The following is a 288,358-nucleotide window of genomic DNA, read 5'->3' on the forward strand; positions in this document are numbered from 1 at the left end:
CAGATTCCACCTTTTGGGTCCCCTTCTTCTTCGGGGAGAAGTCTTTTCTCCTGTCCTTTAATAAAGCTTCTACTTTCCACTCTAAAAAAAAAAATAACACATGATATTTTTTATAGCTGAAACTAATTGAGGTGGGTGAACATTTCAGGTTTTACTATTTCAGTAATTGTTTTCCTAATAAATCACTACCACTTTTGAGTTTACTTTTTTTCTTTACAAATGTCAGAGTGGATCTTCAAAACCAGAAAGTCCCTGACTATTGAACCCTTGTTCTTCCCTGGTAGGTGGTTCTTGCCACTGAATAGGCCTTTTGTGGGAGGTGCATTTCTATAATATTAAGTTGAATATTCATATTGATGGAACCAGTTCTTATGAATTCAAACCTGCCAGTGAATAAAATGCTAAGCTCTATTCTCGCCAAATATTATTGGTTATTAGGATTAATTTATTAATGTTATATGAGTGGTCAATCTCCTTACATAATTAGCAAATCTTTCTTGTAGATGTTACTATATATAAAATACAGGTTATTTCAAATTGTTTGCAGAATTTTAGGAAAAAATTCTACCCTAGTACTAGAGTACTAAAGCATTAAGATGTAATCCTTGCTCTGATGTATCAGCCACTTCAAAGTGAAATTTTTTCCTTAGTAAGAATTCATTTAATATTCGGTTGCTTTGTTTGCTTCAGTAGTTGAACTTGTAAAAAAAAAAATTCCATTCATTTAGCTCTGCTGATATAACCTCAAGTATTCAAAAAGTTTTCCTCTTCCTGATTTTTTCAAAACATGGCATGGATTTGGCTTTTGTTACTTAGTTCTTTTTCTTTACTCACTGCTTATTTTTTTTTCCAACATTATTATGGAAAAAATTTTAAACATCCAGAAAAGTTGGAAGACTTTTGCAATAAACATACATATATCTACCACCTACATTCTACAATTAACATTTTACTATTCTTTTTTTATATATCCATAAATTCTTATTCTTGAATTTTAAAATTGCAGACTATGTACATTTCACTTCTAAATTTTTCATCATGCATATTGTTAACTAGAGTTTGGTGTTTGTTAAAGACTTTTTTTTTGCACAAATCTTCAGTGTTGAATGCATGTGTTGTGACAGAGCATACACCTATGAGTATAAGTCCTTACCAAGATAACATCATCATCCCCCACATCCCTTCATGGCTCCTTTCCATTTACTTCCTGCTTCTACACCCTAACCCAAGGAACCACTATTTTTTTTCTCATTTTCCCCAGAATAGATTTCTGCTTTTTTTTTTTTTTTTAAAGAGAGAGGGAGAGAGAGAGAGAGAGAGAGGAGAGAGAATTTTTAATATTTATTTTTCAGTATTCGGCGGACACAACATCTTTGTTTGTATGTGGTGTTGAGGATCGAACCCGGGCCGCACGCATGCCAGGCGAGCGCGCTACCACTTGAGCCACATCCCCAGCCCCTAGATTTCTGCTTTTTAAATATTTATAAATACCTATCTTAATGCCTTTAATTTCTTTTGTCTGTCTAATTGCTCTGGCCAGTATTTCGAGAACTATATTGAATAGAAGTGGTGAGAGAGGGCATCCCTGTCTTGTTCCAGATTTTAGAGGGAATGCCTTCAGTTTTTCTCCTTTTAGAATGATGCTAGCCTGAGGCTTAGCATAGATAGCTTTTACAATGTTGAGGTAAGTTCCTGTTATCCCTAGTTTTTCTAGTGTTTTGAACATAAAGGGATGCTGTACTTTTTTGAATGCTTTTTCTGCCTCTATTGAGATGATCATATGGTTCTTATCTTTAAGTCTATTGATGTGGTGAATAACGTTTATTGATTTCCGTATATTGAACCAGCCTTGCATCCCAGGGATGAATCCTACTTGATCATGTTGTACAATTTTTTTGATATGCTTTTGTATCCGATTCGCCAGAATTTTATTGAGGATTTTTGCATCTAGGTTCATTAGAGATATTGGTCTGTAGTTTTCTTTCTTTGAAGTGTCTTTGTCTGGTTTCGGGATCAGGGTGATGTTGGCCTCATAGAATGAATTTGGAAGAGCTCCTTCTTTTTCTATTTCCTGAAATAACTTGAAAAGTATTGGTATTAACTCTTTAAAGTTTTTGTAAAACTCCGCTGTATACCCATCTGGTCCTTGGCTTTTCTTGGTTGGAAGCCTTTTGTGGATGACATGATCTTATACCTAGAAGACCCAAAAGGGTCTACAAAGAAACTACTAGAGCTAATAAATGAATTCAGCAAAGTGGCAGGATATAAAATCAACACACATAAATCAAAGGCATTCCTGTATATCAGCGACAAACCTTCTGAAATGGAAATGAGGAAAACCACCCCATTCACAATATCCTCAAAAAAAATACTTGGGAATCAACCTAACAAAAGAGGTGAAAGATTTATACAATGAAAACTACAGAACCCTAAAGAGAGAAATAGAAGAAGATCTTAGAAGATGGAAAAATATACCCTGTTCATGGATAGGCAGAACTAACATCAAAATGGCGATATTACCAAAAGTTCTCTATAGGTTCAATGCAATGCCAATCAAAATCCCAACAGCATTTCTTGTATAAATAGATACAGCAATCATGAAATTCATATGGAAAAATAAAAGACCCAGAATAGCAAAAGCAATTCTAAGCAGGAAGTGTGAATCAGGAGGAATAGCGATACCAGATTTCAAACTATACTACAGAGCAATAGCAACAAAAACAGCATGGTACTGGTACCAAAACAGGCGGGTGGACCAATGGTACAGAATAGAGGACACAGAGACCAATCCACAAAATTACAACTATCTTATATTTGATAAAGGGGCTAAAAGTATGCAATGGAGGAAGGATAGCCTCTTCAACAAATGGTGTTGGGAAAACTGGAAATCCATATGCAACAAAATAAAACTGAATCCCCTTCTCTCGCCATGCACAAAAGTTAACTCAAAATGGATCAAGGAGCTTGATATCAAATCAGAGACTCTGCATCTGATAGAAGAAAAAGTCGGCTCCGATCTACATATTGTGGGGTTGGGCTCCAAATTTCTTAATAGGACACCCATAGCACAAGAGTTAAAAACAAGAATCAACAAGTGGGACTTAAACTAAAAAGTTGTTTCTCAGCTAGAGAAACAATAAGAGAGGTAAATAGGGAGCCTACATCCTGGGAACAAATATTTACTCCTCACACTTCAGATAGAGCCCTAATATCCAGAGTATACAAAGAACTCAAAAAATTAGACAATAAGAAAACAAATAACCCAATCAACAAATGGGCCAAGGACCTGAACAGACACTTCTCAGAGGAGGACATACAATCAGTCAACAAGTACATGAAAAAATGCTCACCATCTCTAGCAGTCAGAGAAATGAAAATCAAACCACCCTAAGATACCATCTCACTCCAGTAAGATTGGCAGCCATTAGAAAGTCAAACAACAAGTGCTGGCGAGGATGTGGGGAAAAGGGTACTCTTGTACATTGCTGGTGGGACTGCAAATTGGTGCGGCCAATTTGGAAAGCAGTATGGAGATTCCTGAGAAAGCTGGGAATGGAACCACCATTTGACCCAGCTATTGCCCTTCTCGGACTATTCCCTGAAGACCTTAAAAGAGGGTACTATAGGGATACTGCTACATCGATGTTCATAGCAGCACAATTCACAATAGCTAGACTGTGGAACCATCCTAGATGCCCTTCAATAGATGAATGGATAAAAAAAATTTGGCATTTATACACAATGGAGTATTACTCAGCACTAAAAAATGACAAAATCATGGTATTTGCAGGGAAATGGATGGCATTAGAGCAGATTATGCTAAGTGAAGCTAGCCAATCCCTAAGAAACAAATGCCAAATGTCTTCTTTGATATAAGGAGAGCAACTAAGAACAGAGCAGGAAGGAAGAGCATGAGAAAAAGATTAACATTAAACAGGGACGAGAGGTGGGAGGGACAGGGAGAGAGAAGGGAAATTGCATGGAAATGGAAGGAGACCCTCATTGTTATACAAAATTACATATAAGAGGATGTGAGGGGAAAGGGAAAAAAACAAGGGAGAGAAATGAATTACAGTAGATGGGGTAGAGAGAGAAGATGGGAGGGGAGGGGAGGGGGGATAGTAGAGGATAGGAAAGATAGCAGAATACAACAGTCGCTAGTATGGCAATATGTAAAAACGTGGATGTGTCACCGATGTGATTCTGCAATCTGTATACGGAGTAAAAATGGGAGTTCATAACCCACTTGAATCAAATGTATGAAATATGATATGTCAAGAGCTTTGTAATGTTTTGAACAACCAATAATAAAAAAATTTATAAATAATGTGCTCTTTTGGATAAGGATTCTTTCAGCACAGCACATGTGCGTTTCATCCATTTGCATGCCAATAGTATGTTTTTTTTTTCGTTACTTAGTATGGATATGCCTGTAGTTTGCTTATCCTTTATTATATTGAGGGACCCAGAGTTTTGATATAAACAAAGCTGCTATGAACCTTTCTTTGTGCCGTACTACGGATTGAACTCAGTAGTGCTTTACCACTAAGATAGACCCCTACTCCCACCCACCCCCCTTTTTTGAGACTGATCTTGCTAAATTGTCTAGGCTGGACACAAATTTGGAATCCTCCTGCCTTAGCCTCCCCAGTTGTTTGGATTGCAGGCATGTGCCACCATACCTGGCCTATGAACATTTTTTCTAGAATTTTTTTCTTTTCATTCTTCTTGGAATAGAATTATTTCAGTCATTCTAGTGGGTTTATAGTAAATGTTATCACAGTGTGGTTTTAACTTGCATTTCCCTGCTTATATTTTTTAATACCAAGCATTTTTTCGTGTACTTCTTTATTATATATATTCATTTTTTGGGTATGTTCAGATCAATTGCATTATTGCATTTTAGAGTGCTTTTGTACATACTGAAGCTAAAACTACACAAAATTATTGTACAAAATTGTTTTTGACACATGCTGGTTGCAAATCTTTGTCAGATATACACCTGCATTTTAAATTGTCCTTAACTACTATGTAAATATTATTCACTCATTTATACTTAAAGTAATTATGCCAGGATCAGCAGGTGAGTTATTTATCTGAAAGTGAACTGTTTTGATATGCTAACTGGGTCTCTGGTAAGGTAAAGGTTTTGTTGTTGTTTTGTGGTGCTGGTGATTAAACCCGGGGCCCTGTGCTTTCTATGCAAGTACTCTACCAATTGAGCTATAATATCCCCAGCCTTCTGGTAAGGTAAAAATTTAATTAGTAAAATATAAGACACTAAAATTCAGGAATGTGAATTAATTGGGGGAAAGGATTTGCTAAATAAAGTCTATTACAAAAAAATCTCAAGTAATGGCAGCTAATAATTGAAGTATTGCTCACATCTACTCAGTTTACATTAGTTTAATCATGACCAGATTAACTTTGGTTTATGTTTTCTGATTTGTAGATCTGACCTCTTTCATACAATGTGTTAAGTCAATAAAGAAAAATTACAGGATCAGGCCTGTAAGATTACCTAATATCACTCTCTATAGCTTTAAGTATTTTGTGTGTGTGTGTGTGTGTGTGTGTGTGTGTGTGTTTTGCTGGGAATAAGCTTACACATGCCAGGCAAGTACTCTCTCATGGAATTACAACCTCAGCCCTTAAGTTATAGCTTTATAGCTGTATGGGTCCTTTTACTTAATTGTTTCATAGTTCCTTGTGAATATTTAAGTTGTTGTTTAGTAGTCATATCTTTGATGGGGAAATATAAAAATTAGAGTGATAACATTTGTTCAGTCATACACTTTACAAAATATTTTAGACTAGAATTCTCCCATTAGTGTTTTTGCTGGTTAAATTACAGTGGGAAGTCCAGTGTTGTTCATAAATGTTTATTAATAGCCATAAATGATTACATTGGAAAAGAGAAGAACAAAACACCTTAAATCTAAGTAGCCATACATTTGGGGGGAGTAAATGCTTTATTTCTGTTTTTACTGAAGCTAAAAATACACAAAATTATTATACAAGATTGTTTTTGACACAGTTGACACTAACTTTGCACTTCTTACAGAAAGTATTTAAATAAAAGTAATAGTTACTCAAAGAAGTTTTAGTTTTTAAAATAGTCTGCAAAGTCAAAATGCCATTTGCACAAACACATTTTGGAAATTTATCTTTTTATGAATTAAGCTTGGGAGATTCCATTTTAACCTTAAATTTGATACAAACATTTTCAGTATGGTTGGTTATGTGTGATGGGTTACCAGTTAGACTGAGAAAGTGAATTAAGCATAGCCTGTCTTTTCTACCATTTCTTTTCCTAGTATCAATTCATCCTGTAGCATTGAAGTGTATTCACTGTTTTGGCTAGGAAGAAACTCTCCATCTTCAATTTGAACTTCAATTTTGAGAAATCTTATAGAAATAGAATCATGTGAAGAGTTCAGATGTTGCTGTCTTCTTGAATACTCTCTCTAGTGTACATTCTTATATTAGAAGAAATGAATACAAATTTACATATTTTCCCTTGAGAAGGATGGATGTATATATCCTCAACTGAATTGTCCTGGAGAAGGCCCATATCTTTACAGGATTTCCTTTAACATTAATTTAACAGACTAATGTGTTAAGAAGACCTCTTCTTATGAACTCAAAACATTCATGTTTAATGCCACTGGTTCCACTGATTTCCAGTGATTCTGTACACTTGAACATTGTGACTGCTTCCCCTGTCCAAATATACCAAGTAGGGTTATCACTGTGCTTTTTGGACTGCAGGCTTCATTGTCTTGGTTACTGAAACAGATTGTTTAATACATATTGTAAGAGGAAGCCCTATAAAGTGTGACCACGAAGTGGTAAAAGTGTGTTTTAAATAATAGGAATAGATCTTGTACAGGAAACATCTAGCCTGAACATGTGATGTTTAAATGACCTAACTACTGCCATCCTCCCACTGAAGCTGCCTCCTACTGTTTTCTGTTACCATGGTGTCTTGAGTCCACAACCCTCACCTCTGTTTTTCTATGGAGGATAAAGGTTTTTCTTTACTGTTCTCTCTTTCTGTTAAGGGCTTAGTAGTCAATCTCTACATTTTAAAAACGTCATTTCTTGTAGATAAATAAGATTTGGAGAGCTAATTCTTAGTTCGTTCACAACATAAGTCACTGGAATTCCCAATGTATTTCCTATTTAAACACAGTTGTTTTAAGAGTTACATCATTGTGATTCCAAATCTGGAAGTTCTGAATCTGAATATTGTTGCTCTTTAAAGTATCTTTGAGGAGGGACTGTATGCTAATTTCAGTAGGGCTGCCTCTGCTCCACACACCTTTTGAGACTAGAGTCTAGATTGCAAAGGGGAGTAAGGAATTTTTAGGGGATAATACAGATATTGTCTATCTTGACTTTGAGTAATGGTTCCAGGGGAATATACAATTGTGAAAATTCAACAAGGTGCCAATTGTATAATACCACTTAAAGTATTTTTTAAACCATAAAAGAACTCAGCTTGATCACTCAGCATTTTACTAAAATTTATCTAAAATTACATTGACTTTCTAAAAATATACTCTTAAAGGGTCGTGATTCCTACTAGTTAATATTCAGAGATTATACTTTGAATTTTGAAAGCCCTCAAAAAGTAGAAGTCCAAAATAGGGTGAGTAATGGCAGCATCATTAGAATATAGGTACAGCTTCTTAAGGGGACTACTTGGAAGGACAACATTCATTTAAGTGTATATATATTCTGATAATTTTATGAAAATGCCATTACTTTATAAACCTACTTTATATGCTTATTCTAAGTTTATGAGGATAAAACCTGACACCAGATTTATAATCTAGCATTTCTTCCATATTGCCTTCCCCCAATTTTAGCTTTTATTTCTCTTTCAGAGTTTTAGCAAAACCATTTTATTTTTTAGGTAAGATTTGGAAAAATCAATCCTCCCAATAGTTGGTTAAAATGTACATTATTTATGAAAGCCAGTCTGTGATATTGCACAATTCAAGATATAATCCTATGTATCTGTTTTGAATTTATGAATATAGTGCCCCCAGGTGAGAACTTGCTGCCTTCTGAAATTCAACTCAAATATAGCTCAAAATTTGAAAAATGATTTATAGGTTATTCTGAGCTAGTTTTTACATACTGTTGATTTCTGGATTTTGTTAAAGGAGAAAATGGTGATGTTAATATTTTAATCCTGAAACATTTGTTGGGTGGGGGTGCTAGGGATTGAACTCAGAGCCTTGCATATGCTAGGCAAGTTCTCTTTCTGAGCCACACATCCCATTCCTTAGAAACCACATATTTCAATCGAGCAACTCCATCTTAATTTGGTTATTTGAAGTTTAACATATTTGTGGTTTAGTCCTATGTTTTAAAGTGTTTATCCACACTGGTCCTTACTTAGAAAGATTTTGACACTTCACTATCACCATTTAAGTCCCCCAAGAACCTAGCAAAAATCCAAAGTATCCTTTTTGTCTTGTGTTTCAAGGGTTGTGAAAGACTGGAAATTATCAAGAGGATTTCTAGATTGTAAGACAGTGGTAATAAACATTTTGGGGATATATTGAGCTTTGTGGGAAAAGACAAGATAACCAAGCCCAGTTTAGCTACTTGCAAGTAGTTGGCTAATTTAGGTTTAAATAAAAGGGACACTGCCACCTATTCATTCATGTGCCACTGAGGACAATGCTTTGAGGGGGGGAGTGCATGCATTTTACAGCTCCTTGGACAAAGGACAATATGTACTGCAAATTGGTAGGATGACCACCAAACTTTAGGCTGTTTTTACTTCTTCAGTTAGTCCTTTTGGGTTCTATCGAGTCACTTTTGAGTTTTAAAGAAGGCTTTACAGAGGGAGGACAGATACACAGAGGTTGCTTACAATGATCAAAAGCAGTGGGCTATCTTTTGCTTGCTATTAATTTATACTGTAATAGGAAGCCTCTATAGAGCTTTCACAACATGACGAGAAAAGAAGCTTTTGACATAAGGGCATTCTGCTTAATTTTGTATTATAATTCTTAATGTGTATAGGTTTCTTACGTATCACAAACAATGACAGTATATCTTTAGAAAAATAGCAGATCTAATAAATTAACAGGTACAAGACAAATCCACTCTAGAATGAGAGAACACAAATATTGAGCTTAAAGATGGTATTGTACTCTAGCTTGCTGCCTGCATCGTTCCTGCAATTAACTTCTCTGTTTAGTAGGCATTCCATTTTCTAAATGTAAAAGCACTCAAAAGCCACCAACCTTCTCTGGAACATCAAGTAGCATACTAAGGAAAATCATAGGCCACATTATCAGCATTATGAATACTAATATCTCAAATATGTAGTAAATCTGAAGTATGCAGACTTTATTTGGTCAAAAATGTATATTTTTACAGGTAAGTTCTTTTTTATTCTGACTTAAATGCTTAATTATTTTCCCTTAAAACCAGAAACTGCAAATCCTGAAAACTCTGGATATAACAGTTGTCCTATAGAGGATGTTAGCATGGTAGTTCATTTTAGTACTTCACCATATCTTAGGAAGTGTCTTTCCATTGAAAAGTTATCCCTGCTTCTCCTCCCTTTCAAAATGATTTAGTGATCACCAAAAGGGATGAAAGGTCAGGGCCAGATGTATCAAATTCTGTTAAGGATTCAATGTGTATGGACATACATACACAGACCAGGCTCTCACTTTGGGGAACATCTGAAAAAGTAAAGAAAGCCAAAACCTTCATCTATTCAGGAAAGGTGATTGAGAAAGGGTCATTGTCAGTATAGTTGAATTAGAATTTTTGTGTACTAAAGTAAGGCTCACATAGAATTTGAGGGCACTCAGGTTAGTTGTACACAAACAAAGTGGGTATTTGGAGCACTTAAGCCAAAGAAACAATCTAAAATAACCATGGGCAAAGCTGCAGGAGTTGGGAGTGGGTATGAAGAGGTATTTAAATGGTTTAAACCATTTAATTAACTTTTTTCTACAAATGATCTGTTAGCACTGTTTTAAAAACTTGATTACCAAAATAATATGCTCGGGTTTTCTTTTGTAGTGTTAAACAGAAAGGAATTTCAGCCTAACTTCAAATACCTTTTTGCCTGATGATTTAACAAATCAAGGTCTGGGCCACTAAAACTGTCAAAACACCACTTTGAATCTTCCCCACAATGCAGTTTGAATGCCAAACAGTTGTTTTTATATTTTCTGGCTAAGACATTACTTCACATTTTTCTCTAAAATACCTTTTTCATTGTTCAGAGGAGGTTTGCACTACTGTTAGAACTATAAAGTTCTTTTTTAAAAAAGGTATTAAGTCATTAAAAAGATGGAGGTCCTATTTTTTTAAGTTCTTTAGTCAAATTATAGGCAGGTATTTTGGACTTAGCTGAATAATTAAAGCCTAAATTAGGTCAAAGTAAAATAAGTGATTATGGGAGGCAGAAAGAACTGGAAAGTATTCCATAGTCCCATTAAGTACAAAGATATAACTTGGGGAATTTACGTTCTCTTTAAAATTTGTCATTGAAAAACAGTGATTTTGAATTTAGAATCTTTCCTACATCTTTGTACTTCACTGGAGTTAAAGTTAGAAGTAAAGGATATACTTAAGCATTGGTCACTTTCTATACAGTTTGGACTATATAATATATTTACCTTAATATCAAGGAGACTGACTCAAATGAATCCAAGGTTTTTAAAAGTTAAAGGCAGCTATAATGGAAACAAACCACAGAATACTTTTTAAAAATCAATTAGTACATGATTCTTATATATTTTTTACTTTGTGGTACGTTCCTTACTTTACATTTAAATATGCCAGTGAAAATTTTGGAGTTTACAGCATGTTAGGCAAATGGAAAAAAATAGGTATCTGTGATGGCAATTTCATTTATACGTCTACGATTATATATATAATACATATTTTTGTAATGTCTTGTTTCTATTATTTAGAAGATTTGAGTTTATTAACTAGCTCTGTCTTTGATCAAATCCTCTGGACACATTTTCCCTTTTATAAGGTTTGAATATAATTGCTCTTCTCTAAGGTTCTATTTTAGCTTTTAAGCTTGTAAATGTACTCTCAAGTTGGCTTATACCTTCTCTGGGGTTAGAGGACATACTTAAGTATTTTGATATTAAATACATTTTTTGGTATTGCTGGGGGTGGAGCTCAGAGCCTTAAACATGGTAGGTAAGCAAGCACTCTACCACTGGCCATATCCCCAGCCCCAAATATGTTTTTTTTTGTTTGTTTGTTTGTTTTGTTTTTTAGCTGATCCAGAAAGTTAAGAAGTGAATACAAAACTCTTTCCCCTTCTACTTTCTACAAGTTAGAGTTAATAAAAATGTTGTCACCAAGATGGAAGTTAGGGCAATAGCTGTTTAGTCTAACTCCCATCATAAATGAGGTTTCAAGGTAACTAGTGAAGTCCTAAGCCTGTCACAAGGACAATAAGAAGATTTGGAAAGGCATATACTCCCATGAAATATGACACTCGTTTCAATAGTCAAGGTTGGTTACTGTGATTATATTTATTCTCTCTCTAGAATATAAACTGAGAAAAGTCATATTTTAGTGCATGACTCCATGTTTGGCTACTCTGTTTTCTGATGATAAAATAACCGCTAGAATGATTATGCCTCGTTTATCAGACATTCATATATTTGTGAAATAGACATGTTTTTCTTTGATGAAATTGGGTTATATATTGTTTTTGGTTTTGTTCTTTAGTGCCATCAGTATGAGTTAGGAATGTAGTCTGGGTTCTGTTGTTATTCAAATGAATTTGACTGGAAAGTTGAAGCTTTGAGGAGGGGCATGCTGGGAATTGACCTCAGGACACTCAGCCACTGAGCCACACCCCCAGCCCTATTTTGTATTTTATTCAGAGACAGGGTCTCACTCAGTTGCTTAGGGCCTCACTGTTGTTGAGGCTGGCTTTGAACTTGTGATCCTCCTGCTTCAGCCTCCTGAGCCACTAGGATTTGCAGGTGTGTACCACTGTGCCTCACTAGGAAAGTTGAATCTTTAACTTTAGAAACCTTTCTTTTGGAAATTAACCTGTTTTGTTTTTCTTTTTGAAAGTAGCCTGTTTTAAAACATGTCAGAGCCATTTATGATAATCCTATTTAGTGAAGCAGGGGAGAAGTTAGATTTGAATAAATGACCACTTCAGATATGATCAAGAAATTATTTTGAGACAACCCTTTGCCAATGGGTCTTGACACAGCTTGATCTCATTTCCTTGGATCTGAGTTTTACTCTTCAACATCTCCTCTTGCTGCCCTAGCTCCCTAATTTAACTCTTTTCCATGTGAAACAGTTTAACCATCACTCCCAATGCTTGGGAAAGCAAGGGAAATCAATTTGAACAACAGAAACAATACTGTTAAAAGCTAGTTTGGAGAAATATTTTCATTATTTGAAAATTCCTTATTTAATTACTTTAACCAGAAGTTACAGGAATTTAGATGGATTCCTGTTGGCATTGACATTTAAAAGCATAGGGTGACAACTAACCTGTCTTTTCTAGGCTATGCATTCTTAATTTAATCTCCAGGAGCACTTTTTTGAAGACAGTAGATTTGGTTCATGTTCACAGGTCCATGGATCTGCTAGTTGTTATGTTTTATATCTAACATAAGTTTACACATGCACTTCTGCTGCCCCCAATGAATATTAAAACTGCAACCTGAATTAGATTACCTAGATGTGAAATTGTTTTGTTGATTTTTTCCCCAGAAAGCAATTAATTAACATGAAGATAGGTTTTTTTTTTCAGATTTCAATACTTCAGCAAGATGTCATTGTTCTGATAAAAAATATTTTAACTCCAGGCTTTTATCTTAGAAATGCCTTGATAGCAATGATAATTAAAACTATCAACAGTAGATAGGACCCTATAAATATACCAGCTAATTATTTTTTTCTTGCCAATGTATGAGATGTAATGATAATTGATTAGAGTGCAGTAGAAGTTTTTAAAAAACAGTATACATCCTAAATACTAATTTCAATACTATCAAATTTTAAAATGTAGTAAGTTAACTGAAATACACAAACACAGGAATTTGCCTAACTTATTAGATATGACATATACTATAGGGTAAATATCTCATTGGCACACATTAAGAAACTAACACATCTTTAAGAAACAAAAACTCAACAGCCCCCATAATTGAGAAGTTGTGTTTCAAAACAAAACAAAAAGGCCAGTTATACCTAGAAACCACAAGCTGACAATTCTTTGGAGTCTGTTCAGCCTCCCTTTGATGCTGTTCATTGAACCAGCATGGGCAGCGTGTAGCACTGAAGGGTAACAAAGATAGGCAGGTTGGTTTGCCATATCTGATAGCTGGTGGGGACTGCTGACCACATCCCTCAGCCCTGTGGGGAGATGGCATGAAATCCTGAGGAAGGTCAGGAATCTGTGCGGCAGCAACAGTAGCAAAGTGGCACCTGTAGCTTCAAGGAAGCAAGGGTAAGAAAACGAAAGCAAAGCAAAAGGGTTAAGCACCCGACTGCACCTCTGCTGATTAGGGGCAACACCCCTTCAGATGGTTGTGAGATGGACTTAGTGTTAATAGGTATAAAAAGGCAAATAATAGTAATAATAAAACAAGAACAAAAATTGGGGAATGTGGCTATGAAAAGTGAGAATAATAGGAGTTTCACTCTCCTTTCTAGGGGGGCAGTGAGGGAGTCATATTCTATGTCACCTCTGAGAATAAGGAAATTACAAATTTCGTTTTGAGTTCCAGAACAGGTGATAGGGACTTGACTTAGAGCCGAGTTGTAACTTGTTCTTCCTGTCCATCACCCCATTTGTGCATGAGCAAGTCACAGGCCTCTCCCCAAGTTTCAAATACATCCTCAGAGGAGTCTAAAAGTTTAGAATTTGAGGAGCAGATGCTGGATGCACAGTGAAGAGAGCTGGAACAGGCTAGAGGACATTCACTGCTCTGAGCAGCACCCCGGACTTCACCTAATTCTACCTCACTGAGGTTAATTTCACTTTGAGAACAGGCTTCTGCTTTCCCTTTCTCCATCTGAGAATATCTGATGTCCTGCCACATATAATGCTGCTGGACGATTCCATCAGAAATTGTGTACATTGGCTCTGAACTGGGTTCAGACATATGACCATTAAACTTTGAGAAAAGAAGACCCAGTTTCTTGAGAGAAGGACCCATGAAGGAGCGTTTGCTTGATGACTCAGCTTTTGACTTCCCCTGGGAACCACTGGCTCTTGGCATGGTTCTGATGAGAGGTGGCCCATGGCAGGCCTTTTTCTTGCAGCCTAAATTGAATGAGACACTCTTGGATTTGGCCCGAGCCCCACCACAGCCATCATTGGTGTCATCCCTCTGAGAGAATTCAGTGCTGCTTGTGGAAAAACTTCTCCTTGGGTGTTTTCTGTTTCCTAAGAGGTCAAGCACTTCATATCTGAAGCTGGAGATGTCCTGCTTTAATTCCTAGGGAAAGAGGGGAGACATGTATGTCAAAAAGCTTGAACTTTAGTTCAAAATGGGCACACTGAATACCCTTTGGAATGTTCTAGGTCTTGCCTAGTAGCAAACCACAAAGTACACATAATACCAGAAAAAATTTATATTATTCAAGCCCCCAAAAAACCAAATTAGTTTGAAAGATTGTATAGTGAGTAAAGTTGATTTCAGAACCTCCCCATCAGGTGCACATCAACAGACTAATAGTGTTAACTAACAAGGTATTAGATTAGGGCACTGGCTTTCACAGGTTATTGCATAGAAAAGGACCATTGGAGAAGAAAAAGCTATTATGATTCCAAGGAATGAAATCAGAGAAGTGAAATATCAGGTGATAGGACTGCTGTTTTGAGATAGGGATCCCTGTTCATTCAAGTCCTGTCCTTAACTGGCTGCTTAGATGTTAGGTTGTTTCTTTAAAAGCCATCTTTGAAAGCTTAAATCTGATCATGTTATCCTGCTGCTTAAAAAGTGTGAGTAACTTACCACTGACCGTAGGAAAAAGTAGAAATGCCATTTCATGCCTACAGGATTTTTCAAGTCCTAGTACCTGTCAATCTTTGCATTCTCATTTCTTCTTCCCCAAGCTTTCTACTGTTCACCCATATGAACATATTCTCTCCTGCCTCTGGGCCGTTATCTATGCCATTCTGTCTTGAACACTTTTCTCAGCTCCCCTTTATCTAGTTCTTCCTGCAACACTCAACTTAAACATCATTTGCTCTGGAAAACCTATCCTGACTCCCAAAGTCCAATTGAGTATCCCTCCTCTCTGTTTCTACAGTGCCCTGTGTTTACCTGTTAGAACCCTCAATCTTTTATCACTTTACATTATTATTGTTTGTCACTCCATGAAACTAGGTATGAGTTAGATCTTGCTCACCAGTGTACCCCAGCACTTAGTAGAGTGCTTGGCACATAGTGGGCCCTCAACAGATGACTTATGTCTATGGATTATGATAATAGCCTTTCTGTGTGACCTAGGAAAAATTATATAACATATATATGTGTGTATAACGTATATATGTTTTAGGATACAGTTTCTCAACCTTGGCTCTATTGACATGTTGGGCAGGATAATTCTTTGTTGTGGCAGGCTATCTTGTTTATGGTAGGATGTTTAGTAGCAACCTTATCTCTATCCACTAGATGTCAGTATGACAACGAAAAATATCTACAGACTGCAACATGTGCCCTGGGGGACAAAAGAGGATCACTGTTTTAGGCTAGTTCTGATAGGAAAATTTTTGTGCTTAATGGTAGAGTTTCTTAAGGCTTTAGATTTCATAATAGAGTTTTTGACCTTTATATGTATTTGGCAAAGAAGGCCTTTTAAGTCTCCTGGTATTTTGCCACATCATTTGAAGTAATGCAATTGCCATACCAAGAAACACCCAGATTATTAAAAGAATGCATAGAACAGATTTCTTTTGTTCATAAAACTGACTGGTGTGAGAGACATTGTTAAAATCTCTCAATACTTATTCTCTTAGAATAAGAACTGTAGCTATTTTTGCTGTGTTGTAGGCAGGGGAAATTCCACCACCAGAATCTTAAAGACTGGAGATTAAATGATACTTAAGAAATGAGAAATTAAACCACTTCATGATTAAATTACCTTAAAATTTTCTTCTGTTAGCCCCTCATTTGTTTTGGAATTTCTTATCATAGCAGCCACATATCTTTTGACTAAATTCCTGATAACTTCCTGGAATTAAAAAAAAAAATGAGGCATTCAGTTTCTTTCTCAGGCTCTCAGAAATAAAATAAGAAACCTACATAGAAAATAGAACATTCTTAGACCATCTTTACAAACAAAATCCTCACAGGACCCAGGCATTTTCTGCAAGAAAAAAAAATGAATTAAGTCTATTGGCTAAATTAATTATTGAATATCTGAATTTGATAGCAGATTGTGCAAGTAAAGTCAAATTCACCTCCAAAGGAAGAATTTCTACTCAAGTGTTAGGTAAACATGTATTTATATTTATACAATAATGAGAGTAGAATAATCCTCGAGTGCTTACAGTCAGTATCTTTTCCCTTCAGGAGGATTAAACTTTAACACTCCTAGTAACACGTACTTTTTTTTTTTTTTTCCCTCTCTCTCTATAAAGTTGAGAGTCACTAAGTCTGTTACACAGGCAACATATTTTTCTTAGAGCCAGCCAATACTTCTTTACAGGGATGGCCTCTTTTTAGCCTCCAGGGGAATGGTACACACATAGTATGGCTTATATGAGTGATGGTGACAAGGATAGGCCACTTATTGCAATGTATCAGACACTATGCCAACCAACACCCCCCCCACACACCACTAAACATTCACAACACAATTTTTATAATTATTCCCATTTTACATAAGGAAACTGAGGCTCAGTGACATTAACTGATGCCTCCAAGAACACACAACTAGTGAATGTCAAAATAAGAATTCAATTCTACTTCAAACTGATTTCAAGGCCTATAGTAATGCTACACTTACTACTTCTGCTACTCTGAGAACTTAAATAACTCATTGAGAAACCCAGCAACTGATTCTTTTTTTGGTGAGAACTATGAAACATAAAATGAAGGCAATGAATCTTGCCTAAGACTCATTATTGTGAAAATAATAAGGGCTCGAGGCAGGATTAGTGAGAGAAAGGTTACCTACCATATTCTGTATCTTCTATTTCTCTTAGTTTTGCTTAAAGGGAACAAAGTTAGGGAATTGACTTTCTAGAATAAGACTGAATTTGCTTTAAGCCTGGCAGAACATTTTTCTACTTGGGGTTTCTGTTAATTAGGAAGGCGAGAGAGCGTTCTCTTTCTTGTGATCGGTAATAACTACTCTCAAGGGATATCTCACATATTTGGATGCTTGTTTATCTTCTGGCTGCTGAGATAGAAGTGTTTCTATGTTTCTTTCATTAAAATTGTATTGGAATTTAGAAAGACCTAAGTTCCTGACATGCACATAAGCTTTTACTTTATTGAGGTTAGTTTTGTCCTGTACTATCTTCCTTATTTATTATATATTCCCATTACTCTGTGCCTTTTGTTCACATAATGATTTATTTAATGTATTTAATTCTGGCTAGATAAGAGTAGAAAGCTTATGTCCACAGTGGTATCTCCAGTGTCTAGCTTAATGTCTGATGTATAGTAGGTCTCAGATGTTTGTTGACTGACCGAACAGCCACATATCCTATTTTACTTAATTTCAAGGATAGCTTTCTTTTTTTAATTAATTAATTAATATGTTTGTTCTAATTTGTTATACATGACAGCAGAATGCATTTTGATTAAGGATAGCTTTCTATACTATGGACCTTGCTGATCCAGCTGTTAAAGGGCTTGGAATCCACTCCAAAGAATGACTTCACCTTTTCCAAGCCTCCTACTCTCATCAAATCCAGTCATAGCCGGAGTGAAGTTTGCTTTTAGTCCACAGAACTGGCCAGGAACTATTGTGTTTAGTCCCCATGAAGAAGCATTACCTGGTAGTGTTGATTTTGTATCAGGCTGTCAGCATGGCGTTCCTGTAATTGAAAATGGACAGAGAAGTTACATCAACAGTCTCCCAGCACCTAATCCACCCGCCCATCTGAATATGTTTCTATATATTAGATCTGGAGAATGACATGGCATCACTTGCCTGACAAATCTCCAAAAGATAAGTAGGTTGAAGTGATTTTATGATGTTTAAGATGGAGAGTATCACACAGGAGGAAAGGGAGAAAATAGTTTTGTTTAAAAAGAAATAGATTTTAAAAGTCTTACTGTGAAGCTTCTCAAGTTGTGTCTTCTTCGTCTACCATCAGGGTCTCTTTTGGGGCAGAAGGTATTGTTGAACCAGTTACCAAGATAGAGAAATGATTTGGGGCTGGGGATGATGTTAAAAGGAGGTGGTAAGGTGCCACCTTCATCAAAGTAACTCATCCAGAGCTTTGTCCTTGCAAACTTCCACTCAATATCAGCATGATCCTATGAAAGACAGAAGGTCAAGGTTTTGAGATGGGAAACTGCAAAATGCGCCCATGTCTTATCCTACACATTTTACTTGCTTCTATAAAGGGCAATCTGTCAGTAACTATATAATTAAAATTGCATATACCCTGTAAATCCAAATTACAGATATTTAGTAATCTAACACTCAAAGATATATCTTACCACAACTGGGAGCAGTGGTGCACACCTACAATACCAGTGATTTAGGAGGATGAGGCAGAAGTATCACAAGTTTGAGGTCAGCCTCGGCAACTTAGTGAGACCGTGTCTTAAAAAATGAAAAAGAACTGGGGATATAGCTCAGTGGTAAAGCACCCCTGGCTTCAATCCCCAGCGTTCTTCTACTACTACTACTACTACTACTACTACTACTACTACTACTAGAAATTAAGTCCTACATTATTTAGATTATCCTACATTATCTAGATGGGCCTTATATAACAGAAGTGAAAGAGGGAGACAAGAGAGTCAGTGTCCAGAGTAATACAATATAAGAAAGACATAGCCATTACTGGCTTTAAGATGAAAACAGACCATAGTCCAAGGAATGTAGGTAGCCTCTAGAGAGTGAAAAAGACATGAAAATGGATTCTCTGCTACAGCTTTTGGAAAGTTCAACCAATACCCTGATTTTAGTCCATTGAGACCCATTTCAGACATCTGACACCAAAAACTATGAAGTAATAAATTTGCATTGTTTCAAACCCACCACATTCATGGGAATTTATTACAACACTAATAGGGAACTAATAGTTGTGTATAAAATAACAGAGATCATCTTTTTTTTTTTTGGTGGTGCTGGGGATTGAACCCAGGACCTTGTATATATGAGGAAAGCACTCTACCAGCTGAGCTATATCCCCAGCCCAGAGAGATCAGAGATCATCTTTTGAAGGCAGAGAGAATATACTTTATCAGATACTAAATTGGACCCACTGTTTCTTGTTAGTTAAATAAAGGAGGAAAGCAGCCTGAATTAGTTATCATATTTTGGTTGTTCTGACAAAATAAATTAAATATATCTGCAGAGACAACCACCACCCCCCAACAATTGTTACAGATATTCTGGAGAGAAAGATGGGTTCTGGAATATGGAAACAATATCACCTTTTCAGTTAAAACCTTGCAGTGTGAAGATAAAGATAGAAATTTCTTTACTAGCAAATGAGATCTTTAAAAAGGAAAGCAATGTAGCCCAGTGTTGACTTAGAGTGGTTTTTGAGTTAACATTCAGTCTGCCAGAGAGTCTTAGAATTTGCTCCTTGGACTTTTAGATCTTCCATAAAAGTTTTCATTTTGCTCTCCAAGACAGCAGTGCTTAGCTATCATATTAAAGAATTAGCTAGGCTGGGGTTGTGGCTCAGTGGTAGAGTGCTTGCCTAGCACGTGTGAGGCACTGGGTTTGATTCTCAGCACTACATAAAAATAAATTAATTAAATAAAGGTATAAAAAAGAAAGAATTAGCAGATTGAGTTCAAGGGTGACATTCAGAAGAATAAGACTTTTTAAAACTGATTCCATGGATAAAGTTAATGAAATCAATGTATCTATTAAAATTGTATATAAAATATTGGGTGTTTTTCATTTTTTCTGGGTTTTCATAATATTATCAAATATTACTCATATAAATGGTTAAGAATCTAGGTTAATCCAACTGTTAATAGACAAATTGGAGATATCTCTTTTCTTTTTTTTTAGGGCGGGTGAACCGGGGATTGAACTCAGGGGTACTTGACCACTGGCCACATCCCCAGCCCTATTTTGTATTATATTTAGACAAAGGGTCTCACTAAGTTGCTTAGCACCTCACTTTTGCTGAGGCTGGCTTTGAACTCCTGATCCTCCTGCCTCAGCATCCTGAGCCACTGGGATTATTAAGAGGGACTAAATGGCTTTAGGTCAAATGAACAGTTAGCTTCAAAATAAAAATAAATCTTTTAGATTGAAATTAGGTATTTAGACCCATTGCTAGATTTTATCATCCAGTAAGGTAATAAAGAAGCATATATATTACCATATCATGAATTTGTATTTTAAAAATATTTTGGTAAATATTTTAGTAAAATTTTATAATTCTATATATTTTATTTTGATGTAGCTCTGTCATTTTATCTTTTGCCACTTGTGCTTTTGCTATCATGCTCTAAGAAACCATTGCCTAACAAAAATCCATGAAGATTTACTCCTATATTTCTTCTCTTTAAATGTTTGATATAATTTTATTAAAATAGTGCATACATGCAAACAGATACATATATACATATAGGAAGAAAACAGTAGGATATTAGGGGAGGTTGTCTCTTGGTTGTGACTTGCAAATGACTGTTATTTTTTCTTTCATTCATTTCTACATTTTCCAAAATTTGCCCAATAACATGTATTCATTTATTTGTATCAGTTTAAAATTATTTTAAAATATAAGTTCCCATTTTTAATTAATTGTTGAAGGATCCTAAATAGTTTCTTAAATTTGCCTGGAACTGATTTGTTTCAGAAACCAGAATTCATCTTCAAAACAATCATTTCTAAATTCTTTGCTGCAGTTCTAGACCATTGATAGATTATCTTTTTGACTTGTCCAAATTAAGAGTGAAGTCGTTACCAAGAAATCCTGTAATCCCAGCAACTCGGGAGGCTGAGGCAGGAGGATCTTGAGCTCAAAGTCAGTCTCAGCAATTTAGTAAGACCCTAAGTAACTCATTGAGACCTTACATCTGAATAAAATATTAGAAGGGCTGGGGATGTGGCTCAGTGGTTAAGTGCCGTTGAGTTCAATCCCCAGTACCAAAAAAAAAAAAAAAAAAAAAAAAAAAAGGAGGGGGGATTTTAAGATGCTAATTGAAACACTTTGAAAAAGCTGAATTTTAACTGATGAATTCCAAACAGGGAAAAATGGCACCAGTTGAGGCATGAATGTAGATCAAGGACAGCTGGCGCAGAGACACAATGCTCATCAAAATCCCTGTGCTCTTCTCAGGTACTGGGTCAGAGTTGTACTCCTCAAGTATTCCCTCCCTTTTTTCCATGTTTTTATTGGTACATTATAATTGTATATCATAGTGGGATTCATTGTTACATATTTGTAAATGCACACAATATTTCTGAGTTTGGCTTATTTTGCTTAGCATAATGATCTCCAGTTCCTTCCATTTTCCTGCAAATGGTATAATTTCACTTTCTTTATGGCAGAATAGAAATCCATTATATATATATATATATATATATATATATATATATATATATATATATATATATATATATAAAATATACACACACACCATAATTTCTTTATCTATTCATCCATCAATGGACACTTCGGCTGGTTCCACAGCTTGGCTACTGCAAATTGTGCTGCTATTAGACATGGGTATGCATGTATTGCTATAGTATACTGACTTTATTTCTTTTTGATAAATACTGAGAAGTGATGTAGCTGGGTCATTTGGTAGTTCCATTCCTAGTCTTGGCGGGGGCTGCTGGGGTTTGAACCCAGGGCCTTGTTCATGCAAGACAAGCATTCTACCAATGGAGCTATATCCCCAGGCCTCATTCCTAGTCTTTTTTTAAAGTATTTATTTTTTAGTTGTAGTTGGACATAATACCTTTATTTTATTTACTTATTTTTTTGTGGTGCTGAGGATCAAACCCAGGGCCTCACGTGTGCTAGGCAAGTGCTCTACCACTGAGCCACAACCCCAGCCCTCATCATTTTTAGTCTTTTGAGGAACCTCCATAGTGACTTCTACAGTAATTGCACTAATTTACAATCCCACCACCAGTGTAAAAGTGTTCCTTTTTCTCCACATCCTTCCAGCATTTTTATTGTTTGCATTCTTGATGACTGCCATTCTGACTGGAGTGAGATGAAATCTCTGTGTAGTTTTGATTTTAATTTTTCTCATTGCTAAAGATGTCAAACATTTTTTCATATATTTGTTGGCCATTTCTATTTATTCTTTTGAGAAATGTCTGTTTTGTTAATTTGCCCATTTATTAATTGGGTTATTGGTTTTTTGATGTTGAGTTTTATGAGTTCTTTATATATTCTGAATATGCGTGTGTATGTGTGTCTGCATTTAAATTTTTATTTATTTGTTTATTTTTTTGTTACCAGGGATTGAACTCAGGGATACCTAAACACTGAGCCACATGCTCATCCCTTTTTATTTTTTCTTTGAGACAGGGTCTTACTAAATTGCTTAGTGCTGTGCTAAGTTGCTAAAGCGGGCCTCAAAGTTGCCATCCTCCTGCTGGGATTACAGGTGTACACCACCTCACCCAGCTATATTCTGGATATTAATCTCTTTCAGAAAGGTAGCTAGTAAAGATTTTTCTCCATTCTTGTAGGTTGTCTCTTCACATTCCTAATTTTTTCCTTTGCTGTGTAGAAGCTTTTTAATTTGATGCCATTCCCCCCACCTTTTTTTTTGGATCCTTGGCATTATTTCCTGAGCTTTAGGGGTCCTATTGAGAAATTCATTGTCTGTGCCTATATGTTGGAGTGTTGACCCTATGTTTTCTTCAATGACTTGCATAGTTTCTATTCTAATTCCCAGGTCTTTGATCTATTTCAAGTTGACTTTTGTTCAGGGTGAGAGATAAGAATCTAGTCTCATTCCTCTACACCAGTTTTCCCAGCATCTCCTGTATTTTCTCCTAAGAGTTTAATTTTAGCAGTACCTTTAGTTTTTACACATGAATATCAAATTGTCCCAGCACAATTTGCTGAAACAATGTATTTCTCATTTAATTCTCTTGGCACCATTGACCAAAAGTCAATCAACATAAAAAAAGAAATTTCCTTTCAACCTTTAGTTTTAATGCATTGATTTGCATGTGTAGCATTATCCCAGTCCCGCATTGTTTTAATTATTATAGCTTTATATAAAGTTTTTAAATTGAGACATATAAGTTCCAAATTTGTTCATCTTCCTCAAGATTATTTTTTCCTATTCAGAGTTCCTTATATTTCCATATGAATTTTAGGATTGGCTTGTCAATTTCTGCAAAAGCAAATAATAGTTTTGATATATTTAAAAGTATCTTTCTAAGTAAGAAATCCAAAGGCTATGCAAGGCAGTCAGAAAGGTCCATACCACTAAGATATTAAGAAGACACTTTTAATTGACATATCACATACCCATGGTAGGTTTTACTATTACTGTGCTTTACATGTATTTCTATTAAGAGTGAAGCTTGGCATTAGAGACAGGATGGTTTGGCTGATATTGGATTATTGAAATAATTTATAGTGGGCTGGCAAGAATGGTAACAATTGTCTTTTAATGACCTCACTTCTCCATTTCCCAACATTCCTCCTGAGGAAGAATTAATTCTGTGAAAGAAAAGCGAAGATAGCACTGCATTCTATTTTACCTTATTTCATTTTGGTGACAAACTTATAACAAGCCTGCATGCTCTTTCGACTTTTCTGTATGTCTATTAATCCTAGAGTTTGAATTTACAAGTGAGATGGTCATTATAGGGATAAGTATTGACACATTTAATGAGTTGAAAAATGAAGTCATCCTTTTGAGATAGAAAATAAATCTGATGTAGTCATTTGGTTTCAAAATGATGATTGGTTTTACTAGTCAGGCTACACGACAGATATTTTCTATAAATTGCTAAATCTGCAGCTCTAAAGTTTTGGTAAAATTGTATTTAATGTAGATGATGAGAGCCGGGCCTGGTGGTGCACACCTATAATCTCAGCAGCTTGGGAGGCTGAGGCAGGAGGATAGCAAGTTCAAAACCAGCCTCAGCAAAAGCAAGGTGCTAAGCAACTCATTGAGACCCTGTTTCTAAATAAAATACAAAATAGGGCTGCAGATGTGGCTCAGTGGTTGAGTGCCCCTGAGTTCAATCCCTGGTACCAAAAAAAATTATTAAGATTTCTATTTGTCACCTATTTGTCACATCTCATCTTTTTTGTTGTTGTTCTTCTCTTGCTGGCTATTGGCCACCAGGCTTCCTAAGTTCCTTGCCATGTGGGCTTCTACATAGAAAAGCTTATAACATGGTGGTGGTAGTAGCCTTCCCTCCAAGTGAGAGAGGGAGAGAAAAGCCAGTCTTTTTGCAACATAATCTGGGAAGACATCACTTTTGTTTTTCCCAGCTTTTTAAATGTATAATTGACAAAAGTTCTATTTGTTTATGTACAATATGATGTTTATATACATATATACAAGATATATATATATATATATATATATACACACATATATATAATACAAGAAAATATACATAATAAGATATATATATACATATATACACATATATATTTAAATTAAGCTGACATTCATTGTGTCACCTGGTTACATTTTTGTGATGAGAACATTTAAGATCTACTGTCTTAACAATTTCTAGTATATAGTACATTATTATTAATTGTAGTTACCATGCTGTACAATACATCTCTATACTTTTGCTGTGGTCTCTTTGTTAGAAGTGAGTCCTTAGGTCTAATCCACACTCAAGGGGAAAGCACTGCATAAGGGCTCAAGTACCAGGAGGTAGATATCATGTGAGTCTATCTCAGAGGTCACCTACCTCAGAAGTATTTCCTACAAATTGAGAAATTACATGACTCTAATCTTGGATAACAAATTTTTTACTAATTCAGGTGGTTTATAATTCCTTGCATTCAATAACATTTAAGGAGAACCTAATCAAGTTGGCAGATGATAGATTGTTAAAATATTATTTCATGAAAAACATTATATGACTATTTAACATGTAACTCTGGGTTCCAAAATTTGAATGACATTGGCATTATAAAAGCCTATCCATTCACATATATTTATTGATAGAGAAATGTTTCTTAGCACTTAGTTTAAAAAATGCAAAGTAAGAATAAAATTGATGCTGAATCCTATTCCTGAATATTACTCCATATTCATCCATGAATATAACAACCAGTTGGGAGAAAAGCCCTATTTGCTTCTTTAAAAAATACAATTGAAATCCAAACATAATTTTTTGAGAGACAGAGACAGAGAGAGAGAGAGAGAGAGAGAGAGAGAGAGAGAGAGATAATTTTTTAATATTTATTTTTTAGTTTTCGGTAGACACAACATCTTTATTTTTATGTGGTGCTGAGGATCGAACCCAGCACCCCACGCATGCCAGGCGAGCGTGCTACCGCTTGAGCCACATCCCCAGCCCAAAACATAATTTTTAATCTAGTGATTATCAAGATTTATAAAGGAATTGTGTTCATTTGAGCAGCTTTGTACTACTAATAATTGGATGATAACTAAATTCAGAAGAATGGTTTTAACATTTATAACCTCATGACTACAAGAGATAAAAATTAAATTTCAATTCATACTTTTAATATAAAGAAATATGAAAATGCAATAAAAAATAACAAAAAGACCTTAAATGTAAAAATTATATAACATTAGAATTAAAGCCCATGGAATTAATTCTAGTGGAATTAATTCTAATGGAATTAATATATGATGGAAATAAGAATTTTAGAAGAAGATAGAATGATGGAAAGTTTCTACCTTTAAGAAGAATTTAGCCTTTTATTGTTTAAACATATGCTTGATTTTGAGGAACAAATTACTGTGGTATTCAGATTGTATTAGATACATTTGAATGAATAATTGGATAGTTCTATTTTAAATGTCAGTCTACCATATTCCAAAATTACATCCTTTGCAACTGTTTAAACTTATGATGAAAAATGTAGCTGTTAACTCCCAAATATATAAGGAGATACATAGATTATGTTTTCCAAATTTATCAGAGAGTATGCCAGCAAACTGTTTGAATGCCCTTGAACTGAGATGGCTTCAATCTATAAATTACATATGTACACACATATACAATTATATCTGAAATAACTATCACTGGCCTGAAATCCTGCTATGGGAAATTGGGTTGGTTTAGACAATTTAGAATGCAGAGGATAGGAGGTAACAGCAGGATGAAACAGTGAGAGGCAGCATGCCATTGTGATGATTGTGGAATGAACAAGGGTTTCTGGAATCTAATAAACCAGGTTTTGGAATACTGCCCTGCTACTTATTATCTGTGTGACCTCAGATCAATTATTAAAGTTTCTGAGTTATGGTTTTCTCAACTGTAAAAATGGTGGGAAATATCTACTAAACAGAATTGTTGTAGAAGTCAATGTCAAATTCTTAAGGTCCTGCCTGGAATGTAGAAAGAGCTATATAATTGTAGGTTCCTTCTCCTGCATGTCTGAGCCGATAGTACCAGGAACAAACCTTGAATTCTTGTTTTGACCTTTGATGCCCCATAATAGCCCATCTTCCATTCTTAGAAATACATTTATGTTTCTCCAGCACAGTTCTTGAAATGAAATAGGTATTCAATAAGCATTTCTTAAAATGAACTGAGTTACATTTTTAAACATGTAATTCTACCTCTAGACATGTTTGGAAAGGGAGACTGAGGATAAAACTCCTGTGCATATTCAGCTATTTTCTAACATACGTGGCTAGATGTTCTGGCATCTGAAAATGATCCATTTGAAAAAATTCCTGTGTGAGTTTAGCTTTTTGTTCGTATGTGTTTTAAACAATAAGCAGGGCCAGGCATGGTGGTGCCCATCTGTCACCCCAGCAACTCAGGAGGCCAAGGTAGAGGAATTACAAGTTCAAGGCCAGCCTCAGCAACTTAGTTACATCCCCTCTCCTTTTTTGCTGTCTCAAAATAAAAAAAAATAAATAAATAAAAGGAGAGGGGAATGTAACTCAGTGGTAAAACATTCCTGGGTTCAATCTCTACTACTGCAATTAAAAAAAGTAAGCAGCTCTATCCTTTTAAAAATGATTTTCTAAAAGTCTGTAGGAACATGGATTTGACTTTTTTTGTTTATTGAGTACCAGGAATTGAACTTAGGGTCACTTGACTACTGGGCCACATCTCTAGCCCTCCTTTGTATTTTATTTGGAGACAGAGTCTCACTGAGTTGCTTAGTGTCTCGCTTTTGCTGAGGCTGGCTTTGAATTTGAGGTCCTCCTGCCTCAGCCTCCCAAGCCACTGGGATTACAGGCGTGTACAACCATGCCTGGCTCCCTTATAATTTTAACTGAACTTTTAAAAAACAGCTCAATTGCTACTACTCCATTCTCCTGGTGCTCGGGTAATCTCAGATTGGGAATTACTATGAAATATAATCGTCTCAACAGCATTCTTCCATTAATTTATGATGCATCAGTTAATTAGTCACCCACCCATTCAGTGTTTGATTTCTGTCTTGAGCAACCTACTATGTACGTGCCAGGCATTCTGTTAGGTGTTGAGTACATAAAGATGACTGTCCAGTGATGATGGTGGGAATACCATGATGTACACAATGAGAGTACAAAGGTAGCACCTGAGTCTGAAAGAGCATAAATAATAGGCCACCTGACAGGTTTGGTTGAACAGGATGAACTATTAATTGAAGAATAAGGCAGGTATTCGTTTATACATTTGTTCACTCAACAAATATGTGTTGATTGCTTGCTGAACGCTAAATGTTGGGATTACAGCAGTGAACAATATGGGCAGCAAGATCACCTGGTATATAGAAATCTGTTTTATTCCCAACCCTTGGTCTAAATTGAATTGTAAGATTATGGTGTGACTTTTGTAATTATATTTATTTAAAACTTCCCTAAGTATCTGATACCCAGGAGGTTTATTCATCTGCATTGGAATAGCCTTTTCCCTTTTGTGATAGACCAATCAGACACTGTATCTTCTTCCATTGCTTACTTTCAGTGTCTGGTGGTGATGCTCTTTCCTACTCTCTGTCCTAACCTCTCTACTTAAGTATGACATTGGAACATTTTCCTAGATCAGCATCCTTACAGGGTGCTTTTGTGTAAGATATAACCCATATGAACACAGATATAGTGGTTCTGCTTCTTCCCAACTTTCCAAAACTTTTAGGACTTTTGTGGTACCATAATATACACTTTAAAAGCGCATACCCTTGCAATGTGTTCAAATCATCTGTGTGCCCTGTATCGCCTTTGTGACTGTCAGCTCCTGTAGAGAAGGCCAGGATTTGTTTTAGCTCCTTTCACAGTGCCAGTGTAATGTACTTTGATTGTACAGCACACCCTCAAATGCTGTTGAGTTGCTCAGATTCTGAGCACATGGCCATAGCTAGGTCAAATGGACATGTCTGTTCAATTTCACATTTCTCAACAAATCCAAGCTCAAGGTTATTTTCCTTGCAATCAAACTACAAGGCCAATTTCTTACCAGCTTTTGACAGTCTTGTGCACTCTCTCAGATCTCCTGCCAGCAACCATCTTGCTTAGCAAATTGGAAAACTTTATAACATAATGCAAAGGGAGAGTGGCAGGCTCAAAGTCAGCAAGAGCAGAGCTAATAATAACCCTTAAGGAAAAAGGCTACTCCTAGGAATTTTCAGCCCCAGGGAAGGCTGATTGGAGGGATATTTTGGGCAGGGGGGCATTTTGGCATCCTTCATATCAATTAGCAGTTGTGTATTTCATTTGCATATAAAACCAACTCTATTTCCCTTTGATGGGAAAGCAAGAAAAAATATTGTGACATGCATACTCCAAAGAGAAGCAAGAAAATTCATATTTCCTGACATCTCAAGGGAAGTCTACATCACTTGGAATGCTTTCTTCTCCTGGCAGAATTCAGGGTGTGCTTCTCAAATGTTAGTGTGTATCAGAATCATATAGGGCAACTGTTAAAAAAAAACACATTTCTGGGGTTCACCAGAAGTTCTGCACTGCAATATAGTTTTGCCTCAGTTCTAAAAATACAATTTTAAAAATATATAAGTATTTTAAAGATATTATAATTCTAACTCCATTTTTGTTTCCATTTATTTAAAAAATACACAAGAATTTCCAAAATATGATGTTCAACCTCTTAGTGTACTCCCATACCCATTATTGCCCTTGCCTCTAACTTGCCTCTAACTTATCACATGCATGTTCAGGGAGAAGTCAAATCCCTGTCACAAAATAGCAATCTCCTCCCTATTTCTAGGTGATTAGAAATTGCCATTCTAATCATTCTGGGGCTTGCTGGGAATTACTTTGATACTATTGTAGAGAACTGGCAATGACCTCAATTGAAATCCACAAACATGGCTGGAAAAAAAATAACTTTGGTGGTGCTGGGGACCCAACCCAGGGCCTTGTGCATTCTAGGCAAGCATAAGTACCACTGAACCACATCTCCAGCCCCAATAGCTGAAAAATATTAGGGCCCCAAAGAGAGCTCTCTTTCCAACTCTAATTCATGGCTCATCTTTTACCCCCAACACTCCTTTGCACGTTAGTAGTGATATTTCCCATGAGCCCATTTAACCCTTCCCAAACTACAAGAGCCATTTTAGTGGGTGTTACAAGCTGATTCTCCTCCATCCTGAACATGTGAAGTGGTTTAGTAGGTGGCCATTATGTCTCTTTTCCCTCAGCCCATCCTCAGACATGATATGACTATTGATCTCCCTCCATGATTTTATTTGCTATATGGTTGAAATTGCTGCTCTGCCCATTTGAGGACTGGGTGTGATGAACTTGATTACCATTTACCCAGCTCTCAGCCCTTGTAACAGTCTCAGTTCCAGTGCATATACTCAGGTGCCAAATCTCAGGGCAAACCTTAGGCCCCACTCTCTAGTTCCATTCCAGCTCTCCCATCCTCAGGCTCCACCATCCAATATCCTGTCTCATTGCTTCAAGGGCACTCTCAGTTGTTGGCAGATAGGGACCAGAAAGCATTACAGAATAGATTATATTTTAGCTAGGCCTTGAGAGATCAGAAAGGCATATCTAGGCAGAGATGGAGGGAAAGAACTTTCCCAAAAAAGGCAACAGTATGCAAAATCAGCAAGAATAGAAAGATTGAGCATGACCTTTGAAGCCAAATGAACTAATCAGGATTTGTTTATATCCAGGATTCTCAGACTTCAGTGGTATCAGACATGCCCAAGATGCATGCTGAAATGTGGATTTCTGGATCTCAATGCAGATCTCTGAGAATGGGTGTTCTAGGGGTGAGAGGCCCAAGAACCTACATAGTGTAACAAGCTTCTTTGGATTATTTGGATGCAGGTGGTTGTCAGCCACACTTCCAGAAACACTAATTCAAGGATGCTTCCTGCTGGTCTAGATATATTCAGCAGTGAGCCTATTTCCCTACTCATTAAATGGAAATAGTAATACAATCTGTTTCATGAGCAGTTCTGAAAATTAGGATGATATGCTTGAAAAGTACTAGGTAATATTATTGATGTTCCTTTTACTTACATATCTGCCTTTAGATCTTCAACTAATTCTTTCTACAAAATTGATTGTACACTTTCTTTGTGCTAAACTCTAGGACTGGGTTCTAGGATTACAATAGTGAAAGACAAAGTGTATATCCTCATTGAGCTTTCCTACTGGCAAGGAAACCTAAGAATAAGCAATTAGAAATAATCTATTAAAATTATTTACTTTTAATAGTAAGAATGTACAACTAGAACAAACAGCTAGAAATTGGTAGGCCACAATTCAAATCTGGATTGGGCTGACTCTAGAGCCCAGTTTTTTTGGTATCGGGATTGAACTCAGGGGTGCTTAGCCACTGAGCCACACCCCAGCCCCTTTGAATATTTATATTTAAATATTTAATATTTATTAGAGACAAGGTCTCACTGAGTTGCTTAAGGCCTTGTTAAGTTGTTGAGGCTGGCTTTGAACTTGCAATCAGGTGTGCACCATTGTGCCCGCCTACAGCCCAGTTATTTTTTTTTTCTTTTTAGTTGTGGGTGGACATAATACCTTTATTTTATTTATTTTTATGTGGTGATGAGGATTGAACCCAGTGCTTCACACATGCTAGGCTATAGCTGTACCATTGAGCTGCAGCCCCAGATTATAGAGCTCAGTTCTTAAGCACTAAAATATACTATCTTTTGGAGAAGTGCACCAGGTGTCAGGAAGGTACCTGCAAAAGTTGTGAAAATAGAGTCTGATCAGGGCTCTGAATTTTTTTTTTTTTTTTTTTTTTTTTTTTTTTGTGCGAGGGATTGAACCTTGGGGCACTTAGTCACATCCCCAGCCCTTTTTGTATGCTTTTTTAAATTTTAATTTTTTTTTTTAAATTTAGAGACAGGGTCTCATTGAGTTGCTTTAGAGCCCCTCTAAGTTGCTGAGGCTGTCTTTGAACTTGCGATCCCTCTGCCTCAGCCTCCTGAACTGCTGGGATTACAGGTGTACCCCACCACACCTGGCCCATCTTTGAGATTTTGATGTACAGATTCCTCTAGACATTCAGCTGAACTTGAATGACTGTCCAGGTTTTTCTTCTGCTTATGTTTTCTGCAGAAAAGTCAGCTTTTTCCACCTCAAAAGTGACCTTTGCAGGGATATTGCTTTCAGCTGTGCAGGTTGTACTCTGGACAATTTTGAGAACACCTGTGGCTGTGGTAGTCCTGAAACTCAGTGAACTGCTTGTCACCATTTCCGGGGGATCTCACAGGATGTAAGTTGAACCCTTGAGTTCACAGATCATTCTGCTTGCCTGTATCTTCCATTTGGGGAGTGGGGAACATTTTTCTTTAGGAGGACAGAAGCAACACTAAAGTAATAAGAGTGGTAGTTTACTGAGCTCAGAAATAACTGGCACTAAACCAATCAGGGACTCATTTCTGAGCCTGGGCAGAAGAGAGAGATGTCTTTATCACTTGGGATATGGGAAAATCATATAGGTCTGTCCCCAGTGGATCTGTCACTGGTCTCATAACTCAGTCATAACATATGTATTCTAACTTTGTGTCTCATTTATCAGGAGCTTACTTTTAACTTCCCAAGCCATACTTCCCTCTTCTATAAACCACCTTAGATATCACTAGACCTGGGTTTGCCCTGAGCTAATTCCTTGCATGTAGTAGACTCCCAAGTTCTTGTAGAAAGAAGGAATGAACAAATGAATATACTTACCAGGCAAGTCTCAATGCTGAGAAGCCAATTTCCTCATCTGTAATTGCAGATAATAATATCTACTTTCACAGAGTTATTGTGAGGATCAAATAAGACATATGCAAGTGTGTCTTAGAAAGCTTAAAGCACTGTATTAAAGTAATATATATGTATAAATACCTACAGATGATAGATAGACGATATATAGAGAGATAGGTCCTGAGGATCAAACCCAGGGACAGTATTAACTATAAATATGATATCCATCATCTAGGCATATTTTCTTTCAGTTAGATAATTCCTCTGCCCATTGCCATAGAAATTTATTGATTTCCAAACACTTAACACTTGCAATGGACACAAATCCACACAAGTATTTCTTAACACATTTGGCAAACTAAAGAGTAGACATTTCCCCCAACTTCTTATCAATTAACAAAAAAGTATTTATTGAGTACCTACTAGGTATCCTATTTTTCCAGGCACCAGGGAATATAAAGAAAACCTAAAGGAGAGCCCTTGTTTTCATGGTGCCTCAGTCTACAAAGGTTGAACAATATATATTTTGAAATAACTAGAGTAGTTGGCAAACTGTGGCCTGCGGGCCATTTATGGGCTGCTACTTGGTTTGTATAGTCCACAAGCTAAGAATGTGTTACAATTTTAAATACTTGAAAAAATAAAAATAAATATATTTTGTCACTCGAAAATATATGAATTACAAATCTCAGAGCCTATAAATAAAGTTTATTGGCATACAGCCAAGTCAATTTGTTTATGGCTACTTTTGTGTTTCAATAGAATAATTGGGTAGTTTAGACAGTTCTTACAGTCCACAAGTCCCATGATATTCACTCTCTGGCCCCTGTAGGAAAAATTGCTAATCCCTGTTCAAGAGGGCACTAAGCTTAGGTTTGTCTGCTTTTGTCAGTTGCTGTCTTCATACTATAAAATATTCTGAAAAGTCATATGCATTAAAAATTCATTAATTTGATCATTTACCAATGAATATTAAGTGATAGTATAGGAAGTGTATCCTTGTTAAGGATGGATGAAATTCAGCATAAAATATCCTGTGTGAAATTATGAAATAAGGTATTACGTGAAAAACCCCATGCATAACCTCCTAAAAGATCCATTAGGTAATAGAAACTCTATCTCCAGGAATCTTTAGGGTGGGTGAGGCCAATGGGAATGTGAATGGAGTCATTTGAGAGAGTTCTAATCCTATTAGTTCCAAACTTCTTTAATAATTGGTGTTGATTTCCTAATGAATGAAGAAGCCTATAATACTTTTTGGTTTTTACTCTGGGAGATTTCTGATATGTTATATTTGTTAGGAGGGGCTTTGAGATAAATATATTTCTCATCAGATCCTTGTGATTAACTAAAAATTTTATATATCCAGAAACTCTAGAAGTTCAATTACCCAGGAAAAATTGGGAAAGAGAGCAGAGAAAAAGCAAAATCCTGTGAGGAAAGAAAAGGGCAAAAGAAAGAAATAAATACAATTACTTTCCTCCTGATTTTTACTCTTAGATTTTCTCTATTTCCTCTTTTAAACAATAGCAGATTTACCTTGACAGCTGCGATAATGTGATTCTGCTGTCAGATCTCAAGTAAAAGGCAGGTAATGCTATGGGGTTATAACCTATGATACTCCTCTGTGTATTCTGACTTTTGTGTTCAAGCTAAAAGATACCCCTTAGCCCATTCTGTTTGTTACACAGAGCAGGGCTATGGCACCAGGCTCCAGTGACCATAGGAAGGGAGAGAGGCCTCCTTAATATTAGGTTTATAAACCTCAAGCTTCTCAGAGATTAAAAAAAAAAACATTTGTATCATTTTGCTTTCTAATCAACTGATGCCTGGCATTCATAACAAGGACTGCAGGAGTAAGGCAGAAACCAAGAGGAATCACTCCCCAACAATGACCTTTGGGCCCTGTTCATCTGACTCATCTGCCAAAGTTGTTGGTAGCTTATAAAAAGAACAGAGACCATCTTTAGAAAGGTCAGGTCTTAGGCTCCCTATTTACCTCTCTTATTGTTTCTTTTGCTGAGAAAAAACTTTTTAGTTTGAGTAAGTCCCATTTGTTGATTCTAGTTATTAACACTTGTGCTATGGGTGTCCTATTGAGGAATTTGGAGCCCGACCCCACAGAATGTAGATCATAGCCAACTTTTTCTTCTATCAGACGCCATGTCTCTGATTTGATATCAAGTTCCTTGATCCACTTTGAGTTAACTTTTGTGCATGGCGAGAGAAAGGGATTCAGTTTCATTTTGTTGCATATGGATTTCCAGTTTTCCCAACACCATTTGTTGATTTGCTATCCTTCCTCCATTGCATGCTTTTAGCCCCTTTATCAAACATAAGATAGTTGTAATTTTGTGGATTGGTTTCTGTGTCCTCTATTCTGTACCATTGGTCCACCCACCTGTTTTGGTACCAGTACCATGCTGTTTTTGTTACTATTGCTCTGTAGTATAGTTTGAAGTCTGGTATCGCTATACCGCCTGATTCACACTTCCTGCTTAGCATTGTTTTTGCTATTCTGGGTCTTTTATTTTTCCATATGAATTTCATGATTGCTTTCTCTATTTCTACAAGAAATGCCGTTGGGATTTTGATTGGCATTGCATTAAACCTATAGAGAACTTTTGGTAATATCGCCATTTTCATGATGTTAGTTCTGCCTGTCAATGAACAGGGTATATTTTTCCATCTTCTAAGATCTTCTTCTATTTCTCTCTTTAGGGTTCTGTAGTTTTCATTGTATAAGTCTTTCACCTCTTTTGTTAGGTTGATTCCCAAGTATTTTATTTTTTTTTTCTACGTCCTGGGAACAAATCTTTACTCCTCATACTTCAGACAGAGCCCTAATATCCAGAATATACAAAGAACTAAAAAAAATTAGACAATAAGATAACAAATAACCCAATCAACAAATGGGCCAAGGACCTGAACAGACATTTCTCAGAGGAGGACATACAATCAATCAACAAGTACATGAAAAAATGCTCACCATCTCTAGCAGTCAGAGAAATGCAAATCAAAACCACCCTAAGATACCATCTCACTCCAGTAAGATTGGCAGCCATTAGGAAGTCAAACAACAATAAGTGCTGGCGAGGATGTGGGGAAAAGGGTACTCTTGTACATTGCTGGTGGGACTGCAAATTGGTGCGGCCAATTTGGAAAGCAGTATGGAGATTTCTTGGAAAGCTGGGAATGGAACCACCATTTGATCCAGCTATTCCCCTACTCGGTCTATTCCCTAAAGACCTAAAAAGAGCACACTATAGGGACACTGCTACATCCATGTTCATAGCAGCACAATTCACAATAGCAAGACTGTGGAACCAACCTAGATGCCCTTCAATAGACGAATGGATAAAAAAATGTGGCATTTATACACAACGGAGTATTACTCTGCATTAAAAAATGACAAAATCATAGAATTTGGAGGGAAATGGATGTCATTAGAGAAGATTATGCTAAGTGAAGCTAGCCAATCCCTTAAAAACAAATGCCAAATGTCTTCTTTGATATAAGGAGAGTAACTAAGAACAGAGTAGGGACGAAGAGCATGAGAAGAAGATTAACATTAAACAGGGATGAGAGGTGGGAGGGAAAGGGAGAGAGAAGGGAAATTGCATGTAAATGGAAGGAGTCCCTCAGGGGTATACAAAATTACATACAAGAGGAAGTGAGGGGAAAGGGGGAAAATATAAGGGGGAGAAATGAATTACAGTAGAGGGGGTAGAGAGAGAAGAGGGGAGGGGAGGGGAGGGGGGAGGGGGGATAGTAGAGGATAGGAAAGGCAGCAGAATACAACAGACACCAGAATGGCAATATGTAAATCAATGGTTGTGCAACTGATGTGATTCTGCAATCTGTATACGGGGTAAAAATGGGAGTTCATATCCCACTTGAATCAAAGTGTGAAATATGATATATCAAGAACTATGTAATGTTTTGAACAACCAACAATAAAAATTAATTAAAAAAGAAAGAAAGGTCAGGTCTTCTACAAGGAGTGATTTTTTGGGAATCTCAGTTCTGAAATCTTTTGAAATACATTTGTATCTCTAGAATGTCTATTGGTAATTGTTATTTTATAGAAAGGCTGAAGTTATATTTGGGTTGGGGACTGTGGCACAGACCTGATTCTTTGCAAAACTATGATGCTGGTGAAATTTTCTTTCGCTGCCCACAATCTTTTTTTCTTGTTGGTGTCCCCTCCCCAGTCTTCCTCAGGTGTATTTCCCTCGATACCTCTATTGCTTGGCCCCATATGAAAACCTGATCTCAGTAAGGGATTGGAAACATTCATTTACACTGTCACAAGTGAACTATTAGCAGTTCAAATCATATTTGTGTTATATCTGGGAACAAAATTTTAAAGTGAGAAATTTTGGGATGACAGTGGGAGAATGTCTGTGAACCCTCTGAGACTTTGGTAAACTTATGTATGTTTGCTCATATGTTCATTTTTCTTGTCCATATTCAGATTGTCAAAGAACTCTGGGATTCCCAAAAAAGGTTAAATGCAGTCTTAAGGCAAAGAAACAAATGCAAAAGTGAAGTTTGTAACTGTAGTTCCATAATTGTAGACTCCATGAGAATGGAGTATGTCTTGTTCATTTATCACCTATTATTTCCCCAGTCAAGAATACAGTGTGGTTCATAGTAGTCTTTCAATAAATATTTGTTAAATTCATTCATTTATTCATCCAAGTAGTATTTATCATTATGCGAATGAATGAAAGAATAAAGGCCATCAGCCAGAAGATGAGGAGAGACTTTGGTGTTGTACTGTCATTTTCATAGTTGGTGATGTTTCCTTTTCAGTTAGCCAAGATAATGTCTCCATGACAACTACATATGTTCCTGATGAACACTAAGACATGGAATCAGGGATACAGAGCAGCACATCAGGCACCTGCCCTTTGGTTGCCCGTTAGCACAGGGAAAGAAAATCCACTCCCTTTCATTTGTCTCCTTCACATTCCCACTTGAATCTTTGTCAGTCACCCAAATCATCAACAGGCAGCAGCAGGCATTACAGGCTGTTGCTGCTATTGGAAGCAGAGGCTGTTGTTCAGCTGAGATGTGCCAAAGTATCCTGGGAGAACCCTGAGGGGAAGAACTCTGGTCACCAGCTCACTCCCAATCTAAGCTCACTGGCAAAACCAAGATCAAGTATGGATGCAGAATGAAAAAGAAATCTATTTCTCTGTTCAACCACCAGGGGGAGGGCCAGGCCAGGCCCAAAAGCAATGTGGAGTTCTGGAAAAAAAACAAAAACAAACAAACAAACAAACAAAAAAACAGTCTTTAGCACTCCCAGAATCATTTGCAGAGAGAATGCTCCATTCTCCTCATTTGCAAATGGTGGACCTTCAACTTGCAGTTGTGCATATAATGTCAAGGGAGGCTCTAGGCATGCAAAAGCTATTTGGGAAAGAAAAGGGCTGAGATGTCCCAAGGCAGGACATATAAGTTGAAATAAGGAGTTCTTGTCATACACATTAATTTAGTAGCTGATCTGTTTACCCTCCACGGGTGTGGTGGTCTTAGGTAGGTTACCTGACTGTTTCTTTGCAGAGGCTTGGGGTATTAGGGACAGAGTTGAGGTGCAACCAGGTGTTTAAAGTCTGGTAGACACACAAAAGAAGAAAAAGAGAGCTACTGTGTGTGTGTGTGGTGGGGGGCGTCGGGTCATGTTAGTGGGGAAATATCAGCCCTGGAAATAAGGCATTTAGTTTGAAGAACTCAGGGGAAAGTTCATTAGAGGATCCCTTTGGTTAGAACACAGGGGACAGTCTACTGACTGTCAACCAAATGCAAGGGTGAAGTCAGGGAAGTCTGAGATTGGGTGGGGAATGTGTACAGTGCATGCATCACAGCCTAGAGATTTGGGCTGTGTTATGGTTTAGATATGGCATTCTCAAAAAGCTCACGTGTGAGACAATGCAAGAAGGTCCAGAGGAGAAATAATTCGGTCATAACTTAACCCAATCAGTGAATTGATCCCTGATGTGGGATTAACTGAGTGGTAACTGGAGGCAGGTGGGGTGTGGCTATGGGGTATATATTTTTTATCTAGAGAGTGGAGTCAGTCTCTCTCTCTCTCTCTCTCTCTCTCTCTCTCTCTCTCTCTCTCTCTCTCTCTCTCTCTCTTCCTGATCACTCTGTGAGCTGCTTCCTTCCACCACACTCTCCTGCCATGATGTTCTGCCTCACCTGGAGCCCTGGGGAATGGAGCCAGACTTCTATAGACTAAGACCTCTGAAACCGCAAGCCCTCACATAAACTTTTCCTCCCCGAAAATTTTTCTGGTCAGATCTTTTAGTCACAACAGCTAAAAAGCTAGCTAAAACACAAGCTAAGTGAAATAAGCCAATCCCCAAAAACAAAGGTCAAACGTTCTCTCTGATATGGAGACACTAACACATCTCCATGGGGGTGGGATAGAATTTCAGTGGAATAAACAAAGGGGAATGAAGGGATGGGAAGAATATGGGAATAGGAAAGACAGTAGAATGAATCAGACATAACTTTCTTATGTTCATAAATGAATACATGACCAGTGAAGCACCACATCATGTACATCCAGAAGAATGGGATCCTATTTAGAATAAGTTTTACTCCATGTATGTACAATATGTCAAAATACACTCTACTGTCATGTATATCTAAAAAGAACAAATTTTAAAAAATTGAAAAAAAATAAAAAAGAGAAGAATGAAATCCTGTCATTTGCGGCAAAATTGGTAGAACTAGAGGATGATACATTAGGTAAAATAAACCAGACAAATACTGCATGTTCTGTGTCATATGAAGAAGCTAAAAAAATTGACTTGAATTTAGAATAGTAATTACTAGAGATTGGGAAGGGAGGGTGAATAAAGGGAAGCTGAATTTGACTAGTGCACACTGTATGCACGTGTTGAAATGTCACACTGAACCCCATTAATATGTACACTTTATATATGTTAATTGAAAATAAAATATGAAAAAAGAGTGTGCCCTGGGCAAGTCAATTTTATCTCTGTGCCTCAGTTTCCTCATCCATAAAACAGAATTAATATTAGTTATGTGAAGATATCTGAGCTAATCTTTTTTATAGTATGTGGCACATAGGTGCTCAAGAGATGATAGATATTAATGGCAGCTATAATAATAAGAAGAAGCACTTGGTTGAATGACTGGCATTTCATAAAGGCTTGTCTATATGCCAAATATTCTTATTTATTCCATTCTTATGACTGATTTCTCTATGTATTAGAGATGCTCTAAGCTCTTAAGTTGGGCCTAAAGATGGAGACACGGGGCTTGTCCAGGTCCGGCAGTTGGCCAGGGTTGCTGGGCCAACCCAGGTAGACAGCCAGCATGAGGGACCAGAATGGAGATGTGAGAAGCTATAAAAATAGACTTTATCTCCTTTTATTATTTTTCTAATAGCAAGAGCTGAACCTCGTTATCTAGCTCCTAGGGACACAAGTCCTTTACATGTCTCTACACTGCTAAGCATATTTGCTGTTGGGACAAAGAGGATTTCATGGCCATTTTAAAAGATGGTTTCATGGGGAATGAAAGGATGGGAGGCAAAAAGGAGTGAAGCCGACCCCTATAGTCTTACTGCCCCAGTAAACACCAGGCCAATCTCTGCTATTATACAAACTATTTATTTGCCAGAAACGAGAGCTAATCACAGTGCCCACTTGTCTGTCTTTCCAAATTTGACTCATCCTTAAGGCTCAGTTCAACTTGGACTTCATAAATCTACCTCACAACAATCCAGTGACATAGGTACTGGTTGGGGTGCAGCAGGGATAACAAAAATTACTCTATATCTTTCAAATCTGTATAAAAATTTATATATATATATATATATATATATATATATATATATATATATATATAACAGTAGAGTAATATTATATATACATGGAGTATAACTTACTCTAATCAGGATTCTATTCTTGTGGTTGTGCCTGATGTGGAGTATCACTGGTCATGTATTCATATATGAACATAGGAAAGTTACATCCAGTTCATTCTACTGTCTTTCCTATTCCTATCCCCTTCTTCCCTTCATTCCCTTTTGTCTGATCCAATGAACTTCTATTCTTCCTTCACTCCCCTACTTATTGTGTGTTAGCATCTGCATATCAGAGAGAACATTCAACCTTTGGGTTTTGGGGACTGGCTTATTTCACTTAGCACGATAGTCTCCAGTACTATTCATTTACCTGCAAATGCCATAATTTCATTCTTCTTTTATGTGTCTTTCAAATCTTGAAGATATAATACAAAAATTAGTTTCATAGATGATGGAAAATCTGGGAAACTAAACAGGAGTCAGTGAAGCAACTCAGAGTTAGCAAGAACAGGAAGCCCCTCTTCTCCCTAGAATTTGAAGGACAAGAAACAGGAAGAGGTACAGTCAACGGACCCCAGAGACTGGGGCTCTCTGGCAGAAGCTAGAGACAAAGTGAGGCTGCCCTGCAAATGCTATGGCAATTGAGGGAGGGGATGCCTACTGGTTGCTGGAGGTGAGTCCCAGAGAAAATATAGTTGCTGCTAGAGGCACCACAAAAAGTGAGGGTGGGGAGAGGAAAAAAATGTTCTTGCTTCTCCCCTCCTCCCACCTTCTGGTTTACTCAGAAGCCAAAGGGCAAGGGATTGTGGGGAATATCGTTCCCTTGATACAGGAAATGGGCAGAAAATGGATCCGAGTACGCAACAGGCAAAAAGTCTAATTATAATCCCTATTTTACACAGAAGTCAAATGAGGCAGAAAGAGGTCAGATCACCCAAAACCATATTAAGTAACAGTCCAGGTTTCAATGCAGGCAGCCTGACTACTCTTGGGCCCATGCTTTCAGTAATCACTGCTAATTATACTCACAGTAATAAAACTATTTTTAGTTTACTCATGTCAGACTTTTTCCTCTACAATTTAATCTCCCTAATGGCATCAACTGTGTCTTTCCCTTTATGTCATTTACCTTACCCTTGTGTCTCTCATAGAACCTACCAGAAGATGTAAGTTGTCAATGGAAATGGGATTCTCAGTAGGTATTCACAGGTTCTACATTACCCAAGGGGGGGGGGCACTTTTAAAATGTCCTTGGTGGTTCTGAATGTTTGCTTTCTCCTTAGTGAAAAGTCACAGTCCCTGATCAGATTCCAGAGAATGGTTTGGCGACAGGGAAAAGCACAAACTGAGATGAAGGAAATCAATATCTAGATTGCTTGAGGGCATCCCAAAGGGAAGAGACACTTATTAAAATCTGAAATGGCTCCACTCCAACGTCATAAAATTCTTACAGCTTAAATTGAGCAACTCCTTCATCTGGAAAGAGGTTATACTATTCCTTAGACTTATTATAGCTTTCATGATTTACTGCTCAGTGGAATTGAAAGCTGGCAGGGTTGATACTGTCTTCTGTTTTTTTAAGAAACAGCTCTTGGGAGCTGAGATAGACATGGGTATGCTGGGTACAGCATCAGTGTTTTCTGTCTTGGAAGAAATTAGGTCAGATAGTGGACCCTTTGTCTCTTGGGATTAGAACAAAATCTTCATTGCTGAAACTGTTAAGACAAGGAGCCTGGACAATTTAGAATTGTGATGTAACTAGGGGGAAAATGGTACTCAGATGCTTCTTACCCTCAAGGTCAGGGTCAATATGACAGTGTAATAGTTCTATATGTGGCTCTTGGGGTTAGTCTACCTCAATTCAAAGCTAGATTGTCTCATTTACTAGTATACTGAAAAGAATACAGTATTACAATATAGTACATTATCCTGCTTTTTGTCCTCTCTCTGGGTATTCTTTCTCAGTCTCTGAGTGATCTATCCTCATTTTCTAACCTGTAGATATCAGTGTCTCTTGGGCCTTATTCTCCCATCTCTTCACTTTTTTCTTTTTGTTGCTGCATTATGATTATACCTAATAGTGGAATTCACTGCCTCATATTCATATATTGACATAGCATAATTTGGTCAATTTCATTTCCCATTACTTCCCAATTCCCTCCCCTCTATCCTTTCCATGTTCCCATTCCTCAACTCTACTGGTCTCCCTTCTATCTTTACTTATCTAGCCACACTTACTTCCTTAGTGATCTCATCCATGTCTATACTGGTGACTCCTAAATCTTTGATTCCAGTCTGGATTGCTCCTCTAGGCTTGTAGACCACTATCTATTCAACATCTTCCTTCTGATGGCTAATGGGCATTTCTAACTTCATTAGTCTAAAACTCAATTCTGGATCTCTGCCCTTATTCCCCTGCACTGAGCCTACTCCTTTCCCATCTCAGTAATGTGCAACTCCATCCTTCCAGTTGGCCAAAAAAACTTGGTCTCATCCTTGACTCCTGTATTTCACTCACACCTTACAACTAATCTAGCAGCATATCTAAGAGCTGATCACTTCTCATAGCTGCCATAACAACCACCGGGTCTAACCCACCACCAGCTCTTCTTTGGGTCAATTCAATGATCTCACAATTGATTTCTCTGTCTTTGTCCCTACCCTGCTTCAGTCTACCCTCTTTTCAACACAGAAATCTTATTAACATGCAAGCTAGATCATATATGTTTTCTGCTCAAAATCCTCCCAGGGCACCTTATACCTCACAAGAGTAGAAGCTGGAGTCCTTACAATGGTCTATAATGGCCTACATGATCTGTCCCTTACTCCCATTACCTTCTTGACTTCCTCTTCTATTTCTCTCCCTTTGTTTACTCTGTTCCAGTCACACTGGTTTTCACAAGGCTAAAACCAAGGTATCAGGGTGGTTGTACTCTGATCTGAAGGCTCTAGAGAAGAAACTGCTTCCAAGTTCATTTATGATGTTTACAGAATTCATTTCTGTGCAGCTGTAGGACTAAGGTCTCTACTTTTTTTGCAGTCTGTCAGATTGGGGTCACTCACATCTTCTAAAGGCACCTGAATTTCTTACCACATGGACCCTTCCATGGTCAAGACAGCAATGGCAGATCAACTCTTCCTTGTGCCCCAGATCCCTAATATCCTTCTTGGCTGTCAGTTACAGAAAACCATTCTTAAAGGACTCATGTGATTTGATTATACCCACCTGGATAATCTCCCTGATTAGTAACAATACATCTGCAAAATTCCTTTGGCCATGTCATGAAACATAATTGCAAGTGTGATATTTCATCATATTCATAGTCCTGACTATTAGGTGAGAAATGGAAGGGGAGTGATTGAAGTTTCTGCTTACTACAGTGATATTCAGACTAAGAAACCAATCAATTTGAATGTATGCCAGCTGCAGTACTGGAGCAGGGTCCTGCATATTATCTGCTGTTCCAGACATTACCTTTTACTTGCTGGATAGTGGAGAGGTCTGGGGGTGTCCTATAGGGAGCAGCTGGAATGGCAGCTATTTACCAACTAGGACAGAAATATTTCTAATATCTTAACATCTGGTTAGTCATATCAATGCATAGAAATTGGTCATCAGATCTACTTAGAGGGTTAAAATTCATAGTGTATTATGTGAAGTACTGTCTTTTTCTCTGTGCTTTGAGAATTGGAGGTTGGTCCCAGGTGACTGGGGGTGGGCAGGGAGACCACCTGCCCTCTTTGGCAGTTTGATGATGGGCAACAGCCCTCTCTAACCTTGCCTGCTATTTTTTCAATGCTAGATTTACTTGAATGACTGTCTTCATTTGCAAGGCTGTCTTCTGCCGCAGAGAAGTCCATTCATCTGAGATGATGACTCCAGATGCTGCCACCCTACTGGAGATGACCAAATCAATCCTATGTATTTGGGCTCTCCTGAAGCCACTCAGCAGCTGGAGCTCAGTGAGGCACATGCTGTTCACTTTTTGTCAGCATTAGAGTGAGTGCTGCACAGCAGCCAATGAAACTGAAGGCTCTTTTTCTTTCTTCCTTTTGGCATGGGGATTGAACCCACATCCCCAGCCCTTTTTAGTTTTTATTTTAAGACAGGTCTCACTAAGTTGCTTAGGGCCTCAAACTTGCATTTCTCCTGCCTCAGCCTCCTGAGTTTCTGGGAGTTGCTGGGATTACAGGCATGCACCATTGTGCCCAGCTCTGAAGGTTCTTATTAACTTACTGAATAAGTCTTGATCACGGACTTGATCATATTTTGTAATGACCAATCTCAGGCAACAGAGATGTCTCTTGTGGTTGGGACAGGGGATACCTAAGATAAACGAGCTGTTTATCTGTCTCACCTAATATTTTGTAATGGGTGAATCTGGTTAAAATAGCATCAAGAGCAGCTTTGTTTGATGTAATTTATGCATGTACATAAATAACATTAGTGACAAGATGGTTGTGCTGAAAGAAGTGTCACAGAGGGTAATAAGTAGCTTAAGGGAGATATGAAGAGAAAAGTAAAACACTGCTAATTGCAAATAACTAATAATATATACTATGGCCAGATTCACCTACTGAAGTTGGCTGGGAACATGGAGCACAGGCCTGGAGTGATTTCCTGCTTCACTGTATCTTGAGGATAATACTACACATCATAGAAGAGGAGTCTTCTTTGGCATAGAAATACCAATTGCTACAGAGCCCTATATCATCAGCATCTCTGAATCCTGGGAACATTGATAAGGAGGTCAACTCTTCAAGGGACTGATCTCACCTGGTGTTCTTGAACTGTGGACTAGAAAGTGCAATGAACAGATTGACAGTAAGGCATGGTCTCTACCTACACTGAGTCAGCCTGTGATACCTTTAGAGGCAGAAGAAATTTGTCTTTGGTGATTTCCCTTTTTTGTAGCCTATTCCCTCATGTAAAGGCCCTTCTAAAGATTATATTCACTACTGAAGTAGAGATATAGCAAATGAAATTAAAATCTACTTGCTGGTCTTTGCCGCTTAAGCAGTTCCAGATACTTTTGCAATCAGGTTGCTGAATATTGGCAATCTGCTTGTTCCATTTCCAAATGGTTAAAAAAAAATTGCTAGAAAATCCCAAAGCAGAAGGTAGTATTCAGAATGGTTGGCCATGACCTCAGATGTGTGAGATGGTATAAACATAGAAAATAATTCATGTCATCTACTCCAGGCACCCTCCCTGGGGAGGGGAGTCAAGGAGTTTTCTTGAAGTACAACTGTAGGTAGTATTAAAACAAAACCTACTACCAGCTGGTGGTGACAGGAAAGCTGGAGTTGATGATTTCCACCCTTCCTAGAAAATGTCACTGAGCTCAGAGTGAAATGCCACTGCCCTATACGAGGTGACAAGAAAAATCTCTTCCTTTCTTACTGTCACAAAGAAAGATTCGCTGCCAAACATGTAGTGATAAAACTACAAATGTCTTTCCATGAATATTGTCATCTTTGTTCAAGGGTGGAGGGTAGGATATCAGGCATAGGAAGTGGAAAAATCAAGCCCTAAGATTGCATGCCTGCCCTCATCCCCTTCTAGAGACAGGCTAGGAGTAAGTGTAGATCATATCAGAGGCTTTGGTTTATTTAGGTTAGAATGAAAGAGAGAGGAAGTAAGCAAGTGAGGGAATGAAGCAAAACCATATTCCACTTCAAACACAACAGAATTTCAGAGCTAAAAAGGACCTTACTGAGCCTATTTTGTTCATCTACAGACACACAGACTCACAGAACTGGCAAGAACGTTAAAGACCATTGATTGCAACTCCCTCACTGTTTTTGGATGAAAAAAGAAACCCAAGAAGAGAAAATAAATTACCCAAGGTCACTTTATTATACATGGCAGAATCAGGATTAAAGTCCCTGGTTTCTAAACTTCTAATTTTTTCCCATTATATAGCCCTTCTTTTTCGATTACCTAAGCACTTAGGATCTAAAGCATACCAGTAGACAATCTTATGCACTAATGTTTTTTGGTACTGGGGATCAAACTTGGGGCACTTTACCACTAAGATAGGAGACAGGAGATAGCGCTGTCCAACTTAGAGAACTAGATTGGCTGAATTGACCCTGGAGGTGAGGTGCCCAATGGGGATGCCAGTTGTGCTCATACCATCAATTTTCCTTACTGAGGCAAGAAAACAAATTTTAAAAAATAAAATATTTTTAACAGCAAGAAAATTCTATTAACTAAAACAACCTAGTATAGATTACCAAAATTCAATATATTGAGTCCAAACAGAATTACCTTAGAAAGAATAAAATCAACTTAACAATTGAGAAAGCTAATGTAAGTTCATTGAAGCAGACAGACTCCCCCCCCCGCCCAGGACTGGGGATTGAGCTCAGGCCTTCACACATGCTAGACAAGTGCTCTACCACTAAGCTACATCCCAGCCCATTTTAGTTTTTATTTTAAGACATGGTCTCACTAAGTTGCTGAGGCTGACCTTGAACTTGCAATCCTCCTGCCTCAGTCTCTGGAGTAGCTGGGATTACAGGTATGCACCACTATACACAGCCAGACTGTCATTGAGCTTGTAGTGGGCTCCATACCAATGTCACACACTCCTGAAACCAAAGTAAGACCCTTATAAAGCAAAGCTACTTACGGCAATAAGCTGGTAGGAGTTGTTCATCATGGCAATCAGCATGTTCAGCAGCACTACCAGGGAGATGACATTGTATGTTCCAAACATGGTAGCTCCTACAAACTCGGTGAACTCATGTCTGGCTTTCACATTGGTGACATAGAGATTTAAAAGGCCAAATACAGACCAGAAGAGTGACTGAAGTGTTTCAAAGAGCCTAAAAGAGATTTTTTAAAAGCAGGTTAGTTAATTCTCAAGAGTAAGAAAAGAGAGAAAATGTGAGTTGATCTCTAACAGGACTGTCAGATCTGCAATAGGCAGACAGATGATCTCACATATTTTGGTCTCTTCTCTAACACAGCTACGTCACTTTATTTGTTCCTACTTCTATGTTCTGTACTTTGCTTTTCTACCTGGAATACCATCTCCCTTCCCTCAATCTCCACAGAACACTAAGCATGTTCAAGGCATATTTCAAGGACTACTTCTACCAAACTCTTTCTTTCATCTTCAGACTATGTGATCTACTATAGAGGCAGTAAATGCAATGGTTAAGAATATGTTGCATCATTATACAAAATACATGTATAAAGATGTGAATTTGGTGTCAACATATCTTATATACAGAGATGATAAATTGTGATACAAAGGTGTATTAAGAATTGTAATGCAAAAAAACTAATAAGAGAGCTCAGGTATAATGGCATAATTTGGTATGAACATACTTTATATATAGAGTTATGAAAAATTGTGCTGTGAATGGATAATTACAATTGTAATGTACTCCACTATTGTCATGTATGTAAGAAATTAAAAAAAAAGAATATGTTGCTTGGGCCTGATGCAGTGGTGCACATGCCTGTAATCCCAGCAGCTTTGGAGGCTGAGGCAGGAGGATCATGAGTTCAAAGCCAGCCTCAGCAAAAGCAAGGTGCTAAGCAACTCAGTGTGTCCCTGTCTCTAAATAAAATATAAAATAGGGCTGGGATGTGGCTCAGTGGTCGAATGCCCCTGAGTTCAATCCCTGGTACCAAAAAAAAAAAAAAAAAAAAAAAAAAATCAAGATTATTAAATTATTAAGCCCAATGTACTTTGAGAGGCATTGGGATTTTTTCTTGGGTTTATTTGGTGGGAGGGAGTGAGTAGAAATCGTTTTTAAAAATCCCTCTCTCTGGGAAAGGACTTTCTGCAGATCTTTGCATGGCTGTCTTCTTAATAGATCTCAGCTCAAATGACACTTCCTCAGAGAGGCTTTCCTTGGTTGCTCTTCTTTAAGTAGCTCCATTAAGTATTCTCTATCTTACTGTTTTGTTTAATTTTCTTTGTAGTATCTAAAATTCCCTAAAATTATTATTTACTACTAATAATATTAAATATTATAATAATATTAATAATAAATATACTATTAAGAATTTTTGCGTTTTAATGTTTATTTTCTATCCTTTCTACTAGAATGTGAATTCTTTTTTTTTTTTAAAGAGAGAGTGAGAGAGGAGAGAGAGAGAGAGAGAGAGAATTTTTTGATATCTATTTTTTAGTTTTCGGCGGACACAACATCTTTGTTTGTATGTGGTGCTGAGAATCGAACCCGGGCCGCACGCATGCCAGGCAAGCGCGCTACCACTTGAGCCACATCCCCAGCCCCTAGAATGTGAATTCTTATGAGGGTAGAGACATAGATTTATTATATACCTGCTACATAGTAGGCACTCAATAATAGTTATTGAATAGATGAAAGAATACATGTTAATTATTACTATTATTATTTCATCAGATTCAAGTAGAGAAAATTCTAATCCCATCAACAACTGTATCACAGGCTACATAGTGAGGGGTAGTTCACTTGAATGAAGGCTGTGCTCTGCACTGGCTTGATGCTGGGGGGGCGCTCTTTCAAGGTCATGCACGTGACCTTTCTCTTTCTATTTTTTATTCGTTACTGGGGATTGAAACCAGGGGCCCTTAAACAGCCCTTTTTAAATATTTTTATTGGGAGACAGAGTTTTTCTAAGTTTCATAGGCCCTTGCTAATTTTCTGAGGCTGGCTTTGAGCTCAAGATCCTCCTGCCTAAGCCTCTGGAGCCACTTAGATCACAGGTACGATCAACCTCACCTGGCTGGAAGATTTGATACATGTGTACATTGTGTAATGATCAAATCAGGGTAATGATTATCTTCCACCACCTCAAACACTTATCATTTCTTTGTGGTAAAATATTCACAATCCCTTCTTCTAGCTAGTTTGCAATATACTGTACATTATTGCTATCTATAGCCATCGTTCTGTGCAATAGTACACCAGAACATCTTGCTCCTACCTAACTGTACCATTGTACCACTGACCAATCTCTCACCCTCACCCCTCCTCCCTACTCGCTTCAGTCTCTGACAACCACTGTTATACTCTCTCTACTTTTAGAAATTTGCTTTTTGTTTGATTCAAGTAAGTTTTCCAATTGATGAAGTAATTGAAAATCAATAGTAAGTCACAGCAGGGTAGATACAAGAACCAGAACATGTGGCAAGTCAGACCTATCACAGGATCTGAATTTCTGGAAGACACAAACAGTCTAGGATAGGCTATGCAAAGTATCACCAAGCCTGACAGAGGGTTGAAAAATGGGGGGATGTGGGGTTCAGCAATCTGGCCATTTCAAGAGGCCACAGCTAGAAATCAGGCAGGCAGGAGGCCAGTAATGGCACACACAGCTAACAGCAGCTGAATGACAGCAGCTGGAGCAGCTGTGGTTCAGTAAAACAAAAAGCAGCTGTGACAAATATACATAGCATGCTGAAGCACCAGAATTCCTGGGAATTGAATGTACTCAAACACAGAAAGCCTTCAAAACGTGTCGATTACATGACAGACAGCAAGACCAGAAAAAGAACAAGTCCATGGTCAGTATGTTGGTATTGTCTTCCTGAATTGGTTGCTTCTCCTGAATGGATAATGCTATGTTCCTTCAGCACCCTTCTCTACAACAATTAAAACTGCAATCGTTAATGCCTGAATGTGTGCTAGGTGTTTCATTGACAGAGTCCTTAAAAGTGAAAGACTGGGCATTTAAAATTTGTCCTCAACTTGGTGAAGTTATAGTTAGGGAGATTCAATGGATTATATAAGAGGGGGGAATGAAGGGTGGTAGGAAAGATCATTCCTCAGTTTTGGTGGTTGGTAGTAAGAATGCCCTTACCATCATGCACAAAATGTCACACTGTGATCTGGTCACCAGGAGAAGCTGGTCTACTGAAAGGCCTGCCCAAGTAAAATAAAGCACTGACCTGTGAGATGGATAAGAATATTCTTGGGGGAATATCTATAGGATGCTCTGTGGCTGGACTCAGTTGAATTCATAGGGAAAAGACCTCCACCTGGAGGGGGGGTGGAATTATTTGGTGTCTGGGTCCATAATAAAATCATCACAGAGATGGAAAGATTTGTTGATCAAATCCTAGAACTCTAATACCAAATGAATGTCATTTAAATTTTAAAGGAAATTATTTTAGAGAAAACAACCAACCCATTTTTACTTAGTAGATAGTAAACAAACATATGGAACTTGCTAGTTCAAGAAGGGGCACAGATTGGAGATACAAAAATTCGAGAAGAATTGGTATTAAATACATAGAAGTCAAATGCATAGCAGGTGGTTAAGAAGGAACTTCTGCATGGTGGGTGCCATCCATAAATAGATCACAGACTAAGAGGGGGACAAGAGAACGGAGATAGAAACTGCAGTTCCCTGGACATGTATTGAAAATTTCATCTTTGTGATAAGGAATTAGAAGAAGTACAGAGAGAATTAACCCCTCTGGACCTAATTCAGACCTACAAGGAAAACTGGAGGGTGAACTGAAAGAGAAAAGCTTCCAGCAGTCCCATCAACCCAGATGGAGCAAGGCATGACTAGTCCTTTGTCTTCATCCTTATCCATTCTGCAGTTCCCTGATCCAGCTATTTCTCATTTCACTGTACCTTTGACAAGCTTCTAACTCTGGATAAAATGGCCCTTCCCTGCTCTTACCTCTAGCTTCTATTTCTCTCCTGTCTTCCATTCAGCCCAACCCTTGTTTGACCTTCCCGTCTTAACTGAAGCTCCACATACTCTAGAAGGCTGCCTTAACTCCTTTCCTACAAAGTTGGGTTAGATGCTCCTCATCTCTGCTCCAATACTACACTAGTCCTATTTTATAAAGGCATGTATCTATCCAACCATAAAGGCAATAGATAGAGGGGAGTAGCTAACAGAAAACTTTAAACCTCTCCACCTTAGTAACAATATGCCTATGAGAAAGTTATAGAACCTTTTTAAAGTTCAAATTTCCTTATCCCCAAAAATGGGTACTGGTAGAAAAAAATATTAATCACTAATATTTATTTTACTTTTAATATGCTAAGCATTATATTAAGAACTTTACATATATTATAATATCTGATTATAACCCACCATTATTTATCCACTTTTAAATAAGAAACTGAGGGATAGAGTGCTCATACAGGCAGGAAATTGTAGAGGTAGGATCTGTACCAAGCTCTTTTGACTCTGAAGTCCACACACTTGACCACACACTTGAGCCTGGTTTCCTCTATCCCATAAGATAGAGATGGTGCATGTAAAACACTAAGCATGGTGTTTGCCATATGGCAAACTGGAAAGATGGCAGCTTGTTCATTTGTGTTCTACATTAGACTCTGAACTTCTTTTTTTTAAATATTTTTTTTTGTTGTAGATGGATATCTTTATTTTATTTTGTATTTATTTTTAAGTGGTGCTGAGGATAGTGCCTCACACGCGTGAACCAAGCACTCTAAACTGAGCCACAACCCCAGCCCCAGACTCTGAACTTCTTAAGAATAAGGATATTATCTTATTCAGTATCCTCCTTCTCTGGTACATAAGAGTTGCCAAATAAATGTTTTTAATAAATCTATCAAAGATGACAGGAGAAATATAAACAAGGAAAGGAAAAAATGAGTGGTAACATCAGCTGATAGCAGTAGCTGGAAGGATATGAACTAAAATGTGTGGGTCTGGAGACAATAAGAACCTTCAAAATCTGACCAGAACAAAGAGAAGAGCCTGTGTTGGGGAGTTTGTATCCATGTGAATAAGATGCAAAAATACAGATTGAATGATGGATGGAGAAATCACCACTGATTAAGTAGGAGTAGCTGCAAATGAATGATAACAGTTGGGGAGGAAGTAGCAGGGGCCTGCTAGGTCATGGCTCTGTTCTCTTCAGATTTATGTGTATTTGTGACTATTGCAATAAATCTTATATATCTTTACAAAACTGATATTTACACCTTCCTGGGTAAGAGTGCAGACTGGAGCCTGTGTGTCTGGATTGCCATTCTAACTCTGCTACTTATTGTCTATGCTATTGGGGACCTCCTGCTTAACTGCTTTGGACCCTGGTTTCCTCATCTGTAAAATGGTTTAATAATATTAGTGTCTACCTCATCGCATGGTAGTGAGATTTAAATGTGTTAATTCATGTAAACCTGATTTGCAACAGTGGCTGAGCACTCATAAATGTTAGTTAATTTATCCCTCTGTTAAACTTTTCACCTTGATGTTGTTTGGCATTCCTTGTATTTATAGATTGTAATTCACTTTCCTATTTAGTTGTACATAGCTGCAGTCATAGTACATACAATTTTTGTGATTTTAAAAATTATACATTTTATACATAGACCTTTTGTGTATTATATAGAGTCCTCATATATACCATTTTAATAGTTGCCTAATATCCCAACCAGTGAAGACCAAGCCTATCTGACAGTTTTATCAACACTTTGATTGAGAATCAATGACATGCTTCTTAGATTTTCAGATGACACAAGATTGGGAGAGATAGCTAATAAATTGGATGACAGGGTCAAAAGATTCAGAAAGATTTCAACAGCTTGGAGCACTGGGCTGGAACTAACGAGATGAAATACAATAGGGATCAATGTAGTGCTTTGCTCCTGGGCCAAGTGCCCAAGTACAAGATGAGAGAGGTAGGAGAAAGGCCAAGGGTTTTTGCTGAAAGCAAGCTCAAAGTGAATCAGCAGAGTGACAGAGTTGGGCAGATGACATCAGGCATCCTAGAGGGACAGAAGCATACGTAGATCATGTACAATTAAAGATAGGATTTGTAAGGCCCATCCATGTTGTTGCAAATGGCTTGCATATAAAACTGCTAAAATCTGAATTAAGTCACTGGATTTATCATTGTTTATTTCCTGGTTGTGATGTTGTACTATACTAATGCAAAATGTCGCCACTGGGGAACATCAGGTAATTATTTCTTACAATTGCATGTAAATTGATAATTGTCTCCAAATAAAAAGCTGTAAAAAGATAGGCTCTTTAGTAACTTCATTTTTCCATTCAACTGTTTGATAGGCATTTTGAATATCTTTATGTCTAGGGCCCTTTATGGCAGATGTGAAGTTGACTCAAATAGGAGTATCAGTCTAGTGGGAATCAAGAGACACAACTGACTAAAATATAACAGGTTTTGTACTTTAATGGATATGTGCTTAAGATGCTATGGTGGACACAGAAGAAGCCTACAGCTGAGAGTGGTTCAGAAAAGTCTTTAGAGCATTTGATACTTTGACAGAATTGGAAAGTTGTGTAAAAGTTTTCTAGGTGGGCTAGGTGAGGATTGGCTTTCCAGGCAGAGGGAATGGCATGTGATATACAAAGGCCTATAGGGCTGACATGCTTTCTTGTAGCTGGGAAATAGCAAGATGTTGACTATGGAGGAGAGGAGTGGAAGGCTGAAGAGGCATGGTCTAGACTTCTAAGATTCTGGGTCTTATGGTAAAGATGCTGTATTTATGAAGAAGATTCAGATACACTGGTGGGCATGGAGCCAGGGGTTGACAGAATGAGACTGGTATTTAGGAAGAGCCTTCCACATAGCAAGTGGGAGATTGTTTGGAAGGGAGACAAGACTAGAGGCAGGGAGACTAGTTAAAGAGGCTATTGTAGTAGTCTTTGAGAGAGATGATTTAGGCCTGAACCGAGACAGTGTATGTGTGTACATATGGATTCAAAAGTGTATATGTGTGCGTATGAATTAAAAAGTGTAGGCGTGTGCGTATGGATTCAAAAGTGTAGGTTTGTGCATATGGATTCAAAGCTATTTAAGAAGTAAATTGAAAGGGCTGAGTGAGACACTAGATTTGTTTCATGAGGGAAAGGGTAAGAGTCCCATATAACTCCTAGGATTCAGGCTGGGGCCTTTTAATGAGAAGGGGAGCTAAAGGGGAAATTGGTTAGGGTGATATGCAGACAAGGAATTTAATTGTGGACATTTTGTGTCTTGGGGGCCTGTGGAACAGGCAAGTGGGCAGAGATGCTCAGTAGGCATCTGGAGATGAGGGCCTGGACTGGAGAGTTAGTGTCTTACCACTCTGACCCCTTTTTTCTCTCAAGTTCTGTATCCTAAGAATGATGATGCCTTCTTTTTAAAATTTTGATTTATTTTTTATTTGTGTTCTTAGGTATTTTGACATATTATACATATATGGAAGGCAACCCATTCCAATTTTGATCCATTCTTATGGTTGTACATGATGTAGAGTTATACTGGTCATGTATTCAATATACCTTCTTTTTTAAAACATTTTTTTTGGTACATGGACAGCATGCCTTTATTTTCTTTGTTTATTTTTATGTAGTGCAGAGGATTGAACCCAGTGCCTCACGTGCTCTGTCACTGAGGTACAGCCCCAGCCCTCATGATGCCTTCTTAATTGCTTCTCTCAGCAGCAGATGAAGGCCAGGTACTCCCAGTATGAAATACTGAACTCCAGTCACCAACAATATTGTCACATGTTTGTCAGCAAGGACAATGAGTTCCCCTTAAATTGTATGCCTAGGGAAAAAAAAGGGCTTTCTCTACTTTTAAAGCAGAAGAATAACAATGGCATCTCTGGAGAATCATAAGGAAAAAGATGACAATAAGCAGGTACCAAACTTTTCACCAGATATATAAATAAACTTATTTTCCCCTTCTCTAAAAGCTGAGTCTTTCTGATGCTCTGACCAAATAATAAGTATTTTAATAGGCATTACAATGCCTGAGTTGAAGCATTTAAAAGAAAACAAATTGGAATCAGGCCTCAATGGAGGAGAAAAACATCAACAGATAGAGGGAAAGTTGAGGTAATGCTACTGCTGATTTGGTCCCAGCAGGATAATGCTTCTTCCTATCTGACACCCCAAGATACAATTTCGTGTATGACAGTGTCCATTCTTGTCAATTTTCCCTGCTGGGCAAGTGATGGAAGCAAAATGTCAGTTGGCAACAGGGGTGTTAATAATCACTACAAACTTGCAAGGAGGCATTTTATAAACTTCCTTGGCAGAGTTCACATGAAAGGGTAATTGGCCAGGACCCAGTCCTCCCATTGAATACTTTGATGGGAACAAATGCACAAACCACTACAAAGTTGCTCTTTATATTAAAAATAGGTTGAAGTGGGTTCTGTCTCTAGAGTACCGCAAGAAAAGAAGCAGTTCCTAGTCAGGAAGCACTAGTAAAGGGATCAGTTGCCATTATACACTTCTGGTTGGCTTAATAAAATTGGATTATTTCTTGGCCTCCTTTTCTTTTCACATAAGTCTGGTTGTCACATTCAAGATTTTTCCAGAGTTCTGGCAAGAGAGATAGGAGTATTGCCTATGGGAAGGGAATGAGTGTGGTGATGGGTAATGGAGTGAGCCCGCATTTTTCAAATTCATTTCTCTGAAGCATCATCCTGGAGAGATCATTTAAAAATTAATAATTGGGAGAAGAGTGCTTTCTTTTTGTAGTCAATATATCTGAGAAGATTTCTCCCTCCATGGTAAATTCATGGTGGAAGGACTCTGAGAAGTCCTGCAATAACAAAACCTTTTAAACTTTGTCCCAGAATTTCCAAAACTCATTTCATCTCAAACTCCATGTCTATCAATATGCCACTGACCTGTCCTTTTCTTTTTTATTTTTACAACCAATTTTAGGAAATGCTGCTAGAAGCAAACAGGGATAGGGTAGATAAGGTTGTTTTGTTTTGTTTACTCTGAATTAGTACAACTTTTGGTCAGGTAGAAATCCTTCACTCCAAGCCTTTGTTACTGAACACATTTATAGAATGTCTGAATTCAATGAACTGACTTTACAGAGTTAAAGGAAAAGAATTAATGGAATACTATTTAGCCATAAAAATATGGAATCCTATCATTTGTGGTAATGTGAATGAACTCAAAGAACATTATGTTGAGTGAAATAAACCAGAAGGACAAATACTGCGAGGTCTCACCCATATATGATAGGAATATAAAAAATGTCAATCTCATAGAAGTAGAGAATAGAATGCTGGCTACTACAGCCTGGGGAGGATATATTGGAAGAGGAATGGGTGAGGAAAAGTTGATGAAGGAATACAAAGTTACAGTTAGATAGGAGTGAGAAGTTCTGGTATGTTATTGAGCAGTAGGGCAACTATAAATATAGGTGATATGCTGTACTTTTTCAAGATAGCTAGAAGAGAAGACTTTTAAAAATATTTTTTAGTTTTCAATGGACCTTTATTTTATTTATTTTTATGTGGTGCTGAGAATTGAACCTAGTGCCTCACACAAGCACTCTTCCACTGAGCTAAAACCCTAACCCCATAGAAGAGAAGATTTTAAAATATTGCAACACAACGAAATGCTCAAGGTATGAGGTGATGGATATGCTAAATACCTGATTTGATTAGTTTTTTTTCAAGTAGATGCTTTTTTTTTGAGAGAATTTTAATATTTATTTTTTAGTATTTGGCGGACACAACATCTTTGTCTGTATGTGGTGCTGAGGATCCAACCTGGGCCGCACGCATGCCAGGCGAGCATGCTACTGCTTGAGCCACATCCCCAGCCCTGATTTGATTATTAATGCATTCATGTAAGGAATCACACTATGCCCCATAAGCATGTACAATGATTACATGTCATTAAAAACAAAACACATTAGGAAAAAATTGTATTTTAGTTTAATAACTAAGAACCTATCATGACCTTGGGGTCATTATTATGAATACCAGTGATGATCCAACACTCCTCAAAAGGGGTGGAGACAGACAAGGTGGGGGACACCAATCCAGGGTCAGCCCAGGGCAGCACCTAGCCTAACAAATTGTCTAACTTGTGCTTATTTTCTCTCATATCTATTTCCCCTAATGCCAACTTTTCAGAAATTAAAAGCCATTCTAAAGTCTTGAAGGTGCCCACAAAGTAGATCTTGAGAGTAGGACCCAAAGGCATAAGAATTCTATGTGTCCAGAGGTACCAAACTCCTGGACAATGAGTCATGAGCTGTCTCTTGGATCCCAAGTGAGAATGGAAGACATTTCCAGTCAGTGCTTGGTGCCCCTTCATCCACTTAAATCCTTAAGTTAAGCTAGTTGGTAAGCTAACTCTAATTTTGCCACAACCCGTTCTCTTTCTAGCTTACTTCTGTGAAAGGGGGTACATTAAGATGTACATATATGATGACACCACAGAGAATTTAACATCTGTAAGAATGGAGTCTTAATTAGAATGGGACATACTCCATGCTCGTATAATTATATCCAAATGGATTCTACTGTCATGTATAACTAAAAAGAACCAATAAAAGAAAAAAGATACACTTACATCCTTTCTTGCTTTGGGCATGATTCAGAATAGTTAAATTAGCTTTGGTGGTTACTTGCTAAGAAGAATAGCCTTTCTGTTTCATTTCCTAGGTGGAGGCTTTTTTTTTTTTTTTGCTACTAGGATGGAACCTAGGGTCATTTAACCACTGAGCTATATCCCCAGCCCTTTTTTGTGTTTTATTAAGAGACAAGGTCTCTCTGAGTTGCTTAGGGTCTCACTAACTTGATGAGGTTGGTTTTGAACTTGTGATCCTCCTGCCTCAGCCTCCTGAGCCACTGGGATTACAGGCAAATACCACTGTGCCTGCAAGCCACTTTTTTGAGTGAGGTATTATGTATTCCACCCCCATCAAATCTTTAAAAATATAGAATGCTACTAACATAGTTCAGAACTAACTCTGAAGTCTAGTTCCTGGCAACCCATATATGTGTTTTTCTTTATTCCTTCTCCTAACTCCACTCTCCCTGTCGCCTGTACAGAGAGGCGGATTTCCCTCCACCTCAGACCATTTGGATGAATCCACAGTAAGCTTTGTTCGCACTATTGAGAGGCAATGATGAAACTGTTGGCTGAAAATAAGACAAAAAAGGAGAAGGCAGAAAAAAAGGCAAAAGAGGAGAGAAGGGTGTCTTACGTGGAGAAGGCGTTGTTCTGCTTTTCACATCGGATTCCCTTGCAGTTGTTAGGCTCATCAATAGCTCTGGTCTCGTAATAAAAGTAAAGCTGATTCAGTCCATTGGCAAAAGCCAGCAATACCAGGCAGTAGATAAAGAGGAATTTGAGGATATCAAGCAGCATGCGTCCCAAAGAGATCTGCAGAGGCCCTAAGTGGGAGTTGGCTGTGAACAGGGATATGAGACGCAAGGAACTTAAAATGTTGGATATTGCGAAGAGCGCCTCTGCAATCAGAGTCGGGTGCCACATTTCCCATTCCTCCCTTGGACGAGAACCATTATACTAAAAAAAAAAAAAAAAAAAAAAAAAAAAGTGCAGAACGTGAGAAATACATTGAGCATTTAGAAAACTTTCCCCTTTCCACTCTTTCACACCCAAATAAAGCCACCAAAATATGCATTAAGCATCATTTATCCAATAATCCCCATGCATGCAACTATTTGTCTTTTGGCTCCATTCAATTAGTACACGACTCTCTTTCCCATCCAAATATACACCCAGCATATACACAAAGCTGAATGAATTTCAAAGCAATCCTCTGGAGCAACCACCTGTGGTTTATCAACAGACATTTTCTAACTGAGATTAACAGATTGTTGCAGAGTATCACTGAAACTGAGCCACAGGTATGCTTAGGGCAGTAAGGATAAATCACCTTGCTTCCTAATGAAATTTTGAATCAGACCTAATTCCTTAATCCCCCACTGGGTTCTGAGCACCACTGACAACTTGCAGTTATTAAAGGACAGGAGGTACATGGAACCTTCTCAGCATACAGTGTTTAGCCTCACTTCCCCACTGACTGCAGTTCAGGGCTGATGGACCATTCTTAAGGAGTCTTCATCAGAGCTTTCTGCTGAATTTTGAGCAGTTTTTGATGTATTCCACACTATTGCAAATGGCATGCCATCCTATCAGGTAGCGAATCCAGTACTTCTCTGCACAGTGGCATATGAATGTATTTTGCTGTTCCTTTGACAACCCTACAAGCTAGAACATCCCTCTAGCACAAATGAAGAACCAGGGGATTAAAGGGAAGGAATAACCAGTATCTGTAGGATTGGTTGCCCATTTTCAGCCTTATTCCATGCTTCCAGCTTCTAGAACACAAGGAGTAGTCTTGAAGAAAATCAACTTCATTATGAGATCTGAGCCTCAATTTGGGCATTGTCACCTAAAACTGCCTCTATCTTTCACCTTTGCCATAAAAAAAGATAATGCCTACTCCCAGCCTGTGTACATGTTTGTGATTCTATATCTACATGCAAAAATATATGTACTCCAGAGGGGAGATGTTATGGAAATACAAGGAACTAGTTATTACCTTCCTCAGGATAGAAGTAGATTTTGCCTGGGATTCCATTTGAAGCGTGTTGCCTTGAGCTCTCATCTAAATATCAAAATTTCTCAGGACTACATGTAAAAAGCTTTCCTGAGAAAATGTATTGGGGGCCAAATTATATTGTTAGCATTTCTAAAATGTGTTTCAATTACAACAACTGAGGAAACTGGTGTTTTTAAAACCATTTGTGTATATCCAATATTCTTCACTGTCAAAAGAACTGAAGAAACCAAAGCATATTTTTGCTTCTGTTTCAGATAAACTTTTAGGCAACCAATCAGTTTTATGTACTCTTGGCCAAATCTTGTATTTCTATATATTTCCTTCCAAAAAAACACTCGCTGCATTGCTATGAGGGGTAGGCGTTATTATGCCTGTTTTACAAATGGAGGTATTGAAATCCAGAGAGGCAGAGTCATTTGCTAAAGATTTCACAGCAAAGTTGGTGGCAGAGCCAGCACTAAATCCCAGGTCTCCAGATACTCAGTCTAGCACTATTTCTATTAAATGTACTTACATGATAGTTAATTTCACGGCACAGATGTTAGATAGGCCTTTAAAGGTTTTGAGGTATATGTGAGAGATGAAGACTCTTTGCTGACAATAAAACAGACCTATGTTTTAAAACTAGAAATAATGAACTAGAAGATGTATAGCTTATAATTTGAGGTATTTTTTTTCTCTCTCTATGCCCAGAACTGTAACCACAGGGAAATCTGCTGCCCATGGGGTGATGAATCTGGATTTGCAGAACACTCAAAAGTATGAAAAAGGGTATCTTGGCAAATCTGTACTTTGCATATATACCTTTTGAGAAAGATACCTTACCATGTGAGTCCAGGGAATAAACCCAGAATTCATCTAACACAGAGGGCAGCAACCGTTTTCTGTCAAGGGCCAGATACTACAAATGTTTGGCTTTATGGGCTTTATAGTCCCTGTCACAACTACTTAATACTTATAGTGCTAAAGTGACCATAGACAGTATGTAAACAAATGGACATAACAGCTGGCCACATTTAGCCCACACACCATAGTTTGATGCCTCATGATCTTACAGTAGTTTTCAAACTGTATTCTTTAGAGCCTCAGGGTTCTCCATAGTTCACTATAGAACCTCAGGGTTCTCCATAGTTCACCACAGAACTTCAGGGTTCATGATCTTCATGGGAGTTACAGAAGATTCATTTCTCAAGCCAAACTTAGTTTTGTGTAAATTTTTGCTTGAAGACATGATTCCATAGAAAAATTATCAGGTTGAAAACCATTGGTCTAATACTATTTGTGTTTTTTGTTTTTTTTTTTTGGAAGGGGTACCAGGGATTGATCCCAGGAGTGCTTAACCACTGAGCCACATCCCCAGCCCTTTTTTTATATATTTTATTTAGAGAAAGCATCTCACTGAATTGCTTAGGCCTCACTAAGTTGCTGGCTTTGAACTCTTGATCCTCCTGCTTCAGCCTCTCAAGCCGCGGGATTATAGGCATGCACCACCATGCCTGAACCTATTTGATTTTATATATGAGGCAGATTCTGAGGCTCAGAGAGGTAGAGGGATTGCCTATGATAATCTAGCTCTAGCTCATGGGTATGAGACTGACATTTACCAGTTTAGTAGATTGGATTTACTCTTTTTTTTTTTTTGTGGTGCTGGGGATTGAACCCAGGGCCTTGTGCATGTGAGGGAAGCACTCTACCAAATGAGCTACATCCCAAGCCCCTGGATTTACTGTTATACTTTGTGGTAGGGAAGCATCTAGCTCTTTGGAAACCTCACTCGTGAAGGTGGATAAGTTATGTGATTAGTTAATGTTGAGCATCTATAGACACATTTTCAGATCCCCAATGTTAATCCTTTTCTTCATTATTTATTCTAAACTTTTTTGTTTAAACAAAACCTAGCAATTGCTAGATTGATAATTTATGGTTTCTCATGTGTATAAATACTACTTCTAAAGGAAGAATTTTTTTTATTTATTTTTTTAGGGAAACTGTGTTACTTAGTCAGCAGAGTGCCAGAATGACATGGAGTTCACCCAGGCACATTAACCAGAGATTCATTTTCCTCACCAGCCTTTTCTTTTAAGGAAGTTGTAAGTATGTGTTAAATGATCACCACATGTATAAGGCATACTCTTGGGCTCCTTTCAAAAATATTTCACGGCTGCATTCAATATTCATGCTCTGCATAGCTTCCAAGGTCTTAAAATTTATGCAATATGCATATTAGGGATATAAAAATAAACTAAGCTGTTGCAGATTTGGGGGACAGCCATATTCTCATTCTAAAACTTCTTAATGTGAAATTTAGTGCCAAAAGCATGACTGACTACACAAACTTAGAGACTAAATTGTCAGCATCTCCTCCTGGTGGAAAAGTTCAACTAAATGCGGAAGGATCATAGTTATCCCATTATTTAGTAAACATCAAACTTGAACTCAGAGCCTGTGATTTCCCAAAGTGAGGCATAAGATATGAATTTATTTCCAGGATAATTCAAGCTGCACCTTGGGTAGGGAAAGCAACATGGTGGTGGTGGTTTGTATACATTATCTGAATTGGCAAAGAGGCACAGTTTGGGTGATATTAAAAAAGCTAGATTCATAACTGCTTGAATGATTATCCTGGTGGTGGAAGTGATGAGGGAGGCAGAGACTATTAAAGGTCTATGTCTCTTGTGATGATGTTTCTGTAATATTGATACTTGTCATGTGAAGAACAGTTGAGGGAAGTGGGAATGTTTAGATTTAGCAAGCAATGACTCAGTGGGTAAGGGAGAGATGACTTCATACCGGAAGTACTATTATAGAGAAGCAACAGCTTTTTTCTATATGACCCCATAGGGAAGGATTACCCATGGATGTGGCATGGGAGAATAGTATTAGACAAATATAACTCTTTTTATTGAAGTGACAAGGGTTAAGAGAGGCTTTTGGAAACAGTGAATTCAGTAAATTTCCCTGCACTATGCAAGCATCAGTGGGCCATTCTCTTAGCAAGAACATTGTGGAGAAGATTTCAGCATTCAGAACTAAAGTCCCCTTTACCTTGAGAGTCTAAGAAGCTAATGATTCATTTGATTCATTCTCCACTTTCTTTGCTTAAGCAGACACTGTTTATAAACTATGGAAAGAATGTTTGTTTATATGGGACTTTCCCACAATGGATTGGAGTGGCATCATTACTTTCCCCATAAACACTTCATGCTCCCAGAATAAAAGCTTATTGATGTAACCAAAATCATTGTTTAAGAACAATGACAGACATTCAATTTTACCTTGACATAGGCCACAATCTTCAAAGAAATAGTTGCCAAGTAGAGGGAGTTCATTGCAAAATCCATCAGGTTCCACCAATCATGGATGTATTCAGTAAATCCACCATCCCACATTTCCTTAATCTCCCCCCAAATGAAACCTAAAGAATAGAGGCAAAAAGTTTATTTCCACATCAGGGAAGTCCTGGTCATCATAGCAGGACCACCCCCAAATGAATAAGGATGAAATCAATGAACAAATTGGGGTAGGTGGAGCAGTAGTCACTTACCTCTTTGTTTCCTACTCTACCTCCCAGTCATAGACTTGTTAAACATGGTGGCAGTCTCCTGAGATGCCCATAAATCATACTTTTCTGGGCACTACCCTGACTCACTTTTAGCATTCTTACTATAGTTACTGGAATTCTGTCATTTTCTTTATTTCTTTCTTTTGCTGTTGCAATTTTGGGCTCCGAATTCTATCTTCTTCCCATATTGGAGTGGGAGCAATCTTATTAATAAATTGATTAAATCAATATTACTTCATAGTCCCTGATTTCTACTAGGCACTGAAGAGAAAACTTCTTCATGAGTTTTGAGGTGAGCAAGCTGATCATGAACCAAATTACCAGATGCTGGGGCTGAAACTAGGCACTGGGGCCTCAAATAATTTAGCATGCATCCTCTTTTCTCCTTTCTCCTCTCACTGTACAAGGGTTTTGTGGAGTTTTGCCTACTGACACAGATGTTTCATCAGCCTTGGAATATAGAAAAAAGTAAAAGGTGCAGCTGTAGTCTAAGGCAGTACTTTTTAGACATTAAAGTGCATGTAAATTACCTGGGAATCATGTTAACATGCAGATATTTTGATGTCTAACAAGCTCCCAGGTGATCCCCATATTACTGGTTTGGGAGACCAGTTTTATGGACAAGGGCTTAGAAGATGGCCTTGTGCTGGAGAGTCCAGTGTCATTTAATTATACCTGGAGACTACTGACAGAGCTGCTTTTACCATGATGTGTGTGTATTTCCAGGTTTTTCTCCTGACTGTGGAAGTAGTATCTTAATAGAATGCAGACCCTGAACAAGTTCTAGGATTATATGGAGTGGCCGTGATAAAGCATTAGAATCCATGTACCTCTTGGTAATGGGAAGAGAGCTTTGAATATTCTGATCAATACTTGCCCTGCTTAGCTTTCCTGACTGATACTTGGCTTTCCCCTCTAAACTAACTGACAGCCACTTCTCTGTCCTTGAAGACATTAGGTTAGCAGAGGCAACCCCTGGGCACACTGATAATCTTGTGGCGGACCATACAGTATTGAGTGACCAGGGCCTGGTACAGAAGGAATCACGTTTCTCAGACTTCCAACAATGCAGAGGCAAGGTACCCTAGTTCAGAGGTAGTTTGACTACCTGTTCGAGTATATTTTTTTAGACAGGATCAGAAGACAGTCTAGCCATTGCTCATCTGTTCCCTTTAACTCACCTAGAACCCAAGGTAATATCATCCATTCCACAACAGTTGGAGGAGGCCCCTGTACATGGAGGTCTGTCCGAACAATGTGCTGAGAAGCCAGGAGAAGCATGAAGAGGAAGGTCAAATAGGACGCTGTGTGGCAGATGAACTTGATAAAGGGTTTCTTGATGAACAACCCAAGGTTGCTCCTAGGTGAGATCAGATAGGCTATAGACAGCATGGGAAACAGGAACCCAATGGTCATGCAGGTCAGGAGCTTGACTACCCAGTGTTTCCGCCGCCATCCAGGGAAACCATCATACCACAGGGTGGCAAGCAACTGTTGGCAGTTGGGCTGAGCAACAAACTGGGAAAAGAGGAAAACAAGTTAGGCATTTGGGACATCCAGGAGGAAGTCTACATTCTTAGTACCTCTCTGATTTAGAGTCACCTCCCACCAGTGCTCCCAGAGAAGTTTGTTCTCCAGGTTCTAACCCCAGAGATAGTTCTACAGGTCAGGCTATGAGGCTAGATTTTTCCTTAGAATTAATTATATTTTTCACATATTAAAACAAAATCACTAGCCAGGTGCAGTGGTGCACAACTGTAATCCCAGCCATTCAGGAGGCGAAGGCAAGAGGATCCAAGTTCAAAGTCAGACTCAGCAACTTAGCAAGAGCCCCATTTCAAAAAAAAAAAAAAAAAAAAGACTGTTTTGTTTGTGCTTTTGAATGCTTCCTTCCCATTATGTTAGAGCCATAGTTCCCCAAAACTGGCTCTGCATCAGAATCATCCAGGGAGCATTAAAAATCCAGATTGCCAGGTCCTATCACAGAATGACTAAATGTGACTCCCTGGGGTGGTGTGGGATAGAGCCAGGGCAGCAGTTTTACAAATTCTCCTGAGGATCTTCATACCTTTTAGCAGACAATCACGAGGATATTTCATTTCAAATTGATTCATCTCTACTCATCCTCCTCGCCTACATGAAGTCTCATCAAATGTGCATTCCGTTGGGGCAAACACAAACTGGCAGAGAATAAGCCCATGCCTGTAGCTATGTTTTGAAATGAAAACGAGTTCCCTTTTTGATTTTGTCTTTTTTCCCCATTTTGTTTGGGCATCTCTTGCCTGGCTGCGATGAATCAGATTGCTACTTTGCCATCTATTTTATCACCCTTTCTAGTGTAGACATGCATCAGAGGAAAAAATATTTGGGGGCCAACGTTACAATATTGTATACTAACCCAGTTCTCATTTTACTTAAAGGCAATCTATAAAGTGTTAGTGATTAATAATTAAGGACTCATCAGCACTGCAAGTCACCCTCTGGCTGCTACTTTCTGATATGTGACTCAATAGGCAGCTCAACTATCAACCATGATTTTATACTGCCTGTATTTGATTATTCCAGCTTCTCATGGGATAGGTTAAACACCTAACTTACTTACTGCAGTAAGATGTGGCCACATAACTAACTTCTTGCTGATAGAGTCTGAACAGAAATGATGTATGATCCTTCTAGATTTGGCCCATAGAAGTCTCCTATGTGTGCTCCTCCATGTTTCCCTCCCTTTTGGCTGACTGGGATGTAGTAATCCAGAGTGATCTGGGGGCTTTTGTTAGCGGAATTACCACGTGGAAGAGAACTAATCTGCTAAGCAAGAATGTCTGTCTTGTCCATTACACATCTAAGAAGATTCTATTGTATTTCAGCCATTATATATGTTTGGGGTCTAAAGCCATTGACTATTATGAAACTACCAAAAATAAGCTCTAAAATGGTGGTTCCATTCCAAGTTTTCTGAGGAATCTCCATATTGCTTTCCATAGTGGTTGCACCAATTTGAAGTCTCATTGGCAATGTATGAATATACCTTTTCCCCCACATCCTCACCAACATTTATTGTTGCTTGTATTCTTGATAATTGCCATTCTGATTGGAGTGAGATGAAATCTCAGTGTAGTTTTATGGCATTTACTGGTAAATAGATGGAGTGGGGAATATCATGCAAAGCGAAAAAAGCCAATCCCAAAGAACCAAAGGCTTAATGTTTTCTCTGATACATGGATGATAATTTAAAATGGGAGGGATTGAAGAAGAATAGAGGTACTTTGGATTAGATAGAGAAGAGTGAATGGAGGGGAGGGTGTGTGGGGGTAGGAAGGATAATAAAATGAATCAGACATTATTACCCTATGTGCATATATGATTACACGACCAGTGTAATTCTATATCATGTACAACCAGAAGAATGAGAGGTTATATTCCATTTATGTATGATGTATCAAAATGCATTCTACTATCATGTATAACTAATTATAACAAATAAAAAAAGAAAAATAAAGTTCTAAAATGTTTTCATCCTGTGATCTCATTTTCTCCAAGTATGTTTGTGATCTGCATTATGTACTCTCATCCCCATTTCACACAGTCACACATAAAAAGACAAAAATCCTGAAGCCCCTTTCTATTCTTCTTACCATTATAGACTATGCCCTAGGTTGGAATGGAGAACTTCAAGAAAATAAATAAAAGTTGAAGGGTCAAGCCAGATCCTGAACACAATGGAAAAACCACTGGGAGCTTTTGGTCTAGTGAGGGAGACAGATGTATAATTCCCCAGGTATCACTTCATCCAGGATGCCTCCTTTGTGTTCCCATTATGTTTTGTTCATATATCTTTCCATCTTGGCGTGGCTGCAGCTTGAACTGCAAGGCTGTGATTGGCAGGAGATGAAGCTGGAGAGGTAGGAAGGGGTTACACAGATCAAAACGATCTAGTCTTGGGTCACTATAAATAGAATAAACTCATTTTAAGAGCAATGAGGAGCCATAAGCAGTGTGTGTGTGTGTGTGTGTGTGTGTGTGTGTGTGTGTGTGTTTGTGTAGAGAAATATGATAGGGTGGTTAAAATTCAGATTCTAGGGCTGGAGTGTAGCTCAGTGGAAGAGTGCTTTACTCACATGTATGAGGCCCTGGGTTCAATTCCTAGCAGAATACACAGAAACAAAGACTTTAGATTCTGTAGATTTTATGGGTTCAATTCCTGACTCTGTTGCTAACTAGCTGTGTAACTTTGAACAACATTAAGTCTTTTAGTCTATGAACATGGAGCATCTTTCCATTTATTTGGTTGTCTTTAGTTTCTTCCAACAATGTTTTGTAGCTCTTAAGTGTACAAGTCTTAAAGGTCTTTTGTTAAATTTATTGTTTAGGTTTTTTTTTTTACTATTTTCAATGCTGTTGTATTATAGACTATTGTAAATGGAGTTTTTAAAATTCAATTTTGGATTGTTTATTGCTGGAGTACAAAAACTGGCAAGAGATAACATTACAACAAATTTAATTATAGATCTAATTGGTTTTTTATCCACAATTCATGAATTAGGGCAGCCTCTGTTCTATAAATGGAGATAAAAGCTCTCACCAGACAGTAGAAGAACAGTTGGTTTCATAAGATGGGGACAAAGAAACAAAACAATAAGAAAAAAAGTTGATTGGTTAACATCTGATTACTTCAACTTATTATTGTCTTGTAAGGGTTAAAATAGAGAGAAATTCCTTATTACTTTGACTCAAGTAGACTAGAATCTCTTGTTTCAGGAACACTTGGTCTATTTTGGCTTCTGTATGCTTCCTTCAAGTCTTGGTTTGATGATGTGGTATTCGCCATGAATGATTGTTTTGTTTTGGTCTCGTCTGTTGGGGTCTTGTTCAGAAGCTTAGTTCAAAACAATGTCCCCTCCATAATTATTGTTAGTAAACTAAAATTAATTGAGTATATTGATCTTGTATCTTGCATTCTTACTGATCTCATCTACCACTTTTAATAGTTTCTTTTTGGTGTCAATTCCTTAGGGTTTTTTCTATGTAAGGAAATGTCATCAGTAAATACACAGTTTCAATTCTTACTTTCCAAAGTAGATGCCTGTTCTATTTTTTCCTTATGTAATTCAGCTTTAGAGGATTTCCAGTACAATGGTGAATAGAAGTGGTGAGACTCAGTAGCCTTGTATTATTCCTGGTCTTAAGAGAAAGTCTTTCAGTAGTTCTCTACTAAGTATAATGTTAGCTATAGGTTTTTCATAGATGGCCTTGATCAGGTTGAGGAAGTTCTTTTCCAATCATAGTGTATTATCATAATCATAATGCATTATATTGATTGACTTTATTATACTAAATCACCCTCACATTCTTGGGATATATTCCATTTGATTATGGTGTATAATCTTTTTAATATGTTGCTGAATTTCAGTTGCTTTTTGTTTAGCTTATTGTTTGCCCTAAGTATATATTCTAATCCTAACCCTAACCCTTGATGTTAAACCACTGCTGCTTATTTTTTCCAACAAAGTACTCAGGAAAGGGCCTTGATGCTGAGTCAGATCACATAAAGACAAGTCCTTTGAATACGACTTTTCTAGGGAGTTGCCTGACAGTGCACATAAGGACAATTCTGGGGATAGGTCTATTTGGGGTAATCTAAACCTACTCTGCACCCTCTACTGGGTGCCAGGCTATTGCTTTTCACAGATACTGTGAACCTAAGGCTTTTGGTTTTCTTTTCTTTCTTTTTTTTTAAAAAATATTTTTTTAGTTGTTAATGGATTATTTATTTATTTATTTATGGTGTTGAGGATGGAACCCAGGGCCTCACACATGCCAGGTAAGTGCTCTATCACTAAGCCACAATTCCAGTCCTAGCTTTGGTTTTCAATGTTACTGTGGAACTGGATAAAGGAAGATGGGAATAGGGCAAGTTTAAATACCACAAAACTTGTTCATACTGAAATTCAGCTGTTTTTCTTGAATAAAAGCTTCTTTGGATTGAACCACTGTATTGAATCCAGAGGTGCTTGTTAGGTCGGTGGTGGCGACTTGGTGGCCACTTAGTGGCAACTTAGAACAAAGCAGCCCGTGCCAGAAAAGAACATCAATCAGCTGCCGGCGGAAACACCTGTCACTCAGCCAGATCTCCTGACTAACGCCTGTCAATCAGCAGGACCCCCCTGGCCAATCCTGGAGTTCAGCCAACTCCCCTGACCAACTTCAAGGGGGCACGGGACCCTAGAGACACCTTTTCCTGTCCCAAGCCCTTCCCTTCCTGCTGTAAGCTCCATAAAAGTCCAGTCCGGTCGAGCTTCCACGTGGTTTCTCCTCAGACCCTTCCCCTGTCCCCTCTGTGGGTCTGATCCAGTTCCGCCCGGGAGTGATATCTCAATAAAGCCTCCCCCACCTGATCTGACAGTGCTTTCCCACTGAACCACATCCCAGCCCTTTTTATTTTTCATTTTGTGACAGGGCCTTGCTAAATTGCTGAGGCTGGCTTTGAATTTGAGCCTCAGCTTCCTGAGTCACTGGGATTACCAGCGTGCACCACATGTCTGGCTATTGTAAGCTTTCGGTTAATTTCCAGAGTTGTGAAAAAACTGAATTTAAAATTTTTTCCAATGTCTTATATTGCTATTTTGGAAGAGTGGATGTTCAGAAGTCTTTCTTCCACCAATGTGGAAGTGCTTCCCCTCATGCTTTTTTTTTTTTTTTAATTTTGAGTCAGAATCTAAATTGCTTAGAGCCTTGCTGTGTTGCTGATCCTCCTACCTTAGCCTCACTTGCAATCCTTCTGACTCAACCTCCCAAGTAACTGGGATTACAGGTGTGTACCACCACACCTGGCCCCTTATGACTTTTTAACTTCATGGGAAATGATCTTGTATTTCGGGGGGTGGGGGGTAATGAAAATGATGGAGTCCTTACCTAATCCCTCCTTAGGGACAACAAAACAAAAGTAAAATAAAGTTTGAGGAGTACAGGAGCATCTTAACAGTTAGAAGACTGCATGTTGCTCAAGAATGTGGAACAATTTTATTCCTCATCATATTTTTAACATTTTTCACAATGCCTGGCACAAGGTTGATGCTGAATAAATACTTTTTTGAATAAGTGATTGAATAAGTAGATTTGTGCCTGATGAACCATCCATGGGACACTCTTTCCAAGGTTCTTCTTTCTTTAGTATATGAAGGAGGCAAAGTCTGGTTGATAAGCCAAGTCTCCTGAAAACTGCAACCAGGAACTACTCTTAACATTGGTAGGTTAACTATTATATATTGAGCTCTGAAAATGTGCATGACACTTTACTAGATTTTCACATGAATCATCTCACAAAGACCCTGAAGGCAGATAGTGGTATTACATCCATTTTACAGAGAATGGGACTGAAGCCAAGGTCACATTTCTTGGTGAGTGGTAGAGTCTGGCTGACATTGTAGACCAAGCTCTCAAACAATGCACTCTCCAATAATCCATTGAAGGTGTGAACTTAGCAATGCAAGAAGATGAATTTTCTAATATCTTGCCCATTTGACCTTACCATGCCCACATCTCCTATTGCTTTAGGTAAGGCACTGAAGTTATACTCATGTTTGTGGGAAATTATAATACATGAAAATATTAAGTACCTTTAACAGTTTAAATTGGCTATATAATATTAGCCAGTTAAGAGACTTGCCTATTGGCAAAGGCCAGAAATGATGAAACCTACCCTAGATAGGGCTCCTGAGTAGCAGTTAGGAAAGATATGGAGGGTTAGCTAAGAGCATAGAAGAGCCAATAAAGATCTTAATCTCCTGGTTTACCAGGACAGGTGTGTATGGGACCCACCTTTTCAATCTTTCCAAATATTTTCTGCACAGATATGTTGGAGTTTTCACTGTAGTTGTCCCCCTTTACCCACAGATAATGCTTCATTTCTCCAATACTCCCAAGAAAGAGGTAAAATCTGTTATATTTTTTTCCATACTTTACAAAATATTTGGAAAAGCCTTTCCACCTTTGACATAAAACTGGGATGGCGGGTGGTTGCTGTTGTTGTTTTTGGTACCAGGGACTGAACCCAAGGTGTTTAACCTCTGAGCCACATTCCCATCCTTTTTTACATTTTAATTTAGAGGCAGGGTCTCATTAAATTGTGTATAGCCTAGCTAAATTGCTAAATTGAAGCTGGCTTTGAACTCTTTGTATTCCTGCCTCCCACTCTCTAGCTGCTGAGACTACAGATGTGTGCCCCCAGGCCCAGCTAAAGCTGTGTTTTGAAAGAAGGGACTCAAAGGCTCTTTGCCCCCCCCCCTTTTTTTTTAGAGAGAGAGAGAGAATTTTTAATTATTTTTTTTTTCAGTTTTTCGGCGGGCACAACATCTTTGTTTGTATGTGCTGCTGAGGATCGAACCCGGGCCGCACACATGCCAGGCGAGCGTGCTACCGCTTGAGCCACATCCCTAGCCCCTCTTTGCCCTTTTGTAGGAATATCTTGATAGAAATTCTACTGGAAAGAGCCTATTTCTCTCCTAGAAAACTAGCAAATAAATAGCTTGGATTTCACCTTAACAGTTTTGACTTCACTCACATAGCGAGAATCATCTCCCTAGCCCCTCACCAGTCTCTCAAATGGGACTTTTGTTCCTATAACTGTCTAATCAGGCTTTAATGATTGATTCACATAATGTCCCCAAACCAGAACAAAATTTGACTTGCTCACTGCAAGGACTGCAGAGAGATCTTTCAACAAGCCTTTCACAGTACCTGCTCTGAGCCCAGTTTTGAGTGACACTTGGGAGATAGTCACTACTAGATAGGCCCACAGTGATTCTGGCCTGCTGGAGTTCTTGGGGAGACAAGCCTAACTCATATGAAACAAGTAACAGGACGATAGTGTTTGTGTTCAGATGCTCGCTTAAGTGGACAGATGGCAAATATGTCAGGTTCCCAGATGGTTGACTCTCACAGATCAGTTAAAGCCACTCCCCTCCAAATTGAGAGATTATTTTGCCAAGTAAGGGTATGAAAATATCCGTGTCTCTTCCATCTCCTTTGACCATTTTATGATATAAAAGATGGAATAAAAGGACACTCATTCAATCTGGATCCATTTAACTTCAGGAAAAGCTCACCACTTTGTCATGAGGCACTGCACTCTGGGGAATTTAGGGTATTCAGAAATGAGAAAAATCAGAAAGCATCAGAGTTCTAAGAAAAGGCTGCAGAAAATCATGAAATTAGAGAGCATCACTTCCTTCTGGAAGCCTTCCCTGATTGCACAAGCCAGAGCTGACCTCTTCTTCCTCCTTGAACCCAGACAACTTTGCTTCTTCCTTGTGGTACCTTTCAGAGTCTGCTTTGTGTTACACTTACTTCTCTCTAGAACCTTCTTATTAGATGGTATGCTAATAAGATACCATCTAAGGAGGAGAAGCACTTTTGCATGCATCAGTTCATTCATCAAAAGGATTTTTAAGCATTTAATGTGTTTGACAAAGTGAGAAAGTACCCTTTTTTCCCTCTCTGCTAAAATCAAGGTATGAATGTCCAACTACTCAGTGGATGTTTCCTCTGGCCACTCAAGCACATAACCCACAGAGAACTCATTCCCCTAAGGTTCTCTAAGACAAGGCTTCTCTTTTCACCTGAGTTCTGTGGGTCCTCAAGGCATTTTTTTTAGTAGTAATCATGCTAGCCACAGACAAAATGTATGTAGAACTTACTGTGTTTGGGGTGCTAATACTATTTCCTTTTTTTTTTTTTTTTTTTGGTACCAGGGATTGAACCCAGGGGTGCTTAACCACTGAGCCACATCCTCAGCCCATATATATTGTTTAGAAAGAGGGTCTCACAGAGTTGCTTAGGGCTTTGCTAAATTGCTGAGGCTGGCTTTCAACTCTCAATCCTCCTGCGTCAGCCTCCTGAGCTTCTGGGATTACAGACATGTGCCACCATGTCCTGCTGTTGGAAAGTCTTTAAATATTTTTTCTGACTTTTATTAGGCATCTTTATTCCCCTCCCCATTCTACTTGAAATACACTTCATGAGTTCAATCCCAAGCCCCCAAAACTATACTCATATCTCTGCAGAAACTTACAGTGATGACACATTCAATCTTCTATCTGAAGAGCATGGGATACTTTAGATTAGAAAGCAACTTGTGCATACAGACTGTCCCTGATTTATGATGGCACCAATACAATATGCACTCATGAACTTCAAATTTAAAATTTGGATCTCTCCTTGACCTAGACATATGCTGCCTGATCCTCTATGGCAATGCTGGGCAGCAGCAATTAGTCATAGCTCCTAGCCAGTTATGCAGTCACCAAGGGAAACAATTGGTACTCTAGAGTGCACTCTGTTAATAAGCTATGATGTTTAGTTGGTTGGGTGTAGTCAATGTATATTCAATTTATCATGGGTTTATGGGAATATAACCCCATTGTAAGTGAAGACACATCTGTATTAATAAACCTAGGAGGTTGGTACTGTTACTCAGCCATTTTACAGATAAGAAAATGGAGGCTCAAAGAGGATAAATAGTAATAATAATAACAGCAATTAATAGTTAAATGTCTACTGTGCACTAAGCTCTAAAGTAAGTGCTCATATAAAATATATTCCATGCTTGTAAAATTATGTCAAAATGGATTATGCTGTCATGTAAAATTAAAAAGAACCAATTAAAAAAATACAAGTTCTTATATGGTATAGTATTGTCAAAAAAATAAAAAGCTAGGGAGAAACTTCCCTTGTTATTGACTGGGTTTCCACCCAGGAGAAAATGAGGGGAAGTCTTTTCATAGGAGCAAAGGATTTGGGGGTCAGAGTGGGCTCTTGAGAAGTAAGCCAAGTTATGGGGGAGAGTAAAAAGTCAACAGTATTCAGCTCCAGCAATTCTGTGAAGAACAGGCATAGTCAGAGGAGAGAAAACTTTTTAACTTCCTCCTTAGTCCACCCTAACTCCTTCCCCAAACCTATAAGCAAGAAAAAAAAAATAGATCAGGATTGGGCAAGTTACTTCCACACTGAATCACCTAACTGGTTATTTCCCGATGATTTTCAAATTGTTGGGTGTGTATATAAGGTGCAATCCGTGAAACTGGACGAAAGGTTACCTTGACACTTGTTTAACATTCAGAAGTTTCTAAAGTAGTGCAGTTATCCCTTTGCATCCTCAGATTCAGTCAAGCAGGGAACAATTTTTTAATTGTATCTGAACTGAATATGTTTAGACTTCTTTTCAATTCATTCCCTAAACAATACAGTGTAACAACTATTTATAGCCAGAGGGTAGCACTGGCCTGTAATCCCAGCAGTTTGGGAGTCTGAGGCAGGAGGGTTGCAAGTTTGCAGATAGGGCTGGGTTGGGGGTTTGGGGTTGGGGTTGGGGATGGGGGTTGGCAGTGGGTGTTGGGCGGGAGCTGGGGATATTGTTCAGTGGTAGAGCACTCTTGGTTTAAGCACTCCTGGGTTCAATTCCTAGCACTAAGATAAAACAAAACAAATCAACCAACCAAACCCACAACAATAACAAACAAAAAAACAGCAACCCGAAACTACCAGAACTATCTACATAGCATTTACATTGTTTTGGTATTATAAGCATTCTAGGGTTGACTCAAAGAACAAAGTATATAGGATAAGAAGAAAAATACTAGGCTATTTTATTCAGGGACTGGAGTATCCAGAGCATCCTGGAACCAATTCCCCACTGCAACAGGGCTATTATTCTCTGAAGGGCTTGCCAGAGTTACCTTTGGCTGTTTGTGAAAACGGCTGACTGCAAGCAGGGGTGTTTACAGCTATAAGCCCTTCTTTCTTTAGTCCATTTTGAGAACTAGAAGAACTAAAAGGTGAAGATGAGTCCTCCTCCACCTTGGAAAGAAGGTTAGGACTAGGAAGAAACAGCATTTATCAGCTATGTGAAGATTGAAAGTAAGAACCTTTCTTGGGTATTTTTTATTGCTCTTTAAAGAACCACCTCTGATTCCTTCAGTGAATGGCTACAAGTTGAAATGAGCTCAACTTTCATTGCATCATATGTCAGCTTTTCAAAAGAGAGGCTGGTTGTGAACAAGGGTGTATTTAAAAATCCAGGTCAGCAGGGCTGGGGTTGTGGCTCAGTGGTAGAATGCTCCTCTAGTGCCCATGAGGCACTGTGTTCAATCCTTAGCAACACATAAAAATAAATAAATAAAAATAAATGCATTGGGGCTGGGGTTATAGCTCAGTAGTAGAGTGTGCACCTAGCATGTGTGGGGCCCTGGGTTTGATCACCACATAAAAATAAATAGAATAAAGTTATTGTGTCCAACTACAAATATATATATATATATATATATATATATATATATATATATATATATATATATATATGCATTGTGTCCACCTACAACTAAATACACACACACACACACACACACACACACACACACACACACACACAAACCCAGGTCAGCAGAAATGACCTGAGATATAGTTTTGTATGCTATTTAGTTCCCAATCAAGTTTGGGCTCTGAAGTGGAGAAAAATGCTCAAAAAAGTAATCAGTGGCAATGCAAATTTCCAACTGTCCCAGCACTTTTCTTCTCTTGCCATTACAGTGAGCTTGCTGAACTATACTTTCATTAAACAGTACAGCTTTATTTTCCTCCACTGCGGCAGACATTTAAAACAAAGAAATGGTTTGGCAAAGTGTTTAGGCCCAGATTATGATTGGAAGTAGCCCTTTTATTTTACATGAATGCTCTGCCTAATCCAATTTGATATTTTCCCGATCAAATCAGTAATCCATGGTGAATTTTGAGAGAGAGAAAGAGAGAGAGAGAGAGAGAGAGAGAGAGAGAGAGAGAGAGAGAGAGAGAGAGAGAAAGAGAGGGGTGTGTGCAGAGATATGCATAGTTCCTCAGAGTATACTGATACATTTTGCAATAAACTGGTGCTGTTGTTGCAATTAGCTTGCAGACTTGGTTCCTGAGCTGGATTGTTAATATCAATGGTAGCACAGGTGCAGTTTCACAAAATAAGGCAACTGGAAGCCATACCTCTCATTTCCGGTTAGATCTAGGCCTCACTAATTTGAACTAAATAGAGAAAAGTGAGGTTAGATGCTGAAAACACTTTTAGAACAAATATTTTTTAAAAAGCATGTTTTTTTTTCTTCATTTGCAAGCATACATGGTTAGAACTAGCTCAATGGGTTTTCCTGGCAGATGTTCTAATTGTCCCCTGTTGTTTGTGGTGGACTCTGGAAAGGAGCTAGAGAAGCTGAATTAAGTAGAACACAGTGGCTTACTCTAGACATGAGATGGCAGCAGAGGGTGGAGGAGCTTACTTCCTACTCCAAAAGGGGAGTTTAGAAGGAAAGGGACACCTGCGAGTGATGTAGCTCAGAAAAGCAGTTGAAGAGGAGTGCCTGGAAACTCACTAAAGCCAAGTAAGGAGTCAAACTGGGTGCGATCCAGTAACTCCTACCGGTTTAAGTCAGGAAACTGGAAAGGAAATGCCTTGGAGAATAAACATAACAAAGTGACAGCAGTAAACCATTAATCTAGCAAATGATAATGAACAGAGCTGAGAGAAATCTGCTGAGTGCCAAAGTTACAGCCAATTCCTATGGCATCTCTTTAAAATGTAGTTGCTCTTTCAGAGTTGGGTTTCCATTTATTACCAAGCCCAGTGCTGGGGTAATGCTACAGGACCAAAGGCCCACTATCCCTATTTCATTTCTATCTATCTATCTATCTATCTATCTATCTATCTATCTAATCTATCTATTTATTTATAGTACTAGAGATTGATTGGGCTGGGGATGTGGCTCAAGCAGTAGCGCGCTCGCCTGGTGTGCGTGCGGCCCGGGTTTGATCCTCAGCACCACGTACAAACAAAGACGTTGTGTCTGCCGAGAACTAAAAAATAAATATTAAAAAAATTCTCTCTCTCTCTCCCCCCCCCACTCTCTCTCTCTCCCACTCTCTCAAAAAAAAAAAAAAAGAGATTGAACTCACAGACGCTTATATCCCCAGCCCTTTTTATTTTTTATTTTAAGATAAAGTCTCACTAAATTGTCCAGGCTGGCTATGGACTTGCAATCCTCCTGCTTCAGCCTCCTGAGTCTCTGGGATTATAGGTGTGCACCACTGTAAACACCCCCAAAATCCCTATTTCAAAACCCTGGGGGCCAGATATATTTTGGAATGCTAAATTTGTCAGCTTTTAGAAGAGTAATATGTTGGTAACATTCCTAGTGGGGTTTGAGGCAGTAGTCATAATTAGGGTTGCCAAGTTTAGTAAATAAAAATATAGGATGTCCAGTTAAATTTGAATTTCAGATAAAAAATAATGTCTCTTACAGTTTTGGGATGTACTAAACATTATTCTTTGTTTATCTGAAATTCACATGTAACTGAGTGTCCTTTATTTTATCTGGCAACCCTACTAAAATCAAACATTAATTCTACCAGCAACGAAGCCTATGAATGCTTAGAATTAGTGGGATAAACATAAATTGTACATGTGTCCTGTAACATATGTTGTTGTTTCCTGACTTATAATGGTTTGATTTATGGATTTTTGACTTTATGATAAGGTTAAAGGACATTTGGTACAAAGCATACTTCAGATTTTGAATTTCAGTATTTCCTGAACTCTTTATATGCAGTCTGATACTCTTGTGATGTGGTCAGTGGAAGCAAGTTGCAACTCCCAGTCAGCCTCAGAATCACAAGGGGAGGAACTGGATACTCTACAGTCTACTGTGTTGTTAAACTGCAATGTTTTCTAGGTTATGTGTATTTCAAAGCATTTGGGGGGTAGAGGGCTATCAGGGATTGAACTCTGGGGCACTTGGCCACTGAGCCACATCCCCAGCCCTATTTTTTTTTTGTATTTTATTTAGAGATAGGGTCTCGCTGAGTTGCTTAGCACCTTGCTTTTGCTGAGGCTTGCACTGAACTTGCTGTCCTCCTGCCTCAGCCTCTCCAGGTGCTGGGATTACAGCTGTGTACCACTGCGCCTTGATCACTGCCTTTTTTTTTTTGACTTACGATACTTTCAATTTACCATGAATTTATAAAGGAATAACCCCTCAAAAATAGAGGAACATCTATATTGAACATTGACATTGGTTTGGCTCTGTTTTGTGGTACTTGGGGCAAGTATTTGTGTTTTGGTCTTTATTTGCTTAATGGTGATGTCCCTTCTTCCTCACAGGGTTACTGTGAAGATTGAATGGATCACAGGTAGGAAAGTGCTTTGAAACATTCTGAACACCAAATGGATGGGAGTTGGCATGCCTCATATATCTGTGTTAGCATAATAGCATCTTTGGGCTGCAAGCCTAAAGATATTTCAAATAAGATAGTGTGATATGGTCAGGAACTTGGTCTTTGCAGTCAGAGAGACAAACATAGGATTGAAATTACAGTTGTACCACATCTCGGCTGGGTGACATAGGCAAGTTACTTAGTCTCTCTAGCGCTTCATTTCCCATGTGCAAAGTTAGGATTATAATGGTAACTCATGTCATGGCGTCATTATGGAGATTAAGAGACTTAATTCGGTGCTCTGCAACTAGAAAACAATTATTATCATAATTTTTTCATCATGGATTATTGTGAGGATTAAATGAAAAAGCACTCAATAAACATTAGCTATTTGGATGATGATGATGATGATGATGATGATGATGATGATGGGGAGGAGGAGGATCAGGAAGAGACAGATGGATGGGGTTGCTTCCTGGATATGTAGTATTGACATAACTATTTATGTGATTTGACACAGTCCATGCCTAGACAGAGTTTGCATGCATCTGCAGCAGCACTGCTTCCATTATCCTGAGTTCCTCTGAATATTCTGAGGGTGTGCTCTGTTGAGGGCCACAGCCAATTGGAATGATGCCTGGCATTTTGCCAGAGGGAATGGTTGAAAGGTGATGCCAGCGAGCCATTGAGATGATGATGGTTAAGTTAAGCTGTGTATTCAGTTGTATATAGACCTTTGCTGTCCGGCAATAGGGTGGCTCTTGCTGCCTTGGTGCTCGCTACTTTGGAGTTCCCACTGAGTTCTCTCGGGGGTCCGAGAGAGTTGGCTTGGAGCCCGGTGGAGAGGAGAGAGGGTTCCCGGGAAGTGTGCCTGGAGTGCTGGTGGAGTTCGGGCAATAAAGTTTCCTGTTTGAACATACAAGTGCTTTGTGGCAGCTCGGCTATTTGTGCCCAGCCAGACTGTGGCAGTGCTCTGTTATGCTAATTACCAGCTTGAAATTCTGGAAAGGAAATTGATGGTGGTGGTAGAGGGAGGGAGATGGTGAGCTAGAGGAGGTATAGTTGGTTGGAGAAGTACATACTATTATGCTCCTCATTGTAGTCAGATCCTATAAATAATGCTAACAAATTCCAGAAAGAATAACTGGATTATTATGCAAGATGCATTTTAGAGGATGGAAGACAATTTGGTAGATAAAGGAGAGAATTTTTCATTGAGAAAGATTAGCAAGTCAGGATTGCAGAAAGGATGGCTTTTTCAAGGGTGGGGGTGCTGCCTGACAAGCAGAGGTATCTCAGGATTTTTTTTTTTTTAAATTGAGATGAAAGATTGCATGAGTATGATTTTGACTAAAAGCAAAAAACTTGCTCAGAGTTTTACTTGATGCTTTTTCAGAAGCCTAGAGAAATCAAAGCACTACAGCTCCCGTGTGTTTAATACAGCGCAGGAACAGTATGTCCTTCACTGCCTCATCCACCCAGCCATCTTGCAAACTCCTACACCTTTCCTGTCTACCCAGACACATTCTCTTTCTCTCTGGTGGAGAAAGAAAGGGCTCTCAATGCTAGAAGCAGAGTAGTGTACCTTATGGCCTAAAACATCTAAAATATTTGTTATTATCTGGTCTGTCACTAAAAATGTTTTCTGATTCTTGCTCTATCCACCATCCTCTACAGTCTCTGGTATGTAAACTTAGGTGTTAGACAGACATGAGGTCAAAGTCTGGCTTTGCCACTTGTTGACAGTGTGTTTCTTGGACAAGTCCTTTTATAGCTCTTTACCTCAGTTTCCTCATGTGTAAAATGGGAATACAAATATTACCTCTCTCCTAGGGTTGACAGGATTAAATAAAATACTATCCAGGAAAAGTTCTTAGCACCGTGCATGGTTGACCGACACATAGAAAATTTAACAAATGATGGTAAGATTTTTGGAGTAACAATGACAATAGACAGAATGTTCAATTAAATACCAATAATCTGTATTTGTCTTTTTCTTATTCTTGCTCACTTCTCTAGGGCTTTGGGTTGCTAAAGAAAAGACAGAAATTTAACCTGGGCACTATGGTGCATGCCTGTAATGCCCAAACTGCTTGGGAGGCTGAGGCAGGAGGATCACAGGTTCAAAGCCAGCCTTGGCATTTTAGTGAGGCTCTAGGCTCACTAAATAAAAAGGGCAGGGGCTGGTGCTGCTGAGGATGTGGCTCTGCAGGTAAGCACCCCTGGGTTCAACACCTGGTACCCCCCCCCCCAAAAAAAAAAGACAGAAGTTTAGAGGTTTAGAGTTGGATATAGAGGTAGGCAGATTAGCAGCACAGGAAAGTGAAGTAGGTGGTCTTGGCCTGGAGGGGGAGTAACAGCAGGGGACTCACTGTGAAAGAAGCTAATGAATGCTTTAAGTCTGAACCATATCACCTGACCACAATGAGGGATTGGTGAAGAGAAAGAATCCCCAGTTGTCACTTCAGAATTTAAAAAAATCTTCAAAATCCCTCTCCTTGAGTTGTATTTGAATGAACTCTGATTGCACTCTGAAAAATGTGAAGTTTTCCTGAAGTTTCCCGTTTATGCTGACCTCCCCATTTTCCAAGTTCCTGTAGCAATTATTTAAAAAAAAAAAAAAAAAAAAAAAAAAAAAAACTCTGGGATCTTTGTTCTTTGCTGTACTTAGTTGGTCTCTCTGATTAGACTTTAAATTTCTTTAGGGCAAAGACCAGAGCATATAACTCTCAGGTTTAGGAAGAAGGAGGGTGTTGTTGCTATTAAACAGTCCAGGGGGGCTTGGATGTAACTCAGCAAAGGCCCTGGGTTTGATCTCTAGCACCAAAATAAAGAAACATACAAACAAACAATGAAGGGCTGTGTATTTATTTGTGGGATGTGTGTGTGTCTGTGTGTGTTTCTTATTCTGGAGGTACCTAAAATGAAAGGAGAATTAGTTTCAGAAGCAAGGTCTTTGGAAGATAAATGAAATGTTTCAATGTCCTATAAAGCTACAGAAAGAAAAAAAAAACTAGAAAAATGAATGTGGCAGAGAATTAAAAAAAAAAAAAAAGAGGCAGGGTCCAAGCTGAGGGAGCCTTCTTTTAGAAGTGGGTACATCACTTAATTAACTGGATAGAAGAAAAAGTTTTCTACAGGGTGGTGAAAATTCCCACCAGTAGAAAGGCAAGCCTTTGGTGACAGCTCTGCTATTCTGGCAGCCACATTTTTGAAGTGTTCTGTGAAGGTCAGCCTTTACATCCTAGGTGAGTTACTTCATAAACAAATCACAACTTGCTACTGTTGGAGAGGCTAGGTGCATTTTGCTGAGGGAGGAAGGGATGAGCTCTTTTTCTATTCCCAGGGAAAGTACTTGCCTTCTCCATTATCTGGATTTGGAGTCTCCTCCCCCCAGCTCCTTATTCAAATGGGATACATACTTCCTGCCACTGGTAGAAACATCTCCAAGGCAAATTCTTGGCTTCCTGGCCAGTCTGGGATGGAAAGCCTCTGGTTCTTGCAACAGGAGTAATTTGGAAGTAGGGTCACAGATGAGTTAAGACCTCATAGTCTAAGGAAGTGAGTAAATTTTGTCTCATGCTATCTTAGTTTCTGCGCAATGTAACTTATAATTTTGTTTCAGATGAATATCAAGGTTGTAACTAGTCTGTACTACCCAGAGTTCCTGGCAATACTTATTTGCCTTGACTGTGGTTGTTACACACTTCTTTGAAGAAACAAGAAGATGAAAAATTGGTGTGGACAAACTGACTTCTCAAGGGTATGTTGGTTGTTTTTATTGTATTTTATTTTCCCTCTCACAACTCACACTCCTAGTGTATTTTACTCCATAATAACCATATTTTAAGCTATACATACTGTGTAGTGCCATGCTCAAATAATGAGGGGCCTTGGTTTAATGCTGTTCTTGGGGTTCAGTCTGTGAGACTTCCATAGTGATGAGGAGATCATTACCTATGCAGGATCAGATTTGTTTTTCAGAATAATTACTATTTGCAGCAGGGATGATGAATTGGCAAAGGGGACAACAGAGTGGCTGGAGGCAGGGGGGCTGATTTTGACTATTGTAACTGGCCAGGTGAGAGGTGATAAAGACCTAAATTAAAGCAATGGGGGTCAAAAGATGATGGTAAAATAAATATTTGGGAGTTAAAATTGATGCTATTTCACAATCAATTGTACAAGGAAAAGGAAGATGAAGAGGAGGGTTCAGTGGTGCACACCAATAATTCCAGAACTGGAGAGGCTGAGACAGGAGGATTGCAAGCTCAAAGCCAACCTTAGCAATTTAGTGAGGCCCTAGGTAATTTAGAGAGGTGCTGTCTCAAAATAAAAAATTAAAAAAAAAATAAAAGTTAAGAGGGCTAGGGATGTGGCTCAGTGAGTAATTAAGTGCCTCTGGGTACAATTCCTAGTACCTAAATAAATAAATGAATAAAGGAACTGAGGTTTATGCAGAAGGAAAATACCTCTGCTATTAAATTATGGAGGGCATCAGGACATCAGGAGTAGGACTGGGTTTGGTATAGACATTGATGAGTTCATTTTAGTCGCAGTAAATTTTTGTCCTAGTTTGATGAGATTGACAGAATTCCCAGGACATGGAACTTTTAGTGCTAAAATTCGGAATATCTTAGGCAAACCAGGATGAATCAATCATCTTAAATTTAGCATATGCTGGATTGAGGTGTCTGTAGACAGTGTTGGGCAGATAGCTGTGGTGTGTAGGAAGAACATCAGGGTCAGAGGTGTAGTTTGGAAGTTCCTTGTATAAAAATGGTGGATAAAACCTTAAGAGTGGGTATTATAATTAAGAGACAATGCATGGCATGAAATTGTAACTACCTCAAATCCCTTGTGGAGTGAGAAGGAATGTAAATGGATGAATGTAATAATTAAGAGGAAAAGGGGAATAAGAAAAAGCAGCAGGCTGGACTTAGAGGTACATATACCTATGTAGCTTGAATGTATAACAAAACCTGAGGCTTAGGTCAAAATGGAATTAGGGGGCTGGGTTGGGGATATAGCTCAGGGGTAGAGTGTTCTCCTGGTGTGTGTGAGGCCCTAGGTTTGATCCCTACCACCATAAAGAAAAAAAAGAATTAAAATAAAATGACGACGTCATAGAAGTTAAGGAGAGAGAGAATTGCAAAACTGTGGGCATTGAGGACAGTTGTTTGGCTCTGATGATTAATAAAAATAATTTTCTATGGAGTCCTAAAATTAGATTACAAGGTACAAGGAGTAGTAGCCTCCTTCAAACATTAGCTCTTCTTTGGATCTTCAAGATCCAATTCTTCCACAATTTAAACATATGTAAAAACTCAAACTGTACCCCCATAAATATAGATAATTATTGTTTGTATTTTATATAGACAATAATAATTTTATATAATAAAATATAATAATGCATATTTTATGTAGTATAACACAATTATATGTGTTTATTATTTATATTTTTGTGGGGTTTTCTATATTGTATAAAAAACTAAAATAAAATTTTTTAAAAAACCATAAGGAAGAATGAAATTATGGCATTTGTAGGTAAATGGATGGAACTGGAGATTATCTTGGTAAGTGGAAAAAGCCAGTCTCAAAGAAACAAAGGTGGAATGTTTTCTCTGACTGTCAGATGCTAATTAACGATGGGGGGTGGTTAGGGATGAATAGAAGTTCTTTGGATTAGACCAAGGGGAATGAAGGGAAGGGAGCAGGAGAGGGGAATGGGAAAGACAGTAGAAGGGATGGGAATAGGAACGACAGTAGAATGAATCAGACATAACTTTCCTATGTTCATATATGGATACACGGACCAGGGAAACTCCACATCACGTACAACCACAAGAATGGGAAGTTATATTCCATGTATGTACAATATGTCAAAACACATTCTACTGTCATGTATATGTATAAAGAACAAAAAATTTTTTAAAAATTTCTTGCTGTATTCAGTGACTATACCACATTATGTAGAAAAAAAAATTAACTATTTACTATACTTATTTATTTTCTGGTTGCTTTGGTGTGCTTTGTTGGTCTCCCCATTATAGTGTAAGCTCCCTCAGGGGAGAGACCATGGCTTATATCCCACAGAGTCCATAAGAAAGGCCTTTAAGAGTATTTGTTATCTGCTAGGGATTCAAAGAGTCTCTGGCACACTTTTTCTCAAACTTAACTCTATTGACTTTGGGGGCTGGTAATTCTTTGTTCTGGGAGAACATCCTATGGATTTTTGGAATATTCAGTGGTTCCCTGGCCTCTACCTACTAATTGACAGTGGCATCCCTGCTTCAGTAGAGAAGACCGAGAACCCAGGAGTCCTTGTCCCCGAGAATTTTATGTGTCATCCCTATGGAGCCTATGCTTTCTGTTAAGATGTTTCTGTCACAGGGAATGAGTGGTTATGAGTTAAGCTGGACTGGGGCAAGGATAAGGAAAAATTTGTATTTCTGTTACACCATATTTTTTCCAGCTTCTGAGGTTCTTTGGTATCATTCTTGAATCTTCCTGTAGCTCTATGGTGAGGGCCGATAACCAGTCTACACATCTTATTTTATTTAATTTTTTTGGTACTAGGGATTGAACCCTGGGGTGCTTTACCACTGAGCCACATCTCCAGCCCTTTTTATTTTGAGATAGAGTCTCACTAAATTGCTGAGGCTGGCCTCAAACTTGTGATCCTTCTGTCTCAGCCCCCTGAACCACTGAAATTACAAGCCTGTGCCACTGCACCCAGCAGTCAGTCAGCACACCATTCTTTATTGAATACCTGCTAAATACTCTGAGGGTAATCAAAGAGTAATGTGAATAAAAAGAAGTTAGGTTGTGTGAGGCTTAACTCATTTTTTTCCTGGTTTTCAGCAGAGCATGTTAACTGATGAACTAAATATTTCCCATGCTTTCTTGGATTTTAGCTCATAGCAGCTAGCCCCATGAGATAATTATTCTTAGTATCATTCTCTTCTTAACAGAGAAATAATGTGAAGCTCGGGAAGATTAAATCATATGCTAAGGGCATGTAGTTACAAGGTGATAAGAGCATGTAGTTACAAAGTGACAAGAGATTCAAACTCAGATCTGTACAACTCCAAAGCCTGTGGCTCTTATGCACTATGCATACTATCCCCTAAAATACAATATTTTATCATTCATTGTATCTAGTCCAGTTTTTCTACATTTTTCCTAAAAAGGTAAGCTATTTCATTTTATAGAGTGAAGAACTAAAGACCCCCAAAATATAAATGAATTTCTAAGAATGATGTGGTTGTGGTGGTGGTAATGTTGAGAAACATCTATCTGTTTCCATAGTTTTATGATGAGGACAACTTTTATTTGTTGCAACTATCTTTCTGCACACATGGCTATTTGCCTAGCTTTTCTTCCCTTTTCCTAATTGCTCCAGCTATTCTGTCATTTTGGGCATTGGCCATCACATCTGACCTTGCCTTGTATATTGATATTATATAGATATTTTTTATATATTTATTTTTTAGTTGTAGTTGGACACAATCTCTTTATTATTTATTTATTTATTTTTATGTGGTGCTGAGGATTGAACCCAGGGCCTTGCACATGCTAGGCAAGTGCTCTACTGCTGAGCCACAATTCCAGCCCCTAGATAGTTTTAATCTAGACTTTAATTCAAGGTTGTGCAGGCCCTCTGATTTTGTTTGTAGAATGAAAACTCAGTGGGGCCAAGGTCTTAGCTATATGAGCTTACCATTGTATATTTAGTACTTTGGATGATAACTAGCATACAGGTTATTAATAAATATTGTTGTAATGAATGGATGAGTGAATGCATAAACTCCCTGGTTTTGGTGCTCAGATCAGTCCATTTGACCTACTTCTGCATACAGCCTAATAAAAGTATGGTTACTCTATTCATGTACTGTCCTGTGAGTAGAACTACTTAGCTGCTTTTCCCTGGATGCTACTTATAAATTTCCTTTAGTCCAAGCAGGGTTGATACTGAGTCACTCTGTACTTGAAGGTGTTATACAGGCTTATGTAAGTATAACTTAGAACTTGATACAGATGACAAAAATTTTTAGTTGGGCTAATGTGAACACTCAATGTAGAAAAAGTCAAATGTATTTTACAATTTGAAGGTTCCTAATACAAAGAAATGATAAATGTTTGAGGAAATAGAAATGCTAATTTCTCTGATTTGATTATTATACTTATATACATGCATTGAATTATGACACTCTAAGTAAGTATAACTATTATATGCCATTAAAATAGTTATTGGCAAAAAACAAACTATAGGAGGAAAAACTTCAGAAAAGAAAAGGAGAAAAATTAAAGAAACGAATGAAATAAAAATGCATTTTACTAAAAAGTGCATGTATACAAATACTCCAAACCAAATAATACAGTCAGGGTTTGGAACAAATTACCATTCTTTTATCACTAAGAATTTGTGAAATCATTACACAGCAATGATTGCCCATGCTCTGGTCTGGATTTATCATTCTTAATTCTTGAGTTTACTGCATTATAATATTCTATAATAAGCCAAGTAGTATACATTAGAATACTTATTTCTTCACAGTAGGACTGAGCTCATAGGAACTACAAATATTTAGGGTTTTGCCTTGTGAAACTTAAACAAGGCCTTTTACTGCAATTCTATAAATACATCAACTATTTCTGTTCTTTATTTTTAATTTTAATTTTTTTAGTACTGGAGATTGAACCCAGGGGTGCTTAACCACTGAGCTACATTCCAGCACCCCCTTTTTAAAAATATTTTTTTTTTACTTGTTGGCGGACATTTATTTATTTATTTAGTTAGTTATATGTGGTGCCGAGGATCGAACCCAGTGCCTTGCACATGCTAGGCAAGTGCTCTACCACTGAGTTACAACCCCAGCCCCCCAGCCCTTTTTAATATTTTATTTGGAGACAGGGTCTCATTGAGTTGCTTAGGGCCTTGCTAAATTGCTGTAGCTGGCTTTGAACTTATGATCCTGCTGCCTCAGCCTCCCAGAGCTGCTGGGATTACAAGCATGTGCCATCATGCCTGGTCCAACTATTTCTCTTCTTAACTGCCAATTCCTCATTATTGTTTGAGAAAACAGAAATGCCTTGATATGATCATTACATGTTGTATACATGCACTGAATTATGACAGTGTACCCTGTAAATATGCAGAATTATTATGTGTCAATAAAAATATTTTTTGACAAAGAAATGCAGGAGATAAACTTTACAAAAAGGAGAAGAACTAAAGAAGCAAATGAAAAAATATTGTACATACATCTCTTGTGCATGGGAACACTTTCTTCTATATCTGTTACAGACTTGTTACAAAATATAAGTATCTGGGAAGAAGTTGTACAGACTATGGTGACTGGGTGAGACTAAAATATACTTCTGGAGTGGGGGAGTGCTACATAAGAGTATCCCTTGTTTTCTTGAGGGGATGTCAATTTGGTGATAGCTTCCTGCTTTACACTACAAGTAAGGCTGGCTGAACTGAGACTGGGAGCGGCCGTGTTTCCTGCTGCCATGGGGTAAGATGGGGATCATGTCTGTTCTTTCTATGATCCAGAAAACATCCTGAAACTACAGAGGAGGTGGGGTAAAGGAAGATACTGACTAAGGGAATTGAGGGGGTAGAATGAGTATTTTTGAATTAGCCAAGGCCTAATCAGTTCCTAATTAAGCAAACGACTGGAGCCTAAGCCTAATTAAGGTTTAGACAGCCCACATAAGAGCTGCACAAAGCATAAGCCCCATAAGGCCTAGTTAGCTCAGTTAAAATTTAGTTATCCTAGTTAAGGCATAGTCAGGGTCTAAACATAGTTAATATCTAAAAAGAGCACAGTTCAAGCCACAGCCTCAACATAGTCAGGGCATGTCTGAGTCTTGCTAATTTGTAGTGACCAGTTAAAAGCTAACTATCTATGTTGAGAGCTCTTCAGAGTATTCTGTAATTCTAGCTAGTGCCCAAGCTAGATTAGGTCTAGTCGGAGCATAGATAAACCCCAGGCAGAGTCTAATCCTAGTTTAGGTCTTTCAGACCTCAAATAAGCCTTACCCTATATGTAAAACCAAGTTTAAGAGTTAGTGAGGCCAGGTGCAGTGTTGCATGCCTGTAATCCCAACAACTCAGGAGGCTGAGGCAGGAGATGTAGCATGGTGGTAGAGTGCTCCTGGGTTCCATCCCTAGTATACTCCCCCTCAAAAAAAAAAAAAAAAGATTTACTGAGAGCCCAGTTAACCCTGAAGATTAGGTAGATTCCATGACAAGTAATCCCTAGCAAGCATCTAATCCTAGTTTAGATCCAGGCTGAGCCCATTTAAGCTCTAGACCCCAGTTTATGACTAATAATAGGTCATTTTAAACTCTAAAATTAAAATGTAAAATTCCAAACCTAATTTAAGTTTCATTAAAGCCAAGTTAAAGGCTAGCTGGGGATTATTTCTAGTTTAGGTCTATTCAGAGCTCATTTAAATCTCAGCCAGTACATAAGACTGTTTTAGGTCCATAGATCCCAGTAAAGCCAAGACCAGTGTCTAAGCATAGTTTAAGTCTATCCAGAAAATAAACCTTGTTTAGGTCTAGTAGTATCTTAATTAAAACAGCATTGGCCTAGCCTCGTTCAGATATAATTGAGTCTAGTTTTGGTCTAGGAAGGGACTCACCCTAGTTTACCGTTGGTTAGAGCACACTTGAGGCCTAGCTAGTACCTAATTCTTATTTAGGTCTAGTTAGAGCTTAGCTCAGCTCTACCCAGGATCTAAATGTAGTTTAGGTTCAGTCAGACCCCAGTAGTTCAGGTATACTCGGAATGCAGTTAAGACCTAGCCAAGGGTATAAACCTATTTGAGTGCTAGTCATAGAGCAGTTAAGTACTTGCAAGTTCATAAAGAGTTTAGTTCTGTTAAGGGCTTTATTAAGACTAGCTAGGGACTAAGCCTCATTAAGATATAACTATGTCTGGGTGGGGATATGGGAATATGGGATGTGGCTCAGGGTAGAGCACTTGCTAGCATATGTGAGGCCCTAGGTTCAATCCCCAGGGGGGAAAATATATATATATAATTTTTTTGCCTAAGCTTAGTTTAGGTCTATAGTTAGAGCCCTGTTGAACCACAGCCAGGACCTAGTTTAGATCTAGTCAGAGCCCAGTTAAACTTGGCAATGGCTTAAGCCTAGATAAGTCCTATTTGGAGTATAGTTAAGTCACAGCAAGGTCCTACACATAGTTCAGTCCTATTCAAAGGTCAGTTAAGACTTAGCCAGCACCTAAGCCTAGTTAAGAAATAATTAATGCTTGCTAAGGTGTTGTCTACTTAAGTCCTAGACAATACTTAAGTATAATTTAGATCTTCTCAGAGCACCATCAAGTCCTATCCAGGGTCAAAGACTACAAAAGACCTAGTCTAGCTAGGCAAGAACTAACCCCAAACTAAGCCTACTTAATGCCTATTTAGAACAATTAATATCTAATCTGCTCAGTTAAGGCCTATTTAGTGCCTATACATAAAGTCTAGTCATGGCATATTCAGGCTTAGCAAGAGTCTCATCATAGTTAAGGAATCTTAAGAGTCTTTTAAGGTGTAGCCAAGGCATAAGTCTAGTTAAAAGCTGGGTTAAGACCCCTTTGGAATTTTTTTCAGGCATAGCCACCTAAGCCTTGTTTAGATCTAGTCAGAGCTCAGTTAATGCACAGCCATGCCCTAAGTCTGGTTTAGGTCAAGTTAGAAACTACGTAATCCCTAATAAGTACCTAGCCTTGTTAACTGTTAGTCAGAGCCTGGTTAAGCTCTAGTTAGGGCTTAAATCTGTTTTAGGATGAACAAATGCCTAGTTAAATGCAGGTAAAGGCCAAAGCCTAATTTAGGTTGAGTTAGAGTCAACTGAGCACTAGGCCGAGCATATGACTACATTAAGACTAGACAGAGACCAGATGAGCTCTAGTCAGGGCCTGAGTCTTATTAAGATATAATTAAGTCTAGTTAAGTTCTGGGTAAGTCCTAGGTCTAGGTAAGAATTAGTCATAGGCCACTTAAGGGCTGGTTAGTACTTAAGTCTGGATTAGGTCTGGTTGAGGCTCACTTAAACTCCAGTCAGTGCCTAAGGATAATTTAGGTCTAGTGAGAGCCGAGTTTGACCTAGTCAGAGCTCAGTTAAGCAACAGCAAGGGCCTAAGCCTAGTTTATGTCTAGTCAGAGCCCAATTATTCCCTAAGTAGTACCTAAGCCTAGAGAAGTGTTAGTCAGAACACAGTTTAGCCTTAGTCAGAGCCTATGCCTAGGTTAGGTCTATTAAGGGTCCAGTTAAACCCTGTCCAGGACCCAAGCATAGCTAAGTGTTCATAAGATTCCAGTTAAGTCAAAATTAGGACCTAATCCTAGTTTTATACTTGTCAGAGCCTAGTTTAAGCATGGTCAAGGCCTAAACTTAGTTTAGCATTGGTCAGAGTCAGTTTAGCACTAGTCAGTGTTTAAAGCTAGCTTGTTTAGTCAGATCTTAGTTTGGACTTAGCTAGAATCTAATCATTATTAAGTAAGATAATAAGTCTATTTAAGGTAGAGGCAGGGCCTCAGTCTAATTGTCAGTTAGAGCCCATATAATGCCTAGCCAGTTCCTAAGCCTAGTTTAGATCTAATTAGAATCTAGTTATGCCATAACCAGGGCCTAAAACAGTTTAGGTCTAGACAGAGCCCAGTTAAACTCTAGTCATAGTCTAAGCCTAGTTATTTCCTAGTTTTAATCTTGATGTGTTCTGGGAAGGTTGTATAAAACATTTAGACTATTGAGTTTAGACTGAACCAGGGCCTAAGCTTAGTTAATTCTGGGGCAGACCTCAGTCTAGTTAAATGTAAGACCTGCTTAAGGCCTAGCCAGTACCTGAAACTAGTTTAAGTCTTGTCAAACCCTGTTCAGGCCTACTCAAGGCCAAGGCCTAGGTAAGACCCAGGTAGAGACTTAACCTTCTTAAGTTCTAGTTAGTCCAGTTAAAGCCTTACAGCCCAGTTAAGGCATAATAAGGAATTTAATATACTTATGATGTAGTCAGAGGATAATTGGGCCTAGCCAGAGCCTTGTCACAGTTAAGAACTGTCAGAGTCCTATTAAGATAGCCAAGGTCTAATTCTAGCTGAAAGCTTGTTAGCTTAGTTAAAACCCATTCAGTATATTCTTTAAGCATAGCCAATGCCTTAGTCTAATTTAGGTCTAGACAGAGCCCCAATTAGACCCTGCCAGTGCCTAAGCCTACTTTAGTTCTAGTTAGAGTCCAGTTAAGGACAATCCATGGCCTAGTCCTAGTTTATGTCTAGTTGGATCTTGGTAGGGCCTACCTGGAGCCTGGTCATGGCCTAAATCTACTTAAGATTTAGTCAGAAACTATTTAAGTTAGATCCAGGGCCTGATCTTATTGAGGAATAGTTAGAGCTAGTTAAGGCCAATTAAATTTTTTTTTAAGATATACCCAGGGCTTAAGCTAGTTAAAGGATATTCATCTTGTTTTAGGCCTCACTGGATTATAGTTAAATGGTAACAATACCCTGAAGCAAGTTAAGGCTTAAGGCTTGCCTTGTTCCAAAATCCAGTTTAGGCCCAGTCAGGGGCCAATTAAGGTCTAATTAGGGACTGAGCCTAGTTATAATCTAGTCAGGATATAAGTTTTGATAAGGTCTAGTCAGTGTCTAAGCATACCAAGGGTCTAAGGTTAATTATGGGCTAGTCAACTCAATTAAGGCCTAGTCAGTCCTCTTAAGACCTAGCCATGGCCGAAGCACACTTAAAGTTTTATCAACCTAGTCAGGGTTGAGCTGGAGCTTAGGCAAGGTTCAATTCTAACCTAGTCAGAATCTAGGACTTGTTAAAGATCAACCATCTCAATTAAGGTTTGATTAGGGTCTAAACATAGATTAGGCCTACTCAGAACTCAGTTAAATCTTAACCAGGTTCAAAACATCTAGTTAACATCTAGTTAAAGTCTAGTTAATACCTTACTGGGGCATAACTCTAGAGAAGGCATAGTCAGAATCCAGTTAAGGTATAGCAAGTGACTAAGTCCAGTATAGTCTGTCACAAACAAGTTAAAAAATGCCAGGGTCTGAATATATTTAAGTCTTGGTCATCTCAGTTAAGACCTATTCATTTAAATTAAGGACTAGATTGGGTATAATCCTGGTTAAGACCCCTGTAGCTCAGTTAAAGACAAGTTAGCGCCAAATACGAATTCAGGTTAACCAGCCCAGTTAAGGTCTATCTAGGGCCTAAGATGATTTAAATCATAGTCAATTCATACTTAAGACCTATCCAAGGCCTAAGTGTAGAGAGGGTTTAGAGTTTAGTTAGGGCATATCTGGGCTTGGTTAAGGTCTAATCATGATGTAAATATAGTAAAGATCTGGTCAGACTTTAGTTCAGGCCTTAGCAGGGCCTAAACCTACTTAGGTCCTAGTCATACTACTTAAAGAAGCCAGCACAGTTAAAGCCTAACCAGGACTAAAGCCTAGTTAAAGCTTAGTCAGAGGGGCTGGGATTGCGGCTCATGGTAGAGCACTCACCTAGCATGCGCCGAGCCCTGGGTTCAATCCTCAGCACCACATAAAAATAAATGAATGGAACAAAGGTATTGTGTCCAACTACAACTAAAAAAAATTAAAAAAAAAACATAGTCAGAGTCTAGTTAAGGCATGTATAGGGCCTAAGTCTAAAGTCTAGACAGTTCAGTTAAGGCCTAGTCAGTTAAGATATAGCCAGGCCCAAGCCTACTTAAGTTCTAGTCAGATTCCAGTTAAGTTTAGTCATACACTATGCCTAGTTACCATCTTTTCAAAACCAACTTAATGCCTTGACAGGAAATAATCTATAGAAGGCCTAATCAGAGTCTAATTTCAGGCATAGAAAGAGCCTGACCCTATTTAAGGTCTATTTTGCTCCATTTAAGTTACAGAAGACACTAAACTTAGTTAAATTCTAGTCAGTCTGGTTAAGGCTTAGCAAAGGCCTAAGAGTAGTTAATGCCCTCTCAGAGTCAAGGCAAGTCAGTCTGGTGAAAGCCTAGTTATTCCAGTTAAATACCATTCAGGACCTTGGCCTAGATAAGATGTAGTCAAGGTCTAGTCAAGACTAGGGTGTTCAACTTATTCTAGTTTGCTCAACACTTCTCTTATATAGTGTTCAAAATTCTGGGTCCTGGAAAACCCCTTAGGCCCTGGCAAACCAGTTTGGTTGGCTGCCCTAATCAAGATCTTTTAAAGAAAACTTTTCTTTGCCTTGGAAGTGAATGGTTTACAAAATACATTTTTGATATTATGTCACGAGACTGTTATAGTATCCATCCGAGGTAGTTGGCATCATCATTCCCAATATATACATGAATAAATCTAAATTTACAGAGAGTAATGCCTTCTTCAGTGTCATACTATTAGCAAATATCAGAGGTAGGGTTTAAAATCTATATTTGAACTCAAACTGTGCTTTTATTTTTCAACTAAAGCAATAGGACATCTCCCCATAATTAAAAAAAGTTATCTAAATCACAAAGATGATACTTGCTGAAGGTGTTATCATTATCCTTATTTCTGATCATGAAAGTGCGTTACAGACAGCATGCTTATGTGACCTGTAAAAGAAAGAAAACTTTGGGCTGGGGATGTGGCTCAAGTGGTAGCGTGCTCGCCTAGCATGTGTGAGGCACTGGGTTCAATTCTCGGCACCACATAAAAATAAAAATAAAGATATTGTGTCCACCTAAAAAAATATTTTTAAAAATCTGTTAAAAAGAGAAAACTTTTAGATTTGAACCCATGTTTCTCTGCCTCCAGTGTCCCTGTTTCTCCTCCTTAAAATCAAAGTCTCTGTCTGCCATCCTTCCTACTTTCCCTGTGCCAAATACTTCAGTACATGTCTTTGTGGCTGAGGTTGTATGTGTCCTGTTTCAGGTATGTTTTCTTCCATGAAGTCTAGCAAGTATTTGATAGATTGTATTTATGTGACACTTATGGTTTTAGTCTGAGATTTATTCATTGAACTGATTGCTTGCCATTTTCTTAGGAAGCATTTGTTGAACCTGGCAGTAGAGCTGACTTGGTAGTAGAGTCAGGTTTTACCCACTTGGTTTGCTGTGATCTGGGGAAGGTCAGTTCTGAAAAGGGCACTGAAGACAAACCTTATCTACTCAGTAATTCTTGGGAAGTTTAGTATATCCCTAGTATAATGCCATTCTTGGGGTCAAGGGAAATGATCCAGGTCTCCCTCATAGGTACTGTGTATTCAGCTGCCAGAAGGTACTTGAGGACTTGGCATGCCTTTTCCTGGCTGTGGATTGCTGTCACCTCCTGTGAGCCTACCAGGGTGAAAGGCATCTCTATTAAAAAGCCGGTACATTAATATAGCTGTTATTTTCCACTATGTTATCCTGAGGACATAATAGTTGCCACCCCTGCAGAATACAGCAGTTTCTGGATTAGATGCCAATGGTAACAGTATGTCAAACAGGGAGTATCTTCTTCTTCCCCTGCCAAGTAGACACCAGGTTCCTCGTTGGTGGTACATTTAAAAGGACAGTCTCCACTCTTCTTATAAGGCAATGGCAGTGGGGTAGAGCTTTCAACATAGGCAATTGGGTGGCTTAGATAATAGTGCATTTCAAGAAGATACTGGGATATATTTTAGGTTACAGATGCTTTCTTGAACTATAATTTCACCTACTGTTTTATTATATTGCTGTGGAAAACTGGTTTAATGTTTAATGCAAGAGGAAGGCAGAAATGGTCAGAAAGAAACAAATGATTTATTCCACTGATAGTCAAAACATGTTTCTTGGAGAGAGTACCATTTGAGAGTCATAAACACAGGGCAATTCACCACATAAACTCAGGTCTTTAGATGACTTTCCCATTTGCTGGTGAAATACACTAAGGTTTGAGACATCAGATTAATGTCATAAGCAGGGGATATCGCTGTCCTAACACAGAATTTGGAAGGCCTTTCCTCAAGGATTAGGGGCTTTGCAGTATATTGTTGGATGCTATGGAAACAGACCACCGAAGAGATCCCAGGTTCCTGGTTCTATGACATTCTAACTATGTTACTTTGGATAGACTGTTTTGCTTCTCTGTATCTTGATTATCCTAAATATAAAATGGAGGAAATAAACCCTGTGTTTTCTTGAATTACCTCACAGAAATTCTGAAAATCACATGAGATCTGATATGAAAACCTAAAAAAAATGCTATTAAAATGTAAGGAAGTATTAACCCTATTATTCATTCAACAAATATCTATTAACTACCTACTATGTTAGACACTGTTCTTATGCTTAGACAAAATCAAGATCCCTCCCTTGCTGGAGTTTACATTCTAGAGAGAAAAACCAGAAAATAAATGACAATTATAAAAAATAACTATCCTATGTTATATGTAGAAAATAATAAGTTCTAAGAAAAATGAAAAAAATTGGGCAGAGAAATGAAGAATCAGGAGTGGCAGCTTGGGAAGGGCAGGTTCAATAATTAAAAGGTGATAAGCAAAGCCATCACTGAGAAGGTAAGCTATAAGAGTTTGATGGAGGTGAGGGATTTAGCTATTCATATAGCTGAGTCAGGACCATTCCAAGCACCTAAAGAGGGAGTGTACCTGGTTAATTGGAGGAATAACAATGAGGCCAGAGAGGTGGAAACAGAGGGAGGCAGGGACAAATAGAAGAATAAGTTGCAGATTATATAATGGAGGGCCAGAGAGGTGATTATAAGGCTTTGCATTTGACTCTGAAGGAAATGGAGAGTCATCAAAGATTTTATTTTACTTTAGTACTGGGGATTGAACCCAGAGGGGCTTAACCACTGAGCAACATCCCTAGCCCATTTTGTTTGTTTGAGACAGGGTCTTGCTAAGTTGCTTAGGCTGACTTTTTTTTTCTTTTGTTGGTACTGGGGATTGAACCCAGGGCTTTGTGCATGCTAGACAAGCACTCTACAAAGTGAACTATATCCCAGCCCCATAAAACTGCCTTTGAACTTGAAATCCTCCTGTCTGAGCCTCTCAAATTGCTGGGATTACAGGTGTGCACCACCATGCCCAGATCATCAAAGGTTTTAAATAGAGGTCTAACATGTTCTAACTTCCATTTTAAAGAGATCACTCTGGCTGTGGTAGAGAAGAGGCTTTAGTGAGGCTAAGTAAATCCTGTTAAGAGGCTGTTGAAATAATGAAGGTAAGAGGTGGATAATGGTGTCTCACGAAGACAAGTGGTCAGATTGTATATATACTTCAGAGGCAGAACCAACAGGATGTCCTCACAGGTTGGCTGTGGGCCAAAGAATAGTCAAATATAAACCCAAGATTTTTTATCTTGAGTAGTTAGAAGGGTAGAATTGCTTTCTTCTTAGAGATGGAGAAGGCTACAAATGGAGTAGATTTTTGAGGAAATACTAAGGATCCAGTTTAGGTATCACAAATTAATGCGAAGGAAATGGAGACCTAAGGATGGTATTTTGGAGAAAGATCAGAGCTGGCTTAGTAAATGTTTGAGTCATCTTCATGTGAGGAATTCTACAACGAAAACTGCATTCATCTTTTGACTTGACCAGAATGCTGGTTTGATACAACGAGGGCTCTCATGCAGGGGACAGAGCTGTGGTCCTGGTGTGTTTCGCTAAGTGTCAAGTATATAGGCAATGGGATTCATGCTTTACCCATGTTTAAAACACTGACCTTTGGCCCTTTTACAAACCTTTGAAAATAGAGGTAGGAAATCTTTAGAAGGAAAAGAAATCCACACTCAAGCGCAAATCATTTTTCTTCTTAGGATATTAGGAATCTTTTCTCAGCCTCAAATCCTCTAATTTAATCTATTCCAGAGGTCAAAAGTAGAAAATTTAGAAAGCAGAAGCCAAAGTATTCTTGTTTTAGTTTTTATTCTCATGGGTCAGCATTTGTTCTTAAGGTGATTTTAATGTCCATCAAGACTTTTGGTAACTTTCCTTTTTTTAAAAAAAGTTTAATTTGTAACTTTCCTTTTAAATAGGGCTTTAAAAATATTTTATTTTAGTTGTAGTTGGACACAATACCTTTATTTTATTTTTATGTGATGCTGAGGATTGAACCCAGGGCCTCACAGTATAATAGACTAAGCAGAGGGCCGAGAGCCTGAAGAATCAGCTTCTTACCTTGCTCTGCTATTAACTGAGTTTATAATCTTGGCAAGTCACTTATCCTCTTTGGATTTTTACTTCCTCAACCATAAAATATGAATAATCCTTGCTGCACAGGATTATTGTAGGTTAATGTATGTGAACTTGCTTGAAGATATAATTACCAGCAGGAAATTATAAGACACTAGAAGGAGCTACTGAGGGGGATTATGGGATTACATTTTGAAGAAATTGAAAACTGAAAGACCTATCCTTGGCGGACAAATAGTAAGTATGTTTACAGGCAGACGGAAGAACTATATGATCCCTGATTTTCTTCCCAATTGATAAAATGAATGAAGCTTGGTCTCTCTTGGCAAGCTGGAATTTGCCAGAGAAAAATAGAAGAGTCCATGAGTGGTGCTTGACTTGCTCTTGTCAGATTTCTGAGCTGTGTTTCTGAAGTTCAGGCTGGATAGTAAGGGGTAAAAGGAATAATATTCCTTCCCCTTCCTGCTCAAATGATTCACACAGGAAGACTTGAAAGTCTGGACTAGTTTGGATGGTCATGTTAGAGAGTAATGGGGCTTTCATTATCTTGTCTCAATTAACTTGCCAATTACTTCCCAAGTGGGGTATTTTCAAGGAATAACTGGTTCATGTTTTCTAAAAATTATTATCCTCAGATTAAGTGGAGGGTCTTCTCTATGCTGTTGGCAGTGTATTAGAGGCATAGCCAATGATAAGCCTACAGGGTTGTCAGCTTTTGCCAGCCCAGAAATGTAGCTAGGGCCCTGACAGAGCTCAGAGCTAGAGTGAGGAAGTGCTTCAAAGTGATAGAGAGGCTAGGAGGATTCACTAATCCCCAAGGATGCCCTGTAGTCTTTGATTGCTCTTAGGTCTTCTGAAAGGGTCATGTGTGAACTAGAGCCAGATAGTTCTATCCTCTCACATCTTTATACAAGTTCAAAGTCATTATCTAAAGTTAGCTCTATCTATGAGATGAATTGTATCTCTGTTACTTCCTTCCGGTTTTTGTAATGCCTGTAGACATCTCCTCTGTTGCCTTGTAGGGGTCACTGGTCAGTAGCCAGGATGTACCACACACTGTTTCCTGGATCCTAGAATTTCTCCAACACAATTATATTAACTAGCATTTGTTAAGTGCTTACTGTATGCCAGGCACTATTCTAAACTTCTTGCATGTATTAACTCAGGTAATTCTCATGACTATTACTATCCTTATTTTATAGATGAGGAAACTGAGGCAAAGAGTAATTTAGCAACCTTCAGTTAGTAATAGTTCAAATATAGGTCTGTTTTACACCATATCCTGTTATAGTAATAACTAGCATCATTTACTGTCTCTCCAAAGGAGAATATTACTATGTTCCAATAAATGCAACTTTCCTTTTTCCCTCTTGGGAAGAAAAGCCGAGGTAAGATTTGGGAATAGGACCCCTTTTCTTGTGAGGCTAGGGGTTTGGCTCAGTGGTAGAGTGCTTTCTAGAATGTCTGAGGCCCTTGGTTCCATCCCCATCACCATTAGACAAACAAACAAAACAAATCAATAAAACCTTTTCCCCATTACCTCCAAGTTCTGTTTTTATTTCCCTTATGTTAGGCCCTACCTTCTGCACTGGTAATATTTAAAAACCAAAAATCTAGAATTCCTACATCTCTTTTCATACTCTCTGGGGTCTTGGGATGTCTCATAGCAGCCAAGATCTGGGACAATTCTGTGCAGGGTCCCACCCACCAAGTCAAATGGTGGTAGCTGTTTTTCATGTTCAAACAGTGTTTTCAGGAAACTACATATATGTCTAGGAAAATAACTAAAATATATTTTCAAAAGTGGTGGTTCTTTTGCAGTGACTAACTTGTTCTGAAGGGTAAGCTAGAGTCTGTGATTCTCTCTGCAGCAATGAGCAAATTTGGAGAAGGAAAGAAATTTAGCAGAACTTGGTTTAAATTGACCATAAGTACACTCCCTACTCCCCCTTATTTCAGTTTCTGTTTTGAATTTTTCATATATTTTCAGGAAAGGACCATGTTTAGCTCTTGACTGTACCATTTTTTTTCTTTTCCTCTTGATAAATTAAATATGGTACATGGGGATTTTAAATGTCAGGTCCTATAACAGGCAAATACCTTATTGCACAGTTTTTTTTTTTTTTTTTTTAAGGCAAAGATTTGTAGCTTTTTGACAAAGACTTTAAAGGGTAAATCCTGTTACTTTGTTCACTGTATTCCCCTAGAGATGCCCCTGCTTGTCAAAATGATGAAATTTGTCCTTTGGGGACAAGGTCCTTTTGATATTTCCTCAGAGGTGGGGAGGGCAATGAGAAGTTATGTATATCTAGAGGTGTTTTTAAATTTTTTTTAAAAAATCCAGATTGAATGCACATATCCAAATAGTACTGTAGCACTACAGAAGGGAGCACTTTGAAAAATTTTCCTGTTCATAAGTAGAAAACGGGTGCCTGTACTAACCAAAGGCACATTTTAATCTCTCCCACATAACTGCCTCTTTTCCCTTTGGATATGAACTAATTTACCTTGCCCGATGCAGAGAAGCTTATCAACTATAAACACAGACCCAGAGGATTTGGATTCCTTTGCTCCTTTTCTATCCTACTGTTAGACACTTATTGCCAGATTTCGAGTTAGAAGCAGCACAAAATAGCAGTGTAGGACTTTGAGCTAAAAGAAAAATGGTGGCTTTTGATTAGTTGTGCTGACAAAAATGTCATCAGAGAGAGAGAGATTAATAAAAATCAAGTGGGCTTAAAGATCCTAGTTGCAGATGGATAGCATGGTCTCTGCCCCAGTTGTCTTTCTGAGCTACTTATAAGATGTAGATTATCTCATCAATCAAAGACTGTCTGGTAATCCAGGCCTCTTGCCTTAGCACTACCATGAAATAACCACACCAGCCAAAGGCATCATTCCCTATACATTCATACTTCATTCCATTTTTTCATTAGCTTTGATGACTGGCTTGATAAAAATCTGATGACACTTTTCACCACTGTTTTCCTGTTCTCACTAGTTTTAGAGGAAGGAGAGTTGAAAATTAGAAAAATAAAAACATAAATAATTTTTGAGATATGGTGTGTGTATATGGAAGTGCACAGATTTTAAGGATGCAGCATAATGTTGTTTTGGTCTTTTATATGTGGAATTATATCAAGATACAGAACATTCTCAGTGTTGAGAGCCACAGCCGAGTTGGAATGGCCCCTGGCATTTTGCCAGAAGTAATGGTTGAGAGGCGAGCTATTAAGATTATGCTGGATTGATTCAATTGTATATTAGACCTTTACACCAGTAATAGGGGGCTCTTGCTGCCTCGGCGCCCCGCTACTTTGGAGTTCCCATTGAGTTCTCACGGGGTTCCGAGAGTGAATGCATGCGCAGACAGTGGAGGGAGTTCCGGTTGGTGTGTGGTGGTTCCTGGAGGAGCCGCATGGGTGGCGTTCGAGAGAGTTCCCAGGGAGCGTGTGTGGAGTGTGCTGGTGGAGTTCGGAAACAAAGTTTGTTCCTGCTTGAGTGGCTCGTGATTTGTACCTAGTCAGACTGCGGCATCTCAGTACTCCAGAAAGCTTTCTAATCTCTCTTCCTAGAGGTGACCCAGAGGTAACCTTCTGTTCATTTCTGTTCTATAGATTAATTTGCCTGTTCTTGAATTTCATATAAATGGAATGGTTTTACTATATTGCTGTTCATCTTTTGATATTTTTGTACATGTATTCTGGTGGATATTTGTACTCTTTTAATTTGAGTAGAATAGCAGGTTCATGAGATAGAGGTATATTTACTTTCAGTAGATACTGCCAAATAGTTTTCCAAAGCAGTTATATCCATTAATACTTTCATCAGCAATGTATGAGAGTTCCAGTTGATCTATGTTCTCAAAGCTTAGTAATTTCAGTTGTTGTTTTTCAATTTTAGCTATTCTGGTGGGTTTTTTAAATATCTTATTGTGGTTTTAATTTGCATTTCCCTGATGAGTAATAGTGATGAAAAACTATTCATGTGCATATAGGTCATTTGGACATTCTTTTCTGTGAAATGTTAGTTCAATTCTTTTGTTCTACTTTTAAAAAATTACATTATATTTTATTGATTTCTAGAAGTTTAAAAATATTTGTGTAGGGCTGTGGCTGTGGCTCAGTGGTAGAGCGCTTGCCTAGCACATGTGAAGTACTGGGGTTGATCCCCAGAACCACATAAAAAATGAAACAAAATAAAGGTATTGTGTTCATCTACAATTAAAAATATTTTAAAAAGTATGTGTAGAATGAATATAAGTTCTTTGTTGGATACATAATGGGAATATTTTTCCAACTCTGGTTGATCTTTTCACCCTTTTTTTAAAAATTATTTTTTAGTTATAGGTGGACACAATATCTTTATTTTATTTTTATGTGGTTCTGAGGATCAAACCCAGTGCCTCACGCATGCGAGGCAAGCACTCAACCACTAAGCCACAAGCCCAGCCACCTTTTCATCCTCTTAAGGTATATTTTTATAAGTGGAAGTTCTTCATTTAATGAAATAAAACATTAATATTTTCTTTCATAGTTAATGTTTTTGTCCTATAAGAAATATTTGCCTACCTAAGCTCATGAAGATTTTTCTCCTGTGGTTTGATCTAAATTTTTTAATCTTTCATATTTAGATCTATGATCCATTTCAAATTATTATTATATTATTTTAGTATTTAGTGTGAGGTAATGGACATGGATTTTTTAATTTATGTCTGTTTCTTTTTTTAAGAGTCACAAAGAGCAAGTTTATTGAAACTAATAACATGAAATATAAAATTATGTACATTGGTATTCTTTTTTTTGGACAAAGAATTTAATTTTGTTTAACAGTATTAACTACAACTATAAAAAATAAGTGAAAGGATTAACAATCTGGAAACCTTTTCCAGTCTCCCCCAGGGATGGTTTGAAAGAATCTTCAGTTCTTTATTTTATCAAGGATCAAAAACAACATTTACATTGTTTAGGGACTTTTTTAATGTTGAATATTTATTCATTTACAAAATTAAGCTTTCTCCCTAATATAGCATGTACAAAACAGCAAACAGCAACTGTTAGAGCTAATACACAATCCTATAAATTGTTAAATTTCCTATCTGGTTAAAACATTTGTTGGTGACTAATCTGTAGTTACAGCTTTAAAATATTTTTATTAATCATAAGATGAAATTTTCATATAATCTTATAAACATCAATAATTATATCAGTTGTTCATCAATATCCATTATCTAAATCATGAAATTATTTGCACTATAAAAACAAAAGTTTGATTACATGTTTGTTTTCTAACTCTAGGTTATATACTTGAATGTATATTTTCATTATTACCTTTGTAATATCTCTGGGTAGTAGTGCTTTCAAATCTTAAAGTAAAATCATAGTGATTTTTTTAAATAAAATTCTTCCCAGATTTATCCATTAAAATATACTCAAGCTTTGTATAAAGTTTGCTGGCTACTGAAACATGTGCTACTCAGATAGCCTCCTGATTTTATATATCTGGACTGATAAATAGGTTGTTGATCAGTAGATATTTTATAGCTACATTTCCAAATCACTTTGTCTTCATTTTCCAGAATTTACGTCTGTTTCTTGTGCCAGTACTATGCTGTTTTAATTTCCAAAGCCATAAAACTAGCCTTGATTATCTTTTTAATTTAATTTTTTTGATTAACATGTAATAATTTTGCACATATTAGTGGTGTGCACTGTGACATTTCAACACATATATTCTGCATGCACTGATCAAATTGGGATAATTGGATTTTCTCTCTCCTTGTCATTTCTTTATGTTTGGAGACTTCAAACTCCTCTCTTCTAGTTATTCTTAACACACACACACACACACACACACACACACACACACACTAGGTTATTGTAAACTATAGTATCACACTCTACTGTGAAACACCAGGATAGATACCTTCTATCTGAGTTGAGTTTTGGTACTCATTATCCAGTCTTCCTTTATTCCCTCTCCTTCCTATCCTCCCCAGCCTCTAGTAATCACTGTTCTACGTTCAGATTGATTTTTTAAGTTCCTTTATATGAAAGAGAACATGGAATATTTGTCTCTCTGTGTCTTAACCTTGATATCAGATGTCCTCCAGTTTAGTTCTTCAAGATGTTTCCCTTTATATATCCTTACATGTTTTAGAATCCCTTTGTCTAAAATGCTTTTCGAGAGTGGTTTTGATCTTATTTATTCATTAGCCTCCCCTATATCCCTCTAATTTCAAAACAGAGACCAGTAGCATGTTTATGGCTACTCCCTCTAGTGAGAATTTGACTCTGAAGCACCAGGAGATTGTGGGAAATTTCATTCTACATTTCCCACCCAGGTACCAGCAGGTATCAACTAATTTAAGGTAAGAAAAACAAGCCCTGCACCCTCAAGTTTCAAACACATTGTGCTAGCCTATTTCAGCTACCAAAAGTTACATTAATTTTTCCTTTTCCTTAGTAGAGTTCCTCTCCTTAGAGCCTAGAGTCCTTCTGCCTTAGAGCCAAGCCTTATCTTCAATCTGTGCCCAGAATTAGCAAATGCCCAAGGGAAGAAAAAGATGCCTCTATCAGCTCACTCTCTGAAATTTTAGAACAGTTTGTCTTTGTTTTCATACCTTAATGATATCCTTAAATCTATTAGTTTTGCAATTTACCACTGGGAATGTTTTTTAGTTATTTCAGGAGCACTCACATCCTATTTGAAAGTGGAAGTCCAGAAATCATTTTATAGGCACAGTCTTGACCCTCTCATCCATCTTGGCTGTATCACAGGTGAATGGTTAATGAGTATTTGGCCTGTTCAGTAGGTCAGGTGAAGGGCAGATAAAATCCCTGTCATGAGATGATGAGGATTCCATAGGGGACTGATCCAGCTTTCTCTGTTCCCCTGCCTTAGTCAAACTCAACTTAGAATTCAGTTTGCTTCTAGGGATGGCAAGTAAGATTAACATTCTCAGTTATCTTCCTGTTTAGGAGAATGAGATGTCAGGTCTGGCCCTACCAAGTTGCTACTGCAGGTACCTTATTTGTACCCTCTGATATAGGACTTCAGAAGTTAGACCTGGAACAACAACATGGCGGCAGGCGTGGAGAGATCAAGTCTCTGACCTCTTCAGCTGCGCGGGCATAGGGAGTCGTAAACTGTCTAAATGCTGTTTGCTCAGGATCACTAGGCAATGCTGAGCTGACGTGGATCTGGGGCGAATAGTCTGGGGCTCTCAGAACACACACCGAGCCTGGATCGGCTGCATTCAAGCTCCGGTTCGCCTGCTTCTCGCAGACAAACCACTGTGACTCAGTACTAAACGATCCCGCTGAAACAACTGCTCGGCCCTTCTGAACTGCAGAGGTAAAAGCCAACCGAGCCTTCATAGGCAGTGGCCACAGGATTGAAACGGGGCTTGGGAGAGACAGTCAGGACCCACCCGTTGCATTGGTCACCCAGCAAAGGGAACGAACTGTCGCCATCTACATGGGATACCACCATGGCAGAGAACTGACGCCACCAAAATGCGGCGGAGGAGATTGAAACCAGTGGCGACAGGTGTGTAATCCCTAGACTTCCCTCTCTACACAGCGGGGAAAACTTAAGGGCCCCTCCCAGCTCTCCCGTAAGGGCCCCTCCCAGCTCTCCCGTGAGCGCGATAGCCAGACCCAGGGAATCAGGAGTGGCGCGGGACTCACGGCGCGGAACTCCCTGCTACTGCTCCCACCAGTGCTGACAACTGAGGTCTCTTGCACCAGCTACCAGGGGCGTGGCTACCGGAGGGCAAGCAAATTCGCTGGGGGTTCTCAGCCCCAAGCTCTACAAACTTAGGGTCTGAGGGAATGGCAAACAGGGAGAGTGTGCCCAGTCGTTCAAGAAAATAGGGCTCCCGGGAACAGCAGACCTGGCATGTAGCCAGTATTGTGGTGAGCGTCACCAGTGAGCGGGGTCTGGCTTGAGGAAAAGTGGGGAAGTGACTAGACACAAGAGAAGGCCCTAGGCACTCAGGATTGGAGACCCACCCAGTCTGGGAGGAAGAGCTGCTGCACAGTGACTGGTTCCCGCATATTGAGAGGAGAAGCTTGACCCAGTGGGCACAGCTCCACCTACTGGAAGAGAAGTTAATCAAACTCTAAGACTGCATTTATTAATTTTTTTTTTAATTTGGTTTTTTTTTCTTTTCATTTTCATTTTTTTGTTGTTGTTTTCTAACTTTTTAAATTTTTTAAATTTTTTTCTAAATTTTTTATTTTATTATTATTTTTTAATTTTAGTTTTAATTTTTATTATTATTATTTTTTAAAATTTTTTTCTTTTTTATTTTCTATTTTTTTCTTTTGTCTTTTCATTTCTTTTCAAATTTCTTATTCCCCCTTCCTTGAATTCTACCTGCTTAGTCTCATTCTCTTTAGTGACTTCTTCCCTTCCCTTCTAATATCTTTCCTCCCAAGCATCAAATAAATTTATAAGAATAAACAGTAACTCAGCAGTCAAACAGAACAAGAAGTAACATGAGCAGCATGAAAAAGCAAGGAAGAAAAGGAGTACAAAAAATGCAGGAGGAATATTCAGGAGGACCTAAATATTCAGGAGGACCTAGAGTCATCAGAAAAATGGTCAAATAAAGAACTTACACAGATGGAATGGAACCTTAAAGAGGATATGAGACAGCAAATTCAAACAGTGAAAGAACTCATTGAAAATGAATTACATAAACAGATAAAAGAAGAAGTTAAGCATCTTTATCAGGAGATAGAGATTATAAAAAAATCAAACAATAATTCTAGAAATGAAGGAAACTATAAACCAAATTAAAAACTCAAATGAGAGTATCACTAACAGAGTGGAGCAAGTAGAAGCCAGAATGTCAGATAATGAAGACAAAATATATCATCTTGAAAAGAGTCTAGCCAACTTAGAAAGGCTGGTAAAAAATCATGAGAAAAGCATCCAAGAGATATGGGATAACATAAAAAAACCAAACTTACGAGTCATTGGGATAGAGGAAGGTATAGAGATTCAAACCAAGGGAATGAGTAACCTGCTGAATGAAATTCTTACAGAAAACTTTCCAGAAATAAAAAAGGAAACAGATATACAAATTGTAGATGCATACAGGACACCGAGCACACAAAATCACAGTAGACCAACACCATGACACATTGTTATGAAGATATCCAATATACAGAACAAAGAGAAAATATTAAAAGCTACAAGAGAAAGGAGGCAGATTACATTCAGGGGGTAAACCAATAAGGTTAACAACGGATTTTTCATCACAGATGCTGAAAGCGAGAAGATCCTGGAACAACGTATTTCAAACACTGAAAGACAATGGATGCCAACCAAGAATTCTGTATCCAGCAAAATTAAGCTTCAGGTACAACAACGAAATAAAAATCTTTCATGATAAACAAAAGCTAAAAGAATTTGCAGCCAGAAAACCAGCATTGCAAAGCATCTTGAGCAAAACACTACACGAGGAAGAAATGAAAAACAATAACCAAAACCATCAGTGGGAAGTGCCTTGGTAAAGACAGAGGGCGGGGGGAAAGCTAAACATGGAGAAACAAACTAAATTAAAAAAAAAAGATAAATAATCAAACATGGCTGGAAGTACAAACCATATATCAATAGTAACTCTAAACATTAATGGCTTATACTCTCCAATAAAGCGACATAGGCTGGTAACATGGATTAAAAAAACAAATCCAACAATATGCTGCCTCCAGGAGACACATCTGATTGGAAAAGACATACACAGGCTGAAGGGGAAAGGTTGGGAAAAAATATACCACGCACACAGTCCTCGTAAGCAAGCAGGGGTGGCCATCCTCATATCAAATAAAATTGACTTCAAGACTAAGTTAATCAAAAGGGATAAGGAAGGACATTATATACCGTTAAAAGGAACCATTCACCAACAAGACATAACAATTATCAATATTTATGCACCAAATAATGGTGCTGTGACGTTCATAAAACAAATTCTCCTCAAGTTCAAGAATCAAATAGACCACAACACAATAATTATGGGTGACTTCAACACATCTCTCTCACCATTGGACAGATCCTCCAAACAAAAGTTGAATAAAGAAACTATAGAACTCAATATCACAATCAATAACCTAGATTTACCTGACCTATATAGAATATATCAACCATCATCAAGTGGTTATACTTTTTTCTCAGCAGCACGTGGATCCTTCTCAAAAACAGACCATATATTATGCCATAGGGCAAACCTCAGTAAATATAAAGGGGTGGAGATAATACCATGCATTTTATCTGATCATAATGGAATGAAACTGGAAATCAATGATAGAAGAAGGAAGGAAAAATCCTACATCACATGGAAAATGAACAATATGTTACTGAATGATCAATGGGTTACAGAAGACATAAAGGAGGAAATAAATTCTTAGAGATAAATGAAAATACAGACACAACATATCAGAATCTATGGGACACAATGAAAGCAGTTTTAAGAGGGAAATTCATCACCTGGAGGTCATTCCTCAAAGAAAGGAAAAACCAACAAATAAATGAGCTCACACTTCATCTCAAAGCCCTAGAAAAGGAAGAGCAAAACAACAGCAAATGTAGCAGAAGGCAAGAAATAATTAAATCAGAGCGGAAATCAACGAAATTGAAACAAAAGAAACTATTGAAAAAATTAACAAAACTAAAAGTTGGTTCTTTGAAAAAATAAACAAAATCTACAGACCCTTAGCCATGCTAACGAAGAGAAGAAGAGAGAGAACTCAAATTACTAACATATGGGATGAAAAAGGCAATATCACAACAGATGCTACAGAAATACAGAAGACAATTAGAAATTATTTTGAAAACCTATATTCCAATAAATTAGAAGATAGTGAAGACATCGATAAATTTCTTAAGTCATATGATTTGCCCAGACTGAGTCAGGAGGATACACACAATTTGAACAGACCAATATTAATGGATGAAATAGAAGAAGCAATCAAAAGACTACCAACCAAGAAAAGCCCAGGACCGGATGGGTATACAATGGAGTTTTACAAAACCTTTAAAGAAGAATTAATACCAATACTTTTCAAGTTATTTCAGGAAATAGAAAAAGAGGGAGCTCTTCCAAATTCATTCTATGAGGCCAACATCACCCTGATTCCGAAACCAGACAAAGACACCTCAAAGAAAGAAAACTACAGACCAATATCTCTAATGAACCTAGATGCAAAAATCCTCAATAAAATTCTGGCGAATCGGATACAAAGGCACATCAAAAAAATTGTGCACCATGATCAAGTAGGATTCATCCCTGGGATGCAAGGATGGTTCAAAATACAGAAATCAATAAATGTTATTCACCACATTAATAGACTTCAAGATAAGAACCATATGATCATCTCGATAGACGCAGAAAAAGCATTCGACAAAGTACAGCATCCGTTTATGTTCAAAACATTAGAAAAACTAGGGATAACAGGAACTTACCTCGACATTGTAAAAGCTATCTATGCTAAGCCTCAGGATAGCATCATTCTGAATGGAGAAAAATTGAAGGCATTCCCTCTAAAATCTTGAACAAGACAGGGATGTCCTCTATCACCACTTCTATTCAATATAGTTCTCGAAACACTGGCCAGAGCAATTAGACAGACGAAAGAAATTAAAGGCATAAAAATAGGAAAAGAAGAACTTAAATTATCACTGTTTGCGGATGACATGATTCTATACCTAGAAGACACAAAAGGGTCTACAAAAAAACTACTAGAACTAATAAATGAATTCAGCAAAGTGGCAGGATATAAAATCAACACACATAAATCAAAGGCATTTCTGTACATCAGCGACAAAACTTCTGAAATGGAAATGAGGAAAAACACTTCATTCACAATATCCTCAAAAAAAATTAAAATACTTGGGAATCAACCTAACAAAAGAGGTGAAAGATTTATACAATGAAAACTACAGAACCCTAAAAAGAGAAGTAGAAGAAAATCTTAGAAGATGGAAAAATATACCCTGTTCATGGATAGGCAGAACTAACATCATCAAAATGGTGATATTACCAAAAGTTCTCTATAGGTTTAATGCAATGCCAATCAAAATCCCAATGGCATTTCTTGTTGAAATAGATAAAGCAATCATGAAATTCATATGGAAAAATAAAAGACCCAGAATAGCAAAAGCAATTCTAAGCAGGAAGTGTGAATCAAGCGATATAGCGATACCAGACTTCAAACTATACTACAGAGCAATAGTAACAAAAACAGCATGGTACTGGTACCAAAACAGGCGGGTGGACCAATGGTACAGAATAGAGGACACAGAGACCAATCCACAAAATTACAACTATCTTATATTTGATAAAGGGGCTAAAAGCATGCAATGGAGGAAGGATAGCATCTTCAACAAATGGTGTTGGGAAAACTGGAAATCCATATGCAACAAAATGAAACTGAATTCCCTTCTCTCGCCATGCAAAATGTTAACTCAAAGTGGATCAAGGAGCTTGATATAAAATCAGAGACTCTGCATCTGATAGAAAAAAAAGTTGGCTCCGATCTACATATTGTGGGGTCGGGCTCCAAATTCCTTAATAGGACACCCATAGCACAAGAGTTAATAACAAGAATCAACAAATGGGACTTACTTAAACTGAAAAGTTTTTTCTCAGCTAGAGAAACAATAAGAGAGGTAAATAGGGAGCCTACATCATGGGAACAAATTTTTACTCCCCACACTTCAGATAGAGCCCTAATATCCAGAGTATACAAAGAACTCAAAAAATTAGACAATAAGAAAACAAATAACCCAATCAACAAATGGGCCAAGGACCTGAACAGACACTTCTCAGAGGAGGACATACAGTCAATCAACAAGTACATGAAAAAATGCTCACCATCTCTAGCAGTCAGAGAAATGCAAATCAAAACCACCCTAAGATATCATCTCACTCCAGTAAGATTGGCAGCCATTAGGAAGTCAAACAACAATAAGTGCTGGTGAGGATGTGGGGAAAAGGGTACTCTTGTACATTGCTGGTGGGACTACAAATTGGTGCGTCCAATTTGGAAACCAGTATGGAGATTCCTGGGAAAGCTGGGAATGGAACCACCATTTGACCCAGCTATTGCCCTTCTCAGACTATTCCCTGAAGACCTTAAAAGAGCGTACTACAGGGATACTGCCACATCGATGTTCATAGCAGCACAATTCACAATAGCTAGACGTGGAACCAACCCAGATGCCCTTCAATAGATGAATGGATTAAAAAAATGTGGCATTTATACACCATGGAGTATTACGCAGCACTAAAAAATCACAAAATCATGGAATTTGCAGGGAAATGGATGGCACTAGAGCAGATTATGCTTAGTGAGCTAGCCAATCCCTAAAAAATAAATACCAAATGTCTTCTTTGATATAATGAGAGCAACTAAGAACAGAGCAGGGAGGAAGAGCACAAAGAAAAGATTAACATTAAACAGAGACATGAGGTGGGAGGGAAAGGGAGAGAAAAGAGAAATTGCATGGAAATGGAGGGAGACCCTCATTGCTATACAAAATTACATATAAGAGGTTGTGAGGGGAATGGGAAAATAAACAAGGAGAGAAATGAATTACAGTAGATGGGGTAGAGAGAGAAGATGGGAGGGGAGGGGAGGGGGGATAGCAGAGGATAGGAAAGGTAGCAGAATACAACAGTTACTAATAGGGCATTATGTAAAATTGTGGATGTGTAACCGATGTGATTCTGTAATCTGTATTTGGGGTAAAAATGGGAGTTCATAACCCACTTGAATATAATGTATGAAATATGATATGTCAAGAGCTTTGTAATGTTTTGAACAACCAATAAAAAAAAAAAGAAAAAAAAAAGAAGTTAGACCTGGGTTGACTTCCAGCTATGCATCTTTACTTACCATGTGCAAGTTACTTAATCCCTCTGATCCTCAATTTTTCCATCCACAACTTCATAGTTATTTTATTATGAATATTAAATATACTAATATATAAAAACGAGTTTCATAATCCTTGATAATATTTTCCATTAAAATGAACATACATTATAGTAACTAATTAGGGGTATGTCTTCTCATTTGATATATATATATATATTTTTGAGGTTGGGGATTGTGCTTGGTTACTCTTTTTGGGGGTAGTAAAAATTATATAAGGAAATGCATGAATCTTAAGAGTGCCAGCTAATGATTTTTGACAAATGCATATTCCTGTGTAACCTACAATTATATCTAAAATATGATTATTAATCACTCTAGGATGTTCTCTTATGTCTCTACATCTCCTAGATGTAAACACTATTCATGTTTTTTGCACCATAGATTATTTTGTATTTTATATAGCTGTTTTGATACCAGGTATTGAACTCAGGGGCACTTGACCACTGAGCCACATCTCCAGCCCTTTTTTTGGTATTTTATTTAGAGACAGGTTCTCACTGAGTTGTTTAATGCCTCACTGAGTTGCTGAGGCAGGCTTTGAACCTGGGATCCTCCTGTCTTCTGGGATTACAGGTGTATGCCACCTTGTCTGGCCCTTTCTTTTTATTGATGATTAGTGTTACATTGTATAAATATACCACTGTTTTTTTCCCCTTCCCAATTTGTTGGAAACCAGTTGGGTGTTTTACTTAAAGTTCTATAACCATCCTTGTAAAAATCTCTTTGTAAATTTTCATTTCTCTTGTGTAAATACCTACAAGTGGAATTGCTGGGCTATAGGTGCATGCTTAGCTTTTTTTTTTTTTTTTTAAGAATCCAACAGGTGTTTTCCTAAAGAGGTATACCATTTTATACTTACACCACGAGTGTGTGAGAGTTCTGGCTGACCTAAATGTTTGTCAACATTTGGTATTGTCGGTCTTTGATTTTAGTTAGTTTAGTGAGTACATTGTGGTATCTTATTGTGATATTAGTTTGTATTTCCCTATGACTAATTATACTAAGTACATTTTCATGTTGTTGTTAGCCATTCGTTTTTATTTCTTTGTGAAATGTCTGTTTAAGTCTTTCCCCATTTTTCAAATTGGATTGTTATAATTTTATTGTTTAGTTGTAGGGATTCTTTATATATTCTGGATAAAAGATTTTTTTTGCCAGATATATGCTTTGTGAATATTTTCCTTCTGTTTATGCTTTTCCTGCTCATTTTATTAACTGTGAATTCTGATGGGCTAGCTCATTATTTCACTCACTGCTATCCCCATGTATGGCTGAAGCTTGATGGTATTTATTGAATGAATGAGTTAAAGGTTGTTCTTCTCTCCCTCCCTTCCTTGTCTTATTTCAGGGTACTCACTAATTATCTACTATGTAGTAGGCAATTTTCTGTGCCTTGGGTATAGAGCACAAAACAAAACAGACAAGATTCCTAATCTCATGGCACTTACATTTTAATCTATCTATGTGAGGGTAGGGTGAGAGGCAGAAAAGCAAATAAACAAGAAAATAAGAGCTAGCCTTAGTGTCATAATACAAAAATTGAGTATATATTTCTTGGAAGATGGTAGGATTTTGGACAAAAACATTGGAATGCTCTGACAGAATTTATGCTAATTGGAAATAATTTACAGCTGAGTGGTCAAACTAGGCTCTGTGCAGACCAGTTAAACTCCATGTGCAAATTATAGACCATCTGGCTGATCATTTACTGTACTATAGTAAACATCGAAAGAGCATAGTGAGATGAAGGTGAAGCCTTTGCCTTTCTAGGACCCACTCTGGTCATAACTTCTGGAAATTGGGTAATAACAGACTTGGCAGTATCCTAAAGGAGTGAGATGGATGATTTCTACCTAAGACTCTCTGCTAGGAAAAGCCTGACTGAGGCTGGAGAAAGAAAATCAACCCAATTTACAGGACTAGTATACCAAATTTTAACATATAGATATGCTGAAGGAAAAAGTGGCCACAGATATACAGCCACACTGATCAGCCATAGGCTGGAGATATATGCTTTCAGAACTGGAAAATTATGAACTGGACTATTACAGGAAAAACAATTTGGTGAATGGAGATATGAAAAGAAATAATTTAACTATTTATGTAGGACACACATCAGCTCATCATAATGTAAAGACAGAATTATCTATTTGTAATGAGAGAGGAGACAATCTTCCCCCCCACCCCCCAAAAAATAATGTAGACCACACAACCTTGGATTCTAGCTCAGCTTCCTTTCAGTTCAATGTAATGGGTAAGACAAACCTCAGTTCAATTTAATGGGTTAAGAGAACCTTAGAGCATATGGACATAAATGTACTAGGTAAGTTGAGGAGAAGTAGTGAAAAATACTGTGAACCAAACAAGTGAGCAGGCAATATGAGATATGTTATATTGCCAAACATTTATTGCATCTTCAACAAAATCATTTTTTTAAGAGTGAGAGAGAGAGAGAGAGAGAGAGAGAGAGAGAGAGAGGGAGAGAGAATTTTTAAATATTTATTTCTTAGTTCTCGGCAAACACAACATCTTTGTATGTGGTGCTGAGGATCGAACCCGGGCCGCACGCATGCCAGGCAAGCGCGCTACCACTTGAGCCACAGCCCCAGCCCCCAACAAAATCATTTAAAGAGGAATGGGAGTGATAAGGCAGACAGACACAGAAGGTAGATTTTATTGGGCCAATCCCTAGATCTTTAAATAAAGAGTGTTGCCTGGACTGGGGGATATAGCTCAGTTGGCAGAGTGATTGCCTCACATGCACAAGGCTTTGGGTTCAATCCCCAGCATGACACACACACACACACACACACACACACACACATACACACACAGAGTATTGCCTTACAGAAGTATATGCTTGCTGTGGGAGAGGGAGTATGCAGAGTCTACCAGACATATAGATGAAAATAGTGCAATCATGGCTTTAGACAAAGTTGGAAGAATTAACTGCTAGATATGGAAGATAGGCAGTAATGGGAAACAACAAAAAACTAACGTTATACCTTCAGTTCTCCGAAATTTCACAAAAGACAGAGAATATGGGAATTTCATTTACCATGCACTCCCCACTAGGATGCAGGGCAACTGGAAATTTTAATGAATGTATAATTAAAAATACAGAAAATACTTAGTAGCTCCAAATATAAATAGCAATGATGCAAAGGTGCGAATAAAGACAGAGTTAATTGAAAGACCCTGAGTGGATGTATCTTTCCTCAACAGAGATACTCAGGAGAGAGAGACAAAGTACCTATGCTCACTTTATTTTCAAATCCACTAAGAAGACATTAAAAACCATGAGAAATTCCATGGGCAAAGAAGTAGTAGATAGTCTTTAGATTATCACAAAAGGAGAACAATATCTAGAGATCCTCTTTTAACCCTCTGGATAACTCTTGATAAGAGTATCCTGTAGCTAGGACCTATAGGATGGATAAAGTGTCAATCATACTAATTTTTATATTTCTCTTTTTTATTAGATCTGATTTGCTGCTTTTTTAAATCTTGCCTGTGACTATCTATCTGGCGGTCATTATATCAGCAGTTCACTACTGGTACAAACAAGAGTACAATAAATACATTTTGTTGGAGATTTCATCAACATTATCAAAACATCCTGTGGTACTATTGACTTCATTCTATACTTGACCACCATCAGAATCATATCAATATCCTAATTTATCATCTAAGCAAACCAGAGAACTATTACTAGCCCCACAGGATTCGTTGTCATCGAGAGTCCATTTGCTACAGTTTTTAGTAATATTTTATCTGTTAAGAAGAGCATGGAGTCTGAGTCAATTCCTATACTAGTTGGTGGACTTGTTGAGTGTCTAGCCCAGTTAATAAGAATAGCTGAAGAGCTCTTACTATCTATTTCACAAGAACAACAAGTTCCTTGTGAAGAACGAAATGATAGAACAGAACAGATTGGTTCAGATGCATCTCCTCCTGAAGAACCTTTACTACCAGATCTTGGTGATCTCTCTGACTTGGAATCAATACTTTCACTACAAGAAGATGAAGACCTAATCCTTGATATAGATCAAGCCATGATAGATGTAGATGAGCTATGTGAAGATGTACTCTCTGATATAAACAATGGTTGAAGAAGTGAATAACACCCAGTTTGCCCTCACCAACATGTGAGAACTGATCACTGATCTTTTTTTTTTCCCCCCAATATATCCTGATTTTTCTGGACATTAGCAATATTTTTCTCCTAGTTCTGCATATTTTTATTATTAAGACCTTATAGAACAAGTAAGATTTGGTTTCCTTCCAGAAGGAAAAGACTGATCTCATCTTTGTTTTTCGTCAAAAATCTTTGACTTTAGCAGTATGGTTTTTCATTTACTTGCATTTGTTCTATTAGGCTTCTTGATGATAAGAGCAAATAATAACAAAGAAGAGAATCTCTTCAACCTAACAATGGACTGAAGCACATATCAATTATCTCACATCTTGGGACCCGATTTTATTGTTCTACAATTAATGGAAATGAAAAGGGGAATATCCCCTAGGATAGTATTTCAATTAGATTATAATTGTTTATTGTCATTATGACTATTGGTCAAAACAGTTTTGTTGTTTAATAGTTTTAAACTAATAAAGTTTTCATTCACAAATCAAAGAACCTGTGGTCATCTTAAATTACCTGGTAGTGAATTTCAAGGTTACTAATCTAGCATGAACAAACCCCATATACCAGAAGGTAGTAGCATATAATCAGAGAGAATGTTGTACCAAGAGTCTGAAGTTCTACTTTTGGCTTGTCAGATGATCTGTAACAAATCTCTGAACATAGCCCTTTGTCATTTGTAAAATAAGAACTGTAACAATTTTTGGCTTACCTTCAATGCTACTAAGGAACAAATCAAACAATATCGTTTCAAAGTCTGGTGTGTCTGACAATGGGATGGATTATATGAAATCAGAATTTATTAGGAGTATCTGAAAAATGTATGCATAAGAATGCCTGAAAAGTCTATTTGGCATGCAAATATCATCCAATAGTTTTACATCTGTACAGAGATTAGCACTTCCTTATTCTACATCATGTCAAAGTTACAGTTTGGAATCAGCTTTTGTTTCATTCTTTGGAACTTATTTTTTTCACTAAATTAAATTCTTTTGGGGAGTCTATTTCAATTCTAGTAGGAATAATAATGAGGATAAAACAATGGTGAAAAATCCCTTCATGAAATAATAAATTATATTCCATTTAAGGCTAAGATTTTGTTCCTGAGGGGGTTATATAACTCTGAACATTATTAACCCACCATGATCCAACTAGATTTTTTAAATTATTTTTCAATAAAGGGATTCTACTCCCTCCAGTCCACATTTAAAGGTTGTTTTTTCTTCTGTCCATATAAATACTCAGAAAACTTAAAAACCAACCAACTAAACAAACAACAGAAAAATCTCTAATAAAAGTAAATATAGCTCCTGTTTCCTCAAATTATTTGGGAGTTATTTTTACTGACATATACAAATATCCATTGGTTTCAAATGTCCCATTTCTTAAGGGTAATAAAGAATGCTTGAAGGCTGATAGACCCAACCTGATCTTTTCTTAAAATTGGGAGCAATCTCGCCACAAAGCCATGAAAAGATAATTTTGGCTTTACTATAAATTACTGCAAATTCTGAACCTGCTTGGAATGCCTGCCCGTGCCTTGAACTCACCCATGCCTAGCTCTCTGACCAGATAGCAGCCCTCTCTGAAACTTTAGTGACACCTCATAAATATTGGCCTTCCCTGGCCAGACAATGACCCTCTCTGAGGCTCCAATGGTCCTCATAAATTCTGATGTTGGGGCCAGCAAAAAATGTAAACTACCATTAGTGTGATGCTCGTCAGAGTTCTGTTACCTGTAACCCCGCTTTGTGTAACGTTCTGGGCTATAAAGTTGGGCTGCAGGAAAGCTGCTGTGCTGTCTTGTTCCCACCGTTTTGGGAGGGAGAGGCAGCCCGGCCGGTCGAAATAATAAGCTTGCTTTAATTTGATTTTAATTGGGGTCAGTGGTCTTTTCTTGCGTCCTGGTCTAACAAAGGCAATCACCATTATACCCCTGAAGAACCGAACTACACTTCAGTGAGGTAAGGAAAACCACTGATCTCTTTATACCTTGTCACAGTTTTATCTTAAAGGCCTTATAAAAATGATGAAAAATATCTTGAGGTATTATTTAATACAACGATGGTGTAAAGTGGACTAGGGGCCCCCAGTTTAAAACATGACTTTAGTATTTTAAATAAAAGATTTCATTAACAAAATCTGTGATTGGAAGCACATGCCTGGCAATACTGACCATTTTTAAATACCTTTATTTTATTTATTTATTTTTAAATATGGTCCTGAGAATCGAACTCATGCCTCACACATGCTAGGCAAGCACTTTACCACTGAGCCACAACCTTAGCCCCCTGATCATTTTTTAAAAAATATATTTAGTTGTCAATGAATCTTTATTTATTTATTTAAATATGGTGCTGATGATCAAACCCACTGCCTCACATGCTAGGCAAGTGCTCCACCATTGAGCTACAATCCCAGCCTAATACTGATCATTTTTAATACTTTTATTCTTACTTGAGCTTTGGAACACATTGGCTTTCCCTGAAACTATATGTTCTGAATTTTTAATGTTGACAATCCCTTAACTACCAGTTTTGGAAATCAACTGTGTTGCATCTCATTTTTAGAGAAAAATATTGTCTGATTTTTATGGAATGTGGTTTCTTAACTCAAATTTTAAGACTCATGTTGTCTGTCTGAAACCTAAGGTGTGAATGAACTTATTTTGGGTCCTTTATCCTGGTACAGGAGTTCCTGATGCACCTCCCTCACAACACCTCCACCCATTGAGAAACTATCCATTTATTCTGAGTATTTTTTCATTTCTCCCTTTTGGTATCAAAGTATGTCATCAGGGTGTCACTAAAGAGTGGAGAAGTGGTACATCTGCTCTGTCCTTTTCCTAATAGATACTGAGGAAGTATTCCAACTTTCCTTAAAGATAGAACCTCATGATCCAACTGGTAACAATCATGCAATCAAGTAAAAAAAGGACAGTGTTTCTCTTTTAGCACTGTTGTTCCATTCCCATTTAGAGGTCATTTCTGTGAACAATTATGGCCCTGGGAAATAATCCTAGTTCACTCCTTCACCAGCCTTGTCAGGGAATAAAGGCCTTTTATTTTTTTTTTTTCACCAGCACAACAGGTGTTTTTTTTTTTTTTTTTTTTTTTTTTAAGAGAGAGAGAGAGAGAGAGAGAGAGAGAGAGAGAGAGAGAGAGAGAATTTTTTAATATTTATTTTTTAGTTTTCGGCGGACACAACATCTTTGTTTGTATGTGGAGCTGAGGATCAAACCCCGGCCACACGCATGCCAGGCGAGCGCGCTACCACTTGAGCCACATCCCCAGCCCCACAACAGGTGTTTTTAAAATTTATTTTTTGTCAATATTTTCTACAAACATGGACTATATCTTATTCTAATTAGGATTGTGGTTGTACATGATGTTGAGATTCACTGTGCTGTATTCATATATGCCTTTATAAAAGTGATGTCAGATTCTTTCCACTGTTTTTCCTATCTTAAAAAATGTCTTAAATATTTTCAGGGGGGCTGGGGTTGTGGCTCAGTGGTAGAGTGCTTGTCTAGCATATATGAGACACTGGGTTAGATCCTCAGCCCCACATAAAAATAAATAAATAAAATAAAGTTGTTGTATCCATCTACAGCTATTTTTTTTAAACATGTTTAGGGGTTCCTAACACATAACTTTCAAACTGAATGGGGTTTCACCAGATCCCAGGGTGTGACCCATTTAAGACATCAATGGTTTTCTCTTTGTTGAGTTAACACACATAAACTATATAGCTCCAGGAATTTGAGGAATTTTGTTAGTTGCCTAGTTCCATCACACACATACAAAGAGAGTTTATACTGGAAAAATGGATAGTCAAGTGTACTGCATAATATGATAAAATAAATGATCAAGATCATGACCTTTTAAATTAATATTTGTGTCCTTAAGAGCTATATGTACATTACACTTCTTCAAAGACTAGACTAGGATAGTTTTTGAACAGACTACTTCTTCAGATCAGGGACTTTTAAGAATGAAACTCTCACAGAAAACTGAATTTTTGGAAGCTCAGTAACTCAGGATTGTATTTCTTACCAAGCACATTAAAGTTAAAAATTAAAAAAAATACCCCCCAAGCAAGGATATTGCTGATTTGTTCAAGGAAGTGAGAATATTCAGACTCATACTAGACATATGGATTGAATAGCGAGAAATCCAAAACTGAACACATTTGAGACTTAATGGCACCACAGATTAAAAAAAAAACAAAACTGTAATTCACAGACTTGGAAGAATTACAGAGTTTTTAGTGAATGTGAAGTTGCAATTCAGAAGGAATTTATAGTTTGATGAATATAAGTCATGTTTTATATTCCCCAAGCAATGCCTTTAAAATACCAACCTTAAGATATATCTGATATCCCAAGCCTAGTATGTTCATCATCAGGCTTAGTTTGAAGAAAAACTATTCTAAAATTGATCAATAGCTATTACTAAGATAAATATCTTGGAAAATTTGGAGCAAAGTATATGTCTCAAAATAATTCTAAAGTATTTGGCTATAGTCATATTTGGGTTTATGTGGCCCATGAAAGTTTATTGTTCCTTTTTGGAGGGAGGGTACCAGGGATTGAACTCAGGGGCACTCAATCACTGAGCCACATCCCTATCCCTATGTTGTATTTTATTTAGAGACAGGGTCTCACTGACTTGCTTAGCACCTCACTTTTGCTGAGGCTAGCTTTGAACTTGCCATCCTCCTGCCTCAGCCTCCTGAGCCACTGGGATTACAGGTGTGTGCCAGCATGCTCAGCAAATTTAGGTATCTTCAGAAATAAATTCTAACAATGATGATTGTACAATGTAAATGTACTTAATGCTGCTAAGATGTAAAAGTGGTCAAAATGGCAAATTTAATATAATGTATATTTTCCAACAGTAAAAATGTGACTCCTTGCACTTTAATGTACATACAAATGGCCCCCAGAAAAAATTATTGGAATCTCTGCTGCAAAATTAAGAAAGCAAAAAGAAATATAACTCCTTGGTACATTCAGGTATAGTGACAGCTGAAAAATGTACTCTATGAGCACACAGTAACATAAAGACATTCTTTAATAACAATAATAAGAGAAATTATGAAGTAAGGAACATAGGAAGCAAATTTCAGGGCAGTAAAAGAACTAAAACAAAGAGGAAAAATGATGAAAATTTCATGAGATTTGAAAGGCTACTAATGTAGAAACCAAGGATGATTCCATGGTCATATCTCAAACTGATCCCCATGAGAGTGAGAAAGTCAACAGAGTGGAGCAGTAACTAAAACTGGCAATGGAAGATTATATGAGGGGCTGGGCTATAGCTCAACGGTAGAGTGCTTGCCTAGGACAGGTGAGGCCCTGGGTTCGATCCTCAGCACCACGTAAAAATAAATAAACAACAAACAAATAAAATAAAGGTTAAGTTCTTTTAAAAAAGATTATATGAGCAGGAGGGTTCAAGTAATAAATAGCTGGGGGCTGGGGATGTGGCTCAAGCGGTAGCGCGCTCGCCTGGCATGCATGCGGCCTGGGTTCGATCCTCAGCACCACATACAAACAAAGATGTTGTGTCCGCCAAAAAACTAAAAAATAAATATTAAAATTTTTTTTCTCTCTCTCTCTCTCTAAAGAAAAGTTAAAAAAATAAATAGCTGGAAGATGATCTAACAATATAAAATTAATGACATTGCTGCAGAAACATTGTCTGACAATAAATGATTTGTCAGTTTTCAGGGGTGGATGGAGCCTAAAACTGTCAAGTTTAGCTCCTATTCAGTGGAATGCAAATTGAAAAATTTAGTCATATTCTGCAATATCTACTTTAAAATTATTCTGATCCCATTAACCGTTCTGTCACTTAGAAACAATTCATGTTCTAAAAATACCTTTGATATTTTCTCACAGTATTGTAGCAATTTATGTAAAGTGAAAAAAACACTGAAGCTGTAATATACATCATTAATGGAAATAGTAAAGATGCCAAAGTGTAGAAAAATCAATTAGACCTTGCAGTACAGCACTTAACACAATAACTGATACTATGTATCAACAGCAGAGCCAATGAGAGAAATGGATAAGAGAAGATGGACTTTGGCTATATCTGTTATTTTAATGCACAGAATCAGACCATATATCAAGGGTCTTCCATGTGTAACAATGAAAACAAATAGCAGCTAATATTTATGGAATCCCTAATGTATGCCCACTGTTGTGCTATACATAAGCACATTGCCTATTTTATTTAATCTTTAAATTTCTCCAGGGAGGTAAGTGTTCCTGTTATTATCCACACTTTTGAGAAGAGAAAAGTAAGATTAAGAAACTCACTCAATTAAAGCAAGACAACAGCAAAAATAGGATAAAGAGAGTTAGGGGTAAGCCTATCCTTTTCCCACCTCCCCTCCCTGGGATAACCCTTTCAGTCTCCATGTTGCTGCTTTGTCATTTTTGATTACCTTCAAAGTTGCCCCTGACACTTGTTTTTGTCCCATTTAGAAGGCATAGTTTTATATTTGTTTGTTTGTTTTAGTACCTGGGATTGAACCCAGGGGTGCTTAACTACAGAGCCCTTTTGATTTTTTTATTTATAAACAGGATCTCCCTAAATTGCTTAGGGCTTTGCTGACTTGCTAAGGCTGGCTCAGAATTTGTGATCCTCCTGCCTCGGCCTCCAGAGTCACTGGGATTTCAGGCTTGCTTCACTGCACCCTGAGTAATTGTTGTTGTTGTTGTGAGGGAAAGGCATCAAGTGAACAAATACTGAGATTTTCCTCAGAACCTGGATCCATGAAGGGATGGTATTGCTATTTGCCCTTCAACTGGCAGGAACCTACTGTTTGAATCAGATAACAGATAGCAATGGAAACAATATGGGAATGGATAATAAAGCGCTACCTGGGACTGGGGTTGTACCTCAATGGAAAAATGCTCACCTAATGCTATGAGGCCCTGGGTTCTCCAATACTAAAAGAAAGAAAGAGAAAAAAAAGGAAGGAAGGAAGGAAGGAAGGAAGGAAGGAAAGAAAGAAAAACAAAAAGTGCTTCCTATGTCATGCATTGAACACTAGTTTTCTCATTTATTTCATAAATATAGCAGTCTTATCAAAGGTCTTTTAGCTAATAATCTAGACTTCATGATATGGTGTATAATAGGTGCCAGTCAAGTAACAGAAATGAGGTGCAGGTATGGGTGTATATGCATAATTTGGATCATTTAATCTTCACTGCTAGCTTGTATGCTCCAAGAAGGCAGGGCTGGGGACTGTGTTCTGTATCCCAAGAGCCTAGAACACTATTTGTCGAATGAATGAATGCTTTCCCATCAAAGAACCAGATAGCTACTTTTTCTGATTATGAAGAAATATAGAGAGGCTATCTGTGTCTTGGCTAAATGAACCTATTTGTGAAGCCATCCCAACCATTCATCTATTAGAAGTTCAAGTGGTATGAAAATGCTCACTCTTACTTTGCTTCTCCAGACTCTGTAGGTCTTAAGCTTCCCTGAAAGCAGAGATGATCTAAGCTTACCTCTTTCTGGTGGTATTTGATCGCCACCTTCAGCTTGGCCAGGTCATGGTACTTCTGAGGATCAAGCTCTTCACTGTGGTCATCCCGATGATTGAGGATGATCTCCAGTTCCCGGGAGCTCCGAGCTTGGTCCAGCAGATCTTTGGCAAAGAGCTTACACTGCTGGGAGAGCTCTTCATACTCTGCCTTGAACTCATTCTCCACCTTGCTGAGCTCCTTGAGCTCCCAGCCCAGACGGAAGGCAGTAAGGATGGGGTCCTCACTTGATAAGGCAATGAGTGAGGGACTTGCCAGAGCCTTATAAATATTCAGTCTGGAGCGGGAATGGCGCAGACTATCTACCTCTGAACTGGACACACATTCCACACAGTTGCAGCGGATCTGGTGGGGCCGAGGGATCGTGACCCGTTTTTGGACAAGCAATTTGATGATTTCATAGTTGTTGGTGTGGGCAGCCAGCATAATGGGAGTGATGTCTGGTGTGAACTCAGAGAACTGGGTGTCCATCATCAGTGTGGGGACCTAGATATGAGAAAGGAGAAGCATAGAAGGGCAGGATTAAAGTTTGTAGAGAGAAGGAGCATAGGGCCCATCAAATGGCAATTTAGAAACTGGAGTCTCTTGTCACCTCTTACCATTCTCTTGTCACTTGTCTTTACCAGAGTAGCTAATGTCTGTGGAATGCTTACTGTGTGACAAGGCACTGTTCTAAGCACTTTACATGGATTTACACATTTAATATCACAACAACCTTCTGAGGTAAGCTGAGGAGTTGAGGCTCAGAGAAATTAAATAACATATATGGCCAGGAATGGTGGCACACACCTATAATCCCAATGACTTAGAAAGCTGGGGAAGGAGGATCACAAATTCAAAGTCAGCCTCAGCAACTTACCCTAAGCAACTTAGTAAGACCCTGTCTCAAAATAAAAACAAAAAGGCTGAGGATGTGGCTCAGTGATTAAGCACCCCTCGGTTCAATCCCTAGTACTAAGTAAGTAAAAAAATAAATATTTATGTTTATATGTATATTATATTTTATTTATACTTGAATCTGTATATATTTATATATACATATATGTGTATATATGTATCTATATCAATATCTAAAGTTACATAGTTTTAGTAGCTGAGCCAATATTTAAACCCAGGTTGTATGACTTTAGAGTTTGGTTATTAAATTATGTTATTACAATATGTCAAGATCTGTCTAACATAGAATAGGGGAAACAGAAATTGTTCCTGGCTTTCTGGAGTTATGTTGGGTAGATCAGACTTACATAAAATTGGTAAAAGTACATAATAGTATGTGGTCAGTTCCAAATGAGCTGTATAAACTTGTTTGAAAGTGTAAAGACAATAATCTTAAAGAATGCAACTAAATCAAGCTTTGGTCGATGGAGAGAAGCCTCTTCCAACTTCCTCTAGGTCCTAGGAAGCTCAAGAGAATTCATTATTGTCAGGAAGAAGTACTTTGTAAATGAGAACATTTAGACTTGGGTGGTGGGGTTACTAATAGCTAAAGGACCTTTGATAAGACTGCTATATTTATGATATAATATTTGGTATAAGTAGTAGTTAGAGGTGAGAGGTATAGAGTTTTTTTTAGGCTATTCAGATGCACTTCTTGGGAAGCATGTGGAACATGACCAATGAACTTAAATTATTTTTTTCAACTTTAAAATGTCTCTTTGGGCCAGGCACAGTGGCACATGCCTGTAATCCCAGTGTCTCAGGAGGCTGATTCAGGAGGATCACCAGTTCAAAATCAGCCTCAGCAACTTAGTGATGCCCTGTCTCAAAATAAATAAATAAAAAAGACTGGGAATGTAGCTCAAAGATAAAGCACCTGGGTTCAATCCTCAGTACCAAAAATTGTGTCTTTTGAAACCCAGTCTGTTTTCAGTCCAATAAAGAAACTGAGACAGATCATTAGCCTTGCAGAAAAGTCTAGTGTGGTAGGATCTGAGCTAGAGTATGGGGAAGACTAGGTCAGAGGAAGCTTTGTGGAGGAGTGGAGCTAAGTATTCAAAGCATAGATAGGAGTCAAGAATATTGGGAAAAATTGACCTTATTATACTTAAGGGAAAATGAAACAGTTCCAATGATTCCATTTTATAGGGAAGAACAGAGCATGGAAATTGAGATACTCACAAAATATTCCTGTATTGTTTTAATCAATAGTTTCTTTCTTTTTACTCTCAAAACTTCTTAAAAAAAAAAAAAAAAAACCCACAGTTACTGGCAACCTGACAAAAGAATGAGTTACTGTTTCTCATCATTTTTGCCTTCCTCCCACTTTGCCTGAGGGATTCCCAAACAGGGAAGTGGCCAGAAGACAGGGAGTGGGAGAAAGGTGGAGGAGGAGGAGTTTGCAAGAAACCTGCTTCCTCTGGAATGGTTGCATCAGCCTCTGAATAGTTGAAAGCTGGCTGCACATTGGTCATCAATTGCTAGGATGGAGCAGTGAGTAAACATTGTTAAACATTTAGAAGGAGCAGCTACAAACAAAGCAGCAGGAAGTGAGCAACTTGGCTCCTAAAGTAAATTGGACACAGGAAAGAATAATCTCAGAAATTAACATAAGCCTACAGGCTAAAGAAGAAGTAGGTCTGAGTGAGCCTGGAAATGAACATAAACACAATCAGAATAAAACCTAGAGTTGGGAGAGATGGTAAGTGAGCAATTTGTCACAGTCTGCCCAGGAAGAAAAGAGCTCCTAGCTGGGAAATCTGCCCTTTATTTGGATAGGGGCATTTTTTTTTCAATCTCTGTCACCTCTAAAGGTGTTGGAGGAGGGTGTGTCTGGATCTCCCTTCTAGATTGCCTTTTATCCTCCAGTCAGTGTTGTCATTCCTGGGTTGCCATACTGTTCTCATTCACTGCTCCCTGTGTGTATAACCAGGTGGGGGCCCCTGTTTCTTACCCTATTTCTCTGTCAGTCAAGGGCCATTGTAAGCTCCTACTCCTAACTTTGAGACCATCTCTTGCTGCCTATCCAAATATTGTGGGCACTAGGTTTCATCCCAGACAATCACTTTTCTCATGCAGCTTTACCTTGTTCTCTAATTATCTCAAACATTTGTGTCTTGCCTCCTTTTATATGGTTGGGAGCTCTGCCCTAATGGTAGAATAGTCTTGGTCTGCTCTTTTTCCCCTAAAGCATTCATAACAGTTTTAGATACATAGCAGGCACTCAGCAAAAAGGAATGAAATCCCCTCTCCTAAAATTAAGACACTGACCCTTTTTTTATGACTCCCAAAATTTGGGTCAGTATGAGCTAATTTCCTTGGGATTTTCCTTATCATGTCCAGCTGAGAAGGTAGACATCTCAACACTATAAGAAAACTACCCTGAGGTCTCAAAAACTTGGGACAGTTCCAATGAAGTGTGATTCTTCATAATTCTAGTGCTTCATTATGGAGCTTCTGATCCATAGAACACAGATTTCTACTATTTTTATCTCCTCTGTTGCTTCCATTCTCATTGTTCTGCTGCTTTGCCCTTCTAAGGTTCAGCATGGACTACAGACTATCATTAGGATAGCTGATGTAAAGAAAGTTCTAAAATGAGGGTCAGAGTTTCTGCTAATAATCTAGACATCATGATATGGTCTATAACAGGTGCCAGTCACGTAACAGATATGAGGTGCAGGTATGGGTGTATATGCATAATTTGGATGACTGAATGATAGGTACTGTTAAATAATAGAGTTCTTCTCAAAGGGTGCACCTGCTGCTCAGCTCCTGAATATTGTTATTTTTAAGCTCAAAACAGGCCCCACATTGTAATTTTTCAAGAGAAGTTAGAAATAAGGATTTGGGGTCAGAATCTCTTAAAGTTTTGAATGTTGGAATAAATAAATTTAAGGACAGTATGCAAGTCAAACACAATATATATGTGAGGCAAATTTGCCTTGAGGGAGCCAGTTTGGGACCCTTGTGAGATTAAGGAGAAATGGGAACAGAAGCTGCATATTTAAGCAGAGCCTAAATGATGAAAGAACTTGAATGCCATTAAGGGACTTAGATGTTATCCATTGGTCATGGGGATCAACTGAAGGGTTTTAAACACGAGAGTGACATGGTACAAAGATCAGTTTGGCCAGAGTGTGGGAAACAGGCAGTGGTAAATTGTGATAGTAATTTTTTTTTTTTTTTTGGTTTTGATACTGGGGATTGAACTCAGGGGCACTCAGCCACTGAACCACATTCCCAGCCCTATTTTGTATTTTATTTAGAGACAGAGTCTCACTGAGTTGCTTAGTGCCTCACTGTTTCTGAGGCTGGCTTTGAACTTCTGATTCTCCTGCCTTAGCCTTCTGAGCTGCTGGGGTTACATGTGTGTGCCACTGCACCTGGCTGTGATGGTAAATGTTTAACAACCAACTCTACCCAGGAAAATCATTGGCATTTGCCAATTTCTGTGGTAATAATACCCCCCCACCCCCATACCAATTTTGAGCTACCAATATGATATGGTGAAACACATGCTGGGAAGAGAAACAGACAACCAGCTCTTACCAGCTAGTATGATCCAGCTCCAGCATACTATTGGATGAGTTTCAGGATGATAAGACTAGTTAAAAGATATTACTAGTCCATTAAAGATACAGTGTGACTCTTAAAACTAGACATTGTTTCTAGAGACAGGAAAGGACAAATTTAAGACATTCATGGGATGTATCAGGAAAGGGAAGGAGAAGAAACCAAGGATGTTGGATTTTTAGATTGCATGCCTGGTTGGTGCTGTCACTAATTGCATATAGGAGGAAGAATAGATTTAGGGTTTTAAAAACTTCAGTTTGGGACATACTGAGTTTGAAGTCCTTATTAGAACAGAAGCAGAAAATGGAGCCTGGAAAGAATGGAGTCATAAAGGGACTTGATGTTCAGATGGAGTAGGAGAACTGGGAGGATGGGACACTGGCCAGAGAGCAGGGCACTGGAGGACATGATGTGCACAGTGGAGCAGCACTGAGTGATGACCAGCTCTGGATTGGCCACAAACACAGAGGGCTGAAGTGCAGTGGACGTGGAGGTCAGAGGAGATGGAGAGGCCAAGGAACTGGCAGAAAGGCCAAAATCATCCAAGATAATGACATGTCTTGGATTAAAGAAGATAAGGTAATTAGAGCACTTTGGATAGGATCTAAATCAGAAGATGATCAGGACATGCATAGAACAGGGGTTGTACTAACAGCAATTTGGAGGAGGTCTCTCACAGTGCAATTTAAGCATACCTGTCTTGGCTTTGCCATTTACTAACCTTTTTGTGTCTATTAAATGGGAAAAATAATAGCAGCTGGGCAAATTTATGAGGATGAAATGAAATTTTGTGTGTATTATCTACATAATGTTTAGAACTTACTAGTTTCTCAGCAAATGTGGTTCCTATCATTATAACAAATGTGTTATAAATGTATCCCAATCAAAAGCACATTCCCTAGCACAGCAATGTGTTTTGTTCACCATGTTCTGGACAAAACTCTAAAATATGGGAAACTTTAAGAGCACAGCCCCCAATGCACTTTTGTGTACTTTTTAATGATCGCCTAAACTTAATATCAATTAATCTGGAGCTGTTGTTCACCCTTCTGTTTGTTAATCAGTGTTTTCATGCAAGACCCTGTGGGGCTTAACCAGTAGTGCCTTCTATGATCTGTTCTTATATTTTAGACTATTTCTATATAGATTAATTAACCTCACTAAATTTTACCAGTTTTTCATCCAGGTCCCTTAATCTTTGGGCCCTCCTAGGTGACTGATTAATATCTGAAAAAAAAAAAAAAAAAACTATACCAAATTGTTTTTGGTAACCACATCTGGAACTGTCACTAGCAGAGGGTATTTGCATTTTAATGGGTGGCACCCAGAAAGAACACCTTGCCTTGGTTGAAAGGCAAGAAATTCAAGAAGTAAACTGGTGGGGACTTGTGTATAGTGAAGGTCTTTCCCAGGCCTTACAAACCATTGTATAGTTTGCTTCCTACTCCATTTTCACTAGTGATAGCTCTGTACCTAGTGTTCTCCTAGCAGCTATCAAGAAAAATTGGAAAAGACTTCAGATTGAGCCAAAAACAAAACCAGAGGTCCTGTCTGGTATATTTTATGGGTTCCTCATGCCTTTGATTTGTGTGTGTGCATGTTTATGTTCTGTACACCATAGTTTTATTTATTTTATTTTTATTTTTTAATTTTTGTTAAATATTCAGGGAACTTTAAATGATAAATCAAATGCATTTTTCACTTATCCAAATCTCTGATTGTTTTTGAGCTTTAAATTCCACTCATTATAATGCAAATATTTCTTATCTGCTGGGATGCAATTGATTATAGCCTTGCAGATAATTGAATATTTTGTATCCATATATAAATTTATTTCAGCTTTCCTGAAGGCCCATAGCAATTTTTTTCTATAAAAGGCCAAGTAGTAAATATTCTAGACTTTGTGGACCACATAACTCTGCCATTATAGCATGAAAATAGCCATAGACAATGCATAGATGAATGGGCCTGGCTGTTCTCCAATAAAATTTTATTTGCAACATTAGTTGAAAGCCTGGATTTGGCTTACAAACCCCTGGATTACTGGTTCCCTTGTTAATTAATGAGTTAAATAAAGTCTTAGGCATGAATTGACTTTAAATTTGTACAAAGATCATGATTTAAACGGTTTTTTAAAAATTATCCTACAACTGCCATGCTGTGTTCAGATTCAGGCCAGGTAGAAAATTCAATTTTATTGTTTCTGACCAAGTTTTACCTTTCCTTAATCTCCAACTGAATGGTTTTAGGCTTCTGATTAAAAATCATGTTTTTTTAAAAAAAGAAAATAAAAAAGATGAGCGAAGAAGATAGGAAGAAATCAACAGGATGATAAATTAGATTTGGTTCATATTACCTACAAGTGTACTCCTAAAGAAACTTGGTCTATCAACCAATTTGACTGAATTTCAAAATTTGCAACATGTGGGCTAAGGACATGACCACTAAAGAAGTTACACTGCCTGCCTCTCTCTGGGGATTTGCATTTAGGCACTAATGAATTTGTTTCTAGATCTGCCTTAGGACTCCTTGTTGAAAAGATAGTATTATATTTTTAGGATTTTTCTATATTAACAAGCATGGGACAGAATCATACAGCTGAGTTCATCACATTTCTTGTGCAGAGAAGAAAGTGAGATAAAGTCACCTTCCTCATATTTTCAACTAAATTCCATGGTCAGAAGATATCACAGAGGGATAGGCGATGTTCTAATCTCCCTACTCTCAGGACTAGCCCAAAAGATTCTTCTTTCATTTCTATTAGCCTCATTGCTGGATACAATCTGCTAATTGGAATTTTTCTGAACCCTATTGTTACAGATTTAGGCAGGCGCCCTTGGTGGAGTTTATCACAGGCTTCTGAAATTATACCCTCCATTTGTAATTAATGGGAAGACCCTTATCAGAAGCCACTTCATGCATACCCACAATGCCATCTCTTCACAGGCCTAACCTCTCTGATTGGCACTTCCTCACATAGCTGGCCCGATAGCATCTTGTTGAAAATTAATCTCCTGTGTTGTGCCTGAATTTAGTGAAATTGGAATCCCGCTTTTCCACCTGCTGGGTCCTCTCCTTTCCACCCCAACATGTCAGATAAAATCAATGTTAAACCTTTTTCAGCAGTCTGAAAAACTATTGGAAATGAAATTTCATTTCTTTGTATTACACAGAAATGAAGAACACCAGCATCTAATCATGTCACATTACCAGCTTCCTGCTCTGCCTACCAACAAGGAGTAGTGGTGATGCATGAGCTACTCTGCGGGCAGCCATTGGCATCATATGAGAAAGAATATGTTTCCCAGACTCTAGTAAAAACAGAGCCTTAAGAATTAGGATTTGATGGATCATGTCAGTTGATTTCAAAGACAAAGTGTACAATAATTTAGATTAAAAATTTAGATTGGATGACTACAATGGACAAATCTTATTTGAAGGTTGTATTATTCAGAATCTCATTACTACTTTTCTCCTTATATACCTGAGATAATTACCATATAATGAGAAATATTTGAGATAATTACCATATAAGGAGAAAAGATTTATTTAGTTCACAATTTGGAGGTTCAGATCTAAGACTGGGCAGCCCATTGGTTTGGCTTCTGATAAGGGTGGCAGATGGCAATGCTGTGAGAATATATTGGAGCAATGATCACATCCCAAGCCAAGAAGTAGAGAGACAGAGAGGAAGCAGAGGGATTGTGGGGCCCCACAGACCCTTTTGAGGGTACACCTGCAATGACCTAAGGACCTCCTACTAGGTCCCATCTTCTAAAGGTCCAGAGCACCTCTCAGTAATGTCACCTTAGGGACCAAGCCTTTTAATAAATGTACTTTTAGATATTCAAACTATAGCAGGATTAAAGTTATGGAATCCACTTGATGATTTATAAAAAAGTTAATGTTGATATATAAAAACCAATAAGGTATATAATGATGGCCAGCATTAGCCTGAGTGGCAGGGATAAAACTAATACTAATAGTTGTTATTTATTGAGCACTTTCTATATGAAAGGCACCATGCTGGAGCATCTCATTTAGTCCTCACTATGGTGCTATGATATAGGCATAATAATTATCCTCATTTACATCTGAGAATATTCAGCCACAGAGTAGTTAAGTGTCTTATATATAAGGTCACATAGCTAGGAAGCACAGGAGCCAGAATTTGAACTCAGGCAGTTTGGCTCCAAAGCTTGTACTGTTAAACACTATACTATCCCATTCCTGAACAGAAAAATATCAGTAATAAGATTGATATCAATAAACAAACCTTAAAATCACAACACTAAATATACAGACATATCTTAAGAAGAATGTTTTGCAGTTTTTGTTGGCTATTAATTAACATTTTTAACCAATCTTCTACCTTAAACCCGGATAAATATTATATAGTATTGTTCAAGGTTTAGCAGCCCCCAAACCCATTCTTTAGATAAAGAAAATGTGGTGTATATACACAATGGAGTTTTATTCAGCCACACACACAAAAAATGAAATTATGGCATTTTCAGAAAAATGGATGGAACTAGAGACCATCTTGTTAAACAAAATAAGTCAAACTCAGAAGGTTAAGGGTCATATGTTTTCTGTCATTTGTGGAAGCTAAAAAGGAAAAAGGAAAACAAAGATGGGGATGGATCTCTTAAAAATCAAAGGGATATCAGTAGAGGAAAGGTTCCAGGGGGTGAAATGCAGGGGGGGGGGTTTGATGCTGGGGAGTGATATTGGCCAATTTGTGTTGTTATATTGTGTGCATGTATGAATATGTAACAAGAAATTCCATTAATATGTACAAGTATAATGTACCAATAAAAATCAGAGGAAAACAACATTATTTATCATCATGTGGGAGCTTTTAATTTTTGAAAGATAGAAGATAAATTTAAAGAGGAAAAATGTATGGCTAGATCCATAGATTGTGAGAGTTTATACTGTTAGATTTCTAGTTGGAGGAAACCTGGAAGGGTACTTTTCTCAAATTTAGATGGCCATAAAGGATTAAATGAATTACTCCATACATTTCTTTGCAAGATATGGGCTACAATAAGTGAGGGAAGTTATAGACTCCAAAAGTAAGGTACGCCTTGGAGTGGATATTAGAAATGAAGGGAAAGACAAAAGATGACACAAAAGAAGTGAGTGGCCTTTGGGGTGCCAGTCCTGTGTGAAGGCATTTTGTATATAGTTAAGATGTGACATCTTCCAAGAAACTGTAAATATGATGTAATGAGTCAAAAATAAAAAAGTAGAAGATATGAGTTGTTATTGAGATGGGGGAAATATCAGGAGTAAAGTTCTGATCAACATGCCTCTAGCATTCCACAAAGGAATGAAGCCCTAATCTGCCAGTGAGAGCATACAGTTAGCTTGCCAGGTAGGCCTATGGTTGAGTTTGATACAAATAGATTTTCAGAAAACCAGAGTTCTTGGTTTATTTTTATAGGTAACCATGTGATTTTTTAAAAATTGAATTTCTCTTGTGTATTGCTTTACTGGAAAGATGATGGTGAGAAGCTGATTTAGAGTTTTCCATGTCATTGCTTATCACATGACTAACATAAATTTGTATGGCAGGATAAAGGTTTCTGGACAGGGCTGAAAACCCAAGTGCAGACACAGGACCATTGGGAAGACATGATAACCAGATTATCATCAACTGTATAATGGGATTCAATATAAATAACCATTATAATTTTCCTAGTGGGTGCTGATTCTGATAGGAGCACACATACCACCAGCAAAATGAAAACAGAATGGACAGAGGGTATTGCGGGTATTGTGTGTAAACAGAGGGGTTGAGGACCTTTATTTTTTTAAGCCAGTTTACAGCTATAATAATAGAAAGATGGTAGTCAACACCAGGAATCCTAGTTTAGGTCTAGAAGAGCTTGGGTGATAAAAATTAGCTTATTTGATTCTCAGAGTGGAAAAGAAAATTTATGAAAGGGTAATTCACACCATTGCTCTCAAAAGTAGTGAATAAAGAAAAGGGCCTAAAGTAGATTTGTGGTAGTTAGCCACTTCACAACACATGGGATAGACATTCCCATTACAGAAGGGAGAAAAAGGCATAAAGAAATGAGTAACTGGCCCCATCCCACTATGTCCAAACCTCAAAAGGGAAAACCACATTCAGTCTTAAAGTTCTGGAGTCCTCTTCCTTGACTTCCCATTCCACTTTCTGAACATACTGGTGAGGTGGTTGGGCCCAGAAGGCCTTTCAAAGTCCCAAGACTTTGCTGGGTTCATCCCACACTTGAGTTTTCCCAGGTTGGAGTTAAACTCCAGTAGCTCCACAGTTCTGGAGCCTCCATGGCAGTCCTGCTGCAACTTCACTAAGCATTGCCCTGATGGGGAATCTCTGTGAGACCTCTGATCTCACACATTCAGCATTGCTCTAGTGGGGACTCAGAAATGACTCCATCCCTGTGATAAGTCCTTTCCTGGGTCCCCATATTGTCTGAGATATCCTTTGAATCTAGGTATATATATCTCTGTACTTCACAGCTTTTGCATTCTGCACATCTGCAGATTGAGCACCATGTAAACATTGCCAAGGTTTATTGCTTGGACCTTCTAGAACTATAGGTTGAGGAACACCTGGGCCTGCTTGAAACTCTGTTGGAGTGGCTGAAAGGTGCTGCACAAGGATTTGGGAAGTAGATTCTTGAGGTGGTCCTAGGCAATAAATGAACCCGTGGAGGGTACCTTGGGCCTGTCTGCCAAAACCATTTTGTCCTCCTACATGTCTGGGCTTTTGATGAAGATGAGAGGGGCAGACTCAAAAGATCTCTGAATTACATGAAGTGTCTTTCTCCCATTGCCTTGATCCCTTCTATTGGTATTGATCTCTTGAGCAAACAGTTGTTCAGTTACACCCTTGGTTTCCTTTCCTGAAAATCCTTTTTCATTCACCACATGGCCAGGCTGAGAATTTTCCAAATCTTTCTGCTCCGTCTCCCTTTTAATTATAAGTTCTATTTTAAGTCATCTCTTCTTTTCTCTCATTTCACTGTAAGCAGTTAAAAGTAGCCAAGCTGAATCCTGAATGTTTCACTGTTGAGAAAATTCTTCTCCTAGATATCTTAGTTCATTGCTTTTAAAGTCTACATTCCATAGAGTCCTAGGACATAGATTCAAATTCACCAAATTCTTTGCTGCTATAAAACAAGGATTGCATTTAATCCAGTTTCCAATACCTTGTTCCTCAGTTCCATCTGAGACCTCATCAGAATGGCCTTTAGTATCCATATTCCTATCAGCATTCTTAATGCTCTGTTTATGGAAATACAGAATTTTTCTAGCCAGTCCCTCTAAATTCTTCCAGCCTCTGCCTATTACCCAGTTCCAGAACCAAGTCCATATTTTCAAGTATTCATTATTAGCAACAGCCTCACTTCTCAGTACCAATTTTCTGTCTTTATCCATTTATAGTTGCTAAAACTGAATACCACTGACTATTCATAATGAATAGAAAACAAATATTTAATTCATAGATCTAGAGATTGAAAAGTCCAAGAATTATGCCGACATCTGCTCAGCATGTGATTAGGGCCTTCTTGCTGCATTATGATATGGTGGAGGTTAACAGAGTGAGGAAGTCACTCCTACAGTAACCCCTTAATCCATTAATCCATGCATGGATTAATATCCCTTCATGACTCAATCATCTCCCCCAAAGTCCTGCCTCTCAAATATGATTAGCATTGGGGATCAATTTTCCAACACATGAAATATGGGGGACCCATTTAAACCATAGTACCAAATGTCCCCATGGGGGGCCAAATTACCTGCAGTAATTTGAATCTCTGAAGTAGAATATAAAAGAGAGGTTTGGTCACATGACAATAAGGCAAGGGCTCAGGGCTGGGGTTGTAGATCAGTGGTAAAGTGCTTGCTTAGCACATGTAAGGCACTGGGTTCAATCCTCAGTACCACATAAAAATAAATAAAATAAAGGTATTGTGTCCATTTACAACTAAAAATATTTTTAAGAATAAGGCAAGAGCTCAAACATAGCTATCAAAATACAAGATTTAGAAGGAACCAAAATTTGTCCTACTTGATGCCAAACTGCTGAGCTATCATCATATCTAGGAATGGGTTTAGTCCCAGATCTGGACTGTTATCTCACAGGAATAAATGGAAGAGTTACTTCCTAGGAATTGCCTTCTTCTGGAGGTGTGGGGGTTCTGGAGGACTGAAGGGCTATAGTGGCAGGGAACTGGGCAGGTCATTATGAAGATTGTCATTCAATGGTATAGTTGCAGTTATTCTCAACCACACTAAAAAGGAGGCAGTGGGCATACATCTCATGGCAGCACCGTAGTTAGCATCCTTGAATCATCATAATGGAAAGTCCATGAGTTATGGATATTCTAGACAAATGTAAGACAAACCTATAATGACTTTTACTAATAGCAGACAAGAAGTGTTTAGTGTTTGGTACTACTGGAGGCACTCTGGAGCAGTTTTTATTTAGGATCTTTCTGACTGAATTCCTCATCTGAAATTTCTGAGTGGCTTCTTTCAGAAACAGCCATGCAACCAGGGCCCCTCACTCTGCACCAGAAGTTGCCTAGGGTTGGGAAGCCTTTGAGAAAAGAAGCCTGACAATGCCAAGATGCTAGCCACATTCACTTAGCACAGACATCTTAGTGGAACACATATCAATAATACTTCTTCCACTTTAGCAGAAAAATGGGATTCGAAAGTCTCTGATTGGGGGACTGGGGTTATGGCTCAGTGGTGGAGTACACATCTAGCATGTGTGAGGCACTGGGTTTCATCCTCAGCACCACATAAAAATAAATAAAATAAAGGTATTGTGTCCATCTACAACTAAAAAAAAATATTTAAAACATTAAAATAAGAAAAAGTCTCTGATTGGTGGCCATGGACAGCACCAAAAAATATATTTGATTTTCAGTACATAATGGTCATGGTTAAATTACTGATCACTAATAAAACAGAAGTCATTTTAAAAACATGTAACTTTTGATTGGCAAGAAAAGTAACTTAAGTCATTTTGTGATTGAACCCAGGCCTGTCATGTTGACATCATTCAATTGGAAACAAGTTGTTTCTAAACACATTAAAAAAATTGTTGATGGACACAATGTCTTTATTTATTTAATTATTTATTTTTAATGTGGTGCTGAGAATCAAACCCAGTGCCTCACATGTGCTAGGCAAGTGCCCTACCACTGAGCCATTACCCCAGCCCCTCTAAACACATTTTTTTTGACAAAGGTCTTCTAATATTCTTATAATGTATTGATTTTACCCATATATTTTTCCTTTATCACCTTCTGGGAGGGAAGAAGTCAAGAACTTTCTTCCCCTATAATCTCTCTTTTTCTGTGACATCACTTTTCCTCACAAAGTTTTTGAGCTGGCAGCTACATTGTCAACAGTATGTCTCAAACAGAATGCCTTTTGTTCTGGTCAGAACAGACTAAATGTTAAAGGAAAAGAGCAGGAAGTTGGTTGTCTCTGGTTAGGGATGGGGAAAGGAGAGCTACTTTGGGCTTCTGACCCTACTGCTACTGTCTCCTGCCTCACTTTCTCCATGTATCCTTCCAGGCAAGGAATGTGGGCTGCTGTCTTCCCAGAGAAAGGTAATCTAAAGGATGATTACTACCAAATTAGGAAAATATCAGCTACCATCTCCCTATTTCCCTGAAGTCAAACACACTCCAAATTTGCAACTTGGAATGGCAAAACATTTTAAATGTAATGATGACCTTTCAATCACTTGCCATGTCTATCTGAAAGACACATATAGCCAGACACCTCATAGTTTTAATGCAAACTTTCACTTTGTAGCAAATTTTCAGGAGCACAAAACAAGCCAGGGCTGACTCCAAGGAGGCCTTAAATGGGATTGGGGTTCAAAATTATATTTATTACTACTTGGGTTTTCTCTTTATTTTTTTAATTAATAGGGGATAAAAGTCTTGAAGGTAAATGAAAAGTTACAAGTGGGGAAAGATAGCACCTAGCACTTAGAGGGCTCCAGAGACACAGGGATTTCTTGCCTATTGTCAGAAAAGGGCAGCAAATGTGATCAGGTGTATACGGAGGAACTTTAGCTTCAACTATGGTCACATTCATAAATTTGAGACTCCCTGGGGGCCCCAGGCATACATTTGAGAATTATGGGCAACTGACACTAGCAGGGAATTACTTTGGGATTTCTTTTATACTCTGCCAAGGTTCAGTTCCAAAAAATTACCATGGAGATGTTTAACTGTTTCAGAGGCTAGGGGCTAATAATACACCTTGAAGTGATTGTAGTGATAGAAGAATGGTCCAGATTGTCACTATGTTTTATTTAATTCTAATGATTCTATGATTAAGTAGACTATAGATGAACAGATAGCCTCCAGAATTCTAGAGGTTTTATGGCAAGAAATGTGTCATTGACATCAATGCCTATGAACTTGTAGTGAATACCCGTTTTTTTTTTTTTTTTTAAACTGGAACTTTGTATTCTTGCCTCTCTAGTAAGCCAATTGAGTCTCAGGCAAAAATACAAATTAATGTGGGTTTATCAAGTACTGTTAGAATAATTTCAAAACATTGCTCATTTCCTCCCGACATCCCTTTGAAATTTCTTAGTGTTATTCCTTTACTTTTCACTGGTAAAAGATTAAGCTAAAGAAAGTTTGAGTAAATTGTCTCCAGCTACCCAACAGCTGAAGGATGGAGTCATCTGGAGAACTCCACTTCTAGACTTTGTTCATCATATCATGTATCACAGTTGATATACACATTACAAAATCACAGGATTAGAAGAGGCCTTGATGATGATGTAGTTCAGTCTCAAATGTTTAACTCTCTTAATAATACCCCTGCCTACTAGCTATTCTACCTTTGCCCAAATATGTCCTGTGATGATATGCCATTCCATTTCTCTCCTGTGGTGTGATTATCATGTTGAAATCGGGTGGCTACATTTCCTTCTTCTTCATCATACACTATTCAACAGCCCCCGATTGTTTCCCCTAGTATGCAATTCTTTATCAAGAATGCTTTCCTGCTGGGTATGGTGGTGTAGGCCTGTAATTCCAGTGACTTGGGAGGCTGATGCAGGAGAATTACAAGTTCAAGGCCAGTATTGGCAACTTAACGAGACTCTGTCACAAAATAAAAATATGAAAAGGACAAGGATGGAGCTTGGTGGTAAAGCTCCACAGAGCTTGGATTCTATCCCTAGTTTTTTAAAAAAATGCTTTCCTGAGTAGTGATGCAGTATATATCTAGCAGTAAGGACATATTGCTTCTTCTTTATTGATTCCATCTTTTTTTAGGGGGGTACTGGGGATTGAACTCAGGGGTACTCAACCACTGAACTACACCCCCAGCCCTATTTTGTATTTTATTTAGAGACAGGGTCTTACTGAGTTGCTTAATTACTTGCTTTTGTTGAAGCTTGCTTTGAACTCACCATCCTCCTGTTTTAGCCTCCTGAGCCATATTTAGGGTAGCAGCAGCACAGTAATGGTTTGGCAACCAGCAAATAGCTCTTTGTCTTGTCTAGGAGCTGTACCTTCTCAAGAATGCTGGTGTGTAGTAGCCTAGATCAAGAGTCATGTAGCCTCACTGGAGGTCATTGCCCTGGAAAATCAAGTGGTGCTCCTAGTTTAAAAAGAAAGGCTGCCCTTGGCCAGTGTGGGGTGGATGCCTCTGATTACTCTGGAAGTATCTGGCCACATGCTTAGAGGTAAAGTTCAGGGTTCTCTAGTTTGTGTTAGGAAAGTGAGAGGTCAAATTCTTTAAAAAAGAAATTTAGGGCTGGGGTTGTGGCTTAGTGGTAGAGTGCTTCCCTCACATGTGTGAGGCACTGGGTTCAATTCTCAGCACCACATATAAATAAACGAATAAAATAAAGGTCCATCAACACTAAAAAATATTTTAAAAAATATTTACTTTTTTTAGTTGTATTTGAACATAATACCTTTATTTTATTTCTTTATTTTTATGTGGTGCTGAGGATCAAGCCTAGGGCCTCGTATGTGCTAGGCGAGCACTCTACTGCTGAGCTACAACCCACCATCAGAGATCAGATTCTTAAAGAGGCCAAAAAGGAGGGTAAGGAGAGAGGGATGGAGAAGGAGATGACAGCTAGGCTAAGTAGTAGATGCAGTATAATCATTATTTTTATCAATGTTATGTTTACCTTTGGCAGGAAGGGCCCTAGTGCCAACTTTTAAATACTTTGCAATCCTGGTTTTCTCTAATAAAGCCACTTAGTCTAGTCCATAATAATGCTTTCCTAGCTTGTAGTTCATTTCTTGTAAGCACAGGGTAACTCTGTACTCATCTACTTATCCTGCTGGATGCTGGGCTCAGCGCTGTAGCATGGTTGAAAGAAAGGACCTCAGGATTCAAAGTTCTAACTCACAGTTTTCTGTCAGGCTGCTGGGTTGTGTTCTCCAATCTTGATGATAAAATGGGATGAAGCTGGGCACAGTGGCACATACCTGTAATCCCAGCAGCTTGGGAGGCTGAGGCAAGAGGATTGTGAGTTCAAAGCCAGCCTCAGCAACTTAGAGAGATCCTAAGCAACTCAGTGAGACACTGTCTCTAAATAAAAAATACAAGAAAGGATTGGAGATGTGGCTCCGTGGTTGAATGCACCTGGGATCAATCCTTGTACAAAAAAAAAAAAAAAAAAATAGGGAGGGGACCCTGGGGGAATGGAAATAATCATACTAGTTTAATCATTTAGTTGACTTTAGTAATTCAGGCTTCCTCATGGGTACTTTAAATGAAAAACTAATAGGAATGACCAAAAAAAATGATTTCCAGTAAAGATTAGTTTAGCTTATTTGAATAGCTTCTCCAAATAAGATCTGTTATTTTCACCCAATTAAGGCGCAGGATCCAAAGAACACTTTTTATTCTGATCAGACAAGCAATTACCCAGAAGAGCTTAGCACTGGCAGCAGAATATGCAAGCCCACCTTTTCCCATTTCTGGGTTTACAAATGGATACATGCTAATTAAAAATCATGGCAGTCTCTGGTTCAAATAACAAGGGGACTTTAATGCTAGAAGAAAAAATTAGGCTCCCAATAAGGAAGGAAGAAAAATGACATGAAGGTCAAGCCAGGGCTCACCACTATATACTCCCTTAGTAGTCTCAGAGGAAAGCTAGTTGGTTAGCACAAGCTGTAAATTATAATCACATCTGTATGATGAATAAATGTTTATATTCCAATGCCAGGAGCTGTTGGCTACAAACTAACTGTATTTATTCTTTAGATACAAATACATCTTGTTTTTAGAGGACATTTTTAATGTTTCTCTGCCCAGATTGAACTTGTGGCAAAGATATTATCACCTCAGTTTCATACATGGCCTTCCAACCATGTGTCTCTAGATCCCTGCCATGTGGTGAAAGACTTTTCTTTTAGGACACCATGGAGATCAGAAATCTTGCCTTGGGTTTTATTTGGAGCAATTATCAGTTCCTTAAAATAACGGCTATTGGATTGAAGGAAGTTTTTTGTGTCTTTAGAGTGTCTTTCTTTTCTACTCAGAGCTGAAATGAACATGAAGGATTTAAGTTAGATGCATGGAAGAAAATTTATGGTGCTAGACTCTAGAATGAGTGATCAAAGAATGTCATAGAATTCATTCTGAGTGGCTTCAAAGACACTAAAGAATCTAATGTTAATGTAGTGTTAAGTAATAGTTGAAAATCAGAAGTTGTGCATCTTTTCTCTGCTATTAAAGTCACCCCATTGAGCTTGAAAAAAATCACTTTCCTTGTCTGCACATTATTTTTTCACATCAATAAAATGGGGAGGAGACGAACTTAACAAATCTTTCCAAATCTGACATTCTATTAATTTCACTTATTCATTCATTTAAAAAGTATGTATGGGATACCTGCCACCTTCAGAAAACTGATGTAGGCACTAGATATTCAAAAGTCAACAAAGTAAGTCAAATAGCTTCTTGAGAGAGGCAACACACACACACACACACACACACACACACACACACACACACACACACACCAGGTGGTGATAATGCTATGAAGAATCCTGAAGCACAGCAAGGGGATAGGGAACAGTGGAGGTGCCTTTTTAAAAAAGGAAGATCTGGGAAGGCCTGCCTGATAAGGGACCAACGAGTATGCATCTAAAGGACAGGAGAGAGCTAGCTATGAAGCTACTTGGGTGATGAACATGGCAGGCAAAGGCACTGGGGCTAAAAATTCCTCTAAAAGGTGAGTATGGGTGGAACAGATTGAGCAAGGGAGAGATATAGATTACAGCAGGGAGACACCAGGGGGCAGGTCCTGTAGGCATTGGAAGGACCTTTGCAGGTGTTTGGGAAGAATTGCAATGTCTGGCTTATGTTTTAAAGGGTGATTCAGGCTGCTGGGAAAAGACTAGATTACATAGGGCCAAGAGTGAGAACAGGTAGGAGATTACTATAATTGCCTAAGTAAGAGGTAATGGTGGTTTTGGCTACATTGAGGTGATAGGGGTGGTGAGAAACGCCATATTCTAGGGTTGTCTGGGATGATTCAAGGCCTAAAGGGTTTTGTCCAGGGCATCTCCTGGCCCTTTCCAGATATCATGAATATATAATTGTTCTTCACACACCTAGAACATAGGGAGCTTGATTTATCCTTTTTGCAAACTTCCTGAGCAATAGACAATTGAGGTTGTTGGTAGCATTAGTCTAGAAAAGACTTCCTCTCCTTGAAATTGTTAAGGTTATTGACTGTTGGAGGAGAAGATATTATGGCTGTAATAATCTTTCTGGTTAGACAGGGCTACCCGATCATCCATTTTGCCACTGGCATTGGTGTACTGTCTCAGGGTCCCAAATACATTTTTTTTTGGTACTGGGGATTGAACCCAGTGTGCTTAACCACATTCTCAGCCCTTTTAATTTTTATTCTGAAATAAGGTCTTGCTAAGTTGCTCAGGTCCTCACTAAATTGCTGAGGCTGGCTTTGAATTTGCGATCCTCTTGCCTCAGCCTCCTGAGTTGCTGGGATTACAGACATGTGCCACTGTGCCCAACCCAAATACATTCTTAATCTTGATAATTATGTCTGTATGGCACCATATGAAATAGAATTTTGGAAATTATCCTCTTTATCTAGTCAATGCAGACAATTTGGAGAGTTAGACTAGACATTATAGACTTCTAACACATTTTCTCAATTTTGTACAATTTGTTTTCCTGTACAAAATGTTGTCCTGTACAATTTGACCCTTGGTATCTTTTATTTTCTGAAGTAGTGATTCTGTTGCCAATGAAGTAAAAGAAAAACAATAGATGAAATGGATTTTTGCCATGGTCTTGTTGTTAGAATGCATTCCTATGCTAAAGACAACCCCTCTTCCTGTTTCTGTCTCCTTTCTACTTCCCTTGGGCTTGAGGTGTGGGCTTGTCTTGTCCTATTCTGTATTTCCAACTTAAACCATAGCTATATAACAGCAGTATAACCATTCTTTCCTTTGTATCAATACTTGAGCACTAAAATGGAAACATAAAAATAAAGCACTGTTGTGTGTTAATACTCTTATACTAGAAAGACACTAAGATATTTTAAGCATTATTTAACAGTCTTGTATTTGTATGCAGAAAAGTTAAAGGACCTGGAATCCAATAAACTTTGTTCTTTGCTCTAAATTTGCTGTAAAACTGAGTTAAAGCACTGTTCTTTAATAAATCAGAGTGAACAATTAAAAAATGAATAAATTGTTAGTAAGTTTAATATATAAAGAGTTTAGACAAATAAGTAAGAAAATACGAAGACTCTAGTAGAAAAATGGATTAAAAATATGAGCAGTTTCTCACAGAAGAATAACACATGGCTTACCATATTAAAAGATTTAAATAGTGCTTATAATAAAAATTCAAATGTAAAACAATAATGAGAGCAGTTTTTTGCCTGTCAGATTGACAAAGATTTTAAAAATATTTTTTCAAACTATGATTGCAAAGATGTGAGAAACAGAGCCTGGGGTTGTGGCTCAGCAGTAGAGTGCTTGCCTAGCACATGCAAGGCATTGGGTTTGAGCCTCAAAACCACATAAAAATAAATAAATAAATAAAATAAAGATAAAAAAAGATATGAGAAAGAGGCACTCTAACATAATGCTAGTTGGAGATCAATTTAGTAATTTAGATCCAATTTAAAAAATGTATATACCCTATGATTCTCTAATTCCATTACCAGGGATTTACAAATAACAATTACACAGGTGTTGAAAGACATGTATACAGGGATTTTTGTTATGGTGCTGTTTATAAAAGGAAAAGAACAACAAAACAATCAACCTTGAAACCACTGGAATGCTAATTTAATACAGCACTGGTTAAATAATTATGACATATTTGTATGATACAATATTGCCGTTAAAAACAATATAGATAAACGTCCCCATGGGGAAAGATAGCCATAATGTATTTTCAGAGGAAAATAATACATTGCAGAACATTTGTTATAAAGAAAAGTCTTATGTGTATTTGTCTGAATATTCATAAAATATCTAGGAGGACTCACATAAAATGTTTGTAGTGAACAAAGTTAATTTTGAGAAGTTAATTTTGAGAGTGGGAAACAGGAGATGTTCTCCTTTATGTGCTTTTATATTGTATTAATTCTTACAATTAACATGCTTTTATATAAAAAAACTCCAAAGTAAGCAAGTGAATGTGCATAAGGGTACTGGCAATATAGGACTCTGATACTTGAATAACTTCACATCTCATATCTAGAGTTAAGAAATTAGAGAGTGGAAGGAAAAAACATGTTTGCTTTGATGTGACACATCCTCATTTTGCTTGGATGGACAAAGCCCAGATTATTCTAAGTACTGGCTTTCTTGGTGGGGACTGAAGCCCTTTCCTGTGCAAGTACACTGGGAGGCGGAGAGGTAATATCTGCCCAGTGGTTTGAGTGAAAACCTATTTAATGAGAAGGGGATGGATTGGAGCATCTCTGTGAGTCATTTTTAGCTCCAAAGTTCTATCCACTGTAGATAATGAAGCTGAAGGTGGCTGAAAACAGCAGATCACCATGAGCTGTCATGGAAGAGCAGAGGGGGATTTAGAAATTTTGTTCTTGAGCTTCAGAAGTGATTGTTATAGGTCATCACCTCTCTTTCCCGTGGGGAGAGAGAGAGAAAAGTGGTAGTCTCAGAGGTGAACTGTCGCTGGGACAGGCTTCGTCTTTGTTCTCTGATTTGGCTCTTTGGAAGGTTCTTTCAGTACTTTTTTCTTATCAGGCTTATAGCTCTCCTTCATTAATAGATAGGCAACAACAATCTTCTGAGAGTGAGGTGAAACAGGAAACCTTTCTTCGGTCAAACTCCTTCTAATCATGTGATGTTCTCTCTGCTCTACTTTTGTCTTAGAACAGAGAAGAGTTTGTGGATTGTTGCCAGAGGCAACAAAATGTCTGGGCTTATCAGCAGGTCCCTGAACCCAGGATGACCTTTGCTATGGTGGCTTTCCTTATGACTCTAGAAACTTCTTGGTGATAGGAGAAGAAACTCCGTTCCTTATTCTATCTTGCCTGTTGGCCTCAATATCCTATCAAGTATGGGGCTAGAGTTATTAGAGATAGTTCAGCATAATTTGCGGGGCTGTTAGCCAGCCATCTTTGTCAAACTATTGATCCTATGCCTGTAGTTTAAAATTTCCTCTATAGGAAATAAGAGGCAATTTCGGGGACAGAAACAGATACCTATGCTCCCATATGGACACCACTTTCCTCTTATCTCTAACAGAATTTATATTGCCATTGATTGTTTATATTTTTCCTGCCTCACCTCAATAAAGTTATGCAGAAGCACTTGGTAACCAACTGAGTATGGGATACTGAGGACAGGGTAGAGAGGAAGACAACTCCTTGGTTTAAAATCTAGACAACTGAAAGGATAATGGTGCCACTACCTGAGAGAGGATCCACTTCATGAGGAGAGTGAGGAGCATGAAATGAGGCTAGAACAAGGATTCAGATCACAGACTGCTACTATACTTCATAAGTTTGGATACCTGCAGGCCCTCTTTTTTTTTTTATTGATACTGGGGACTGAATCCAGGAGTGCTTTACCACTGAGTCACATCCCCGCATCCCAGCCCCTTTTATTTAAAGACAAGGTCTCATTAAGTTGCTGAGGCCAGCTTTGAACTCACAATCCTCCTGCCTCAGTCACTTGAGCTTCTGAGATTATAGGTGTGCATCACCCAGGTTCAGTAGGTCCTCTTGCTAGCTCATATGAGCTTTTGCAAGTTTTTAAAATTCAACTTATTCATGTCTTGTAAAAATGGATAATGGTATTATTATCCTGCATGACAAGATGGTTGTGTCCAATAAGATAATGCAAGTTATGTACTTAGAATGGGGATTGGCACATAGTGAATGCTCCATTAGTATTTGCTATCATTATTACTGTTAGAAATCATGAATTTTTAATATTTAAAGTACATCTAGATGGGTATATCTAACTGAAAATTGAAAAATAAATTGTGGAACCATGAGAGATATTGTGCTACAAAGATATAAGTGACAGAAGCTTGGGCAGCACCAGTATCTATGGGAGAAAAAGATAAGGGGTCTGACAAATAAAGCCTAAGAAGCAGTGTGGTAGGGGAAGAAGGAGGATACCTAGATAAGCATGGTAGCATGGAAGCCTTGAGAACTGCTGAGCAATGAAATAAAAATGGGACACAGACAAAGCAAAGGGGCATTAAAAACTTGGAGGTGATGGATTTGTTTATTACTCTGTGGTGCATAGGTTTATACATGTATCCAAATTCATCAAACTATCCTCATTAAATGTATGCAATATTTTTTGCATAACAATTTTTATATCAATGCAACTGGTAAAACATGGGACCCAAACATTAGACATGTATATATGAGGTCAGAGAAGAGGAGGGAGTGTCATTTGGAGAAGAGGATAGACAAAAGAGAAGAGGGTCAAAGACCAATATCGTCAACTCCTGACAAATATTTGCTAAAGGGCAAATATTTGCAGGGAGGGGGAGCATGGCTAAAAGCACTTATATGTTTCTATATAGTGAATTGCTTTTGAGGTTAGTTCATGGTTTCTTCCCTGCAAAGTGTTGTGCAGAAAGCTCCCTTTATGTACTTGAGATCAAGTTTAAACAACCATATTTTTTTTCTAAGAGATGAATGAATATCACTATCTCCTAGAGGGGTGTTCTGGCTAGACAGCATGTGCATGTTTGTTCTCTCAATAAAATATATGAATTTCTTGAGGTCACTAACATTATCTTTTAATTTTGTTGTGAGGCATACGATTAATAGTGAAAAATACTTGGAAAATCGAATAGAACTAAAATGGATTAATCACTGGCTAAAGCACTTATCATCAGTGCGTTGTTCTGGATAGACACAACTTGTAGCTGTTTTATTTATTTTCCACTTTGTTGTAAATGTTATCAACACATACAGGGACTGTTCTAGTTTGATATACATGCATTATTTCATTTAATTCTCACTATGACTCAATGAAGTAGACTTCATTATTATTTCTAGTTACAGAGTAAACTGACATTTAGAGAGATTAAGTGAGTTGTCCAAGGAAACATATCTAATAGGAGGCTGAACCTAAACCCTTCCACGGCAGGCTGCCTATAAATAGCAGGAGGAATTTTGTAATCTCTCCTCACATATTGAATGCTTAGGATTTCTAGACTAGACTCTTTAGGTCTTCTTTCTGTGTTCCAGTCACTTTCTGCAGATCCTAATGTCCCCCTCCACACTGTGCAATCTCACCATGAGACTAACAGCTAGATAGAAGCAGGAGTAAATGCAGTGTCTTGTTGCTGATTTTCTATAATCTCAACACAAACACTTATCAATGTTGTTGAGATTTAATCTCAGTAGCTCATCTGTGAGACCAATTTTAATTTGGAGCCATCTGCCACAGGCAAATGAGTAATTATGGCAGAGCCCAGAGGGGCGGGCCATGGGGAGAAGGTTGGCTTAGCCTCTTTCCGCCTGCCTGCATTGACGCAAGTGACCAAGAAAGAAAATTACTTGGGTGGGCTGTTGATGCAGAGGCCAGAATCTCTACCTCCCTGTTGCTTAAATTCCTTAGATTCCAGTGAAAATGTAAGGATGACTTTGAAGTCATGCAGCTTGCCTGGTAGCAGAAGGGAGACTATTGCCATCAAGGTCAGGCAGAAGGAGATAATCTGTGAACTGGGCCAGCTCACTATCTAACTGCTCCCTCACATTGTACTGGCAGCACCTTGTCATGAATTCCACTTCCTGGATAGTCTTTCCACACAATGTGACAGACTAAGTCAAACTGAAGGAACAAAGCCCGAAGGAATAGTAGTCATTGACCTCTATCTAACATTTTCAAAAACTTTTTTTCCCAAAGACTTTGACATATCTTAATCTTATTTCTTCTTTACAGCAGGCAGTAAGGGTTAGGTATTATTAGCTTCACTTTACAGAAGATGAAATTGAGCTATAGAAAGCTTGTGAGTTGTCCAAGGTCACCCTGTTAGTTATAAGCTGGCTAACAGCACAAACTCTAAATGAGAATCTGTTCTTCTCTTCTAGGCCAGGGATTTTCAAGTTATTCTTGTGCTTCAAGGGCCAAGGAGATATAAGAAACAGTACTATGTGTGTATGTGTGTGTGAGAGAGGGGAGAGGGATGGAGGAAGGGAGGGAGAGAGAGAGAAAGAGAGAGAATGGAGAGGAATATTTGGATGCAGAAACAGAAGACACAGATGAGAACTCTGTGACAATGGAGATAGAGACTACAGTGATGGCAGTTATAAGCTAAGGAATGCCAGGTATTGCTGGCAACCACCAGAAGCTAGCAGAAAGGTGTGGAATTAATTCTCCCTCCAGAAGGAACCAACCCTACTGACACCTTCATTTCAGACTTCTGGCCCCCTGCACTGAGAGATAATATATTCATTTTGTTTAGGCCATTCACTTTATGGATATTTGTTATGAAAGCTGTAGGAAATACGGAGAGGTGCATGAACCTCTTACTTAGAAATGGGTAGAGATAAGCTTGTTGAATGCTGATTTAAGGCCTAAACCCCAGATTCTCATTCTGTAGGTATGCAAGGAAGCTCAGGAATCTGCATTTTTACAACTTTCATATGCATGTTAATAGATTCTAAGTTGGTTTTGAGCATGCTCATATAGTCTCCCTTGCTGACAAGAAATAGGCTGGCATTAGACCTCCTGTTGTCCATAGACCTTGAATTCTGAGACTACTTACCCCAAGAAATCACAAATCCTCCAGGTTGCCAAAATCTACCCCTAGAGGAATAGACCATGGTGATTAGGTAGTGGGCCAAAAACGTCAGATTTCTGGAGCAACTAGAGGACCATAAAGTAACACACACACACACACACACACACACACACACACACACCCTCTGGTGCAGAAAATTCTACCTGCTAAAGTCTCATCATTTTTACTTTAATATTTGATCTCTATTAAAAATGCATGTCTTCATATGGTGTTGATACTTGAAAGTCATGTCAGTCATTTATACTCTGGCTGTGATCTTCATCTGAGAGTAGTTTTGATAGGCTAGAGAGGCAGAGGAACATAAGGGGGATGGGGGAAAAAAGAGCAGAGGAGGTATTGCCACTCACCTGGGGCTCAAGTTCTTGCCCAGTAATGACAAGGAGAGGATTGGTTTATCTTCCCCAAAATAGGGGAGATCAGCTGTACCCAATGTCCTGGAGAGATAGGGAAGAGCCTCTGTGAAACAGGACAGTGGTTTGGAGATTATGTGTAGAAGACTTGAGTACCTTCCTGTGAGTGGACCACCCAGCTGAATCCAAGGTCCTTTAGGAGGCCTGTGTTGACTCATAGCCCTGATTGCTCCCAGGTAAACAACCGTGTATCTATCTCCCAGAAAGACAGAGCTCCAGCACTGTGGCAGTCTGTTGTTATAGTTACTGACATCTGACTTATCATAATGATTGTCAGAGCAGTGGAAGAAAATGAAATGTAGCACAGGCTGCTGGGAGGGGTTGGAGTAGGGCAGGAGAAGGGCAGGAGAAGGCTGCTGCAGAAACTTGGGAATGGACCTGATGGCTTTGAGTTTGTACATGCAGTATGATATCTGAGCATGGACAAAGAAAGTCTTATATTGACTGTGTCTGAAAGGGTCCTGGCAAAAGAGAGCTTGCCCTAAATAGCTTTACCCAGGTTCCATATGCCTGACTTTCCACCCTGAGTGGTTCATTCCTATTGAGTTAAAGTTCTGTCTTTGCCCAGGAGAGGCAAAGACTGCACTTGAGTGTAAGTATACCTGGTAACTTTCATCCTGACTGGCAAAACTTCATCATTTGCTAGAGCACTCAGGAATGATGGGGAAAGTGGACCCATTGAACAAGAACTTGGCCTATTTTAAAAACTTAGCTAGTGTCAACATTGCTAGGTTCCCCACCCCAAAATTTCCATATGTTCTCTTCTTCAAACAGTTACTAGTCTAAATGGGATTGAATATGAAAGCCAAAAAGGTCTTGTTTGTTTGTTTGTTAGTTTATTTATTTTTGGCACCAGGGATTGAACCCATGGGTGTTTAACCATTGAGCCACATTCCCAGCCTTTTTAAATATTTCATTTAGAGACAGGGTCTCACTGAGTTGCTAAGTGTCTCTCTAATCTTCTGAGGCTGGCTTTGAACTCAAGATCTTCCTGCCTCAGCCTCCCAAGTTGCTGGAATTACAGGCATGCACTACTGAGCCCAGCTCAAAGAGGTCTTGTTTAATAGCAAGTCGTGTGATTTCTAGGTAATATATTTATGTATCCTTCATGAGGGACTCCTTCATGTCCCTCAGCAAATATTTACATATCATCAATTATCTAGTAGGCACTTGTTTAGATACTTATGGGATAAGCAGTGGAGACAGTTGGGCACTAAATTTATGCCTCACATTTAGGAACCAATCTAGTTACAGAGACTAGGCATTTCTACAAGTGAGGCTGACCAGTGGTAGAAAATGGCATGAGATTGGTATCTAGTGAAGGGAAGAGCCAATGGGTTGCAGGATGTTGGGGACAGAAAAGGTCATTTTGGAGCAAGGTCACTAGAAGTCTTCAAGATTAACACATTAAACCACTCAACACTTAACATGTATTTGGGAAAAGGGGACACAGAAAGAAATGAGTTTTGATGGGGATGGTGAAATGGATTGAGTAGGAAACATTCACCTCTTTGTTTTGTTATTCATCCAGATCCTTCAGGCCTGTTCTTTCCAGAGGGCTCATCCATCTTGCATTCATATGTTCTGTCTCATAATTCTTAACACTGGGAATACTAAGATTTATTTAGATTGCCAGGGAAGCAGTATTGGTAGTGGTTAAAGGGCAGTTCAGGAGCTAGGCTGCCTGGGTTAGAATCCTGCCTCTTCCATTTATTAACTGTGATCAGAAAATTGACCTGATTATCCTGGGATTCAATTTTTCTCAATAGTAAAATGTGATGATATAATAGTGTCTACCTAATAAAGTTTCTCAGAGGATTAAATGAGGTAAGTAATGTAAGGTGCTTAGTATAGTGCTGGTTGCATATTACTCATTCATTAAATAAATATTTACCAGGTGCCTGTGATGTTCCAGGCACTTTTCTAGTGATGTAATGCAGCAGTGAACAATAGAGACAAAGTCCCTACTTTCTCAGGACTGTGTTAAATGCTGATGGGGAAGGAGGGCATCTAGACCCTTTACTCAAGAAACCTTTAGTCAAGTGTCTTGTTTTCTACTATCTCTACTTTGTGGAATGTATTGAGGTGTTGTATTTCTGATGATTCAGTATTTTATTTGTCCCTACTACATGCCCAATTCTATGCTCCTAAAGAAGAGAGACAGTGAAGAGACTTGTCTGACTTGGGGGGTGTTTACAAAGGACTAGGGGAAGACAAGACTAAAAAAGACTATTATATGAGGGGTACTGAGTGTTAGGCTTTATGGGTTGGTTTCTCTTCTAATAAGGAATGCTATGGTATGGATGCAGTTTGTCGCCAAAGGTTTCTTTTGCTGGAGGTTTGGTCCTCAGTGTGGTGATGTTGAGGTAGTAGAACCTTTAAGGGGTGCAAAATAATTAGGTTATTGGGAGCATTGATTTGGAAAGGAATGAATGCTGGTCCTGCAGAGTGAGTTAGTTATAAAAGAACATGTTCTTATAAAGGAAAAGGCAAGTAAGCAAAATTCAGCATAGCTGAGGCCACTATATATTCTCATATTGCTCTTTTTGCCTGTGGTTGGTTCCCTTTCCATTTTTCCTACCACAATGTGATGCAGCCCAGGAGACTCTCATCAGAAGCTGAATAGATGGCACCAAAACTGAGTTATACATTTTGTTGTTGTTGTTTTGGTACTAGGGATTGAATCCAGAGACACTTAATCACTGAACCACATCCGCAGTCCCTTTTATTTTGTGTTTTGAGAAAAGGTCTCATAAGTTGCTTAGGACCTTACTAAGTTGCTGAGGCTGGCTTTGAACCTGCATTCCTCCTGCCTCAGCCTATAGAGTCCCTGGGATTACAGGCGTGTGCCACTGTGCCTGTCGATACTTTTCTTTATAAATTACAAAGCTTCAGGTATTTTGTCACAGAAACTGAAAGTAGACTAATTCAAGGAGATATTATACTTGGTGAAAGATGGACAGGAATGATAGGATCATTATGATATTTCAATACAAATAAACCAAGCTCATTTTTTTTTAGGATGGCTTGAAAGAAGGGAAAATTCAGGGAGGCCAGCTAGAAATTTTTTGTTAGTCCAGGACAGTGGATCTCAAACCTTAGCATGCATCAAAATTCCCTGGAGGGCTTATTAAGTTACAGCTTGCTGAACCCAACCCCAGAGTTTGTGATTTTTAGAACTGAACTGGGGAGTGTTAAGGTTTTTCATTTTAAAATAAGCTCCCAGTTAATGTTGATGCTGCTCATCTAGGGACTATACTTTGAGAATCACTCATCTAGGAGAGAGATGATGGAAATAGAGTCATAGTGGTGGAAGCTGGGCTAGAGAGAAAGAAAATATGTATGGGAATTAAGAAAGCATAGGGCTTAGGAATTAAATATGGAGGCAAGATAGAGGGAGGTATCAAAGATGACTATGGAATATCTAATCTAGGTGCCTTGAAGCATATGATAATAACCAAGGCAAAACCCAAACGTCTAAGAGTGGAATGCAGTCACATAAACAGGTACTTGAAAAATATGGGAGGGCTTAGGTCCATCTGTATCTCTACAGTGGCATCCAAGTTCAAAGTTTCCTTTCTCATCTGCAGAAGAGAGGCCAGTGGGAATGAGAAAGCCAGGTCTGTGTTTGGTCTCTTATTTTCTACAGTGTAACCATTGAATAGAGTAAGGAAATGAAGAAAGAAGCAGGGGTAGGAGAAGTAGAAAGAGCTTGCATATTCTGGAAATGAAGAGCACAACTTTGAATTGTTATGTATTGAATGTATATGGGCAAATATTAAAAAGGAAAAGGCAAGTGAGTATAACTCAGCATAGCTCTAGAATACCACCTGAGATCACTGAAGCGATTCCTGAGATAGGGCTTCCTAACTCCCGACTATCTAACCTTCCCTAGTTTCAAGGCTTTGAACTGTGTGCTGCTGTTTCTGGCCATTTCCCAGCGTTTAGGGAGTTCTCTTACCTGTTTCTCTCCACTGGGCTTCCTGTAGCTGAGCAGAAGCTCCACAGCACCCACCACTTCCTTGCGGATGGCATAGAGTAATGCATCACCCACATACACGCTGTGGTTCAGCAGTAGCTCCATGATCTCCAGGTTCTCATTCTCAATAGCAATGAGCAGGGCACTCCGGCCCAGAGGATCCATGCAGTTGATGTTGACATTGTAGTAGATCTCGGCCTCTTGTAGTGCCTGCTTCACAGTGGCATAGTCCCCCTTCTCCACAGCATTGAGGAAGGCTTTCTCCTCGGCAGAGAGCTCCGTCTCAGCCCTCACAATTTGCAGGGGGATGCGGTCTCTATATGGTGAATAATTGACCTTCTTGTAGTATAGCTGAGCCATGGTTCATAGCAATTTAGAAAGCTGAGTGAGGAGAGAGGGAAAGACCAAAAACATTCTTAGTTATTTGAAGGTCTCAGGTGACAAGTTACAGAGGGCAGCCTTGCTAAGGGGTTGGAAAAATCCCAAAGTGTTTTAATGACACTATCCTTTCCCTCTTGCCAAGGGGTACAGCAGAAAAAGCTCAGGGTTATGAAGACCTGAAGGAAAACACCCGTTCTATCACTTGTCAGCTCTGAGACTTTGGCTAAGTTACTCAAACCCTCTGTGCTTCACTTATTATTACTAAGGTTATTCATGTTAATAATATTACTGGCAGTTATCATTTAGTGACTGCTTATTGTGTGCCAGGTCCTATGTGAGAGAATAATTCTTGACTTGTAAAGCTATTGTGAGAGTTACAGGAGGTGTACATTATCGAAGCAACTGGCACAGAGTAAATCTTCCAACACATGGTACAAATTCTTCCTTCTTTCCTTCCTTCCTTTCTGCTGCCTGAAAATACTCATAATAATACTGCTGGTTGATGATGGAAAGTTGGTGCTCATCTTTGGCCAGTTTCCTTTTGAGCCCTTGGTCTATGGGTTTGTACTAATTTTCAAGATTACATTTGCAACTGTCCCAGATGCACATCCTAGATTGAAATGCTGTTTTAGTGCTAACTGCAATCCTGTTTCTTGTTGCTGCTCACTGGGGAAGGGATATTGACTCCAATCAGCCAAAGCCATCTGCAAAAGATAAGCATGCACTGCCTCTGCCCATCCATGATTTTTTTCCTTCTACCATTCCAAACCAATGCGCTAACAGATCTGAGAATCTGTTTGATTTAATTCTGAGAAGTGAATGGTCTGTTTTATTTGTACCAGATCTAAAGCCAGATTATTCTTAATGAAATTGATTTTTAAGTAAAAACCTATTTACTGAGCTCCTACAATGTGTTTAAACTTTATCTGGGAGGGCAAGAAAAAAAGAGAAAGTTTTTGCCTTCATTTGCATAGAATGAATCACAGGATAGAGCTCTTGTCTTATAATTTACAGGATCAAATTCACTCACATTCCTTATTGACTCCTTGTACTAGCCCTGTAAGATGGAAATGATGATCTCAGGGGAGAACATGAGGCTCAGATCCATTAGGTGATTGGCTCCCCTTTCCTTCCCATCTCTTAGTCCTCCAGGCTTCCTCGGAGGCCGAACTAGAATGGTCCTATTTCAGTGTTTTTCATTATAGAACTATTTTGCCAGCAAAAGGAAATGGAAATGTGATAAAGATCCCCTTGTCTCATCTCCTGGATGTAAGAGAAAATGAAGACATGGAGCTTCCACAAACATTTACCTCACTCTTTCAGGTAATTATATCCTTGCTTTGGCAGAGGGAGAAGCATATATTATATCAAGTGGAATTTGTAATTCATGTCCTTGTGATCTTCTGGGAAGTTAGCATTTGTAGATGAGAGGCGCCTCTTGCCCTGAAGAGGGCTAAATGACAAATTTCTCTTTGCATCCAGATCTCAGGAGAGCAGGGTGCTGTTTGGCTCTCTTGAAAGAACTGGTATTTTCTTTCACTACTTTCAAGTAACTCAGTAGTAACTAAAGGAAAGCAGCACTCAGAGTAAGCATTGACAACTATACAGCAAATGACTTTAATAATACTAATTGTAGACTGCTCTTTATGTTGTAAACCAAAAGGGGAAAGGGAAAAGAGATTGTGTGACCTCCTGAATAGAAACTCAATTCAACTTTCATTTGTTTACTTGATCACTTAGAGCTCCCAGTGTGCCTAGCACTATGCTAATCAATGTGGTGCCAGGACGGGGCAGGAAAGAGCAGGTAGCTGCTTTCATCATCTCTTACCTGTACCATTGCTATGACCTTGGAATTGACTGATCATCCTGATTGTATTTTCTCCCATTGAAGTCTACCTTCTATCTTACCCCCAAATTATCCATGAAAGAAAAAAAAAAAACAAAACAACAATCCCATTTCATTGTTCCTTGGTTAGTTTTCTCTTGCCTTTGTGATGAATGAATATTCCTTATAAGGTCTGCAAGGTATTGGCTCTCCAAAGCATTTACCTCTCCATTGTCTTCTTAAGCAACTCTCTCACCCTTAGCCAGTACTCTTTAGCCTTATGGAACTTCTTATTTTTTTTCTTCTTCATAATACTAATTGTAGACTGCTCTCTATGTTGTAAACCAAAAGAGAACGATTATTTTACAAAAAGTGGGATTTATTTACAAAAATTCTGGGGATTTAACCCAGGGTCTTGCACATGATACCCAAGTGGCACTACCACTGAGTCTTTTTAATTAATTAATTTATTTTGAGACAGGGTCTTGCTAAATTTCTGAGACTGACCTTAAACTTGTGTTCCTACTGCCTCAATCCCCCACCACCAAGTTTCAGGGATTATAGATTTGTGCCATCATGCCTGGTTTAAATCTTCTTCCAATATGCTGAGACTTTTTCCTACCTCAAGAGCTTTGATCACAGCCTGGGACACTCTTCTTCAGCTTTTTTCATCTTGCAGGCCTCAACAAAATACCACTTCCTTACAGCAACCTTCACTAACCACCCTATCTAAAATAGTTCCTTCATATTCTTCTCTCCATTGTACTCTGTCCTCTTCCTTCCTTTTGAATGCTTCCCATAATTTCTCTTTACATACTTCTTTGTCTTGCTGGATAATTATCTCTCCTGTCCAATTAACTTTAAAACTCAAGTGCAAAAATTGCATCTGTCCTATTTTTCTAGCACCTGCACCTCATCCAGTGCCTGGCACACCCTAGACACTTGGTATCTATATGAAGAAAGAATGAGGCAACCTTCCATTGATATTCCTGTATCTTTCTTCATTTCACCCTATGTTTTAGCCATACTGATGTAAGACAGTAGAGGCTGGATACCTGAGGAATTTTCAGGAAGCAGGTTTATAAGCTACAGCAGTCCAGAGTTGTGAATGGCTAAAAATCTCTGGACCCCAAGTCTGGAAATTCTTTTGGATTTATTTTCAGTGGTGTGGTTACATGACAGTAGATGGGTACATAAAAATTACTCTTTATCCCATAGTCTTAGGCTATACAGAGGTTTTACCACTTTTTACCAAGAAAACAGAGATAATATCTTTTTGCCCAGCAAGCTTGATTGCAGATTCTAACTCTATCATACCTTTTGTCTGCAAACCTTGTACTTACAAGAAAGAGGAAGCTTCAAACCACAATGCCCTCTGCAGAAACCCTGCTGACATTATTTTGACACTTTTTGTAAAAATCTTTCTGACAAGAAGAGAAGCTTAATTATTGCAAAGGTCTTTTGGGTGGGGAACCTGGTCTGCTTCAATATAAAGGTAGGAATACTTTGATTTGAGAATTCCCAAACATTCACACAGGATCTGCTACACAACAGATACTCAATTAATGGATGTTTAATGAGCAAAACCATCTAACTGAGGAAAGTTGGCACAGTTGAGTGCTAAATTAGATGGTACTGATTTGATGCTTTGTGATTTCAGAACAGGCTTGATCACCAGATTCAATGAGGATTGCAAGTCTCAGAGATTTCATGGAGGTGGTAGTTCTTAAGCTAATCCCTGGAGGATGGAATAAATATGAAAATATGAGGGCAATCCAGTCCCCACAGAGTGTAAGAATAAAACTGATGAGATTGACGATAGCCTGGTAGGGAAATGGTGAGGGGTGGGATGTGGAGCAGGGCCCTATTTTGGGAGCTATAATAAGATACAAGGGTGAGCAGTAAGCTAAAATTCCAAGGTAACAGCTCATAACCTCAGTTTTCCTATCTGAAAAAAAATGGTCATAAACACTCTCTACCCATTTGCCATACAAGAAAAGGCTAAGTGGCTATTCTGATGGTGTCACTGATAGTGCTGAGCTAAGCACTATTCTTACAGGAAGATGTAAGACTATACTAGTAAGGCACAGCATTGGGGAAAATAGAAGAAAAATGTATCCCATGGAAAAGTGAGAACAATGGGAAGCAACTCAGCAGTGCTCTATTTTATGCCAGGCATTATGCCAGGAGCTGGGGCAATAAAGATGTAAAAATAATTATTATAATTTTGAATAGTTAATATGCCCCAGGCACTGTGCCAGGTACTGGAGCAGCACTATACTACTACTGCCTCTGATAGTTACCATAATGAATTCAATAAGCAGTACCATTCATGGAATTCTATGTGTCAAATTCTCACTATGTACATGAGTTAAAGTAGTGAAGAGGGACGACAGTGAAATCATGGTAATTTAAGATTTGAAATAAGTATAATTGGATGGTATATAGTCAACTCAAAATCTAGTTGTACTTTTCATCCCTTGCATTTGGATTAATCTGATCTATTTCATTTCTAGTGGGCTGTTATGACAGGCTTCGTTGAATCCTTCTGTAGAAAGAAAAAATATCTCCAGATGTTTGGCTGATATTGTACCATTAGTGAGTCACTCTTTTGCTTTAATGTATGACATCTCCAAAATGACCCGTAGAAGGAATAATAAATCATATGGCTATCAGCTAGTGATATCTTTTTTATGTGTGGTTCCAGGGATTGAACCTAGGGCCTTGCACATGCAAGGCAAGCAGTCTACCACTGAGTCACACCCTCAGTCCAACAGTACTAATATCTTAACATGATTTCATCATTAAGAAAGTTGTTGTGACCTTGGAATTAAAGAGATGTCTGACTAGAAGAATAGTGGGGAAAGGAGAGTCCTGCTGCTCAGCCTTGGAAATATCTTTTAAATAGCCATGTCCACCTTTACACTATGCATTGAGAATGAAACAAAAATTCAGTTCCCTATATTGTCTCTTGACATGAAATTCATGTAGATGTCAAGTGACTTGCCTCATTCCCTGCTCTCTTCAGTCCCCACAGTTGGAGCCACATAACCCTTACAGTTTTGGCCTCATTCCAGACTCTGAGATCAATCCCTTCTCCATATGCTTACTATTACTCCTACTCTGCCATAATTCTGGGAATAAGGAAATAATGATAGATTTCCTGGCATCTCTGAAGGTATTATTGAGAAGTTTCCTTCTAATCACCTTTTACCATTTTACTTGGCAGACTTCACTCAACTGCCATTGCCACCAAGCCTTGAAATTTATTCTTAACTGCTGAAAACAAAACCTGCCTGTATTCCATGCCATTCTGCCAGCGAACCCCATTACCATTGTAGTCCCCTAAGCATGAAAGATTAAGAATGGTTCAACAGGCTGCCTCAGAGGGCTTATCATGTTCTCTCTTTCCTTCACTGCTGGCCAGAGGAGTTTGTCTAATGGTGTCTGTGACATTTGTAGGCTTAAATGATGCGATTTAAAAAGCTAAATCAATGGGCTGGGCAGAAAGCCAGGGTGCAATGTGGCCTTGCCAAATCCTGGCCCAGATCACTGCCCAGCACAGAACTTCATCTGTGAGGAGAAAAGCCTGGCTTCACAACTAAAAATAATAATAATAATACCTTCAGAGGGACCTGGTATCTGCACAGAGCTCATAATGTGTTTCATAAGGACTGGGGCATAAATGGTGAAACCTTGTGACTTCTCTTGGTTGGTTATCCATGCTCATCTGTCTAATTGTCCATCTCTTCAGGGCCGTTTTAAGGCAGAAAGATTGAACCTGATAAAATCTGTGCAATCTAAAGTATGAATGACTGAGAACTAATACATTTAGTAAATGATCCTTACTATATACCAAGCGCTGTCATAAAAAACTGGTAGTAATGTCTGAATAGCTTAAAGACATAACTTATCTAGGAAAAAAGTTACATTTGAAGAGGTACTTTGCCCAATCCAAAGTGTGACTATAATACAAATTCCATGTACAAAGGCATAGGGATGACCTATTCAGAGGAAGGTTGTGGGGTGTTGATTTCCAGACATTTTGGCTTCTTTCAGATTGCCATGTTGATAATTTCCTAACTTTAAAATAATAACACTACTCTTTCCTTGAAAAGTACCAATCTTGAACCTCCTGCAAGGGATTTTACAGGTCATCTAAAATAATCCCTAGCCCAACGAAAAAGTTCTCTTGACAATATCACCTATGTGGTGAGTGCCGATTTTCTTAATGTTCTTAATGTTCATCTGAGGTCATGTTCCAGGTTTTGTTCCCTGGACCTATTTTTGCTCTCTACAGCAATATCAAGCAAAGCTCTTTTGTTCCACATAACAACCTTTAAAAATTTGATGTTGGCTCTCATGTTTTCCTTTTTCCAAATAGACCCTTCTCTACAATTAGCATTTTTAGTTTCTGCAATTGTTCTTCCTATTAAGTAGTTTCCAGATTTTGGAGCATCCTAATGGTTTTTTTATATCTCTATTATACTTTGATGCTCAGAAATAAACAAAGTGCTCTAGAAATGGTCAGGCCAGCACAAGTTACACTGTGGGTACTCCTTCCTTTCCTTCCTTCCTTCTTTCCTTCCACAATGCACTGTTGAGGTCATGATTTTATATCATCTTGATTTAGGAGGCATAGAGTTCTGCATAGTGATGTATTTCCAGAATTTTGTTTTCATGTGTGTATAAATTTTATCAACCTAACAATTTGATCAATTTATAAATAAGTTAATATTTACCCCTCATGTGCAGGTATATGTACTAAGTGCTTCATATATAGTATTTAAACTAATCCTCATTGTGAGATAATAAGTTAACTATTAACTTATTACCTCCTACTTTATAGATAGGGAAACTGAAGCACTGAGTGGCTAAATAAATTCTTTAAGATTATGCAGCTAGTAGGTGGTAGAGGGGACTTGGAAGCAAGCTTCCAATTTCAGAGTTTATATTTTTAACTACTTCAATGAAGGCAGGTTCTTTTATATGCTCTATAAAGCCTATAGTACTATCAACAATAGTATATATTCAGTCTTTTAATTCAATAAGTACTTGTCCTGTACCTATCATTTGACAGGCCCAGAGTGTTTGGTAGTAGGGAACACAAATATACTTAATCAAATGACATAGCCTTACCTTCAATAAACTGCAAGTACAGAGTGGGAGACAAAAAATATAAATAAATCATTACAACTCAGACAGAGAACACATGGAATGTAGCCTTTGAATTACCTCTTTAAAAGTCCTCTGTTCCCCTGGATGTGCAGAATCATAGCCTCTAGGACAGGAGTCCCCTGTGTTTCTCCTTTGCTAGTAAAGCAATAAAACTTCATTTTTTCCTCAAAAATTAAATAAAGTAAACGTACTGCAGTGTTATAAGGTTTCTAATCTATATTAGGGGCACAGGAAGAAGTGTTCAACTCCACCTTGGAGATGAGTGAAGGCTATGTAGGGATAATCATTCTACACAGTGGAAATAGCATGTGCTCAGGCCTCGCCATATAAACCACAATGGTATTAAAGAGATGATTGGATAGCTTTCTGTTCTTCAAAGCTGTCAAGCATGTGCCTACCTCAGGGCCTTTGCATATGTGGTTTGCTCTTCCATAGGTCTCCAGTTGGTTTCTCATTATATAGGTATTTTAGATCAAATGTTATCACCTCAGTAAAGCCTTCCAAGAGGACTAATCTTTCAAGCTCCTCCATATGTCACTATCTCATTACCCTGGCTTGATTTATTCAATATTTTCTTCAAGATAAGTTCTATAGGAACTTACATTACTTGAATTGACCATATTTTGTTTATTATTTTGACATTTAGTTTTCCCAACACAAATGTAAGCTGCATAATAGCAAATCCCTTATCAGTCATATTTACTACTCTATTCCAAGAACCTGGCACATAGTAGCCTCTCAATAAATGTTTTAAATTATCGTAAGAAATAGTGATGAAGATAGGGATGGGGGATTACTCTGTTGGCAGAGCCTTTCTTTGGTTTGTATGTTTAACCATAGCTCCATACTACAACCACCATAGAGCCATGTGTTCTGGCAAGAAGCACCTCCTTCACCTTAGGCAAAGAGTCATAATTATTATAAAACTAATTGATATTGGTAATGTGATTGCATTGGTGAGTGATTAAGGTGGATTTGGGTCTCTGATGCAGTTCTAGCCAATGAGATGTGCTAGAGGGCTTCTAGGAAAGGATTTTTTTTTTTTTTTGCATTTCAAAAGAGATAAAAGAAGAAACATTTTTTTGCCCCTGAATGTTGGCATTTACATGTGACACTAAAGACTCTGGCATTCATTTTGGAACTATGAGGGCAACCAAACTAAGAGATGCAGCCTACATGCTGAGGATAGTGTAAGTTGGGTACTTGGTAAAGTTTTTCAGCCACTTAATTAACCAATCTGAGAATTGTTCAACCTCTAGGCTTCTAGTTGTGTGACATGATAATCCTATTTTTGTTAATCTGCTTTAAGTCACTTTTTTATTAAAAGTAGGTGAAGACATCCTAAGTGATAGCATTTTAAAAAATATGAATTATCAAAATCAAACCACCAATAGATAAAGAACTTGAACAGACTAATAATCATAAAAGAAATTGTTTTGAAATATCTACTGATTAAATTATTTAGATCAGATGGCATTGCAGCTGTATATAGAACTTAAAAATACAGCCAATTTTCTTAACATTGAAAATATTTCAGACCATAGAAAAGAATGAACACTCCCCAATTAATTCTACAGAGCTAGAATATCTTAATGCCAAAACCTGATAAAAATATTCCCAAATCAAAACTATAGGCCAATTTCAATCAGGAAAATAATCCCCTAAATTATAAATAAAAATTAGCAAATTGAAAAACAGTAATGATTTTGAAGAATAATACATTATGGCCAAGTGTAATTCATTCTAAGATGTAATCATGATTAAATAAGAAGAAATTATCAATACAATTCAATGAATAAGTCAACAACTTAAGGAAACATTGTTATATCAATAGATAAAAATAATTTGGTATAATTCAGTATCCATTTACTTTAAGTACCTAAGCTGGGCACAGTGGCATACACCTGTAGTCCCAGTGGCTTGGGAGGCTGAGGCAGGAGGATCATGAGTTCAAAGCCAGCTTCAGCAACAATGAGGCCCTAAGCAACTCAGTGAAGCTCCTCCAACTCTGAAAAAATTCCAGGGTTGGGGAGGAAAACAAAGACAACCCTCTGAACTAACCCCTCTTCATGCAATAATTCAGTACATATATATTGGCCAGTTGAAACATACAATCACAATTTCTTAAGGACAAGGTTCATATTGCTCTCTCAGGCACGAGCAAGAAACCGTAGGAATGTGGACCATTCTCCCCAAGGCTTCATAAATAAAATACAAAATGGGCTGGGGATGTGGCTAAGTGGTTGAGTACCCTGAGTTCAATTCCCCGGTACCCAAGGGAAAAAAAAGAATCTAAGTAAAACTACAACAGAAGCAAACTAACTATACAAAAAGACTTACCCTAAATCAATCATGAATGCCATAGTAACTTGTGAAATACTGGACCCATTGCCATTAAAATAAAGAACAAGAAAATGATGCTAGCATCACTCCTGTTATTTAACTTTAAGGTTCTAATGACATGAAAATATTATAAATATTTAAACATATTCAAAATTACCTTCATATGCAGGTAATGTATAAATAAAATATCCAAGAAACTTTATAAAAAAAATCTGTTAGAATTAACAAGAGACTTTGGCCAAGTAACAGAATGCAAGAAAACTTTACAACTATCAATACTTTAAAAAGTTTATGCTAGAAATTATCATCTCCACTTAAGAATTAAAGTGGAAAGTATATAATTCATAATAATAGCAACATCTTAAGGTACCTAGAGAAAAATTTGACAAGAAAGAAACAGCACTCATATAAAAGAAATGATTGAAGGTTATAAAGACCAAAGAGGATAGGGAAATATTATGTTACAGAATAGACAGACTTTGGGGCTGGGGATGTGGCTCAAGCGTTAGCGCATTCGCCTGGCATGCGTGCAGCCCAGGTTCGATCCTCAGCACCACATACAAACAAAGATGTTGTGTCCACCAAAAAATAAATATTAAAAAAAAATTTTCTCTCTCTCTCTCTCAAAAAAATAGACAGACTCAATCTAAATATATATATATATATATATATATATATATATATATATATATATAATTTCACTTTATTAAGATAGAAACTTATAAAACTATCTTATTCAGGTTTTATATACAGTTGGAAAAAAAGACCCCAAAACAAAACCAAGAAACAAACAAACAAAACGCTTGATGTTTAAATGGGAGTTTAAATGTGTAAAACATTCTGTGAAAATTCTGATTAAAAGAACATCACCAAAAATGGCACAGTAGAGAATTTCCCAAACACATCCTTCCACTAAAACACTGATTAAACTAGCAAAAGCCATCATAATCAACTTTCTGGACTCGGGAATTTAATAAAAACCTTACCATAACTAGGGTAGTATTTCAAGAAAGAAGTTGTTAAATTTGGCAAGAGTTTTTGGCAATTTTACTGAAAGAGCTACTATCCACCAATGAAGCCTTGGAGAGAATGGTCCACATTCCTAGGGTTTCTTGCTCATGCCTGAGAGAGCAATATGAACCTTGTCCTTAAGAAATTGTGATTGTATGTTTCAACTGGCCAATATATATGTATTGAATTATTGCATGAAGAGGGGTTAGTTCAGAGGGTTGTATTTGTTTTCCTCCCCAACCCTGGATTTTTTTCAGAGTTGGAGGAGCCTCTCCAGTATTGTTTGCCACATGCCAAGCAGGTAGATGACAAAATCAATGAACTTGAAGATATATCAAAGAATCAATGAACCTGAAGATATATCAATTAAAAACATTGAGCCAGTGGAGCAGCAAGTAGAAAGAATGAAGAGTAATGAACTATACCTCAGAGATTTGTAAGGCTCGATACTAACAGATACATGATAGGAATCCCAAAATAAAAAGAAGAAAGGGACACAAAGTACATTTGAAGAAATAATGGCTCTAAACTACCAATATTTGATGAAATAGTTAAATCCACACATCCAAGAAACTCAAAGATACTAACTGTATCTTTAAGAGTAACTACTAAGAAAATAACTAAAAAGTAAACACAAAAGGAAATGAGAAGGGAATCAAAATTTTATACTATGAATTAAATGCAAAAAAGGCAGTAATGAAGGAAATGGGGAACAAAGCATGTATAAAATATACAGAAAACAAATATCAAAATATCAGAAGTCCAGCAATTACTATTTGAAGTATGTGAGAGAGGGAAATGAGAGATAAATATATCATGTTTGGATATATTGGTGTTTGAAGGTTTTGTTGGATCAACAGGAGAAATCTAGACAGTATATGGAGCTGAGCATTGAGAGCTGGAGATACAGAATTGGGAGTCATCTATATTGATTCAAGGTTCCCAACCCTGACTGCACAGTAGAACCACCAGAGGAGCTTTCAAAAAATAGCCATATCTGGGTCACCCATCCTTCTTATAATGATATTTTACAATAGCACCCCAAGTGAATCTAATGTGCATCAAAAACAGAGTACCATGATTATAAATTGTAATTGGAGTTATTAGGAATAGATGTGGTCATCAGAGAGGATGCAAAGAGATTATGGGTACTAGAGAGAAATTTTCTACTTAGGATGGAGAAGGATCTAGATCTCTACTGTCGGGTACATTAGCCACTAGCCATATGTGGCTATTTAAGTTTAAATGAATTAAAATGAAATAAAATGAGTCCCTTAGTTGCACCAGCCACATTTTAAACATTTAATAACCACATGTGGCTCATGGCTAGCATGTTGGATAGTATAGATGTAGAACATTTTATCACTGTAGAAAGTTCTGTTGGACAGTGCTGGATGGCTGGATGATATCTCTAAAATATCTATAATACAGGTGACTCTTCCAATTTTATGGAAAAAGTTTGTAATATCTATGTTCAAATTTGGACACTTCATTTGAATAATGTATTTTTATGACAATTGACATGTAGTGATTTTATTGTTCAAGCTCTTCTACTCACTAATGTCCAGGGGAGTTCTGTAGAACCACTGGCAGATGAATTAGATCAATACTTTTTATTTTCACTAGGGTGAAGACATGAGTGTAAAACCTATATTTTCTTCTTTTAAGTCACTTAACTGCACAGGAGTTTTTAAATCCACTGATCAATATTCAATATCACTTTGCATTATGTTACTTGAAGTAGTCAAGGGAAAGGCAGAATGAAATGACACAGATTATAGCAAATAATAGGCAGTGTAATTGGTTAAAAGTCCTGTATCTGACTATTAGTCTCAGAGTGGCTTTCAACCAAGTTCTCACAGGTCATAAGAAAAGAGTGTCCTTTGGAATCCACAGGAGCTTCTTGGCAAAACCACTGTAAGTGGGGCAGAGGGACTCCTTGTGTAAAAAAATTGTGATAACAATTAGGAAATGCAGTGAAGGGTACATGAGATTCTTCTTTGTACTACTTTTTGCAACATTTTTATGTCTATGAAATTATTTCAAAATAAGAGTTACAAAAATTTCTTAAACCATGAAATCATGAATACATTCTCATAAAAATAAGATCATCTGGTTTAAATTACATCATTCTACTCTCCCCTATCCATGAATTCTTTATAACTTTTTTAAAAAGCTTAATTAGTGAATTATACATAAAGATGAAATTCATTGTGATATGTTAATACATGCACATGACACACTTTGGTTGATTTCATTCTGCTATTCTTCCCCTTTTTGTCTCTCCTCATTCCACTGTTCTCCCTTCTATTTTCATGAGGTCCCCCTTTTAAGAATTCATTATTTCTCTCTAGCTTCCACGTATAAGAGAAAACATTTGACCCTTGACTTTCTGCATCTGGCCCATTCTTAAATGATTCGATATATATATTCCTATCAGTTTTCTTCACTTAATTTTTGTAGGAATTTCCCACATATAATTATCCATACAACACTCTTTGCCTTTCTCACCACAGATTTCCCTTTTGGGGGAAATGGCTCTGAGGTGAAATTGAGACAATATACCTCATATTAATATATGCTAACATATCATGTTAAATGGCCGCATGATATTTCATTAGATCAGGTCAGGTCAGGTCAGGTCAGGTATGCTATAATACTGTGTCTAGCTAGTCTCCAGTTTGGAGATATTTAAGGTTTTCTTCCATTTATATTACTGTATGTGAGCCTGCAATGGAAATTTTGTACATAAAGATCTTTACATACATTCATGGTTATTCACCCAATATAGTTTGCCAGAAGTCATATTACTGGGTCAAAACTCAGGAGTGTTTTTAAGGCTCTCAACATATAAAAAATAATGAAGAGATCAGTGTCTTGAGTGTGTCTGGCATTAAATTAATTTACTTCAAGTGGCTTTCTAAGGGGAAAGAACATCAGAAATCCCAGGAAACAGAAGTGAACCTCAGTTTTTCTCATGTACAATGTATGATCAATGATTCAAAGTTCCTTCTCTCTTATATATCCTAAGATTCTCTGCTTCTGTAAGAAATGGAAAAAATGTTCTAAGCATGCTTGTTCAAGTCTGTAATTCCCACCAACTCAGGAGGCTGAGGCAGAGGGGTCAAAAGTTTGAGGCCTGCTTTACCAAGTTAGTGAGACTCTGCCTCAATAAAAAATAAATAAGGCTGGGGACTTATCTTTGTGGTAAAATGCCCCAGGATTTAATCCCCAGTACAAAAAAAAAAAATGGAAAATGTATCAAGGGTGAAGTACATTTAAGATTTTCCAATCAATGATATTTTCATCTTGTGAAGAAGAAAGATTGGGGAACACTTCAACCAATGGCCTGCCATTTTCTTTAGTAATAGAGAATCATCAAGGGCTGTAGGAAAATTTGCTCATCCCTCCGTTACTTTGTATAAATAGCTTTGTTAAATAGCAATTCTTACCTGTTCATTTGTTCGATTTCAAAAAAATAAAAATAAAAAAGCAAGGACAAGATCAGTGCCTTGCGTGTACCTGACACTAAATTATTATTCTTTTTTTGCAGTATGGGGATTAAACCCAGAGTTCTTTACCACTGAGCTACAACCCATGGCCCTTTTAATTTTTTTTTTTTCAAATTTTGAGACAGGCTCTTGCTAAGTTGCTGAGGCTGGCCTTGAACTTGCCATCCTCCTGTCTCAGCCTCCCATGTAGCTTGAATAATGGGCATAGGCCACTATACCCAGTCACTAAATTAAATTGTAAAGATCAAGAGTACCTAAAGTTATTGAGAGGGGAAATTAGGAAAGTATTTGGAAGAGATAGAATCTGAGCTGAAATTTAAGGCTGGGTAGGATTCAGACAGGCAGAGGTGGGAGCTGAGAGGATACTTCTCTTTCATGTGGGGTGGGGGTAGAAGTCAAGGGTGGGAATTGGGGAAGTCCAGGCAATATTTGAAAATGGAAGAATGTACGAAAAGGTAAACTGCATCCACTCACTTGGTAACATTGAAGATCTAGTTGAGAAGTTAGAACTTGATCTTATAGGCACCAGGGACTTTCTATAGGTTCTTAGAGAAGACAAGATTAAGAAAGTTGTGTGTTATAAAGTGACTCCTATGGTTGTGCCAATGGTGAACTAGAGTAAGAAAGAATGTGTTTTTTTGTATTTTTAACCATAAATGAATGGAATCTCATGTAGAATGCTGATAGAAGGGAGAGAGGGAAAATTTTAAGAGTTATTTCAAGGGAAGAACAACAGGACTTGATAATGGGTAGACCACAGGAGATGAGACACAGGGAGAACCTCAAGATGATATTCAAGTTTAAGCCTCAGTGACTGGGGAAGTGATAGTGCTGTTTTCTGTATGACTGAGAAAGGCCATTCATTAGGCTGGTTACTAGAGCCCTAAAATTTTCAGGGTAAACTGAGTTTCTGTCAAAGAGGCTCTATTTCTTTGTGATTTCCATTATTATTTCAAAGATGCTTATTTTGCCTTTTTGGTCTTCATTTGGCAGTGGCTTTTAACATTTTAACTTTGTTTCTTTGTCCCAGAAGGTTCTGCCAAGTAATGATCTTAAATGCTTAAATGCACTCAAGAAGTTCTGCTGAGTATTCCCTTATAATGCAATCACCTTCAATGTGATTGTTTTGTAACTTTCTCATTTTGCATATTGGGTTCTGTAAAACCAGGTCATCCTTGTTATTACCCAGAGAATTGTACTTTTGGTACAAGGTCACATTTCAAATCTGGTTAATTTTCTACTGCTTTGCCTTCCCCAACATATAACATTTGTACTTGAAATGTTACAACAGCACAGCTTAAAAAAACTGAAAAATGAAAATAATGGTACATACCTCTATGTATAAAATTGTGCAATTAAAGAATAGTTTTCTGGGAATTAGCAGACTGGATTCTAGTCTCAACTCTGCCACTAATTTGAAGCATGAAATCAAGCAAGACACATTATCTCTCCTTTATGTCTTCATTTCCTTTTCTGTAAATTAAGGGGATAAGCAAGGTGATTTCTAAAATCAATGTCAGCACCCAAGTCAACTATTTTTTTAACATTATAAATGTTTGCAAAGTATTAGCAACATTTATAGTACTTAGAGACCACTGAGTTAGGTACAGCACCACATGAGGGACGCTTTTATCAGCTATTTGTTTACTACAAGGAGACAAACAGGATGAATCAGCCTAAAAGACATGAAGTTTGAGGCTCAGTTCTCAGTTTTTATAGTGATAATCCAGAAAGAATCTCCATTTTCTTTCACTCCGAGGTCAGTCTGACATTATAACTCTGTACTCCAAAGGTAGAACAGAACAAGATCCAAAGATGGGGTTGCTCTGACTCTCTGAGTTCTGTGATTGTAGCCTCTTGAGTGCTGATTTCCAGAAATAGCAGTCATTCTGCTCAGAGCCATCTTAATGAATCACTGTGATCTTTGTGATTTTCATCATAAGGGGAACCAGCTCACGATCTTTCTTCTAATAGAGACTGTGATGAATATGTTCTTCAAAGAGACAATGTCCCTCCATTGTGTCAATTTCATGAATTAAGATTACACCCAGAGTACATCTATTGCCTATAATGATCCCCTGTGGCTCTGCCATTCATAACAACTTCAGTACTTCTCAAATGTGGATGGAAGATTACTTGGAATTCAGGATGCTCTTGTGGCTTCCCTGAAATATTCTCGCAGGCTTAATCCAAATTTTAAGCATTAGTTTCTCAATATGCACTGAATCCCCAATAAATGGAGGGGCATATGAACACATACAACAGCCTTCTCAACAGGCCTTTCACCTTCTGGCTCTTCCTCCTCCTCCTCTGATGTTTTTTTTTTTTTTTTTTTTTTCACAAATTTCTATCCCATCCACACCTTGTTCTCTGGATTAAATAGTGATGTAAACTGTGTTCCTCTTGGCTGCAAACTTTGGCTTGTTTTCAGAGTTTTTTTTTTTTTTTTGCCTCCCATTCTCCCTTGGTTACAGTTGTCCTGTTTTGCATCTCCTGTCCTAACTGCCCCCGCCCCCACATTCCCTTCTGGGTAACTGGCCCTTCGAGGTAAGATTGGGATAGTATGTTTTATACCATGGTATGGCTACAGGAAATTTTTACCAGTAGTTTGAAGTGTAAGTACAAATATATAACCATGAACAAAAGCAAGCCATGATGACACAAAAGATGTCTGCTAGCAGTCACAAAAGGATTAAGAGAAGTTTGCAACCAAAGAAATGGAAATAGATAAAATTCTTCCCATTAACTAAAATTGTCCATATAAATAAAAAATGTCTTGCACAGATTGATTTTTCTGGCAGAACACCTTGGTACTACCTGAATACCACCAGTAATTTGTGGAGCCATATTTTGACAATTTTCAGTGACTTGGTCCTTTTAAAAGTGTTATTTATTCATATAGTTAGTCATCTTGTACTACTTCTTATAATAAGCGGTTATGTAAGTTGTTTAAGTTTTATAAGTAAGTTTTGTAATATACTGTGTAATGTGGGGCTTTTATTTATCATCAGATTTCCTTTAATACTACTATCTTGGGATTTTATGCCTATCATTAGAAAGGTTCCTCTTGATCGTTATTTCTCCCAGATAAAATGTGACTGTGGAGTCAGAAGGCTTTTAAGTTGTCTTCTTAGTTTAATGGTTCCTGATACTTATTTAGAGTTTTATGGTTATAAATTTCTTTTACATACATTGTCTCATTCAATGTATTTCATTCACTTTTTCCTTGCCTACCTCCCAGAATGATCATTTACCTTTTAAAAATTGGTGACTATTTTTAGCATCACAGAAATCAATAATTTACTGAGAGAGTTAAATACTAGTAAGTGACAGAATCAGGATTATAACCCAAGTTTTCTGATTTCACACTCTAGGCTTTTTCACTTGTTTTTATCCCCCACAAGTATAAAATGGAGATATGAAGGAATGGTCTATGAAATACAGTATTCAAAGCAAAAGCCTTTGTGTAAATTACCCCTCTTGCCTTCTTATGGCTCTACTTTATGTTGTATTTGAAGACAGAGCCACCATGTACCATCTAAGTTCCAGAGAGGATTCTGCATTTGGGGCCTTTTCCCAGATCGTATCCATGCTTACAATTTTTTTTAAGTGATAGAGACCTTCCCCACTTTAGGTATTTTCATATCTTGGAAAAATCCAGAAAAATGAAGAGCTATTATTTATATTCAAAAGCTGTGCAGATGGGGACAAGTCAATTCCACCTGTTTCTTTCAAGAATGATACAATTTAAATTACTAGCCTTCACCCAGTAAGAATTTACCCCAGTTTGGGATGAGGAGGAAATGAGGAGACCTTATTAGGTGATTAGGGGATGTTTTATGTATGGTTATAACAAGGGTGAGCAATGTTCTGTCCCCCAAAACCAATGTAAGTGACTGGGAATTGGTATTGCCTGCTTGGCAGATGGGGCTAACAGCTTCTAACAGAAATTGGTAATCAAGATTACAGGGGCTGCATTTGGCTCTTAGCACTCTCCTTCCTCAAAGGTATTTGAAAGGTTGTATGTGTTCTACATATTCATTAATGAGCTATGATTCATCACCTATTTATAATTTCATTTTGAAATTCTAAGCAAAATATTATTTTGAACTCAAGTCAAAAATGTCAGTTTCATCACAATCTTAGTTTTCTTTAGCAAATTCTTCTTCCTATTTTTTTTTGGTTCCTCATTATAGTTTTCCTTTTTTTACACAAACTGCTGAATATTCCTAGCTTTTTATGTTTGGCATGGGTACTGTTGTAAAGGTATTTTGAATTTATGCAGTTTATGGATGGACTTGCTATCATTTTCTTTGAATTTCTTTTACTAATATTAGAATGTTCTTAAGGAGATGGATAAGACAGAATGGTTAGTAGCTCAAATGACCTGCTAGTGGATAATTAAGCCACAATAGAAGGCACCAGTTATTTTCATAGTATTTAAAAACCGAGTCCTATATGTGAATACACATTAGCTGACTTTCTGAAACACAATGAAAAAGCACTTTTTAATTTGAGTATTTCTTCTTTCCCTTTTTAAAGTTTTCTGTTACATCTACCACTACTGCCTTTGCTAAGCACAGAGCCTGTGGGCCAATGACACAGGGACTTGTTCTTTCTTATCTGTTTAATATCCATAAAGGTGTTAGCTGAGTAAAAGGCTGAAAATATTACTGTGCACAGGAAATATCTTGCCATTTTCAAAGGTGATTCCTAGAAATAATAAAAAAAAAAGACTTCAAGTCCACAGTAATGAATTTTAATGGCAAAATTTTGAGTGTAGTGTTTTTTTTTCTCCTGGAGAGAAAATGGTGGCCAAATATTTACTTTGTGTTTTTGTCAGCGCCCGCCCCCATTTTTGTCAATGCCCTTGGTGAGCAGGGAGTGTGGTAGATTAATTTTGGTCCTTGCATACTGATTTATAGTGACACTTCCACAGTAATTCTAATTGATACGCACAGAGGTAGTGATATGATACAGATGGTTAAGAATCTGTTAAATTTTCAGGAACATTCTAAGCTGATCTTTCAAATGCAGCTACTATTAAAAATCAAATTACATCACTTCGAATTAAATAAATTATGTTAAAAACCAAATAACCTCTAAAACATTCCTTCCTAGTTATTTTACTATATTTTACTGTAATCTACACTCCTGAAGTTATTTTATCTATTCTATTCTCTGTAGTAGAAATGTTGTAAATTTTGGTAGCTTAAAATTGGCCATGGTGGGAGTACTTACAGCATGCAAATTGGCAAATGCTCTAAATCTGGGTTAGGTTTAGTGTTTTGTGGATGGTATAACCTTAAAGAAGTAATGGAGAAAATGTTAATAATGCAGATTTAATTTAAAACATGTGTGATGGAGAACACTTATGCCTCTGGCCAAAATGGACTGATAAGAACTATGGTTAACCTTCTATTTGAAACAACCAAAAAAATAAAAAATAAATAAAATGAGATAAAACAGAATATGATGATTTTTCAGAACACTGGACATCAATCAATGAAGAATAGTCATTTTTGAGAAGTGAAAAAACAGTGAGAAGAACACTATGATTGTCCAAGTTTCCTACTTCAGAGAGGTTCCAGGCCATAGTTCAGGGAGAGAAACTGAGGCAGAGTCTAGTATACTTGCTGCCATGAGCAGATAGAGCTAAGAAAGAAACCGAGGCAACTAGAGATCACAGGACATATTAATGGAAAGAAAATTGCATAGAAAGAGAACCCAAAATGACTGCATAGGGTTCCCCATAGGTATTAAGAAGAACACTAATCAGTACACTTACATGAGGAGACAACCTGAAGACTGGATGGAACCTTACTTGTTGCTCATACAGAACAAGGATTAGATCCTTTTGTTACTGGATGGATGGGAAACTTTAATAAATTATGGAACATTGAATAAATGGGTCTTGTTTTAGTAGTGGGAAAGATTAGCATTAGAATAAACAAGTATCTGGTTCCATTTAACAAATCTTAAGCACATCAAGCCTGGAAAGGATAATTTTGTTTCCAAATATCTTATCAGTAGCTCCTCAAAATATGAAGAATATTTATAAGACTGTGAAAACACCCAGCATGGGGGAATCATTTCTTGTGTAAGGGTATAAGGACCCCTCCCCACAATCTGATCCTTCATAAAGGCAATGAAAATGCTGGCAAAAATTGTTAAAAGTGGCTTTTCTGGAATTCTGGAAATTAACCAAATGGTTGCAACAATCTAAGAAGCATTTAAGCAAGAAAAACAGCTAAATCTTGATAGGAAAAGGAAGCATTGTGACATTTTTACTTTCCCTAGTCCCATATCTACTCTTCAGCTTCATGGTCGCTTTGAAAAGCTGTAACCTTAGAAATACAGTAACTAAAATGTTCAGCATCCTTGTAGCCACTGGAGAGGACAGAATGGGTTTGGACCTACCCAAAGACCTACACCAGACTGTTACTGACCTATCTGGCAAATCTCTGGGAAAGCTGCATTTTCACCTAACTCCAGAGCTTTGCCAATGAGGGAAAAATGTCTATTTAAAGAAGTGTCTATTAAAAAATGTCAATTGTCTAACACTATGGTTTTCTGAGGCAATAATGCTAGTTGGGGAAAAGAGGATGACAAACTTAAAAAGGAAAATATAGGAATGAAATGTCTACAGGGGAATTTGAAGAGTTCTGAAGTTTTCTTGGGACTCTAGAAGGTGATGCATACATGTGTATCTGCATGTTTGCTCAGAAAAGACCTGAGAAGGCCTAATTGCTCATATTAAGAGTGAACTTGATGCTCTGAACAGCAGGAAGACTGAAACAGAATTGTTTACTGTCTGCCTCAGCCCTGAGGCTTCCCCTAATGCACACTTAGAGCCCCTCAGTAAAAGGTACAAAAATTATTAGGTCAAGGCATTTAAAGAAATCTCTCTCCAATCATTGACCATGAGTCTAAATGATCAGAGACTTTAGTGGCTACACATGACAAAAAAATGCAGATTTTATATAATTAGTCTGAGAAATTCACCAAATAAGTAAATAGTAGCAACACAAAAACAAAAACAACAACAAAGGGCAATAATGAAATTTGAGGCCTATAGTTTGCTCTTTTATGCTTATGAAGAAGAAATAAAGAATTTTTGGACTACAAAATCGGAAACATTTCATGGCTATACTGATGATTTTACCGATACAATACCAAAAATTTATAAAAGAAAAGTTGATAAGCTGATTTTGTTAAAATTAAAATCTGCTCCGTGAAAGACATCAAGAAGTCAGTAAGACCATTTATGCACTAGGAGAAAACATTTGCAAAAGATACAACACATAAAGGCTATTATCCAAAATATACGAATAACTCTTAAAACTCAATAAGAAAACAACCAAAATCCAAAATGAGGATAATCACATATGCCTGTCATCAACTGACATTTTTTACAAGAGTGATAAGACCTTTCAGTTGGGATAAAACAGTGTTTCCAATAAATGGTGCTGGGATAACTGGATAGCTACGTGCAAAAGTACAAAAGTAAATGCAAAATTAGTCAAAGACCTAAATGTAAGAGCTAAAACATTGAAATTCTTGGAATAATAGATGGGGGTAAATCTATGTGGCCTTGAATTTTTCAAAGGATTGTTGTACAGATACCAGAAGTGAAAATAGATTAAATTGGATTTTGTAAAAATAAAAAGCTTTTGTGCTTCAAATGATACTTCCAAGAAAGTGAAAAGATAGCTTACAGAATGGGAGAAAACATTTTCAAATCATACAACTGATAAAAGGATTAGTATTTAGAAGATATAGAACTCTTACAATTCAATAATAAAAAGACAAATAACTCAATTGAAAATGGGCAAAGGATTTGAATATACATTTCTCCAAAAAAGATATACAAATGGCCAATAAGCACATGAAAAGATGTTCAGCATCATTAGTCTTCAGGCAAATGCAAATCAAAACAAAGAGAAGCCACTTCATACCCACTAGAATGGCTGTAATTAAAAACTTAGAAAATAGCAAGTATTGATGAGGATGTGGAGAAATCTGAACACTCATACACTGTGTTGGCGATGTAAAATGGAGCATTCACTTTGGTAACAATCTAATAGTGCCTCAAGGGGTTAAAAATAGAACTACTTGATGGGCATGGTGGAGCATGCCTGTAATCTCAGCAGCTCTGGAGAATGAAGCAGGAGGATTGTGAGTTCAAAGACAGCCTCAGCAACTTAGCGAGGCCCTAAGCAACTCAGCAACTCTGTCTCTAAATAAAATATATAAAAAAGGGCTGGGGATGTGGCTCCATGGTTAAGCATCCCTGGGTTTAATCCTTGGATATATATATAACATATGATCCAGCAATTTCACACCTAGGTATATACCCAAAAGAAATGAAAACATGGGTCTATGCAAAAACTTCCACACAATGTTCATATCATTATTCATCATACTTAACAGCTAGAAATGACCCAAGAAAATGTGGTAGGTATATCTGTACTATGAAATATCAATTGGCCATAAAAGTAATAATGCATAGATAAATGCACCAACATGGGCGAATCTTGAAACATTATTCTAAGTCAGAAAATCTAGTCACAAAAGACCATATAGTATGTGATTTCATTTTTTGAAATGTTCAGAATAGGCAAATCGATAGAGATAGAATGTAGATTTTTTTTTTGCTTAAGGACAAAGGAGATGGGGGTGCTGGCAATAGCTCAATGTTATGAGGGTACTTTTTGAGTTGGAAGACTTGTTCTAAAATTTGTTGTACTTATTGTTGTACATATCTGTGAAAATAATAAAGGACAAGAATTGCACACTTTAATTGGGCAGTTTGTATGTATGTTATATATGAATTGGACCTCAATTGAACCTCAAAATATAAGTTAAATGGAGACATTTAAAATATAAAAAAGGTTGAAATTGAACTTTTGGCGGTGAGAAGTACAATCTCTGAAGTACATAATATACCATGGGAGATTAATGGCCATCAGACAATAAAGAATAAATGAGTCATAGAGAAATAAAAGAAAAAATGCATACCAGTAAGCATAGGCATGGCTTCATGGGAGACATTGTATGTATAATTCCCCATAGCAGAAGAGAAAAAAAGGAGGTGACAATGAGTATTTGAAAAATAATGGCTGAAAAACTTTTCAAATCTGATGAAAAATATATACCTACAGATCCAGGAACCCTAAGTATAATAAAGATGAAGGGAACTACTACAAGACACAACAGGATCAAATTGCTCAAAATTATTGTTAAAGACAAAATTTCAAAAGCAGTCAGAGGAAAAAAATGTGTTAAGTTCAGAGGAACAGGAGTAAATTTATACTGGATTTCTCCTCAGAAGTAATGCAACAATAAGGAAGTGAGGCAACATCTTTAAATACTGAACGAAAAAAGACATTGACCTAGAAAATCATATATTCAGAAAACTATCTTCCAAAAATGCAGATGAAATTAATAATTGTCTGAATTGACACTGAGATTCCATCTCTCTCCAGTCAGAATGGCAATTATCAAGAATACAAGTAACAATAAATGTTGGCAAGGACGTGGGGAAAAAGGTTCATTAATACATTGCTGGTGAGACTGCAAATTGGTGAAACCACTATGGAAAGCAGTTTGGAGATTCTTCAGAAAATTTGGACTGCCTCCACCGTTTGACCCAGGTTTCCCACTCGTTGGTTTATACCCCAAAGACTTAAAATCGGCATACAACAGTGACACAGCCACATCAATGTTTATAGCAGCTCAATTCATAATAGCCAAGCTAGGGAAACCACCTAGGTGCCCTTCTACAGATGAATGGATAAAGAAAATGTGGTATATACACATGATGGAAATACACTCAACTTTAAAGAAAAATGAAATTATGGCATTTGCCAGTAAATGGATGGAACTAGAGAATATTGTGCTAAATGAAATAAACCAATCTCAAAAAACCAAAGGCCGAATGTTCTGATATGTGGATGTGAACCCATAACAAGGGAGGGTAAGGGGGGAAGTATAGAAGTTCATTGGATTGGACAAAGTGGAATGAAGGGAAAGGAGGGAGAGGGGAATAGGAAAGACAGTAGAATTAATTGGACATAACTTTCTTATGCTTATATATGAATGCATGACCAGTGTAACTCCACATCATGTTCAACCACAAGAATTGGATCAAATTATGATGGGTTACACCTCATGTATGTATAATATGTCAAAATACACCCTACTGTCATGTGTATCTAAAAATGATTAAAAAAGAATTTTCTGGATTGCAAAATCTGAAAGATTCCATGAACAGCATACCCACAATATGAGAAATATTAAATGAAATCCTTCAGGCCAAAGAAAATATAAGATAGGAATATGGACCTACACAAAGGAATGATGAGGACTAAAATGGAAAACTATAATATGTAAACTTTTTTTTTTCCCCACAGTAGTGGGGATTGAACCCACAATCTCATACATGACTAGGAAAGGACTCTACCACTGAGCTCTAATATTGCATTTTAAGGGGTATAATTTCACTTTATGTTAGACTGTGGTGAGTTAAAAACATGTACTATGAGTCCAGAGGTAAAAAAAGAAACAAAACAAATAATTAGAGATAATAAGGGAACAAAAGAGGTAAATCAGAATCATGGAAAAAATAATTCAAAAAGAAGCATAAAAAGGGAAAAGACAAGAAAGGACAGATGTGACAAGTTGAAAAAGTATTAAGCAGATAGATTAATGCTTATCTAAGGTGTAGGTGGCAAAGATTTTCTCCCATTCTGAAGGCTCTCTCTTCACATTCTTGATTGTTTCCTTTGATGAGAAGAAGATTTTTAGTTTGATTCCATCCCATTTATTTATTCTTGATTTTACTTCTTGTGCTTTAGGACTCTTGTTGAGGAATTTGGTTCCTAAGCTGACATAGTGGAAATTTGGGCTTACTTTTTCTTCTAGTAGGTCTCTGTCTAGTGCCTAATTCCTTGATCCACTTTGAGTTGTTTTGGGCATGGTGAGAGACAGGGGTCTAATTTCATTTTGTTACATATGGATTTCCAGTTTTCCCAGCACCATTTGTTGAAGTGGCTATCTTTTCTTCAATGTATGTTTATAGCACCAGTGTCTAGTGTGAGATAACTGTATTTATGTGGGTTTGTTTCTGTGTCTTTTATTCTGTGCCATTGGTCTTTGTGTCTGTTTTGGTGCCAATACCATGCCATTTTTGTTCTTACAGCTCTGTAGTATAATTCAGGTATTGTGATGCCTCCTGTTTCACTTTTCTCACTGAGGATTGCTTTGGCTATTCTGGGCCTCTTATTTTTCCAAATGAATTTCATGACTTGTTTTCTATTTCTTTGAAGAACATCATTGGAATTTTAAAAATTTGCTTTAGTTATAAATGACAGTAGAATGCATTTTGACACAGCATGTATAAATGAAGTATAACTTCTCATTCTTTTTGTTTTTGTGTGTGTGGTGCTGGGAGGCAGGGACTCTACCAATTGAGCTATTACCCCAGCCCTAACTTTTCATTCTTCTGGTCATATATGATGTAGAATCATACCAATCATGTAATCATATATATACATCACTGGAATTTTAATAGGAATTGCATTTTTGGTAGCATGAAGAGTTTGACAATATTAATTCTGCCTATCCAAAAACATGGGAGATCTTTCCATCTTCTAAGGTCTTCTTCAATTTCTTTCTTTAAAATTCTGTAGTTTTCATTGTAAAGGTCTTTCACCTCTTTTGTTAGTATGAATGCAAAATATTTTAATTTTTTGAGCCTATTGTGAATGGGATAGTTTTTTCTAATTTCTCTTTCAGTTGATTTATCACTGATATATATGATTGATTTATGAGTGTTAATTTTATATCCTGCAACTTTGCTGAATTCATTTATGAATTTTTGGGTCTTGTAAATATAGATCATGTCATAGGCAAATAGGGGTCGTTTGAGTTCTTTTCCTATTCATATCCCTTTAATTTCTTTCTTCTGTGTAATTACTCTGGCTAGGGTTTCCAGGATTATGCTGCAAATTTGTGCAAAAACTCTGAAAAGCAGCATGGAGATTCCTTAGAAAATGTGGAATGGAACCACCATTTGACCCAGTTATCCCACTTCTCAGCATATACCCAAAGGACTTAAAATTACTATACTATAGTGATGTGGCCACATCAATGTTTATAGCAGCCCAATTCACAATAGCTAAACTATGGAACCAACCTAGTTGCCTTTCAAAAGATGAATGTATAAAGAAACTGTGGTATATCTACATAATGGAATATTACTCAGGCTAAAGAAGAATGAAATTATGGCATTTGCCAGTAAATGGATGCAACTAGAAACTATCATGTTAAGTCAAATAAGCCATTACCCCCCAAACCAAAGGCTGAATATCTCTCCCATATGTGGATGCTGACTCACAATAGGCAGGGGGAAGGGAAGAGTGGAGGGTCACAGGATTAGACAAAGGGGAATTAAGGGAAGGGAGGAGGGAGGGGAATGGGAAAGACAGTAGAATGGATTGGACAAAACTTTCCTATGTTCATATATAAATACATATATGAATACATGACCAGTGTTATGGTTTAGATATGATGTCCCCCAATAGTTCAGCTCACATGTGAGACAATGCAAGAAGGTTTGGAGGAGAAATGATTGGGTTATAGCCTTAACCTACTCAGCGAATTAATCCCTAGCGGGATTTACTGAGTGGTAGCTGGAGGCAGGAGGAGTGTGGCTGAAGAAAGTAGTCCATTGGGGGCATGGCTATGGGATATATATTTTGTACCCAGAGAGTGGAGTCTCTCTACTTCCTGATCACCATGTGATCTGTTTCCCTCTGCCACATTCTTCCATCATGATGTTCTGCCTCACCTTGGGCCATGAGGAATGGAGCCATTCTTCTGTGGACAAAGACCTCTGAAACTGTGACCCCTCAAATAAACTTTATCTCCTCTACAATTGCTCTGGTTGGGTCCTTTAGTCACACTGGCAGAAAAGCTGACTAATGTAACCAGTGTAACTCCACATAATGTACAATTACAAAAATGGGAAGTTATACATTATGTATGTGTGATATGTCAAAATACATTCTACTATCATGTATAATTGAAAAAAAAACAAGTAAAATATTAAAAAGGAAAAATATTAAGAGTATATATTTAAACATAAACATATTAATAATCATATTAAAAGTATGTACTCTAAATTTCCCTGATAGACACTGTCAGATTTATGTAAAATGAAAACTCAAGTATTTGCTGCTTGCAAGCAATGAAGTTCCTTAAAATATAAAACTGGCTAAAAATAAGAGGATGGTAAAGATCTGCCACACTATAACATTAATCAAAAGAAAGGTGAAACGGGTTTATTAATATACAAAGTAGATTTTAGAGCATAAAACATAACCAGGGATAAAGAAAGCCATTTCATAATGAGAGAGGATTTAATTAATCCAAAGGCCATAACAATCTTAACAGTCAACTTGACCTAACTGACATTTATAGAATATTCCACTCCACTATAGCAGAGTACACATTATTTACAAATTCACACAGAACACTTACACAATAAGTTAATTCTTGGTTATAAAAAATTCTCAGTACATCTTAAAGGATTCAGATTAAGTAAGTTATGTTCTCTTACCAAAATGGAATTAAATTAGAAATGAATAACAGAAAGATGTTTGAGAAAACCCCTAATATTTGGAAACTAGCACTCTTCTTAAAAACCCACGCATCAAAGGAGAAATAAAAAGAGAAATTAAGAATTATTTTGAGCTAAACAAAGATGAAACACATATCCAAATTTGTGGGCTGCTACTAAAACAATATTGGGAAAAATTCATAACATTAAACACTTATATTGGATAAAAAGAAAGTTCCCAAAATTTCCACTGTAAGAGACTAGAGAATAAAGAGCATTTAAAACCAAAGGAAGCAGAAGAAATGAAATACTAAAGAACAGGACAGAAATCAATGAAGTAGAAAGCCAAAAAGACAATCAATGTGAACAAAAGTGTGTTCTTTGAGAAGATAATAATATGAATTAACTTCTGGATAGACTGATCAGGACAAAAAAAGAATGAAGACAGAAATTACTGTTAATAAGAATCACTGCAGAATCTATCGTGACCAAATTCAGTGTATTACAACAATAATAGTTTGGCTTAATGTGATAAACAATGAATATAATTCACTATATTAGCAAGTGAAAATTGGAAAACCTTCAATAACTTTACAAAATTTAAGAAAAGCATTTGGCCGATTAAAAATTAATTCATAATTAAAAACACTCAAAGAATTAGGAACAGAAGGAAACTTCATCATTCTAATAAAGGTCATCTATAAAAAAATCCACAGCTAGTAGTGACATCAGCAAAATGGTGGCAAAGCCCATCCTAGCCTTTGTCCTCTCATAAATCCCATAATTTAGATAGCTATCTATGAGCTAAAATAGCACCAGGTAATCTCAGGAGTCCTAAAGAAGCTGAAGCAACACAGTGGAACAACAACAACAACAGCAATGACAAAACCCTAAGAATACCCACACACAAAGGGTAGGAAGAGCAGTTCAATTTTGCTTGCATCATTTCATTCCCCAGAACAAAATAGCTCAGTACCTACAGGGATCTACTTAGCCCACAAGTTCACCTTTTTTTCTTTGAGTTTCTTTTGTTTTATTTATATATGACAGTGGAATGCATTACAATTTTTATTATACATATACAGCACATTTTTCATATCTCTGGTTGTATACAAAGTATATTCACACCAATTTGTGTCTTCATACCTGTACTTTGGATAATAATGCCCATCACATTCCACTATCATTTCTAACCCCATGCCAGCTCCCTTACCCTCCAACCCTAGGGTTCATCTATTCCTCCCATGCTTCCTCTCCCTATACCACTATGATTTAGCCTCCTTATATCAAAGTAAACATTTGGCATTTAGTTATTTGGAATTGGATAACTTCACTTAGCATTATCTTCTCTAACTCCATCCATTTACCTGCGAATCTCTTTTATTGCTGAGTAATATTCCATTGTGTATATATGCCACATTTTTTTAACCTGTTCATCCACTGAAGGGCATCTAGGTTGGCTCCATAGTTTAGCTACTGTGAATTGTGCTGCTATAAACATTGATGTCGCTGTGTCCCTGTAGTATGCTGTTTTTAAGCCCTTTGGGTATAGACCAAGGAGAGGGATAGCTGGGTCAAATGGTGGTTTCATTCCCAGTTTTCCAAGGAATCTCCATACTGCTTTCCATATTGGCTGCACCATTTTGCAGTCCCACCAGCAGTGTATGAGTGTACCTTTTCCCCCACATCCTTGCCAACACTTATTGTTGTTTATCTTCATAATAGCTGCCATTCTGACTGGAGTGAGATGAAATCTTACAGTGGTTTTGATTTGCATTTCTCTAATTGCTAGCGGTGATGAACATTTTTCCATATATTTGTTGATTGATTGTATATCATCATCTGAGAAATGTCTGTTCAGGTCCTTGGCCCATTTATTGATTGGGTTATTTGGTTTTTTTGGTGTTTAACTTTTTGAGTTCTTTATATACCCTACAGATTAGTGCTCTATTTGATGTGTGAGGGGTAAAAATTTTCTCCCAAGATGTAGGCCCTCTATTCACCTTACAGATTGTTTCTTTTGCTGAGAAGAAACTTTTTAGTTTTAGTCCATCCCATTTATTGATTCTTGATTTTAATTCTTACACCAAAGGAGTCTTATTAAAAAAGCTGGGGCCTAATCCCACATGATGGAGATTAAGGCCTAGTTTTTCTTCTATTAGACGCAGGGTCTCTGGTTTTATTTCTAAATCCTTGATCTACTTTGAGTTGAGTTTTGTGCATGGTGAGGGATAAGGGTTTAATTTCATTTTTGTTGCATATGGATTTCCAGTTTTCCAAGCACCATTTGTTGAACAGGCTGTCTTTTCTCCAATGTATGTTTTTGGCACCTTTGTCTAATATAGATAATTATAATTTTGTGGGTTAATCTTTGTGTCCTCTATTCTGTACTATTGGTCTACCAGTCTGTTTTGGTGCCAATACCATGCTATTTTTGTCACTATTGCTCTGTAGTATAGTTTAAGGTCTGGTATAGTGAAGCCACCTGCTTCACTCTTCTTGCAAAGGATTGTTTTAGCTATTCTGGGTCTCTTATTTTTTCAGATGAATTTCATGACTGCCTTTTCTATTTCTATGAGGAATGCCATTGGGATTTTGATTGGAATTGCATTAAATCTGTATAGTGCTTTTGATAGTATGGTAATTTTGATAATATTAATTCTGCCTATCCAAGAGCATGGTAGATCTTTGCATCTTCTAAGGTCTTTTTTGACTTCTTTCTTTACGGTTCTGTAAGTTTCATTATATGGATCTTTCACTTCTTTCATTATATTGATTCCCAAGTATTTTATTTTTTAATGCTATTGTAAATGGAGTAGTTTTCCTCATTTCCATTTCTGAGGATTTATCACTGATATACAGAAATACCTTTGATTTATGGGTGTTGATTTTATATCCTGCTACTTTGATGAATTCATTTACTAGTTCTAGAAGTTTTCTGGTGAAACTTTTAGGGTCTCCTAGGTATAGAATCATATCATTGGCAAATAGTGACAATTTGAGTTCTTCTTTCCCTATCTGTATCCCTTTAATTTCTTTCATCTGTCTAATCATTCTGGCCAGTGTTTCAAGAACTATATTGAATAGAAGTGGTGAAAGAGGGCATCCCTGTCTTGTTCCAGATTTTAGAGGGAATGCCTTCAATTTTTCTCCATTTAGAATGATATTGTCCTGGGGCTTAGCATAGATAGCCTTTATGATGTTGAGATATGTTTCTGTTATCCCTAGGTTTTCTAGTGTTTGGAACACAAATTACATTTGTCAAATGCTTTTTCTGTGTCTACTGAGATGATCATATGATTCTTATCTTTAAGTCTATTGATGTGATGAATTACATTTATTGATTTCCATATGTTGAACCAAACTTGCATCCCTGGGATGCATCCCACTTCATCATTGTGCATGATTTTTTTTGTGTGTGTGTGTGATCTTTTTGATATGTTTTTGTATTCGATCTGCCAGAATTTTATTGAGAATTTTTGCATTATATTCATTAGAGATATTGGTCTAAAGTTTACTTTCTTTGATGTGTCTTTGCCTGGTTTTGGAATCAGGGTGATATTAGTCTTATAGAATTAGTTTGGATGTGCTCCCTCTTTTTCTATCTCCTGAAATAAATTGAAGAGTATTGGTATTACTTCTTCTTTAAAGGTCTTAAAGAACTTGGCAGTGTATCCACCTGGTCCTGAGCTTTTCTTGGTTGGTAGACTTCTGATAGTATCTTCTATTTCTTCATTTGAAATTGATCTGTTTAAATTGTGTATATCATCCTGATTCAATTTGGGCAAATTATATGACTCTAGAAATTTGTTGATGTCTTTGATATTTTTTTATTTTATTGGAGTACAAGTTTTCAAAATAGTTTCTAATTATCTTCTGTATTTCTGTAGTGTCTGTCGTGATATGTGATATTTCCCTTTTCATCATGCATGTTAGTAATTTGAGTTTTCTCTCTCCTTCTCTTCATTAGCATGGCTAAGAGAATAAAGAGAGAGCCTAGAGAAAGGGAAAAGATCTTTGCCACCTGCTTCTCTGACAAGGAATTAATATCCAGAGTATATAAATAACTCAAAAAACTTAACATCAGAAAACAAATAACCCAATTAATAGATGGGCAAAAACTAAGCAGACACTTCTCAAAGGAAGAAATACAAATGATCCATAAATATATGAAAAATTATTCAAAATTTCTAGCAGAGAAATGCAAATCAAAACTACATTGATACTTGATATTACTCTAGTCAGAATGGTATTTATCAAGAATATGAGTAATAATAAATGCTGGTGAGGATGTGTGTGGGGGGGAGGTACAATTATACATTGTTGGTGGATCTGTAAATTAATAAAACCATTCTGGAAAGCAGTATGGCAATTCCTTAAAAAAAACTAGGAATGGAACCACCATATGACCCAGTTATCCCACTCCTCAGCATATATGCAGAAGATCTGAAATCAGCATACTATAATAGTACAGGCCCATCAACTGTAGCACAATTCACAAAAGCCAAGTTATGCAACTAGTCCAGATGCCCACTAGGAAATGAATGGATAAAGAAAATGTGGTATATATATATCCAAAGATTTTTACTCAGCTATAAAGAAGAATGAAATTGTGGCATTTACTGGTAAATGAAGGGAACCAGAGAACATAATGCTAAGTGAAATAAGGTAGACACAGAAGTTAAGGTTGAATGTTTTCTCTCATACATAGAAGTTAGACCAATATAAAAAAAGGGGGGGGGAGCAGGGAGAATCTGATGAAAATATAAGAGATCAGTAGAGTAGAGGAAAGGGATTAAGGGGGAGGGAAGAGGGCAGGGAAGGGAAAGGAGTGGTGGAATGAAGTTGACCAAGCTGTCCTATGTACAAATGTGAGTGTACCAAGGTGAATTTCACATTTATGTATATCTATTAAGCACTAATTTAAAAAAAACTATAAATAAGTAGAAGGAAGACCAGCCGAGTAAAGGAAAGGGAACAGGGAGAAGGATTAGGGGAGGAAAAGAAAATACTGGGGACTGAAATAGAACAAATTATATTCCATGCTTGTATAGTTATGTCAAAATGAACTCCAATATTATGTATAACTATAGTGCACCAATTAAAAAATAAAAAAGCCTCTACAACTAACATCATACTTAATAATGACAGACTAAGATAAGAACAAGACAAGGATGTCTACTCTTGCCCCTTCTATTTAATATTATACTTTTTTTTCTAGCACTAGATGAAAAAAGTAAGAAATGTATATGAGTGTGTATACATATGTGGGGGGTGTATATATATGTGTGTGTGTGTATATATATATATATATATGTACATATATATATACACACACATATGTGAAAAGAATTAAAACTGTCTTTTTGCAGATAATAGAATAGTCTATGTGAAAATCTGATTATACCTACAAAATATTGCTAAAACTTGTCAGAAAGGTAAGCATACAGGATAAAAAATTAATACATAAAAATCAATATTTATATACATAAGCAATCAGAAAATTATTTTATAAAGTATAAATATCATTTACAATGTCATCAAATATATCAAATACTTAAGGCCCATCGACAAATATAATACCTATGTATATAATACCTAAAAACTGAAAATCGAAAATATTGCTGAAATTCAAGAATACCTAAATAATGGAGATATGAACCATTTTCATGAGTCTGAATGTCGAATATTATTAAGATGTTATTCTCCCCCAATAAATCTATAGGTTCAATCCAATTTCAATAAAAATTATTAAAGAGTGGTATAGAAATTGAGAATTTAATCATAAAATTTACATGAAAATCCAAACACCTTAGATAGCCAGAACAACTTTGAAAATGAAGACCAACTTTGGGCTAAATACCATCTGATGGCAAGACTTTTGACAAAGCTATTATAATCAAGACAATGTAGTATTAGCACCAACAGAGATATATAGATCAATGGAAATATAGCATCCAAAAGCATACCTACATATATATTGACTAAGGAGAAAGGTACAAAGGCAATTCTATATATAAAGGAAAATCTTTTACAACTAAGGTGCTAGAACAATTAGATTTACTTATGGAAAAATGTATTTTGATCTATAGTTTAAACTATATGCAAAATCAAACTCAAATACTCATTAACTTAAACAAAAATTTCACCCAGTATTCAAGTCAGAACTACACTCCATCAGTTACAACTATAGGCTTGTTTAAGGATACAGACTTAAGCAAAAAAAAGTGAAAGAATTCTTGAGATTCAATAGAATTCAATGGAATTCACAGTGAAGATTAATGGATATTTATTATTTGTGAATTATATGCAACATAAAATTTATATCAATGAACTTGAAATCAATTTATGTGCTAGTCAGGTTCTTCAGAGAAACAGAGTCAATGAGATGCAGATACATAGATAATAAGGAATTGACTCATACAATTATGGGTATTGACACAATTATGGATATGAAGAAATCCCAACATCTGTGGTTGGTAAGGTAAAGACCCAGGAGAGCTGGTGGTATTGTTCTAGTCTGACTTGGAAGGTCTAAGAACTAGCAGAACTGATTATGTAAGTTCCAATCTAAAACATAAAAGGCTTAAAATCCCAAGAGTTAATGTTTCAGTTCAAGTCTGAAGGCAAGAAAAAATGAATTCCCAAGTTCAAGTAATCTAGGAGGAGCAGTCTCCAATTTACTCATGGGAGGGTCAACCTTTTTGTTCTATTCAGCCTTTCAACTGATTGAATTGAGGTACATTCACATTAGGAGGGGCAATTTTCTTTACTTGGTCTATCAATTCAAATGTTAATCTTATTCAGAAACATCCTCCCAAGCATACCCAGAAAAATATTTCACTAAATATCTGGGTACTCTAAGGCCCAGTTAAATTGACACATCAAATTAACCATTGTAAGTCCACCCTTGTCAACCTGTCACCCATTGCTATCTTCTTAAATCATAATCTCAAAATAAAGACAATACAAAGGTTATAACACAGCTTATCATGATATAATGTTTTTCTGTGTGTAAGTGAAAATGCACTAGTCCTTTCCCAAGATACAGAAATAAGGTCCTTAAGTGGTATTTACTCTTTGATTTGATACGTTAAAAGTTAAATACTATAAATCTAAAATTAACAGTGCTTAAATATTATCATGAAAAACTATCTAAATCAGACCTGAGTCTTTTCCTCTGTTGTCCAATTTTTGGGAACACTTCAGCAAGGCCAGAGAGAGAAGATAGTATAGCAGAAGAAGGGACAGTGGACGTTTGGGCCCTTCTTCATGTCACTTCCTTGAGCCTTTAGGGGCTTCTCAAGTCTGATCATGTATATATCACTTTTATTTTATGGTGGAGTGACACCCAAGTTCATGCTTTTTGGGACAGATTAACATCCATCTCAAGATGTACGGCACTGGTTGTATGGTAACATGGTGTCCCATTGTCAATCATTTTGGTTCCGAGTCCCAAAAGCAGGGCAAGAGCTTATCCATAGAGGATGGCAGAGATTTTCTTCAAACCTAAGGGCGTCTGTTGTGATTCATCCATATGGATCTTCCAAAGGCCCCAAAGAATATCTTTATTTGCCACTGGCACATCAAGCACCATTGGATCTGCTGGACTGTATGGCCCATAGGGCAGAGCAGGTTGACTGGTAGCCTGGAACTGTTGAAAGCATTCTCTTGTTCTTGGTCCCAAATAGAGCAGAAGCAAAGGACCAAGAGGAGGGAGGATGAGAGGGAATGAGGAAATACTTGGGACTGAATTAGAACAAATTATATTCCATGCTTGTATAATGATATTAAAATGGAACTCAATATTGTGTATAACCATGATGTACTAATAAGTTTTTAAAAAATAGCAGCTTTTTTGGGTTACTTGATGATGGGGTGGAGTAACATACCCAAATGAGAAGTGTTGCTTTCAAAAATTCAAAGAGGCTCACTAGCATCAAAAGGCATTATGCTTTTTGTTTTTTGATTGTAAGAAAGGATGCAACAACTTATCCTTCACCTTAGAAGGGATATCTTGATATGCTATACCCATTGGACCCCAAGAAATTTCGCTGAAGTAGAAAGCCTCTGTACTTCTGTTGAATTTATTTTCTACAATCTGATACACAAATGTCTCACAAATAGATATAGAAAATTGCTACTTTTTCACTATATTGAACCAGTATACTTCATCGATATAATGAATCTCTAACAGCTTGTGGAAGGTGATATAGAAAGGTGATCAAAATATCTGGGAATGAAATTATAACATCAGGGTTGAGTAGTTGAGGTACCCCTGAGGTTGGACCATGAAGGTGTATTGCTGGCTTTGCCAGCCAAGAGAAAATTGTTTCTGGTGGTCCTTATTGATAGCAATAGAGAAAAATACATTTGTAAGATCAGTAGCTGCACATCAGGCACCATGGGATGTGTTAATTTGCTTAAGCAATGAAATCACATCTGGTATAGCAGCTGCAATTGGAGTCGCCACCTGGTTAAGTTTACAATAATCCACTGTCATTCTCCAAGATCCATCTGTCTTTTGCACAGGCCAAATGGGCAAGCTGAACGAGGATGTCCCTACAGGAATGGGATATTATTTTTGCTTTACTGTTTTTATGAGGAAGACACAGTTATAGTGGCATATGTGACTTTTCCTACCACAATAGCCCTCTCTGTACAGGTAAAGAAAGCAACGTGGTGATTTTTCCAACTGCTGAGGATATATATTCCAATTATGAACTATGGAACTGGGAAAACAGCCATAAGATTGGCTCCAGAATCCACTATGCCCTTGTAATACACACCTGAGCTAAAACTCCATTGATCACTTGACCTCCATAAGCCCCTATTCTGACTAGTGGACACACACTTTAGAATTATTGCCACTTAGCTAGAGTCATGTAGTCTCTGAAATGTCTGATCATTTCTTTTTTTCCCAGTGCATAGTTACCTTGGCGAAAGGTCATAAATCCCTTTGGGAAAAAACAGAAGAAAGATTAACATTATATAAATTTTGGCAGTGGACTGGGGTCTTTTCTCAAGGATATCTGGCCTCTTCTTCATTTAAATGGTTCTGGATCTGTAAATTGGCTGAAATGAGGGAATTAATTGACTCTGTTTTTATGATTTGGATTAAGAGTTTGCTGTTCACTGACCTATCACTTTTCTACTTGCACAGATCAAGTAACAATTTATTAGGCTTTCTATCTATTTAATTTGTAGGAACTCCATAATCAAGTAGTTAATGCTTTAGTTTTGCAAAAGTCAGACAATTTTGATTGCTGCTTTGACTCTGCTGTTCTTTATGATAAGCACACCCATGTTACCTTTGGTGGCTGAGTGCTGCACTTGTCCCTGGCCACTCTGGGATCCAATTACTCTCATTGCATTTAGATTCCCAAGTCAGTACCTGCAATTCCTAATATAGGTTCCATTCTACAGAGAAAAGCAATCACAGAACTGCTCAAATATGCTGAGGATCCCCTCACATATTTATTTTTTACAATTATGTTGAAAGATATGTCTTCTGGATCTTTCAAGGATGGGAGAGGAGGTCATAAATGACAAAATCAGTAAAAATTCCAGTCTCTCTAGACTTTTAAATCTCTGTCTCTGCACTAAACTAAGGTAGGTCTGGCATTTCCAATTTACTCGCTGAGAGCCTTTGTGTCATTTCATCTAACAAAGCAAGCTGTTAGAATCTTTTCTAGCTCCATAAGCTGTAACATTAAATGCAAAATATATGCTTAGTGAGCCCATATTGATAAAATTGTCCCGATCTAACTTTATGTCCCTTACATTATTATCCTATATCTTTAATATACATTCTCACATGGATTCCCTGGATTTCCGTCTATACACATTAGAAAACTCAAGTAGTTCTTTTGCATTGTAGCGTACATCCTCATAGTTCATACTTTGTACTTCATCTTTAGGGACCTGCTGGGACTTGAGTCCAGTTATCAGTCTAGAAAGTAGGGAGGGATGGGGTGGGTCCTGAGGACACTATACAACAACTATCTCAGTGGAGGCCATTACATTTTCCTTAGGAAATTCAAGATCAATCCTCTTAGACAGAGGTAGATAGGTCATTCCCACTGGGGATGAGGAGGCCTCTTCACTTAATCAGAATTAAGGGGCTGTATAGATCCAGTTTCATCAGGGTCTTCATATTTCCAATCAAAAATTCAAGATCCCACCTCTCTCCAATCAATGGAAAATAAATTAAGATTATTTTCTTCAGTTCTCTTAAATGATTCATTGCTTTCTGGGTTCGTGCATGAATTCTGTCCTGCCTTTAATGGAGGAATCGGGGAATAGAGTGCTTGACTACCAGATGGCCTATTACAGAGAAGTTGGATTGTCTTAGATATTTCCCACCATGAAAGACGTCTACTTTTTGACAGGAAAATTAGGAGGAAATGTTTTTCTGCAGAATTTCCTCCCCATGCTTACTTTTTCTTTTATGCTAACTGCTGCTGCTAATAGAAGCTGCTCTGAGCACAACTGCTTAATCTTTGATGAGTAGACAAGGGATTGTCTGAAATTAAAAGACCCAGACATTTAGAGACAGAAGAACTAATTGGCAAGTATTCTTTTGCCCCCACCATTTTCCTCCCCCCTCCCTCCCCCGCTCTCTTCTAGGTCAGCAATAAGAGCTGTTAAATATCTTCAATGCTACGAAAGATCCTTTTCCCTCCATATGCCCATTGCATTTGCTATACCTACTCCTGCCTCTAACCCAGTGGCTATGCCAGTGGCTCAACTCATTTAGAATACTTTCAATTTGTCTTTTAGGCCTATATGTAGTCCCTTCTTCAAGAAGGCTTCCTTGTCAACTTAGTACACAGTGACCAGTATTTTTCCTTTTGGCATTTCAGCTGAACCATACAGATTAATCCTAATGTTTTAAATTCTCCCACCATTTAAATCATATTAATCTTCTTTCCCTATCATCACATTTCATAAACAAGGATGCAAATAAGACAGCTAGATGGCAGTGGCCAAAATCAGTGATCTGTCAGGCTCCAGATGTTCATACAATCCTTCTTCACTCTCAGTTTTACTCCTCATTTAGAGCAAAATTCTTAGGTTAATGTGTGGGTGGAGGATACACATGAATAAATGTGCAAAGATGATAGATGAATCAATTTGATGAATAAAAGCCCTTTAGGGCTCCTATGCATCATTTTTAAGAACCTGGTGGCAATCTATCACTTCAAGGTACATTCATCAAATAAATACTAAAGAAGATTTTTTTTAAAAAATGAATTTAGATGCTGACTGGCTCTGCTGCCTTTGTCATAGACTGGAAATAGCTCTAGTAGGCAATACAGATATTTTTCAAAAGCTTATAAATACCAAACCCATTTTTCCTAATACATAGGAGCCCAAGAGGATTCCTAGGGTTTAAGTTTATCTGATAAATAATCCACATCTTTTATTTCTGTAAAAAAAGAAATCAATCAGCCCAGTTGACTTCTTAAATTAGCTTTCTAACTCAGAGAGAATTTATTGCCATTCTTCTTACAATACTCAGCTTACATGTCAACCCAAAGTTGAAGTTCAATATTGAGAATCTCAATTCATAGATCAGCAAATTGACATTAATCAAATGAATGCCGTATGTTAGGAATGGAGCTGAAATTTTAATTAGCTTTTTCATTGCTGTGACCAAAAGATCTTACAAAAACAACATAAAAGAGAGAAAGTTTGAGACTCATGTCTTCAGAGGTCTCAGTCTATAGACACCTGACTCCATAGCTGTGGGCCTGAAGTGATGCAGAACATCATGGTAGATAGACATGGCAGAGGAAAGTAGCTCAGTACATGGCCACCAAGAAGCAGAAAGAACTCTGCTCACCAGGGACAAAATATAAACCCCAGGGCCTGGGGTTGTGGCTGAGTGGTAGCGTGCTCGCCTAGCACACATGAGGCACTGGATTCAATCCTCAGCACTTTGAAATAAAGATTTGTGTCCACCTACAACCAAAAATTAAAAAAAAATATAAACCCCAAAGGCACACGCTCTGTGACCTACCTCCTCTAGCTACACCCTGTCTCTGTGTGCAGTTACCATTCAGTTAATCCATTATTGGATTAATCCACCAATTAGGTAACAACTCTTATATTCTAATCATTTCACCTCTAAAACTCCTTGCATTATCTCATACATGAGATTTTGGGAGACACTTCATATCTGAACCATAACAGTTGGTATCATTTGAGACTCTTGCAAACTGCTTAGCCATACACACTAAAAAAGTATTTTGTTCCTGGTGGGGGACAGAAAATGGTAGGAGGGTGGGCTTACAGAAAAGCATGGAAAGTGTTGGAGGTGATGGATATTTCCATCTATCTTAATTGTAATGATAGTTTAATAGGTACATACATATGTCAAAATTTACCAAGTTGTACAATTTAAATATGCAAAGTTTATTGTACTTCAAGTATACAACTCAATAAGGCCTAAAATTTTGAAGATATAGATTTTTGAAAATTGCATTTACTCATTGAGACAATTCTCAGTGGTTAAGCAAAATGACTGTGGAGTTGGATAGACTTGTGGCTCAGTTATTTACTCTGAGTGACTTTGAGGTGGTTTTGAAACTCCTCTGAGTCTTGTTTTACTGTCTGGGAAATGGGGATTGTGATGACAGTGCCTAATACAGACTTCTAGAATTAAAAAAAATAAGATGAGGAGAGGGTACTTAGCACAGTGTTGAGCCAAATTAAGTTTGAAAGGAATGGCAGCTAGTATTTTACCTGTAACAGTGATATTAATCTTGTTTTGGATGAAAGCATTCAGAATCATGAGCTGATTCTTTAAGCATTTTGTTCATTGCAGCCATTCAGCTTTTCTTTTGATAACTCACTTGTATCAAAAGTGAGGGAGCAGCCAAGTGCGGTGGCACATGCCTGTAATCCCAGAGGCTTGGGAGGATGAGGCAGGAGGATTGCAAGGTCAAGGCCACCCTCAGTAATTTAGCAAGGTCCTAGACAATTCAGTGAGACCCTGTCTCTAAATAAAATATTAAAAAGGCCTGGGGATGTGGCTCAGTGGCCAAGTGCTCCTGGGTTCAATTCCCAGTGCTACTCCCTGCAAAAAAAAAGTGAGTGGGCAGATGCCCATAATGGAAAGTGTTGAGAAGTAAAAATGTAAGCAAATCAGAGCCCCTGACCTCAGTGAGATTATAAAATGAATTGGGAGAGATGGGGTACATGTTTGAATAAGGTTGTACCAAAGCAGGTAAAGAAATTTACAAAGAATTACTGATTTAATACTATAAGAAACATGAGTAATAATATTGGGAAAAAAACTGTATTAAACTGGTAGAGATATTTTGATTCCTGTCATTATTCTCTAAACAACACAATATAACAGCTATTTACAAAACACTTAAATTGTATCAAGTATTATACCTCATCTATAGGTGATTTAAAGTATACATGATAATATGGAAATATTATACCATTTTATATTAGGGGCTTGAGCATCTGAGGATTTTGGTATCTTTCATGGGGGAGGAGGAGGAGTATACTGAGGGAAGATAATACAAGCCTGTTCTCTGAAGTAATTGGCAATTAATTCCTTTTGTATGTTTACTGAAAGAAATCAGCTGCTTTCAAGCTGAAGGACTTTTATATTTAAACATTTCTTCCCTTATTCCCTGTGGAGGAAAATATTTGAAAAAAATTGCTGTTGTACTGAACATGTACATATTTTCCTTCTCATTATTCCCTAGACAATTCAGTATAACAACTTTTTATTTAGCTTTTATGTTGTATTAGGTATTAAAAGTCATCTAGAGATAATTTAAAGTATGTGGGAGGATGTGCATAAGTTATATGTAAACACTACACCATTTTATATAAAGGAACTTGAGCACTGTTGGAGTTCATTTTCTGTGAATGTCCTGGAAACAATCCTCCTCTGATATTGAGAGATGACTGCACAAGACATTGAAAATGCTTGATTTTGCCTTTATCATTTTTTTTCTGGTGCTGGGGATTGAATCCAGGGCTTTATCAGTGAGCCATATCCCCAACCCCCAAAGTGCTTGATTTTGAACATAAATTTGCATCCTGAACATAGAATGATTTGGGCCAATAAATACTTTCTAATGCGCCCTATGTTATTTGACACAAAATATTGTGTCATAGCATCATGCACATGTTAGCTCTAAGTATCCACTAGAATGGTTAAGTGGAAATCAAAACAGCAGAAGTTTATCAGACCTGCTAAAAACCTGACATACCACCAGGCAAATTTGGGAGCTTTGGTCAGTGGAACTGCCTTGGGATTCTTCCATGGAAACCTCCCATCCGATACGGTAATAAGAAAGTAATAAGAAACATGTGAGAACAAAAATGAAAAGAACCCTGAGATGTGGTCTTTTTAAAAATAACTATTTTATTTCATTTCTTTATTTTATGCAGTGCTAAGGATTGAACCCAGTGCCTCACATATGCTAGGCAAGTACTCTGCCACTGAGCTACAGCCTAGTCCCAAGGTATGGGCTTGATGTGGGAACACTGGCCTGGTAAAGAGGCAGTGGTATGGAATGGTTCTGTCTCAGACTCTCAAGCAGAACTTCCTGATTTAAAAAAAAAAATGCCTTTACTGCTTGACAAACTGTGAGGCTTCAAGGAACTAATTACCCTCTCTTGGCATTAATTTCTTCATCTGTGAAATGGTGAGGGTTAAATGAGTTAAGAAAGAAAGTGCTTAGAATATAGAAATTGCTCGAATATGTTGGCTGTTAGTATCCGTTAGAAAGTAAGCTCCACCGAGGTAGGCTCACTGCTATATCCCAAGCACACAAAAGAGTACCTGGTTCATAATAAGTACTCAATATTTGTTGGATAATTGAATATTTAATTCCTGTTTTTCTCACACCTCACATATATTGCATAAGATATCTAGAATCTGATAAATTTTTAGTGCCATCTGATCAACAGCCTCCATTTTCCTTCACCTGAATTATTACAACAGCCTACTAATTTGCATGGCTGCTTTTGTCCTTCGTACCCAGTAACCTGCCCATATGTCTCCCATCTTTCCCTCAAACAACACTCAAAATGACCTTTTAAAAACTTAAGTTATTACCTCTAAATAGGGAATAGGGGTGGGAGGGAAAGGGAAAGAGAAGGGGATACCATGGATGGTGAAAGGAGACCCTCATCATTATACAGAATACATGTATGAAGATGTGAATTTGGTGTCAACACACCTTATATAATCAGAGACATAATAAATTATGGTATAATGGTGTATTAAGAATTGTATGCAAAAATAAATAAATAAATAAATAAATAAATAAAAATAAAAACTTAAATTACATCATGCTGCTCCTATGATCAAAACCATACCCTGGCTCCCCAGCTTACTCATAGAAGTGGGCTTTTATTCAACCTGGTATGCTCTTAGCTACCTCTTTGATTTCATTTTCTATTATTTTTCCTTTGCTTATTGGTTTTCATCACACTGGAATAGAATTAGCATTTCTTTAACATACTAGGCATACACTCCTGCCCCAGAGACTTCACTCTTGTTCTTCCATTGACCAGGAATGCTCCCCTTCTAGAAATTCCCTTAGTTTATTTCCTTACTTCTTCAGATCTCTGTTCAAACACTGCTTTTTGAGATACCATTCCTGATCATCCTACATAAGACTGCATCCCATCCCCTAGCATTCACTTATCACCTCACTCCACTTTATTTTTCTCCATTCCAATTTGTCACCATTTAACACATTTGTTAATTATTACATATTGTCTGTCCCATATCACCAAATTTTCATCTCTGCAAGGGCAAGGATTGTGATTTTGTTCACTGTTATTCCCAATGCCAGGAACAGTGTTGGGAATATTTTGTCTCTTCAATAATTATTTATTGAATGAATGAATAAATAGTTTTAAACAGTTATGTAGCCTTCTCTAGTATCTTCTTACTCTAAGGAACAGGATATACTCTAAGGTAATAACATTCTAGGCACATTTATGTTTGACTTTGATGGAATCAGTTTGGTTGGCAAAATATGGAAAAACAAAGGGTTGGTGGGGGGGAAATATTGACAAAAACCCTTGGAAATGAAAATCAGAAAGGATGATGGCCTTAAAAATGTTGGGGGGGTGGTTATCAGGGATTGAACCCAGGGGTGCTTGGCCACTGAGCCACATCTCCAGCCCTTTTTAATTTTTTTTTTAAATAGGGTCTTGATAAATTGCTTAGGGCCTCACTAAGTTTCTGAGGCTGGCCTCAAGTTGCTGGGATTATAGGCATGTGCCACCATGCCCAACCTAACATTTTAAAAACTTTTATAGGGGGCAGGTGGTTGGAACATAAAAATCCTAAGAACTATTAGCAAGGTTGTTGAAGCTTTGCCTTATTTGTTTGTGAAATTGCAAGTCCAAATAAAATGTGATTCATAGATATTTTCTTGGGGATGTGAATTTAGGCTCCAGAATAGAGAAGATTTAAAAATTAGGAAGTCTCTGGTTTTCCCATCTGTGCTAAATCCACATAATTACATGAGTCACGATAAGCTTTAGGGTGAAAAAATCTCCCTAGGTTTATAAAACGCAAGTCCACTAGAACTCACAGAGCTGCCTCATAAGGTTTTTTTTTAATTTTTAAAATTTTTTTAGTTTTCGGTGGACACAACATCTTTGTTTGTATGTGGTGCTGAGGATCGAACCCGGGCCGCATGCATGCCAGGCAAGCACGCTACCGCTTGAGCCACATCCCCAGCCCCCTCATAAGGTTTTGCACATACTGTTAACAGTTCAGGAGAGGTACTAAAGTGCCCAAGTGAAATATTCAGGGCAGAGATTCCAAACCTCTTTGATTCTAACTAGAATCTTAACCAAAACACTGCAGAAGAGGGGCAAGTTGGTTGCCCCAGACATCAGGCTTAGGGATGAGTGAGAAGAAAACAACAAGAGTCAACTGTTCTCTATCCCTAAATTCTGCTCAGTGCTACTTTCTAGAAGTCCAGGAAATGTTCTCAAATAGTAGACATCCCAAATGTGACTCCAAAACACAGATGCAGCCTTTCCTCATATGACCCATCTAGACTGTCAGGGTGAGATGTCTGTGTAGCGTGGCATTATTTTCTCTACTCATTGGCACACTGTCCCCTTTAACAGTACCTATGAAATTCACTTCTGTTTATCTCTTCAGCTTCTTTCCCACTATATATACTTCTCTTTCTTTTTTTTCTCTTTCTTTCTGATTGCCTACACTATGGCATTAAGAAGACAAACAGATAAACTCCAAACCACTTTGAGCTGAAGCAGTCTTGATTCTTAATGCAGAACTCACTGGAGAGTTGAACTCCACCATGTATAGTACCATGTTCCAAGACTGTTATACTCTTGACAGGTATTTTCCAAAATTGAGACAGGTATTCTGCTATCTTGAAAGCATCAAAATGAACAGACAACATGATTTAAACTGTCCTTCATTTATTTTAGTACTGGAAGCAGGCAATCAATCAGTATGTCTATATGTAGCATTTTGGAATCGGGGGAAAAAAACTGAAAACATAGCCATTGTGAACAACCCTTGTATTCTAATAAGCTGCAATGCAAGCAAAATAATGAGTGGGAAAAAAATCTTTGTATTCTATCCAGTTCCCCTATCCAGGGATTCAGTGGGAGCTGGATGTTCTAAGACCCCTAAAAGTAGAACAAAGTGATAGGTACCCACTTTCCCTTAAGACTTAATAAATTAGAGGCTAATTAGATGGGCAGTCATTTCAAGGAGAGAGAGAGAGAGAGAATGAAGGTCTGCTACTACTCAAGCACTGAGCCAGGTGCTGTGCATGCAACAGTGAGCAAAAACAGATGTGAGGCCTGCTTTCTTGGAGATTGTGATCTCATGGGTGAGACAAATATTAATCAAATAATTACACAGATGAGTATATGATTATAAGCTGTGATAAATACTCTAAAGGAAAGGAACACAGTCCCAAGGAAGGGTATACTGTAAGAGGGAATTAATGAAGGCCTCCATGAAGAAATATCACTTAAACTGAGATTTGAAGGGTCAGTAATACTTAAATGACTCATCAGAAAAAAAATTGTATATTTCAAGTTGAAAGAACAGCTGGTATGAGGTGCTTTGGAGGACTATAAATAAGCCCAGGGTGGCTGGAGTGTGGAGGAAAAGGGAGTGATGAAAGACAAGGCTATAGATTTCGACAGGGTGTTTCTTAATGGGAGTATCATTGTCTTTGGAGCGGGGGTAATCCTGCATGGGGATAGAGAGTGCTTGTTTGCATAGATAATTTTGCAGAAGTATAGTGTCCCTGCCTTACCCATTAAATGCCCTCTTTGGTGTTTATGACAATCAGAAAGTTCCTAAATTTCCAAACACCTCCTAGTGAAGAACTACTGAATATAGAGCTATATAGACCATTGAAGGATTTAGGATTCTGTCTTACAAGCAAGGAAGAAAGAAGGAGAAATAGTTTAAGCAGCAGAAGAAAGTGATTCAATTTATATTCTGAAAAGATCATTCTGGGTACAGAGCAAAGACACAGGGTTTCCCCAGAGATTCTCATCGATAAGGTTGTTGTTAAAAATGCAAAAACAACCTAAGAGGCAGGAATGGAGAGGATAACTGGGTAAGCTTTCACCAGGTATTGATAGTAAAGTTTTAATGCATTTGTTATAGCAACTATTTACTGAGCACTTAATATATGAAAGATATGTGATATGTCCTTTATGTACCTTATTTTTCTGTATTCTTCACAATACCCCTGCAAATATGCATGATATCCTTATATTACAGATGAGTAAATGTGGCATCAGAGAAGCTCAGTGAGTTCCAAGTGTTATGAAGCAGATAAATGATGGATCCAGGAGTCCAGTAGTTCATTGACCCCAGAGCCCATGATTTGTGTTCCTTTCCTTAGTAACCATGGGGCTATATTTAGCTGTTATATGAGCAACGGAGCTTCTTAGCAGAGTACAGTGACTGAGTTTGGAGTACAAGAACCTTTGTTGTGGAGCATTTTGAACAGCTAATAGCCAAATGAAAATCCCAGCTGCTTGGGAATAGGAGGGTGGGAATTAGAATAGAGTGATGATACATGGTAGGGTGCTGAAAAGAAACTTGTTCTTTCATAACTTTGCAAAGAAAATATCCTGCTAAAATCATTTCTTCCTGGAGCTGCACTACAGTTGCAAGGAGGCCTTTTGGAAATTCAAGAAGGGGAGAGCAGCTTCTATTGAGGCACAAGGCAAAACAGAAGACAAGCTCTTGGCCTTGCTTATACTATGCAGTCACAGAAGAACGGTACTATTCTATCAGACTCAAGTTCAGTTTGCAGAGGCTGCCACATATTTGGGCTTCCTCTAGATGTTAGAGTAAATGGCTTCATTCGAGACATACTTATGAGATTCTTTTAGTCTGAAATGAAGCACTGAGCATTGTTGTGGATACAAAAGTTATTATAACATAAATGGTTTCAATGGCTTTATACTCCAATGGGGGTGAGAGAAATACAACCAAGTAAAATCGACGGAGGCACACATAAAACACCATGGGAGTGCAGAATATGAGTGTCCAGTTTTACCTGAGGACAAAAGTAGGGTCATAAGGGAAGGCTTTGTAGTGACAGCAGCATTTGGGCAGGCCAGACCTTAAAAGATGAATAAGATCTTGGGCTTGGGGTTGTGGCTCAGCAGCAGAGCATTTATCTAGCATGTGTGAGGCACTGGGTTTGATCCTCAGCACCACATAAAAATAAACAAATAAAATAAAGGTATTGTGTCCATCTACAACTAAAAAAATAAATATTTAAAAATGAGTAAGATCTTTCAAGGTCTGTGCTTCTTAACTTTTTGTGTTTTTACTAGCATCCCCAACATCACTTGGAAATTTGTTAGTAATTCAAATCTCAAGTCTGCTTTAGAACTACTGAATCAGAAACTCTGGGGTGGAGCCCAGAAAGCCATTTTTTAACAAGCCCTGATGCAGGCTATATTTGAGAACCACTATTTTTGGTGAAGGAGAGGGGCCATTCTAGTTCCAGGAAACAGTGTGAGCAAAATTTTAATGAGATTAATATAGGTGGTGCCTCTGGGGACTGCTAAAGAACAGCTGTGGCTAGAGGGTAGGGTGCATGGGTAGGATTGGCAGCAAAAATGAATAGGGTCATAATGAGGGTTCTTGAACTTTATATTTCAAATAATAGGTGATATAGAAGTATTCAAGAAAGAGAATGACATGGACACCAGGAGACTGGCAAGAATCTGCTATAGCTAATCCAGTGGTTCTCTGCCCTGGATGCACATTAAAAATGTCTGGGAAGCTTATTGATACTACCAATTCCAGGGCTCCTCTTCTAGATATCCAGATGTAATTAGTCTTGAGAGTGCCCCCAAACTGGTATGCTTCAGAAGTTCCACAGGTAATTCAAAAGTAAACTAAGGTAGAGTACCCCTTTTCTAAGAGAAGGATAAAGCACCTTTGTAAGTGGGTGAGACGGAATGAGGAGGATATTAATGCCTTCTTTGTTAGTATGACACACCAGAGGCAGGATACTTTATAAAGGAAAGAGGTTTATTTTGGCTTATAATTCTGAAGGTACAAAGTCTAGGGTCCTCATCTGGTAATGGCCTTCCTGCTGACAGAATCCTGAGATGGCACAGAGTAACACATGGTGAGAGATAGGGAACACATGTATGTTCTGGTCTTTCTTCTTATAAAGTCACCAGTAATTCCATCAGGGGGCTCTACCCTGATGACTTTATCTAATCCTGATCACTTCCCAAAGATTCCATATCTAAACACCATAGAAAGATCATTTCTACCCTCTTTTATAAAAATTGCTTATTGATTCTTTTAGTCATACGTGCCAGTAGAATCTGTTTTGATATATTCTATTCCTATAGGCACAGACTATATCTTATTCTTATTAAGACCCGAGTCTTTAATGAGTCTTTAATACTTTAACAAATTACTTAGGAGATTAAATTCCTGCATGAGTTGGGGGAGGGGATAACCCATATCCAAACCAGAGCAGGAAGTAACCCTGCTGAGATCTAGCCTCCTCATTTTCACTGGAATGTGGCAAAAGACCCTTGCAGAAATCCCAACAGGGGATGGGGGGTTCTTAGTCTTCATTTGGCATGAAACACTTCCTGAACTATTTTGTGAATGACTTCAGCAGTTTAGGATAAAACTCTGCTGCAAAATTGGAGTTTATCTAATATGATTGAGGGGACGATCCTAGAGTCATTTCACACAACTGCCTGGCCCAAGCTCCTCTGAAATCTCTGTGTATCCTTTAAGACTCACTATGAGGCAAAGCAGGAGAATGGATAAGCCTCTGCAGTGGGAGGAGGGCGCTCAGAGCCTGAATGCAGGTTCCCAGAGCTGCTTTCCCCATAAGCCCTAATTGGCAAGCGCACTGCTTCCTCTCCTTGTCTGCCTCTGCAGCTTCTGCTGGCCCATCAGCTTCTCCCACACTAGTGGAGGGAGATAAGAGGGAGGTGGTGAACATAGCTCAATGGTTTCCAAATAATGATCGTCTACAATCAGATGAGAGTAGTGGAGGCATGCATGAGAGGGAAGTAGAGGGACATGACAGTACTATGATGTACCTGAATAGTCAGCAGTGTGGCCAATTAGGTTGAAAAAAAGATGTAGGAACTTCTGGAGGGACTCAGCTTCATAACAATTACAACAAACAACAATATTAGTAGTGAGAATTGTTTCTCTTAGAGATTTGTTTGTATGGATGATCTCATTTGACCTTATGATACAAGTGCTGTTGCCCCTTTTTACAGATGAGAAATCTGAGGCTCAGAAAGATTAAGGAATTTGCCAAAAGCCACAGAGCCAATTAGTTTAAACCAGGACCCTAAACCAAGGAGTGACTCCAAACTGTGAGCTGTTAACCAACTCTACTGCAGTTAGTTACTTCTAAAACCATGCCCAGTTTGGAATGGGTAGAATTTGTGTGGTTATTTATGGAAGATTACACAGAGATGTGGTAATAGAGGGCCTTGAAGGCCTGACTGTGGGGTTTAAGTTTAAGTTTTATTCTAGAGGCACCTGAGAGCCATTAGACAGACACGTCAGGACATTGTTATTGGCATTAGCAAACAAGCTCTGGCAATAAAGATTATATGTAAAATGTGTTCATATGGGGAGAGACAGAGAAAGGGCAGCTCAGGGCAAAAGGAAAATGCAGGGCTCCTTGTTCAAAAATTGCTAAGACTTTCAAGGTTGTAAGAGTAGGGCATTAAATCAAGTGCAAGTGCCCATGACAATGCTCAGATGGCATGCCATGAAGCCAGACTTAGAGACAGAAAGACAGCCAAGAAGATGAAGAATAGGGAGGCAGGAGTAGCATGAATAAGGTCAGGAGATGAGGGTAGTGGTACAGAGGCCAGAAAGAAAAGGATGGACAAGTAGAATCAGCAGGATTTCATAAGTGTCCATTTCTCTTTCACTTCCCATATTCAATGATAAGTCTGAGATCAGTTCTGCATGACAGAATGGAAGGATTAGGAAGAGAAGCTAACTTGAGAGAGAAACTGATAAGTTTACTTTGGAAACTTATTTCGTTTCACTTACATACTTGGTGTTCAGAAGAGTACAAATGTGAATTGATTTATGCTGGATACTGTCCCTTAAGTGACTTGATCTCTTGTTTTGCCTCTGCGTTCGGTTTCCTCCCTATGAGGAGAGATAGTTATTTAAAGTTTATTTCTGGGAGCCAGGGCAGGCAAAGTAAACTCTTCTGATATCTGTTGTCTTTAGAGTAGAAAGGAAATTCCTACATAGGCTTGAATCAGGGAGCACACAGCAGCAACTTACTTATCCCTTTCTCCATGCCTGTGAGTCTGCGTGCATCTTGAAGATCATTCCAGGTACAGAGGAATAGGATGGTATAACAGATTCATCACTTTGATGAATCTGTTAGTCTTCCCTATATCCTCAGCACTTACTTGGCTTTGTTCACCCCAGTTTAACCCTGAGGACACAGAGGCACTTTCGATGTCTGAATGTTCCAAAGCAGATAGCCTTGCTTTCTATTCTGGTTACTGTTAGAAATGGACAATCTGGACCCAGGCAGTCAAAGGGGGTTCAGTCCCAGTGCTTCCTGGAAGGTATGCTTTAGACCAGTGCTAGGGCAACTCCATATTAAAGTAGCAGAATGGAGGAGTCCACCAATCATAGCCTAATTCCCTGGATAATGTGGAGATTTAAAGGGAGAAGAATGTTATCAAATTGCCATTCTATTCTATTACTCATTCCCTGCTTGTCTTCTGTTTCATGAAGTGTCTCAGTATATTCTAAATGGTAATCTACAAGGTGAAACCTACCAACTGAACACTCATAATTTAGTTCCCCTTATGAGGAAGGTCAGGGTTGGACACAGTGAGAAGATGGGTGCCTTGGTGGTTGATGTAAGTGGCCCTGGCCCACCTCTTCCTTCATCTCCAACCCTTATCTCCAACCTGCTGGGTCTTTCATTTACCAGAGAACTCAGAATCTTTTTTACTTCCAAATGAGGGAGAAAAGATTGACAGAGCCTCACACAGAAGTCATCTCCTTTTGCATGGACCCCATTGATTTTAAAATCGAGAAGATGACCTTGGAGATTGTTATGATTTAGATGTTGTGTCTCCCAAAAGCTCATGTGTGACAATGCAAGAAAGTTTATAGGAGAAATTATTGGGCTATATCTTTAAACTAATCAGCGAATTAATCCCTGATGGGATTAACTGGGTGGTAACTGGAGGCAGGTGTGGTGTGGCTGAAGGAAGTGGTTCATTGTGGGTGGAGCTATGTGGTATATATTTTGTATCTGGAGTGTGGAGTCTCTTTCTTCTTTCTGATCATCATGTGAGTGGTGTCCCTCTGCCTCACTCTTCCACTATGATGTTTTGTCTCACCTTGAGCCCTGAGGAATAGAGCCGGACTCCTATGTACTAAGACCTCTGAAACTGTGAGCCTTCAAATAAACCTTTCCTTCTCTACAGTGGTTCTGATCAGATCTTTTAGTTATAGCAGCAAAAAAAACAAAACAAAAAAAAACTGACTAAAACAGAGATGCATAGGAATTCTCCAGTTGCCCCAGTTTTCTTTTGCATAATAATAGGTATTTAATAAAGTTATTATAAAGACTAAATAAGTTAATATTTGTAAAACACTTATAAGAGTGTCCAGGGCATTTCAAATAGTAAAAAAAAATGAGATATTAATCATAATCTTATTCACAATGAGAGAAGTCTAGTGGTTTGAGTATGTGGCAACATCACCATCTGGGAGTCTGGGCTTTAAGACCTCCTAGGAGATCTTCTTGTCATGGCCACAGCCACTAACCTTGGTTTATCCAGACCATGAGAAGGCTTTCTTGAGCCTTCTAATCTGAATGTTTTGCTTTTGCCTTGTTCTTTCAAATGGTGCTCCAGGGTTAGTACTCTAGGGAAGACTTCACGAGGAGTATTTCTTTGTCACAGTCAAGAGAAAGGCAACTCTGAATTGGGACACCTTCCCCACACACTAAGGGCCTTGTTTATTAACCTTGAATTCTCTTCCACTGTAGAAGAGGACTTTACTGCCACTGGTTAGTTTTGAGTTGGGGCTTAGCTTATGAGGTGAGATCTGGGGCCAAATCAAGAAGGAGAGACATCTGAATTCAAAGCAGTTTTATTTCTCTTTGTGAGACCTTGCCTTCCAGATACCCAATACTTTCTGCTTAGGGATCCTTGTCAGGGTCATCCTCAGGTCTTTATACCCTAGGCAGCTCTTCCATCCATAGTTCTTTTCTAAAGTCTGTTTCTCATCTTCACAACTTGACTGTTTAGGGCCCAAGCTCTTAGGACTCTGCTCCAGTTTGAATATGACAATGTTCTTTCAGACTGGGTGTTTATGTCCATTGAAAATCGTTATTGTTCCTGCTATGTTTTATTCACAATTCAGGAAGGACTTCAGATGAGCTAGTAGAGTATGAATTTTGATTCAGCAAGGCAAGGGGAAGATATTTAGAGCAAAAATCTTTAATGCCTCTCAAGTCATACATTGGTGAAAATGGCTATACCAGTAACACTTCAAGAGGCAAGATATTTTAGTTGTTCAGAGAACAGGTTCTGGAGTAACTAGTAGCTCTGATTATGGAAAAGTTACATCTCTCCCTGCCTGAGGTTCCTCATCTATAAAATGGGCTTAATAATTGCACACACTTCACAAGGTTGTTATAAGGATACTAATATTCACATAGTTCCTAAAATGGTGCCTGTCTCATGGTAAGCATATTAGTACATTTTTCTGTTATTATAATGAAATACCTGAGACTGGGTAATTTACAAAGAAAAAAGGTCTAGTTAGCCCACAGTTTTGGAAATTGAAAGTCCAAAATTGGGCAGGTATATTTTGTTCAGTCTCTGGTGAAGGCCTAATGGTGGATGCTGCCATGGTAGGAGTGCATACCAATAGGAGAAATCACATGGCAAAGCAGGAAGACAGAGTGAGGGGAGGTGCCAGGATTGCTCTTTTTATAACAACCCTTTTGTGAGACCTGAGGTCTCATAAGAACCACATCAATTCCTTCTGAGTACAGCACCGCTGAAGACCCAGTCACCTTGCAGTATGCTTCAAAGACTCAATCACCTTACAATAAGCTCCACCTCTTTTTTTTAAAAAGAGAGAGAGAGAGAGAGAGAGAGAGAGAGAGAGAGAGAGAGAGAGGAGAGAGAGAGAATTTTAATATTTATTTTTTAGTTTTCAGTGGACACAACATCTTTGTTTGTATGTGGTGCTGAGGATCGAACCCAGGCCAAACGCATGACAGGTGAGCGCACTACCCTTGAGCCACATCCCCAGCCCAAAGCTCCACCTCTTAAAGGTTTCACTATACCTCACACTGCCACAAGCTTCCAATGCACTAACCATAGCAATGTTACATAAGTGTTTGTTAAATAAATGTTTAACTGCAGATGCCAGGCAGCCAAACTTCAAACCTATGAGAGGGCTAGCTAGACAGGTACTCATTTCCTTCAGGAGAAGCATGAAGAATATCTAGGCTGGAAACAGAGTGGTCTTAATCCTCTATAGGAGGGACATGTAGCCCTCCACAATTTGACAAAGGTAAGAATGGACAGTTTAAGTTTGAAGAGGCTGTGTGGACAAAAGAAGGACCAGCCAGATTCTGTGTACATGGTAGCTCATCAACTGGGATAGGGGCTGTCTTTGGGAAATCTCTGCCAAGAAAAACATTCCCAATTTCTCCTTAGATTTAGTATGCCTTAATTCCTTTGGTTGATTTTGTTGTCTCTAGTATGGAAGGACCTAAACTGACAGTCCCTGAACAAGTCAGAATGTGTCTAATCTGGCGGGTGTGAAATGCAGCAGCCCCCTAAGGATAATGGAAGTAAGCAAAGCTCTGTGGGACATGCATATATTTTTTGATAATGAAAAGGTTATAGACATAATAATGACTGTGATTTGGAAAGAGTCATCTGCTGCCTATTCTCAGAAAAGACTGGCTCTATGAAACAGCCTATTCCCATTGGAGGGAGGCTCAAGTAATCTCAAGGATCAAAGTCTGTTACCCATCTCTACCTCACTTTGACTGTACTGAGATCCTCTGCTTGGCAGAGCAGGGCTCCTCAACTCCGGCTTTGGCATGCCAGGGCTTCTAAAGGTGGGGCTAAGCATTTCTGCTGCCATCATATCAATGAGCTGGTGGGGAAGGAGGGAATGGGACCTGATGTGTGGCCAAAATGAAGGCATTTTAAAAAAGCAATTCAGAAAGTACGGTGATCTGTTAGTTACTCAGCAGAAAAGAGAGAGTGTTGGCTATCCCTAAGGCTACCACCTGTTTCTTTGTACTTCATATTTTGCATTACATTCAATTTAGCACTAGGTTAAATATTGAGGGATTGCTGTTATTTTCCTGTGCATCAATAATTTCTCAATAGGACCAGACTTTCTGTGAAATGGAGCATCGACTCACATCTTAGTTTGAAACACACAACAGTGGTGAATTTGTTATTAAAGTGGTCACATACTGCAATTCTGTATGATATCACCTACCATTTTCTTAGCTATGCCTCATGGCATCTTGCACAAAGCTTGGTATGTATCAGGTAACTTTCAAACCCTCTTTCATTTGATTAAGTTGCAGGCAACTAGTATCTCACAGTTCCCTTTGCTTTTACATGCAAAAGCAAATCAGAATAATAATATCACCTCTCATTGATGAATCCTGTGGGGTTTTTGAGGATATTCATATTTACACTGGGCCTAATAGATAGTACATTGTCCTATTTAATGCTCAGAACAACCTTATGAGGCAGGTGTTATTATCTCAACTTCACAGATGAATCTGTGGCTCAGGGATGCTAAATGGTGTATCCAAAATCACACAGCTACTGTGCAGCAGGGATTTGAATGCATACTGGCTTCTTTCCATTGCCCTATCTCTTTTCACTATTTGCATTCTCTTTTAAACTCTATTCATTTATTTTTATGTGGTGCTGAAGATGGAACCCAGTGTCTCACATGTGCTAGGCAAACGCTCTACCACTGAGCTACAGCCCCAACCCCACTATTTGCATTCTTTCCTGATAATCTGGGTTTAAGATTTTTCATCACCATTTGCTATGCTTTTCACTTTCTAATGTTTAAGGGTTATTGAGGGGTTCACCTAACTGTATAATACTCATAAACATAAGCAGCTTGCCCCAATAATTTGAGTGTAACGTTTCCCAGATACTCCAAACAGCTTCTTGTGTCTCAGACAATGGAAAACTCTGATTATTAAATGGGTCAGCACAGTGTTTAATCAGCTTGTTGCAGATGGTTGCTTGCCACACATTAATGATTAAACCACATACTTATTTGTTGGTGCTGGAAATTGATAATGTATACAGAACATATTCTGAGGATTTAGTAGATTTTGTATTTATACGACCCTACATATACAGAAACTGTCTTGATCATTATACTCTGTCAGTATCACAGCATAGACTTTGAAATGAAAGAAATTTAGATGCCAAGAGACCTCCAGAGAATTAGATAATCAGAATTTATCTCCCCCAATTAATAGCTGGGAAAACTGAGGCTGATACAGGTAGTGCCTTCCTCAAGGTTAAAAAGTAAGTTCAAACCAGAGCCAGGAGTCAAACTCAGATATATCTGACCTCTGTTTGCTTCATTATATACTTCTTTCAGCACTTTTATTCTTGTCTTTAGGTTCTCAGGCATCAAATATTACTGAGCAGCTGCTGTGTGCCAGATTTTGACTTAGAAATGTCAGGCGACTTTCCTAGAGTCATACCACAAGCAAGTGACAGGGTTTAGCACTCCACTTTCTAGTTTTTTCTTCCATCCACCTTGCTAGTCGTCACTGAAGACCTGCACACTCAGTGTTTTTCTGTGCAATTGGGAGGATGGTGTGATTTGGTCCAGATAGGCAGGCTTCTCAGTGACTTATGGATGTGAAAAGACAGAATCCTCCTTTGAGGATCAAATGACCTCACTAGAGCTGTTGTTCCCAAACTTGAACAAGCATCAGGATTACCTAGAGAAATGTTAAAACACTGATTGTGGAGTTCCACTCTCAGAGTTTCTCATTCAGTAGAACTAGGATAGGTTCTGAAGATTTGAATTTCTAAGAAATTCTTAGGTGCTGACTCTGCAGGTCCAGGGGCCACACTAAAAATCTCCTTTCAAGTCTATAAAGTAAGTATGATAATCTTGATCTCCTGATCGGACTTCCTTAAAAAGACCCCTAAAGTGCAAAAATGAAAATCAAGAATCAGTAAATGGGATGGATTCAAACTAAAAATCTTCTTCTCAGCAAAGCAATCACAAGTACTCTAAGATTCCATCTCACTCCAATCAGAATGGCAATTACCAGGAATACAAGCAACAATAAATGTTGGTTAGGATGTGGGGGAAAAGGTACACTCATACATTGCTGGCGGGAATGTAAATTGATGCAACCATTATGGAAAGCAGTATGGAGATTCCTCAGAAAACTTGGAATGGAACCCCCATTTGACTCAGCTATCCCACTCCTCAGTTTATACCCAAAGGATTTAAAATCAGCAGTCTACAGTGATGTAGCCACATCAATGTTTACAGCAGCTCAACTCATAATAGCTAAACTATGGAACTCACCTGCCCTTCAACAGATTAATAGATAAAGAAAATGTGATGTATATGATATATAAATGTGATATATACATTATATATATATATATCATATATATTATGGAATATTATTCAGGTTTAAAGAAGAATGAAATTATGCCATTTGCCATGGATTGAGTTGGAGAATATCATGCTAAGCGAAATAACCCAATCCCAAAAAACCAAAGGCCAAATGTTTTCTCTGATATGCAGATGCTATTTCACATTAAGAGGGGCTAGGGAAGAACAGAGTTACTTTAGATGAGGTAGAGAGGAGTGAGGGGATGGGAGGTGGTCTGGGGTTAGAGGGATAGTAGAATGAAACAGACATTATCACCTTATATAAATATATTACTGCATGACCAATGTGATTTTACAACATGTACAACCAGAAAAATGAGAAATTATATCTATTTATGTATGATATATGAAAGTGCATAAATGCATTATACTGCCATGTATAACTAATTGGAACAAATAAAAATAAACTTTAAAAAAGAAACTTGACCTCTTTTCTCCCTATAATTGCACAAGCCATTGCACAGTTTGTGAAGAGTGAGAATGGTTTTGGAGATGGTACCTCAGATTTCTACATAATTTTGAGTGTTCAAAACTAGCTTAAAAATCATATCTGCCACTACAAGAAATTTGGAAAAAATACTAGGTCATCTAGTCCAGTCTTCTGCATCTAAACTGGGATGTACCTAACCCATTCCAAATGTATGGTTGGCAACTCCCACTTTCTCCTTTATGAATGATTATGATGAGCGCTTTCTCTGTCTGCTCTTATGAACTAATAATTTCATCCTAATTCTTCCCCTTGTTTTATGGTTGTGCATGAGGTGTCCCTTAAAGCTCTTTTGTTAATGTGGGAATATTCAGAGGAGAAATGAGCTGCAACCTACTCTGTCCATCCTAGTTTAAATGGACCAACTGGGTGGTAACTGCAGCAGGTGAGGCATGGCTGGAGGAGATGGATTACTTGGGGCATGCCTTGGAAGGTGCATCTTCTCTGTGGCCCTTTCTTCTAGCTCTCTTTCCTCCTGGATGCCGTGAAAGAATCAGTACTCCTTCACCATGGCCTTTTGCCATGATGTTCAGTTTCACCTTGGATCCAGGGTAATGGAGTCAATTGACCATGAACTGACACCTTTGAAACCATGACACAAAATAAACTTATCCTCAGCTAAGTTGTTTTTGTCAGGTATTTGGATCACAGCAATGCAAAGCTGACTAACACCTTGGATGCTCCACAGTGATTATTACTAGTAAATCAGTCTGCTCAGGGATATGTGGGCATACGGCCTGGCATAGATCTTGGTACATAGCAAGTAATCAATGCATTACATAGCTCCCTTTCCTTCCCTTGTCTAACTGGTAATACCTCCAAATTACTCATGAGTCACTCTGGCATTCCTTTGATCCAATGTTGGTGATCACCTAAACACGATCTGCAGAATGAACTTCTGCTTATGGAATATGTAGTCATATATATATATATGACTACATATTCCCATGCCAGACCAACTGAGTCAGAATCTCTGGGGGTAGGGTCCAGACTGGTATTTTCAGAGCTGTCTGGGTGATTTTAATGTACTGGTATTTTCAGAGTTGTCTGGGTGATTTTAATGATTAAAATCATTAATGATTTTAATGTAATGTTTTAACCACTGTTAAAACCAAAGCCACTTTCCCCTTTACTTTGTCTTCTTGTCTTTTAAAAACTTTTAAAAATAAATTTATTTATATATTTTAATTAGGTATATACAACAGCAGAATACATTTTGATTCATTGTACACAATGGCAGCACAACTTTTCATTTCTCTGGTTGTACACAATGTAGAGTAGCACCATAAGTGCAGTCATACATGTAAGTAGGGTAAGGGATGTCCATCTCATTCCACCATCTTTCCTGCCCCCAAACCTCCTCCCCTTCCCCCTTTGCCCAATCAAAGTTCCTCCATCTTTCCCATACTCCCCCAACCCCATTATGGATCAGCACCCACTTACCAGAGATAACATTCAGCCTTTGATTTTTGGGGATTGGCTTATTTTGCTTAGCATGATATTCTCCAACTCCATCCATTTACCTGCAAATGCCATGATTTTATTATCTTTTAATTCTGAGTAATATTCTATTGTGTGCATATACCACAGTTTCTTTATCCATTCACTCACTGAGGGACATCCAGGTTGGTTCCACAGTTTAGCTATTGTGAATTGAGCTGCTACAAACATTGATGTGGCTGTGTCCCTGTAGTATGCTGATTTTAAGTCCAGAGTATCTGTAACTCTGAGCTTTACTCTAGAAGGGATTGTATAAAGCAATGGTCCTGAAACTATAGCATGCATGCATTCATCAGAGTCACCCCGAATCACACAGGTTTTCCCTAGAATTTATGATATGTGAGGAATGTGATGGGGCCAAGAATCTGGATTCCTAGTGAGTTCCTTGGTGGTGTGGATGCTGTCCACCCAGGGACCACACTGTGTAAACCATTGTTGTCAGGGAAGGGGCACAATTCTCTTCATCTGATACCCCTTAAAACACAGTTGTGATAGGAAACCTTTTAAACCCAAATCCCCATGACAATTTTCAAGCACTATAAGGGTGTGTACGCTCACAAAGCTGTATTGAGGAGAGCTATATCAAAGTAGCCAAGCATCCATTTGCAAAGACAAATGAAAGACAAATGGAACCCATCAGGAGAATTAAACAAATGTTCTCTGGGGTAATAGGATGCAGCCTGCAGCAGAGGAAAGAGTTAAATAATTAGGTTGTTTATCTTGATTTAGTCTCTGTAGGGCTTGGGTGACTTTGTTCCATCTCCATGTATCATAATTAGAACTGTCTTCTACCATTTAAATAGGAATGGGTTTACTGTTAAAACACAGGACAAATTAGAGATCACAGGCATGGAGAAAACAGAACAAAACAAATAAAAGCCACCCCTAATCTGGAGCAACAGACCAGGAAGAAGAATGTTTTGAGTTGCTTATGAACATCACAATCAGTTTTAGGTAACACTGCCCAGTATGTGCAAGCTTAATTATTTTCTATCAAGATGGCGGGGTGGGGGGCAACTAGACAGGGATGTTGAGGCATGGAAGGAAATGGTTAAATCATTCTATTTGCTAAGAATGACTGGCAATGTAGCCCCTGCATTTGTCATTCATCTACTCTTCTCTAGACGATCACAGGAAAGAACAGAGATGATAAATGAGCCCAGCATCCCTGAGAAACACCAATTACCTTATAGAAAATCACCTTAGTAGGTTTGTGTATGTGTATGTGTGTGTGTGTGTGTGTGTGTGTGTGTGTGTGTATGAGAGAGAGACAGATAGATAGATAGATAGATAGATAGATAGATAGATAGATAGATATGGGGAGGAGGGAGACTGAACAATACTAACTTTATTAACTATTCAATCTCCTTACCTATGTTTTTCTTAAATAGACTAGGTAGGGCCAAGATGGCATAAATGCTGGCCTAGACGGGGCTACTCAGAAAACAGGATTGGCAGGTTAGTGATACTTTTTCCTCTTCCTGGCCCCACATCCTGGTACTTATCACCATCTTTTTAGGTTCCCTCCCTCAGAATGACCACCATCTCACTTTCTTGAGACCTGGGTATGTACGTGCTCAAGCATGCACCCATGTGTGCATGTATGTGTAGAAGGAGGTGAAGTGCAGAACAGCAAAGTGTTAACTACCAAAATTTAGAGTTCTTGTGTTTGAATTTGGGACTGTACCTGTTATTTGCTACACTACCTTGAACAAATCACTTCATCACTCGAAGCCTCAGGTTTTGTCTGTAAACAGGATAACAAAAGAGCTAATATAGAGGGCTAAAGGAATCCACATAAAGCACATAACTTGGCACATTTTAAATACTTAATACATGTTGATGTTGTAACAGGAGCAGAGACTTCTGGGGCAGGTAGAGAAGCCCAGAATGTTGGCAATATAAACTAAATATCTGAGGATATGCAAAACAACTATTTTGGGCCCCAAGTATAGCTTTTTCCTTGGGTCATTGCCACTAACACTATAATGGAATTAAGCCTACCATTTCACAGTCTGAGGTGTAAGATACTCTTGGGAAGAAGAGTTTAGAGAATAAAGTTTCCAAGTACAGGAAGGACTGGGTAGGATTTGCTTATGAGGGACCTTAAGTAGCAAGAGCCAGAGATGACAGATTGAATGAGCAGTCACTGAGGCTAATTTCTGTGGTGCGACATTGGGCCTTTCTTTTTCCTTCCCCATCCACACTCCAGTGGTTTCTGAAATACTTGTAGTTCTCTGCAAGTGCTTTTCTTTCTTTCCTCTAGCCTTTGAGCATGCTTATCTTTGGCCTTTGCATCTTCTTCCATGACCAGTTCTGCTATTTCTTCTGAACCACCCTTTCCACCACTATTCACTTGGTTAAACACTTATTAAAATTTCTTTGGCTGGGCATGGTAGCTCACACCTGTAATCTCAGTGTCTAGGAGGCTGAGGAAGGAGGATTGCAAATTTGAGGCCAGCCTGGGAAATTTAGCAAGACCCTCACCATCTTGGTGAGACTCTCAGTAATTCTCACAGCATAACAAGTTTTCACAGAAGGCTGAAGTATCAAATAGTCATGTGCTATCTGGTATAGTAATCACAAGGCACATATGGCTATGGAACCCTTGAAATGTGGGTCATCTTTTTTGAAGGTAGTGAATTGAAAATGATAAATGTGGCTTGCATTATATTTTCACTGGACTATGCTACATCAGACTGGTAGCTTCGTAAGGATAGGCACCTTATTTGACTTGCTCACTGTGATATCCCTGCTGTATGACAAATAGTAGTGCTCCCTTGAGTATTTTCAAATGACCAAATGAAGAAATTGATCATGTATCTGGGTTGGTATCAAACCCTGGTATTTTGGCTAGAAGGTACATGGCATCGTTTTGGATTTATTTTTCTATTCCTCTGGGTGACTGGGTATTTAATTCACATTAGTGTTATTTCATGTCTTTAATTTCACAAATGACAGGAAGTTGTAGCTGTGGCTAAGTGATGCAATGTTGTTCCACTTACAAATTATTATCTGTAAATTCTTCCTATGTGTGTTCAGAGAAGTGATTTGAAGAAGAGGAAATAATTTTCAAGCCAAGGGAAATTTAAAGCAAGAAAAGTGGATAGGCAATAGAGCCCAGGACTTAGTGTCTAAAAGAACCTGTATTCATTTTTTATTGTTGCATAAAAAATTACTACAAACATAATGGCTTTGACTAACATAAATTTAGTTAGTTTTTTAGAGTTTCTAAAGCGTTTCTGTAGATTAGAAGTCTGCACACAGTATTCATGGATTTTCTGCTCAGGGTCTGGCTGAGCTGAAATTAAAGTGTGTCTGGCCTTGGCTATACTTTTTGTCTGGGCCTCTTCTAATTTCCATGGGTTGTTTGGAGAATTGTTTTATAGCTATGGGCTTGGGTTCTCTTTCAGCTCATAGAGGCTGCCCACAGTTTTTTTCTCTATGACCCCCAAAAGTAATTCACAAGATGAATGTCTGCTTTTTTCCAAGTCAGTTAGAGCCTTGCTCCTCTGACTTCTTTCTCACCAGCCAGAGAATACCCTGTATCTTGAAAGGGCTCAAGTAATTAAGTTAGTCCCACCCAGATTATCACCTGATCTTATTGATTTGGGACCTTAATTACATCTGCAAATACCTTTCTAGCAGTACCTAGATTAGTTTTGGATTGACTACCTGGGAGAAGGTATGCATACACAGGAACTGGGAATCTTGGGAGCTCATCTTAGAATTCTACCTGCTATAGAACCCCAAGTATCTTTTCAGTGAAAATAAAATAATGAGCAGAAACAGTCTATAGAAGTAGTCAATTCTTTAAGAGTTATTGAGGAAGGGCTATTGAGGAAGTTGCTATGGGACCTATGGACAGGACTCTAATTAAGGAAATGCTTACATTGAAAAGCATACTAAAGATAACATAAACTAACTCTCCCATTTGTCAGATGCCTAAATGGAGTCCTACAGGGTGGAAGCCTTGTGAGGGAGGTCAATGTATCCATCTCACATTCCTCCTGTGGAATTTGTTGACTGTTAGAATAGCTGGAAGACAGATCATTTGAAATTTGGTAAGATTATAATCTCTTATCAAACTAATTTTCTCACATTTTCATGCTTTATCTGCATTCTTAAATAAGTTATAGTCTAAAAACATATATTTTTGAGTTTTAGAAAAATAAACCTACTTTGTATATAACATTGAATTCACTCTCTCATTCATATCTAACATTGAATGTATTGGTTGTTAAATCATAAATTGTGCTGAATTTCTCATTTTTCATATGTATAATTTTCTTTAAAACAACTATTTAAAGGGTAAGGAACTTGGGCAAAGATGTGTTTCTATCCTTTAAGACAAAGTAGTGATGGAATTATTTGAGGACAGACTTAAAGATCCCAGGAGGGCCAGAAATCTTGAGAGCTTTGCATGGAAACAGCCTTTATATCTCAAAGTCCACTTTTTATATCCTGCTACCCAAAGGATCTGATGAGGAAGACAGAATGAAGTGTAAACCAATGAGGCACCAAAAGAATATTACCTGAGTGACAGTCTTAGGCCTGAATTTAAAGAAAATGCACACAGTTTATTTCTCTAGTGCTGACAGTACATTATCAATGTGATGAGATGAGCAAGTATTATTTTTGCAGAGGCAGAAAAAATAAAAATGGAATCTCTGGGGCTTGAGTGGCAATGATCATATTTGATTTTGTCAATGATTGAATTTAAAGCCACAGCTGCCTCCTATGTTCCTTACCTCTGAAGTTGGGCTGGTGCCTTGTTCAGGTCCCTGTCAAATCAACTTAGTTTATTTATTGAGAATGCTTTCTTTTCATTGTTCATGTTTCCAGCAGGTTCAGGCACTGAGGATAATTTTTCAATGACAAAATAATCAATAACCTGACTGCAGCTGACTTTTCCACACTCATGACAGCAGTCAATTTTCAACTCTTCTGGGGATGTTTATCTAGTTTTGTGATGCTTCAGGCCACTTGATGATTTCCATTTGCTACTGGCCTTTGAGGTCTTTATCCTTCTCATTACCACCTCCACCACAGGGTCACAAGAGAATAAAAGGAACTGGCAGAAAATCAGTTTACTTTCTTATTGTTAGAAGCTTTGAAGAAAGGTCTGGTTGGACCTGTGGTTGAAACAAATAATTGATTCTACTGCATTATGAAGAATTATCTGTCACCTATGCCCCACCCCTGCTCTACTCCATCCTTTTATATAATTGAGAATTGACTTGATGGTCCAGGAGACTCTCTGGATTTGCAAAATCAGATGATGTACACTATGCCAACCCACACAGTAAATGTGACAGGCAGGCAATGAACAACAAGAAGAAAACAAAACAAACAGAAATAGAACACATAAATGCATCCAGATGGTCAGTATAGGTGCTTCTGTCTAATTAACTCCTGTAGTTAAGTCAAAACTGAAGACTTTCTCTATTGTCCAGTGATGCCATAGAATATTAATAAATTCTGCCATTCACACAGATGTCTGATATTGCTCCAGTTTTTTCATTTGTCTCTGTTGAAAAATGCTCAGACCTAAGATTTCCCAGTGCCAAACTGAATAGGGATTGAAGTTCAGATTCTTAGTCATGCACTAGTGAATGATCCTCTCACTACCACCATCATCTCTGTGCCTCTCTTGGTGTGTCCATGCAAATGTGGAATCTAAAGAGAAAAATACAGGATACAAAATCAACATACAAAAATCAATAGCTTTCCTGTACACTAATAATAAATATGCTGAGAAAGAAATCAGTAAAGCAATTCCATTCACAATAGCCTCAAAAAATAAAAACTCTAGGAATAAATCTAACAAAAGAGATGAAGAACCACTACAATGAAAATTGTAGAAAACTAAATAAAGAAATTAAAGAATATACTAGAAGATTGAAAGACCTCCTATGTTCAAAGATAGATAGAATTAAAATTATTAAAATGACTATATTACCAAAAGTGATATACAGATTCAATGCAATTCCCATTAAAATACCAATGACATTCTTCACAGAACTAGAAAAAAAAATCCTAAAATTAATTTGGATAAGAAAAAAACACCCAGAATAGCCAAAGCAATTCTAAGCCAAAAAACAAACAAACAAACAAACAAAAAAAAACAATGCTGGAGGCATCAAAATACCAACTTCAGATCATACTACAGGGGCTGGGATTGTGGCTCAGCAGTAGAGCCCTTGCCTAGCACATGCAAGGTCCTGGGTTGATCCTCAGAACCACATAAAAATAAATAAAATAAAGGTATTTTGTCCAACAATAACTAAAAAATAAATACAAAAAATTATACTGTAGGGCTGGGGATGTGGCTCAAGCGGTAGTGCACTCGCCTGTCATGCACGGCGCGCTGGGTTCGATCCTCAGCACAGCATAAAAATAAAATAAAGAAAAAAATAATAATACTATAGATCTATAGTAACAAAAAACCACATGGTACTGGCATAAAAACAGTCACATAGAGCAATGAAACAGAATAGAAGACACACAGACAAAATATAGGGACACAGTCATTTGATTCTTGACAAAGATGCCAAAAACATACACTGGAGAAAAGATAGGCTTTTTAACAAATGGTGCTGGGAAACTGGTTATCCATATGTAGAAGAATGAGAATATATCCTTACTTCTCAACCCACAGAAGAATCAAGTGCATCAAAGACCTAGGAAGAATAGAAACCTTGCAACTAGTAGAAAACAGGGTCAATGCTCCAACATTATAGGCACAGGCAATGACTTTCTTAATAGGACTCCTAAGACTCAGAATATAATACAAATTATTAATAAGTGGAATGGCATCAAATTAAAAACTTCTGCATGTCAAAACAAAAACAAATACAACAATGTGAGGATAGAAACTACAGAATAGAATCTTCATCAGCTACTCCTCTAACTGAGGATTAATATCCAGAATATATAAAGAACTCAAAAAATTTTCACCAAAAAATACAAACAGTATTTCTGAAGAGTATGTGGGGGGAAAAGGAAGACTTTTACACTATTCACTGAAATGTAAATTAGTACATCAGCTCTGTAAATCAATATGGAATTTCCTGAAAAGACTAGATATGAAACCTCTGCGTGACATAGCTATTATCACTTCTTGTTATTTATCCCAAAGACATCAAGTCATCATACTATAGTGATACATGCACATTCATGTTTATAGTAGCACACAACAGTCAAATTATAGAACCAACCTAAGTATCAATGGATAAATCAATAAAGCAAATGTTCTATGTACATATAATGGAGTTCTAGTCAGCCACAAAGAAGAATGAAATTATTCCATTTGACAGATACTGTTTGCAACTCAAGAGCATTATGTTATTCAAAATAAATCAAACTCAGAAAGTAAATGGTTGTATGTTTTCTTACATATGTGAAAGATATAGAGGGGGAAAAAGAGGAAATGGTAGGGGAATCTCATGAAAATTGGAAAGGGAAATAGGAATTAAGAAGAGGTCAAATTATCTCAGTCTGCCGGTGACAAGATTTTATATTTAGAAGATTCTAAAAACTTCACCAGAGGACTTCTAGAGCTGATAAACCAATTTAGTAAAGTAGAAGGACACAAGATCAGCATATATAAATCAATTGCTTTCTTATACTCCAATAATAAATCTGCTGAAAAAGTAATTAGGAAAACTACCCCATTCGCAATACCAAAAAAAAAAAAAAAAAAAAAAAGAAAAGCTGGGAACTAATCTAATGAAGGTGAGGAATCTCTATAAACTATAAAACACTGAAGAAAGAAATTGAAGAAGACTTTAGAAGATGGAAATATCTCTTATATTTTTGGATAGACAGAATTAATATTGTCAAAATGCTACTAAAAGCATTATAGATTCAATGTAATCCCCATCAAATACCAATGACATTCTTCATAGAACTAGAAAAAAACAGTATTAAAATTCATATGGAAAAGTAAGAGACCAAGAATAGCCAAAGCAATCCTAAACAAAAAGACTGATGCTGGTGGCATCAGAATATCAGACATGAAATTATACTACAGATCTGTAGTAACAAAAACAGCATGGTATTGGCACCAAAACAGACATGAAGACTGATGGAAGAGACTAGAAGACACAGAGAAAACCCCCACATAAATACAGTTATCTGATACTAGACAGAGGTGCCAAAAACATACATTGGAGAAATGATAGCTTCGTCAATAACTGGTGCTGGGAAAACTGGAAATCCATATAGAGCACAATGAACTTTAAACCCTATCTTTCACCCTGCATAAAACTCAAATTGAAGTGGACCAAAGACCTAGGAATTAGAACAGAAAATCTGCAACTTCTCGAAGAAAATGTAGGCCCAACACTCCAACAATGTTATCACAGGTACCAACTTCCTTAACAAGACTTCTAAAACACAAGAAATAACTCCCCAATCAATGAATGGAATGCCATCAAATTAAAAAACTTCTGTACAGCAAACAAAACAAAAGCATGTATAGAAAGCCTATAGAATGGGAGGAGATCTTTCCTACCTGTTCCTCAGATTAATATTCAGAATATATTAAGAACTCAAAAAAATTAACACCAAAAACAAAACAAATAACCCAATCAATAAATTGATTGGCAAAAGAACCAAACAGACACTTCTCAAAAAAAGAAATACAAATTGACTAACAAATACATGAAAAAACATGTTAGACATTTATAGCAATTAGGGAAATGTAAATCAAAACCAAATTGAGATTTCAACCCTCTCCAGTCACAATGGCAATTAACAAGAATACAAATAATAATAAATGCTGGTGAGGATGTGGGGGAAAAGATACACTCATATATTATTGGGGGAACTGCAAATTTGTACAATTACTCTGGAAAGAAGTGCTGAGATTCCTCAAGAAACTAGGAATATAACCACCATATGACCCAGCTATCCCACTCCTTGTTATATACCCAAAAGATCTAAAATGAGCATACTATAGGGTTGCAACCATGTCAATGTTTATAGCACCTCAACTCACAATAGTCCAGAGATGGTATTACTTAACCATAATGAAGAATGAGTATATGTCATTTGCTGGTAAATGGACGGATCTGGAGATTATAACCCTACGTGAAATAAGACAGAACCAGAAAGTCAACAGTCAAATTTGTTCTCTGATTTGCAGAAGCTAGTATAAAATAACGGAGGGGGGAGAGAAAATAAATGGAGAGGGTATTCATTAACATAAAAGAAAGATCAGTGGAATAAAAGAAAGAGATTGAGGGGAGGGAGGAGGGATGGAATAAGGGGAAAACACTGGAATGAATCTGACCTAATTTTCCAATGTACATGTATGAATATACTACAGTGAAACTCACCATTATGCATGTATCCAAGACACCAAATTAAAAAAAAGTAAGTAAATAGCAGAAAAATCATTAGAGTAGAGAAAAGCCAACAGGGATAATAAAGTGGGGAAGGGTAAGGGGAAATATTGGGGACTGAATTAGAACATTTATAATTAAGTGAAATGAATACACTTATAATTATGTCAAAATGAATCCTAATGTTATATATAACTAATATAAACCATTTTAAAAAATAAAAAAAAGGACCAGTGGGAGGGAAGAGGGGGAGGTAAAGGGGAAGTACTGGGAACAATATTGACCAAATTATATTGTTACATTGTGTACAAGTATGAATATGTTAAAAATGAATCCCACTGTTATATAATTATAATGCACCAATAAAATATAGACAAAAGAAAAATAAAGGGAATAATACCCACTGAAAAGTCAATATTATTGAATATACCTGCTCCAAAGACTGAGGCTACTGTGTGGGTTACGTTGTCATAGATATTTCATGCACTTAGGGTTACTGCTGAAGAAAGACAATACTCCACTAGGACACTAGGAGGCAAAGATTATGGATTTAAAAGAGCAATTTTTACGTTCCAGATGGACTATTCACTAATTTATTGACCTGAGGTAAGCCATTGACATATATTGTTTTGAAACACAAAGCCAAGAGATGTTAAGGATACCTGTTCTCTATTTTTCATGGAGTTGGTGTGAGGAATAAACGGGATAATCCTATGAGTGTCTAGCACTGAGTGCCAAATGTCTGACATGTAATGAGTATTCAACAAATGTTTGTAGATTCTGAATGAGGGTCCTAAATGCCCTGGCATCAAGAGATCCAGGAGCCTAAACAGTCAGTTGTAGGTATAGAATTTGGAGTAGATAAGAGTCTAAAAGATTAGTAGGTGAAGACACTATATTTATACTATAAGAATCGGATATTCTAAGTCACACTCAGATTTCTATTTATCCAAATCCTCTGTCATTTTTGATGGAGAGTAGGAGTAAATTTTCTAGGACTCAGATGTTCCATTAACCATTACAATACAGGCAGATAGGAAAAATCTTCTAGTTGAAATAAAAAGCTGATTCTTCATATGTGTACCAGGACAGATCCAAAGTCCTAGTTATCATGTCCTCCAAATAGTATGTGGGAAGTTCACAAGAACACAAGCTTCCTGAGACAGTACAGTTTTTAAAAATTTAAACATAAGTTTTAAATTTCTCAATGGACTTTTATTTGTTAATTTATTTATATTCAGCATTAAGAATTGAACCCAGTGCCCACACATGCTAGGCAAGTGCTCTACCACTGAGCCATAGCCCTAGCCCTGAGAGAGTGCAATTTCATGCAATATTCCTACTGCTATGTCTCTAGTTTCTAGAAAAATGCCTGGCACATAATAGAAGCTCAATATATGTGTTGAGTGAATGAACAAGTGCTCTCATTCACCATTTTAAATGGGGCATCATAACAAATACCTATATATTGCTTTTTAGTGTGTCATGCAGTGGGAGTATGGAATCTAAAAAAGGCACAACTATAAGAGGAAGAGAAGTTTATGGTAGTTCCAAATTTACAAACACAAAAATAAGATTATATTGGCAAGGTCTTCCAGCTTGGCTCCAGTTCAAGAAAAGGCAAAAATATGTTAATCACAATGAAATTTACTGTAAATGTTTTTCTGGGACAACATTAACTGCTATGGATTTTATTAACAGCAAGACTAACATTTTTCTACACTTTATTTTTTAGCATTTATAGAGTTCCACTCCAATAAAGCAAAACTCTTTTATTAAAATAGTCCTTGAAGATTAGGAGATATCTCTCTCTCTCTCTCTCTCTCTCTCTCTCTCTCTCTCTCTGGACTTAGTTACTTTTAAATTCTTTCCTGTCTCCTTTCTTATTCACTTTATCTTTGCAAATCTACCACCTGCCACTGAAATGTGTTCCCAACCTTCAGTCTCTTGTGGGTTTCTCGTAGTCCCTGGCAGAATTTTCTGACAAAAATTCTGATTCTGGAATGTGCAGCCTTGTCAGTCCTGAATTGGTCAAATTTTGGCAAGTAGGTCTTCTTAGAATCTTGTGAAAAAGTCTAAGAGACTTCCTGTCAGAGAGAGAAGCTGTCTTGTATTAAAGGCTTGTTATCTCTGAAGCTTCTGTAGCCCTTCCTTGGGCTTGCCTTGCCTTGCAGCTTCTAGAGTTTCTATGTTTACTTGCCTGAATCTGATGTGTTATTTTATAATAATCTACAGTTTCCATGAACTCCATGTATCTGGATTCTTTTCCTAATATTCTTGTATTTTGCTTCCATAATCTGCCTTATATTTCCATGTTTTCTGAAGTTCATGACTCCCTTGCTACATATTCTTTGTTTTTTTTTTTTAAATTTTAGTTGGACACAATATCTTTATTTATTTTTATTTGATGCTGAGGATCGAACCCAGTGCTTCACACGTGCGAGGCAGGAGCTCTACCAATGAGCTACAGCCCCAGCCCGCTACATATTCTTATCCCCTTGCTGCTCTAACCCTGCTCAAGTCCCAATAAAAAGAAAATGCAAGGTGGGAGCGGTCCAAGTAAAAGAAAATTACAAAGGGATTGAAGGCAATTATAGCTAGTAATTTTACACCCTTGCCCCATTTATAGAGTTAGGAAATGGTGTCTTCAATCTCTGGAAAATTTTTCTATAGAAATTCTGGGCTTGTAAGATTCATATACCATCTTAAAAATGAACCATACCTAGGATAATAATGTCCATCTCATCCCACCACCTTTCCCACTCCCATTCCCCATAACCTTCCCTCTGATTGCATCAATGATTCGACTCTGCATTGTGTACAACCAGAGAAACAAAAAGTTGTGCTCCATTTTCGTATACTGAGTCAAAATGCATTCTGCTGTCATGTATAACTAATTAGAACAAATAAAAAAAGTGAACTATCCTTCTTGGAGATGCTGTTTCATGTCTGACAATGAACTGATGATTCCTCAAGTTCTATTTCCCCTGAAAGAGTTTTTTTCCATCCCTACTGTGATGGGTAATTTTATATGTCAACTTGACTGGGCAATGAGATACCCAGGCTGTTGGTCAAACACTATTCTGGATGTGTCTGTGAGGGTGTTTGTGGATATGATTTTCATTTGAAATTGGTATATAGAATGAAGCACCTTATCTTCCCTAATGTGAATGGGCCTCATCCAATCAGTTGAAGATCTGAATAGAAGGCAAAGACAGTCTGTCATTTGAGTAAGAGAGGGCACCTCTTGCCTGACAACATCAGCTAAAATAAATGTTTTTCTTTCTTTGGACTCATACTAAAACACTCTCTCTTCCTAGGTCTGAAGCCTGTCATTATGGAGGGCTTGAACTTATACAATCACTCTCCAGGTCCTCAAGCTTTCAAACTTGGACTGAAACTACCATGAGCTCTCCTGGGTCTTCATTAAGCAGGTCTTGAGACTTTTGGGCCTTCATAACATGAGTCAATTTCTTATAATAATATATCTAAAGAACACTGACTAATACATCTGCCCTTCCACAGCAAAGCCTGACTGCTCCATGAGGAACAGGAGAAAAGATGAAATAAAATTTCAAACAGTCTTATTAGGACTTGAGAAAATATTTCTAATTAGGAATATTTGGGAGAGAAGAAGCTTTGTTAAAAATTAAGAAACAAATGTTGTAATCCTGTCTCAATAATTTATTTGTGGCATGACTTTGGGTAAGTCATCTCCCCTTTTTCATTCCCATTTTATGTGAAAGTAGTAATGAACCCTCACTCTATACCTGTGGCATAGGTATGCTAAAAATGTCAAATGAGGGGCTTGGGGATGTTGCTCCATGGTAGATTAGAATGTGCAAGGCCCTGGGTTCCATTCCCAGCACCACAAAAATTGAACTAACTCAATTATTGTTAAAAGCTAATGATAAGAACTCCCATGTTTTTTCTTTTAACCAGGACTATTTATTAGAATTGTCCCTGATACTATTCATACCAAAGTCAACATGAATTTCTTGCTTCCTTTAGTATCTTTTAATGGAAATAATGACATAATATTTTCTGGACAGAATGATCTGTGTGGTCATAATAGTTCAATAGAATTATGTGCAGGAACAGGGACCTCAAATATTATAAAAACAGTTTAGCCAAATAAAACCCAAACCCATGTAAATTATAATATTTTAGTACATGAGATAAAATTTGTCATTTTATCTCAAACTTTCTATTGGAGATTAAAACAAAAGTTAGCTGAGTAGATAGGATGTAGAGGTGCATGCTTGTAATCCCAACTACTCAGGAGGTTGAGGCAGGAGGATCTCAAATTTGAGGACAGCCTCAGCAATTTAATGAAGCTCTGAGCAACTTAGCAAGATCCTCCCTTGGGGAAAAAAGACTGGGGATGTAGCTCAGTGGTAGAGCACTCCTGGGTTCAATCCCCAATACTGTCTTCCAAAACTAGCTGGTTATGCCAATTATAAAAACTTCAGTACATGAAGACTCACACAAAAGCTGAATTCTATATGGTAGAATTCTCTAGTATAGACACTATTTTAAAAGGATCAATAGGAAGAGTTTTTTCAAAATGGGAATCAAAAGTTTGATGAACAAGAAACGTAACTGGCAACATGCCATAAATTTACTTAATATAGCTGTTGAGTTGACATTGATTTTTGGCCTGAGATAAGTTGTTTGTAATGTAGTCATGACCTATTGCCTTTGGTCTAGTTAAAACTTCCCTATGTGGTTGTTTGCAATATAGTCTGTTGGTTCTTCATCTCACTGACTCACAACTTGTGCTCGCACAGCTATAGACCATAATAAAACCTAATGGTAATGTTAGAGCCATTTGAAATAATTTTGCCTGTCATGTGTGTTTTCTTTAAACTAGAAAATTCACAACTCCCAAAGGAAAGCCTTAAGTAATAATACCTATAAACCTTAATAAAAACATAGTCCCACAGATGCTTATACTTGTCTTGAACCCTACACACTTGTTGAATACCCTGCTGTCTGTGGACTTCCAATTTGCTTCTTGTTGATACCACTAACCTCTCCAGTGCTTCTGAGTAAAACTTTTGCTTCATGGATTTTGGTTCCATTCCTCATTCTGTCTTACCTGACACATATATACCATAGTGTTTTTCTCAATGTTATTGAACATTGTTAATGAATCAAAACACACTATTTCTGCAGGAATAGATAAAAGAGCATTCCTGGATGCTTCAGATACCGACCCTGCACCTCTGTACCCTCTTTCCAACTCTTGAAACCCTCCCAACAGGTGCTAATGCAGTTCAAATCCAATCTTGTCTAGAAAGCAGTCCCTGTCCTTTCAAGTCTATGTGCATACCCACCTACATGATTTATCTCCAACATTTATTTGACATTTAACAGTAGCAGAGGTATCACCAAGCAATATGTATTCTCTTCTCTTCAACATTTCATGGCTTGGCCAACACAGTAAAACTTTGAATGGATTCTGGATCCTTCAAGGCTTCTGTTTCTCATCTTTGAAATAAAACATTTAAATCAGAGCTATGGTTTTCAAGATTTGTGTTTTGGCCATAGAACCCTTTTTACTAAATTGCTAGCTAGCTAACTAGCTAACTAACTAACTACACACTCACACACACACACACACACACACACACACACGCGCGCGCGCGCGCGCACACACACCCCACTATGCAAAATAGGATTGAAAAGGAGTTTAAGGAGTCTCTTTCAATAAAGCAAGTACATGGACCTAGAGCCTCCAGAGTGTAAACAACTCTCCTAAATCCCTCTTAATGACAGTTTGAGGCCCTTCTGTGGAACCCTGTGAAAGAGTGTAAGAACCCTTAGACTGGATGATCTCTTAAGAATTCTTTCTAGCCTATATAGTTTATGCTTCTATGTGCATATGTGGAGTATTGGCTGGATTACAAGCTTCTTAAGGGTAATGAACATATGTAACATTGAGTTTCTAGATTACATATTATCTTGTGTAGAAAAGGTACTACACCAAAATACATGGCTAAAGAGGAGGACAATCTCCCTCCCCCTGAAGGCATTTAATCCTTTGTTTAATAGTCTGAAGGTGTTTTTGCCATTTTCTTACACAAGGAAGATGGAGGTAACAGTTACCACATTTTTGCCCTTGATCTTGAGACTTGAATTTAATGACCTTCTCTAAATTTTGTCCTTCTAGTAGTTCTACTTTAGATGGTATTGGTAGATTGCTTGACCTACATAGTGAAGATGATTTAAGTATTTTTGTAATCAAATATGAGTGATATAATTTGAGAGATAAACCATATTTCTTTAGGGAGGAAAGGAAATTGTGTGTGTGTGTGTGTGTGTGTGTGTGTGTGTGTGTGTATGCACATATGTATAAATGTTTGTGAAGTTTTTATGTTCTGTTTTGTATTATCTTTCAAAGTGTAGTGGTCAAAACTTACCCATGTAGTACTTGCCTAACCATGAGTGAGACCCTGGGTTCAATTCCTTAGTACTGAAAAAAAAATTAAGAAAAATAGTTTACCCCTGTATTTCTGTAAACTTTAATTTGTTAGGTTTCATAGTAGGAAAAATATGCCCTTAACTCTGAAAGTCTTTTAATGAATACCTGAAAATCATTCCATACTAAATTATACATCATAATATCCCAGGGTATGCTGATTCTCTGCTACAACATAGTGACTATTATATACCCAGGATATTTGTATAATTTGGTCCATGCATATGAATTTCAGAGGCTTACTTTCAGGAAGAGTAAATCCTAGAAAATGCAACAAGGAATGTAGGGCTCTTCATCTCATGTGCTCAGCTTAAATTATTCTAATATTAAATAAATTGTTTGATCTTTCAGGGTCCCTCAAATATCCACATGTCCATGACTCTTTCCTTCTTATTACCAAAGTTGTGACTTGTCCTTCACTGTCAGCCTGAAGGATCACCATATTTCACTTCACAATCATCACCACTGCATATTCCTTGCACTTTGTTTTTTTTTTCTATCTAAAAACTGATTTCTAACCTTTTATCATATAATCGTTGCATGGTATAATTCTATTTTCCAGGTCACATAAAAGGTAAACAGCACCAGTGCATTCACCAGTGAATGCACATTTTTCTCCTTATGCACTGTGAACTGAACTCCAAGCCTAGAATCTCAGCAAATGTGCATTACCACTATATTTCCAAAGCTGACCTGCTAAGTTTGTTAAGAGCACTGTGGTACTATACTATTGGGGAAACACATCTTATATGAGAGGTGATGAGAACAATGTATCAGATAAGGAAAACAATGATAGAAGCACAGAATCTTCTGACATAGAAGATTAAATCCTGTTAAATCCATACTTTGCAGTGCTGTAGTAGGTTCCCTTTAGTGTATTATTTTGACTAAAGTGCACAAATCAGTAACAACAAATGTGTCAACTTTTTTTTTTTTTAATGACCAGAAAAATGCTTGCTATACTTCATGAAGAAATGCTGTGTGTGGATCTGGACTATTCAATTTTAATGTATATTCATGAGTATTCTGTGCATCCTCATCTTGCACCAAAGATAGTTTAGTAATAAATTATTTTTAAATAATATAGCACATTTCTTTATATAAAGCTTCACTTACAGGTTGAACCCAATTTTTGGCAAAAACATTTAGTCTGAAACAATTATGTAATAAAATATGGTGGGTTTGGAAATATCAGTTTAAAACTGGAAGGGAAACTCAAGTCCAAGCTCCTCATTCACAATATGTAAACACAGGCCCAGAAAGATGATGTGGTAGTTAGTGGAAAAGCAGAGGCTGAACTTGATATTTCTAACTTTGTTATATTTTCCACTGACAAAAACTTTTTGCCTCAACTTTTAAATTAAGACATATTAATAGGCACTTATATAACTTGAAATAAGGGACCCTTAAGTGATAATTCAAATGAGAATAAAGGAAGAGATAATGATTCATTTTCATAACAATCTCATGTTAAAAAAGGAGTTCATTTCTATAAAATTGAATAGAAGTTTTTTTTTTTTGATAGAAGCAGAAGGGGAATGAACATTTATCCATCATTGACTATGTGATTGGAATTGTGCTAAGCACTTTAAGTGTATCATGTTGTATAATACACAAAACTAACCTGCAAAATAAGTATTATTACTTGTAAATGAGAATTCTAAGTCTTAAAGAAGAAAAATGACTTGCCCAAGGACAGTAGCTTTAAGTGGGAGATTTGGGATTTGAATCAACATCTTTCTGGATCTATACCCACATTATTGTTAGTCACTATAGCCTTCTGAATCCTAGAGCCTACTGAGTATGATAAGAAAATCATCACTCTCCAGGCTCAAATGATTTCATTGAGACTTATCCATTAGCCGAGCTTCCTTTTGCCCATGGAATATGAATATCTTGGGTATTTGTGAAGCCAGTAGAAAAGACATGGATTCTGGAGTGAAATTGTCCATCAGCCTATTTTTCTCTCATTCTGCTGATCTCTCTTAGAAGAATCTGTTTTTATTCTTCCTCCTGCAGGATAATTTACCAGGTGAAAAAGCATTGCTTTGCTACACAAGTGCATATACAAAAGCATTGCTATATAAAAGGATTGTTATACAATTGTTTTGGTATCTTTTGTAATCAAAACTTTGTTTTATTATCCTTCCATATTAACCAATTCTAATTGTTTTTTTTTCCATAAGGAAGATGAAGTGGGAGAGAAAAGTTATCTGTAATTTGACTGAAGAAAAACAACTAGTGTTGAGTAGTTACTATATGCCATTCATTGTACTTGGCATTTTATATATATCCTGCTGAATCCTTACAACAATCCTGTAGAGTCAAACATCCACATTTAACAGAAGGGGAATCTGAAGTTTGAGACTGCTAAGTAAACAGGCTGAGATCACACAACTTAACAGGCAGAATTGGGATTTGAACTCAGGCCTTTTTGGCTCTAAAATCTAAGGTCTACTTCACTATAGTATTCAGCCTCCATTAAAAACACAGTCATTGCCATCTAAAAGAGTCTTAATAAACTAGTGCTATGAATTTCCCTCAAAGGCCCATGTGTTGAAGTCTTGGTCATCAACATGTGGTGCTATTGAGAAGTGGTAGGGCCTAAGTGGTGAGGTCTAGTGGGAGATAGTTAGGTCTTTGGGGAGTGCCCTCAAAGGAGATTGTGGGAAACCAGACTCTTTCTTACTATTTTTTCCCAGTTGCCATAAGATAAGAAGCTTCCTCTGCCCTATCATGATGTATTACCTTGTCATAGGTCCCACAGCAATGGGACCAACCATGGACTGAAACCTTCAAGACTCCAAGCAAATAAATCTTTCCTCCTGTTAAGTTGATTATCTCAGATATTTTGTCACAATGATATAAAACTGACAGCTGGGAAATCTGCTTTTCTTAGTTGTCTCTAAATTCTACCATAGAAGTCCCTCTATGGTAGAATTCTGAATACAATCAACTATATTTTCCAGAAAAAGGGGCAATAATTGTAGCTCCTTGAGATAGAACTGAAGGATTAAATCCTATTTCTTCCTATTCCTTTTTGGGATGAAAGGTCTGAGTGTATCTCTTTTGCCTCTAGTCAGACCAAGGACAAGCATCTGGGATGGCTTCTTGACTATGAAAGTCAGACAATGTTTTTATTTTCATTTTAACTGTGCACTCCTCTCAACCTTACTGCTTCCAATTCCTTCACCTGCTAGTTGGCAAATTTATGTTTCAGTTTATTGAAGCTTGTGTATTCTTAATTGTGTTTATGGGAGTAGGCTAGTTAAAATATTAACATTTAAAACATATTGAACACTAGCAAATTAAAAAAATGTATCATTACTTTAGTGATAACATGTATACCAATGCTTATACCACTACAGTTCATAAGAGCTAAGTTATGAAACCAGCTTAGGTGTCTGTCAACAGAGGAATGGATAAAGAAAATGTGGCATATATACACAATGGAGTTTTACTCGGTCATGGAAAAGAATTGAATTATGGCATTTGTTGGTAAATGGGTGGACTGGGGACTATCATGCTAAATGAAATAAGCTACTCAGAAAGTCAAGGGTGAAATATCTTCTTTAATATACAGAAGCTACAGAGGAAACAGGAATAAAAAATGGATCTCAAGAAAAGAGTAGAAAAGGGAGACCAGTAGATCAAGGGGACAGAGGAGGTGAGGGAAATGGGAAGTACTAGGGAATGAAATCCTCCAAATTGTACTATTTGCATGTATAATTATGTCACACTAAATCTCACTATATGTAAAATCAAAATGCACCAATAAAATATTAAATAAAGGAAAGGGGGAGGGAAGGATAACACTACATAAATCAAAGGGCTGGGTTGTGGCTCAGTGGTAAAGCGCTCACCTAGCATGTGGCAGGCTCTCGGTTCGATCCTCAGCACCACATAAAAATAAATAAATAAAGTAAAGGTATTGTGTTCAACTACAAAAAAAAAAGAGAACCATTCAGATACAAATTAATTGATAATTGAAAGGAAGTCTAGTAGAGTAGAGCAAGGAGAAAGGGAGAGTGGAGGGAGGACTGGAGGGAAAAGGGGGGGATCATGAACCAAAGTCTATTTCCATGCATGTAAGAGTTTGTTGGAATGAACACAACTACTATGTATAACCATAAAGCTATATTATTATTATTAAGTATAAAGGAAAAATTCACATAACATAAAATTAACCATTTAAAAATGATCAATTCAGTGGTATTTAGTACATTAACAATGTCATGTAACCATCACCTCTATTTAGTTCTACAACATTTCTATCACCATAGAGAAAATCCTTAACCCATTAAGCTATTTTCCCCTATTATTCACCACCTCACTCCATTCCAGCTTTTGGCAACCACCAATCTGCATTCTGTATTTATAGATTTATCTAGTCTGGATATTTCATATGGATGCAACCATACAATATGTAAACGTTCATGGCTGGCTTTTTTCACTTCATATGTTTTCAAGGTTCATCTATGTTGTAGCATTTATCAGTACTTCATTCCTTTCAATGGCTGAATACTATTCCATTGTACAAATGCTCCTTGACTTATGATGGGTTACCTTCCAATGAACCCATTGTAAACTAGAAAACCTTAAGTTGAAATGCATTCAATACTCCTAACCTACTGAATGGCATAGCTTATCAATGAACTCACTGTAGAGCATGAGTTGTTTCCCTTTGTGGCTGGCTGAGAACTGCAGATTTTTACTGCTGTCCAGTTTTGTGAGAGAGTTTCATACCATATATTACTAGTCTAGGAAAAGATCAACATTCAAAATGAGAAGTTCAGTTTCTACTGAATATGTAGAATATCATAAAGTAAAAAAAAAAAAATCACAATTTGAGCCATCTGAAGTTGGCAACTCTTGTGTGTGTCTGTGTATACATATAAAACAATTTGTATCAATAAATGTGTCAGTGGGCTATTACCACCTTTTGACTGTTATAAATATGGCTGCTATGAATATGTACATGCGTATACTTACCTGAGTACCTGTTTTCAATTCTTTAGAATTTTAAGGGTGGAATTGTGGGTTTATATAGCAATTCTATGTTTAAATTTAGAGGAATAACCAAACTGCATTCCATAGCAGCTGAATCATTATATATTCCTACGAACAATGCAAAAAGTTCTGACTTCTCCCTATATTCAGCAGCACTTGTTATTGTTCATTTTTTAATTATAAGAAATCCTATTGGGTGTGAAGAGTTTCCTAGTTTTGATTTTCATTTCCCTAATTACCAATGCAATTAAATAATCTTTATATATGTTTTCTTTGGAGAAATGTCTATTAAAATTCTTTACACATTTTTAATTGGGTTTTTAATTTTTGGTTATTGAATTGGAAAATTTTTCAAATATATATGTATACACACACAGACACACACACACACACACACACACATATATATATATATATATTCTGGATATATGGATATATATATATATATATATATATATATATATATATATATATATATCTCCAGACCCTTAGTAGATATGTGATTTGCAAATATTTTCTCCCTTTCTGTATGCTGTCTTTTCATTTTCTTGGTAATATATCTTTTGATACATAAAGGATTTTAATGTTGAAGAAGTCCAATTTATCTATTTTTTCTGTTGTTTTTATGCTTTTGTTGTCACATCTAAGAATCTATTGTGAAATCCAAAGACATGAACATTTACTCCTAAATTTTCGTATAAGAGTTTTATGGTTTAACTCTTATATTTAGGTCATATACACGTTTTAAGTTAATTTTCATATACATTGTGAGGTAGGGGCCCAATTTGATTCTTTTGCTTGTGAATATCTAGCTGTCCTAGCATTACTTGACTTCCTTCCTTCCTTCCCTCCTTCCTTCCTGCCTGCCTTCCTCCCTCCCTCCCTCCCTCCCTCTCTCTCTCTCTCTCTCTCTCTCTCTCTCTCTCTCTTTCTTTCTCTTTCTTTCCTGGCTTTTCTTTCTTCCATTGAATTGTCTTGACACTTTTATTGAAAATCAATTGGCCATAGATGTATGGATATATTTCGGGACTCTTTATTCTATTCCATTTATCCACTTGCCTATCCTTATGCCAGTACCACACTATTTTTTGTTACTGTGACTTTGAACTAAGTTTTAGAATCAAGAAATGTGAGTCCTCTACCTTTATGCTTATCTTTAAAGTTGTTTTGGCTACTTGGGGACATTTGAAGTTCCATTTGAATTTTAGAATCACATTTTACTTTTCTGAAAAAAAAGTAAATGAGATTTTGATAGGGATTGCATTGAATATGTAGATTCCTTTGGATAGTATTCACATCTTAACGGTATTAAGTTTTGTAATCCATGAATACACAATGTCTTTCTCTTTATTATGGCTTTCTTTCATTCTTTCAATGATGTTTTTCAACCCTCAGTCTATAACTTTCATGTCCTTGGTGAAATTTATTCTTAGATATTAGAATTGTTTGAATGCTATGGCAAACCGAATTATTTTCATAATTTCCATTTTAGATTCTTCATTGCTGGTATATAGAAATGTAACCATTTGTATGTTGATTTTATATCCTGAAATTGCTGGATTTATTAGCTTTTTTGCATCAATTGAGATGATTATGTGGTATTTTTACTTCTTTCTCTCAATATGATGTTTTATTGATGCAATATTAATGGATTTTCTTCCCCCCCATCAGTTATTCATCATTCCCACCAGCTCCTCCTGCCAGGTTATCATGGCCAAGTAAATTGATAGATTTTTCTTTTCTTTTCTTTTAAGAGAGAAAGAGAGAGAGAGAGAGAGAGAGAGAGTGAGAGAGAGAGAGAGAGAGAGAGAGAGAGAATTTTCAGTTTTTGGTGGACACAACATCTTTGTTTGTATGTGGTGCTGAGGATCGAACCCAGCACCCCATGCATGCCAGGCGAGCATGCTACCGCTTGAGCCACATCCCCAGCCCAATTGATAGATTTTCTTATGCTGAAGCACACTTCTTTTCTTGGGGTAAATATTACTTGGTTATAGTATATAATCCTTTTAATAAAAGCTGGTTTCAGTTTGCTAGTATTTTGTTGAGAATTTTTGCATCTATATCCATAAGGTATATTGCTATATAGTTTTCTTTTATAAATGTCTGTGTCTTGCTTTGGTATCAGGGTAATGCTAACTTTATACAAGGAGTGAATGTGTATTCTCTCCTTCTTTACTTTTGGAGCAATTTGAGAAAAGATTGTTTAAATCACTCTTTAAATGTTTGGTAGAATTTACCAGGGAAGCCATCAGGTTTGAACTTTTCTTTCTTGAAAAGTTTTTTCTCATTTATTTTTAAAGTTTCTTTCGTGTATGGATTCAATCTCTTTATTGTTAAGTATTTTTATTTCTTTTTAAATCAGTTTCATTAATTTATATGTGTACATTTATATTTATATTTGTTCATTTTCACTAGGTTACTTAATGTGTTGCCATATAAATGTCCATAGCATTCTCTTATAATCATTGATATTTTCTGTAAGGTTGATGGTAATGACTCCACTTTCATTTCCAATTTTAGTTATTTGCACCTTCTTTCATTTTTTTCTTTGTCAGTTTAGTTAAAGGTTTGTCAATGTTGATGTTGCCAAAGAACTTTTAATTTTATTGGTTCTATTATTTTTGTTCTCAGTTTTATTTCTAAACATTATTATTGTTTCTGCTAGCTTTGAGTTTACTTAGGCTTCTTTTTCTATTTTTTTTAAAGATGTACAGTTATACTATTGACTTGAAATCTTCCTTCATTTTGTTAATGGGGTAGCTTACAGCTACGAAATTTCCTTTTAATAATGGATTTCCTCAGGAGCAGTTCCTATCCCCCTCCAGATGAATTGGTCATACTTTCCTATTACTCAGTATGACTTTTGTGAATGTTCATTGAAATATGTACATTTGAACATTATACTGTGGTAATTCTGGTTATCAGATTTTCCCTCTTTTCTGAGGTTAGCTGTTTTTGATTGTGGAGGGCTATAATTGTCTATTTTTAAATGACTTTTTCAAGTCATTTAAAAATAGACAACTATTTTGCAAGTGCTATATTCCTTGTCATGTGTGGTCAGTTAAGTCTCTGTTCCTTTAGCTTACATTCAGCTAGTGTTTTTACAGAGATTTCCTTAAAACAACAACAACAACAAAAACAACAACAACAAAAAAACCCTTCTCTTCCCTCCACTCTATCTGGCACACTTAGCCAGGCTATTTATAACTCTGCCTTAGCCTTCACTTCCTTCCTGTACTGAGCATAAAGATCAGTCAGAGGTGAAAGCTTAGTATCTTCCTAAGTATTTTCTGAATATGTTTTATGCTCTGGGTATGTCCATGGCTGTCTAAATTCCTCAGTACACATGGGTGATTTTGAATGTTCTACTTTTCTAAATAAATTATCTCCTCAGATTCTTCTTCTAGGCTTTAAGTGATTTTTTTATTTGCCTTATAATGTTTTTGAGCCATATCTACCACTTTTATATCCTGCATGACTGATGAGTTAGGTGAAATGGAAACATGTACCTTTCATTAATCCTTCAGGGAGCTCCCAGATTGTTTAGAACAGACAAAATGAATAATTCTTTGGTAAGGTTTGCTCTGCTTCTTATGAAACTAGTAGCCAAGGCCCAATAAAAGGAACATGGGGTTATGATCTTCAAGATCACTGCCAAACTGGGGACAAGATGAGGCAAAAACAGAAGTAAATACTGCAAAGCTTTTGTTCCATGTAGAAGTTGCCTTTTATTGATTCAGCACTTGCTTATTTTCTATAAATCTTTGACAAATTTCCATAGTTATGACAAAGTTGTTTCCAACCATTTTTACTTATTTTTCAATGTTTCTGTGGAGGGGTGGGAATTTGAAGCTGCTTATTCTGCCATTTTGCTGATGTCATTTTCACTGTCATAGTTTAATCTGGGCCATTGAATCCAAGGATTGTTCTGGAAGTTTTGGCTTAAGAAAGCTATCATTTCTGTTTGCTGCAGACTCTTCTCTCTACAGAGAGAATTCAAAAAGAACCTTGGTCTCCATATATATTTCCCACATAGAAATCCTTGCTTAGACTTAGGCCTAAAGGATGGACATTTCAGTTTTAATGAGTGGTGAAAATGATTCTGCTAATGATTAAGGCAATGAGAAGGTAAATCAAGTGATGTTGCAAAGTCTAATGACCAAAGTGTAATCTTCCCTCAAAATGTGTCCCCACAAATGACTTTTTACATTTGTATTTATTCTCTTCTTAGGATGTTCTTTCTTCTCCCCTCTTTCTCAAACAATTACAAACATTCTTTGTTCATGCAACAAAAACTTTCTTGATAAGTGCAGCTCTGAAATACTATTACACTCCCACCATCCTAGGTAGTTCCCCTGGTAATTCAAGTTTACTTAATAGATCTTCTCTTCATTCATACTTATCACTTTTCACAGTTCATTAAACTTTACTCCTGTGGTTCTCTAAATCCCCTATCCACCACTGCCACCAAAGAGTAGATAAAAAGAATTCATTAGATTTGCTCTATCTTACTCACACTGGCTCCTTACTTTGGAATCTATTTTAGTTACTGGGAATTCCATACCAATTTTATTTGGCCATCTTGGCCTTATAATTTCTCCCTCAAATTCTTTCTTGCAGCATTGCTCTCCTTTAGAGGTAGTTTTTCAGTCCTTCCAGTAAGTCTTAGAACTAAGCCATACAATTTCCTCTTCATCTCAATTCTCTCTCTGTTCTGGGTCCATTATCCTTACCCTTTTCAAAATCTCTGAACTGTACCTTATAAACATAGGCAGCTTCTGTTTCTTTTGCATTTTTAGAGAATGTAGATTATGGACCCATCAGAGTAATTGTCAAAGCTGTAGTTGCTGCAGGTGAAATGGAAACTAAGTGCTGAGTATACAAATGGGAAATCACACTAATTGTGTTATCATTTAATTGGACCATCCTTCTACTGCAAAAATACATTGTGGAAAAGTTTCCTTCACTTTAGGGGTGTGCAAACTTGTACTAGTTTTTTATTGGAAATTTACCATTGATATAAGAATGGGAACACTATATGATGTCCTAGAAGCATACAAAATAATTAAAAATAAAGATTCCTCTTTCTTCTGAGAGTTGTAAACCTTGGTAAACCCATATACATGTATTTTTCCACTCTAAAAGGGAATATCAAATGCAAATTCATCATCTTCTTCTACCAGGGGGTGTCCAAGGCTGTAAAGGATGAGGTCAGAATGATGTGGAGTGAAACCTCAGCAACAGATGGAGCTCTTAAAAAGGAATCTTTCTGAGTAGCAGAATTTTCTGAAGTTTATTTTATTTTATTTTTTTTGCATTTTAATGATTTTTAATTTAACCACTTTGGTTAGAACGTTTCCTAACATGTATTGCACACTTCCTTGCCTCCTTAGGCAGAATATATGGAATATAATTTCATCTTCTCTTGATGACTCAGGGTCCATGCTATGATTTTAAGCTTCTCAGCATGCTGTATCCAGTGATGCCCTTGGGGCCTATTATAGCTATAAGAATGTTTGCTCCAACACTAAATGTTCCCAGACTGTAGAGTTATTTTGTCAGCTTTTTTCTAGTTGTTTCTCTCTCTCCCCTTGCTCTAAGTGTTCTGTTATCTTTGTTGCATCATCCACTGTTTAGATTTTAATATGATGTTTCTAATATTTTGTAAGACCAGAAATAAAACATGCAAACTTGGTTAGAATGATGTGTAAAATGCAAGTGTACAGATTCTGAGTCAAGTCCTATAGGACTTTACCTTGAAGGAAGCAAATGAGTTAAAATGCATGGGTTTGGTGCTTAGATGCCCTTTTTGCTTAGATCCTGATTCTTATCTATATTACAGGTAAGCAATGTTGCTGCTTATGTAAAGTGAGGTTGGGAAAGGTGAAGGGTCCTTTACATTTTTTTAGTTGCTTATGGATATTTATTTTATTCATTTATTTATATGTGGTTCTGAGAATCGAACCCAGTCCCTCACACGTGCAAGGAAAGTGCTCTATCACTGAGCCCCAAACCCAGCCCTAAAGGGTCATTTTTTTTTCATACAGGGGATTAAACTCAAGGGCACTCGACCACTGAGCCACATCCTCAGACCTATTTTTGTATTTTATTTAAAGATAGGGTCTCACTGAGTTGCTTACTAAAGGGTCATTTTTTACAGTAACATTTAAATTACTCTAAAGCAAGGAGATAGCTGACTGTGTGCTTCATATTTACATCCACTATTTTTAAATGATAGGAATTACTTTATCTCTTTCAGAGAAATATATTAAAACCATAGCTAAGGACTATAGTTTAAGCATATCAGTGGGCTGGACTCCTTTCCTTCAACCCCAGTTTCTGATCTCAGGAGCACTTTGTACCTGATGCATGGGATTCAAGTGTTTTACCAATAGGTCTTACATATAGTGGTGATAAGGTTGACAAAAAGATGTAGGGCTCAGCTCTCTTGTTCTTTATTGTTTTTTACATGCTTAGGGAAATATCTGGTTTGGTCACATCTCTAGGTTTGAATATAGCAATATATGATTTCTAACTCATCAGATGTTCTTTAGGAGCTTGTGTAAAGAGCACTCCTTTGATTATTGTCATAAGGAATAACTGTCAGGAATTGTCCCTCATGTTTTTGTGGAAAAGACATATACAGATACTTTTGACAAAGCTAAGGGTCTTTTTCAGTGATTTTATCTATCCCAAAGCTGCAGGAAACCTCTATTACTGTCACACAGAGCCTAAAATCAGCTGGAACAAACAGGAACAATGAAAACAGCAGATCTGTGCTGAATCAGATTCAGTGAGAGGCATTCAGATGTCAGAAGTCGTATGTGTGCCACTTAATTCAATCAGTGATTTATTTAATTCCAACCTCTGGGCCCAAGTTATTTTTATGAAAAATGAAAATAGCCCAATATGACCTTGGCATTCACCTGAGTACTGAGAATCTTGGAGGGAAGGCAGGCACAGGCAAGTTTTTCAGTTCTGCTACTGTAATTACTGACTTTCATGGGGGACCAGATGGCCACTAATTAGGGAGACTCTCCAAATAAGAGACCCCAATGAATAGAACCTTCTTGTACTCTACATCTAACAGATGTTTAATCAAACTTGCATTTTAGTTATGGTACCGAGGGTTATGGGGTACCTCTCTTTTGGGTGGGAGATACAGAACATGGAGAAAGCCCTGAAATGATGGTGCCTTACATAAATTCTTATTACTTAGTAGTTATCAGGAAACCATCAGCACTCAGTTCTTTTGTAGGTCTTCCAAACTAATGAGAATTGATGTGTACACACATGACCCTGAGGCCCTTTAGGGTCTCCAGTTTTCCACTGAGTCATCAAAGGAACCTTAATTTGTGTTTGGTGTAACAATTATCCCAAGTGTTACTTTTAAAACATCAGTTCCAGCTAATTCAGAACCTCTATATGAGCTAGAATTTTAAAAACATTTTCTTTTTTTTCATAGTTTTTAAAATTTATTCTAATTTGTTATATATGACAGCAGAATGCAATTCAATTCACATTACACATATAGAGCATAATTTTTCATGTCTCTGGTTGTACACAAAGTAGAGTCACACTATTCGTGTCTTTAGACATGTACTTGGGGTAATGATATCCATCTCATTCCATCGTCTTCTCTACCCTATAATCCCCCCCTTTCCCTCCCTCCCCTTTGCCCTATCTAAAGTTTCTCCATTCCTACCATGCCCCCCCATCCCCATTATATATCAGCATCCTTATATCACAGAAAACATTCAGCATTTGTTTTTTGGGGATTGGCTAACTTCATTTAGCCTTATCTTCTCCAATTCCATCCATTTACCCACAACTGCCATGATTTTATTCTCTTTTAATGCTAACAGAACCACCACAGAGCCCACTCCAGAGTTGCACAAGCACAGCAACATATAAGAACTCAAAATGCCACTTACGCCAGTCACACAAGTCTTGGAGAAAATTAATAAAGGATGATCTTTCTTTCTTTCTTCCTTCCTTTCTTCCTTCCTTTCTTTCTTTCTTTCTTTCTTTTGGGGCCAGGGATTCTTTTTATTTATTTATTTATTTTTTTTATTGGTTGTTCAAAACATTACAAAGCTCTTGACATCTCATATTTCATACATTAGATTCAAGTGGATTATGAACTCCCATTTTTACCCCAAATACAGATTGCAGAATCACATCGGTTACACATCCACATTTTTACATAATGCCCTATTAGTAACTGTTGTATTCTGCTACCTTTCCTATCCTCTACTATCCCCCGTCTCCTCCCCTCCCATCTTCTCTCTCTACCCCATCTACTGTAATTCATTTCTCTCCTTGTTTATTTTCCCATTCCCCTCACAACCTCTTATATGTAATTTTGTATAACAATGAGGGTCTCCCTCCATTTCCATGCAATTTCCCTTTTCTCTCCCTTTCCCTCCCACCTCATGTCTCTGTTTAATGTTAATCTTTTCTTTGTGCTCTTCCTCCCTGCTCTGTTCTTAGTTGCTCTCATTATATCAAAGAAGACATTTGGTATTTATTTTTTAGGGATTGGCTAGCTTCACTAAGCATAATCTGCTCTAGTGCCATCCATTTCCCTGCAAATTTCATGATTTTGTCATTTTTTAGTGCAGAATAATACTCCATGGTGTATAAATGCCACATTTTTTTATCCATTCATCTATTGAAGGGCATCTGGGTTGGTTCCACAGTCTAGCTATTGTGAATTGTGCTGCTATGAACATCGATGTGGCAGTATCCCTGTAGTACGCTCTTTTAAGGTCTTCAGGGAATAGTCCGAGAAGGGCAATAGCTGGGTCAAATGGTGGTTCCATTCCCAGCTTTCCCAGGAATCTCCATACTGGTTTCCAAATTGGACGCACCAATTTGCAGTCCCACCAGCAATGTACCAGAGTACCCTTTTCCCCACATCCTTGCCAGCACTTGTTGTTTGACTTCCTAATGGCTGCCAATCTTACTGGAGTGAGATGGTATCTTAGGGTGGTTTTGATTTGCATTTCTCTGACTGCTAGAGATGGTGAGCATTTTTTCATGTACTTGTTGATTGACTGTATGTCCTCCTCTGAGAAGTGTCTATTCAGGTCCTTGGCCCATTTGTTGATTGGGTTATTTGTTATCTTATTGTCTAATTTTTTGAGTTCTTTGTATATTCTGGATATTAGGGCTGTATCTGAAGTGTGAGGAGTAAAAATTTGTTCCCATGATGTAGGCTCCCTATTTACCTCTCTTATTGTTTCTCTTGCTGAGAAAAAACTTTTCAGTTTAAGTAAGTCCCATTTGTTGATTCTTGTTAGTAACTCTTGTGCTATGGGTGTCCTATTAAGGAATTTGGAGCCCAACCCCACAATATGTAGATTGGAGCCAACTTTTTCTTCTATCAGACGCAGAGTCTCTGATTTGATATCAAGCTCCTTGATCCACTTTGAGTTAACTTTTGTGCATGGCGAGAGGAGGGGATTCAGTTTCATTTTGTTGCATATGGATTTCCAGTTTTCCCAACACAATTTGTTGAAGATGCTATCCTTCCTCCATTGCATGCTTTTAACCCCTTTATCAAATATAAGATAGTTGTAACTTTGTGGATTAGTCTCTGTGTCCTCTATTCTGTACCATTGATCCACCTGCCTGTTTTGGTACCAGTACCATGCTGTTTTTGTTACTATTGCTCTGTAGTATAGTTTGGAGTCTGGTATAGCTATACCGCCTGATTCACACTTCCTGCTTAGAATTGCTTTTGCTATTCTGGGTCTTTTATTTTTCCATATGAATTTCAAGATTGCTTTATCTATTTCTACAAGAAATGCCGTTGAAATTTTGATTGGCATTGCATTAAACCTATAGAGAACTTTTGGTAATATCGCCATTTTGATGATGTTAGTTCTGCCTATCCATGAACAGGGTATATTTTTCCATCTTCTAAGATCTTCTTCTACTTCTCTTTTTAGGGTTCTGTAGTTTTCATTGTATAAATCTTTCACCTCTTTTGTTAGGTTGATTCTCAAGTATTTTATTTTTTTTTTTGAGGATATTGTGAATGGAGTGTTTTTCCTCATTTCTGTTTCAGAAGTTTTGTCGCTGATATACAGGAATGCCTTTGATTTATGAGTGTTGATTTTATATCCTGCCACTTTGCTGAATTCATTTATTAGTTCTAGTAGTTTAAAAACATTTTCAACTTTATTTATTTATTTGTGGTGCTGAGGATTGAACCCAGTGTCACACATGCTAGGCATGTGCCCTACCACTGAACCACAATCCCAGCCTTTAGGTAGACTCTTGATGAACTAGACCAATCCATTTATAGACTTTGACAGGTAATTCAGTGTTCATTAAAATCATACACTTAAACAAAAAATTTATAAATATGCATGTCATGCATGGAGAAGTTGATAGAATGTTACCCTTCCCTTCCTGGTCCAGGCATACTTTTGGGAGATCAACTGATATGCAATGAGGAGAGTAACATGGAATTACCGGCCTGTACATAGCTGGAAAAAGCTATGATATGTACTCTGGTAAAAGAACAAAAAATCCAGGTAGCCAAGAGACTTGGGTTCTCAGCCTGGCTCTTCTATTAATTACCTACATGATATACAGCTCAGTTTCCTTATTGCAAAAAATAGATCTACCCTTACCTGTTTCACAGGTTTGTGAGACAATCTTAACTTTGGGCTCCCCTAAAAATAGACCTTGAGACAGGAATTTAAGTTTAAGTAATTTCTTTGAGTGTTAAAAAAAATACTGGTAGAAGAATGGGGTAGTGAAAAATAAAAGAGGGAAGCAAGCAGGTATTAAAGGGAACATCAGACTAGCTACCACAAAGAGTGGAGCTTAATCCTTCAGTGGACAGTCTAGGAGGCAGTGTAAAATGTCGGTTTCAGAGTTACTTCACCTGAAAGGTGAGAGTATCCTAACTCCTACAGGTCTTTAGTTGAGAACTGCTTAGTTTTTGGTTGAGGGCCATTAATTAGTTCCTTACCATACTAACTCTTCCACATGTGTTGGCAAAGCAGGCTCTGGTATGCAGAGAGTCTTCAGTAAAAGAAATGGAGGTGCTGGCAGTAAGAGTTGGGGCAGCATGCACTAAGGTGATAAGGAGGAAGAAGGATAATTATGACCACATCTGCTACATTTGGCACAATGATATGAATTGATATAATTTATTTAAATAAAAGTTCTTAATAATTATAAGCATTATATTTACCTGCTAATGACTATAAGACTGATAACAGAATCATAAGGCTGGAAAGAGATTGAAATTATAATTGTAACATCTACTGAACACATTGTGTGTCAGATACTGTATTATGTGTTTTACATACATCAACTTATTTAATCCTCTTTGTAAGTAAAATATTGCTATTTTCTACATTTTACAGAGAAAGTTACATAGCTAATAGGTGGAAAACCTAAGATTTGAACCCTGGCAGTCAAACTCTCTAGTCGAAACCCTTAAACCATTATATGTTCTACATCCTAAGACCCCAGTGATATCTGAAACCATGGATAGTACTGAATATTATATGTATTATGTTTTTTCCTATACAAAAATACCTGTGATAAAGTTTGATTTATAAATTATGTGCAGAAAGAGATAAACAATAATAATACCAAAATAGAACAATCATGACATTATACTGTAAGAAAAAGCTATGTGAACACAGTGTACCAAAATATCTTATAGTACTTTAATCTATATACTTAAAGGAAGCACTTTATGGCTTCTTTTTGGCATATTCAAATTGCCAATATCACTACACTTTCACTTTGGGGTTATTATAAAATAAGGAATACTTGAACACAAGCACATTGACAATAAGACAGTAGATCTGATAACTTAGATACTCAGTGACTAACAGGTAATGCATATAGTGTGGATACACTGGATAAATTGATGATTCACGTCTCAGGTGGGACAAAGTGATGGTACATAATTTCATCTTGCTATAATTTAAAAGTTATGAATTGTTTATTTCTGAAATTTTCCTTTCAACATCTTTAGACTGTAATTGACCGTGGGTAACTGAAACTTCAGAAAGTAAAACCTTGGATAGGGTATTTTATTCTACTGATAACCTTGGGGGTAAAAAGCTGACAGTCTTCTTCATGACCTTGAAGTTTCTGTCTCTTTAAATTTTTCACTTGCAACTGACTGCCTCAGCTGGTAAAGAGGATATCTTGCTGAGGTTTTGTTTGCTGATTTCTGGACCAGTGCCTTGAAAATGACAGGAATCTCTGATCTATTTTTTCATGGGTTATATTGCCTATAGCTCTGTAGTGGGAAAAAATGAACATGTTTTATGAACGTGGCTCCTCTTATTGCTGAAAGGCATTTTATAGCTTGACTGTCTCATTCTCAATGGTCTTAGGTAAGCTGGTCAATTTGAAAAATATTTTTTGTTTTATCTGCTACTTTGTGGATAGTAGGGTGATTACTCAAATGCAAATCAAATAAACTAAACTTAATTTGCATGGTTTAATCCACTCAGGAGAAGCAACATGGGGAAGCTGGAGTGTTAAGGATTAGAAACTAATTCTCTACGTGCAGCCTATGATGAGGCTGACAGATGCTTGCTATAGATATGACAAGTACATATCTTATCTGAAAATTGTCTTCTGCAAGGACTTTGGTATAAGCCTTCTGACTGGTACCCACAAAATGACAGTGTTGCAATCAAGTTTCCTGAACAATGTGATAGCCATTAAATTCAGGATCTGTGGGAAGGGAAGATAAATGGGGCTGAACATTTGGATGAAAAATAGGAGGTGCCACATTGGACCTGGGGACTCTGATGTTATTGATGTGCTGTCCTCAGTTGCTCCAAAAGGGGAAGATAATTTTTTTTCTTTAACTCTCATCCTCTATCTGGGACTGCATCTTCAGCTGTCTCTTCTGTACATGTATTATCATCCTCCAATGTTCACATGCCATATAGAATTTTTTCTCCTTCTCCAACTGTTTTTGGGTTTCTAGTAGTACAAATGATTTTCTGCTCCTGGCCCTTGACTTAACCCTTCAAGGTCATGGTCCCTCCCTTTTTTATCATATCATGGATTAATCATCTTCAGTTCCCCATACTTGGCTGTTCTTCTCTTACTAGACCTCCTCTGGGCTAAGCCTTTATTCTTAACTGTTAGAGCAGTCTCCATACAAGGACAGATTAAAAGTCTTATAAATGGATCATCTTTTCCAAACTCTGCCTTTAGGACAATCAATAATATAATTTAGCTATATTTCTCCACCCTAATTTCTGCTCCTTCTAGGCAAGCTTCCACCTGACCTGAAATTCTGTCAGGTTGTTTCTCTCCTGAATTTGGGGGTTTATTCTCTTTTCTGGACCTATACTTGCCTCTTATATATGCTTATATAAAATCTATCTATCCCTTTGTAAATTAACACAACTGCTGTGGAAATCAGCATGGAGGTTCTTCAAAAGATTAGAGATGGAACCACCACATGACCCAGCTATACCACTCCTCAATATGGATCCTAAAGAATTAAAGTCAGCATACTTCAGTGATACATATACACCCATGTTTACAGCAGCTTATTTCACAGTAGCCAAACTGTAGAACCAGCCTAGGTGTCCATCAATGTATGAATGAATAAATAAAACGGTATATATACATAATGGAGTTTTATTTTGTCATAAAGAAAAATGAAATTTTGTAATTTACAGGAAAATGGATGGAACTAAAGACCAACAAGTTAAATGAAATAAGTCAAACTCAGAAGGTCAAGGATCATATATTTTCTCTCATATGTGGAAGCTAGAGAGGAAAAAGGGAAAGAAAGTTGAGGGTGATCACATGAAAAGCAAAGGGAGATCAGTAGAGAAAAGGGAACAAAGAGTGGGAGGAAGTGAGGGAGGGGGCGAGTACTAAGAAGGAATATTGGCCAAATTATATTGTTATATCATGTGCATGTACAAATATGTAAAAACAAATACCACAATTATGTACAACCATAACTCAACAATAAAAATATGAAAAACTCCCCTTCAGTAGATGAATGGATAAAAAATGTGGCATATACACACAATGCACACAATGGAATATTACTCAGCAATAAAAGAGAATAAAATCATGGCATTTGCAGGTAAATGGATAGAGTTAGAGAAGATAATGCTAAGTTAGCCAATCCCAAAAAACCAAAATGTCAAATGTTTTCTATGATATAAGGAGGCTGATTCATAGTGGGATGGTGACTGGGAGCATGGGAGGAACAGACGAACTCTAGATAGGGCAGAGGGGTGTGAGGGGAAGGGAGGGAGCATGGGGTTAGAAATGATGGTGGAATGTGATGATCATTATTATCCAAAGCACACATATGAAGACACGAATTTGTGTGAATATACTTTGTATACAACCAGAGATATGAAAAATTGTGCTCTATATGTGTAATATGAATTGTAATGCATTCTGCTCTCATATATAAATAAATAATTGATTAAAAATGGAAAAACTCTGTCCTTTAAGTTCTCAGAATTAAGCAAGGACCAGAAGCAGAAAATCATTTGTACTACTAGAAACTCTACTATAATTCACTGTACTTCATACTATATTCACTCTCTTGAATATGTACTGCCGCAGTCTGGCTGGGCACGAAATCACGAGCCACTCACAGCCTTGTAGATTCAAACAGCAATTCTTTATTCCCGAACTCACACCGGCACTCTACACACACGTTCTGGGGAAAACCACGTTCTCGGGGAAAATCCCAAATACTCTCTGAATCCCGGGAGAACTCAACGGGAACTACAGGAGTGGGCATGCCTGAGGCAGCAGGATACGCCCTATTCCCAGCAGGGTACACCTTAAACCTGGAACCGCCCTAAACCCAAGGAGAGCCCTAAACCCTGATCCGCCCTAAACCCGGATCCGCCCTGGTCCTTGAGCAAGGTCACCTTACGTGCAATGTCACTGCAGATGTCCAAGGCAAGTCCATTTCCACGAGTCCTTCCTCTAAGCAATATGGGGTATGCTGACAAGGAAATTGTCATACCTACTTGGCTAATGTCTCTCAGCATCTTCCCCCTTCTGATTCATTAAACAACAAGCAATGTGGCTTAAGGACCGTGCCTGGTAGGCTGTCCAATTCAACATATGGCTCTTACCCGTCATCGGAAAACTGACCTTTAGGCGTCAGCCTCCTGTCTTAGGTTGATACCACTGCAATTGGATCATACCCGTCACTGACTACCGGTCCAGCATATAGCCATACTTGTGGATAGGTCTATGCACCAGTGGGGGGGTGAGGTTCTTGCCTCACCTCTGTTGGCCCACAAATTTGGCCTTGGTGCCAGTGGGGGGGTGAGGTTCTTTGCCTCACCTCTGTTAGCCCCCAAATTTTAGACCATCACTAGCAGAAGGGAGGAGGATACAGAAATGCCATGACACCAAGCCAATTGACAGCTCCTTTGGAAAAATTGCATCACTGGTGACACCATCAGCAAAGATATGCCAGCACTACCACAATTAACATGGGGTGCGCTGGCAAGGAAATAAAAATTGCATCACTGGTGACACCATCAGCAAAGATATGCCAGCATTACCACAATTCGCTGCACCAAACGATAGTTACATGTTAGATAGTTAATGTTAGAGTCTGTAAACAAGTCAGGATGGCACCTGGCATTTTGCCAGGGGGAGTGGTTTGTAAAGTAACTCCAGCGAGCCATTAAGTATGGAGATTTCTTATTGGTTGACTGCTGTATCTGGTTTATGCTAATTAAGATAAGCTGTGTGGAATGTATAAATACCCCTCCTGTCCTACAATAAACGGCTCCTACTCCTGCTGTATCAATGTACACAAGTTGTTCGTCACCCCCCACCCCCCCCCCCCCCCGATTATTTTGCTGCAGCCAGGCTGCGGCAATGTACTTATGTATATACTATACTGGTAAAGAAATGCTTAGTTTAGGAATCTCATCTCCTCAGTCAGTTGTAAACCTTTTGTGGCATGAACTGTGGCTTACATTTCTCCTGAGTTATCAAAGTCCCAAGCACAGTGCCAAACTGAGATAGTCTCACCTTTAAAGTTCACTGACAACATGGACATTTGTTACTACAATGTGCAAGTTTATCTTTGATGCAATAATTGCACATTACTATAAAAAGCACTTAAATATGTGGGTTGTTTGATTTGCTGTTTTGGTGTTCTATCCCTTAGCTTGGAAAAGAGGAGCCCATCTCTGGCAGAAGGCACTCTGTAGATGTTGCCTGTAGTTAAGAATTTGCTAGGGAAATTCACCACATCTAAATTTCAAGTTACACTAAGCCAGCTGCTACTTTTGGAAGTCCCCCCTTTTTTAGTATTGGGGACTGAACCATTATAACCATGTAACCATGTAACTCACTGCACTTTATCATTGAGTTATATTCCTAGCCTTTTTATTTTTATTTTTTTTTATTTTGAGACAAGGTCTCTTAAGTTGCTGAGGCTGGCTTCAAACTTGCAATTCTCCTGCCTCAGCCTCCTAAGTCTCTGGGATTACAGGTGTGTGTCAGCATGCCAGGCTAGCAGGTACTTTTGAAACTAGCTGTTAGGAAGAGGGATGCTGCTATCCTTTATAGGAACTAGAATGAAAACTTACCTCTTTCAGATAGCCAAAAAAGAGAAAAAGTATAGGACTTTGTTTTCAGTGATAACACACTGCTGTTTGATAGTGTGTCAGTTGGGAAGAGGCAGAGAAGCTCAAAGTAGGGAACTCAAAAGAAAAAATGGTTGTATGTACTTTCTCATTGTTAAAATCCTTTATCTAAAAGTGGCCAGAGAAAATAGGGAAGGATAAAAACTTACCACTTGAGAAGAGAGCCCATGGCTGTTTTGTTAGTAAATCAAATAGAAATCTTGTAGTCATGTACTAATCAGGAAGAAATTTGATTTAAAAATTAAAATTTAGAGTCAAGTAGAACGGCACATTCTAGTTATATTCTGAAGATGAGATAAAGATTTAGTTAAATTATAGCTATCAAGGATTATTTCTAGACAAAAATTTACATACTTTTATTTTCTTGAAATTATTTTTATATGCCTGACCTTTAAAAACATCTGAACATATTACTTAAAATAAGATAGACTAGCAAAGTGAGACATTCTTTATAAGACTCTAGAGTCCTAGGCATCCATAGATTTTATTATAGTCTAAGGTCATCACACCTAAGAAGTTTAAATTGATCATTCAAGCCACTTACCCCAGGAACTTACTGCCACCTGTTGTTCATGTATCTGAATTATATAAAGAGGGTATTTTGAGTTTTTGAGCGTAGAACTACATAACTAAATATAAAGTGACATTTATCGTTTATATTAGCATCCCAGAATCCCTGGGTCATAACTTCATGAGACATTTATATATGTCATTCTTCAATGAGAGAGAATATTTAGAAGAGAAAAACACTATAAAAGAAGAAGGTTTGGATTTTATTTCAGCTTGCAGGGCTGGAATGTAGCTCTGTGGTAGTGTGTTTGACTAGCATGCAGGAGGCTTGGGTTCCATCCCCATCTATAGGGGAGAGAGAGAGAGAGAGAGAGAGAGAGAGAGAGAGAGAGAGAGAGAGAGAGAGAGAGAGAGAGAGGGGGAGGGAGGGAAGGAGGAGGAGGAGGAGGAGGAGGAGGAAGAGAAGAAGAAGAAGAGCAGCTTGGGAAAAATCAATTAACTCCCCCAATCTCAGTTTCTTTACCTATAAAATAGAATCATGATTATTGTTCTTCCATACAGAGGTGTTGTGAATCCAATCTAGACTATTTTGTGAAGGAGCTTTGTAAAATTGTATATAACATATGCCTACTCAGTGTTGCCAATGTGAAATGCTGAATAGCAGGTGAAACAGCATGCTGTCATGGACTCAATGAATATTAAGATTACAGTTTCCTTTCTTTTCTTCTCTTACTATATTAAGTCTTCTTTCATTTCTCTTATGCTATTCCAATAGCCTGGATAATTCTGTGTGGCTTTCCACCCCTAATTCCCTTGGTGTGAGAATTTTCCAGAATCTTCCCTAATCTACAAAATCCACTTTTCAAATGCCTCATAATTTTACTAACTTCACAGTGCCTACATCTCTTGGAGGAGGCAGAAATAGGTCTATATCCTTTCGAACTATGATTAATCCAAAAGAGGTGTCAGGAAGCCTGGATTCCTGCTCTATCTTCTACAACTTGTCAGTATGCAATCACTTACAAGTAATTTAACTTTGTTCTGCTACTATTTCCTCTTCTATAAAGTGGAAATAATTATCTGTGCTTTATTTGATTCAAAAAGATGGTATGATAAACTGATAATATCCCTAACTGAATATCTGTGTTCCTGGAAGCTGTGAATATTAGTTTATATGGCAAATAAGAGGTGGTCTTTGTTTTGTGGATGTATTTATATGGAGAGATCATCTTGCATTATTGAGTGTACCATCAATGGGATCATATGTATCCGTATAAGAGGGAAACAGAAGGAGGTTTGATAACACAGAAGAGAAACAGATAATGTGACTATGGAGGCAGAAATTGGAGTGATGTGGCTATAAGGGACACTTTGATTTTGGTCCAGTGATACTCACTTCAACTGTCAGAGAATAACTTTCTGTTGTTTTAAGCTGCTAAATGTGTAGTAATTTGTTACAATGGCCACAGTGGGCAGAGGAACTAATACAGGTGATATGAAGATTAAAGACCCCTGGAGCAACAAAAATAACCAGTGAATGTTAAACTGAATTCAACATGACAGATGTGTGAAATATGAAGTGCCATATATTTGTAAGGAGTAATCTCACAACTTGATTTTGAACCCCCTAATTTTTTGGCCCTCAAGAATTTATCTTTAGAGAGTGAAACTATTGCTCTGATAATATTGTTTAAAGGCAATAGAGGTAGTTAAGGGTTTATGATAGGTGGGAGAGAATTAGCTACTCAATTTATGTAAACCCTGTAATGGTGTCTTCTGTTTTTAGACTGGTTTGATTCACTGGGCTTGGAAAATATAGTGTACATGGCTCCCCAGGGTTAATATCCAGGATCTCTAAATGCTTTTTTCTAGGGCAGTGGTTCTCAACTTGATGTGCTATTGCCCCCTTTCCCCAGAGGACATTGGTGTTGTCTGGATCCATTACGGATTGTCACAAATGGGAGAGGAGATGCTGGCATTTAGTGGATGAAGACCATTGATGTTGTGGGAAATCTAACAATATACAGGACAGTCCCACAACAAAGAATCATCTGGTCTAAAATGTCAATAGTGCAGAAATTGGGAAGTCCTGCTCTATGTGGAGAGAAAATTAGAGGCAGCTAAAATAGACTTGCCCCCTTTTCTGTTTTATATCTTTTGGATTAGAAAAGAGTATTATAGAGCTTGTTCCTGGCTATGGGACTTGGTGGGACAGTGAGCTCATTAGACCCCTTCTCTGTATGACTTCGTTGGCTTATTGCCACTGGAAGGAAAAGTTCTGGAGCTCTTTCCAAAGCTTTTATTGCAATGAGCAATTCTCCTGGGAAGAGGAGCACAGCCAGAGTCTGGTGCTTCTCTCTAGGCCAAGGCTTAGATCTGTAGCTTAATTCCTGACCCCCTGCAGGTTGTCATGCTCTTACAGTCACCAGGGCCCCCAATATATTATTTAGAATCAGAGTGTTTGTTTACATGCCTAGACAAAATGGGTCTGGCATTTCTGTTGCACTGCAGCAAAAGGTTAGAGCTTACATAAGCCAGATAAATGTGAAGTCAAGGTGACTCTATTTTATGTATCACATTAACATAGAACTACAAATCCCTGGGGCACACTTCAGGAATGCAAGGAAACCAGGACTAAGCTGCCTAGAAAAGGGAAACGATGGATGCAATTTAGAGTAATAACATGGATAATGAGAACTGTGTAGAGCCTTGGCTTTTTTCCCATCTGGAATCTCTCTCTCTTCTGGAATACTCTGTAGAAGAGACTTGTCAGACAAGTCATGACAATGAACAAGTCATGACATTGAATAGACATGCCTTTCCACTTCTCTCCTCACACTTTTACCTCCTCTGTCCTGGCCAGAAAATACTTATATTACCATTCTTCCATTATTCCTGCTCTTCAGAGTTCTAAAGTAGTGCATACTAGAACTTTCCTTGGTCATCCCATTCCCTTTGACAAAGAAACACTCCATTAGATAATTAGCTTTGTGAAGACAGGGACCTTTTGTCTTATTTCCTTATTCAATCTTCAGTACCTAGCATAGTTTCTGGTGCACAGTAGGTATTCAAAAACATTTATTGGATAAATGGATAAATGAACTGTTCTCAGTTTTTGTTTTCCACTTCAGTTGAGGCCCATATTTTCTGACTTGTGTCTTTCATGAAGCTCTTGATCAGATGGCCTACATCAATCAACAAATATTCATTGAGCAGCCCTTTGAAAGTCATTTTCAAGTTTTACAATATATCAGAATCACGTGGAGGACTTGTTAAAACTCAGATTACTAAACTCCAACCCCAGAGTTTCTGATTCATTCTGGGGTGGGGTCTAAGAATTTGCATTTGTAACAAGTTCACAGGTGATATTCATGTGCTGTAAAGTTTCCAGAGGGAACAAACTTTGAGAATTATTACCCTAGCTTGGTGCTATGATTATGTGGAGTAGATGTGATCTGATGACAGCTGAAAACACCATGATATCAATGAGTTCTTCTGGTGGAGAAGGAATATCATGAATTAAAAATAAATGCTCAACATCATAAATATTTTAAAAACACTAATTAATACAACAATGAGGGTTCCTTTCCACCCCCCAACAGATTGGTTAAGAAAAAGGAAACTATTCCATATTGGCAAGAGAACAGGTATTTCTTATTCTATTTTTGGGGGAGTCTAATTTGGTGCAGTCTTCCACTTGCAGGCTATTTTTTTTCTCATCCCTTAGACCTCATCTTCCTTAGAGAGGCCTTGCCTGATCGTCTAATCTAAAGAAAGATTGTTTTTGTTATTCATTATGTCTCATAGTTTATAAATCTGTATAAATATATTTTAAAGTGTTTGCTTGATTTTTTTTTACTGTTCAGGCCCTGGAAGGTTTGGTTCGTGTCAATTTTGTTCATTGCTCTATGCACCCAGTACTAGATCTGGCAGTTCTTTAGTTACCGTCTGTTAATGCAGTGCTATTTGTAATTGTGAAAAGTTGTAAATAATTTAAATGCCTAGCAACAGGTGTTTGGTTAAAAAAATATAGTACAACCAATCAATGCACTAATTTTGCATCCACTAAATATGCTGTTCATAGAAAATACCTGTTGATATAGAGTCATGCTGAGAAATATAGAAAGGAATAAATGATAAAAGTAGATTCTCAACCAGTAATTTGGAATAATTTTGGGGAAAATATAACATGTCTCATTGACTCTAACATGCCATAATTTTAAGACATATTATCAGTATAATAAGCCTAGCCATATTTGTGAGCAGAACACTGTGTCACATCAACTGTGAACATCAAATGGAAAACAACACAATTCCAAAAACACTAGAATATGAAAGAAAATGTATCATAGAATCTAACAAACATAGAAAGAAATCTGGAATATTATATACCAAGTGTCAAAAGTAATTATTTCTGGGTAGGTAGTTATGGGTCTTTATTGGTATTTTAATACTTTCTTCTTTTTGCTTAATTGCAGCTTCTAACCTTTCTAAAATGAGCATAGTTAACTTTGGGGATTAGGAAAGCAATAACAGGAAACCTTTGAAAATACTCTGGTTGTTTCTCCCTCCTCCTGGGTTAACGAGGTACAAGAAAATGCCCCTCACCTTTCCCTCCTGGGTTAAGCAATGGAATGCTTAAAGCATTCAATGAGTTTGGATCATTACAAAGCTGAGGGAATCTTTCCACTTTCAACATTAGTGCATTAAAAGACTTACTGGAATTGGATTCTATAGAACTGCTTCCGAGTCCTTCTTCTGCTGAGAAGAGAAGAAGGGAAGAGATATGTAATCTTATTTCTTCATTTGTAAAATGGGGATGGTTAATAATGACCTTAATTGTTTAGAAATGAGATGGTTTATATGAAAGCTCCCAGCAAGTGTAAACTGTTCTTCAAATGTGAATTTTTATTATTAGAGTCATATTTCATCTTGCCTAAATAATGCCAAAAACCAAGAAAATGCCTGGTCTTTGAAGGCATTCTGGACTTTTTCCTGATTTGGGTAAAAGATGATGCCTTATTGTGCCATCACCTGCCCCTCAAAAATTTCATTTTCATTTTCACTAATTGCAGGGCTCACCAGTGCAGGAACTAGGAGAGCATGTGTTATGGTCTAAAATATTTTACTAATGTATAAATATAGTATCTTTTGGGCTGAAGTACAAATGTACAAAATGGATGTCTGAATATAAAACTTGGTTTAGCCATTCAGAATGTTCCAAAGAATTTGAGGTACAGAATGGGGGGAGGGTTCCATGGTCAAGTAACTTTGGTCAAGTAACTTCAAATTAAAAATTCCACAATTTAATTTCCTACCCTCTCATAGAAGTTCAATGTATATTAGCACAATGTACATTAGAATATTAAAAATGGTGACTTTAAAGTCTTTAATATTTAAAGACTATGACTAACCTGTAATAAAGGTACCTACTTTGCTTTATTTATCCCAGGATTTTCCAGGCTGGACTAAATTGTCCTCCAATATTTTGAAGAAACACATGCCACATGCTGGGCAATATTGCCTTGGGTGGTTATATCAGGGAAGGTTTCCTACATGGTATGATATAAAAGATGCCACAATAATTAATGTCCCAGTTTTTGCAGTTGGTTTCACAAAAGCAAAATCAAAAAGTAGTTTGGGGCAAGTTATATATGCATGACCTGAGGCTTAGAAGTAAGGAGTGTGTGTGTGTGTGTGTGTGTGTGTGTGTGTGTGTATCTTGCTGATCTACTCTTCAATCAGAGAATCTTTGGAATTGGAAGGGGCATTGATAAGAACATCTAGTTCAGATATTTATACATGTGAAATCTAATGCTCAGAGTGAAAAGACACTTGTGTGAGATCACAGGTCTCTCACCCACCATTTTGCTTTTTCTCACTCTGCCCATGTTATTTCCTCACCTTCCCAAGTAGAGGAGAGAAGAACCAAGGAGAGAGTGGAAGAATCATCATTTTTTCATGTTTAACCACACTTCATAGAGTAAGAAGGAATCTGTCATGTGTCATTTTATTTGAGACTCACAGAGCACCTGTCAGGGGACAGACAGGTATTACTATATAAAATTCCTTAGTGGGTCAAAAATAAAAATAGGTTAACTGACTTTTATAAGGTTGCACCTGATTAGTGACAGGACTAGGACTAGAACCCAAGAGTGTTGTGTATTCTATTTGCCACCCTAACACCTATATCCCATACCTATTTTCTATCTTCTGTCCTGCTCTGTGCTTTGAAAGGATAACTCCAGCAAACTAGATAGCCCAGAAACTTTGATGGCTGGCTTCAAATTGGGTTTATCCCATTGGAGTTTCCTTCAGAAAAGAGAAGGGTGGGAAGAGATACTCTGGATCTCTCTGTCTCTCCCCCATTCCCCCCGCCCACCGTGTGTGTGTGTGTGTGTGTGTGTGTGTGTGTGTGTGTGTGTATCCTGAGGCAGAGGGCAGAGAAGAATCTGCTTTAGGGCCATTTCCTTGGTGCCACAAATCTGGTTTCTGCCAGGTAACTTGCACTTCAAGGTTCTAATAGTATTTCCTCCTCTTGTTCCTCCACCTCTAGGGGTGACAATGGAATTCTGCTGTTACTAGTCTTTGGATGCTTTGCCACTCATTTGTCCATTCTCTTTATTAGAATTTGATTATCAGGAGTGAATTGTTTCCTGCTGAGACTCTAATACAGTATATCTTCTCAAGCCAAAATTCACTGCCTTTCTTCTGCATCATGCTCCAATATTATGGGAATAATGATTAGGGTTTTTTTTTTTCCAAAAAATAGTTATCTCTTCAAAAGTTGATAGAAGTGGAAATAAAAATCCAACCTTCATGAGAAAAAAAAATCTGTATTGCTCTACCTGATTTCAGAGCCAGTTTTGCCAGAGAACTCATTTTTAAAATGTGTTAAAATACACAATAATATAAATTTTATGAAATTAATCCCTTTTAGGTGTAAAATTCAGTACATTCACATTGTTGTACAGTCAATATCTAGAGCTCTTTTCATCCTGCAGGACTGAAATTCTATACCTATTAAAGGAAAATTCCTCATTTCTCCTTTTCCCCAAGTCCTGACAACCAACATTCTACTTTCTTTTTTTCTGTAAATTTGGCTACTCGATGTGTTTTTTTTTTAATTTTTTAGTTTTAGTTGAACACAATACCTTTATTTTTATTTATTTTTATGTGGTGTTGAGGATCAAACCCAGGGCCTCGCATGTGCTAGATGAGCACTTTACCACTGAGCCACAACCCCAGCACCCCCCTCTATGTATTTCTTATAAGAGGAATTCTATATGATTTGGTTTATCCTGACTGGCATATTTCACTTAACATAATATTCTCAAAGTTCACTCATGTTGTAGTGTCAGAATTTCTTCCTTTTTTTAGGCTGAATAATATGTTGTTCATTTGTTATGGACACAGATGAGCAAATATCTCTTTAAGATGGTGATTTCAATTCTTTGGGGAATATACCTAGAAGAGGAAATTCTGACACTATTTTTAATCTTTTGAAGAAATGCTATACTGTTTTTTCATAATGTCTATATGCTATGATTTGGGTGAATGTTTCCCAAAGGTCTATGTTACCACTGTGGAGAGCTTGATCCCAACAGTGGCACTATTGGAAGATGGTATAACCTTTTGGAGGTGGGGCCTTATGAAAGGTCCTTAGGTTATTGGAGGTGTGCCCTCAAAGGGGATTATGGGACCCTGGTCTTATCCTCTTCTTCTTTTTTGTTCCCCAGTCATGAGGTGAACTGTTTGCTTTACCACATGCTCTTCATGATGTGCTGTCCTTACCAGAGGCCCAACACAATGAGGCCACTTGATTGTGGACTGGATCCCCCAGAATTGTAAGTCAAAATAAATCTTTTTTTTCTTTATAATTAAAGTGATTTGTTGATTGATTGTATGTCCTCCTCTGAGAAGTGTCTGTTCAGGTCCTTGGCCCATTTATTGATTGGGTTATTTGTTATCTTATTGTCTAATTTTTTGAGTTCTTTGTATACTCTGGATATTAGGGCTCTATCTGAAGTGTGAGGAGTAAAGATTTGTTCCCAGGATGTAGGCTCCCTATTTACCTCTCTTATTGTTTCTTTTGCTGAGAAAAAAATTTTACTTTGAGTAACTCACATTTGTTGATTCTTGTAATTAACTTTTGTGCTATGGGTGTCCTACTAAGGAATTTGGAGCCTGACCCCAAAATATGTAGATCAGAGCCGACTTTTTCTTCTATCAGACGCAGAGTCTCTGATTTGATATCAAGCTCCTTGATCCATTTTGAGTTAACTTTTGTGCATGGCGAGAGGAGGGGATTCAGTTTCATTTTGTTGCATATGGATTTCCAGTTTTCCCAGCACCATTTGTTGAAGATGCTATCCTTCCTCCATTGCATGCTTTTAACCCCTTTATCAAATATAAGATAGTTGTAGCTTTGTGGATTAGTCTCTGTGTCCTCTATTCTGTACCATTGGTCCACCCGCCTGTTTTGGTACCAGTACCATGCTGTTTTTGTTACTATTGCTCTGTAGTATAGTTTGAAATCTGGTATCGCTATACCGCCTGATTCACACTTCCTGCTTAGAATTGCTTTTGCTATTCTGGGTCTTTTATTTTTCCATATGAATTTCATGATTGCTTTATCTATTTCTACAAGAAATGCCGTTGGGATTTTGATTGGCATTGCATTAAACCTGTAGAGAACTTTTGGTAATATCGCCATTTTGATGATGTTAGTTCTGCCTATTCATGAACAAGGTATATTTTTCCATCTTCTAAGATCTTCTTCTACTTCTCTTTTTAGGGTTCTGTAGTTTTCATTGTATAAATCTTTCACCTCTTTTGTTAGGTTGATTCCCAAGTATTTTATTTTTTTGAGGATATTGTGAATGGAGTGTTTTTCCTCATTTCCATTTCAGAAGTTTTGTCGCTGATATACAGAAATGCCTTTGATTTATGTGTGTTGATTTTATATCCTGCCACTTTGCTGAATTCATTTATTAGCTCTAGTAGTTTCTTTGTAGACCCTTTTGGGTCTTCTAGGTATAGAATCATGTCATCCACAAATAGTGATAATTTGAGTTCTTCTTTTCCTATTTTTATGCCTTTAATTTCTTTTGTCTGTCTAATTGCTCTGGCCAGTGTTTCGAGAACTATATTGAATAGAAGTGGTGAGAGAGGGCATCCCTGTCTTGTTCCAGATTTTGGACGTAATGCCTTCAGTTTTTCTCCATTCAGAATGATGCTAGCCTGAGGCTTAGCATAGATAGCTTTTACAATGTCAAGATAAGTTCCTGTTATCCCTAGTTTTTCTAATGTTTTGAACATAAAGGGATGCTGTACTTTGTCGAATGCTTTTTTGCGTCTATCGAGATGATCATATGGTTCTTATCTTTAAGTCTATTGATGTGGTGAATAAAATTTATTGATTTCTGTATATTGAACCATCTTTACATCCCAGGGATGAATCCTACTTGATCATGGTGCACAATTTTTTTGATGTGCCTTTGTATCTGATTCGCCAGAATTTTATTGAGGATTTTTGCATCTAGGTTCATCAGAGATATTGGTCTGGAGTTTTCTTTCTTTGAGGTGTCTCTGTCTGGTTTAGGAATCAGGGTGATGCTGGCCTCATAGAATGAATTTGGAAGAGCTCTCTCTTTTTCTATTTCCTGAAATAACTTGAAAAGTATTGGTATTAATTCTTCTTTAAAGGTTTTATAAAACTCCGCTGTATACCCATCCGGTCCTGGGCTTTTCTTGGTTGGTAGTCTTTTGATTGCTTCTTCTATTTCATCCATTGATATTGGCCTGTTCAAATTGTGTGTATCCTCCTGACTCAGTCTGGGCAAATCATATGACTTAAGGAATTTATCGATGTCTTCACTATCTTCTATTTTATTGGAATATAGGGTTTCAAAATAATTTCTAATTGTCTTCTGTATTTCTGTAGTATCTGTTGTGATATTGCCTTTTTCATCCCGTATGCTAGTAAAATGCAGTCAGAGAAATGCAAATCAAAACCACCCTAAGATACCATCTCACTCCAGTAAGATTGGCAGCCATTAGGAAGTCAAACAACAACAAGTGCTGGCAAGGATGTGGGGAAAAGGGTACTCTGGTACATTGCTGGTGGGACTGCAAATTGGTGCGGCCAATTTGGAAAGCAGTATGGAGATTCCTGGGAAAGCTGGGAATGGAACCACCATTTGACCCAGCTATTGCCCTTCTCGGACTATTCCCTGAAGACCTTAAAAGAGCGTACTACAGGGATACTGCCACATCGATGTTCATAGCAGCACAATTCACAATAGCTAGACTGTGGAACCAACCCAGATGCCCTTCAATAGATGAATGGATAAAAAAATGTGGCATTTATACACCATGGAGTATTACGCAGCACTAAAAAATGAGAAAATCATGGAATCTGCAGGGAAATGGATGGCACTAGAGCAGATTATGCTTAGTGAAGCTAGCCAATCCCTAAAACACAAATACCAAATGTCTTCTTTGATATAATGAGAGCAACTAAGAACAGAGCAGGGAGGAAGAGCAGGAAGAAAAGATTAACATTAAACAGAGACATGAGGTGGGAGGGAAAGGGAGAGAAAAGGGAAATTGCATGGAAATGGAGGGAGACCCTCATTGTTATACAAAATTACATATAAGAGGTTGTGAGGGGAATGGGAAAATAAACAAGGAGAGAAATGAATTACAGTAGCTGGGATAGAGGGAGAAGATGGGAGGGGGGATAGTAGAGGATAGGAAAGGTAGCAGAATACAACAGTTAGTAATATGGCATTATGTAAAAATGTGAATGTGTAACCGATGTGATTCTGCAATCTGTATTTGGGGTAAAAATGGGAGTTCATAACCCACTTGAATCTAATGTATGAAATATGATATGTCAAGAGCTTTGTAATGTTTTGAACAACCAATAAAAAAAAATAAAGTGATGTGGGTATTTTGTTATAGTAATTGAAAGCCGACTAATACACTGTACTGTTTTATGTACCAACAGCACACAAAGTTTCCAATTTCTGCACATTCCTGCTAAAATTCTTTATTTTCTATTTTCATTAGCCAACTTAATGGTTGTGAGGTGGTATGTTGTGAGTTTTACTTGCATTTCCCTAATTATTAGTTATGTTGAAAATCCTTTCATGTAGTTATTGGCTATGCTTCCCAAGTTGAAGAAAGGACATTGGGCTGATAATATATTTGATATATTTTGGAAGTTAGTATTAGAGTAAACACCAATTAGTTTGTTAAGTAAAAATTATAGGAGGCCGTTGTTTTTGGTCTAAGTTTCTGCACTGGGCCACAACAGACCAGTTTAAAAACCAGAATGAAGTCACCCATGCTAAAGTTCCGTGTCACAAAACTGAAACTGTCCTATTATTTGGCCTTCCCTGATATCAGGAGAGAGAAATGGCAATGAAATTTCTAAAACAGACCATTTTTCAATTGGCACAATAATTTCCTTCTTTAATCCTTGATAAAAGTAACCTAAAGTAAGCAGATATTAACCAATCAGGTATTTTTATACTGTTCTGCCTCCCTGTCTCTATCTTATGAAGAAAGTATCTTTGAAAAGACTAATCTACTCTTTGTTCTTTGTTTCTGCTTTAGTCCAAACTTCTATGTTTATAAAATTAAGCTATTTTGCTCATCTCTTTAGAATACTTACTTTATTTTATGGAATCAAATTATGCCTGGTTCTAGAATATCAAAATTAAGCCAATTGAAATCTTTAAATTAGGGGTTGGGGTTGTAGCTCAATGGTAGACCACTTGCCTAGCATGTGTGAGGCACTATGTTCGATCCTCAACACCATATAAAAATAAATAAAATAAAGGTGAATAGTTTGCTTTACCACATGCTTTTCATGATGTGCTGTCCTCACCAGAGGCCCAACACATGAGGCCACTTGTCCGTCTACAAGTAAAAATATTTTTAAAAATCTTTAAAATGTTTATAATTGTGTCATTTGACAAGTTCAAGGAGCAAAGAGGGGTTTGGCAAAACTTGGAAAGTCTTCTGAGACCTTCCTAGACAATGGAGCAGAGAGGTATGGGAAAGTTTGAGATCAGATAATTTGAGTTTGTTATTTTCTAACAATGTGACTTAGATTCTTTGACCTCAGTTTCATCTGTAAAATGGTGATACTGGTACCTAAGTTTCAGGGTTGTAGTGAAGACTAAATGAAATTATGCAGGAGTAGATATGACATCAGATTTCTGTCTTCTCATACAGGAGCAGACTGAGGATATTTAATAAAACTGATTTTAAGTGACCTATTAGCTTATATATATTAAATTGGCTTGGATGTATCTAAACTTGTTATACTGATCATAATTTTACACAAATCTTAATAGAGGAGACCTGGCCAGGCTGCTACTTGGTAATACTTTGTATGTCACCAGTGTAGCTGGATATATGCATTTAAAAAGTATTGCAAGCTCCATATCCTTCAAATATGATCTTTTTTTTCATTTGTTAGAATGTTCAACTAATCTAACATAGTGAGGTTTGATTAGGGAACAAAGGAATTACAACAGTTTGAGGTGATGTAGAATCAGAAACTAAGCAAGATAGGGCAGAGGAATATGAGGAATACCTTCTGGGGACAATGCATTTTGATCTGAGCCTCAAAGAGATTGATGTGGGTTATTAGCAGAGGTGGGTGAACAGTCAAGGGAAGGAAATATCATGTTAAAGCATGTGAACACAAACAGTCCAGTTTCTATGGCATTTCTCATTGTCACTTCTTCCTGGGATGTCTTTTTTTCTTCATCTCCTTGAAAATTTTGCCCCTTATTCAAGGTTCAGCTCAGATATAGCCACTCTTGCAAAGCTCTCTCTAATCTACATCTCCCTCCCCACTGCTGTAATCTGTCCTGTGATTATTAAGGTACAGGACATTATGAGATTATAGGACTAGAGCTCAGAGGGTCATTGAAGGAACAAAGTCAGTCTTAGCCCATGAACAATGAGGGAAGGAGCTTAAGGGCAGGATGAAAATTTTAGAAGAAGGAGGGGTTGATAATGTTATCCTTATACCTATATTTACTCTCTGCATATTAAAGCATTTTGCAGTTTGTATTTGCTTATGTGAAATTATAGATCATATTGCCTAGTTTTACCTAACCTAATCATTCACAAATGAGCAAGTAGTTTACATTTTTCCTATAAATAAATTGGGGATTGAAGAGAGACTTAGGGCAAGTACAAGAGAATGATTTTTAAAATGACAGAGGTAGTGTCATTTTCCTTCTAGAAGTTTCTCCTAGAATGGGTTAATTGTTAGCCACATCACCAAGTCAAAACAGCAGCAATCAAATTGATAAACCCAATAAACTTTTCCTCTTCTCAAATTCTTTTTTCAGGTCTTTTGGTGACATCAGCAAAAAAGCTGACTAAAATAAGAAGTGTCCTTGACACAAGCTTGCTGAGAGATTTATGCTGTAGGATCTTCCATAGCTTGAACATTTGCCATACTTCCCCTCCCCAGTATTCAATTTTAAAAACCTCTGGAGTAAATTCACAGTGGCTCTGGAATTTGCCAAACACCCAATGCCTGTGGAGAGAATATACCTCTGGCATGGTAAACAGTCCTTTAATCTGTTCAGTGAGAATGGTGGGTCACATGTTTACTGTGATGCTGTTCACAATATTCAAGATATGAAATTAGCCTAGGTGCCGGATGAATGGATAAAGAAAATATGGTAATAAGCACAATGGAGTATTATAAAGCAATAAAGAAGAATGAAATCCTGTCATGTGCAGGGAAATGGATGAATCTGAAGGTCATCATGTTAAGCAAAATAAGCTAGACACAGAAAGATAAGTATTGCATATTCTCTCTCATATGTGACCTGAATGTGGAAGAGGGACTATTAGGCAAGGGAAAGGGGACTAGAAGAAAAGAAGAGGACAAGAGAGGTTAGAAGGGAGGGTGAACAATATCAAAACACAATATATGCATGTCACAGTGAAATCCATAAATTTGTACAATTAGTATATATTAATAATTAAGAAAAATACTACCATCCTAAAAATAAAAACATGTTTAATTTCATGTTACTGTATAACCTTAATTTTTGCATTTGTTTTATAATGTATAAAATGTATTATTAAAATATTACAGGGTTAATTATAAATATATATGTATGTATATAAATATATATGCATATATATTTATACACAGGAGAGTAAGCTCAGACTTTTTTCCTTAGTAATAGAATTGGAACTTGCAAATCATCACATTAAGCAACTTCATGTTTGTAGTGAGGAGGAAGGGAAATGGCACCAGCCATTGAAAGGCTTTTATCAATCCAGAGACACAGAAGAGGCAATCACTGACTTCAGCCTTTTTTCAGGACTTGGAGAAGGTTCAAAGATTTTAGGGGACATCAACAGGAGGCAAATTAGGGAGTTGCAGTAATACTTATCAGAGGAGGGAGCCAAGCCCATAGGGCTGCCACTAGTCCATATTGTCCCAATGTATGAAGTAGGAAAAGGTTCCCTTCTCCAAGAGATATAGCCCCACACTAAAATATGTAGCTTGGCAAGTCTGTGCCTTGGTTCAAGTTGAGACCCAATTCACTTCCATCAGTGGGAATTCTTGTGCAGTGTTTGACTTGCACAACTGTATACAGTGGCTCTGAATTACCATAATAAGTAGAAGAGCCACTTTAAAAAGCCTCCTCAAGTGATTCTGATGACTGCTCAAGATTGTGAATTACCAGCATACATAATATTATGTTTACTTATTTATTCTATAAACTTTGTAGAATTCCTAAGGGAAATGCATTTTTTAAAACTGCTCAGTACTTCTGACATATCACTAAATTAAATTCACCTACCCACCAGTGTGTTTTGGGGAAGGTTTATAACCAGTTATCTAGCTGTGTAGCCTTGAATTAATCACTTTCACTCTCTTAGCCTCAGTTTCTTCAGTTATAAAAGGAAAGGAGTTGAATTAGATGCTCGGGAAGGTCCTTTCCAGCCATAGCACCACATGTTCTATGCATTTTGCTGCTTAGCAATGTATGAAAATTCTCTGCCAGGCAGCCTGTACAGCTACATTTTATTGGCTGGTTATAGCTCTTTTCCTGAGAAGGTTGAAGACATATGTTTCACTCTAATTCTGTTTTTAGAGAGGGGCCATTTTTACCATTAATTGCACTATGTTCTCCTTGCCAGTGTCAAGCAGGCATCTCTAAAGTAGGGTAGCAGCACAGACAGCATTTACAGCCAACTGCAGAGTGGCAACTTTAATTGTTTGGTTATCCTTCATAGGACTATATGTTTAATTGAATACCACATTTAGTTATATAGCTTCAAAGTTATTTTAAAAGTCTCCATTCCTGTCTTTTACTGTACATAATTGTGAAACCAGAGGTCTAGCTTTAGTAACTCAAAGGTTTGATCAGAGCAGCTGATGATCATTAGATCTCCCTCTTTTGGATACTCTACCTAAATGTGTAGAAGAATTTCTGCTTCATCTGACAATCACTGAAGCCTAATTGAAAGGCATAAATATAGTGGGATTAATAGTGTTTTCTTTACAAAATAAGGGGAGAAGGAAATATGGGCTGATAGGCAAGTAAACCGACTAAGTTTCATCTTTTCATCATTGACTGATTTAGTATGATTTATAACCAATTAACTAGACCTTAGAAAAATGACTTCCCTTCTCTAAGCCTCAGGTTTCTTAATTCTAAGTAAGTTTGAGTACAAGGAAGTCAATAAAATGTGCAGAACACAATTAAAGGAATATTTTCACTTATGCTTTTATTATTTTTCCTGGAGACAAAAATATGAGCTTCCCTTTAGGTAGCTCAGGCTTCATATAATTCAGGCTTTTCTCCAACTACCAAACTTAGTCACCTTATTTTAAAAACAGAAATATGTATTAAGAGTTTTTATAGCATTTATTGCTTCCGCATTCCAATGTGCCTAACCACCTTTGCCAGAAAATCTTCTTTTTTACCCAATTCAATTGCTTTCAGCTACAATTAACACCCAATTTTTCCCATAAGTAAATCATCCATAATTGAGATCTCCAAGACCTGATTTACCTTTCAAGTTTTATTAAAAAATTTGCCAGTGGCTGAAGGTGTAGCTCAGTGGTAGAGCACTTGCCTAACACATGTGAGGCACTGGGTTCAATCCTCAGCACCACATAAAAACAAATAAATAAAATAAAGTTATCATGTCCATCTACAACTAAAAATTTTTTAAAAAAATCTGGCAACTAGTTAGATTGATAGTTATTAAGCAAATTTCTTAGTGGAGAAATGAATCACTAAGGGAGTGTGCTAAAATTCAAATCCTAGTCCCAACTACTGCAGATTGCAGATCCAGGGGTTTTGGGTGAGAACTGGGAATCTACTAGCTTAACAAGCTGCCCAAGTAACTTCACTTCAGTTGACCAGTAGTCCACCAATGGAAAAAGTTTCACTCCATAGATGGTAATGGAGTGAGACCATGTATGCCAGTCCCTGCTTGCCATTTCTCTAGCCCCTGCCATATCTTGATTCTCTCTCCGTTCAGTCAGTGCCTTTATGAGAGAAGAAGGAACAGTAACACAAACTCGTTTTCTTCACCTAGAGAAAGGTGGAATGACTTCTCCAGTTCCCTCACCCAATGAAAGAAGGAATAATACTGAAGTTCCATCTCCCAGCTTGGGAGCTGTTCTCCTAGATTGAACTCTTTACAGTAGTCTTATTCTGGCATTCACCTAACAGGCCAGAATGACAAGGAAGCCAACACACTAACTTTAGTCCTTTTAACCACCAGCTGTTCTTTGTGATTCCACTGACCAGTGTCAACTTTGATGGGGAACAAAGAAAAACAAATTGATAAACAACACATTGTTTTTATATTCTTGTTGCAGCATTCATGGCTAAAGGATGAGCTCTACTGTCCCCTAGCAGCTGGTGTGAGCAGATGAAGTGGAGGCAGAAGCCTTTGATTCTACACCTCTGATGTCACAGAATTAAAGAATCAAGGAAAGGCAGAGTAGGAAGGGCCACTCTTAGTCTTGAGACTTTGAGAACCTGAAGCATATCCATGATATCATACTCTACATTAAGATTGAGGTTAAAAAAGCATCAGATACTCTTGAATAAAAGATTGTGCTTCCACAAATGCTTGCAAATATATGATATAGTCCTAATACCTCATTTTACAAAGGAAGAAATTAAGACCAGAGAGGAGATGTGATTTGCTTAAAATCTCTTTAAACATCTAAATAGTGAACATTGATTTCAATTATGACCCTTAAAAACATTTAAGAGGAAGCTGGGCATGGAGGCACATGCCTGTAATCCCAGTGATTTGGGAGGCTGAGTTGAGAGATGAGGATTACAAGTTCAAAGCCAGCCTTAGCAATTTAGCGAGGCCCTAAGCAACTTAGTGGGACCCTGTCTCAAAATTAAAAATAAAGGGCTGGGGAAGTTGCTCACTGCTTAAGCACCCTGGGTTTAATCTCCATGTACCAAAACAAAACAAAACAAAAACCTTCTAAGATGAAAATACATTAATAATAGTTAATTTTTGAGTACTCATTATATATTAGGCACTGTTCCATCTGTTTCTCATTTAATTCCCACAGAAACTCTGTAGGGCAGATATTATTGTCCCCATCTTATAAATAAAGGAACTAGGTTCAGAAAAGTTATGCAAATTGTCCAAGGTCTCACAGATAACTGTAGAGTTGGTATTAGAACTCAAGAGAGATTGGCTCAAGAGCATAAGCACACTATGCATCCTGTCTCTCCAACACAAGGAGCAGGGTTACTAAAATAAATTTCAGCAAACTCTATTCTTCCAATTCCCTGCTCAAAAACATTGGGTTCTGATTCAACAATCCTGAATCTTGAATACCTTCACTGATGTTTAGGAAGTCCAAACTATGGTGAAATGAGAACCTCAACTCACCAGCCACACTTGCATTACTACTTATGGACTCCATCTCACTGAGATTATTCTGCCATTCTGGAAGGTTATTCAGGATTAACGGAATGTATTTGATGCTACTCTATGCATAACACATGGAATGATCTCTGCCCTCTAACAAACTTTACATATAAAGCATCTCTGAAGTTGCCATTGGCAGTAGAGCTTCTTTTTGCATACAGTCACTTTGGTTATTAAAGCCTCTGGTTCCATTTTTAGAAATGTTCAAGATTATTTGTATAAAATCATTCAAATAGTGTAGTTCATGGTATTCACTCAGTGGGAAAAGCAGTTTTCTGGAACTTCTGAGTTATATCAGGCAGGAGTTTTAAGAGATGGAAGGTTAGGAAGGTGTAGAAAAGAACCCAACAAAGAAATCAGTGGTTCTCTAATAACTCAAAACCCTGTGCCCATTCTTCCTAGTGTCAACTCAGCCTAAAGTGTCTGTTTCTCAATTTTCATTTGTGTCTTTATCATAACAAGGCTAAGCTAGGGCATTATATTCATATTCTACAAAATGTCAGAGCAGCTTTCATAGAGAATAGTTATGGACAATGTTGATAGTTCACTAGAGAAACTTCATGGAAATGTTTCAGTCAAAAGGAGAACTAAGCAAAAAATTTGCACTGAGAGAGAAAAAAGAGGAATTGTATTAAGGTGTGAGAAAATTAATTTTTATGGAATCTTATTTAGAATCTGATCTTTACGGGGTTCTGATTGATTTGCAATGTGAAGAACAAAATGAACTAATATTCAAGCTTAAAGACACTGGGGACTGAACAATTCCAACCTTCTTCCTTGGCTCATCAACTAGGTGTTCCAAAGTTGAGTCTGAAACTTAGATACATATCTTTGGTGAGCATGTTGTTTAAAAAATTTTGGATTTAAATCCTTTGGTTGGGTGGATGCTCTACTGATCACCATAGTTCTCACCACTCCCACTTGTCTCCTACCGAATAATTTCACACATTTATGTGCCTGGCCCCTGCAGACATTTGCAAACCTTGCAAAACAACATCAGAGTGGTAAAATCATATATCAGTATAGGGACAGATAACCATCTAGGGCCACATGCAGCTACACAGAACTTGAAACGAGAATAGAAGATATTTACCTTATGAATAGAAGTAAGGTTTTGAGTAATAATAATATGTATTTTGGAGGATACATGACTTAATATTTTCCATGATTGATATACATGAGGGTGGTCATATTCATATATATAGTATAATAAGTTACTTGGATATATTTAGTATAATCAATTACACATTTGAAATGAAGAATCTTATCTGAGCTCCTTTGTCAAAGACATTGGTGCATTCTGGTTTCTATGTTCATTTGGACTGAACTCCCTGGTTTAGGTCAGCATTTCTTTCCTGAGAGGGCATATGAACATATAAGAACTTCCACGTGAAAGTTCCCAGCATGTTATTGGTATGAATGGCCAAAAATATATTGGTTGAGAACTACCAATAGAGTCTATTTGGAAAGGATTCCCAAGAAAGGGTTGATTTGTTAGCTGCAATTTGCTTTCTCTTTGAACTCATGTCTCCACAGATACCCTGTGAAATAAGGAAAATAGAACCTGTCTTTTTTGGTTTTCTTATTTTGTGGACTCATAGATGAAGATACTTGCTGGCTTAATCTTAGCTTTCCTATCGACCCTCCAACAAATGGTCTCTTTCCAGACCTTCATTTTCTGTTCTCTCCTTAGAAACTTCCTTTCAAGATTGAGAGAAACACTTCCTGGGTGTCCTGTGTCCTGTTCTGTGTCTAATTTAGCTTTCAGGCTGTCAGAACTGGTCTACAACTGTTTATTAATTAAACACCCTCAGGATTTCTTGGATGAAACCAAGCTATGTTTACTCATGGTCAATTTCATTTTGATCAAATTTGTGCTGAAGTGTATAAGACAGGTGATAAAAAAGATAAAAGAGTTGACAGAAGCTATCATACTGAACACCAGCAGTCAGCCCTTTCAGATTTCACATGGTGCACAAACTCTATGGGGTGTGCTTGGGGATGATCCTTAGGTATTACAACAGGATTGTTTTGCTGGGAGGCCAGGTGCAAGTTGAACCTAAGGGAGAATGCAAAGCCATGTCTGAGGAAGAACACTGGAGGGAAAACTGATGACTATATTAATCTTCAGATCTAAGATGAATGTAGCACCTGAAACAGAGCTGAAGCAAAAGAGGAGCTAAGTAGAGGCAGAAGAGATCAGAAAGCAAGCTCCCTGAGAATCTTTGGCATCTCATTTTGGGTCAGGACTGTGGTTGCATATTTAATTTAAATTCTCCAATGAGGAAGATCAACGTTTACCAAGGCTGCTAATGAACTTGGACATAAACACACACTCACATCAAAAACAAGAGAAGGAGGGAGTAAGGAGTGGGAGTGGGAGGGGGAGGTGTTTAGTGGGAGTTGAGGACATAACAGAGAGGAAATAGTAGGAGAGGGAGAGAAAGAGAATAAAGGAAAAAAATCCAGAAGCAGATTATTATTGTGATAGACACCTCTTTGCTCTCCTTTACACTAATCCACAATCTGTAAGCAGCCCTAAAATGAATTCCTAACTGGAAGTCATTGAGAATTTTGAATTAGCTCTGTCTAAAACTGGAAAGTTTATTTCAATGATATGGTGGTTTGATTTTTTTCCTTTAAGAGTTATTGTCATCTTTTTCCTGTATATGGAATTCAATTGTATTACGATAGCCAATGTATGTTACTCTTACCCTGCTTCATTTAGACTATTTTGAGTCTGCCAGACAGTAGCTTTCTCCCAAAGCAATATGAATTCTGACTAGAAATATTCTGTTATAAAAAGAATACAAAAATATTTATTGCCTTTCTATTATATGAAAGGCAATATATTATTTACAGGGGTGGAATGGGAGGTCAAAATTACAGCCTTTCAAGAAGTTTACAATCTACTTGGGAGGAGAAAATGTTTAAACGAAAAACAATGGCTAATAATATTATAAGGGAATAATTAAAAAAGGCTAATTGTGATCTTTAGACACTGCCCAAGGACTCAGAGGAGGGAGCAATCATCAAAAACTGAGAAAGTTAGCAAAGGTTTTAAAATGACTGCTACATAGTAGATATGTAATGTGTGTGTGTGTGTGTGTGTGTGTGTGTGTGTGTGTGCATACACACACACACATACACACTATGTAATACATATATTTGTTGGTTCATATGAATTTAGCTGGATCTTAAAGATGGATAATCTTAAGAGAGGCAATTTAGAGCAAGAAATATATTCTTGATAGGCTACCTAGTTGGAATATGGATAGTATCCCTTGTTATGGTGTGAATATAAAATATTCCCTAAAGACTCATGTGTTGAAGCCTTGGTCACCAGTGCAACAATATTCAGAGGTGGGGATTTGGGGAAGTGATTAGATCATGAGGGGGTCTGATTTTATCAATGGATCAATCCCATAAGGAATTCACAGCCAATGGCATGATTAGAGGTGGTGGAGACTTCAGCAGGTGGGGCTTAGTTGGTGGAAGTAGGTCACTGGGGGTGTGCCCTGGAAGAGTATATCTTGTCCTGGTCCTTCTCCTTCCCACTCTATCTCACTTCTTTCCTTCCTTCCTTTATTTGCTTCCTAGCTGTCATGAGTTGAGTAGCTTTACTTTGCCATGTCTTTCACCATGATGTTCTTCCTTACTTTGAGTCCAAAGTGGTGGAACCAGCTGACCATAGACTAGAACCTTTGAAACTCTGAGTCAAAATAAACCTTTACTCCTTTAAGTTCTTTTCTTCAGGTATTTTTTCACAGTGACAAAAGTTGTCTGACACATTCTCCAAAAGTCCATGTATTAAAGGCTTGTTTCTTTGAGTGGCACTGTTGGCAGGTATGATGGACCACCAGGAGGTGTGGCCTTATGGGAGGTTCTTAGATCACTGGGGCATTGTCATGTTCCCAAAGATGGTTGTTGGACTTCAACCATCTGAAAATGTGGTTTGTGTCAGATAATAGAAAGCCTAGGCTCTGTGGACAAGGAGTTTAGGTTTATCCTGGAGGTCATGGGGAAACATTTGAAGGTTATCAGCAAAAAGTCATGTCAAAGGAATATGAATCTGGTAACAGTGTGCAGGGTGGATTGACAGGGAGAGTCAGAGGCAGTTAGACCAATGAGGAGGCTCAGGCAGCAGATGAGTGCTATATCTATGGTAATAACAGTGGGAAAATATAGTAAGATAGGCAATAAAACTGGGGAAGAAAAGTGAATAGGACCTAGTGATTTGATTACATACATGGGTCAAAGGAAGGTGGAAAGTAAGTTGACTCAGACTTGTAGTGTATGAGACCAAGGGACAGTGGTGGCATCCCTGGAGATGTTTCTTCTTCTTGCATGGTGTTGATGGTGTTTTTGACTAGTTTGCAAAACAATGAGTCTCAGAGCATAATTTTTATTGACTGTTTAAGTCCATATCATTGTATCTTGGGACTCTGAGGCTTGAAGGGATCTAGAGAGTCTGAACTGCCTTGTTTGACTCTGGTCTACAGTCAGGCTAAACCAAAACTCTGACAAATCAATTCCATTATGCCTTGATTCATCTCTCTTGTTACTTTATTCCTTGCAAGTCTATTGATTCTTCTCAAGCTTACCTTTCTAGGCAATCTATTTAGGGGCTAAAATACTTTTATTCATTCTTTAACTTCCTCCTCACTCACCTGTGCAGCATTGTCTCTTTGCTTGAGTTTAATACATGTCTTTCACACTCATTTTTTGGCCTTTGAGAACTATAGACATTGAGACATTGCAGGGTTTGATGTTTGCTGTGTTTTTCCATACAACTGGACAACTAATGACATCTTTATTTTTATTTTGTTAATTTAAATAAAAGAGCCCTTTCACATGTAGAGAAGGATACAGAAAGATTTTCTTTCCCTTTTCTCACAGGGGCTTGGGTTTAGTAGTGTATGTTGAGTAAATTTCTTGAAGCAAAAGAGATATCAGAGAAAGATATATAAAAAAAACTGAAAGAATGATATTGGGTATTATATAAAAATCTGCTTTGCATTTTTAAGGGCTTACTTATTTCAAATTTATTTAAAATAATTATTTTGTCTACAAACCAGCATACTCCCTGCCTGGACCCAACACTTGGATACTAAAACATAAAAAAGTTCTATGGTCACTTCTGTCATAAATAGGAAAGTAAATGAAGGCAGAGCAAAATTCCAATTTTAATTGGAAGAATGATGGATTAGGAACTAGAGCCGAGAAATCTTGGTGCATGAAATTATAATATATTTTTTCTTACAATGTATTTAAAAAAGCATTTGCATTCTCTGTACTTCATTTGCTCCTCATAGCTTTCTTATGATGTAGATCAGGTAGATATCATTATATCTCAAGCCACACAGAAGATAAATTACTTGCCCAAGGTCACTGAGCAATTTAATAGCAATGTCCTTTCTCCTTATTCTTAATCTTTATTTTCCTCTGAAGAGGAAAGGTTACTGCCAAGCTTTGTTTTGAGCCTCAGTAGTCAATCAGTCAACAAGGGCAGGGAGCAACTAGAAGAGAAAGTAACTTTTGCAATTTAAACACCATGAAACTGTTGCTGACTGTGCTAGCTCCACATATACCTGGAATCTGGCTTTAGAAATAGGAATAAAGCACCACAGTCTTGGGCTCAACCCCTTCAGAATCCCCTCTGCTTTGTCCAAAGCCACCAACTGATATTTTCTAAGCATCTCAAAATGCACTGGGAATAATCTCACTAAGAATAAGTTTAGATAATGTATCATAGAAGGGTAAGTCATCTCTTTTTGCCTGGAGACTTAGAGAGTTCCCTTTCAACATAGGATGGATCAAATCATGGCCTGGATGATTTAAAGTAACACTGATCTCACTCACACACATGGTTAAAATGACTGATTTGTACAACTTTGAATATCAAATCTATTCTCCTTATATTCCTCTTTCCTGAGCTTAAGTTTGGTATCAAACTGACTACTGGATACCACCACTGGTATGTAATCTCTCTATACATACATAATTCAAACTCAGTATGCCCAATCTCAAATCTATCATCACTCTCATGATACCCTACTTCCTATATTTCACAACTGTTTTGTGTGTGTGTGTGTGTGTGTGTGTGTGTGTGTGTGTGTGATACCATCTATCCAGTTTTCCAGACCTAAAATCTGGAAGTCATTCTTGAATCCCCCTTTTTTATTATTGTACCACATCCTATCACCAAAAACTGTAGCCTGTAAAGTATCTGTCATATCATTCCCTTCTCTCCATTCCTATTGCTATTGCCTGGGTTCAGGCCCCCAATGACCTATGGCCAACCAGTGCTCTTGGTTTCAGCCTATCCTTCCCTAGTTACCTCTCTTCTGAGTATCACCCACGTGGAAAATCTGAGCCCAGTTGTGTCAGGGAGGAGGTAGGGAGAAAATAGTAAAAATAGCTAATAACCTCAGTAATTATTTTTATATTGCTGTATTTATTTCCTGAGACAACTATTTTGTAATGTCGCTGGAAAGTGTGTCTGCCATCTCAGCTTTGGCAGGCCAATTATATTACCACTTTAATGATTCCAAAGCTGTGTGCCTCTGCCTTCCCAGCTTGGTGCCAGGGGTTCCATGTGTATCTAGAGGCTGTAGGTGAACAGTAGGAAGGCATTCAGTCTCAGGAGTGCCTTGCCTTCTGTCTAGTTCCCACCTCTACTGCTCATATATCACAGTTGTTTTGAGAGCTACTGCTAGCCCTAAGAAAAGCTAGTAAACTCTTCCATTTTGGGGGAAATGGGGAGGCCAACCGACTCAGAGATGAAGCATGGCAGGTGCATGAAATGCTCCACTTAATAGCTGAGGCATCATGCCAGGTTCATCTCACCTGGCCATCTTTACAAAGTCATCTTGCATCCTTGAACCTTTTTTTGAGAAGTTCACTGGGTTCTTTATGATCAATTGGATATGAACAGAGATTTATAAGCATGCTAATGCACAGTTTTTCTTTTTATCCATAAAATAATAGAGTAAAATAGACGGTGCTATCACCTCATTTTACAGGTGAAACAACTGAGGCATAGAGAGGTTAAGAAACTTGTTGATAACATTGGAATTGTGATCTTTTCATTCCAAACCCATGTACTTTTTGTCATTCTAGGGATGATTTCTCTGCTCTCCATCACCAAAAAGGGTAGGGATGGGCTGCCTTAACAGCTTCCCCTTTATATACTCCTTTCTGTTTATATATAATATATTTCCTGGTGTCTCTAGTGCCTTCTATCTGCAGTGGGGGCCTGAACAGTATATACCATATCTGAAATCTCCCTATTTCCCCTTCCACAGAGTAAAGGAACTGAATAATCCAATTCATACTGTTGTGCTGATGGCTAATCCTTCAAATACACATTATTTTCATGTCCTAGGCAGTTCATCTTTTGCACAAGTGATGAGGGTTAAAAAAAATGCTTGAATGATGGGGATTAAGACACCAATATCAAATGCTAGTTGGGGCAAAAAAGCATTTTGGGGGTGAAGATGCCTGGAAGTCTCCATTTTCAAATACTGTTCGTGTGCTATTGGGCAAGATAAGGACATGAGGTTCTGTCTTCTGACATCTGTTTGCAAGGGACCCAGTCAATGTTGTTGCCTTTCTGGCTAATAACCATCAGAGAGAGCACACATCAGTATAGCCCCACTTTTGGGATGAGATGGGGCCCTCTATTCTGTGTAGAGGGCCAAGCTGCTCTCATAGAGTATAACTAGGGAGAGCCCCACCTGGAGAAGAGGGCCTTGGGGTCTCACCCCAGTGTTGCCATTATTTTAGTGGGCAATTACCTTTGCCTTTCTGATCCTTTTTACTGTTTTAATAAGATGGACATCACTACCCTAAGTACATGTATGAAGACATGAATGGTGTGACTCTACTTCGTGTACAACCAGAGATGTGAAAAATTGTGTACTATATGTGTAATATGAATTGTAATGCATTCTGCTGTCATATATAACAAATTAAAATTTAAAAAACAAACAAACAAACAAAAAAGGGGTGAAGCTTTCTCAAAATGGAAAATGAACATAAACAAGCATAAACATTTGACTGATACTATATGCAGTTTTTTTAAAAAAATCAAATTTTTAAATTTAATTAGTTATACATGACTGCTATATACAGTTTACATGCAGTATCTTACTTGATTAACAAATCTATTTTAAACTTATGGTGAGGAAATAAGCTCAGGGAGATTATGACTTGCCAAGGCCTTACAAATTTTAAGTGGCGGAGCCAGGGTTCAAGCCTAATTTTGTTGGAAATCATGCTTCAAGGTAATTGTATATTAAATTAGATAATGATGACAGCTAGTATGTATTTATCATGAGCCAGTTTGGGTGTTAAGCACTTATTTAATCCTCCCAATAGCTCTGTAGGACAGTACTACTATTTTCCTCATTTTACAATTTTTTTTTTAAACTGAGAGAGTATTGAGTGTCTTGCTTAAGGTCACACTCCTATTAAGTACCAAAGCTAGGGCTTAAGCCTAGGACTGTTGACTCCTATGGTAGTGCTCTTGACACCATGGAGAAAAATCATGGATGGGAAAGTGCTCTGAGAATATGCAGGGCTATCTGAATGCAAAATGGTCCTGTATGTCCTTTGATAAGACCTTCAAATGGGCCTGGAAGCCTCTATGTGGAATGTATACTCATCTGGCCAAGAAGAGATGGGGAAATGTCTAACGAGACCCACTTTGCCTAACGAGAAGCTCAAGTGCATACAGAGTCTTTAAAACTGACCTTGCAGCTGAGCTGCAAGTCTCCAGGGCCCTCAATGGGCCTTACTTGGGGAGTATTGTTTCTTCTTTGCCATCTTGACTCCTAGCCAAAGCATTTTCCCCATGCATCTTTGGGCTCCTCAAGCAACGTCCCCTTTCCCTATCTCTATTCTGACTTTAGTTTGCCCAGATAGGAGTTGGCCTGTTAGCCTTATGACCTTACCCCTGGAGTCTCAAAGGGAGCCAAGACTAACATACCAACTGTTGTAGCATTTTATTTGGATCTATGTCAGACACCATAAAACTTGCACCCTGCATCTTGCAATTTAAAAAGATTTTATTGTTGGGCTCATGGTGTTCTGAAAGGTACTCAAACATCTCTAGTGCTAGTCTCCATCCTTAAACAATATTATTCCCTCTCCGTAAAAGTCACAACTTATGTCCTTCCTCAGAGCTATCCAATGTATTGTCTGTCTCTGTTATGTTCCAATGAGGTTTCAGGAAAATAAATCTAGAAATGTTTGGGGAGGCTATGCCATTGTGAAAACTAGGTAACACACCAGGCAGGTAAAGATGAGATAGCCACAGAGCCTGCTGACAAGGTCATGGTCCCAGAGCCAGTGGTTCCAAAGACAGCCTGTTATAGGGTCAAATAGTTGCCAGTGGTGGCACTGTTTCCCAAGTCTTTTGACACAATGTCAAGTCCTGAATGCTCCATTTTCAGGATTTATTCTTCCAATCTTTTGAGTACCACTAGAGAAAGTCACATGGCTATACTGACTGATGTTCTGACTTTCCAAGTTCTGCCAAGCCCACAGGGTCATTCTCTATATATTCCTCTCAAATCTCCCTGGCCAACTTATTTTTGAAAGTGCTGCTCAGTGTTCTACCAAATCCCTCTACTCCTGTCTCTCAACAGAAAAATTTGATCTGTACAAAGGAGATTACCATTATCTCACAAGGGAAAGGGGTCTTTGAGATATGGACTTCCTTCAGCTCATGTCAAGAATATTTCAGGTTTGGACTCCTTATAGTTCATGTCAAATCTTATATTCATGTCCAATGCTATTTTATTTTTTGAGGAAGAAGTGTTCCTACTCCTTTCTAAGACTAATCTCTCCACCTCTGCTCTTGATCTTCTTCCTCCTACCTCCTCAGGCTGTTGTTCCATTTTCTTTCTTCCCAGATGCTCAATCTTTACTCAGATCTCCCCTTCTCAGCCCTTGAATGTATTTGAGTCTCTTAATTAAAAATAAAAATTCTTCCCTCCTTTAGATCTACTTCCTCCCTCATCCTCATATACTGTGAACAATTTCAAAAGCATAGTTTCTATTTGTATAGTCCTCATCTTTAATTCCTTTTGCTACCCATTGTGATTTGACTCTATCTATCCCCATAACTCATTTCTACTGCGTCAAAACAATAATGTTTATTATGTTCTATGTACCAGAAACTATGTTAGACACTTTACACAAATTGTCTGATAGTCACAACAACCCACTGAGTACCATTGTAATCTCCACCATACAGATAATGGTAATCTCCTTTGTACAGATAATGCTCTGAAGAACATTTGAGTGACTTGTTCAAGGTCACGAAATTTAGTGAGTATTAGAGTTGGGATTTGAACTGAGGAAGTTTTATCTTAGATTCTATACTCTAAACTAAGGGCAAGCAGACTGAGACTATCAAGGGCTAGATAGAAGATCTTATGCTTTCATCCTATACACTGTTGCTGAGCTCTGTCATTGTAGTAGGAAAACCGCATAGACAACATATAAATAAGTGAGAGTGACTGAATTCCAATAAAACTTTATTTATGGATGTTGAACTTTGAAATTCACATAATTTTCATACCATAAATAAATTCTTTTGTTTTTTTTCAGGCACTTAAAAATGTAAAGACCATTTTTTAAATGTTTATTTTCTAGTTATAGGTGGGCATAATATCTTTATTTTATTTTTATGTGGTGCTGAGGATTGAACCCAGTGCCTCATGCATACTACGTGAGCGCTCTACCACTGAGCAACAATCCCAACACCATTTTTCTCTAGTAGACCACACTAAAACAGCATGTAGGCTCAACTTCTCCCATGGATTGTGATTTGGTGGGCTATGCTCTAATCATTACCTTATTCAGGACCTCTAAAATTGTTCAATTTAATGACTAAAGCTCTGATACTGATGAACACTCACTTTTGGTGTGGGGCATTCTCTCATGATTTTGAGGCCATCACTCACTCTTAGTTTTCCTTCTATCTCTATGATGCCTATTTGTGTCTTCTGAAAGCTTCTTTCACCTATCTCTCAATGTTGATATGCAGAAGGATTAGTAGTTGACCTATTTCTTTGTTTGTTTGGTTTGCTAGAGTAGTTGGTTCTACTTCCAAGACTAACACCTACTATTAATGTAGCAACCAGAAGCATGAGCTTCAGAGTTTTACTTGTGTGGGTTTGAATCATGACTCTAATACATAACCACTTGCATACCTTGGAAACATGCCATTTCTGAGCCTCAGTTTCAGTCCTTTTGAAAAATGGTGATAAAATAGCATTTCCCTTATAAGGTTGTTGTGAAGTTAAATGATTATCTATTTTAGAAAACTCTTAGAACCATGCCTTTCATTTAGTATGTACTTAATGAAACTTAGTCATCATCATCATTATTATGCTATATGAGATGTTGACTCCCTAATCTATATCTCCAGCTCAGACTTATATTTTCAGTTATAGATCCATATGTCTAACTGCTTCTTTAATGTCTGTACTTAGATATCCCATTGGCACCTTGACTTCAGTATGTCCTGAATCCAACTCCTCAACCCTCTCCTACCTCCATATCACTTCACTCATATATGGTCTTTTTCTTCTACCATTCAACATTCTTGTTAACAGCTTTGCTGTTCTCTTTTTTCACTGAGAAAACTGGGAGTCCAGTTTCATGTGAGAAAAAAATGAAACAAAATACCTGGATTTAAAACCAAGATAGAACTGGACATTTTAAATCTCCTGCATTTGAGACTTGAGATTAGGTATGTGTTTTATTTGAATTGTTCCCCTTCTTTTCTTATTTTTTTCATTTCGTTCTTGTAAGACAAGTCTCCTCTATCTCCCTTAAATTTTATATGTCTGTTTCTGACTCCTCACCTTTCATCATACAATTCCTCTCATCTGAAATGCTCCCCCTGATACATTTCCAAATGTCATCCATCATTCGAGGTCTAAAACACCCATGAAGTCTTCCTGATTTCTCTAGTCAATAAAATAAGGCACATTTTAAACTGATACTTACATTTTTAAATTGGATGTCATTATTACATATTTGATACCTTATAATGCTTTCTATCTCAAGTCAGTAAATTGCATTATTTCAGGTAGACTAAAAGCACCTTAAATTCACAGAGCATGGCATGTTCTTCTTGTTAATTCCCTATAATGCCTTGCATAGGTCTCCTTTTGCCTTCAAACACGCTTTTTCTGACTCTTCTCCCTCCACTAAATGTGGACCACAGGTTAAACTTTGTCTAGTTTTCTTTTCTTCTGAATTTCTTCCTTGGGGATTTTAAGTTGATTTTACAGAGGTCAAATTTTGGATACTTATGTCTATGACTTCCCAAAATTTAACCTTAATTCCTAACGTTCCTGTTGAGCTTTGGTGCCACAACTCAAGATTTTTTTTTTTTTTTTTTTGAGAGAGAGAGAGAGAGAGAGAGAGAGAGAGAGAGAGAGAATTTTTAATATTTATTTTTTAGTTTTCGGTGGACAACATCTTTATTTGTATGTGGTACTGAGGATCAAACCCGGGCCGCACACATGCCAGGCGAGCACGCTACCACTTGAGACACATCCCCAGCCCACAACCCAAGATTTTTTAAAAATATTTTTATTAGTTGTTGATGGACCTTTTTATTTACTTATTTTTATGTGGTTCTGAGAATCAAACCCAGTCCTTATACATGCTAGGCAAGCACTCTACCACTGAGCCATAACCCCAGCCCCTCAACTCAAATTTTTTTGCTGGTCATTTTCACTAGGATGCCTCACCCTGACTCCAAAGTTACTGTTGTATTGAAATCTCAACCTACTATCTTCCCTTCTCACCCCACCTTCATATTTTCTAATGGCATCATCATTTATTTTAACATGGATACAAATTATCTTCACCACACATAAACAATTGCTCACCACATGTCTACTCTTCTTTCTTGTGTCTTTTACACTCCATTCTTTCTATGGCAATAACAAAAATTATGAATCCAATAGGTAACATGGCCAGGTATTGGGATACATCTTTTTTTATTTGTATTGGTTCTTTTAGTTAAATATAACATTAGGATTCATTTTGACAAGATTATAAAGAGCATGTAATATAATTTTCTCTAATTCAGTCCTTAGCACTTCCCTTTTCCCTCCCCAATTACTTCCCCCTGTTCCATTCCCTGTACTAGATTTTCTTTTTTTTTTTAGTTGTAGATGGCCACAATATCTTTATCTATTTTTTATATGGTGTTGAGGATCAAACCCAGTGCCTCACACATGCGAGGCAGGCGCTCTATCACTGAGTGCCAACCCCAGCCCCTGTATTGATCTTTCTGGTAGTAAAGTTTTTAAAAATCCATTTCTTGTGAATATACATAATGGGGAGATTCACTATGGTATATTTATATATGTACATAGGAAAGTTAGGTCAGATTCAATAGTAAGGTACACCTCAACCTAAAGTTCAAACTCATGGCATTCCTGTAAGGTAAGTACTTTTAATAGCCTGTATTCATAGATGAGAAACTTAAGCATAAGAATGGCAGAACCAGATCACCTAGATGGCTTTGAACCCAGATTCTCTACTTAACTACAGTGCTACTTCTCATGCCTAGACTTCTATAATTGTTTCTTAATTGGTATGCCTTTATCGATCCTTCCTACACACCATTTTCTGAATATTCATCTCCAAACATTGCTATCATTATTTCATTTCTCATTTCAAAATCCTTTTGTATCTCCTTTTTGTTCACTGAATTAAATGCAGCCATAGTCTGCCATATAAAGCTTTCCATAATCTATCCTGGAAGTATTCCTCTGTAGATTTCCATGAATGGCTTCAATCACAGTACCTTACTCAGCCACACCAGGATTTCTCTTCATCTTTGCTCCTGTCATCTCACTCACTTCTGACAATATTTAAGTTCCTAGAGGGGCATGCAGTGCCCCACAGCACCTTTCACCTAGTCTGCACTAAGTGAGTATTTGTCAAGTGATTTATAACAGGGACTCAAATACAGGTTGGAGAATTGAATGGTTTAATTATTCCTTAACATTCTCCTCTGTTTTTCTCTCTCTACTAGACTTATCATTTTTCTCTTCCCTGGTATAATTGTCCAATGGCAAATGAAAAAACCTTCTCTTTGCAACAACAATATCCTGAAGTAATTTTTACCCACTCATTATTGTTTCATCATCCTTTTCCTAGGTTTATCCCTCAACCTACATTTTTATCTTCTTGTCAATCTTTATTCATTGCTTGGTGTTTATCATTAGACTAAATGCCACTAATCTAGGAAAAGTTTCTGGAGATGACCACTGTTGTGAACAGACAGAACAATTTAAAGCATAAAGATCTGGTGGTTCTTGAGGTTAAATATTTTATGCAAGTTGTAGACTCTCAGGCCATGTTCAGCACTGGCTGGGGTCCCCAGAGCACTGTATGCGTGAGATGTCAATGGAAGTGACAACTGGGAAACTCAGGTCCAAATCCTGAGATGCTACAAATCTCCTGAGTGTTTATGCATCTCAGAGAGAAAGCATTTCAAATTCTATTAGAGTTTTTAGTTTTACTTTGGATATTTGCAACTTTCCAGGCATTTCTACTACATCAGAAATAGAGACTACAATGTCAAGGGGCAGCATGGAATTCCCTTATAATTATAAAAAATACATTCAGGAAAGTCAAGATGTTAAATGTGGGCAGAGATCCATGTATTGATAAGGATTTTGGAATATATATAGCATCTGGCCAGTGGTTCTAACCTTTGAAACTAATAGTAATCAAACTTTTTCACAATAAAGCAAGCAAGAAAAATATTTTACATTGGGCCAAGTATACATGAAAACATGCACATGTATGTGTACACACACACTTAGACACAAACATCACTGAAATAAAAATATCAAGAAATGGGACTCACATTTTCTTTTTTAATCTGTTTTATTTAAAAATACTGGTTATGTCAGACCACGGCAGAAAGATTGTAAGTTCAAAGCCAGCCTCAGCAACTTAGCCATACCCTAAGCAACTTAGCAAGATCCTGTATCAAAATAAAAATAAATAAATTAAAAAATGAGTTGGGATGCACCTCAGTGGTTAAGTCCCTCTGAGTTCAATCCCTAGTACCAAATATAATTATATATATATATATATATATATATATATATATATATATATATATAATCATAATATATATTATGAACTACTAAACTGATTTCCCAGTACATTAACAAATCATTTCCAATAAGTTCAATAAGTTTAAGAACACTGCTTAAAGGGATAGAAACACAAAAGAAGATAAATCTTGTTCTGTTTTGTGTTACTAGAAGGTAAATGTATATTGCATTCTATGAAACACTGAAAAAAAAGAGGTTCTTAAATTATAGCTAAAGACTAATATCTATAGTAGGCATAAAAAATAATAAACTCTGCTATACTGGTTTTACTATCAGCTCTACTCAATTCTTTGTTTAAACCAACTTGTCATCTTTGATTTGGATGCCTATTGCTATATAAGACGCTATCCAACTATATGGTAGTTCTGTTTCAATGTTTATAATTATGTAAGGGTTCCATGTTCTTTTGCAAGATAGATAGAAGGCTTTGTCATTGTTTTAAAAAGTTATGTATAAATAAGGTATTGGGCTTATTTATATCAAAATATGATCATCTTATCACTATGTGGAATAATAACAAAAGCTGTATTTCATTGATTTTCAGACTCTCACCCCCATGCACTGTGGGTCTCTGTCTCTTCCTTTTCCCCTACTTATTTTTATTTTTTCTATTATCTTTCTTCTCTCTTCTCTCTTCTCTCTCTCCCCCTCCTCACTCTCTGTCCTTCACCCCCTCTTGTATTCTAGAATTTCAGGGCTCTGGAATGTTCAGATAAAATTGATGAGATACATAACAATACTAAGGCCTTGGGGTTATATAATGTAAAGGATATTCAGGAGAATATCATGGAGCCAAAGGGACTACAAACATTTAAAAAAGCGAAGTCGCCGATTGTTTGGGTTACTGATTGGCCTATATATATCTGTCCCTTAATGCAGATGTTAGTTCTTCCAAAGTTGCACTGTAGTAAAAGTGTAATAAAAGGACAACATGGATTTCAGCTTTAGTGTGGGAATATTTGTTATGATATAAATATCTTTCTATATACCTATTCTTAGTGGCTTATATTTTCATTTAGAAGTTCTAGAGAGAAAGAAATCAAATAGGACAAGGGTGGTAGCAACCACATATATGGAAAACATGAGACCAAGTTTTTAAAAATTAAATACCCTTTTATCCAATTGACTTTTGAACTGTGTACATAAATTTCCTGTTAAAATCTTAAATCAGGAAAACAAAAAATAAAATGCAGCAGTCTCCCCTTGTCCATGGGGGGATACATTCCAAGACATCTATTGGATGCCTTAAACCATAGATAGTACCAAACCATATATATATACTATTTTTTCACCCATACATACATACATACCTATGATAAATTTTATTTTCTAAATTAGGCACAGTAAGAGATTAACAACAATTTCTAATAAGGAAATAGAACAATTAAAAATATATTGTAATACAAGTTACATGAATAGGTCTTTCTGAAAATATTTTATTGTACTGTTTCACCCTTCTTCTTGTGGTGATATGAGATGGAATAATGCTTATAGATGAGATTAAGTGAAGTGAATGATATAGGCACTTTGAAGCAGTGTTACGCTATAAGGGTGACTTGAACACAACACTGTGATGCCAGAACAGTTGATCTGATGACCGCAATTGCTAAGTGACTAACAGGTGGAGAGTGCATATGTTGTAGCTATGCTAGACAAAGGGATGATTCACATCCTGGGTAGGACAGAGAAAACTGCATGATTTCTTCATGCTACTCAGAATGGTGCACAATTTAAAATTTATGAATTGCTGGAATTTTCCATTTAATATTTTCATACTCAGGTTCACCATGGGTAACTGAAACCATGGAAAGTGAAGCTATGGTATTGCCAAAACAAAAATTACAACCAAAGAGCTTTCTGATAATGAGAAGGCAGTATAATGTAGGCCAAGGGGGAAAATAAAAGATTTTGAGGAAGAAAGCACTATGTTCCAATTCTACCTGTGCAATTTACTAGCTGTGCATTATTAGGCATACTGCTTAATTTGTCTGATGCTATTTTAAATGTTAAATGCGAGAAATGTACACCATCTAGACTATAATGGAGATAGTTTAAGATCATGTATTTGGTTCTGGGAATCAAGTTCAGAGGTAGAGTGCTTGCCTAGCAGAGTGAGGCCCCAAGTTCGATGATCCCCAGCACTGGCGGAAAAAAAGGTAATGGTTTGTAGCACCCACTACATAGATTATAGTAGGTAGATATGGTCTCTTAAATATGTCAAAATCCCCATAACTTGTAAATATGTTGTATTATGTGGCAACAGAGATTTTTCAGATAGAATTAAGGTTGATAATTAGCTGATTTTAAATAGGGATATTATCCTGGGTTTTCTGGGTGGGCCCAATGTAAGTGAACACCTACACATATGCACACACACACACACACACACACACACACACACACACCAGGTGTATATAATTAACAATAATGCATTATATATTTCAAAATAGAAGAGAGGATTTTGAATATACTCTCCATAAGAAAAAGAGAAATGTTTAAGGCGATGGTTACATTAATCACTCTGAGTTGATTAATATCCAATGTATACATGACTAAAAACATCACATTTTTTTTACCTCATAAATATGTACAAATACCATGTTTCAATAAAAAATTTAAAAACAGAAGAGAAGGAATACTAAGAGAGTTGCAAAGGTAGAAGTGTCAGAGAGATGCAAAGTGTGTGAACCATTCAACTGGTCCTCACTGTCTTCAAAGTTGGAAGAATGGAACCATGAACTAAGGAATGTAGGTGATTTTTGAAAGCTAATAACAGCTTTCAGCTGACTCCAGCACAGCAAAGGGGACTTCAATCCTACAACTTCAAGGAAGTGAATTATGCTACAACCTGAATAAGGAAGGAAATGGATTCTTCCCTAGAACTTCCAAAAGGGAAGGCAATCCTGCTGACACCTTGATTTTAGCCAAGTGATCACTATGTCTGACTTTTGACCAAGAGAACTATAACAATAATAAACTCATATTTAATTGTTTAAAATTTATACTTAGACAATACTAGGTTAATAAGTATGTGACAATTTAATATGACAGTAATAGAAACCTAATGCAAAGGTGTTCAATAATTAACAGCATATGCTATTGTTTATTTAGGAAGATCACAGAAATATTAGAAATTACCAATCTATATTGTCTACGAATATTGATGCCACACTAATTTAATCCTCTTGAAAATCAATGCATGTTAGGCAACCTCAGTTCCAATAGAAGCTGGAGTTCTCAAACATGCTAAAGGACTGGGACCCAGAGGTTGGATGTCTGTCTCTGTGTCTTTGCAGTCAGGTCGCCAAGATTTCATATGCCAATAATTAAGTTTTTATAGAAGCAAGTGCCTAGTGATTTTATTAGAATTTATACAATATATTAAACATATAGAGTTATTGGAATTTATAAATACTGTATCTCCATCATATTTTAGACTAGAAAATTGAGTAGGTAGAAAGCACTGTGGTTTGGAATAAGGTAGGAGTTGCTAAATTTTTTCACCTTCATTCTTTTGATCTTTACCTACCATTTCATCTGTAGAGCAGGAGCAATAATATACTTACTTCATGGGGTTGTTGTGAGAGCTTAAATACTATAATGCATGCAAAATGTTTGGCATATAACCAAATAGTCTAGGTATTAAGAATTGTTGTTGAGCTGACCTTTATATGATGTGTTAACATGGTAAAGTATTTCTTATCTAATAGCAACTCATTACTTCCTGGAGAAAAAAAATCACTGGAGCTTAACTACAAACACACACACACACACACACACACACACACACACATGTATTTGCCCTTGCTGTGGATCTGACTTAGGGATCATGGGGCCAGATTGCAAAATATTTATTGAGTTTAATTGCTGTGCCTTTACCTACATGATTTATTTTACCCAAATAATTTCACATCTATCCTATGAAGTAGGAGTTACTATTCACCCATTTTACAGATTGTTGTCAGACCAGAAAATCAGTAATATTTAGTTCCTAACCTAGAATACTATTTTAGTCTTGAGTTGTTTCATTTGCATGTGGATATATGTATATGTGCGTGTGTTTCCTCAGCATTTATTTGGTAATTTTGATACATACCTCATAGAATAGGGCCACTTCTGACTTCAGTTTAGTTCTGTGAAGGGATTTTATCAGAGGCACTCATAATTCTTTCTAAATGATATTTGTTTGAGGGTCTCCACTATGTTCAAATATATTTTACTATTGTGCATCTTTCCTCTCTCTGTGAAAAACCCAGTGTGATTCATAACAATTAGAAATACATGCTAGGTGTCCTTAAATATCTCATCCAGTGGCTAGTTTTCTAGAAAACTAAAATTTATTGACTAAACCATGAATTATAATAATATTTTCTATTTATTGATTGCTCATTATATGCTAGTGCCTTATAGTGTCTCATATATGTTTCATAGCAACTCAATGCTAATGAATACTATTATTAATCTTATTTTACTCATGGGGAATCTGAGGCTCAAATGCAAAGTACCAAAGTACTTTGTGCATGTTTACACAGCTAGTAATTTGTCAGCCCAGCCAGAGTTTGAACTCAGGTCTGTGTGAGTTCCCAAACCTTGGTCCTTCTGGCAAACAGAACAAT

The 288,358-nt window shown here is 37.5% G+C and overlaps 2 protein-coding genes across 2 annotated transcripts; one reads left to right on the top strand and one right to left on the bottom strand.

Moving 5' to 3' along the window:
• Positions 1 to 13,793: 13,793 nt before the first annotated feature.
• Trpc5 (transient receptor potential cation channel subfamily C member 5) lies at positions 13,794 to 153,832 on the bottom strand. The gene is made up of 10 exons (XM_077107057.1): positions 153,455 to 153,832; positions 123,227 to 123,748; positions 64,383 to 64,719; positions 62,915 to 63,054; positions 58,254 to 58,576; positions 46,974 to 47,169; positions 18,285 to 18,488; positions 18,002 to 18,043; positions 16,138 to 16,227; positions 13,794 to 14,486 (listed from the first exon to the last, which is right to left on the bottom strand). Exons 1-10 carry the CDS (start codon positions 153,830 to 153,832, stop codon positions 13,794 to 13,796), a joined length of 2,925 nt encoding a protein of 974 aa, XP_076963172.1.
• Positions 115,343 to 115,666, top strand: Trpc5os (TRPC5 opposite strand). Its single transcript, XM_077107495.1, has one exon. The coding sequence runs from the start codon at positions 115,343 to 115,345 to the stop codon at positions 115,664 to 115,666; it is 324 nt and encodes a 107-aa protein (XP_076963610.1).
• Positions 153,833 to 288,358: the final 134,526 nt, after the last annotated feature.

The sequence above is a fragment of the Callospermophilus lateralis genome, chromosome X, assembly GCF_048772815.1.
Source record: "Callospermophilus lateralis isolate mCalLat2 chromosome X, mCalLat2.hap1, whole genome shotgun sequence".
Lineage (NCBI taxonomy): Eukaryota > Metazoa > Chordata > Mammalia > Rodentia > Sciuridae > Callospermophilus > Callospermophilus lateralis.

Bases quoted from the DNA above. Each gene is read 5' to 3' on its own strand.
- Trpc5os (XM_077107495.1), top strand. From the start codon at position 115,343: ATGGAGTCTGAGTCAATTCCTATACTAGTTGGTGGACTTGTTGAGTGT.
- Trpc5 (XM_077107057.1), bottom strand. From the start codon at position 153,832: ATGGCTCAGCTATACTACAAGAAGGTCAATTATTCACCATATAGAGAC. The intron at 123,749-153,454 runs GTAAGAGAACTC...TCTCATATCTAG, and splicing joins AGCCCAGTGGAGAGAAACAG to GTCCCCACACTGATGATGGA. The intron at 58,577-62,914 runs GTAAAATTGAAT...TTTTTTTTTTAG, and splicing joins AGATTGTGGCCTATGTCAAG to TATAATGGTTCTCGTCCAAG.